Below are 284,336 nucleotides of genomic sequence, written 5' to 3' on the forward strand. Positions count from 1 at the left end.
TTGTAGACCAGGCTAGTCTCGAACTCACAGAGATCTGCCTGCCTCTGCCTCCCGAATGCTGGAATTAAAGAAAGGCATGCTTTCCCCTTCTGGTTTTAAAAGAAATTAAAACATTTCCCAACTCTAAGTCTGAAGTGCCGAGCTTCTTTTGTCTCGTGGGTGCAATGGCCCTGAGAAGGATTGTGTGAGGTGCGCTGAGACCTCTGGGTACCGGTAAATGATCAGCCAGGAAGGAGACAAGGCCTAAAAGACTCAACTCTACTCAGCCCCTACCCTAAACCTAAGCCAGATGCCATCTGAACAATAGCTCTGGGGAAGGCAAGCTGGGAACCTTGAGGTGGGGCTCAGGAGGAAGCAGCTTCCTCTCTGTTTATTGTGCCCACTGGGGAGGAATATCCCCGGACAGTTGATGGCAGAGGAGGTCAGCTGCCTTGGCCTTGTGAGAAGCACCCTCCCAGCTCTGTCAACTACCGTCATTGCCTGGAATGCAGCATTCAGAGAGGTGTCAAGCGGGCCTCTCCCAGGTAGGAAGCCAGCTTTGAAGGGCCCAGAATCCTGTGAGCTACTAGTGCGTGTCCGTGTAAATGAGGGGGAGCGTATGTGTTTCAGTGTTGGTTATGATTAATTCATTCCATTAAATGGCAGTTGCCTCCCAGGCCAGGCCAGGGCTGGAGAGTTGCTTTTAAAGAGCCCAATTCAGGTGTTTTTCTTTATAACATGGCCGCATCACATCTGCGCCCATCCACGGCTAAACCCAGGAGGTTTGTGTTGGCATGGAATCTGCCGAACTCACCCTTCCCGTTGCCATGGTGACTCTTAGGCCCTGGGATTGGATTCTGTTCTTCACACACAAACATGACCGTACCCCTCCCGAAGCCCCTTTAGCACTCCCACCCCCCCCTTCACGGTCTCACCACATCTCCCCTCCCCCCACCGCCAAGTTTTCCATCTCGGCCTTTGTTTGTTTTTGGTTTTTGTTTTTTTGGTGGTTTTTTTTTTTTCCTTTGTCCACTCTCCACCATGGGTTTTTGTTTGTTTCCCAACTGTCTGGGGCTGCGCACCATGGAGACAGTGCTCTGGGATGCCTCTGACCCTGATCTGGTTAGGAACCCCTTCGCATTGCGTGTATCTCCAACCTGATGTTCAGAACATCCAAAACAAACCCCGACATTCCAAAGCAAGATAGAAACCACCATCCCCACCCACTCTGCTGGCGCCCTGGTCCACCTGGAAAGGGCTTTGAAAATTTCCAGCGTTCCGAAGCAATGTCCATGAAGGGAGAGCGCTGTCTGCTGAGCACTTTAGTCCGAGCGAGCTGCATTTTGTATCAGGCTGATGTTTTCGGCATTAAAATTCCACCGGAAGCTTTCAGAGGGCAGGCTTCTTAGCACAGATATACACACATTTCTCGGTCGGTGCACTCAAGAGAAGTTTGTTGAGTGACTTTATGAATATTCATGGATCCACACCCACCCACCCCAAAGCAAAGAGTGATGGTTGAATGGCAGTTTAAGAGGATTGGAACTAGACCTCAGGAAGTGGGGGTGGGGGGGTGGAGTCGGTGGGTGAGGGCTTCTGGGGGAGGCTGTTGTTAGGCTTGGGGAAATCCTTTTAATCCCAGCACTCAGGAGGCAGAGGTAGGCCTATGTTTCTATGAGTGCAAGGCCAGCCTGGTCTACAGAGTAAATTCCAGGACAGCCAAGGCTACACAGAGAAACCCTGTGGGGGCGGGGGGAGGCCCACTAAGCTGGAACAGGAGGATTGCCACAAGTTTGAGGCCAGCCTGTACAGATACCTATCCATCTTTTTTATTTTTTGAACTCCAGGCTAACCTGGCTATAGTGTGAGAGCATTTCAGAACAAAAACCTGAAACATTCAAGACACCAAAACCCAAAGCAAAGCCTGTCTAGGAACAGGCTTTAGTAATGAGTTGGGAGACAGAGAGAAATAACTGGAGACTCACCAGCAAAAGGAGCTCCACTAATGGGGCAGTGGAGTCAAGCATGGCTCTGTCTGTATTTAGCAGGAGGACCCCACTGGAAACAGCATGTATTCTTCCAGGCCCTTCCAGCCAGCCTTGGTGTCATGGGTCAGGTCAGTCAGACTACAGGAGGAGGCAAGGTCAGTCTGAACTACTGGACCCATACATTGCAAAGTGGCTTAAGATTTCACTGGTCTTGGGCAAGCACAGGCACAAGTATTTCCATATGGACAGTTGCCAGAAGTCTGCTGGACTTCAACTTTTGTGTTTACTTATTTAAAGACATACACGTGTGTGTGTGCGCGCGCGCACACACACACATACACACACACACACACACACACACACACGTACGCACGCACGCACGCGCGCGTAGGTATACGGATGTGAGTACCCTTGGAGACCAGGGACAGTTGATCCCTCTGAAGCTAGAATTACAGGTGACTCGGGGTGGGGGGCAGTTCCTGGGTCCCCTCATTACATGGGTACTAGGAACCATACTCAGGTCCCCTGGAAGAGCAGCACATACTCCTAAAAGCTGAGCTGGACCCCTGCCACCAAGTGCAGTGTAAAGGAATGGGGGTGGTGTGTACTTGGAAAGTCTCACCCCGTAGCTCTTGAATTTCCTAATTTCCCTGCATCAGGTCACCCATTCTTGTTACCCAGGGCCCGCTCACCCTTCTGATACTGCTCCGACCTCTCCTCCGGGGCATTCCCCATTTTCTGCTCTCCTTGGGTCCTGGTAAAGCGGCTGACTGTTTTTCCATCCACCCACTCTTGAATAGAAGCAGTCGTTGGTTTCAGACATGGGCATGTGACCCAGTTGGATAATAAAATCTCTGCAAACTCAAGTCCAGTCTTGTGGCTGTTCCTGGGAGAGAGATTTGTGCCTCCTGGTCCTGAATGTGGGAGGGTGGACCTTCTGCTGCCTTTGGGTCTGTTGGCTTTGTGTTTTAGAGGCAGGGCCTGCCTGTGCAGCCTGCGGCAGCTTGGAACTCTGTCCTGCTGCTCTGCCTCCCATGCACTGGGATTACAGGCAAGTGCGATCCTGCTGGACCTTGTCGCCACCCCGCTGCCTCCTTGCTCCCATGAAAAGTCTCGGACTAATACCAACACAGTGGAAAGCAGGGCTGTTGTGGTGCTGTTCACAGAAACTGGGGCACTTAAAGTCAGGCTTTTCATCTGGCGATCCATATATTCTTTATGATTTAACGAAGTTAAATTGGGTCTGGTGAGAGATGAAGGCGTGTGCATCGGGGAAGGGGTGCCCTCATCTGTCCTAGATTCTCTTCACTTTTGGTGGAAGTCGATGAATTATGAATGTGGCTTTTAAGCTGGTGAGTCTGGATCATGGATGTTTGATTGCCTTTATAACCCGTGGATGACACCACAGTGCACTCAGATGTGCACAACATGAAAGACGGACTCCAGAAAATGTGGACTCTGGAGCTGGAGTAAGAACAGAAGTGGGTGGGCACAGGCTGCAGCTAGAGAAGACTAAGGCCAGTGGGTCTCAGCCTTCCTAATGCCATGACCCTTTACTGCAGCTACTCATATTGTGGTGACCCCCAACTGTAAAGTTATTTTGTTGCTACTTTATAACTGTAATTTTGATATTGTGATGAATCATAATGTAAATATCTGATATGAAGGATATCTGATGTACGACCCTTGTGAAAGAGTCATCTGATCCCCAGATGGGTTGTGACCCTCAGATTGAAAACCAGTGGCCTAGGCTGATGGTGGAGGAAGGCTGTGGTGCCAACACCAGGCCCAGTGGGCAGAAAAATCTCCCTATTGAGAGTCCTTAGCCCTTCTGCCTAGTTAAGCATGGGCCACGTGGGGTGCCAGAAGTGGATCCCACAGGAAATCTCCCTGGATAGTCACTTATTAAGCAAAGCCTTGCACTCAACCCTGGTCACCTGTTAATCCCAGGCACTTCAGGCCCAGGAGGTGACCATGAGGCCCACAGGCACTGAAGGAGAGGCAGGCAGGGGGACCCTCCGTCCTGTCCCGGCTGTTGCTCAGGAGGTGGGGACCCTCCCTCCTGCCCCAGCTGTTGCTCAGCGCTTAAGCCTCCAGCCTGCTCTGATTATGATTTCTTCGAGACCACAAATTCAGGCACTGCCAGCAGCCAAATTCTTCTCCAATTGTCTGAGTTCTTCTGAACATCGGAGAATAAACAGTCTCTGCTGTCTAGCCAGTTGTGCCGAGCAGTATTTTTGTCTTCTCCTGGCTGGCTGGAGGGGCTACAGTTTTGTGTTCACTTCCAACTGGGGCCTGGGGGCCCTGGCAGTGGGAGAGTGAGGGGAGAGAACCATGTGTTAGAGAGGACACTTTCTAAGTCTCTATTTTGTCCCAGTATCAGGCGTTTTAGTCTCAAATCCTGGCTTTGATTTTTTGTTTGAGACAGGGTCTCATGTAATCTAGGCCGGCCTCAAACTTGTTCTGAAGCTGAGAACGACCTTAACGACGACCTTAAAGCCTAATCTTCCTGCTTCCACCTTCTGAGTGTTGTGATCCTAAATGTATGCTGCCACCATGCTTGGTTTGTGAAGTCCTAAGGATCAAACCCGGGGCTTCGTGCATGCTGGGAAGATGCTATCAACTGAGCTATTATATCTCTCAACCTGTATTTCAACTCTGCCAGTTCAGAGGAGCTCCCCTACTGGGTCATCTTTCCTGAGGTTGGAGCCCTTTAACTGCTGCCTATGAACTCCCTGGGGCACTGGAAACGCTGCCTCTCTCGGCATAGACCTGCAGTCATCATATCCCCACGGACTGTTTCACAGAAGGGGAAAGGCAGAGGCGAGGCAGAATGAGACTAGACTGGCCTCTGACCCCTACGGCCTTGGAATGACGTGGACATTCTGCTTTGATGACATGATGGGCTGCCCATGCGTCTGGAGGGGAGCAGGGTGTTCTCATCCTAGGCCTGTTTTGGAGATCAAGCTTATGGCGGGGCTGTTTCCTGAGAAGGAACCCTGGGAAAGCACTGGTCCCCAGGCTCGGCTAAATCACCTTGTCAGGGGCAGAGTTAGTGTAGCAGGGTCTCTGCTCCTGTCCGAGAGTCCAGTGCCCAGTTTTAACTTGGCCAAGTCGTGAGAGAAGCCAGGGGCTAAGGGCAGAGTCCTCAGGAAGAGGAGCCCCCTCCCCCAACACACACCATCTGCTTCTGTACCCTAGGATCCTGGCCCGATAGATTACTGGGGTGGAGTGGGGGGAGTGCCTCAGCCATCTGCAGCAGGAATTCCTTAGGATTCCCATCCCTTTTCCTTCCCAGCTGCAGACAGGAGGGTGGGGAGCAGACAGCGTGGGAGGGTTGGGGTAGCTCGGGAGTCTCTGTGGACAGGTGTTTCCATCCTGGTCTGTCCCGGACCTCAGGCTGTGCCTTTGTCTAGCTGTCTATATCTGTGTGGGTTTGTGCGATCGTCCTGGGCTTGCCTGTGTGGGCAGCTGTGTTTCTTTGGTAGAAAGTGTGCTGTGTGTGCTGAGGCCTGGGTGTAAGTGTCCACACCTCTGAGTAAGCCTTTGCATGTGGGTGTCATGGAGGATAAACTGTGGTCTTCTGTGTCTTCACAGAGATGAGTGGAGTTGCTCATTAGGAGGTCATTTTGGAGTAAACACGAGCCTGTCTTTACAGATGTTAAACTTAGGTATTTGGCTCTGGAAACACGCTCGTTTGTCTATAGTTGGTCGGAGAGCCTCTGTGAACATGTGGGTGGCCTCTTAATGTTTATGCAAAAGCATTCATCTTACACTCATCAATTCATTCGTGAAATTATATGCTCACTTATTCAGAAGACATTTCTGAAGCGCTTGCTCAGTGATGTCCCGTACTTGGCACTGAAAATCTAGAGGGGCACTGGTGACCCAGGTAGAGCTGTGCTGTGGCCTTCTGGGGCCCATCTTGCCTATTTCTTATGGGATGAAACTATGACGGGAAAAGAACTAAGAGCAATATCCAGCAGTCCAAGTGTCTAGTGTGTGCCTCCGCCTGGAGACATGTTCAGGAGTCTGCCTCCATGTGAGCGACATTAAGGCTGATCTCCTGGAGGGCACAGCCTACAGCTTTCTGCCTTCCCTTTCCCTGCTGGGGTTGACTTAGTTAATGAGATGTGCTGGGGTGCTTGCTGGGGTGCCAGAAAGAGCATGCATCAAGAGTTCAAGATCCTGTTCTACACCCAGCCTGGGTCTCATCTATCTGTGGAATAGTTTACCATAAAACTACAGCCGGAAGGTGGTGATGCATGCCTTTAATCCCAGCACTGGGGAGGCAGTGGATCTGAGTTTGAGGACAGTCTGGTCTATAGAGTGAGTTCCAGGACAGTCAGGGCTATATAGAGAAACCCTGTCTCAAAAACAAAACAAAACAAATTTAAAAATACAAAATAAAACTATAGAATAGAGGTTAGTGTACAGAAAGAATATGGCCAATTCTTTTTTATTACATTTATTTAGTTGTGTGTGTGTGTGTGCGTGTGTGTGTGTGTGTGGTGTGTGAAGGTCAGAGGGCAATGTGTGAGAGTCAGTTCTCTTTCTACCGTGTGAACCACGGGGATTGACCTCAGGTCATCAGGTTTGGTGGCAAGCTGCAGTACCTTCTGAGCCATCTTGCTGGCCCTTGAGTTAAGTACTTTTTAGAGTCAAAATAATCTAGAATCTTTAGGTTCGGCAGAACTGAGTCTGAATCCCAGCTCTGTTATATATGTCCTTTTCTGGAATTTTCCACCGTCATACCCTACCACTCCTGGGTCCAGCAGATGTACCAACTAATTGAGTTCACTTAAACCACGTGTCTAGGTAGTTCTGACCAATTGTGATTTGAGAGCAATGCAAGAAAATCTAGTCGTTTTTTCAGTGCAGGTGAACCCTTCCCTCCACACACACACACACACCCTACTCTGGAGCTTTAATGCTTTCCTGTCTCGTGTACACACAGTTCAATGTGCTCTTCCGCCTGGACTGTCTCCAGCCTATACCAGGGCTGCAGCATGCTGAGTTCAGCAGGATCAGGCACAGGGTAGGGCTGGGTCAAGTCAGGCCTCAGCTCCTCGACATGTCTGTGCCTGCTTGCCCAGCCCCAGGTCAGCTCAGGCAGCTGTCCTCATGACTGATACTCCGAGGTGGGGATCTCTGCTCTTGGCATGGCTTGGCCTTGAGATCGTGAAGCATTGGGGAGACGGGACCTCCATGACTCCTGTCCCCTCAAGGAGTTCTAGAGTGGCTGCATTCCAGAAGCAGCCATACACACGGAGCTGAGGGGTGGGGCAGGAGGCAGCTCGGGTTGGTGGGGTGCCTGTCTTGGGAATCCCCTAGAACCTGTTAAAACTGGCGGCTCTTAGACTCTCCTGAAATATCCCTGACCTGGAGGGAGTGAAGGAGGGGTCAGGGTGCAGCCAGGGTTGCAGGCTGGGAAGGGCTCTGAAAGTGAGCTCAGGGTGGCCCAGGGCCTAGGGAAGCCAGGAAAGATTCTGCCCTCCAGGTCCTGGAACCATCATTCCGACACCCTCCTCCCACGGGGCCAGAGAACCAATTTGGTGGTTTCACAGGTGCGAATGAGCTAAGCGAGGCAAGACCCTATGGAGTCTTGTGTTTGTTTTGATATTAGGTCTCCTTACGTAGCCCAGGCTAGATTTAAACTCACTATATAGTGCATACAGTCTTCAAACTTGCCCACTCCTCTTGCCTCAGCTTCCCCAATGCTAGGATTGCGAGCACATACCACCATACCTGGCCCCTGGGGGTCTTTGTGGTAATTCCCTGGCATCTCTAGGCTTCTGTTTGGGATCAGAACTGGGAATTTTCCTACTGGAAAAAAAAAAAAGGAAAGGAAGGGAGCAATTGATAGATTGTGGCCAAAAGTTATGTGTTTAAGGAAATTTCTGCTTCATGCTGGCCAGAGCCGGGAATGTCTGGTCAAAGAGCTGGTGACGGCCAGGGTCTCTGTAAGTAAACACGCCGTCTCTGATGACCGCCCTGAGCTCATTTTCCTCAGCAGTGTGAGATGGAGGCTGATGTCACCATGAGTGGGGTCTTCTGGTCATGGAGTGTGTCAGTGAGCAGGATGGAGGCTACACGGTTGCTGGCAGCTGGTACCGCTGTCGGTTATGGGGAACAGCTGCTTCCCATAGACGCCGCCGCTAGGATGCCCTCCTACGCATCTTCTAGGATGGGACTCCAGCCACATTCATGACCCCACAGCAGAGGTGTTGCTGGGGATGCCTGGGATTAACTGTCCCAGCCCTTAACTCTCCATGTAAGGCCTTGCTCTCCTCCAAGAGCAAGACCTCCCTTGGCCTAAGGAGGGTCACTGAGGGTGCGTTTACTTATAACAAGTGGTCCTTAGAAGCACAGGCTCATGTCCTGTCCCCCACCCCACCCCTCCAGAGCTTGGACAGTGGCAACGTGCAACACAGCCCGTCTCCTGGGGCCAGGCAGCCAAGTACAGCAGGGGAGTTTCCATGAGCAGAGAGCCCAAGCTGGGGGGACTGGGGTGGGGAGCAGGGAAGCCACAAAGCCCTCTCTGTGGTCCCACAGGCTCTTTCTGAGTGCCACCACCCCAGGTGAGACTTTTTATGGGGTCCAGAAGCCCTACAGCGGTCTCTGCACAGCAGCAGCCAGGAGTGGGGACAGTTCACCAGTCTCCCCACTCCCCCACGCCACAAGACTTCACTTCCTGTTAGGAGAGCCATGAGCTGTGAAACTGAGTAGGGAATGGGCCAGAAATGCCTTGGATGGAAGCCTGGATCTTTAGCTTTGTTGTCACCCCAGGACTTCCCTGGGCTCATCAGTCAACAGACACTCTCCAAAGAGCAACCCATCCCACTCCAGGGCTGCCTGACCTCGTTCAGGCTGAACCGAGACCTCGGGCTGGCTGACAGGTTTGACAGTGCCTCTGATACACAGCTTGTCTGACCACTGGGACAGTCTGCTGTTCATCTACTTAATCAACAGACCCTTACGCGCCAGAAGACTTCGTTTGTGCCAAATCTTTGCTGGATGCCGGAGATATAGGCACAAAGATGGTAGACAAGATTCCTGCCTTTAGGGAGTTGACCAAGAAGCAAACGATGATGCACGTGAGCCACACGTTTTCACTCATGAAGGGAGAGGATGGGCTTCCACGGAAGACAGCTCTCTACAGACCCTACCCTGATTACAGTGTGGGATGAAGAATAAGAAGGACCATCCCGGGGCATGTGGAAGGGATGTCAAGTAGAGAGAAAGGCAACACGAGGCAGGGGGGCCCCCTAATCTTAGAAGAGAGAAGACCCAACACCAGGCTGGCCAAATCTGAGAACAATGAGAAGACCCATGGCCTGGAGCAGGGGGAAGTGGTAGAGATAGCTGGAAAGTAGGGATAGAGCTGGCCAGACAGGCCTTCCTGAGCCGCAGGGAGGACTTTGGTGTGAGGGGAGGATCTTGGAGACCCTAGAAAAAGTGTGTCACATTCAAGAACACAAAGATAATAGAATACATAGCAAGCATTTGAGGAAGAAAGAATGCCAATTTTACAGTAAAAAATCGACAAGGAAGACATATTATCCCTCTTATCCCACAAAGCCAGCAACACTCTGATTCCAGAGATAAAGATAGTCTAGAAAATGAAAATCACAAGTCAGCCAGACCCAGCGGCCCTGGCACCAGGGAGGCTGAGTCAGGAAGGTTGTCGAGAATGCCAGGCCAGCCTGGGCCACATAGTGAGTTCCAGTGTGAACACCAGGCTCCAAAAATAAAATAAAATAAATAAAATAAAAGGCAAATATCAAGAGAAGAATTACAAAACATAACCAACAAAAAACTTCAATCTAAGGTTGGGTGGTGGTGACACACGCCTTTAATCTCAGCGCTTGGGAGGCAAAGGCAGGCAGATCTCTGTGAGTTCGAGGCCAACATGGTCTACAGAGAGAGTTACAGGTCAGGTTTCAAAGCTACAGAGAAACCCTGACTTGAAACACCCCACCCCAACCCCCCCCCCAAAACAAAACAAAAGCAAAACAAAACAACTTCAATCTACAATATAGGGTGTTTTGTTTTAATTTTTTAATTTCATAATTTAATTTATAATTATTATATATGCCATGAGGATAACTCCATGGAGCTAAGTGTCCTTTCCGCCCTTCTGTGGGTTTCTGATTGAACTCAGATCAGTGGACTTGTGCAGCAAGGGCTTTTACCAGCCGAGCTGTGTGGCCAGCCCTAGAATATAGATTTTACAAAGCAGCTGGGTGTGATGGTGCATGGAGCAGAGGCAGATTAGCAGTTAGCACTAACTTCCTTAGCTACACAGCAAATGTGAGGCAACCATGGGCTATAGGAGATCCCAGCTCCTAAAGAGTGACAGCTGATGTTAACTTGTTGCTTACACACTCATACACACATACACACACACACACACACACACACACACATTAAAAAGGTGCTCCTTGCTTAGTAGGAGAGTGTAGATTAAACCTTAATGAGTACTGCTGAGCAGACACTAGAGCAGCTACAGCTGAAAAGTGGGGCCACAGAACCAGGCAGCCCACAGCCTGCAGAACAACATAACGAAGTTTATTGTGACTACTGTAATATGTATCTTAGCCATGGTTCTCCATCTGTGAGAAAGACACTGCAGTGGTCAGAAACACAAAGAGACCGTGAAATACTGTTACCAGAAATGGAAGAGCAGGCCAAGAGCCTGCTTGACAACACAATGGCTGCATTTCAACAAGGAAAGATACCTCCAGCTCCATTTTCTGCTCCTCCTCCTGTAAGGGCCAGGATTCCACCTCCCCCGAGTTACCCGGGTCTTCCTTGCCTTGGCATGATGCCTGCACCCCATGTGGGAGGCCCTCCCATGATGCCAGTAGTAGGCCCCCTCCTCCTGGGAGGAGGCCTGTGGGACCTGCTCCTGGAATGAGGACACCCAAGGGTGGCCACATGTCCACGATGCCTGGGCCTCTAATGATGAGACTTCCTGCTATCTCTATGAAGGTGCCCACTTAGTCTGGCATGACTTGGCCAGACAGATAAGATGAGAAAAAGATTGTTCTTTTTCACCAAGAGATCACCATGCTGAGCCTGAGTGTCTTCTAACTGTATGACAAGGAAGACTTACCCCATCCTAACAGAGAGAACAGTTTTGGAGGGGAGAAGTGGATAAAAGAAGTGCAGCTTTCACTTTTATTGTGAAATATGAAAATAAAATTGTCAGCAGTTGTAGTTAAAAAAGTAGGGGTCACGTCAAGTGCTACCCAGATCCTGAAACAACTCAGTTATAATGCTGGTAGTGGAAGTGTAAGTAGCATAAACACTTGCAGGTACTCGAGTGTTTCCAGCATCAGCAGTAGAATGCATAAAGAAAGTGAGGTGCATTCCTCAGCATGAAAAGGGACCAGCCAGGGTTGGAAGGATGACTAAGCATTGGCTGCTCTCCCAGAGGACCAGGGTCCAATTCCCAGCACCCACATGGCAGCTCACAACTGTCTGTAACTCCAGTTCCAGAGAACCTGACACCTTCATACCAAATGCGCATAAAATAAAATATAAAAAAAGGAAAAGGAACCAGCTATGAACAGAGTGGACAACATGGATGAGTTGAAAGACCTGGATAAATCCAGATACCCCTAGCAGGAAAACAGAGCCAAAAATCTAGCAGGAAGAGAAGAATCAGAAATCTAGGATTAACCAATTTCAGGGTTTCAGGAACTAACTGAAGATAAAGGTAGATTGTAATCTTGAGAGTAATCTTGAGAAACAGAGAGATTCCCCCTAGTAATTATCATCCCCTAGTAATTATCATTGGTATAGGAACTAGCTGATTACGACCTTGAGAATGATCTTGAGAGGCAGGGAGTTGCCCCCTTGTAATCATCACTGGAATTTTCTGTGACACCCTCTCTGCCCCCCTTTCGGATTACTGGGCTGCGTGGTTTCTTCCTATAAAAACTACTTCTCCCGGTCACTCGAGGTCGAACTCTTCCCCTGCGTGGGTTATGAGTCTCGGCCCCAGTGCACTGGTCCCCGTCTTGTTGTCTTGTCGTCTTGTCATTAAACCTCCTGTGATTGCAGCAAGGACGGTCTCTCGTGAGTTACTGGGGGAGTTCGCGTCATCCCGAGGTTCGAGTGAGAGTCTCCCCTAATCGGGGGTCTTTCAGAGTCAACCATTAGGCTTCATAGAATAATACACATAAAAAGGAATACGTATACACACTAATCTGTAGTGACATAAAGTGAATCATCAAATATATGGGAGTGTATGCCCAGATTGCTGGGACTCTCAAAAGACCACCATGGAGACCGAAGCCCATATGTAAAAGCAAGGAGCCTTTTTTTATTTAAGCTTGAGCTGGGACCCTCTGTCTACCTGACATAGTGGTTGAGAGCAAAGAGTGCCCAGCCCAGTTGGGGTAGGGGTTTTATCACAGAACAAGTTGTTGGGGTGAAGGGTTTTCCAGGGTTCAGGACCCTGATTGACTGATACTTGTCCAGGGGTATCTTGGCAAAAAGGGACTCGGTGAGTCCTGGGCTCAGGGACATCTGGTGATCTTATCTACTGGTTGGAATGTCAGTCAGGTACTTTTCTTTAGATGCTGGCCCCCCCTGGGTGGTGTCAGCTTATGGCTTTTCCTGGAACCCAGTACTGCCTGCCAGTAAACCAAGAAACTCAGGCCTACTTTTTAGCTGGTCTCTATCAAACCTGCCATAGCAGCTGAGTGACTTGGGCCTCACATGTGTGGACAGGCGGTCCTTGGCCCCATGGGGGGGTAGGAAGTGAGTTGAGAAAGAGCTGGATTTCAAAGGAGCATGAGGTCTCCTGTAAGTAGCGCCAATAAAGTCAGTGTTATACACACAGGAATGCACACATGAACATGAGGAAACTTTAAGGGGTTGTTTGCTTCTTTTGTGTGTATGTCAGAGGTCAATATCAAGTGTCTTCCTCAATTGTCAAGTGTCTTCCTCAATTGCTTGCAACTTTATTTTTTATTTAATTTAGAACTCAATATGTAAACCAAGCTGGCCTCGAACTCACAGAGCTCCACCTATCTCTGCCTCCCGAGTGTTGGGATTAAAGGTGTGTGCCACCATCACCCGGCTACTTGTTTTCTTCTTGATGTGTCATTTCTTTGTTTTATCAATGACCTAATGGATATGTGCGTACATATGTATATGTATATATATTGTGTGTGAACATTTAACAAATAGTACAATGTGAAATATTAATTGTATGCTAACTATATCTTTACAAAAAAACTGCTTCAAAACCTGGAGGTAGGACTAAGGATACAATTTGGTTGGCACAGTACTTGCCTAATGTGCATGAGGCCTTGGGTTCAGTCCCCAGCACCCCAGGGCATGGAATTGTGTACACCTGTAATCCTAGCATTTAGGAAGTAGACACAAGAGAACCTGAAGTCCAGGGACATCCTTAGCTACATCAAGGGTTTAGAGCCAGCCTATATTACATGAGAACCTCTCTAACAAAGAAAATAGAGCTGGGCCAGGGGTTCCAGACCAGACATACAGACATGTAGGGCTGAGGCTGCAGCTGGCCTGATAGTGTGTGGGAGAGCCTCATGGGGCCGGGAGGTAATGCAGACAGTAGTCTCTCATTCCTCCCACTCCTGACTCATCTGGCAGCAGATGATCCACAAAGCAATCACAGTGATCTTGAAGTTGCAAATCTGTTCCCACCACTCTTCAATGTGTGATTAGCAGCTTCCCCTGATCTATAAAGCACAGCAGCACCACGGCCCCTGCCCACCTCTGTGTCTTGTCTTTGTTTACTGTCTCCAGACACAAACTGCCTCTTGGGCCAGTGTCCATTCTGCCCTGGTGTCTTGGCCTCGTACTCCCTCATGCTAGGAGACTCTTTGACCAAGTTAGCGCCCACTGACACCTCAGATCTCAACTCAAATTTCTCTCTGTAAGATTTCTCCCCCAGTTCCCTTTGAGACCATACAGATGTGTGATGCAAACGCTATGGCTTCCTCCCTCATCTTTCATTGTACTATAAAATGCATATTTATATTATTTTTCAAATATTTAAGGGCCTGAACGATGGCTTAGTACTTGTACAAGATTGGTAACCTGAGTTTGACTCCTAGAAGAACCCATACAATAGTGGAATGAAAGAACCTGCTCCATAAAGTCATCATGTGACTTCCACATGTGTGCCATGGCAGCATATGTGTGCGCCTCCCACACTAGGCATACATATACATAATAATAAATAAAATAAAATAAAATTTAAAGAGGCATGGTGGTGCCCTGGGATCCCAGCCTGTAGGAGGTGGAAGCAGAAAGATCAGGAGTTCGAGGTTATCCTCAGCCATATAGGATATATATATATATATATATATATATATATATATATAGGATTATATATAATTCAAAAACAGACAAGGACCTGGCGAAAGAAAGAAAGGAAGAGAAAAAGAGAGAGGGGGGGGGAGAGAGAGAAGAAAGAGAGAGAGAGAGAAGAAAGAGAGAGAGAGAGAAAAAACAAAAAGTGTTCACCCTTACTGTGTGCTTTTAATGCTGGGCCCAAGAATAGTCTCAGGAGAACAATAGAAACTGTGTGCATTCTCAATGTGTTCTTTTCTGGGGGCTCCTTTATCAGATTTCCAAAAGGATCTGTGGTTTGGACACATTAAGAGCTATTTTCTAGTTCAATTATCTCATTTTTTAGGTCAAGAAATAGAGTCTGCTTCCTTCTGGAAATAATTCTGGATAAAAGAAAAAAAATAAAAATAGACCTATGAACTGGCAAGAAGGCAAGAAATATTCAAGCCAAAAATATTTATAATCCCATAGCAATCTGGGCTATGAAACATCTTTTGCCTTAAGGAAAATTTTATTTATTTATTTATTTTTGTTCTTTTAATTTTTACTATGGTTAAAAATTATGATTTTTTTCTTTCTTCTTTCCCTCTCCCCTGACAAGGTTTCTCTGCACAGTTCTGGCTGTCCTGAAACTTGCTCTGTAGACCAGGCTAGCACGGAGATCCACCAGCCTGTGCCTCCCAAGTGCTGGAATTAAGGCGTGTGCCACCACCGCCCCGCTTTGAACTTGGATTTACATGGCCTTATGGGGATGGAGTTATTTGTGAGAACTGGTGGTGTGCTAGCAAAGGCTCCCCAGAAAAACTGAACGGCTGTGGTCTGCACATGTCCTATCTAAATGGCTGGACAGTGGTGGCGCATGCCTTTAATCCCACCATTTGGGATGCAGTGGCAGGGACCGCTTGAACTCAGTGAGTTCAAGGCAAGCCTGGTCTACAAAGCAAGTTCTAGGACAGCCAGATCTGTTATTCAGAGAAATACTGTCTTGACAAACCAAACCAAACCAAACTAAAAGGAAAAACCAAAGTAAGCGAGGTTAATTGGCCAGCAGCGTCTGGCGTCTGCCTGTCTCCACCTCCCATCTCACCATCTCTGGGATTACAAACATGCCCTGACATGCCTGGCTTTTTTTGTGGGTTCTGGGGGTCAAACTCAGGTTCCCAGGCTTGTGAGACAGCACTTTACCCGCTCCAGTCTCTGGAAACTTCTAGTTCTAAAGCCCACAACTTCTCTGGCTCTCACACTTGTCAACTGCCCGTCAGTGTGCCTTAGGGAGGAAGAATAAAGCTGGAGGCTCCATCCGAGAGCAAAAGGTGGGGGAAGCCTTGCCAAAGGGGTTCTGGGGGAAGGAGTCTGTGAGCTGGAACAGCCTGGGGGTATAAGTAGTGGTAGGGGAGGTTTGTGGCCAGGAGAGGCTGGGGGCTAGTCTGGAGACTTTGATATGTGTTAGAGGTACAAGCTAATAGGGAACTAGATACCCCATTGGCCTATGGGGGGGGGGGCGGAGACAAGGGAAGTAGGGCTCTTCCCGACCCATAGAACCTATTCACGCTGAGTGTAAGTGTTCCTTTATCCACTAGCAATCCTTCTTTTCACCCCTTCAGGGTCTAGTCTGAGCTGAGGCCAGGCTGTCATTCTGTGGGTTGGTGACCAACTTGGGACCTAACATCCGTCATTGCTCCAAAGCTTGGGATGGAGAACAGCTTCTCTTACAAGGTCCCTCTTCCTTAACCAGCTCCTCGGGAGAAGGCAGGCATGTGTTCCTGCAGCTCAAGTCTCTTGAGGGGTCTCTAGCCCTAGGCTGGTTCACTGTCAGTGAAGAAAGTGGGCTGAAAGAACAAGGACTCCGGTCTCTGCTGGGACCAGGCAGAACCTGGCTCTGCTGCTGTGTTCCTTCCTCTGGGCTGTGGGAGCCCCTGCAGAACCCTCTCCCCAGGAGGAGAAAAGCAGATGTCAGCTCAGCACAAGCAACAGACTTTCTCCACACTTGATCCTCCAGCCAAGTGCGCCTAGCAGTTCTCAGAGCAATGAGGAAGATGGTGGCAGGGTGGCCTTGGTCTCACATCCCACTCTGGGGAGTAGAGGCCATTGGTCAGCTGCACAGAGCTCTGGGCGCTGTCCAGAGAGGACCTGGGTAAAGGAAATCTCCAGGCTGATCTGGGTCCTGGCCTGGGACAGAGCTTGTGGCTCCCAGGTGTCTGCTGAGGGCAAGGCTGACTTGAGGATTTTGGACTTACCCATAGGAACCCTCACCCTCTGTTAATGTGTCTTCCCTCCTTACAGTATAGGCATGAATTGGAGGAAATAGGTAGTGTGGTATCTTTGATCATCAAAGCAGAAGTAGAGAGCCACCTTGGAAAGGGCTTTTCTGGCCAGAGATTAAGTACTGTGTGTGTGTGTTCATGTGCACATATGTGTGTAGATACACATGTGTGAGCATGCGTGTGGTAGCCAGAGGTCAACCCTGAGTGTTGATCCTCAGGAGCTAACCACCTTATATTTTGAGACAGGGCCTCTGGGACCTATTACTTGCCAATGAGGCTGGATAGTGAGCTCCCAGGATCTGCCTGTCTCTTCTCCAGGGCTAGGAAGATAAGCCTATACTATTAATTATACTTGGCTTTTTGTGTGGGTGTTGGGAACCAAAGTCAGGTGCTCTTGTGAGAAGCAGTTTTCGGACTGAGCGATTTTCCCAGCCCTCTGAGTGCTTATCACAGCTCCTCGGTGACCCAAACATGTAGTCTGAGGGCCTCACAAGTGCCAGGCAAGATAAGCACTGTGGTTCTCCCCAGGAGACAGATGCAGCTCTCAGAAGCAGAACCACTTGGCCAAGGCCAGAGAATAGATGGAAGGATGGGACTGGGGCCTCAGGTTGAACAGAGTCACAGAACTTATGTTTCTGATGGGACCATGAAGCCCCAGGCAGCGTAAGAGCTCACTCCATTGGCTGGGAAGACATTTCTGTCACCTCTTTTTCTGGGGCTAGGCTGTGACAACTCCAAGGCCTAGAGTGTGGGTAGGTCAGCGCTACTGGTTCAATCCTGGGTTCCTCTTTGCAAAGGCACGCCCTTTGGTGAGGGGGAGGAAGCATTTTTGAGGTGAAGTGTTGTCTAACGGCCATGAATGGAAAATATTAAAAGTCCAATGGCGCCAACAAGATTCATGCCAGAGCCAGAAAGTACAGAGAAGAGGAGGGAACAGCCTTGTTATTGAGGACGCAGGGGTCTACAGGGAGTCAACTACTGGTCATCCACACCCTGTATCCCGGGCCATCTCTATCTTCAGGGCGAGCACAAGCCTCTCCTGGGACAGAGGAAGGCTCTGGAATGACTTTGAGGGAAGCCTGTGGGTCTGTTAGGTTTGGTTTACCCGGTACTCTGAGGAGGGCAGAGAACACAGCAGTGTGAACCATGGTCCATGGGCTATTTCTGTGGGCGTGTGAGAGGCCAGGCCCACTCTACACATATTCTGAGCTTTCTGGGTGCTAAAATGCCAAGAATGGGAAACTAGACCAACACGCTTTCTCCTGTAGGCCTCTCACCACAGAGGGCTGAGCAAGAAAAACGATGCCAGTAGAATGTGATTGCAGTTCTGGGGGAGTGTGCTTAGGGACTCTGGAGCAGAAGAGGGACCATTGGCTTCGCTTGGGGCTGTTAGGAGGAGCTCTCGGAGGAATGGGTAGGTGCCTGGGCCAAGCCCTACCTCCACAGGCACTGAGGGAATCTCACAAATCTGGAGACTGAGCCTGTATTCTTGGAAGAATCTCTGTGTTTGGGGAAAGATATATTGACAGAGATGCAGGCAAATGGACCGAGTCTCCCCACAGGAGGTAAACAAACTGCAGGAGAAACACAGGACCCTGAGGGACAATGTCCTGGGAACCCAACACACGTCCTGTGCAAAAGCAGCCATGCTCTTACCTCAGCACCATCTCTCCAACTCCCTTTTCTAGGACATTTTAATGGAACAATTGCTTGAGAGAGCTGAGATATACAAGAAGGGGTCCAGAAACCACTTAGGAGAGATGACATGGAGTCAACATCTGTTCTAGGTACTGTCACTGTGGAACAAATGACCCAAGTTTCACTGCCTTAAATGATAACCATTTTATTATGCCCCACAGATTCGGCAGCTCAAGATTTCATATAGGACTTAACTGGACAACCCTAGTGTTCTTTCCTTCCTTCCTCTGTTTTTAATATTCTTTGACTTTATAAACAATTCAGTTCTTTTGAATATTTTTTGACTTTATAAACAATTCAGTTATTTGTGTTTTTTAACTATTTGTTTAGTATGTGTATGTCTGTACGTTTGTGTGAGTGTATGTTATGTGTGTCTGGGTACCCAGAGTCCAGAAGAGGGTATTGGATGCCCTGGAACTGGAGTGACGGGCAGGTGTGAACCATCTGATGGGGTTCTGGGAACTGAACTCCGGTCTTCTACAAGATTGGCAGGCAATCACAGCCACTGAGTCATCTCTCCAGCCCCAATTGCAGAAACTCCTACAGTTCTAAAACTTTTTAATTTATTTAATGTATATGCATGTTTTGCTTGAATTTATATCTGTGTGTCACATGCGTGCTTGGTGCCCTCAGAGAACAGAAGAGAGTGTCAAGTCCCTGGGACTAGAGTTCTAGATGGTGGTGAGCCGCCATGTGGGAATTGGGAATCAAATCCAGGCCCTCTGCAAGAGCAGCAATGCTCTCAACCACTGAGCCATCTCTCTAAGCCCTTAAATTTTAAAGATTGTTTTTTAAAAAATTACAAAGTCCTAGCATTTAAAAAAATATTTATTTTTATTTTATGTGCATCGATGTTTTGCCTGCATGTATATCTATGTGAGGATATCAAATCTTGGGAGTTACAGACAGTTGTTAGCTTCCATGTAGGTGCTGGGAATTGAACCAGGGTCCTCTGGAAGAGCAGTCAGTGCTTTTAACTGCTGAGCCATCTCTCCAACCACTAAGATTCATTTTTATTTTGAACTATATGTATGTGTGTATATATCTGCCAGTGGCTATGTCCAGGAGAGTGCAGGTGTCTACATGGATACTGGGACCAGCTCCGAATGTGTTCTTTGAGGCTTTAACTGAGACTATTTAATGACACTCTGCTGATGGCTGAGTTGCTATAAAGGACCCGAGACAGCATCACACACATGTCTGCAGCCCTGGTGGAGACAGCTGGAAGCTGGGCTCAGTGGGGGTTGTTGACCAGAGCTGCTGCACTAGGCTTCTCTAGGACAGTGGTCTCGTGGGAATTAGATTTGAGTTCTTACAGCAGCTGGGTCTCCCTGGAGATGTGGTTCTCAAGCTGTGGACCATGACCTCTCTTCAAAGGAGTCACCTTTGACCACCAGGAAACAGATATTTATATTATGATTCATAACAGTAGCAAATTACAGTTATGACATAGCAACGACAATAATTTTATGATTGAGGGTCACTGCAACATGAGGAACCATATTAAAAGGTTGCAACATTAGAAAGGTTGGGAATCATGGGACTACAGTGAATGACCCAAGTGTGGTAGCTGTATGTCATGGAAGTCGTGAGGTCACCTGAGACTCAAGGTGAGAGAAATTCAATTCTACATCTTGATGTGGAGTGGTGTAATCACTTAGTACAAGAATGGACGATGGAGCCAGGCATGGTGGCATAAACCTTTAATCCCAGTACCTAGGAGACAGAGGCAGGTGGATCTCTGAGTTCAAGTCCAGCCTGGCCTACAGAGCAAATTCCATGACAGTTAGGGCTACACAGAGAAAACCTGTCATGGAAAAAAAAAGGAAATGAAAAAGAATGAGTGATATAGTGGAAGCCATGTTTGAAAAATGCAGATTGGCACAAGCACCTTGGACATAGAACCATCACAAAGGAAGCAGTTAAGGCACGAAGAGAACCATCCTGAAGGCAGGTCCGTGCACCTGCATCTAATTTTACATCCTGAAGGTATATGCCTGTAATCCCAGCACTTTGTAGCCAGGGTCAAGAAGGTTGATACAAGTCCAAAGCCAGCCCGAGTTACAGTGTGAGAGCCCCATCTCAAAAACTAACGTAAGGGCTGGGGACATTTCAGATGAAGGAATGCTCACATTGTGTGCAAGGAGCACTGGGCTTGTGCCATACAATCGGAGTGTGGAGGTGCACATCTCCACTCCTAGCATTTGGGAGGTGGTGGCAGGAGACACGAGTTCAAGATCACTTTCAATCACACAGTGACTTGGCTTACATGAAGACCTGCCTGGGTTTGTAAAGACTCTCCAGGCCACAGGAGGGCAACTATGGTCGTGGTGGTGGTGGTGGTGGTGGTGGTGGTGGTGGTGGTGGTGTCAAAGAGTATTAGAGACAGACAACAACTTCCTCTGGAGTCGTCAGGGTCAGCCCACCCTACCTTCCCTGCCGAGCTCCTTTCCCAACAGCAGAGTGGAGATCCTTGACCAAGGGTTTTGGCCCCAGAAGGCCAGCTAAGCTGGGCCCCAAACTCTTCTTCTGCCTGGGCAGGAGTGGGGGTGATGAATGAATTTCCAGTGTATTCCAGGCAGGGGATTGAAGCTGTTTGCCGACAAGGTTGGCCTGCAGACGTCCCAGATGGATGATCCATCCAGGCCACGCCTTGCATAGTACAGGCTTATGGCTGCCTCCCAAGCCCTGTCTGTTCTGGGGTCCATTCAGGCCAAGCCTTGCGTAGTACAGGCCTATGGCTGCCTCCCACGCCCTGTCTGTTCTGGGGTCCTGGCTGAGGGAGCAGCAGCCTCTTCATCAGAGGGGATCTTGGATGAGAGGCTTGGGAATGCTCAGATTTCCCAAGTCCAGCTGTATATAGCTCACAATTCAATCGCACTTGAGAAAAGACTGAGGGGAACATGGGAGAGGAGCAGGGCAGGAGCTAGGGGACCAAAACAGCAGGGCTGGATTAAAACGCAGGGAGCCTATGCCTTCCTCTGCCATCGGTCTTCCCTTGTTGGTACATCTTACCTGTCTTACCAACCTCAGCAGTCGTCCAACTTTTCTAGCAAGCCTCCTGCCCACAGCATGCCTCGAAGGGCCATTTCTTCTGTTCTCTCCTGCCTGCTGTGTCTCCACGTGCCAACAGACCTTGCTAGCCTAGAGCTGCCCAGGGTGTGTATGTGGGGAGGAGGGGGGGGGGTTCACTCAGCCCCAAACTCTTAAGGCAAGGTTGGAGACACTGAGGCCTAGGATTACCTGGGATGTTGCTAGTCCAAGTTCACGAATCAGAAAGTTCCAGGACTAGGACTAGACTTTTGAAGCCCAGGTTCTTATGTTTCTCCTGCCCTTTATTTTAGTGATTACAGCTCAGTCTCTCTCTACCTGTCTGTCTGCTCCCCAGACCCATTCGCCTGGGCTCCACTCGTTTCATACATCTGCTAGCATAGCCTGAGCTGAGTGAGGACTGAGGACATGGTGAAGGACATGCCAGGCGCTGGAGTTGAGTCCTAGCACTGCATAAACCCAGCCTGGCACAGTTACTGCAGCACTCTGGAGGTGTGGCAGCAGGATCAGAAATTCAAGGTCATCCCAGGCCAGGTTTGAGGCCAGTCTAAGGTTGCCACTTTTGAGACCCTTTCTCAAAAAACAAAACAACAACAACAACAAGCAAAGCAAAATCACCAAGCCTTAGCTGAAGCCGCTTCATGGATTGGCTCTGATGAGTTGGGCCAGACTAGGGCCAGCTACAACTACGGGCCTGTTGGCTAAGGGCTGGGTCCTGGATTGAAAAACAGGCCCCATAAGAAAAAAACAAAGGCCGGGCAGTGGTGGCACATGCCTTTAATTCCAGAACTCGGGAGGCAGAGGCAGGCGGATCTCTGTGAGTTCGAGGCCAGCCTGGTCTATAAGAGCTAGTTCCAGGATAGGTTCCAAAGCTACAGAGAAACCCAGTATTGGAAAAACAAAGAAAGAAAAAAGGAAGGAGAAAAGAAAGAAAGAGCAAACAGACCTGTGTCCTATGTCAACTCTAGAGCCATTGCTGCTCAGCATCCTCTCCCTGCCCTTCCTTTCAACCCCTGTCCCGGATGAGAAACCAGGTTTCTAACCCTCTGCTTACACACGGAGAAAGGCAGATACAAGCAGGCTTGAGCATGTGCGCCCACACAGGCCTGACAAGAGGATCCGGACTGCGGCATTGTGGGAACGGGCCCATGAGATGCTCTTTCCTCTGAGTGCAGGTGTGTCAGTAATGAGTAATACCTATTGTAAGGATCTGAAATCACTAAGTCTCTGGGCATGTGTCTAGGAAAGTTTCGGAAGTGTGGTAAGAAGACCCACACTGAATGTGAGCAGTACTGTTCCATGGCAGGATGCTGGACTAAATAAAGAAGTGGGCTAAGCAGTAGCTGCCCCTCTCTCTGCTTCCTGACTATGGGTGTGATGTGACAAGCCACCTCGAGTTCCTGTTGTTGTGACTTTTCCGCTATGACAGACTGTGTATCCTTATACTGTGAGCCAAAATAAACCCGTTCTCTCCTGTTGTTCTTATCCTGGTTCAGCGATGAGAAATGTGACAAACACAACATCCTTCTTGTGGCTTCCCACTGCCCAGCCAAGCTTGCCTCCTGCCATGAAGAAGGGTTCAGTCAGGCTTTGTGGAGCGACCCTGTGGACTGCTGTAGGTACAGGCCTTCACCTCCAAGTGAGGGCATGGAGGCCATCAGGAAGGCCAGCTCAGTTGGATGAAGCTGTGATCTGAGGCAGGACTCAGGAGAATCCCTTTGCATCTTCTACTTCTAGCTATGGTTCTATCTTTTCAACCAGTTTTCTTCTCAAAATGCAGTCTGAGGACCACTGGCTCCATTGTAAAGCCAAGTCTCGTGTTCTGTTCAGTCAGAAAGTCTGGGTGTGGGGCCAAGAAACATGGTTTCTTCTGCATGAGTATGTGTGTACCTTTTGCATGCCTGGTGTTCATGGAAACTGGAGGGTGTTGGATGCCCACCTAGAACTGGGGTTACAGATGGTTATGAACTGCCTGATTTGGATGCTGGGAACTGAATATAAGTCCTCTGGAAGAGCAGTAAGTGCTCGTAAGCTTTGAGCCATCTCTCCAGCCTTCAGTTCCCAGATGCCTATATTTTAACAGCCTTTTGAGTGCTTTTTGCTTTGTTTTGTTTTTTTGAGACAGGGTCTCATGGAGCCCAGGCTGGCTTCAAACTCTTTGTATAGCTGAGGATGATCATGTATTCCTGATTGCCCTGCCTCCATCTCCCAGGTTCTGTGGTTACAGGTATGTACTATCGCACCTGGTTTATGTAGATGGAACTCAGGGCTTTTTTCATGTTGCATAAGTGCTCTTATTCCCTTCTAGCTGTTTCTTATGATGCTAGTTAGATAGTTAGATAGGTGTGGCCTAAGACAACAGGCATCCTCAGGCTGGAGCTGGAAGAGGGAGCTGGGAGCAGCTCTAGTCACCCACATGTGGGTAAGGCTTGCTGGGTGACATCCATCCAGGCAGACATGCACACATGTACATGCACGCGCGCGCACACACACACACACACCTGGCAGGATTTCGAAGCAGTTCGCTTGCTGTATCTCTCTGGACACAGGGAGTGCAGGAAGGAACACAGATGAAAGTGGGGAGGGGTAAAGATGAACTGTTCTTACCAGCTGATATCCTGTACCCCAGACTCTTTGTCCCTCATCCCTTCTGGGGGTCCCTGAGTGCACCTTCAAAGGTCAAAGAAGCTGAGTCATTGCCCAGCTCAGACCAGACACCCTCATCCATAGAGATGAGGTGACCTGTGTGCCAAAGAGACTCTCGGAGTATGTGCTAAGATCCTGTTGTGCATGGGCTGGCCAGATGGGGAATGTGGGGCATCAGCAGTCCAAGCTTAGCCCAGCACACACCATCCCAAGCTATGAAATGCTGCCCAGATGGAGAATTCCCTTGGCCCTTTCCCAGGACTGGGTCCAGTGTCCAGCCTTCCTCCTGACCCCTGTCTCGCTGACATAGACTGTTATGCCCAGGCTATGGCCCACTTGGGCCATCACTGCTCTATGGCATCGTTCCCCACCCTGCCCTCACATCCCCCAAGGATCTTGAGGCTAAATTCTTGCCCCTGTGAGCTGCTGGGGATGTGGGGAAAGGGAGGGAGCCTCATGCTCAGATCTGGTTTCCTTGCTTCTTCCCGTGGCTGGCTGCCACGGGCTGAGCCACCAGCTGTGCTATATAAGGGCCTGCGGCTGGACGGCTGGAGAGGTGAAGAAGACTTGGACCCCCAGCTAAAAGCCTTATTCAGGACACGGTGAGCTCCAACCCTCTTACCCCACCCTTATATTTCACTGCCTGGCTCTGCTCCTACCCCATCCCTAGACACCTCTTTGTTCTTTCTTTGCTGGCTGACCACCCCATCTCCCACAAAAGATCCCCCTTTCTGCTTGACACTCCTCTTTTGCCCCTTATTATCCAAAGTCTTGCCTCGGTCCTGCCCACCTGAAGTCACAATCCCTCCAGTGGCCCCATCTTGGGTCTCTGTACCTTTTCCTTCCGTGGCCAGCCACTGTGCACTGTCCAGGAGCTCCGGCGAGCATCGGTTGGGGAGCCAGAGTGTCAGGCCTACTGGGAGGAAATGGTGGGATATAGAGAGGCTCTCTGCTGGCTGCCAGATGGGAAATGGCTTTTCCACAAGGTGCCTTAGGCCAACCTGGCCTCTCTGACAACCTTGGAGCTGGCTTTGGCTGTGCAGGCAAGCTCAGAGCCCAGGAGCTTGGAATAGCCTGAACCAACTGGTACAGCGGTTTCAAGGCTAGACAGTCTGCGCTGTGGATTTGTTTGTCTCTTTTCTTCCAGAAAGGAGACGTTTTCTTCCCTTTTCTTTCTGCACCGGATTTGGTGATTGAAGGTAACTTTAAAAATAAATAAACAAATAAAATCTTGCTCTGTAGCTAAGGCTGTCCTGGAACTCACTGTAATAGCCCAGGCTGGCCTCCAGCTCACAGCCACTACCTGCCTCAGTCTCCCAAGTGCTGGGAAGATAGGTATAAGTCATCATACGCAGCTGGAGGGGAAGATTTTTTTTAGATCAGATTCTGGGTTGATTCTAACTATGGGGGAAAGATATCCAGTCAAGAGGAGCCTGGGCCACCATACCCGTTCTTTGACATTATGTCTGGGCAAGTTCACCTCTCCCCAGTCCTGCAGCCCTGACTCTATGTTCCCAGTTATTGGGAACCCTGGGTTCGCACTATGCACCCCATCCAGTTCCCTTTAGCTGGCTCCTGGCTATGGTGTTCCTAGCCAGGTCGAAAACAAACAGGCCAGAATGAGTTCCAGCTGTGGCCCGTGCACATCTGGGAATGTGTTCTTGGAGGTGGTGCGACTGAGGCATGGGTGACTCTCGGTCTGCCTGTCTCCTGTAGGAGGGTCTATTGTTGCTGGGGCCAGGACTGCATGGCCTTAATATGTAAACCCATTCAAAGCTATGAACCCCATCAAAGGGTTGCAGAACAAAAGCCTGGGTCTTGAAAGTGGTCAGTAAGTTACCCAGCAGCTGCTGGAGGTAAGCCAGGCCCCTTTTACTGTCAAGGACCTTCTTTATCACTGTTCTCCCTTAAGGCCTGTCTGCTGGGGAACCTGGCACATTTCCACATCTCCCAGACAGTTCAGTGTGGCTGTTCAAGCAGATGTCACTTCAGCAAGACTCCTTTCTATCTAATCTTCACCCTGGAGAGGTCAAGAGCTGTTTGTGCTGGAGCCGTAAGAGATGTGACTTGGGCTTGGAATGGAGTTTGGTTGGTAGTGTGCTTGCCTGGCTTGAAGGAAGCCCTGAGCTCCATCCCCAGCACCACATAAATTCAGGGTGCAAGAATATAATCCCAGCACTCAGAAGATGGAGGCTGGAGAATCAGAAGTTCAAGATCATTCTTGTGTACACAGTGAAGTTGAGGCCAGCTTGGACTACAGGAGACCATGTCTCAAAAAAACAAAAACAAAAACAAGCACGCAAACAAACAAAAAACAGTGACCCAGAAGTGTGGGCTATGATTCCCTTTGCTTCTTTGTAGATCATTGGCTCTGTGAAACAACCCTGGGGAACCACAGGTCCAACTTGGTGAAGCAGCATCACCTCTCTGTGACATTTCTACGTGGCCTGAGGGAAAGATGGCAGCAATCAAGATCTGGGTATTGTCTTTCCTGGTCCTGGAGCTCACCATTGTGCTCGGTAGGCACTAAGTCTCAGCTTGCTCCCATAGCTTCTACCTGCCGCAGTGAAGTCGTTTCTGTTCTGGGACCCAATTACGAATCTGCCTGGCCTGGAGACTTAAGATTGTTTGATAGCTTATACTCGGTTCCTACCTCAACTCTGAGATCGTTCTTATTCACAGAACAGAATCAAAGGTCCAGGATGAATAGTCACACATGGGGAGAAAGAAAAAAGTTAGGAAAGTTTCTGCCCCTGTGCACCAAATTTAGCTCTAAGCTTCCTGGCAGCCAAAGCAGAGTGGAGTCACAGGGGAAACACAAGAGTTCTCAGAAGCAGGTTTGGGGTTGGTCTGTTTTCAGTTGCATGAAAATACTTCTGGCCCTAAAAACCCAGTTTCCTTTAGACCCCGAAGCCAAGTTTGATGGACACACCAGAATCTGTCCTGGTTTCCTTGTCCTCTGCTCCCAGGGGTGACCCAAAAATCAGAAAGAAGATGCCCAGTGGAGCCGCTGACTGCCTGAGGTGTCTGCACTCCTATGGAGAACTCTCTCTCTCCCGACTCCCTGGCCTCTTCCCATTTCTAATCACGCTGCTAATGCAAAAACTGCTCACAATCCCTCACGTGCCCCGCAGGCTTGTGACCACAGATGCGGGAACAAAGGCAGCTTCTGCACTGCGCCAGCACCCCAGCACCGTGTGTGCCCGCCTCCTGCCTCGCCCTTTCCACCTTGGCAGCTGCTGTTTGTGAAGATGATTAACATTCAGCCATTTGAGGGGAAATCAGATTAGGTTGATTAAAAGGGCTCCCATCACCCCAATTAAGCTGCACAGAGAATTCTGACTTGGCTCCTTGCCTGTGAGTTAATTGCCTTCGCCTCTGCTCGCCTTTCTCCTTCTGCTTCTGGAGCCCTCGACCCAGCTATGTGTAGAGAAGGGCTGGAGAAGGCTGCCCCTGTCCTGAGGGCCCTCTGCTCATACTCAGGGTGTGGTTGAAACAATGAAGACCCCTGGCCAAGTAGGTTCACCGAGCCCTTTATGGGATGGTGGCTCTCAGTGCCAGCGTGTCAAGAGAAAGGAACTGGTACTCCTTGTGTCAAACACTGAGCTAGAATATCTTGCTAACATTTATTTATCATAACATAGCTTACGATTTATGCTAAGCATTGTTCTGAGGATTTTATAAATGAACTCTTCCTGTCCTCTTTTTATGAGGACAGCTCAAGTGGCTTAGACAGTCTATCCAAGGTTAGTTAGGAGATGACAGAGTCTGCAGCCCCCTGAAGAGCTATTGCTGTCTCATTTCATGGGACCCTCAGGCCAGCAGCACCCTATGAAGGGAAAATTAGTGTTTCCATTTTTATAGGAAAGGAAAACAAGGCTCCATCTTCCCCAGAACTGATCTAGACTCCCTAGCAGGAGTCTCAACCTACTAGCTGCCTGAAGTATCTGATAACCCCATTTAAGTTTTTTATTTATGTAATGATTTATGTAATTATTTCTTTGTGTATGTGTGTGGGGAAGTCAGAGAATAACTTGGAAGTCTGTTCTCTTTCCCTAGGAATGAATTCAGAGTGTCAGGCTTAGTGGCAAGTGCCTTTATCTGTCAAGTAATCTCTCTGGCCCTAAAAAAATTTAAATTAGTATATACTAAATATGTATAATAATGATTTTCCTTATGTCATTTTCATACATGTGTGGTATATCTTGATAAAATTAATTCTCATTGGCCTCTCTTGTCCCCTTCCATTCCTTCTGACTCCTTCCCATTTTTTTTCTTTTTTGGGGGGGTGGGGGTGGGAGACAGGGTCTCACTATATAGCCTGATTGGCCAATCTAGCCTTGAGAGACCCACTTCCCTCTTCCTCCCAAGTGCTGAGATTACTAAATGCATGCACCTCTAAACCTAGTGTCTCTATCTCTATCTCTATCTCTTTCTCTTTCTCTTTGAGATAGGGTCTCATGTAGCTCAGGCTAGCCAGGAATGTACTACAAAGCCAAGACTGTCCTTGGACCTCTGACCCTCCCGCCTCCACTTCCCAGGTGCTGAGATGACAAGTGTGTACCACCAAGTCTAGCTGCTCATCCATTTCCAGAACAAGACTGGAAAGGGAACTGTCATTTGTTGGGCAAGCCCTCCATGCCAACCTCACTGTGTGTTTTATGGGAAACAGGCTGAGAAAGAAAGCCTTTGGGGTTTCACAGCAGTGAGTGGCACAGCCTGGGGATTTGGAGCCATGCTCAGGGTTCAGGTTGTTCCCCACTTCTCCAGACCAGCTCTCCATCTCCAAACCCTGGGAGCCCTGGCTTCTCTTCTTCTTCTGTTATGCAGGGAGACAGACGATGCTTACCCAGTCAGTGAGAAGAGTTCGGCCTGTGAAGAGGACCTCTAACACCTTTGCCAAGCCGGCTGACTCCCCGGACAGTGAGTCTTCACTGGAGCAGGGAGGGTTGGAACGGGGTCCTCACTGAGCTTCCTAGCTCTGAAGCCTGGAGAGGATGTTAGGATTCTGGGGAAACTATAACAAGACACTTGGCTGCTTTCTCCCGGCAGGGGAGTGCAGTATAAGAAAGTTCCGAGTCAGGAAGCTGCCTGGTGTATTCCAGAAATGGGGTGCTAACATGCTAGAGCTGGTGGGGACAAAAGGGATGGATGAGGGTGAAGAAATAGCGCATCGATATCCTAAGTGCCTTGCTAAGAGATTTTTTGTGCCAGAGAATGCTGTGGTCCAAGCCACATGGAGAAAGCTTTACCCCATCTACAGTGTTAGAAAGGGACAGAGTGGGAGAAAGAGAGGTTGGACAAGAAAGCCCCTAGCATGGTCCACCAGGCTGATGAGACTGGAATGGAGGGCTCCACATTGTGAGTCACAGAAGGGACTGAAGAATTGCTGGTGAAATAAGGGGTTGGGGGGGGTGGGAAATGGGGATTGAACAGAAACAGGGAGGGTTCTCAGGGATGCACCAGGAAAGGCTAGCTGGAGTTCACCTGCTATTCAGGGACGGTTCCTCCTCAACCCAGCTCTGTCTCTCAGGTCCTGGTGAGTGGACAACTTGGTTTAACATCGACCACCCAGGTGGGCAGGGTGACTATGAGCGATTGGATGCTATTCGCTTCTACTATGGGGAGCGTGTGTGTGCCCATCCCCTGCGGCTAGAGGCCCGGACCACTGACTGGATGCCTGCGGGCAGCACTGGCCAGGTGGTTCATGGCAGTCCCCGTGAGGGCTTCTGGTGCCTCAACAGGGAACAGAGACCAGGCCAGAACTGCTCCAATTATACAGTGCGCTTCCTCTGCCCACCAGGTGAGTCTGAATGACCCCAGTCCTTCCTCCCAGCAGCCTTGGTACAGGAGAAGCCAGGATCTGAATAGCACATACCTGCATATTCTCCCAGTCTCTTAACAGCCACTGAGTATCATTAATGTGATAAGAGCCCCAGATCTGTCCCAGCCAACCTGTTGGGTTCACTTCCAGTGACTCAGGAGGGAAGATGGTGCTTGGGGTCTAACTTCTGGGGTTTGAATCTCTAGCTTACTATGTATAAACTGTGTTGTTTATTTATCCATTACTTATTTTGGGGGTACTGTGGATTGGATCTGGGACATTATGCTAGAGCCCTCTACTACCGAGCTACATCTCCGGCCTTCTGCTCTTCTATTTATTTCTTAAGGAATGAGATAGGATTTCACTAAGATGCCCAGACAGGTCTTACACTTGCGATTTTCCTGCTCTGTCCCAAGTAGCTGGGTTTATAAATGTGAAAAGGAGCCTAGAGCAACTGTATTCACGTAGCCCAGGCTGGCCTTGAACTTCCTAAGTAGCTTCGAATTACCTTGAACTTCGATCCTCCTGCTGGCACCACCTCCCGAGTGCTGGGATTCTAGGCAATGTGGCAGCATGCCTAGAGGCTGAGTCTCCAGCCCACTGCCTTACGTGTGGCAAGCATTCTATGAGCTATATCCCCCAGCTCTCTTTCCTCCCCCTTCTCCTTTTTTGAGGGGGAACATGAGGGTCTAGCCCTAGTTGACCTAGAAAACATTATGTAGCCCAGGCTATCCTTGAACTTCCTGACTTTCCTGCCTCTTTCCAGAATGTTGAGATTGCAGTCATGTGCCTCTGTGCCCATCTGCAACTGTGTGTGTATTTTAGACAAGATTTTGAGGCTCTTAGTCTTATGTTTTCACATGTTTTTTCAGTGTTAGGGATTGGACGTAGGGCCCCTCGTATACTGTCTTCTTTCACAGAGCTACATTCCTAGTCCTCTTAAAAATTTTTTTTTCTGTATTTTTGTTTTGAGAGACTCTTCATAAATTACCCAGGCTGGCCTTGAACCCGTGATCCTCCTGTTTGGGGATTACAGCTACTGGCCTCTTATATGTGGAACAAGAGTAGCAGTGTATCTACAGGGTTTAAAAGTTTTTAATTTCTTTTTTTAAGTTTTGATATAAAGTCTCACTTCATAGTTTAGACTGCTCAAATTTACTATGTAGCTCAAAGTAGCCCCTATAATCTTCAGACTCAGGCCTCCAAGTGCTGGGATTATAGGTGTGTCCCTTCATTCTTGAGGGCTTCGATGAAGCTTACACAAGATAATGAAAAAAGCAGCTGAGCCTGGGTTTGCTAAATGCCAACTGCGGCTACAATTTCTGTGTTCAAGATGCTGACTACCCTCCTTATTCAGCCTTGACAACTGACCTTTGAGGGATTGCTATCTCAACAGGATATACAAGGCTTTGAGGGGTCCAGTTAGTCCACTAGCTACACAGCTCAGTGCTACACAAGGATTCGAACCATGTCCGTGTTTGCGGAATCTGTGTTCTTTATATGCCATTCCACCCATGCACTGGATAGTACAGATATTAGGTGATCTGCTGCAGGCCTGCACTCTGGATGGGCACCCTGCCCCTAGGGCTCTACCTGTCGATACTGATGCTGCAGACCCTGATGCTATGACAGTTTTACGGTCTTGGGAGACCAGCTAGTCTCTCTAGCAAGGGCTGAGCCTCCTTTTCATACACAGGCTGCAGAAGAGAGGTAAGGAGGTCGGCAGGAGTCTGGCTATCCAGGTCATTGTGAACTACAGGCCCTGAGTTCCCGGGGAGCCTGTCTACAGGGAGCCTGTAGTTGTTTTCACACTAGTGGAGGACGATGGCCTACCGACAGCATAGATCCTAAGGCAACAGTGCTGGACCAAAACCAACCAACCAACCAACCAACCAACAAAATCCAAAAACCTTTCACCCATATGTTACCTCTGTGCAAGTCAGAGACACTACTTCTTCAAGACTTTTGACTTCCCTTATTAGGATAAAAAAAATTACTGTAGGACTGGGATGTAGCTCAGTTGGTCAAGTGCTACCTTAGCATTCACGAAGCAATAGGTTTCGTCTCCAGTAACACCTAAACTGAATAAGCGGTAGCCTGCCTCCTTACAATTGCAGCACTCAGAAGGTAGAGGCAGGAAGATCAGACATTGGAGGCCAGACTCAGTTACATGAGAGTGTCTCAAAATTATTATGAATTCATTGAAGTAAATAGACGTATCAGTAAGATTTATGATGCCTACAGGGACCTGTGCTCCCTCAGCAGAGAAGAAACAGCATTGGGGTCAGACTTCCTGACCCAATCCCCTGGAGAGGGGGGAGTGACTTCTCCTGCTCTCATCTTATAGGGTCCTTGCGACAAGATTCAGAGCGCATCTGGAGCCCCTGGTCTCCCTGGAGCAAGTGCTCAGCTGCCTGTGGTCACACTGGCGTCCAGACCCGTACCCGCACCTGCTTGGCACAGACAGTGTCACTGTGCAGTGAGGCCTCCGAGGAAGGCCAGCTCTGTGTGAGTCCGGCCTGCACAGGTACCTGCCCCACTCTGGGCACTGGCCCTCTGTGTTGGTAAAGCTGAAATAGCCTGAAGGACCGGCTAGAGGGTCAGTGTGAGACTGAGTCTACCACTTTCTGAGCATGTCAACTGCTCTGATGGGAGACGTACAGGACAGCTATGAACTCAGGGCACTGTCAATGATCACAGCTTAAGAGATCTGCTGGCGGGGGTGGGGCTGGAGAGATGGCTCAGTGGTGAAGAGCACTGGCTGCTCTTCCAGAAGATCCTGATTTAATTCCCAGCAACCACGTGGCAGCTCACAATTGTCTGTAACTCCAAGATCTGACACCCTCCCACAGATATTCATGCAGGCAAAACACCATTGCACATAAAAATTAAAAGAAATAAATTTTTTAAAAAAAGAAAGAAGAAATCAACTGGACAGTGGTGATTCATGCCTTTAACCCCAGCACTTGGGAGGCAGAGGCAGATGGATGTCTGAGTTCAAGACCAACCTGGTCTACAAGACCAGCCAGGACTATACAGAGAAACCCTGTCTTTAATCCTACACACACACAAAAAAAAAAAAGAAGGAAGAAAGAAAGGAAGGAAGGAAGGAAGAAAGAAAAAAGAAAGAAGGAAAGGAAGGAAGGAAGGAAGGAAGGAAGGAAGAAAGAAAGAAAGAAAGAAAGAAAGAAAGAAAGAAAGAAAGACAGACAGACAGAAAGAAAGAAGAGGATGTCGTTTCCTGGGCTAAATCTGAAGGGTAGATAGGAATTAGTCGTCCAGGCAGGGCTAGAAGGGTTAAAAAAGGAGGAAAGGAAATATGTGTGAGCACTCAGACTGGGATGGGGTAAAGATGGGTCAGAATCCATAAAGCCCTGCTGATTGGCTCCTTGTCCCACAGCCTGTGACCTGACCTGTCCCATGGGCCAGGTGAATGCTGACTGCGACGCCTGCATGTGCCAGGACTTCATGCTTTATGGGGTCATCTCCCTCCCTGGAGGTGCCCCAGCTCCAGGGGCCACTGTCTACCTGTTGGCCAAGGCACCAAAGATGTTGACCCAGACAGACGGCAGAGGGAGGTTCCAAGTTCCCGGCTTGTGTCCCGATGGCAAGACCATCCTGAAAATCACCAAGACCAAGTTTGCTCCTATTGTGCTCACGATGCCCAAGACTGGCCTGAAGTCAGCCACCATCAATGCAGAGTTCGTGAGGGCAGGTGACCGAGGGCCCTGTGGCAGGAGGGGTTGCAAAGTTGAAAGCTCCTTTCCCGGCTCACACAGCGAAAAACCCAAAATCTTTACTATGACCCACAGGCCCTGTATCCCCGGGCTTTCCCTAATTTTTCTTCTTTTTAGATTCTCACTATGCAGAATCAATGTCTTAAAGCCACATCGGCTTCTTTGTCTGCTTCCCAAATACAGACCCATCCCTGCCTCAGGGCTTTTGCACTTGTTGTGTGACTCAATACAGAGTGTTCTCCTAGATTTTGGTAGGTCCAGCACCCTGAGGCATGAGGACATCTCTGACCACCTTGTTTAAAATAGTCAATTACCACAAAGGTTTGAGGTCAGAGAGAAGCTTGGGAAGCTCAGAAATGGTGTAGAATAATAATTAAAAAAAAAAAAAAAAGAAAAAGAAAGGTTATGCTGGGGGGGCAGAAGATCATGAATAATGCATGAGTGGGGGTGGGGCCATCAGTTCTGTCCTTTGCAGCACTTAGAGTGTGGCTGGCCTGAGGTCCACTGAATTCTCCATTGTCCCATCCAGATACTACCAGAGAAGTTTGTGAGAGCAGGCCACAGATGGAGAAGGTGGAGGAGGGAATCCTCTGGGGATCAGTTCTTTTGGGTGTTAGGGGAGCACTGGAGATCAGCAGGGGACAGAATAAAGCCACACACTTTCTTTTTTTTTTTAAGATTTATTTATTTATTATGTATATAGTGTTCTGGCACCAAATCTCATTATAGATTGTGAGCTAGCTTGCAGTTGCTGGGAACTGAACTCAGGACCCCTGGAAGAGCAGCCAGTGCTCTTAACCTCTGAGCTATCTCTCCAGCCCACCATACACTTTCAATATCATCATAGACCCTAGGGAAGCAGGGCTCTCTAGAATCTGTCACAAAGAAACCCAGACACTGTTTCTCATCTTCTTTCCCAGAGACTCCATACATTGTTATGAACCCTGAGACGAAAGCACGGCGGGCCGGGGAGAGTGTGTCCTTGTGTTGCAAGGCCACAGGGAAACCCAGTCCCGACAAGTACTTCTGGTATGTATTCTGCTGGCTGCCCTACCCAGCTCTCTTAGAAATCAGAGCTTACTTGCCTTGTGTCTATAACAGTAGTCATGGCTGATAGAACATAGTCATATGTGGGTGACTGGTGCAGAATCTGAATGATGGCATTTACAAGTGGGGCCTGCAGGGTGGAGGCTGCCGACAACCAGCCAGCCCTCTTATGCCTCAAAGTTCAGTTCATTCTCCCAAAATATCTCTCTCTCTCTCTCTCTCTCTCTCTCTCTCTCTCTCTGTGTGTGTGTGTGTGTGTGTGTGTGTGTCTGTCTGTCTGTCTGTCTCTCTAAGATAGGGGTTCTCTCTGTAGCCCTGGTTTTCCTGGAACTTGCTCTGTAGACCAAGCAGGCTCAAATTCAGAGATTCACCTACCTCTGCCTCCCAAGTGCTAAGATTAAAGGCATGTGCCACCATCCCCAGGTCCAAAATGTCTCTTGATCTTAGGATACTAACACACATGTTCTTAGACCGATCAGCAAGATTCCTTGGTCTTGCTTCCCCTAGCAAGGTCAGAATCCCCAACGCTGGGAGTGAGTTCTTTACTCTCCAATAAGCACTTACAGCCACTAGCTTGTACAGAATGCCAACGGTTCTGGGAGGTCAGCTGGAGAGCAGGAAGCTGTACTCCAGAGAGGTGAGAGGAGTTGTCTAAAGATTCCCCATCAATTAAGAGGTGGGACTGGGGCTTCAAAGCAGTTTCTCAACTCCCAACCAATCAGGTGCTCTTGGGCAGGCCAAATGAAAGTGAACCATCTCCAGTTCTCTACTTCCTGGCACATCTTCAGGTGTACCTTCCCTCCCATGACCTACTGGGGCTCCACCTCTGCATCCTTACAGGTACCACAACAATACACTGCTGGATCCCTCTCTCTACAAGCACGAAAGCAAGCTGGTGCTGAGGAACCTGCGGCAGGACCAGGCAGGGGAGTATTTCTGTAAGGCACAGAGTGATGCTGGGGCTGTGAAGTCCAAGGTCGCCCAGCTGATGGTCATCGGTAAGCCTGTGTGGGTCGCAAGGGTCCTGGGTCTGCAACAGGCTGGCTGAGCACTCCAGTCAACATCACTAGACAGGAAAAGCTTGGGGTTTGCAATGATGTGCACAGTGCCAGGCCCTCTGGGATACAGTGCAGAGCTACGTCTTACTGTCACAGAACCATCATTTGAGGGGTGTGTGTGTGTGTGTGTGTGTGTGTGTGTGTGTATGTGTATGTGTAAATGTAAAAAAAGTTCAATCAAGACAAAGACATGCAGGACCTGGGGATGTCACTCAGTAGAGTACTTGTCTAGCATGAATGAAGCCCTTGGTTCAGTGTCCAGGACTGCAAAAACCCAGAAGATGAAAGCAGGGGGACAGAAGGTCAGGGTCAGCGGCAGCTATATAGTGAATCTGAGATAGCTTTGGCTACATGAGATTCTGTCAACTTGCCCCAGAAATTCATTTTTAAAAAATGTAGCTAAAATAGAAACCCAGGCCCTAATAAATAGAATTAGATACCTTCCAGGTGCATAGTAGTATATGCATGCAATCCCAGCATTTGGGAAGCAGAGGGAGGATCAGGAGTCTAAGGTCATCTTCTCTTACACAGTGGGTTCAAGGCTAGCTTTGACTATATGAGACCCTATCTCAAAAAGCCAGCCCTCCCCCCAAAATAAAGCCCCCAAACCGATATTCTTCAATGACCCCCAAGAGTCTTCTTTTTGTCTGAGATACAACCCGGGCATGCTGACTCCAATGCTTCTTACTTCACACTGTTTTGCAGTGAAGGTTGGAAAGTCCTGATCTTCGAGGGTCATGAGGGGCAGTGTGTGTGGAGGGAGAAGTGTTACCGATCGTGGGGCTACAGAAGCGGGGAGCTGAGAATGCGTTTTACGAAAGGGTGACCTGATTAAGGCTGGCTTCTAGAAAAAACTGGAGGGGGAAAGACTTCAGGCCCAAGGTCTATGAAGCCTGCCCTTGGAAAGTGAGGGGGAATAGGAGATCTTAGGAACTGGCCTAAATAAAACAAAACAAAGCAGAGGAAATGAAAATTCATTGGAAGAGTTATGGAATATTTCACAGACTCTAAAAAATTGAGCAACAGACCTCAGATCAGACATGGCAAAGGGCCTTAGTGGAGGAGGCATGAAGTGTGTCAACTGTCACAGCTACACACCCTGTTAGCACAGTGGTTTTTTCATGATTCTTCATTATTCAGTTTCCAGATAACAACTGCATGTTCTTTCCTAAGATATGTGTACATTGCTTTAAGTTTAACATAAAGGGGACTAAAGAGAAAACAATGTTATGCGAAATAGAACTATGTCAGTAGCTAAAAGCTTTGGCACAATAACTAGAAAGATAAACTAAGAGAGTTTATCGTTGTGTTTACTCAAGAGTGCCCATGAATGTGACTGACAAGGGTTGATGGGTACAGAGGTGGCGTCCTGGAGGTTCAGTCCTTGAATGCTACTGTTACAAAGACATTGTTTTGCTCAACTGGTAAACAGTTTTGGGCACTGGTCCAAGCTAGTGGAAGTGGAGTCTTAGATTGAGTCATGTGGTTCTCGAGCCTTGAGAACTCCAATGTATGATAGCCGCATGGGGAAAATACCAGACTCTCATTACTTTAAACAAGGCTTGTTTGCTTGGTTATTTGTTTTTTGAGACAAGGTTTTATATAGCCCAGGCTGGCCTCAAACCCATTATATGGCCAAGAATGGTCTTGAATTTATGATCCTTCTGCCTCCACTTCCCAAGTACTAGGATTATAAGTGTGTATCACTATGCCCAGTTAAAACAAGGTTTCTGGGGCTACAGAGATGGCTCAGTGATTAAAAGCATTGGCTACTCTCCACAGGACCCAGGCTCTATTCCTACATGGTAACTTAAAACCATTTGTAACTCCAGTTCCAGGGGATCTGATGCCATCATTCTGGCCTCCATGGATAGTCTTTTGGCCTCTGTAGGCATAGATACACACAGGCAAAACACCCATGTATACAAAATAAACAAAAACAGGGTTTCTACCTACACAAATGTTTTCTTGGATGTGTGAAAATCACTGAGGATGTAGAGAGTGCCAGGCACGGCAAGACACGGGTCACGAATAAACTCCTTTCTCTTATATGCCAGCAACACCTCCAATTTCGCTGATCATCTCAAAACATCTTCACACATTTTCAAGATCCCTCCATTGAGAACTGCTATTCTACTGACCTCAGTAATTATTGTTCCCTGTGCATGTATAAAACAGGGTCAGAATCCCAGCACTTGGGAGGCAGAGGCAGGCGGATCTCTGTGAGTTTGAGGCCAGCCTGGTCTACAAGAGCTGATTCCAGAATAGGCACCAAAGCTACAGAGAATCCCTGTCTCAAAAAAAAAAACAATAAATAAATAAATAAATAAATAAATAAATAAATAAAAACAGGGTCAGTAGTAGCGGCTTCATACTCCCAAGGAAGTTCAGTGAGAGTCAGAGTTGCAGATACATAAGTCCTTTGAAAACTAGAAAGGAAAGGATGGGGCTCAGTGATAGATTGTGTAGCATCAATTGTGTAGCATACACAGGGAACGGGGTTCAGTCCCCATCACACACACACACACACACACACACACACGCACACACACACCAAGCTGTCTTAGAGGCACACACACTTAAAAACACAAACATGCACATGCACGTCAAGCTGGCTTGGAGGCACACATTTGCAAACACACACACACACACCAAGATGGCTCAGAGGCACATATTTGGTAATCCTAGCTCCTGGGTGGTAGAGGTAGGAGGATCATGAATTTAAGATCATCCTAGGCTACAGCACAAGTTTGAGCCCAGCTTGGGCTCTGCGAGAACCCATCTCAACAAAACAAAAACAAAATTGAGAGAGGAGAGAAAGGAAGGGAAAGAGAGAACACTGAGCTGAGGTACTCTGTGTCAGATATGAATTTATACTTTAATATCCATACCGTTTCTTCTTTAGCACAGGATGAGAGTCCTTGCAACCCAACCCCTGAGAGCTACCTTATCCGGCTGCCCCACGACTGCTTCCAGAATGCCACCAACTCCTTCTACTATGATGTAGGCCGCTGCCCAATCAAGACCTGTGCTGGGCAGCAAGACAATGGGATCCGGTGCCGGGATGCCGTGGAGAACTGCTGTGGCATCTCCAGAACAGAAGAGAGGGAGATCCAGTGTAGTGGGTACACGCTGCCCACCAAAGTGGCCATGGAGTGCAGCTGCCAGCGATGTACAGAGACACGGAGCATCATTAGGGGCCGAGTCAGTGCTGCTGACAATGGGGAGCCCATGCGCTTTGGCCATGTGTACGTGGGGAATAACCGTGTGAGCATGACTGGCTACAAGGGCACGTTCACCCTCCACATCCCCCAGGATACAGAGAGACTGGTGCTCACATTTGTGGACAGGCTGCAGAAGTTTGTCAACACTACCAAAGTGCTGCCCTTCAACAGAAAGGGGAGTGCTGTGTTCCATGAGATCAAGATGCTTCGGCAGAAAGAGCCCATCACATTGGAAGCCATGGAAACCAATATCATCCCCCTGGGAGAGGTGGTTGGTGAAGACCCCGTGGCTGAACTGGAGATTCCATCCAAAAGTTTCTATAGGCAGAATGGGGAGCCTTTCACAGGGAAGGTGAAGGCCAGCGTGACCTTCCTGGATCCCCGGAATATATCCACGGCCACAGCTGCCCAGAGTGACCTGAACTTCATCAACGATGAAGGAGACACCTTTCCCCTTCGAACATACGGTATGTTCTCGGTGGACTTCAGGGATGAGGCCACTTCTGAGTCACTGAATGCTGGCAAGGTGAAGGTCCACCTTGACTCGAACCAGGTGAAGATGCCAGAGCATGTGTCAGCCATGAAACTCTGGTCGCTCAACCCAGATACAGGACTGTGGGAAGAGGAAGGCGATTTCAAATTTGAAAACCAAAGGAGGAACAAGAGGGAAGAGAGGACCTTCCTAGTGGGCAACATGGAGATTCGCGAGAGAAGGCTCTTTAACCTGGATGTCCCTGAAAGCCGAAGGTGTTTCATCAAGGTGAGGACTTACCGGAGTGAGAGGTTCTTGCCTAGTGAGCAAATCCAGGGGGTTGTAGTCTCGGTGATCAACCTGGAGCCCAAAACTGGCTTCTCATCTAACCCCAGGGCCTGGGGACGGTTTGATAGTGTCATCACCGGCCCCAATGGGGCCTGCCTGCCTGCCTTCTGCGATGACCAGTCCCCTGATGCTTACTCTGTCTATGTCTTGGCAAGCCTTTCTGGAGAAGAACTAGAGGCGGTAGAGTCTTCTCCTAAATTCAACCCAAATGCCATCGGTGTCCCTCAGCCCTACCTCAACAAACTTAAATACCGTCGGACAGACCATGAGGATCCACGTGTTAAAAAGACGGCTTTCCAAATCAGTATGGCCAAGCCAAGGCCTAACTCAGCTGAAGAGAGCAATGGACCTATCTACGCTTTTGAGAACCTTAGGGCTTGTGAAGAGGCACCGCCCAGCGCGCCCCACTTCCGGTTCTATCAGATTGAGGGGGATCGCTATGACTACAACACAGTTCCTTTCAATGAAGATGACCCCATGAGCTGGACTGAAGATTACCTGGCATGGTGGCCCAAGCCAATGGAGTTCAGGGCCTGCTACATCAAGGTAAAGATCGTGGGGCCCCTAGAGGTGAATGTACGATCCCGCAACATGGGGGGCACGCACCGGCAGACTGTGGGGAAGCTCTATGGGATCCGAGATGTGAAGAGTACTCGGGACAGAGACCAGCCAAATGTCTCATCTGCCTGCCTGGAGTTCAAGTGCAGTGGAATGCTCTATGACCAAGACCGCGTAGACCGCACATTAGTGAAGGTCATCCCCCAAGGCAGCTGCCGTCGAGCCAGTGTTAACTCTATGCTGCATGAGTATTTGGTCAACCACCTTCCCCTAGCAGTCAACAATGACACCAGTGAGTACACCATGCTGGCACCCCTGGACCCTCTGGGCCACAATTACGGTATCTATACTGTCACCGACCAGGACCCTCGTACAGCTAAGGAGATTGCACTTGGCCGGTGCTTTGATGGTACTTCCGACGGCTCCTCCAGAATCATGAAGAGCAATGTGGGGGTTGCCCTGACCTTTAACTGTGCAGAGAGGCAGGTAGGCCGCCAGAGTGCCTTCCAGTATCTCCAAAGCACACCGGCCAGGTCCCCAGCTAGGTCCCCAGCTGCAGGCACCGCCCAAGGAAGAGTGCCGTCCATGAGGCAACAGCGGGCAAGCAGGGGTGGCCTGCGCCGGCGTGGAGAAGTGCCCTCCCTGAGATATTCTGGGGTTGGTCAGCAACCTCTGAGCAACTAAGTGTTGGGGTTCTTCATAGTTCTCTCTGTCCACCTCATGTGACAGCAGTTGTGAGACTATTGCACAGATTGTCACTTGTTAATTTAAACACATCTGTTTGGTGCAGCTTGCTTCTGTGTGCATTTACTTATTGTCCCTATCTCGTGATATTGGCTGGTACATGGCCCCTGAAATGACAAAATAAAGATTCCTTTTTAAAAAGAAACAAAAGGACTTAGTAGACTTCTGCAGCTTGGGCGTTCATTTTTCTGGCTATGGCTGCAAACACATTTCTTTTTGTATGGTTTTGTCAACCTCTATACTAATGATTATCTGATTATCTAATAATGAGAAGCAAATGAACAGCATAAAGCATATTTCTGGGTCATGTTTACAAAATGTTTTTCTTTCTCTTTCTTTTTCTTTTTTTCTTTTTTTTTCTTTTTCTTTTCTTTTTGGTTTTCAAGACAGGATTTCTCTGTGTAGCCTTGGTTGTCCTGAAACTCACTCTGTAGATCAGGCTTGCTTTGAACTCACCGAGACCCACCTGCCTCTGCCTCCTGAGGGCTGGGATTAAAGGAGTGTGCCACAACTGCCCAGCATGTTCCACAAAATGTAAGCAAAGTCTTTGCCTCAGTTCGTACATATAAATGGTAGTCAAATAAGGAAATAAACATTAATATTTTACTTGAAATGCAATTAATATTTCTTTAAAAATATTTATAATAATAAATATTTTAATGTTTATTTCATATATAATTTATTTTTATTTAATGTTCATTGGTGTTTTGCTTGCATATATGTCTATGAAAGGGTGTCAGAAGCCCTGGAACCTGAATTACAGATAGGCATGAGTTGCCATGTGGTGCTGGGAATTGATCCAGGTCCTCTGGAAGAGCAGCCAGTGCTCTTAACGACTGAGGCATCTCTCCAGTCCCTTAACATTTATTTCTTTGGCAAATTTGGATCTCTGGTATACATGCAACTGTAGGTGATTGAAGATACTTTTTTTTAAAAAAAATTTATGTGTATGTGTGTGTACCTGTGTGATCTTATTTTCACCACATGCATGTAGGTGCCCAAGGAGACCAGACGGCATCAGATCCCTGGGAACTGCAATTAGAGGTGGGTTTTTTGTTTGTTTGTTTGGTTTTTGGTTTTTTGAGTCAGGGTTTCTCTGTGAGACAGTGCTGGCTGTTTTGGACCTTGGTTTGTAAACCAGGCTGGCCTCAAACTCTCAGAGACTGCCTGCCTCTGCCTCCTGAGTGCTGGAATTAAAGGTGTGCACCACAACCACCTGTCTTTGGGGTTTTTGTTTTGTTTTGTTTTGTTTTGAGACAGGGTTTCTTTGTGTCGTCTTGGCTGTCCTGGAACTCACTGTGTAGACCAGGCTGGCTTTGAACTCAGAAATCCACCTGCCTCTGCTTCTTAAATGCTGGGATTAAGGGTGTGTGCCACCACCGTCTGGCTAGAGGTGGTTTTAAGCCACCTGATGTAGGTTCTGGGAGGTGAACCAAGGTCTTCTGCAGGGCAATATGCACTCTTTATTGCTGGGCCATCTCTTCAGTCTCCAAAATCACAGTTTCTTCACTAACTCTGAGAAGAATATCTTCTAGTTCCCACAGTCTCATCAGATTGTTAATTGTGTGTATTTCTCTTTTGAGATAGGGTTTCTTTCTTTAAATTTTTTTTAAAAATTATGTATACAGTGTTCTGTCTGCATGTGTGCCTGCAGGTCAGAAGGGAGCACCAGATTTCATTACAGATGGTTGTGAGCCACCATGTGGTTGCTGGGAATTGAACTCAGGACCTCTAGAGCCATCTGTCCAGCTCTTAACCTCAGAGCCATCTCTCTAACCCCTCTTTCTTTTTTCTTCCCCCAAGATTTTTTATTGTGTATAGAGAGGGGTCCAGAGGTCTTGATTTCAATTCCCAGCAACAACATGGTGGCTCACAACCATCTGTAATGAGATCTGGTGCACCCTTCTGGCCTGCAGGCACACATGCAGGCAGAACACTGTATAAAATTTAAAAAAAAAAAAGTTTAAAAAACAGTGTTCTGCCTGCATACCAGAAGATGGCACCACATCTCATTATAGATGATTGTGAGTCAATGTGTGGTTGCTAGGAAATCAGGACCTCTGGAAGAACAGTCAATGCTTTTAACCTTTGAGCCATCTCTCTAGCCTGAGACAGGGTTTCTTGTAGTAAAGTCTGGTTTCAAACTTACTATAAAGCTTAGGATGGCTGGGCAGTGGTGGCACACGCCTTTAATCCCAGCACTTGGGAGGCAGAGGCAGGCGGATCTCTGTGAATTCGAAATCAGCCAGGTCTAGAGAGCTAGTTCCAGGACAGGCTCCAAAGCTACAGAGAAACCATGTTTCGAAAAACCAAAAAACAACAACAAAAAAAACAAAAAAACAAAAAACAAACAAACAAACAAAAAAGCTTAGGATGACCTTGAACTCCTGGTATTTCTGCCTTCATCCCCTGCCCCCCCCCCCATGTTCCTTTATATTTGCTTTCATTCTTGCTAAAAGCCCAGCAGAGCCAGGGCAGATGTCCATAAATGCACATTCTGGGCTTTGAGTCTGAGGCTGCCATGCTGTCCTTGGGCACTGGAGAGCAGGGCCAAGGTGGTGCAAGGCCCAGTGTCCCTGAGTTACAGGGCTGGGTACTTCCAGCAGTCACACTTGTTCTCTTAGCTCATAGTTTCCATTTTCAGAGAAAAGCAGAGATTCCTGGAGTTGTGAGCCTGTTCTGGGCTCCTAAGCAAGACTTAAAATATGTCCCAATTTTTGTTTTTTATTTTTTATTTTTTCCTGCATGAGGGAGATTATACAATAGCTGACCCAGGTTCTAGCCAAGTGGTCGTTTGGCTTCTCCCAAGTCTGTTGTCTCCTTCAGCTGGTCTGGCTGACCTTGCTCCAAATGACAGGCTTTCTCTTTCTCAGTTTTCAAGTTCTTCTGCAAACACCCTGCTTTTTCAGCCTGCGGGCCTCTGTTGTGGGTAATACCTCTCCTTGGAGTAAAACAACTGATCTACAGGAACAGGATTTGGTTTAAAGGGTTTAATAGGAAATCAAGGGCAATGGGTGGCGCCAGAGCAATCCTGGAGTGGGGAAATGAGGTGAGCCAGCATGCGAGCACACACACCTAAACTGTATTCTAGCATTTGGGAGGTAGAGGATGGAGAACCAGGAGCTCAAGGCTAGCCTAAACTTCAAAGTAAGGTTAGCCTGGGCTGCACAATCTCCTGCTTGAAAAATCAAAAGCAAACAATCAGGAGGTGGGAGCGGAATTGGGCTGAGATGAATTTATCATCTTTACTAGCTACTTTTTGAAGTATAGTTTTGACTATCAGGAAATAGGTCAGGGTTGGAGGAAGATAAGACATTATTTGTAATCAGGACAAACCACCTGCTCATGTGTCCCTGGTCAGTCCGAGCTCCTTTGGCCACCACTGTGCTGCGCTAGATTTGCCCTCTCAGATCAGCATCTGCCTAGCTCCTGAGAGTGCAGTTTATAACCAATTAGAAATGTCTCTGGAATGCACACAGTCCCAGGTTCCTTCCCAGCCCAGCAAAACAAACAAGCAAACACAGAGCAGCCACTGACTCATGACTTGTTTCTCCACTGTGACGCCTGCTTATTTTCTGGACCAAATGTTCACCTTAGAAAAGCCCTCATTTTCATTCTCAACCAGTGCTGTGCTGGCTGATCACTCAGTACCGAGAGTGCATTTTACCAGGACAGATGTGGCGTAGCAGTAGGAAGAAGCAGAGGCAGGAAGCTACACGGAGGGGTCAGGCCGGCTGCTCTGCTCATCAATAGGAAGTCTGGAGATCTCAAGCGTCAGGGTGCTGGAGCAAAGGTCACTGTGGAGACAAGAACAGAGTCTGTGGAGCTTGACAGGGAGTAAGTGAAGTTGGAGGCAACACCCCGTTTATGCAGAGCTGGGGATCAAACCCAGAGCTTCATGAATGCTGGGCACCACACTATAAAAGCTACACCCCAGCCCTTGTCTCTGTATCATGGTGGAAACTAGCAGGCCTGTTCAAATGTGCCTGAAAGGGGGAGTGAGGATTGAGGAAAGAATTTATGAGAGATGAAAGATAGATCAAACATCCGGTTATCTGGCCTTGAGGGTCAAGAATAGGTTTGAATTTTCTGACCTTAAATCAAGATGAAACGGAATCAAATCTGTGGATTCCCACAGAGCCATTTTGACTCAGTTCTCATATATGGTACAGAGAAAGGACAGACCCCACTTCATCCTTCTGCATGTGGTTATTCTGTTGACCCAGCACCATTTGGTGAGAAACTCTTCTCCACTGAAAAGGTCTTGGCATCTCTGATCAAAATCAATTGACTGTAAACGAACTCATCTATGAATTTACCAGTCTATTCTTTTGCTTTATCTATTACAGCAACACTATTGGCCTTCCTGGTGGCTGCAGTTTTGAAAGCAGGAAGTGCGAATCCTCCAACTTTGGCTTTAGTTCCTCAGAATGCTTCATTTCTGTCCTCTTTCTTGAAAATCACTCTCGGTGCCCTTTAAAAAATTCAAACAAATTGGGAGGTGATGGCACACGCCTTTAATCCTAGTATTTGGGTCGTGGAGGCAGGTGGGTCTCTGTGAGTTCAAGGCCGGCCTGGTCCACAGTACTAGTTCCAGAACAACCAGAGCTATTCAGAGAAACATTTACTCGAGGAAAAACAAAACAAAACAAACAAACAAACAAAAAAACCCAAAAAACTTCAAACAAGTGTTTCCTGACATTGTCTTCAGGATTTGCAACGTTGGAGGTTGGAGTTCCGAGTTCTGCTGGGTTAGCTTTACCAACCAATTCACCACCTCGCCAGAGTCCAAGGAAAGTGTGGTAAACTAGTGCCACCTGCTGGCCATCTCTCTAAAAACAGCAGGGTGATGGACAACACACAGGCACCCCCACCCCCACCCCTCCGGATTTTGGAGGTCTTCCGTCCAAAGCACTGTCGCTGGAGTGGGAGTGAGGAGGACCTCCCTGTGGTCTCCTTCATCTTCCCACAACACAAAAGGTGAGCAACAACCCTGGTGGAAAAAAATCCAAAAAAGAGAGATCTTAGGAAACTCAGGCTTGTGTTACCCTAGTGGAGATGCTCCTTCCTGCACCCAAGTCCTAGCACTCCAAACTCTAGCAATGACAATAGCTTCCCGAGCTGGGCGTGTAGCTCAATTGGCAGAGAGCTTGCCTAGCATGCATGAAGCCCGTCTTCAATTCCCAACATTAAGCAAAGCAGACATTGCCTGTAATTCCAACACTTGGGAAGTGGAGGCTGGAGAATCAGAAGTTCAAGGTCATCTTTCCCTGTACAGTGAGTTTGAGACCACTTTGTGGGTGGTCTCAAACAACAAACAAACAAACATAAATAAAATACTCCTGGAGTTCTTGTCCAGAATATTTTATCAAAACACTTTGGGGCAGGGATTTAGGTGTGTAAAAACCAACACCCTTATGCTTCTCTTTGAGGTAGCGTCTGACCTCCTCGCTGACTTTGAACTTTCAGTACTTTGCCTTGGGCCTCTCTAGTGGTGGGATTATGGGTATGAATAATACCCAGCCACTCCAGGATTTTTTTTTTAGGATTTATTTGTGTGTGTGTGTGTGTGTGTGTGTGTGTGTGTGTGTGTAAGAGAGAGAGAGAGAGAGAGAGAGAGAGTGAGAGACTGTATACCAAGGGCATATAGGTGTGTTTTTGGAAATCACAAGAAGGAGTCTGATCCCTGGAGCTGGAGTTATAATAGAATGATCCAGGGCTGGGAACTGAACTCATGTCTTCTGAAACAAAACGAATCATTTTTTTATTTAATTTAATTTTTTTTTCTTTTTACACAGGGTTTCTCTGTAGCTTTGGAGCCTGTCCTGGGACTTGCTTTGTAGACCAAAGTGGCCTTGAACTCCTCCTGTCTCTGCCTCCTGAGTCCTGGGATTAAAGGCATGTGCCACACCACTGGACAACAAACCACTCTTAAATAATGAGCCCTGCTTCCCCCTCAGGAGGGGTATAATTTTAAGAAAATAAAGAATGGTAGATCAGCCTACCGTTCTAGTCTACTGTTCTTTATTTTCTTAAAATAGAGAAACCCTGTCTCAATTTTTTTTTAAAAAAAAAAGCCACTGTATCATGTGCTCTATAGGGTGAATTTTATGGAGTTGGAGAGATGGTTCAGTGTTCAATGGTTAAAAGCACTGGCTGCTCTCGCAGAGGACCAATGTTTAATTCCCAGTACCCACATGGTGGCTCACAACCACCTGTAACTCCAGCTCCAAGGGATCTGATGCCCTCTTTTTTTAAAAAAAAAATTTGGTTTTTCGAGACAGGATTTCTCTGTAGCTTTGGAGCCTGTCCTGGAACTAGCTCTTGTAGACCAAGCTGGCCTTGAACTCACAGAGATCTACCTGCCTCTGCCTCCTGAGTTTTGGGTTAAAGGCATGCACCACCACCTGACTCTGATGCCCTCTTCTGACCTCCACAAGCATACATGTGGCAAAAAGATATACATGCAAACAAACACTCATACACACAATAAATAAATAATTTTTTTAAAAAAAGCCAACAGCAGAAAGTATGCAACATCACTGTCTTAATAAACAGTGGAGTGTTATTCCTTGAAGTGAGATATTTCTAGGTAAGGGGTTGAGATTCTGCAACTCCCAAAACCTCACTTAAAGGAAGAAATAGGGAAGAAATGGGGGGCCCTGTATGGGAGACTTAAGTTCGTTCAAGTTCTAGTTCAGACAGCTTGGGCCAGTCAATTAAACTCAAGTGTTGACAATTGCTACACCTCAGGCTGTTATGAGGATTAGATTAAAATACAGATGTCAAAGCACTTTTTGTTTGGTTGGGTTTTGTTGTTTTGTTTTGGCTTGGTTTTGGTTTTTCAAGACAGGGTTTCTCAGCAGCTATAGAGCCAGTCCTGGAACTCACTCTGTAGACCAGGCTAGCCTCGAACTCACTGAGATCCACCTGCCTCTGCCCCTGTCTCTGCCTCCCGAGTGCTGGGATTAAAGGCATGTGCCACCACCACCGACTGTAAGGTATTTTGTAAATTAATGATTGATTGGGAAGGGACTACCCATTGTGGGTGGGGCCATCCCTGGGCTGATGGTCCTGGGTTCTATAGGAAAGCAGGTTGAGCAAGCCTTGAGGAATAAGCCAGTAAACCACACTCCTCCGAGGCCTCTTCATTAGCTGCTGCCTCCAGGTTTGTGTCCTGTTTGAGGTCACAGTGTTTCATCACAGCAATAGTAACCCATAGGACCCCATATCTGCCTGAGAGGCAGTACTAGAATTCCTGGTGAAAGAGAAGGTGAAATTTAAAAACAATTATTTGTGTGCAACGGGATGTTTGAGATTAGAGCGTATCTTCCGGGAGTGAGGGTTCCAGGGGTTGAACTCAGGTCAGGCCATCATCAGTCGGCAAGTGGAGTCTCGATAGGTTCAAGCAGTACAGTTTTTAAAGCAGAAGATTTAGGCTCTAGTCTGGCTCTCAATCCCTCGAGTTCCCACCCTTTTCCTTTAAATATTATTTATGTATGTGTGCAGACACACAGCACTGTGCATGTGGAGGTCAGAACACAACTTTCTGAAAACACTTGGGTTTTTTTGTTTGTTTTAAGTATACAGTGTTCTGCCTGCATGTGTCCTTGTAGATCAGAAGAGCGCACCAGATTTCATCACAGGTTGTTGTGAGTCACCATGTGGTTGCTGGGAATTGAACTCAGGATCTCTGGAAGACTAGTCAGTGCTCTTAACCACTGAGCCATCTATCCAGCTCCAATACTTGTCCTTTTCTTCCACTATGTAGGTCCCAGGGTTTGAACTCGTAGCAGCAGACACCTTTACCCTTGTTCTAATCTGAAAAGACTCAGTGTTGGTATTGGGTGATGTGCATATTTTTTCACAGCAACTGATGATATTCACAATGCTGGAAGATAATATTGAGTAAATTTTAAAAAATGAGTTTTTTGCAAGAGGAAGAGACACAAAGCTGTGTTCCTTCAGCTATGTAGTTTACACAAGATAAATAGTGTGGGAATTGCTACCCCGAGTTATATTTCCCTGCCCCCATTTGAAGTGCTTATCTGCAAAGAATCTTAACTTCCCTCTGCTCCTGGAGTTGGATGAGGAAGTTTGAGTGCACGTGATTATTCCTTGATCCCTGCTGGGGTCAGGTGACAGTCCCTACTGGGGACAGATGAAGGTGGAGTGCATGTGATCAGTCCTTGACCCCTACTGGGGTCAGGTAAGAGTTCCTCCTTGGGTCAGGTGACAGTCCCTTCGCAGCCCCTACCCCATTTGGTGCCATGGTATAAAAGCTAGCCCCAGCAGAACAATAAACGAGCTGCTGTTTCACCTCAACCTCGTGCTCTGTGGATTTCATTCAACCTGGACACCCTCCGCCGAGACTCGTGGTTCCAGACCGTGCTGGCGCGGTAAAATAGCACAAGATAAAGTCTCAGCAGTTCCATTAAAACTATTTGAGCCGGAAAATTGCACTTGACTTTCTTTTTAAGCATCATTAACCTGTCAGGAAAGGGTGAACGTAGGTGCTTTGTCTTGGAGAGCTGATAAGACATGCTCAACGGTATTTCCCATTCATGTTCTGATAGAAAACCCATTTTTATCAAAGGGGAAATCCCAAATGGCCCTGTGGTTCAGAATCAAAAACTTGAGAGGACAGCCTGGAAGGAACCTGGCTCAAGGTTATCTGTGCTGTGCCAAGTGAGAGAGAAGCCATAGTATCCCTCCGGGACTCCAGTACTCTCTGCTCAGACTCCCAGCTCTGCTCCGTCTTATAGCTGCTCAGCCCTAACCCTGAAACACGGACCTGTCCCAACCTGTAAATAACAGGGCAGGGAGTGTACATGTGTACAATGGAGTGTGCACCTTTGCTACACAGTTAAACAGTTCTTAAAGAATGATGCTGACAGCTGAGTGGTGGTGAATGCCTTTAATCCCAGCACTGGGGAGGCAGAGGCAAGGCCAGCCTGGTCTACAGAGCGAGTTCCAGGACAGCCAGAGGCTACACAGAACCTGGTGCCAACTGAAGTCAGAGGAAGGCATCACATACCCTGGAACTGGAGTTAGGAATAGCTGTGAATCTGTGGGTGCTAGGAACTAAAATACATTCTCTTCAAGAACAGAAGGTTCTCCAGCGATACCTCAGTCCCTTTTATTGTTATGACAGGGTCACTTCACTATATAGCTCTGACTGGCCTGGAACTATGTAAACCAGACTGGACTAGAGCAGAGATCACAAGGCTTCCCTGGTGCTGGGGTTAAAAGCGTTCACCATCACATCCAGTTATAAGTTCCCCAGTTTGACCACCACTTACAAGGTGTTCCAGCTGCACTACTGTGAGCTATAACCACGAGACAGCTTTGCATGAAGCCAGGGTCTCAACCCAGGCTTCCTGAGTGTGGATTCCAGCAGTCCAGGCATTCTGAAATGCAGAGCACAGTGTTCTGTTTTTGTTTTTTTCAAGACAGGGTTTCCCTGTGCAGCTCGGGCTATCCTGGAACTTGCCCAGTACACAAGGCTGGCCTTGAACTCACAGAGATCTGCCTGACTCTGCCTCAAGGCTGGGATTTAAAGGTGAGTGCCATCACGCCCCCGCCCGTCGCACAGCACAGTTTTAGAGGATAAATTGAAACTACCAAATTTGCTCTGCCATGTGAGGAAACCTTCCCTGGCCTGATGCCAGAGTCACATAACCCTTGTTCAAATTGATGAGAAAATTTAACCCGAGTTCTGTCCAGCTTACTGTGTTTTGTACTTTCTAGGGCAAAGTCTACACTCTGTTAACTGGGCAACCATTGGGGATCCCTTCCTGGACACTAAGATTGCTGTACAAGTTTACAGAATTTGTCTTCTAATATTCATCCTTCACCACCTGCAGTTCTACTCTCTTTTTTTTAAAAATCTCTTTATTTTTAATTTTTTTTTTTTGAGGTAAGGTCTTGCTATTTAGGCCTAGCTGGCCTGGAACTTAGGATTTTCTTGACTCTGCCTAGAAGTGCTGGAATTACAAGTGTGTATCACATCTAGATTTTTGTTTATTTCCAGACAGAGTCTCACTAGGTAGTGTTTGGGTTAAGGTTTCACCCCAGCCCCTGCATCCATATATCCAGAAAGTCTGGAGTGTTTGGGTGGAAAGTTCCATCCCAAGCCCCCTCCTCTGGTAGTTGTCTCAGCCCAAACTTCACTTCAGAGAAAGCCCGCAGTGACCCCTCCTCAGAGATGCTCAAGACCACTCCCACACTTGGAACTGTTTCTTTCTTTCCACCATGTGGCTTTTGGGAATCAAACTCAGATCATTAAGCTTGGTAGCAAATGTCATCAAACACTGAGCCATCTTAAGAGCCTATGGCTCTTGGTTTTTTAATTATTAGATAAAATTAAAAATGTTTTAATGAAAATGAAGTTTATGGTGCCAGTTCTGAAAGCATCAAGGGGTTTATTGTGATTATTTTTGTTTGTTTTGTAGCCTACTTCTGGTTACGCTGAGGATTTTGCAGTCGCTTTTGTTTCCTCCATCAGAAAAGTATGTGGTGCTGTGGTCCATTCCCTCTGCATTGGAGAAACGCTTCTGCTAAACATTAGGGGAAATTTCCATTCTTTACCTACAACCTCATATGTGTGCATGGCCATGTGGGAGCACACAGGCGTGCAGGTATATGTGCATGGCTGTAAGTGCATGCGGAGGCCAGCGGCTTGTCTCTGGCACTCTTCCTCTGGAGTCATCAACCTTGTTTTAAGGTAGGATCTCCCGTTGGCTTTGAGCTTGTGAGTAAGACTGAGAATGCAGGTTTACGAGTACAGGTCACCACACCCAGCTGTTTTACTGGCTTTTTTATGTGGATTCTAAGGATTGAACTCAAGTTACTTGCGTAATAGGATGGTTAGTGCTAATTGTCACCTTGACAGAATCTACAAACACTGGGAGACAGGCCATGAAGAGCAAATGAAACACTACCAACAAATCTCTCCCCACACAAGGAGACAATCAAATCCTGGTTTGCTTTAAAGACTTAAGTGGTACAGATTCAAGGCAATGCCGATCAAAATCCCAGCAAAATTCTTCACAGACCTTGAAAGAACGGTACTCAACTTCATATGGAAAAGCAAAAAACCCAGGATAGCCAAAACAATCCTGAACAATAAAGAACTTCTGGAGGCATCACAATCCCTGACTTCAAACTCTACTACAGAGCTACAGTACTGAAAACAGTCTGGTGTTGGCATAAGAACAGACAGGAGGACCAATGGAACCGAATAGAAGACCCGGATATCAATCCACACATCTTCCAACACCTGATTTTTGACAAAAAAGCAAAAAAATCAAATGGAAAAAAAAGCATATTTAACAAGTGGTGCTGGAATAACTAGATATCAACATGTAGAAGAATGAAAATAGACCCATATCTATCACCATGCACAAAACTCAAGTCCAAATGGATCAAAGACCTCAACATAAAGCCAGCCACACTGAACCTCATAGAAGAGAAAGTGGGAAGTACACTTGAATGCACTGGCACAGGAGACCACTTCCTAAATATAACCCCAGCAGCACAGACACTGAGAGAAACCGTTAATAAATGGGACCTCCTGAAACTGAAAAGTTTCTGTAAAGTAAAGGACACGGTCAATAAGACAAACAACAGCCTACAGAAATGGGAAAAGATCTTTACTAACCCCACATCAGGCTTTCCTGGGACTCCCTCTGTAGATCAGGCTGTCCATGAGCTCACGAGATCCACCTGCCTCTGCCTCCTAGAGTGCTGGGATTAAAGGTGCGTGCCACCTCTGTCCTGACTCCTCTAAATTTGTATCTGAAGATCCCAGTAGGATGTAGTGTAACTCTGTAATCTCAATCATCTAGAGGTGGAAGCAGAAACATCAGATGTTCAAAGTCGTTTTCATTACATTGCAAGGTCTGGCTGCCTGGCAATTTGTTGTTTAGAGTTGATCAGATTCATGTATAAAAGAAGCATAATTATTCTGGCATAAGCCCCAAATAAAACCCAAACAAAAACATGCAGGTTGCCTGTGGTGGTGGTAGTGAATGCCTTTAATCCCAGCACTGGGGAGGCAGAGGCAGGTGGATCTCTTATGAGTTCAAGGCCAGTCAGTCTAACAGTGAGTTCCAGGACAGCCAGGACTGTTTCGGATTCCTCTGTGTATGCTGTGATTACTGTTGATTAATGAACTACTTTGGGCCTAAAGCAAGGCAGAACAGAGGTAGGCAGGAGGAGGGTGGGAACTAAAATGAATGCTGGGAGAAAGAAGGCGGAGTCAGTGAGACGCCATGTAATTTCCAGAGTGGAAAGACACTAGCCTCCAGCTGGAACCCTGCAGGTAGGCCACGAGCCTCGTGGTAAAATATAAAATAATAGAAGTGGGTTAATTTAATATGTAAGAGCTTGCTAGGAATATGCTATAGTGATTGGCCAAGCAGTGATTTAATTAATACAGTTTCTGTGTGGTTATTTCAATTATTATGGGAGTCTTGGTGGCCGGGAACGAGCAAGCAGCCTTCAACAACACAACCCCTCCCCGAAAAAAAAAAACCCAAACCAAAACAAACAACAAAAAAATAACACCCAAAGTCCCCAAAACTGTCATCACTAAGCTTGAAAGAACAGAAAAGCTGTCTCTATCCAACAGTTGTTGCTGGGGACGGGAGTGAAATTAGGTGACATTTCTAAACAGCAAGTGAGGAAACAAAAACATAAAAGAAGCCAGAATGTATAGCCCATGAGAGAAGAAACTTTTTGTGGTACATGAGCTTGTTGGTTACTGTCCATTTAGTAATGTATTTATTATGTGGGATTAGGGCCGAACTACATTCTTAGTCTCCGTATCACTTAAAAAACATCTTCACCTTTTTTCCTTTTTTCTTTCCCTGCTTGTGAGACGCGTAGGAATAACTCCTGACTTGCATCTCTCTGGATCTAAAACTTTTCAATATCAAAATAAAGGCGCTTCCTGAGGAGCTAAGCGGCCGCATAACTTTGGGCTCGCTGCTTGCCGTAACGCGCTCATTGGTGCCCAGGTTACCGCCCCCATTCTTTAGCTTCACGTTAGTCTCCACGCATGCGCGGCGTGGACTACGCCCCCCTCCCGGACTTAGGACGCAGGCGCGCGCACGCTCCCCGGCTAGGGTAGGCGGGGGATGGGGGAGAGCCGAGGGAGGGGAGGAGGGAAGGTGTCTACTCTGGTGAGTAGACGACCGTGGGACACTTCGATCGCCCGGGCCTGCCTGCCCGGTGGCGAAAACGCTGCGCCAGCATAGAGCCGGCGGAAGGGAGCGGAGCCAGTGGGCGCAGCCCTCGAGCGTCACCGTCGGGCCGCTGAGCCCCCCGAGATCCGCAGGGCGTGAAGACCCGGCCTAGGCCCCGCGGAGATGTCCAGCTGTGGCGCTTGTACTTGCGGCGCTGCGGCCGCCCGGCTGCTCACCACCTCGTTCACCTCCGCGCAGAGAGGTAACGAAGTAATCCCGCGCCGGAGACCGCTCTGGGCTCTCGGGAAGTGGGCCGGTGAGGACCCTGAGGAGGAGGGCATGAGGGCTGCCAGGCGCTGCTAGCCTCCGAAGTAGTTGGCGGTCTGTTTTTGAGGAAAACTCTGTGTGCTGCCTCCCGACCGTGCGCTCTCAGGCCTCCAGGGTTTGTGGCTGGAATGGGGCCATCTCGCCTCAACTCTGGGAGAGAGACCGAGTGCTGTATTCGGTCGTTAAAAAGTGACAATCGCTCACTCCTACTCGGGCCTGTCACTTTTTGTGGACCTCCGGGTACCCGGTTGTCCGGCTAGCCCCCTAGACTCAGGCAGCGCAACAACACTCGGTGTCACGGTCATTGTGCGGTCGGTGACGCCAGGACATAAACACAGCTCACGGGTCTTCCAGATATTTGAAAAACTTTGGATTCTTAGGAAAACTGCCTGGGAGATGGGAAACGACCACTGGAATTCTTCAAATACTTACACATAGCAACAGTCGCTCTCCGCTTCCCCAGTTTGACAGCCGGAATCTGTCCCCGAGAGTGGCTCTTGTTTACTTTGCTTCTCTACTCATCAGGGCCTGTGAACACCTGCCAAGAGATTCCGGGAATGAAACCCGTTTTTCTTTTCTTCAGACCTATGCATATCAGACTGTTGCTAGGTCCTGTTAGACTTGGCAATCTTAAAGATGTCTTTTCATGACGGCTCGGATCAATAAGAGCAGTTTTCCTAAGTTTTTGGATTAGCTGTAAAATCTTCATTGCTTACTAAATATATAATTGACATTTTATTCTACACGTGAAATGAAGTAATGTGGGTGAGAATATTTTGTATTAAGTAACATGTAAGTGTAAGATTTAGTCTTAAAACATTGCCACACCTCAACGAGTAGATGTCCCAATTCCAGAGGCTTGATTTATTTGGAATATATCTGTTGAGGGCTTACCGGTTGGTGCTAGGGGTAGTAAATTCTTCATGTTTTAATTTGGTGAAGTAGACAAAAGTGTTAACGAGGGTGATGTGTTTTGGGTGTTTTGGACAGGAGGAAGTTTGGGGCTAGAAGCAGCTGGATTTGGTAGACCAGTCTGGCCTTGAATTCAGCTCAGTGTGCTTCTGCCTTGAAGTGCTAGGGGAGTGCTAGGATTAAGGGTGTGTGACACCACTCCCGGCTGATGTATGTATTTTAAATGGACTTGGCGCGTGGGTGGTAAAGATAACTCAGCAAATAAAGGCATTAGCTTTGAGTTCAACCCTGGGAGCTGCAAGGTGGAAAGAGAACTGTCATGAGCATACATACATACATGATACAAATTTTAAATGTGCTTCACCTACATGAGGTCACTTTGCATTTTAAATATCTGCATTCAGAAGTGCTTGATGCCCAGTTAAAATTACTCACTGACAGTGTTGACCCTGAGTTTGGGTGAAAGAATATTAGGATTGCATCTAACTTCAATTTCTGACTTCTTTGAAACCATTCCTTGTAGAAAGGGTGACACAGTGTGTTGTTGGTGGCCCACAACCTTAATCCCAGCACTCTGACATAGTCTCAGCACTTGGAGACAGTCTGGTGGATGTCTGAGGTTTCAGGCCAGCTTGCAGAATAAGTACCAGGAGAGCCAGGGCTACATCGAGACACTCTGTCTTGAATCCCCCAACCCCCCAAAAGAAAGGATATCACTTCATAAAAATGTCTCACTAGAGGTCAAACATGTTGATCGTAGATTTTATAATTATAGTGCATCTACCTTAATTTTTAGTCCTATTTTCCTCTTTTTCCTTCTGATAGTCAAATTGTAATAAATTAAATAGGGCAAAGTTAATAATTGATGAAACATTTTTAGCAGTTTTGCTGGGTAGACGAGGCTGCCTTGAACTCATGATTTCTTCTTCTTGCCTCTGGAGTGCTGGAGTCATGGGCCTTCATAAACAAGTCAGGGTTCTCAAAATTTTTCTTTTGTTATTTTTGTACTGAGTATTGAATCCAGGGCCTTGAGTATGCCAAGCAAGCACTTTCTTGTTGAATTATATTCTCTGGCCTTCAAAGCATTTAAGATTTCTTTCTTTTCTTTTTCTTTTTTCTTTTTTCTTTTTTTTTTTCAAGACAGGATTTCTCTGTAACAGCCCTGGCAGCTCTGGCAGCCCTGTCTGTCTGTCCTGGAACGCTGTAGACCAGTTTGGCCTATAACTCACAGAAACCCAGCTGCCTCGGCCTCCTGAGTGCTGGGATTAAAGGCATGAGCCACCACCACCCGGCAAATCTTTTTTTTTTTTTTTTTTTTGCTAGCAGAATGTACTTAGTAAAAACTATCAAATACTATAGTAATGATGCTATTTTTCCTTATTAAGCAGTATTTAGAACTCAAGAAACAATAACTTGTTGACAGAGGTTTCTGTCCCGCCCAGTCCCGCAGCCGTGCAGTCCTAAAGAAATTCATAGAGGTCTACATTAATTATAAACTGGTTGACCTATTAGCTCAGGCTTCTTATTAACTCTTACATCCTACATTAACCCATAATTCTTGTCTGTGTCAGCCACGTGGCTTGGTACCTTTTATCAGTGAGGCATTCTCATCTTGCTTTCTCTGCATCTGGGTTATGACTGCCCAGAATTCTCCTGTTCTCCTGGCTCGACCTATACTTCCTGCCTGGCTACTGGCCAATTAGCATTTTATTAAAGCGATACAACTGACAGATGTTTACAGGGTAAAAGATCATTGTCCCACAGCAATAACTAGTGCATAAAATAAAAATGTAAGCCTAAATTGATATAGTAAGTAGTTGTTAAATTGCAGGTATTTTTTTTAATGTTTTTTTTCTTTTTCAATTTGTGTTAGCAGTTAGAGGTCAGACTTGTGAGGATTTAGCTTTATTCTCTATTTCATCAATTATTATAGACTTTAAACATTGTCACTAAAATTGGCATTCATTTTCATTTTTTGAAACTTTTTTGAGAGTATATTCTGCTATTTCTTATTCATTCTTTCATTTTAAATAGATTGGAATTTTTTTTAAAAAACTGGATCATTTGTAAAGTTTTGTAGACTTCTTAGTTCAAAATGAAATGCAGAAAGCCAAGGATGATCACAGTATTGGGGTGGGGGGATCTCGGATTCAAGGCCAACCTCAGCTGTGTAGAGTATTCACACCAGTTTGGATGAAACTAACTCTCAGAAAACAAAGGTATGTTGTGGGCTCAGGCCTGTAACCTCTTTGGAGGGTCACCATGGATTTTAAGTTATAGAATAGAACAGCTGTAGAATGGAAGCTTGTCCTAAAAAAGAACATTTAAATATATATTAAATGTGTATGTTAATAATATTTAAAAGCTGAATATATTTGAGCTGAAGATATAGCTCTGAAAAGCACTGACTGCCCTTCCAAAGGATCCAACTTCAATTCCCAGCATTCACATGGAGGGTAGGTCATACCGTCTGTAACTCCACTTCAGTTCTAGGGATCCAACACCCTCTTCCCTGGCTTCCTTGGGCACCAGGCACACATGTGTTGCATAGATTATGTGTTGCATAGATTACATGTAGATAAAATGCCCATACACATTTTAAAAAATTAAAAACTGAGTAAATTACTTTCTTATGTCTTTAAGACAAGGTTTCACTATGTAGCTGAGACTTTCCTGGAACTCACTGTGTCTGAGCTGTTGTCAAACTGGTAATCCTCCTGCATCAGCTGTGAATCACAGACATACACCACAGTACCTGGCTTTTCATATTTCTTTTTGTTTTGTTTGTTTTTGCCATAGTGGGAGAGAACCGAGGACTTAACACATGCTGTATCACCAAGGTATGGGCTTGGCCCTTTAAGAGTATTTTGTTTCGAGATGGGACTTCACCAAGTTCTCTAGACTAGCCTTGAATTCACTTTGTAACCCTGGCAGGCCTTGAACTTGCCATCCTCCTGCCTCAACCCCCCAAAGCTATTTTAATAGGCAGCTGCTCTGATACTGACAAGGGTTTATCTGTATGACAGATGTTCATAGATGGTTTAACTTTAACTGGTTTTTATCATTGCTGCCAACAGTGTTGCAAAATGGACAGAAATGTTTCCCTGGTTTTTGGGGGTTTTTCACATGTAGTTCATGAACTCTTCAGGGGTTCCGTAGATAGGAATCAGATTTTTTAAAACCTTGTTTCCAATAATTTTTACAGAAAAATGGCATTTTCCTTAATTATCAAGGTAGGTGACAGATCATACTTTTAGAAGTATCTATGAATTTGTCACCAGTCAGAATCATACATTTTCATATTACTATTTGGGCTGACTTGGATCTAAAAATCTTGCTTTTTGGCTTTCCTTAAAACAACATTTCTTTTAAAAAAGAATTAAGTTTTACTTATTTGTATGTGCGGGGATGAATGTGTATACATATAACACTGTGTTGTGAAGGTCAGGACAATTGTGGGAATAGTTCTTTTCTTTCACTCTCTGGGTTTCAGGGGTGGAACTCAGTTTGTTAGGGTAGTCACAAATGTCTTTACCTGCTGAGCCATCTCACTGGTCCCTGTGATAGCCTCTTGGGTGCGTAATAATCCTATGCCACTAAGCCTTAATTCTTTTTATCTTCCTTAGCATAGTAAATTTTCTTTACTATGTATTTAATGGTGTGCATTCAAAAAATCTGAAATCTGTTCAAGCATTTCACCAGAGTATATGGGTTTCATGTCACAAAAAAAGAATTGAACCCCCTGATGAATTTGCTGTAGTGCCTTATATTTTCTGTGATAGTTTTATTATTGGCGAATGGCAACTTTGTTTAGTACAGTTGTTTCTGAAGTACAGTCCCAAGGCAGTAGCATTGGCGGCAGCATCAGCATAGCATCAACCTGGGACCTTGTTAGAAGGTCATTCTTCGGTCCTGCCTCCAGGCTCCTGCAGAACCAGTAAGGAGTGCTTGCAGTGTGTTTTAACAAACATCAGACAGTACTGATGCAAACTTGAGAACCACCTGTTTCCTGACTTGACATCTTATTCATGGTCATAGATCACAGCATGTTAAAACAGTATTATAGTACCATACTAAAAGTTTCAGTAACGAAATCCTTAACCGGGTGGTGGCGCACACCTTTAATCTCAGCACTTGGAGGCAGAGGCAGATGGATCTCTGTGAGTTCGAGGCCAGCCTGGGCTACAAGAGCTAGTTCCAAGACAGGCTCCGAAAAAAGCTACGGAGAAACCCTCTCTCGAACCCCCCCCCCCCAAAAAAGAAAAATCCTTAACTTTAAATGACACGTGAATTATTTTTTCTGCTAGTGTTTCTGTGGTGTCTTTGTATGGTTGCATTGGTTTTTGCACTGGAAACACTGTATACTTAAACATGCAAATCCATGATCATATGAAAATAAAATTTAAAGACTGAGTTCAGAATTTTATAATGAAAAAAAAGAGAGAGAAATGTTTTCTTAAATGTAACGTTATTCTCTCCTCTGCCACTTTCATTGTTATTTTGTACCTCCTAATAGCACTTTGGTAAACTGCTAGGAAACTACCTTAGCAACTCACTATAGACTGTTGGTTGGCTTATGGAAGGTTCTTAGTAGAGCCACAGTACTGAAGTAGAATACAATTTTGTTTAATCAAAGCCCACCTTTTTGCTCTCACTTTGTTCCCTGAAACCCAGGTAAAGGCAGAAGAAGCTGATGGTACAAAGTTGTGCTCTGAACCCCACATAAACACCGTGGCCTATGTACCCACACATGCACTTCATATATAGATACACAGTAATAATAAATTAAGAAAAAGAAAAAAAAAGTCAGATGTTGTGGTGCACACCTTTAATCCCAGCAATCAGGGGGCATAATCAAGGAAAATCTCAGTCAAGCCAAGATCTGCCTGGTCTACTGCTGTGGGACAATGGCTTGTACCCTGTCAATTGTATTTTAATAAAATGCTGATTGGCCAGTAGCCAGGCAGGAAGTAGAGGCTGCGACGGAGAATAGGAGAATTCTGGGAATAGGAAAGCTCAGTCTGCAGTTGTTACCTAGATACAGAGGACCCAAGATGTGACTGCCTCGCTGAAAAAGGTACCAAACTATGTGGCCAACACAGACAAGAATTATGGGCTAATATAAATTATAAGAATTAATAAGAGCCTGAGATACTGGCCCAGTTTATAATTGATGTAAACCTCAAAGTGTGATTCTTTGGGACTTAATGACTGCGGGAAACGGGCAGGACAGAAAACTAAGTCAATAGTCTACATATTGAATTCCAGTTCAGGTAGGGCTACATGTGTCCTTAAAAAAAAAAAAAGAGCAAAAGATGAAAGAAGACATCTCAAGAACAATATAATATCCAGCAAGAGGGGACTACAAGCTTGGCAGTGGTGGCGTATGCCTTTAATCCCAGCACTCGGGAGACAGAGGCAGGCAGATCTCTGAGTTTGAGAGTTTGAGGCCAGCCTGGTCTACAAAGTGAGTTCCAGGGCAGCCAAGGGCTACACAGAGAAACCCTGTCTTGGGTGGGGGGTTGGTGGTGGGGGATAGAATTTTTAGTCCTTGCTGGTTTTAAACTCAGTATATAGCTGATTATGACCTTGGGCTAATCCTCTTGCATTACCTAAGTATTAGGATTATAAGCCTGCTCTACCATTCTAGCCTTATTTTATTTTTTAAGACAAGCCCAGCTAGGGTGGTGGTGGCACATGTCTTTAATCCCAGTACTTGGGAGGCAGAGGCAGGCGGATCTCTTGAGTTCAAAGCCAGTCTGGTCTACAGAGTAAGTTTCAGAACAGCCAGGACTACACAGAAAAACCCTGTCTCAATAAACCCAAGTAAATAAATAAACAAACAAACAAATAAATAAATGATTGCCTTTTTTTTTTCTTTAAGCTGGGCAGTGGTGGCGCACGCCTTTAGTCCCAGCACTCTCAGAGGCAAGTGGATCTCTGTGAGTTCAACGCCAGCCTGGTCTATAGATCGAGTTCCAGGACTGACTCCATACCTACTGAGAAACCCTGTCTTGAAACAAAACAAAAGAAAACAACAACAAAAAAGATGGGCCCAGTCTAGCCTCCAGATAGGAATTCTCCAGCCTTAGTTTCCTCAGTGCTAGCTTTACAAGCTACAGGCGTTTGTGCCGCTTTGCCTGGTTTTGGGTGTGGTGTGTGTATGTGTTTACACACAGGGTATTAGAGTAGCTCAAGATGGCCTTGAACTTAGTATGTGTCAGGGACTGGGATTATAAGTGCATTGACATTCTCCGCCTGTCTTCACCATTTTAAAATGTATAATTCAGTAGTGTTAAATATTTTTAGAAGTGTTATTTGTTTCTATGATGTGTGCTTGTGAGTTTATATGCCATGACACATCTGTGGAAGCCAGAGGGCATCTTTGTAATGGGGGTTCCAGGAATCAAACTCCGTTCTCCTAGCTTGCACATAACTATCTTTACCTGCTGAGCCGTCTTGCCAGCTGTCTACTGAGAACCTCATGTAGGTGGAAAAGCATGTAATTTTTGAAAGTGAAACTGCCCCCGGGTGACCAAAATAGAGTTGCTGTGATACGCTTATTCTCAAGGGTAGAAATAATATACAAAAAGCACAAATATAGCATTTAAATTATAAGGCATTTTTTTTTCAAAAACTTGCAGGTAAAGCAAGTGTTGAACACCTGTCATATTTAAAAGAACCACAGGTTATGACTTACATGGTCTTGCTCACTTTTGGGGGGTTGTTTAGTTTTTGGAGACCTGGTTTCTCTGTGTAATAGTCCTGGCTGTCCTGGAACTCAGTTTGTAGACCAAGCTGTGTTGACAGAGGTCTGTCCCACCAGGTCCCACAGCCGTTTAGTCCCAAATAAACACACAGAGGTCTACATTAATCATAAACTAATCAGCCTAGTAGATCAGACTTTTCTTATTAATTAATTCTTACATCTTAAACGAGCCCATTCTTGTCTATGTTAGCCACGTAGCTTGGTACCTTTTTCGACGAAGCAATCACATCTTCTGTGGCTGGGTCACAACTGCGAACTGTGTCCTCTTTCCAGAATTCTCCTGTTCTCATTGCCCCGTCTATACTTCCTGCCTGGCTACTTGCCAATCAGCATTTTATTAAAAATAATACAAGTGACAGGATGAAAAACTCTTGTCCCACAGCAAGGCTTGCCTTAAACTCACAGAGATTCATCTGTCTCTCTGCCTTCTAAATGCTGGAATTAAAAGAATGTGCCACTGCCCAGCTGATCTTGCTCACTTTTTAAAGGATTGATCTGAAAAACTGATCTGAAAAAATTTTGCTGGGATCATTCAGAGGCCTGACTTGTTACTGAAAGGTTTTGCCTCTGACAGGGTTATTCTTTTCTCCTGTGGTGTGTAGCTTTGCTGTGAAAGCTAGCATTTCTCAGCCCTCTTCGGTTAAACATTTATTTACCAGGGCTTTACTTTTATTTTATGTGTGTATATTTTACTAGTGTGTATGTAAGTGTGCTATGTATATGCCGGGTGCCTGCAGAGGCCAGAAGAGGCCATTGGAACCCCTGGAACTGGAATTATAGGTGGTTGTAAGCCTCCATGTGGGTACTGGGAATCAAACCCAGGCCCCCTGAAAGAGAAGCCAATCTCTTAACCATTGAGTGTTCTCTCCAGTCCCTACTGGGAATTTATTCAGGCATACCAGTATTTGATAAGAAAATTAATAGATTTCTTTCTCCCTCCAGGTATTTCTTGTGGGCGCATTCATGTGCCAATTTTAGGAAGACTGGGAAACTTGGACGCTCAGATTCTGCGCAGAGCTCCTTTTAGAAACTTCTCAGAAACACCAGCATACTTTGCCTCCAAAGATGGGGCAACCAAAGATGGCTCCGGAGACGGAAATAAGGTTATTTTTGTCTTTGTTGGCATCTATATATTTCCCACCTTTCTGTTTGTTTGTTTGTTTTTTGGGTTTTTTGTTTTGTTTTGTTTTGTTTTTTGGAACAGGGTTTCTCTGTAGTTTTGGGGTCTGTCCTGGAACTAGCTATTGCAGACCAAGCTGGCCTCACTCACAGAGATCTGCCTGCCTCTGCCTCCTGAGTGCCGGGATTACCACCTAGTTTACAATTTCTCACCTTTAAAGGGGTAAATATAATAATAGTATTACAGATTAGCTTAAATGTGTTCTATAAGAAATATGAATTATACTGGGCGGTGGTGGCACACACCTTTAATCCTGGCATTAGGGAGGCAGAAGCAGGCAGATATGAGAGTTCAAGGCCAGCCTGGTCTACAAAGCGAGTTCCAGGACTGTTACACAGAGAAACCCTGACTCAAAAAAAGAGAGAAATATGAATTACATAAAACAATATGAAATATGAATTACATAAAAGTTTAATTTGATCTTATTTTGTATTTTATTTGTTTGTTGTGACTTTTTAAGGCAGTGTCTGTGTGACTTAGGCTGTCCTGCAACTTGCTGTGGAATCCTCTCATTTCAGCTTCCTGGGTGCCCACCATGCCCAGCTTATTCAGTGCTTAATTTGTACTGTACAATACTTGTATAATCATTGTGCTTAGTAAGCGGTAAATAAAGTGCTAACATCCCACAGAGTAAAGTGTCATTAAATAACCACTTGTAGGGCTGAGTGGGGATTAGACATTTGCTGCTTTCATACACAACTCTAACTTATGCTGGTATAAATATCACTTTATGGGCTTTATGGAGAGATGGGTTAGTGGATAAGTGATTAAGAGGTGGCTACTTTCCCAGAGAATTGAGCTTCAATTCCTAGTACCTACAAGGCAGCTCACAACTGTCTAACTATAGTTCCAGGGGATGTGATGCCCTTTTCTGGTCTCCACAGACACTACATACATGTTGTGTGTTGACATGTACAGACAAAAAAAAAAAACAACCCATACACATAAAAATTAAAGATTAGAAAAAAAGACCTCAGTCTGTCCTCTATCTAAAAATCTTAGACTTCTCTATTTGCTGTCCAGTGTACTGAAACTAATAAGTGGATGATCAGTGATTTATTGAGGCCATGTTACTGTTTTTCAATGTGTGAATTTAACTATACTGGAACTATTTGTGTGTGTGTGTCTGTGTCTGTGTGTGTGTGTGTGTGTGTGTACATATGTGTGTGTGTACATATAAACTAAGTCCTAGGGAATTTTCATTTCTATACATAATCCTGGCAATAACTCCATAGTTGGTAAAATTTTCCCATTTGAAATGAGGTTTTAAAAAGTTATTTATAATAGCTAAGGTTTTGTCGTAGTGATGACTTGGGAGTAGGTAAAATGATGCCTTTTTTAAATGAGATGGAAAATTTATTCATCAGAATAAGCCAGACTGGTGGCTCATGCCTATAATTTCAGTGTTCAGTAGGTTGGGGCAAGAGAATTTCCATTATACTTGAGGCCAGCCTGAGCTACAGAACTAATACAGAATGTTAAAAGTTTTTTCCTGTCATGATACTAGTTCTCAATTTCATCAAAGAATTACTTTACATAGAGTAACAAATAACATTCCTTTCCTTGTACTTAGAGTTCTTTTTTTTTATTTTTTATTTTTTGGTTTTTCGAGACAGGGTTTCTCTGTAGCTTTGGAGCCTGTCCTGGAACTAGCTCTTGTAGACCAGGCTGGCCTCGAACTCACAGAGATCCTTCTGCCTCTGCCTTCTGCAGAATTAAAGGAATGTGCCACCACTGCCCAGTGTACTTAGAGTTCTTGAAAGAAGGACATTTAATGTTCATGTTAATATAGATTATATATTTTCAAAATGCGTTTAGATAACTACATGTGCTAATCTGGAACTTACTAGATTTTTATGGTAGATCTTACTGACACCCGTGGCAGTAGATACAAACTACTAATAATTCTAACCTGGAAATTGTAAGATTAATGCAGCTGGCAGTAGTGGTACACGCCTTTAATCTCAGCACTTGGGAGGAAGAGGCAGGGGGATCTCTGTGAGTTCGAGGCCAGCCTGGTCTACAAGAGCTAGTTCTGGTACAGGCACCAAAGCTACAGAGAAATCCTGTCTCGAAAAACTAAAATTAAAAATTAAAAATATTAACGCAAATTATTGTTTCTAGTTAAACTACATATAAAATGGTGTCTGAAACCAAGATTGACTGTCTTTCTCTTTTGTGGACATTAGAAATCAGTGAGTGAAGGAAGCAGTAAGAAATCAGGTTCTGGGAATTCTGGGAAAGGAGGAAACCAGCTTCGCTGTCCTAAATGTGGCGACTTGTGCACCCATGTGGAGACCTTTGTGTGTAAGTATTTGAGTTTTCTTTCCCCTTTTTCTGTAAGTCATTTAATATATAGAAATTAGAAATCAGAATTATTTTTGCTGTGATCTTTAGTGATTCACTGAATGTCCTAAAACACTAGAAATTCCCAGGATAGTTAGGACTTTGCATCATAAGAGATAAAGTATTTGCTTGCTTAATTTGCTTCAAAGTGTTCATTTCAAATTTTAGTTTTGTGGGTTTTCTTGTATATATCCACTGGGTTTTAGGAAAACCAAAGCTTATTTATACTATATTGTTACATTCTCCAAATACGTAGTAATTTTCTTCTGTAGGTACTGATGTACCAGAACAAATAACACCTCAATTTTAGGAAATGTTTGATTACGAATGATTCAGACACTGAAAGAAGAAATCAGTCATCCTACTGATAGTGCCCTGAACTATAAGAGCAATGTGCATTACATCACATGACTTATTGCCTACATGCTGTAGGGCTAATTACAGTCAAGGGAAAATTACACTGCATTACATTTTAGCCTCCCTATGTGTCACTGTCAAAGGTTTCTTCCCTTGTTTTTCTTTGCCCCTTTCCCCTTCTTTCATTCTTTTTCTTTTTTCTTCTTCCTTCCCTTTCCTTTGTCTCTCCCCTTTCCTTCTTCCCTGTGTTTCGATCATCTTGCTGTGTAACCACTTGATTTCATCCTACTAACTGTAGGATTATAATCATGCCTCACTGTACATTTTACTCTAATATCAATACTTTAGTTGTATTTTCATACTTAATATTAATTCAGCACCATGTGAAAGAGCACTACACATGGCATCTTTTTACAGTTTGGGGAAGACTTGTTTGTTTGAGGTAGTATGTACATAGCTCTGATTGTCCTAGAACTCACTCTATAGACCAGGCTGGCCTCAGACTCAAGAGATCCACCTGCTTCTGCCTCCTAATGCTGGGATTTAAGGTGTGTGCCACCACACCCTGCTTCTAATAAATATTTATTAAAAAAATATTTCTATTGCACAGTTTGTATATAAAAGATATTCTTCATGACTTTAACTGGTAAAAGAGAATCAATCTGAATGAAATTAAATTTGGATCAAAATATAAAGTGAAAGAAAGATGTGAAACTGAGTGATGAAATTTCCTAGACTAATTTGACATGATACAATAAAATTCTAGAGTCTAGGAATTGCTGTCCTTTACTTTGTCAGATCACTGTCCTTATGACTCATTGTATGGTTCTAATTTGCATTTTTCTGATGACCTATAGTATATAGTATCTTCCTAGGTTTTTGGCCATTTGTGGTTGTTCTTTGGCAAGATGAATGACTATCTGAAGACTTCATTTTTAAATGAGATTGTTTCTTTTGTTAAAGTGCTCTGTACTAGACCAATATCCAGATGCTTGCTTCACAGTTTCTTTTAAGCATAGTATAGTGCAAGGCGGTGGTGGCGCATGCCTTTAATCCTAGACTTGGGAGACAGAGGCAGGCAGATCTCTGTGAGTTCGAGGCCAGCCTGGTCTACAAGAGCTAGTTCCAGGACAGGCTCCAAAACTACAGAGAACCCTGTCTTGAAAACAAACAAACAAACAGAAAAACCAACCAACCAAACAAACAAACAAAAAACCCACATATCCCAGTAAACAAACATTTACAAGAAAAGTACAAACGGTAAATATTTCAGGGCTTGTGGACCATGTGGCCTCTGTTGCAGCAACTGTACTCTGTATCCGTGTCAGGTCTTGTTTCTGTGACAAAGTACTAACAGAACAACATAAGAAGAAGAAGGGTTTCTTTTGGCTCATGGTTTCAGAACATTCAGTCCTTGTTACTTGGCTCAGTGTACTTGGACAAGAATACTATGGAAATGGGAACATGTGATCGAAAAGAACAATTCATTTTATGGCCCACCAGAAACAGAAGAAAGGAATGCCAGCAGTCTACTGAATTTCTCCCTTCCCACTTCCTTAATTTTTTTTCATTACACTCATTTATTTGTTTGTTTGTTTGTTGTGTGTGCTCATGTGCATATGTGTGTGGTCACACACAGAAGATTAAGTTTGAAGGGGTTGGTTTTCTCTTTTCACCTTTATGTGGGCCCCAGGGATCAAACTCAGGTCATCAATCTTGACAGCATGGACTTTTACCAACTCTGAGTCATATCACTGGTCCACTTTCCCCCCTGTTGCTCTGCTGAGGCCTTCAGAACATGGGGATGTGTGATCCACTTTTATTAAGGGTATTTCTAAGAGTTAAAAATTATGCCTTGTAATTCATGTCACCTCCATAGTACTTTAATAAGTAAAATTATAGCCCTGCCTGCCCTGGAACTCACTCTAGACCAGCCTGGCTTGGAATTCACAGAGATCTGCTTGCTTCTGCCTCCCTGGTCCTTAGATTAAAGGTGTGTGCCACCACTGCACGACCCTCAGATTAAATTTAAGCAGCCTTTCAATATCAAGCACCGGGGAGATATGTTGGTGTTTAATCTCTTTCCCTTTGACCTAATTTCCACAGAGAAGTATTTTGGTCTTCTGTTTTCAAGCCAGATTTTCCTGTCACACTGCCTGAACTGGATGAGACGCTTCTTTGCCCTTTAGTCCTTGCCCTGTTTACGATCAGTAACAATGAACCTGCGCCTCATTGTAAAATATGCGCACTGTTTTCTTTTTAATGGGAAATGGTGATTACATATTTGAACTTGTGTTAATTTGTAGATTTGATGACTGGACATTTCTTTAAACATTTATAGGTGATTGGTAAATACAAAGTATGTATGAGTCAATCCTTTCTTTGTTCCTAGAACAAAACAAAGGTTTGTTGTTGTTTTAATAGAATATCTTTTTTTTAAAGGTTTGTTTTGTTTTTTAAGGAATCATTTTTGAGAGTAGTTTTTAAAAATTATTTTATTTGTATGGATATTTTGCCTGCATGTATGTCTGTACATTACACATTACACATGTGCAGTCCCCACAGAGGCCCGAGATGGTGTCGGTTCCCCTAGAGCTAAGGAGTTACAGACAGTTGTGAACCAACATGGGGGTGCTGGGAAAATGAACCTGTGTCTACTAGAAGAACAGGCAATACATTGAGCTATCTTTTAAAAAGAATCAATCAATAAAGATTTATTTTGATGATGTGTATGTATCTCTGTGTGACTGTTTGCATGAGTACAAGTATCCACAGAGGTCAGAAGCATTGGATTCCCCCTAGAGCTGGAGTTACAAGTGATTGTGCCTCTCCTGAGGTGGGTACTGTGAACAAGCTCGGGTTCTCTATAAGATTGGTACATTCCCCAGGTGGTGGTGGCGTATGCCTTTAATCCCAGCACTCGGGAGTCAGAGGCAAGTGGATCTGTGTGAGTTTGAGGCCAGCCTGGTCTACGAGAGCTAGTTCTAGGACTGGCTCCAAAGCTACAGAGAAACCTTTTCTCGAAAGACCAAAAAAAAAAAAACCAACCCAAAAAACAAAACCAGTGTCTCACAGCACAGTTCCCCATCCTCTAGCTCTTAACATTCCTTCTGCCCCTTCCCCAATGGTTAAAATTGTTTTATCTCAATTGAAGTTTTTAAATTTTTTTTTAAAAAAATAGAGAAAATCTGCTTACACTCTTGTCATAGTTTATTCAAGTCTTTCAGTAAATAGTCCATGTGATCAAACTAGTTTTAAAATTATCTCTAATCAAACTAGTTTTAAAAATTATCTCTAAAAAATTATCTCTAGTAAATGCAACCAACTCTCTTTATGAATATTAGATCAGGAAAAGAACCTAGTGGAAATCAATAAAATAGTTTGTATTTAATACATTTCCTTTAGGTGTGTGCATGTCTAGAGACCAGAGCGTGTCTTTGACAGTTGGTTCTTTCCTACCATGTGGGTTCTAACAATTGAATTTAGGCTTAGAAGCGCAACCTTAACCTATTAGCCATCTTGCTTGCCCAGTTTTGTTTTTGTGTTTTAGTAAGGGCCTTACTTTCTAGCTTAAGCTGGACTGTGGCTGTGTGCTCAGTATAACCTTGGATTTTGGGTCCTGCTCAACCTCTTGCTGAGATTACAGCCACATGCTGCCACACCCATTGGACAAAAAGTCAGTCAACCAAGGCACTGTTCACGAGCCACACATTCAGCAAGATTTTAAGATGAACTGTATTTTCTCTCTTGACCTTCCATTTTCAGCTTCCACCCGGTTCGTCAAGTGTGAAAAATGTCATCACTTTTTCGTTGTGCTGTCAGAAGCAGACTCAAAGAAAAGCATAGTTAAAGAACCAGAGTCAGCAGCTGAGGCCGTGAAGTTGGCATTCCAGCAGAAGCCACCTCCGCCGCCCAAAAAGGTAAGACACTTTTTCCCAGTCTTAGAGACAATTTATTCCGAAGACATTCCATTGCTTCGCTCTTCTGTTTATGTTAAATCCCAACACTATCTAAATAAGTTTATAAGATTTTTACCTTTTTTTGTTGTTTTTGTTTTGAGAACTATAGTCCATGTATATTATGGCAAATTTAGTAATGCAGAGATATAACTTGAAAGGAACAAGTAAGGTCTTAAAAATTAATTTAAGGCTAAAGTAATGGTCACACAAAAGTAATGTAATAGTTTTGTATGTTTACTAATTGGTAGATTTTGTATATCTTAGTCAAAGCTCTAGAAATAGTGATTTAACTTTTCAGGAGTTCATCAGTATTAATAGGTTGTGTATATGCTTGTGTTTGCATATGTGCGTGCATGCATGTGGTTATTATAGATATAAGGTGTTACTGTGTCATTCAGTCCGTCCTTGGATTTGAGATTCTCCTGTCTCCACCTACCATATAAGAGGATTTCAGACATGCAATTCAATAGTTCCTTCTTCACTAAAAACTCAGGAGATTGATGTCTGGTTCCAAACAGTTGGTAATATGAAGTATGAACCAGAACTTTAATTTTTATTAACAAAACTGAGTTGTGTGTCTCAGTGGTAAACATATAAGGCCACATCCAAGTCTCCCTGGGGTTGATTCCCATTACTTCCCTCCCTCACAAAAAGGAAAGGTAAATGAATATCTTTTCTCAAGATTACTTTTAAAAAAATTGTGTAGGGATGTGTATGTGTGTGTGCACGCGTGTGTGCCTTCTGAGATCAGAAGAGGGTGTCAGATTCATTGGAGGTGGTTACAAGCTGCCTTATTGGGGGCTGGGAACTAAATTCCAATCCTCTGCAGGAGCAGCAAGCACTCTTAACCACTGAGTCATCTTTCCAGCCCCAGACACTTCATTTTTAATGGGAATCTTTTTCAAATTTGAAATTCTAAGCAAATTTATTTAGTATGTAGTTCTATAATGTGTTTGTTTTATGATGGCTCATAGTGAATTGTTCATACCTAATCATTTTTCAGATTTATAACTACCTCGACAAGTATGTTGTTGGCCAGTCGTTTGCTAAGAAAGTACTTTCAGTTGCCGTGTATAATCATTATAAGAGAATATATAATAATATTCCAGCTAATCTGAGACAGCAAGCAGAGGTTGAGAAGCAGACATCATTAACACCTAGAGGTCAGTATTTTTGGTAATTGACCAAAATATAGATTACCATGCTTGATCTTTATTTGTAACTCTTTTATCTGAAAGTCATTTACAGTAGTGCAACATATTAAATTATCCCTTGGATAATGAAATCATTTTGGTAGGTTTCCAGTGGCATTAATTTCTTTGAAGAAGGTGAGAATAAGAAATGCCAGAGTATATTAACTTTTAGTTCAGGTAAGTATTGTTTCTTAAAACTTGAGTCACAAAGTAAAATGTGTTTCTTGAGGGTGTATTTAGGAGATGCATGAGAAGCTCAGGTGTAGAGTACCTACCTGGTGCTCATAGGCCTATGCCTTTGATCGCTAGCACCATAAAAACCAACAAAAGACTGTTGGAGTAGAGATTGAGTGTCTTGAATTCTTGAGATTACCTTGGACAGAGCACTGCAATGCTCTAGACAACTCTAGTTTTTCTTTTTGGGTTCAAGATACAGGATTTCATTTGCCTAAGTCTGAGCTTCATGGAGATGAAAAGTTAACGCAGCACTGCACTCTCTTCCTTGGACCCCAGCTATAGAACGTGAGGTGGAGGGCAAATTTCTAAGTGATTCTCGGTGTAATTCATATTTAGTTGAGATTCTAACGTGTATCATCGTACTATGCCATCTCAATTTACTGTGGGTAGTAGAGTAGTAAAATGTTTTTAATATAAATTACAATTCAATTAAAATGTAAATATTTAGGTTTTTATTATGTTGTTGAGAAGGCCTGGTTTCTGATCTAGGTCTATAGTCCAACATTTTATGTTTTGTTTTTGTTTTTGTTTTTTTGCAGGGTGGGTGGGGGGTTGTTTTTGTTTTTTGTTTTTTTCATGATAGGGTTTCGCATCCTCTGGCTGAGCTGACTCACTCTGTAGACCAGCTTGGTCTTGAAGCCCAAACATCTGCCTGCCTCTGCCTCCCTGAGTACTGGGAATAAAGGCCTGTACCACTATTGCCTGGCGCATTTCTGCTAAGTGCTTTTTAGTAGGTACTAAATATATAACTGATTTAATGAAGATACTGTTTACTTGGTGAGCTTATTGCAAAATAGTTATGTGGTAATATGAGTTGACCTTTTTTTTTTTTAGAAAGCAGTAGTCACGCCTGCAGTGGACTTAGGACCTTCATTTTTATAAGGTCCAAAGAGTGCAGTCTAGTCATACAGCAACTGTTTTCTGATTCTTCCCAGTGATTAAATTAATATCCAAATTGTGTGAAGTGCTGGAAGAGCAAAAGATTCAACATTTATAGTATGAAGAACTTCAACTCTCATGATACTTAAATTATTATTCTCTTAAGATAGATATTAATTTTTAAATTCTACTTTTGTGCCTATTAGTAACTGGGCAACCATCATTAAGCTTGGTTTTGTTTTGTTTAAAATAGAAAGAATGTTGCATAGAAATTGTTTATAATATGAAAAGGTGAAAACAGCGAATACATCCTGTAAATGAAGTAGACATTCAGTTTTGACTGCCCCAAGCTAAACAAATATATAATGCTTCATGTTGCCCTTTTTATCTCCTTTCTTAGAGTTAGAAATAAGAAGACGGGAGGATGAGTACAGATTTACAAGTAAGTCACCTCCCTCAGGTCCTGTCTGTACTCGTTATTCTTTCTGAGATTTGCCTCAGTGAAGCATCTCAGTAGCAATGTATTTAAAGGTTTATTTTATTTTTGTATACACTTGTATTTTTCCCCCTTTTTTTCTTTTGTTCATTTGTATGTTTCTATATGTGGGTAAGTACAGATGAGAGCAGATTGTACCAGGCCTTTTTTTTTTTTTTTTTTTTGGTCAACCAATTCCCAAATCACAACATGGAGACTTTTTAGTTATGAATGCTGGGCCTTGCTTAGGCTCGTTTCGGGCTAGGTGTTTTAACTTAAATTAACCTGTTTCTCTATATCTGTGTTTGCCTTGGGGCCTTTTACCTTTCTTCTTTCTTTCATTGCATCTCATGTCTGTCTGGTTGGTGACTGCCTGGCTGGCCCTGGGTTTCTCCGTCATTCCCTCCTTTCTTCTCTCATTCTTCCTCTCCAGCCTAGATTTTTCCTCCCCTTTATTCTCTCTGCCCATCAGCCTGGCTTATCCTTATCCTTTATCTGCCTAGCTATTGGTCGTTCAGCTTCTTACTAGACCAGTTATGTGCCTTAGGCAGCCAAAGTGAAACAAATGCAACACTTTTCATAATTAAACACACATCTTTACGTCATTAAACAAATGCAGAATAAATATAATACATCCTTACACAGTTAAAGAAATATTCCGCAGCATAAACAAATGTAACACAGCTTTTCCCAGTTAAAGTAATATTCCACAACATTGCAAGAATCCATGAAAGCCAGAGGTGTTAGATCCTGGAGCTAGAATTCCAGGTGGTTGTGAACTGCCCATTGTGGGTGCTAGGAACCAAACACAGGTCCTTTCCAAGAGTAGTATGTACTCTTAACTACTGAGCCATCTCTCTAGACCCTTATCTTTGGTGCACTAGCAAGAAGGCCAAATGAGTAAAGACATTTAATGTGCTGGCTTACTGACCTGAGTTCAATCTCTTGGTTCTATCTGGTAGAGAGAATTGACTCTCAGTTGTCTTCTAGCCAAGCTAATGAAAAATCAAGAGAAATATGTCTAATTAAATTTTTTTCTTTTTTCTCTTTGTTTTTCAAGACAGGGTTTCTCTATATCCCTGGCTGACCTGAAACTGGTTCTTGTGACTTTGCTGGCCTCAAACTCAGGTTCACCTGCCTTCTGAGTGCTGGGATTAAAGGCGTGTGCCACCATTGTCCAGCTAAATATAAATATAAACATTTTAAAGAGAAAATGATATTGTCTCCTGTGAATGAGTGCATGTGTGTGCTTGATACAGGATTTAGTTGTATAGTCAAGAATGGAATTGTAGAGTGTTGAAGTTACAGATGTGCTACCATGCCTTGACCAAGTTATTTTTAAATTTGTGGAAATACTGATTGATATACAATTAATGGTAGAATAAAATTAAGACATACAGATAGTAAGGTTGGAAAGATGGCTCAGTGGTTTAGGGCAGTGCTGCTATCTAATGGCAGCTCACAGCTATTTGTGACTCTATTTCCAGGGGATCCAGTGACCTTTTTAACTTCCACAGGGACTAAACAGGCAAGTGGTACACAGACAACATGCAGGCAAAACACCCATACACATGAAAATTGAAAAAATAAGAAAAGAAATACAGTTAGTGCACTATAATTAGATTGTATATAAGAATGTAAGATATAAACAAAGTGTGATGGCACGTGCTTGTAATCCCATCATTTACTCTGTAGACTAGACCACACTGACCTCAAATTCAGAGATCCTCCTGCCTCTGCCTCCAGAGTGCTGGGATTAAAGGTTTGCAATACCACTGACCGGCTGTAACATTGTTTCTTAAAACATCAAGTGCCAGATTCAGTCCTTAGCTTGCATTTATACTGTATGAATAATTTTTTCCTAGTGGTACTTATTGTGATATATTTTATTCTTTTAATTTTTTTGGAGGGACCCATTGTCCAACTCCCAAATAAATCACACGTGGATGCTTATTCTTAGTTATGAATGCCCAGCCTTAGCTTGATTTGTTTCTGGCCAGCTTGTCTTATCTTAAATTATCCCATCTACCTTTTCCCTCTGGGCTTTTGTCTTTTTCTATTTTTGTATACCATACTTCTTTTGCATGGCTTGCTTTGTAGCTGGGTGGCTGGCCCCTAGTGCTCTCTCCTCCATCCCTTGTTGCTACCGATTCTCCCTCTATACTTTCTGCCTGCCAGTCCCACCTATCTTCTTCCTACCTCACTATTTACTGTTCATCTCCTTATTAGGACCGTCAAGTGTTTTAGACAGACATAGTAACACAGCTTCACAGAGTTAAGCAAATACAGAATTAAAAAATGCAGTGTAAGCCGGGTGGTGGTGGAGCATGCCTTTGATCCCAGCACTCAGGAGGCAGAGGAAGGCAGGTCTCTGAGTTCGAGGCCAGCCTGGTCTACAAGAGCTAGTTCCAAGACAGGCACCAAAGCTACAAAGAAATCTTGTTTCAAAAAAACAAAACAAACAAACAAAAAGGATGCAGTGTAAACAAGTCACACACCTGAAAATAATATTCCCCAAAAGGTACTAAAGATTGAACCTGGGCCTCATGCATACTAAACAGTGCTTTGCCACTGAGCTATATGTCTTCTAGTCTTTGTATGAATAATGAAACTATTGGAAAATAGCATCAATAAGAGCAGGTGCTTCTATAATAATAAGGCTTATCTTACAGACACTGTGCTGTTTTGTTTGTGATCAGTTAATCTTTCCCAAACATCCAAGGGATAAACTTTTATTTTTACTCATATTTTATAAGATGAGAAAACTGGAGGACACAAATACAAGCTATTTACCCATTGATACACACAAAACTGTTTGTCTCCATACCACAGACCATCACACTAACCTCTTTGCTCATAACTCTCATTGTGGAGAACAACTTCACAGTGAGACGTAGCAGAAATGGAGGGGTAACTGAAAGAAGACTCATCGCAAAGTATATCTAGGGCACATCCTCCTAGAATAATAGACATTATCTTTACCAATGAAATTAGTCATTTGTTTGTTTTATTGTGTATGTGGACCAACACAGCACATATGGAAATCAGAGGACAACTTTCAGAAGATACACTTTGTTGAAGCAGCATTTTTCTTGTTTCCGCTGCTGCCCTGTGTATTCCAGACCAGCCGTGCATCTCTCAATAAAGGTGATAGATTTTTCATGGGTTCCAGAGATCGAACTCAAGGCTGTTCTTGTTATTCAGCTAGTGGTGCTTTTCTCTGCTGAACCGTCTCCTGCCCGCCCCCCATTGTTTATGCCTTGTGATTTTTAAGAAATTCTTTATTTAAATCATTTTTCTCCATTGGGCGAAGCTAAATCTAAGTCAAGCCCTTTTCTTTATCACCACAGTTCCTAAGTGGTTTTTCTAGAAACTAAAACGAAAATTTTACCAATAATAGCTAAACTCAAATGGAAGAGTATGCTTTCTTCTTGCCTAATGTGAAAATAATATTGTGAATTACTATTAACTCTCAGGTTTTGCAATTCAAGTTTTGTATATATTGCACTAATATTTTATTTTTTGGGGGGTTAGTTTTGTTTGTTTGTTTTGTTTGTTTTCAAGACAGGATTCTCTGCAGCTTTGGAGCCTGTCCTGGAATACTTTGTAGACCAGGCTGGCTTCTAACTCACAGAGATCTGCCGGTCTCTGCTTCCCAAGTGCTGGGATAAAAGGTGTGCACCACCCCTGCTTGGTTTGCACTAATAATCTTAAGGGCTAGAATAACCTTTTGTCTTAAGCATGATGATATTTTTCAAGGTGATGGTTGATAGAATAGAACAAAAATAATTGATATAACTGCTGAACTATTCTACCTATTGACGTGTTAAAAATGGTCACTAAACAGCACTAAGATATTCTTAACTCATATCTTAGAAGCAACTTAAAAATAAACCCAGGGGGCTGAAGAGATGGCTCAGTGATTTAGAACACTTGATGCTTTTGCAGAGGACCTGAGTTCAATTCCCAGCACTCACATGGCAGCTCACAACCATCTGCAACCCCAGTTCCAGGAATACAGTGCCCTCTTTTTGACTTCAAGGACAGAGGCATGCACATAGTACACATATATGCAGGGAAGACATTCATACACATAACTTAGAAAAAAACTTAAAATCCAAAATTATAAGCAAGTATCACAGTCACAGAAACATTTAAGTAATGAGAACTGGCGAAATTTGGTTATTTAGTGGGGTAAATAATCTTTAAAGAATCTGGGTTTTGCCGAGCGGTGGTGGCACACGCCTTTAATTCCAGCACTTGGGAGGCAGAGGCAGGTGATCTCTGTGAGTTCGAGGCCAGCCTGGTCTACAAGAGCTAGTTCCAGGACAGGCTCCAAAGCTACAGAGAAATGTCTCAAACAAACAAACAAACAAACAAAAAACAATCTGGTTTTTTTTTTCTCCTAGTCAAGAGAATAAACATTCATTTTTGTAAACTAATACTTACCCAGTGGTATCATCTTATGTAGTAAAATATTAGTCTTTTGAAGGGCCCAGGAAGATCCTGTTGATAGCCAGTAAAAGTCAGTTATTCAGATAAGGTTATTGATACTGAGATTTACCACACTTGATTTCCTGCTATACTAAAAGAAACATTTTTTTAGGAAGATGAGACTAGAAAAGGTCTGTGTCAACAGCGGAAGCATGTCCAGGGAAGTTAGGCAACTTTTCATGTTTGCATAAACAGGAGGCTTGGAGCTAAGCTGAGTCTAGGACCCAGGTTTTCTAATTCCCTGTTCCTCTCTTCCTCCTCCTTTCTTCTTTGTTCTTTCTTCTCTCCTCATGTAACTCTGACCTGGAACTCACCATGTAGTCCCTACTTCCCTTGAACTCACAAAAGATCTGCCAGCTTTCTCCCATACTGGTCTTACTATTTTTGATTTTCTTTATAGTCTAGCTTTTCATTTTTACAGAAAATAAGAAAGACAGATAGATAGATCTTACTTTTGAAATCATTATGCTGTATCCTCATAACATCCAACTATGTGTTTGATGTTAATAGACAGATAATAATGCTGTTTTATAGATAGAAAACAGAATCAGAAACTAATTTGTGTAAGATTATGCAACTATTTAGCGGCAAAGGAAGGCTGGCAGCTGTAGCACTGTTCTGTTGCATTGTCTCTAAAGGTCATGTTTACACATCATTGTAAGTAAGAATGGGCATTGTCTTCCAGTTCCTTCTGAAGCTCATTGATTGTAATCATGTATGTAACATTTGTCACTAATCAATCTGAAGTTCTCTTAGGTAAAGCAGGGCTGAAATATTTGAGTTGTTTCTTAAAAAGTGGCTTGTTTTTGAATGTAGGATTATACTGATCACTTTCCAAGTTAATTTCGATACAGCTCTAGTAATCCCTTTGTTTCTCCCCAGAGTTGCTTCAGATTGCTGGAATTAGCCCACATGGCAATGCCTTAGGAGCGTCTATGCAGCAGCAGGTTAACCAGCAAATGCCTCAGGAAAAACGAGGAGGCGAAGTATTGGATTCTTCTCATGATGACATAAAACTTGAAAAAAGTAATATTTTGCTGCTTGGACCAACTGGGTCAGGTAAATAACATTTTGGGAAACTTTATTATTCATTTGTTAAAAATACAGAATGATACTGTAACCTGTACCTGGTAACTATAGTGAATTCTGCCTCTTAGGCCTGCCTGTAAGCAGAGCAGTTGAGAGGCTGATGCTCGAGGATTGCCACAAGTGTGAGGCCAGCTTGGTTTGCAGTGTGAGAACCTGTCTCACAAAGCAAAATCTTAGATTGTTCTGGCTATATCGTTAGTGTTCACTGTTTAGACCTAAAACTGACTTGGAGATATTAGTGTGTCCCTTTGGTCTAGTTCCTAACTCTTTAATTAATATATTAATTATATCAATCTCTAAGATCTGAATATAGTAGAGAACAGATATAAGAGTTTATGTTTCAAGTTTTATTATATACTTAAGCTTATTTTTGTAGAAAAATTGTAAGACAGTGTATTTTTTAGTTACTGTTTTTGTTTGTAGGTAAAACCCTGCTGGCACAAACTTTAGCTAAATGCCTTGATGTTCCTTTTGCTATCTGTGACTGCACGACTTTGACTCAGGCTGGATATGTAGGTGAAGATATTGAATCTGTGATCGCCAAATTACTCCAAGATGCCAATTACAATGTAGAGAAAGCACAACAAGGTATGTTGTAAGTGTAGCTTATTGAAGAGTCTTTAGAAAGCAGTTTAATATTAAGGAGTAGTATAATTCTCATTTTGAATCAAGGGCTAACTAATATTTCTAATTATTGAAAAGTACCTGATGTTACACGTTCTCGTACGCTTGTCTACTTTGTCTTATGGCTGCAAAGATAGCTTGTAGGGTGAAATCAGGCTCTTATTATCCTTTCAGGTCTTAATATTCCCATCAGTTTCCTCGTGTGGGGTGACCACAACATGAAGAACTGTATTACAGGGTTGCAGCATCAGGAAGGTTGAGAACAATTGCTCTAAGACTAGGCTGTAGGTGACAGATGGGTCATTGAGATGGCTCAGCAGACAGCAGCACTTGCCAGCAAGCCTGATGACCTGAGTTCAATCCTCAAGCCCACATAGTGGAAGGAGAGAACCAACTCTGCAAGCTGTCTCCTGACCACCACACGTGCTATGATACATGTATTCCCATACACATACGCACATACATACCCACACTAAATAAATAAATGTGTATTTCAGGATAAAGGTATGGAAGAATAGAATGAAAATTTACTGGTTCTGGCAAATGACTCATGCCTACTCATGCTGCATCTTATCTTCCCAAGGAAAAAGTAATGAAATTCATTATTAATTATATAGATAAGAGACTAGCATTTTGCTTATCATTCTCTTAATTATATGCTATAGAATCCTGTAATAGTTGCATGAGAAGATGAATGAGAAAGATAGTAGTATATTCAAGCCTTTGCATGTTAAGTGTTAAAAAAATTGACTGACTTTGCTTTGTAGCTTTCCGGTCTTTTAAAGCTGAGACTATCTTGTGCCTTTCTTTTTCATATTATAAATAGAATCCTCCTTAAATTGTAGGAATTGTCTTTCTGGATGAAGTAGATAAGATTGGCAGTGTGCCAGGCATTCATCAGTTACGGGATGTAGGTGGAGAAGGCGTTCAGCAAGTAAGCAGTTGAATATTTTGTTCAAGCCCACTAAAAGGAAGGGAATACATCAACTTCCCAAGTATTGTACGTTTGGTTTCACATTCAACTAGATTCTGTTTTATTTCTCCCACCCTAAACTTCATATACCACTTTGTTTAATTAATGTGGGTTTTTGAGACAAGGACTGTGTAGTCCAGGCTGCCCTTGCTTCATTCTGCTGAATGCTGGGTTTACAGGCTGTGCCACCAAGCTTTACATGCCGTTTAAGTAGGTCAGATCCTAAAAAGACGTTATTAATGATTTTAAATAAGAAAGTCCATTTCTTAGGAAATTTAAAATATTTTAGTCTTTGTTTTAGTTTTATTCTTTAAAGGTCCTCTTAAAGATTTCTAGAAGACTGAAGACTAGACATGAATAACCCATCCATGTTTCTTAATCTTCTTGTTTAATTATATGATTAGTATAAAAGCTGAGATACAGCTCAGTGGTAAAGGACTTGCCTTGTTTGCTCAAGGACCTGGATTCAGTCCCTAGCACCAAAAGAAATAGAGGGAAGGAGAGACAACAGAAAAGAAAGCAGGTGTGTTGACACACATCCGTAATCTTTGTGCCTTTATGGAACAGGAAGGAGGATCAGGAGTTCGGTGTCAACATTGTTTACATGCAAGCTTCAGTTGAACTCAGTGACACTCTGTCTCAAAAAGAAGATGGTATAAAATAACATTTCATTTCTTGTAGAATCATAATTAAAGTCACAGTGATCTATTGACCACCTTGATAAGCTTAATCTCTAGTGGCAATTAGCTGTGACAAACCAATTTTTTTGACAGACACAGAATTACCAAATACGGTGGATAATTTTTTTATGAAGCCATCTCAAAATAGACTCACAAAGTTGACTATAGAATTAAGTTAGAATTTGGGCTGGAAAGATGGCTCAGAGGTTAAGAGTACTGATTATTCTTCCAGAGGCCCTGAGTTCAAATTCCAGCAATCAGATGATGGCTCAAAATCACCTCTAATAGGATCTGATACCCTCTTCTAACTTACAGGCAAACATGTAGGCAGAACACTGTGTACATAATAAATGTAAGTCTTTCTGTCTATGATCTAGAACTTGCCTTCAACAACAAAAACTTAAAAAGTGACACTCAATTTTTACAAGTCTAAATTTAGTCTTTATCCCAAATCAGGAAAAAAAAAAATTGGGAGCAAATTCCAGGACTGGCTCCATAGCAACTGAGAAACCTTGTCTCGAAAAACCAAACCAAACCAAAAAAAACCCAAACAAACAAAAAAAAAACCAGAATTAAGTTAGAATTAAAGAATTTATGTGAAGTGAAAGATCTACTGTTTCATTTTTGAATATTTGCGCTGTTTTATGACCATTTTTCAGAACCCCATTCTGTCTGTATTAAGAGTTTACCATCAAGCTAGGTATGGTGGCTCTTGCCTGTAATCTAGCACTTGGAGAGACTGAGGCAAGAGGATCACTATTTGAGACCAGCCTGGGCTACATAGTGTCATGAGGATGTGGGGTGGGATGGGGAAAGGAAGGCTTTACCATCAAACACAACTTCCTTAGATGATTGTTTCCTGAATTGCAATTCATTCGCGAAGTACCAAAGTGATAAGTGCAGTTGATTTTTATTTTGGTTTTCATTTTATTTTATTTTAGAAATGTGGGAGTTTTTGTTAGGTATGCTCATTGGCCATAAACATGTATTATTTTCCCCCATTGAATCCTATTCTTGATGTATAATAATGTCTTTTTATGGTAATGCTATAATTCATTCATTATCAGGGTTTATTGAAACTTCTAGAAGGCACAATAGTCAATGTCCCAGAAAAGAATTCTCGAAAACTACGTGGAGAAACAGTTCAAGTTGATACAACAAATGTTCTGTTTGTGGCATCTGGTGCTTTCAATGGCTTAGACAGAATCATCAGCAGGAGGAAAAATGAAAAAGTAAGTATTTTCGAGTATTTCCTTTGAAATCCTGCATGAGATGGCAAAGTTTCACAGGACAGACACTAGCTTTAATTCTCGTGTTTACTGGTTAATAATCATTGGATTCTTAGAAAGTTCTAATGTATATCCCTATTGGTTTGAATAAGGTTTCCAAATACTTATGAATTAGCTATGCGTAATGGTGCTGGCTTTTAATCCAGTACTTGGGAAGCCAAATCAGGAAGATCATTGTGGTTTTAAGGCAAGCTTGATCTACTCAGTAAGTTCTGGATCAGCCAGGATGACATAGTGGGACCCTGTCTCAATGAGTTTAATTTTATATTTTGTCTAAGGAGTATCTAACCATTTGAGATTAGCTGCAGGAGGAACAAATGGACTAGGGCCCAGTGAACTGCTTGTCTCATTGCGCATATAGTTTATCAGAAATCACCACTGGTTTTTCCAAATAGAAGGAAGAACTTGGAGGGAGTAGGAAGAAGGATTGTGATTTACTGAGTTTTATTGATGTTTCTTATAAAACATTCTTATACGCCATGATTTTAATCGGACTTGGATTTCAGGGTGTACATCCAGCACCAAGTAGTCAATGGGTTACAGTAAAATGCCATGATAACATGGTGGGTGGCAAGGAACCCAGAACATACCTGTGTTTTTTATGCTTTTGTGATTTATCTAGGAGCCACCAGCACACTATATAACATTCCTAAGTGATTGTATTGTAGATGAGCTTTCTAACAGTTGCTTTAAGTTGTCCTTGAACTCTTACTGTGCTAGTTTTTTTTTTAAGTTATAAACTGATTGACCCATTAGCTTAGACTTCGTTATTAGCTCTTATAACTTATATTAGCCCGTTATTCTCGTATATGTTAGCCACATGGCTCATACCTTTTTCAGCAGGGCAGGTCACATCCTGCTTCTTCAGTGTCTGGACAGGACTGGGGAGGAATGGGCTTCCTCATTCCCGGAATTCTCCTGTTCCTGTGCTAGTTTTAAGTAGTGGTTGCATAGCCTACACTCAGGTCACAGGTACTGAGTTATGTAATTGGTTCTCATTCAGCATGGATACAGTTAGGTTCTTATTTTAGCCAATTTATTTATTTCTTGCTGTCTAATTCTACATAAGTTAACAGAGGATTTTTTATTTCCTTTGTGTGTGAGAAATATAGTGTTGATGGAAGTTTCTGTCCTGCCTGGTCCCAAAGCTGTTCAGTCCCAAGTGAATACACAGAGGATTATATTAATTATAAACTGTTTGTTCTATTGCCCAGGCTTATTACTAACTAGTTTTTACTCTTATCTATGCTTAACCATGTGTCTTGGTACCTTTTCTCAATAAGGCATACTCTTGCTTCCCCTAAGTCTGGCTGGTGACTTTGTCTGGCTATTGACTGCATCTCTGCCTTTCCTCTTCCCAGAATTCTCCTAGTTTGGTTACCCCACCGGTACTTTTTGCCTAGCTACTGACCAATTAGTGTTTTATTAAGCCAATATGAGTGACAGATCTTTACAGTGTACAAGAGCTCCATCACACAGCAACATAGTAACAGATAAGCTTGTATTTGAGTGTCTGTAACCAAAGGCAGGGACCTTGTAATATTAATAGTAGTGCTTCTTCAGACTTCCAAAAAGGATTTGATGGTAGACAGATGTAGAATTAAATGCAATGTTAAAATTGATTCTTTAACATGTCAAAAGAGGATTTGCCACATAATTTTAACCTATTGGAATTTAGGTTATTTCATTTAGCTGTGAATTTAATGGGAAATTTAAGACCTGACTTTGCTACTTAGAGAAGCAAGCCTTGGTCAAAGCACTTAACCTCTGTGGCCCTGTTTCATATGGGCTTACAGATGTAAAGCACTTTTGTAACATCTGTCTACTGTTTATAATCTCTATTTTTACTTGGATAGTATCTTGGATTTGGAACACCATCTAATCTGGGAAAGGGCAGAAGGGCTGCAGCTGCTGCAGACCTTGCTAATCGAAGCGGAGAATTTAATACTCATCAAGATATTGAAGAAAAAGATCGGTTACTCCGTCATGTGGAAGCCAGAGATCTCATTGAATTTGGCATGATACCTGAGTTTGTGGGACGGTTACCTGTGGTGGTTCCTCTGCATAGCCTAGATGAGAAGACACTTGTACAAATACTAACGGAGCCGCGTAATGCAGTTATTCCTCAATATCAGGCCTTATTCAGCATGGATAAGGTAAGTTTTTAATTTTTCTTTTATTTTTTTAATACTAGAATTCTATTATGATAGCCCAGTATATTAAAAGAGATCCTTATTCATCTGGAACAGCAGCCTGTTCTTCACTTAGTGTAGATGTAGGAAGGCACAGTGTGTTACATCCAGCATTTGAGAGTTGTTTTTAGTTTTCTGAATTAAATGACCATCGAAGCATAAAATACAAAGATACAGAAGTGTCAGTCTAGCTCAGCCTCTGCAGGGCACGTGCACAGAATTGTCCTTTCAGAGGTGCTGCTCACGGACTATGTATATATTGTTCTAGGTTTTGCCTAAGTAAATTAGTTAGTTCTTACATCCAAACACGGAGGCCACTCTAGCCAATTTATCCAGCCAGATTAAAAATATTTTGAACTTTATGAACTTAGCATCTCTAAATATAAATTTTCTGTCCATTTCCATGTAAGCACGTTACAACTGAGCTCCAAATGCAGCCCAAGGAACAAACTTGTGACTCATAATAGTGATACTACTACCATTGGTTAATTTATTAAATACAATTTAATGAGGATGACACATTCTAGGGTTTTTTGTTTGTTTGTTTTGGTGGGGTTTGTTTTGTTGTTTTTTGAGATAGGGCATCTCTGTATAACTGTCCTGTCTGTCCTGGAACTCACTTTGTAGACCAGGCTGGCCTCAAACTCAGAGATCTGCCTGCCTCTGCCTTCTGAGTGCTGGGATTAAAGTCAGGTGTCACCACTGCCCAGCAAGAGTGACATTCTAAAATATCATGAGAAATGACAGGCTTGTCTGAAGTTTTGCCTTTTTTTTCAAGACAGGGTTTCTCTGTGGCTTTGGAGCCTGTCCTGGAACTAGCTCTTGTAGACCAGGCTGGCCTCGAACTCACAGAGATCCACCTGCCTTAGCCTTCCGAGTGCTGGGATTAAAGGTGTGCGTTTTGCCTTTTTTAAATACAGGGTTATAATGTTACACTTGTTAAAATGCAGTTAGACGGCTAGGGGAATAGCTCAGGGTAGAGGACAAGGCCCTGTCTCCAGTTAGGCTTTATCACTTCAGCAAAAAGCAGAAATTGAGAGAGCAGTGACCATTTGTAATGAGGTCTTACGTGACAGTGATCATCTAATCTGCAAGGGATAAGAAGGTCTGCCAGATAGAGACTACACCAGCCTAGCCTCTATGTCTTGCCTCGTTCCTGAGTCTCAGTTTCTGGAGGTTGTTTATCTGTGAATAGTCATTTGTTCTATTTATAAAAATCTCTGAATCTGGAAGATTAATAATGATCACCACAGTTAGTAGATCAATTGTTATGTGACTGTATTAGGAAAAGATCGCCAAGGACTAGCTTAGGTTTTCGTTTATCTTTCTTTTATCCATCTGTAGTGTGAACTGAATGTTACTGAGGATGCTTTGAAAGCCATAGCTAGATTGGCACTGGAACGAAAAACAGGTGCACGGGGTCTTCGGTCCATAATGGTAAGTTGGAGTTATAAAATTAACAACCCCCCTAGATCATTATTGAGTTGATATTTTGCAGTTGGGAGCGTGTGTGTGTGTGTGTGTGTGTGTTTGTGTGTGTTTCCCCAGTATGCAGATGCACATGTATGAATGCCAGAGGTTGATGTTAGGTATCTTCCCTTTGGTGGGATAGTAGGTGTTGAGATAAGGTCTCACTATGTAGCTTTGACTGTCCTGAAACTCACTTTGGAGACCAGGCTGGCCTCAAACTCAGGAAGATGTACCTGCTTCTCCTCCCAAGTGCTGGGATTAAAGGCATGCACCACCATGCCCCTATAGGCGTCTTCCTTAATCACTCTCCATTTTCTTTACTGAAAATTGATTTCTTTGCCGAACCTAGATCTTTCCAACTTGGATAGTGTAGCTGGCCAGCTTGTCTTAGGAATCTGCTTTCTGTGCATCTCAGGCCCTAAGGTTATAGACAGGCTGCCGCACCCACTCAACTTTTATGTGGGTGTTGGGGATCTGAAGAAGTACTTTAGTTCACTGAGATCTCCCCATACCCTTTGTCCAAGTCTTGAGGCTATTAAGCTTTCCTGTTTTTCTTTTGGAAGTAGTATATAGAGATCTTCCCTAAAGATTTTTTTATTTTTATGGTTTTCTTTTGTGGAGAACAGATGAGCTAGTCACAGATTTTATTTTGCTTCACCTCCCAGAAAAAGGTATTTTATAACAGATAAGTGTGGCTAAATAGTATGAATGTATTTAGCATGCATGAAATACTGGGTTCAATTTTTTTTGTAAATGTATTTAGCATACATAAAGTAAGACAACACACACATGCACACACACATGTGCACACACTTAATTTGGGCTTGAGATATAGTTCGGAAGGCAGAGTGCTTGCTAGAATGCATGAAGCCCTCAGTTGTAGTCCCAGCATCATATAAGTAGATGTGGTGGCTCAAATCTGTAAAGCTAATACTCAGGAGGTGAAGGCAGGAGACTCATGCATTCTCCGTTATACAGTTATACAGTGAGTTCAAGGCCAGAGTATCGTCAATCTCTTGCCTTGTTTCTGAGTCTGTTTACTTAAGTTTCTTGAACTCATCTATGAAATAGGCATTGGTTCTATTTAGTTATAAAATTCTGATTCTGGGAAGATTAATAATGGTTGTTATGATATGTGACTGTATTAGGAAAAGATTGCCAAGGACTAGCTTAAATTTTCATTTATCTTTTATCTCTCTGTAATGTGAACTGAATGTTACTGAGGATGCTTTGATTGAATCTAAGCCATTGCTTAGATTGAAACCGGAACATAAAACATGTGCATGAGACTTCCATTGAAATCCCTATTGCAGACACCATGGCACAGTCTCAAAAAAGAGAAAATATCAACCCAAAATTGTAAACAAAAAGTACTCTTAAAGCCTTGAAGTTTAAGGTGTTTGCATGCAAGGGCACACACACTATGATTGAAGAAATACAGAAAATATAAATCAGCTGGGTATGGTAGTACATACCTCTTCTAGTACTTGGGGACAGAGGTAGGCAGAGCTCTGTGAATCTGAGACCAGCATGGTCGATATAATGAGTTGTAAGACAGCCAAGACTAAGTAAAGACATCCTGTCTCAAAAAAAAAAAAATCATTAGGAGAATTTGAAAAATTCTACAGGGCTTGTTGTGGGTGCATATGGAGAGCAAGGCCTCCCAGGCTGCCTCAAACTGGCAGCCATGTATGACCTTGAATGAACTTCTGTGTCTGTCTGGGATTACAAATGCATACTCCCGTGTACCATGTCCAGCTTTACAAATAGCCTTTGACCACTCCTTCTCAAACCTTTTGAAATCTCCATTTTAGCTCCTCTGCTTCAGTGTGCTATAAGCTGTTTTTTAGAGACCCTAGGTAGTAGGTAGGACACAGACTTCCTGATACAACCGATTCCTTCCTTTTTTTTTTTTTTGAGACAAGGTTTCTCTTTAGCTTTGGTACCTGTCCCAGAACTAGCTCTTGTAGACCAGGCTGGCCTCGAACTCACAGAGATCCGCCTGCCTCTGCCTCCCGAGTGCTGGGATTACACGCCACCACCGTCCCCCAGTTCCTATCTTTAAACTTCTCTGTCCTGTTTCCCAGATCTAGCATGGATTACATTTCACTGTCTTCTCCCAAAGCAAGTATGGGATTATCTTCCCTGTTAAGAACACATCTTCATCTCAATATGACTTCAATTGTATAGCTATGCTTTTACCACAAGCAGTTTGACAGTCTACCCTGTGGTGTTTATGGTATTCCTAAGAAAAACATAGACATCCAAATTGGAAGACCATCCAAATTAGAAGAATGATTTAGTTGACATGCCTGAAAAATTTGATGTGTCAGCAGTTCCCTTCACCCCTACCTATAGGAAAAACTGGATTTCTAAAGTCTTCTTAAGGTCTACTGCTGTACTTGAGGCAAGTGTTCATTTGAATCAGTTTGAAATCAAGAACTTGGTAGAAGTGATTTTAAGATTGACATAAAAGTAAAGATTATGAGTTGACTGCCTCAGGCATAGGAAAGGCCAGGCATGCCAGGCCGCAGTGAGTCTGAAACTACAGGCTTTGTTTGTGCATGTTGCCTAGATAGGCAGAACAGTAGGCAGCTGGCTTATTTATAAAATGACTTGAATGTAATTAGAAGCTATTTTAATATAACGAATATGAAGGCTTTTACATTGATTAAAGTTGAAATGTTTTGTATACAATTTTCTTCCTAATTTGTTACCTTTTCTCTCTTTAGGAAAAGCTGTTACTAGAACCAATGTTTGAAGTTCCTAATTCTGACATTGTATGTGTGGAAGTTGACAAGGAAGTAGTAGAAGGAAAAAAGGAACCAGGATACATTCGGTAAAACACACTCTCACACCACACCAGTATAGAGCTAAAAGTTAAGGTCCTTACTGCTTGAGTTTATTGTTCTGTCATTGAAAACCTGTGTAACTTATTTTTTAAGGAATTAATAATCTCATGAATTTTCTATAAGAAAAATCTAAAATTATTTATAAAGCAATTTTGTGAGTCATTTTGAAAACTGATCTTCAAAATTAATCTTTACTTTTTTTATGTACTTTATGTACATGCGTGCTTTGTCTGATTTGTACATTTGTGCACCAGAAGAGGGCGTCTGATTCTGTGGTACTACAGTTATGGTTGTGAGTCACCATGTGGATGCTGGGAATTGAACCCAGACCTGTAGAAGAGCAGTCAGTGCTCTTAACTGCTCAGGCATTCCTCCAGTCCCACCTTTCCTTTTTCTGCAACAAGCAGTATACAAAAGAGATATCCATGCTTCTGTGTGTGAAGGGGAATACCTGCAATGCCAGCATTTTATCACCGTTCACACTGAATTTAAGCTGGATTTCATCATGAGACACTGTCTCAAAACAAAATCAAGGAGGCAGGCATAGAAAGATCTCTGGGTTTGAGGCCAGCTTGGTCAACAGAATGAGTTCCAAGACAGCCAGAATTACATAGAGAAGTCTTGTCTCAAAAAACAAATAAACAAAACAAAAAAACAAAACAAAAACCTGACTTTGGGTATTTGATGCTAATTTTCTAATTGATGAATGACTTCTTTCATGGCTTGCCCCATGTGTTTATTGTTTGGACACAGCCTAGCCTTGAAGTTAATAAGTAGCTAGGAATAGGCTTGAACTTCTGAGTGCTGAGATTGCTGGTACGTACCAGCACATTCAACTCTTTCTGATGACTTTTACATGACCAAACCTTTGTTCACAAAATTTATTTTCCCTCAGTGTCATACCTGTTAACAGATCTGACCGTTACTGTTTTATGTATTCTAGGAGTCAGCAGACTTTCTCAAATTCTTCAGAGCCATACTTTCTATACTACAACTGCTCAAACTGCGCGCAGCACAGAAGCAGCCATACATAACACATAAATGAATGAGCATGTCAGTATCCCAGTAAACCCCAGTTTACAAAGCAGACAGTGGACTGGATTTGGTTCATAAGTTGCAGTGTATTTCTGCACTAGTTTGATTAGAAATATCAATGAACTCTTATATGACTTAATTCCCTTATTTTACCACTAAACAATCCTAATATTATAAATGCTTTTCTTAGCTGTCTTCTTTGAGGACAGCTTGCTGTACCCAGGACAGAATCCAAAGCTACATACAGAGAAATCCTGTCTCGAAAAACAAAAACCAAACAACAAACAACAACACAAAAAGTTGTTCTTGTTTTCTGTTTTGAGAGGTTATTTAGCTATGAAGATTAGTTTACTATTCTGAGTCTAGAAATCATATCCACCTCTAATTTGTTGGAAAACAAACAAACATGGCTTTTCATTGCAGGGCTCCATCGAAAGAGAACTCTGAAGAGGAGTATGACTCTGGAGTTGAGGAGGATGGATGGCCTCGCCAAGCGGATGCTGCAAACAGCTAAGCTGTCAGACTCCTGCCTGTACATACAGCTTCCCCTTGTTTTGTTTAGGGTCATAACAGTTTCTGCAGTCTTGCATTAAAGGCATTGAATCTATCTTGGATATCATACATGGTCAGAAAGCCTTTAAGATAAGAATCCGATCATGTATATTATTGTAACATCACATTGATTTATACAGAAGACAGTACATGGACTTTAATGACACAATGTTTAGAGATAAAAATGTACATTATTTTGGCTCTGTTTTTAAAAATATGCTTTAACAAAATTCTTAGGAATTCTTTTAAGCAATGCAGGTGTTGTAATAACTGTGGATTTTACAATAATGTTACTCTACAAATGAGAAAATAAATTCTTTAAAGTTGAGTATCGGCATTCCATTCTTTAGTATTACTTTTTTTCCCCACATTCTCTGGAAATAATAGAATTTTTATTTAAAAAAACTGGGACCAGGTAGTTTTCAGATATGGAAAAATACCTTGAAAATCCACATTTTGATGGCATGTCTATTTTCTTAGTCTTTTCAGCTAGTGCATGACATTGATTTCCCAGCCAATAGCATAAAAACAGATCTATTCTCTTGATAACTTGTCTGGCTTATTTGCCATCTTGAACCATTTTTAGTACCATCAGTGAGTAGATGGAATTGATAGTCTGATTTAAATATTAGAAGAATATAGACAACTAATTATTTAGGTAGCATGCTGTGTCAGCCATGTATCAGACTAAATAAAATGCCTTAATAGTGTGCACTTTTTCTAGAGTACTGAATTGGTCTTTTATCTATAGGTGCTAGATGTCTGTCAGTTTTTTGACTGTACAAAACAAAGAAAATCTTATGTTTTATCATTAGTCAGTGTCCTCACTGACATATAAATTATTACTTTGTATTATAGGGCAAAACTAAGACACAGGCATGAGGTAGACTCAAATGAAAATTGCATCTGAGTCCATATTTAAGTATCCTTTATGCTTTTCTTCCAAAATGTTACAAGTTTTTATAATATTCATTCAGTTCAATCTTACTGAAGTTCTTTACATCCCAGTATCTGTAAGTATTCATTTCTTTCTTTTTTGGCTTTAGAGTGTTTTCACCAGCTTTTTCCCTAGGAAACACACACTGCACTTCAAGTCTAAATCCCACAAAGACTTGGGTTTTCCATGATATAAGGGATGTGAAGTTCCTTGATATGACAGAGGTAGGATGGGGCCACACATTGAATTTTGCAGATATTTCAGCCTGGTAGCTGCAGTAAGGAACAGATGTCCCTGCTTTCCATAGTAATGGTTCTGGGTGTCATCAAGTCTTTTGTACTATAATTTTACTATACTATCCCTTCCTTATAAGCATCACTTCCATTTTTAAGAGTAAAAATTGGCAGTTTCTAAATATATAAAAAAAACAATTCTCCAAAAATGGACGAGACAAACACAGCCACATACAATTATGATTTATTCTGGAATTTAGGTTTTGGCACCTGGCTAAAACAGAAAGATTAATAAAAGCTACTGTGATGCCGGGCAGTGGAGGCAAAAGCAAGTGGATCTCTGAGTTTGAGGCCTGGCTCAATAAACCAGCTCTGCTCCATCAAACAGAAGCCACAGTGGTGGTGTTCATGGTGGTGGGCAGTGGTGCGGCACTCTACATCAGTAGTGCCAAGCAGCCGGATTTGCCTTTTGGGATTTTTTTGTTTCTCTTTTTTTTTTCCTTTGTTTTATTTTGTTTTGAGACAGGGTTTTCTCTATGTAGCCTTGGCTGTCCTGGAACTCACTCTTTACTCTTTAGACCAGGCTGGCCTCGATATCTGCCTGCCTCTGCTTCCCAAGTGGTAGAATTAAAGGCATGCACCACCCTCACCCCTCCACCCCCAGCTGGTCTTTTGTTTTTGAGGCAGGGTCTTTCTACATAGTTCTGAACTATGTCAGAAGAGTAAGCTACTCTTTGTTACTTAAAAGTTAATGGTTAACTTTTTTGGAGACTCACTGTACATAGCCACAGGCTGTCCTGGGACTGTGGTGGTGAGTTCAAGGCCAGCCTAAACTACAAAGCAAGTTCCCGGACAGCCAGGCAGCCAGGACTGTTAACAGTGAAACCCTGGGGGGGGGGGGGGGGGTAAAGAGAGAGAAGATAATGAAATCCCAAAGCATGAGTGAATTCCTTTACTATGTTTGATGACATCACAACAGAAGGCATAAAAAGTAGAATACATCAGGGTTGATAGCCTAGTTCACCAGGCAAAATGGTGCAAGAAATCATTATATTAAAAGTGCTCTGTCCTCCCATAAATGGCTAGCAGACATGGAGAACAGCCCATGATACGTCCACAGAGCTCCATTTGGCCTTCAAGTGTATTGTGGATGGGCAGTGTCAAATAGTGGATTGTTTTCTCACACTTGGGCTCCTTCTTCCTGGGTTGTGGCAACAGTAGCAGGAGCAGGTGACTCCACTTTCAAAAAAAAAAAATAATACCTATCACTACTCTATGTTTTGTGTTTTTTTCGAGACAGGGTTTACTCAAAACCTGTCCTTGAACTCGCTCTGTAAACCAGGCTGGCCTTTAACTCACAGAGACGCACCTGTCTCTGCCTCTTGAGTGGTGGGGTTAAAAGTGTGCGCCACCACCACTCTGCACCTATCACTGCTCTTAAGATGGCCATTTAGTGCTCGCTTCGGCAGCACATACACTAAAATTGGAACGATACAGAGAAGATTAGCAAGGCCCCTTAAAAAAAAAGAAAAGATGCCCATTTAACATTCTCACACATAGCATCTGTGACTACCTTCTTCACGAGTCTTTGAACTGAACTGTCTGTTAGCAAGCCTGAGTCACTCCACATATATTCTGGGTCTGGTGATTCCCTCTCATTCCTGAAAGTCTTCAGTCCTTTTTGTTAGTGTCTCTGATACTTTCTTTCTCTCTGTGAGTCACTGTAGTTGCGTCTAAGTACTGTTTAGTACATTCCTTTAGAAGCTTACCTGTATCTTTCTAGCTATGCCGTAAGTTTGGTAAGTTTACTAAGGTGATGATTAAGCTCCATTTATTTCAGCCAGCAACTGTAATGGTTTAAATGAAATACTGCAGGTCCCCAAGTGGTGGCAGTGGGCCATGAGACCATGCTGCAGGTCCTGAGACCACAGCGGGCCACGAAAGCAGCCAGTCCCAGACAGGGAGCCACGTGGTGGGTGATAGAGACATGGATAGGCACGAGACCATGGTGGGCCGTGAAGGCAGCTGGGTCCCAGGCAGGGAGTCCCCGAGTGGCCCACAGGCCATGAGGGTCAGCAGGTCCTAGGCAGGGAGCCTAGGCAGGGAACTGCATGGTGGGTGAGAGATGGATAGGCACACCATACAGAGTCAAATTGGATATTTATTTAGTGGGTTATGGAAGAGAAGGGGAGAAGGGAAAAGGGCAGAGAGAGAGAAAGAGAAACGGGGAGGGGAGAAGTGGGGAGAAGAGAGCGAGGCAGAAGCTGCCTCTTTGAGAGAGACACAGAAAAGAAGCTGAAGGAATATCCGCCTGGCTGGTAGACGGGGAAGGGAGTGGGCAGAGCTTGTCTCTTTAAGGGACAGGACAGACCATTATATTCTTGTCTCTTTTTTATAATAAAAATATGGGAGGTTAGGCACAACAGGTTAAAGAAATTGAGATGGCGGGTTCTCAAGACTGCTTCCTGCTTATTAGTCGGCGGGGGGGGGGGGGGGGACACCTGAGAAAGTTGGTTCACATCCTGGCATAGCTGGTCTCTTTGCTCCTGTCTGTTGTTTGTGGTATGGAAATGGCTGGCGTCTCTTATACCTGTTTAAGGTATTGCCAGAACAGAGTACAAAGTTAAGTTTAGGGGAAAAAAAAATTTAGGACCAGGGAATTGAGAGGGGTGTATCTGGCCTGTTTAAGGTGGATCCTTCAATTCAGCTCCCTAGAATTCACAAGAATTTTTTGGGTTTGTGAAAACATAAGTTTTAGACATATACATTGCCTAAACAGCATATTTATGTCAGAATGACTGTGACAGATGTTTTTGCACAATGAAAAGTATTTTTAAGACTATGGAAGGCAGCGTGAGAGAATTTTGATAGCATGCACTTGTCCTCACACCTTTATAACTTACAGGTACCCGCCATAATAACTTGTATTTGTATTTTGCTGAATTTTTTTTGGTGAGGTTGTCCTTTTAAACTACTGTAGTGCTTGATATATTTAGTTGTCTCTACATTTAAAAAGTCTATCCCAGTGTGGTGACTCACACCTATAATCTACATGCAGAGGTCTGAGTGAGGAGAACTGAACCTGGGACCAGCCCTATCTACAGAACAAGACTCTCGTTTCTAAAACAAACCAGCCAGAACCTTGGAAGCATGCCAGGAGTGGTGGTGCACACCTTTAATCCAGGCAGGGGAGGCAGATTTCTTTGAGTTCAAAGCCAGCCTGGTCTGCCTACAGTTTCAGGCTAGCCAGGGGTTACATAATAAGACCCTGTGTCAAAAGAACAAAACCACATCCTTGGAAGCCAAGTTAACAGGTAAATTCTTTTTACAGAAAGCAATGAGATTTAAGTTTCAACTCAGAGTTAGACATAATTAGATGTACATTTTACATTGTTGAGAAGGGTAGGCTCTAAAGAAATAAATGAAAGCAAACATGGCTGGAAATTTACTTTAAAACATTTCTTTCATGTGTGCCCCTCTATCTTACCTGTTTTCTTAAATTTTACAGATCAGGTGTCATCAGTAGAAAAACAAAACATGGGTCATCCAGGTGGCTCAGAGGGTAAGTGTACCTGCTAGTGAAGTCCCCAGGTCCACGTGTTAGAAGGAAGGAGTCAGCTCCCATTACCACTCTGACCATCCATCCATCCAAAATGCAATAACACTAGAACACACATGTTAGAATTGAGCGGTAGGGTGGGGTGTACCTTGAGTTGAAGCCAAGGTGTGCTGCTAAGAGATCACACGACCCAAGAGATCTCATGTGAGAGGTTTATGGGATGGAAGGGACAATGATGGAAAGGTCTCGATGTGAGGACATGAGAGAGAAATACAGACAGAGAGACTGAGAGGCAGAGAAGAGAGCAAGAGAGATCTGTGGTGGCAGGGACCTTTTAAAGGACTGGAGACTCATGATGAGTCACCGAGTGGTGGTCAGGCAAACACTCTCCCCCTTTTGGTATGTGAATTAGTGGTGACAAGATTAAGTTGGGTTAAGGAATAAAAGTAGTGTGTTTCTACAAGGGTAAATGATGTGGGATTCCCCTCTGTATGCTGTGAATACGTTTTATTGCCAGAATATAGCCAGGCTGGAAGACATATATAAAGAGAGCAGGCAGAGTCAGAGAGACATGTAGCTGCCAAAGGAGAAAGTCGCCACAGCCTCATGGCAATAGATTAATAGAAATGGGTTAATTTAAGATATAAAAGCTAGCTAGGAATACACTGGAGCCGGTCACCAAACAGTGTTGTAATTAATATAGTTTTTGTGTGATTATTTGGATATGAGTGGCCAGGAAACTAACGAGCAGTCTCCATTTTCAGGTAAATGAACTGCAGCTTTATAAGATGTTGCAGGTAGAGAAACTGGAATAAAGGACACACAGAAGCAATCTGTAATGTTTCTTACTGCTGAATACGAATCTTAAGTTTTTCCAAAGAAGTTTAAATTTTAAACTAATAAAATGGAAGGACTTCCCTTCACAACTCTGGCTTATAACCACTGTTTTTTCACTGTTAAGCTTTGACAACCCGGAACCAGGCAGTAGTGGTTCACGCCTTTAATCACAGCACTAGGGAGACAGAAGCAGACGGTTCGATGCCAGCCTGGTCTACAAAGTTGAGTTACAGGACAACCAGGGTTTCACAGAGAATCCTTGTCTCAAAAACACAAAAAGTAAACAACCAAAAAACCTGATATGACACATGTTCGGTTGGAAGCTCCACTTAGGCCCTACTCACCCACCCACTTCCAAACGCGGCCCTTCTCAGAAAGCCGCCAAGGGGCGACTCCTTTCCCCAAAGCAATTCAAGACCGTGTCTACATGGTTTTAAACTGCCTTCTAGAGAGCGGCCACATGATTTCTCCCGGTGTTAGCTCTGGGGGTCGGAAAGGTCACCCGGAAACGTAACTCCTTGTCTTTGAGATCTTAGCCGAAGTCTCGGGCTGATTCCCTGTAGTTCCTCATCTAGAACACTCACAGAAGGACAGGACGTGTGAGTTCAAGCGAACCAATGTATCGCAGTACAGCGCACTTCCGGGAGGCGAGGAGTCGCGCGTTGTAAAACGTCACTTCCTCCAGGAACTCGCGTAAAGAAGTACAGACATTACTGTCAGAGCTCGCACCGTTGCGCTACAGACATGGCCCTGCCACCTTTCTTCGCCCAGGGCCGCCAGGGACCGCCGCCCCCGCAGCCACCGCCTTCCGCTCCGTTCGGCTGTCCGCCCCCGCCGCTGCCCTCCCCGGCTTTCCCGCCGCCTCTTCCCCAGCGGCCCGGCCCCTTCCCGGGGGCATCCGCCCCCTTCCTCCAGCCTCCGCTGGCACTGCAGCCCCGCGCCCCGGCTGAGACCTCCCGCGGCGGCAGCGGCAGCAGCGGCTCCTTCTTCCCTGTGCCACCCCCACCGCTGCCGCCGCCGCCGCCGCAGTGCCGGCCCTTCCCGGGGCCCGACGCCGGTGAGCGTCCGCGGCCACCGCCTCCAGGCCCCGGGCCGCCCTGGAGCCCGCGCTGGGCCGAGGCGCCGCCGCCGCCCGACGTGCTCGGGGACGCGGCCCTGCAGCGCCTGCGCGACCGGCAGTGGCTGGAGGCGGTGTTCGGGAACCCTCGGCGGCCAGGCGGCCCCAGGCCACCACGCGCACCCGTCGGGCCCAGCCTGGGCGAGGTGCGCGCGCGATTGCGCGCCGCTTTTCGCCTGGTGCGGCGGCTCCGCAGCCTGGGGCAGTCCCTGCGCGAGGCCGAGGCCGACGGAACGGCCTGGGCCTCGCTACACGCTCAGGCTGTGCCACTGCGAGCGGAGCTAGCCGAGCGGCTGCAGCCGCTAGCCCAGGCCGCCTATGTGGGCGAGGCGCAGCGGAGGCTGGAGAGGGTCCGGCGCCGCCGATTGCGGCTTCGGGAGAGGGCCCGGGAACGCGAGGCTGAGCGGGAGGCGGAGGCCGCGCAGGCCACGGAACGGGAGCAGGAGATTGACCGCTGGAGGGTGAAGTGCGTGCAGGAAGTGGAGGAAAAGAAGCGGGTGAGAATTACTAGGCACTTGGGGCGGTGGTGACTGGAACCTGAATCTGCGTGCTGGTTAGCTTTATACTTATCCGTGAAAACTAGCCATTCCCACCTCTTTGCTCTGTTTCTCATTAATGATGTGTGGTGCACAAAACTCTATAACGAACACTATGAAGTCCTGTGAACACACAAGTCACACTGGTGCAGTTCTGGGAGGACACCCCTGTGCCCTGCTTCAAAGTTGAATCCGCTTACTGATGTTCAGTACTAACCGGTCTTCGTATTATGTTTTATACTGTCCTAAGCATACAAATTTAGAAGACTCTCTTCGAGCCACACCTCGAGACCTTTATGGTCTAATTAGCTGGTGTGCTTAATAATAGTTTTCCCCAGGGTTCATTTGTTTATTAGTTTGACACTATGAATTCCTGTGTATTGGATGGTATGAGTCTGTCTTGTCCAGGTATTTCCAGGTACCTGACCTCTTATTCAAATGCTTGAAATAAGGATTCGCACAGGATTGCAAAAATAGCAAGAAAACTTATTCAAAAAACAAAGCAAATAGTAAGTACAGATTAGAAAGGATACACTGTCAAGATTGACAGCCCCATGGCCCACACTAGAGAAAATACTCGGTCTAGTTTGTTGGCACTTCTTTTTGTGGGATTAAGGAGGAGGAACTTGGTTACTAGCGTGTCTAATGAGGATGGTTCTCTATTTTGATTGAACGATTAGGCCCTGTAATCTTTTCTACTGTGTACATCCCTTTCTGTGATGCATTTGATCTTAATCAGATGCCCTTCCCATTGTGTATAGGCATAAGATGGTAAGTAGGCTACTCTTTCTAAAAGTTTCCATAGACAGGGGTTTACCTTTTACCTTAGTGTGCATGCACCAAAAACCAGTTCAGGCTGGATGGGCCCTCCAAGTAGCATGTATTGGAAATATGTTTGAATAGAAACTGTCCATGTTCGATGGTCACTGGGGAGAAGAACCCTATTCCAGCGCTTAGTGAGGAGTAGATGTAAAGATGGAGCTCTGAGGTTGCTGGGTACACTGTTTGGAGAGGCAAAGGAGCTTGACTGCCGAGTGCTTTGTTGTAAGAGGAGAGTGTGTGTAACCCAAATACACTGCTGTCCCAGGGTCTACACTGTTTCTGTGTTTGTCTTCCTCAACCAGTTCAGCACTCACATCTAAGGTAGACACTACACTAAAGTCCTATGTACGGCCCTGAGAAATTCATTACTCTAATTTTACACATTGAGACTTAAAGCAGTTAGCGTGACAACAGTTACGTAAGTTTGTACCAGTAGTTTCAGACGTAAGCCTAGATTGATTCCGAAGCTTATCTAGGTCATCTTCAGCAGAGCCAGGAAGAAAAGGCATTGCCAAGTGTTGGTTGATGGCATCCTCATTACCTTTGAATGCTGTTGCTGTTGTTGTTGTTACTGTTACTATTTTAGATTTATTCGTTTTGTTTTATGTGAGTGTTTTGTTTGCATGTTTATATGTGGACCACATGTGTGCCTAGTGCCCATGGAAGTCCAAAGGGGACTTTGGATCCCCTGGAACTGGAGTTTATTTTTGAAAATGTAATTATATTGTTTCCCCTTTTCCATCTCTTCCCTCCAACCATGCACCTCCCTTGTCCTCTTTCAAATTCATGGCCTCTTTTTCTTTACTTATTGTTACGTATATACATAAATACAACATGACCCGTATATTTAATGCTACTTGTATGTATATGATTTCAGGGCTAACCACTTCATATTGGATAATGAATTGAGTTGTTCGTCCCATTTTTCTTGCTCTGAGCATTCCCCAGTTGCCTATAGTTGTTTGGGGTTAAGCATTTTGGAAATTTTCCCATTCCATGCTAGTGTGTCTATTGGTGTCATTGTTCAAGTCTTGTTGGGGCTGCCTCCCAAGTGCTGGGATTAAAGGTGTGTGTCACCACCACCTGGTTTAGGGTTCCTATTGTTGTGATGAAATGCATCACTAAAAGCGACTTGGTAAGGAAAGTGTTTATTTCACTTAGACATCCACATCCCAGTCCATTATTAAAGGCAGTCAGGACAAGAACTCAAACAGGGCAGGAACCTGGAGGTAGGAGCTGATATAACAGCCGTGGAGAAGTGTCACTTCTTGGCTTGCTCTCCAGGGCTTGATCAGGCTGCCTTCTTATCTATCCCAGGACCACCTGCCCAAGGGTAGTTCCACCCGCATTGAACACTCAATTGTGTGTCCCTCTTCCCAAAGGACTCTAGCTAGCTCATGTTCAGTTTACATAAAATTAGCCAGGACAATCTCCCTTTTCCCTGTGTCTCCTACTACCCTAGAGACCAGTATAGCATTGCTGGGAAGTATATTGATGGCAAGTTTCAGCATTGTACCCGCAGGAATGTTAGCACTAGGGAGACAACACTTTAATCTGATGAAGTGTGTCACTTCAACAAACATTAGGTAAGGCCCATTGGGTGTTGGGCCTAGTGTCTAATAGCAGGGACAGAGAGGAATAAAATATAGCTCTTTTCTTTGATTGCTTAGAGTCTTGGAGGGGATCATGTCAGTACAGCATGGTATAAGTTTTTCAACTGAAGGCAGTATAAGGAGCCTAGGGAAAGCTACCTAGTTCATTGGAGGAAGGATCCCTAGATAATTTAATGACATCTGAGCTGAGTCTCAAAAGCAGCACTAAAGCCAAGTGAAGCAACAGGTAAAGATAGTTGTAGTTTTCCAGGCAGAAGAGTGAAGTATTTTTTTTTTATTGGTATTTATTGAGCTCTACATTTTTCTCTGCTCCCCTCAATGCCTCTCCCCTCCCCCTTCAGCCCTCCCCCAAGGTCCCTATGCTTCCAATTTACTCAGGAGATCTTGTCTTTTTATACTTTCTATTTCCCATGTAGATTAGATCTATGTAAGTCTCTCTTAGTGTCCTCATTGTTGTCTAAGTTCTCTAGGATTGTGGTTTGTAGGCTGGTTTTCTTTGATTTATGTTTAAAAATCACCTATGAGTGAGTCCATGTGATAATTGTCTTTCTTTGTCTGGGTTACCTCACTCAAAATGATGTTTTCTAGCTCCATCCATTTTCCTGCAAAATTCAAGCTGTAGTTATTTTTTTTTCTGCTCCATTGTGTAAATGTACCACATTTTCCTTATCCATTCTTCGGTTGAGGGGCGTTTAGGTTGTTTCCAGATTCTGGCTATGACAAACAAAGCTGCTGTGAACATAGTCGAGCACATATCCTTTTGACATGATTGAGCATCCTTTGGATATATACCCAAAAGTGGTATTACTGGGTCTTGAGGAAGGTTGCTTCCTAATTTGCTGAGAAATCGCCACACTGACATCCAAAGGGGTTGTACCAGCTTGCATTCCCACCAGCAATGCAGAAGTGTTCCCTTTTCCCCACAACCTCTCCAGCATAAGTTGTCATTAGTGGTTTTGATCTTGGCCATTCTTACAGGTGTTAAGATGGAATCTCAGAGTTATTTTGATTTGCATTTCTCTGATGACTAAGGATGCTGAACATTTCCTTAAGTGTCTTTCAGCCATTTTAAATTCCTCTGTTGAGTGTTCTCTGTTTAGGTCTGTACTTCATTTTTTTAAATTGGATTATGTGATCTTTTGGTGTCCAATTTCTTCAGTTCTTTGTATATTTTGGAGATCAGACCTCTGTCTGATGTGGGGTTAGTGAAGATCTTTTCCCATTCTGTAGGCTGTCATTTTGTTGACCATGTCCTTTACTTTACAGAAGCTTTTCAGTTTCAGGAAGTCCCATTTATTAACGGTTTCTCTCAGTGTCTGTGCTGCTGGGGTTATATTTAGGAAGTAGTTCCCTGTGCCAATGCATTCAAGTATATTTCCCACTTTCTCTTCTATCAGATTCAGTGTGACTGGCTTTATGTTGAGGTCTTTGATCCATTTGGACTTGAGTTTTGTGCATGGTGATAGATATGAGTCTATTTTCATTCTTCTACATGTTGATATCCAGTTATGCCAGCACCACTTGTTAAATATGCTTTCCTTTTTCCCATTTGATATTTTTTTGCTTCTTTATCAAAAATCAGGTGTTGGAAGATGTGTGGATTGATATCCGGGTCTTCTATTCGGTTCCATTGGTCCTCCTGTCTGTTCTTATGCCAGTACCAGGCTGTTTTCAGTACTGTAGCCCTGTAGTAGAGTTTGAAGTCAGGGATTGTGATGCCTCCAGATAGTCTGCATTTTTAATAGAACTAAAGCTTGACAGGTAAAATAGAAGCAGGCATTCCTGGACCACACCTGGGAACACTGAGAAGAACTCACTATAGGTATTGAAGGTGCTGAGGGAAGAGATTCCCCTCTAAAAAGGTCATATGGAGTTGGGTGACTCACATCTATGATCTCAGCCCTTGGGAGACTGAGGCAGGTGGAATGCTGTAGTTTGAAGCCAGTCTGGGCTACAGAGTAAAATCATCTCTTAGAAATGAAACAAAATCCAAAAAGGGGGAGAGAGCTGTATGATCAGTTGGGAGAGGTGGATCACATCAATGGGAGGCTGAGGTAAGAAGATAGGGAGTTCAGTTAGGACCGGTCTGGGTTCCACAGGGTCTTTCTCAAAGCAAACAAAGCAGCCATGGTTGTATCATTAACCAGGCAATGAAGTCCTTGACTGAATCGTGTAGCGTGCCAGGCCTGGGAAACAGAAATACAGACTCAGTGGTCTGTTGTGGATGGCCTGATCCTCTGAAAGTTTGCCTCCAGGCAAGTGTAGTGTATTGTGAGGAGGTTCCTGATACAGGTTCTTGTGGACTTTTTTCCCCCTTCAGGAACAGGAACTCAAAGCGGCTGCTGATGGAGTCTTATCTGAAGTAAGGAAAAAACAGTCGGACACTAAAAGAATGGTGGACATTCTGCGTGCTTTGGAGAAATTGAGGAAACTGAGGAAAGAAGCTGCAGCGAGGAAAGGTAAACACAGCTTTGCATTTTTACTTTCTTTTTCTCCCTCTTCCCCCTCCTTTATTCTAGTACTTCCCCATCCTAAATATTGTACACATAATATCGTGTGAATGTGTTTTCCTTTTTTTACCTTTTCCTTGTCTTTTGTTTCTTTCTTGTAGCTAGAATCTCAGCTCTGCAGCTCATTCTGGCTTTGAACTTGTGACAGTTTTCCTGCCTCAGCTTCTCTGTTGTAGAGATCACAGGCCTGGGCCACCATGCTTGCAAATATTTTTGGAGTAAGAACATTTGGTGCTTAAATTATTTTTACGCTCTAGAGTAACTAGACTTGACAACAGTAGCTCAGAAATTTGGGATTGACTTTTTTCTTTAAACCTAATTTTAATGTGTATGTGTGGCTATCTGTGTGTGTATGGTGTGTGTGTAAATAGCTGTGGATGAAAGAAGAGGGTGTTGATACCTTGGAATTGGAGTTACAGATGGTTTTAAGCCATCATGTGTGTGCTGGGAACCAAATGGGTCTTCTGCAAGAGCAACAAGTGTTCTTAACTACTGAGTCATCTCTATAACCCCGAACAAGGATGATATTTTAAAAAAGATTTATTATGTATACAGTGTTCTGTCTGCATATATGCCTGCAGGCCAGAAGAGGGCACCAGATCTCATTACAGATGGTTGTGAGCCACCAACCATGTGGTTGCTGGGAATTGAACTCAGGACCTCTGGAAGAGCAGGCAGTGCTCTTAACTGCTGAGTCATCTCTCCAGTCCCACAAAGATGATAGTAATTTTTATACTGTAATTCCTCAGGCTGTAAATACTAAATTCCTATATTTTAGTATTATGTTGTGTAAGAATAATTAATTAATTTGGTTGGTTGGTTGGCCATTCTGGAACTCACTTTGTACACCAGGCTGGCTTCACACTCAAAGAGATTTTCCTACCTCTGCCTCCTGAATGCAGGGATTGAAGGCATGTACCACCATGCCCAGTTTTATTTTGGATTTTTATATAATGTCTCAGTATGTAGCCTTGACTGGCCTGGAGTTCATTATAGATCTAGGCTAGGCTGACCTCACATTCGCAGGAATCCACCTAACTCTTATCTCCCAAGTGTGGGATTAAACTTATACTGCTGATACTTCTGCCTCCACCACATGAGTTCTGGAATTGTGAGTGTGTGCCACCTACTGTGTCTGACTCTGAAATTTTGAAGCAGAAAGCTTCAGAAAATGTGATTTAAGAATGACCTCCCAGCCTGGTCTACAAGAGCTAGCTCCAGGACAGGCTCCAAAGCTACAGAGACACCCTGTCTCCAAAAACAAAACAAAAAAAAGAATGGCCTCCATAGGCTCACATATTTGAATGCTTGGGCCCTAGTTAGTGGCACTGTTTGGGAAGGATTGGGAGGTGTGTCTTTGTAGAAAGAGGTATATCTATTCTGGATTAGAGTTCATCAGCAAGGGGTTGGGGAGGTGATGCAGTGTGTATGAGTACCTGCATTTGTATCCCCAGGACTCATGTAAAAGGCCAGATATAGTCACATATACCTGTAATCCCAGTGTGGGGTTGGGGGTTGTACTCAATTAGCTAGGATTGCTAGGTGCCAACCTAGCTCCAGGTTCAGTAAGAGACCCTGTTTCAAGGGAACAAGACAAAGAATGATAGAATAGGATGCTGCTCTGGTGCATGGGGATGCCCACACACGTGCGCGCGCACACACACACACACACACACACACACACACACACACACACACACGTGCTTGCGCAAGTATGTATATGTACATACCACTCCCCCCACAGAAACACAAATGAGTTAGTTCATCAGCATGTAGCATGAGTTGGAGGTTATAGTGTGAGATGAAGACCAAAAAACAAACTTCTAGAGGATGTCAAAGTAAAGAATTCAATAAAGAAACCAAAATAGATCAGAGAGAGAAGGAAAAGGTGTCTCCTGGGGGAGGTGCAGACCTCCTGCCTCCTCTTGACAGTGGCAAGTGGTGCTTCAGTTTTCTCAGCTGGTGCCCTGCTGTATTAGGAAGCGTGTGTAAAGCCCATGGCAAATGCTGCAGAGGTGTTCCTCTTACCCGTCTTTTTACTGCCTAGCGGTGTAAAGACAAAGGAACTTCCATTTGCTTCTCTTTGTACAGGGGTCTGTCCTCCTGCCTCAGCAGATGAGACTTTTGAGCATCATCTTCAGCGACTGAGAAAACTCATTAAAAAGCGCTCTGAACTGTATGAAGCTGAAGAGAGAGCCCTGCGAGTTATGCTAGAAGGAGAACAGGAGGAAGAGAGGAAAAGAGAATTAGAAAAGAAACAGAGAAAAGAGAAAGAGAAACTTTTACTTCAGAAACGAGAAATCGAGTCCAAGTTATTTGGAGATCCGGGTAAGTTTATCCTTACCAGTGGAGAGAGAGGAAAGATCTAAGTTGACAGTTCTTTTTATCATGAGAAATCTAATTTACGCCCAAAGGAAGTTCTAATTACAAGTTGAGATTCTCAGCTCTATGGTGGAAGTCAGGGTTACAGAGGAGATGAAGTTACCGTGTTGTCATAATCATAGGCTCAGTCACCTGCCTTGAGAGTGCACTCTTAACAGCAAGCAAGGTGACATGTTGTGCCTTTCTCTTTCAGATGAGTTCCCGCTTGCTCACCTATTGCAGCCATTCCGCCAGTATTACCTCCAGGCCGAGCACTCTTTGCCTGCACTCCTTCAGATAAGGTCAGAGGGCTGCCTCTGTTGTCCCTTTGTCTTGTGTAGCAGTAAACTCTTCATGAAATGCATCTGCTGTTGAAGTCTGTTGCCACGTCTTTTTTAAAAGTTCCTTTTGGCTGTGCAGTGTTGCCAGATTTCAAGGGTACCACTTGTATCTTAAAAGTCTTCATTAATTCTTGGAAGTCAGTGTCTCCATTTGAACAGGTAAAGAAACTCGGCTGTGACTACTCTTTCGACCAGGCTGTTCTCGAACTCAAAGATCTACTTGCCACCACCTCCTCAGTGCTGGGATTAAAGGCCTGCATCAGCATAGCTGGCCTTTTTTTTTTTTTTTTTTTAATTCTCTTACTGCTAAATCAACCCAGGAAGAGAAATCTTTATTCCTGAATAGTTGTCCATGAAGGCTAAGGCCCATGCTGACCCTGAGTGCCTGCAGGGTAAAGCTGAGTGCTCTCAACAGAAGCTGGGTAATTCCCAGCTAGTTGTGATGCCCTCACCTATAAAATAGAAATAGTAGACTGGAGTGTGGCCTTTGAGCTTTAGCAAAGCCCCTTGCCCTCATGCAGTCTTTTGAGAAGTCAATAGATAAAACAGTAAATGATGAATGGCCCAGGCAGTGTAAACTTGTTGTCTAGGCTAAAACATCTTAGGACCTAGGGTTCTCAAAGAATGCCTTGAATATAACTGAAGTTCCTTTCAACACTACAATAATTTCTGAATCTTGGGAAGGAATTTTCTGGCATATCAAGTCTATTTTTCAGGAAGAGTTCTAACTTTGTCTGATGCACAAGTTTTAGCCTTTAAACATATTATTGATAATGGGGTGTTCGCTCAAGTTACTTTGAATATTGAGTCACAGAATACCGGACCTTGCTCCTGAAGGAGACAGCTGAGCCTCTTGTCTTGATTTTGATTTTTTTTGTTTGTTTTTTTTTTAATCTTATGTGATTTACTATTTTGCCTGATTGTATGTCTGTGTGCCATATTTGCACCTGCTGCCCGTGGAGGCCAAGAGAAGGCATCAGAGTCTATGGAACTGGACAGCTACAGACAGTTGTGAGCCACCATGTGATGCTGGAAGTCAAACCTGGATCCTCTCTAAGAGCAGGCAGTGTTCTTAACTGCTGGACCATCTCTCCAGCCTCTGTCTTACTTATTAATTAGCTGATCACCATTTTGTCTTGTGGTTTGGTTTGAAGACACCTGATTTAATGTATGCTGTTGAGTACAAGCATTGCATCAGGGCCAGCTGTGCTGTAATCTGAGTCCAACAAAGCTTGTCTAGAGCACATTATCTTCTCCAAGGTGATTCACAACTCAGACTAAGCAACAATAGCACTTCACCAGTTCACTTGGGTGCCATTTTAAACAACAAGGTCACCAGGAAGAAGCACAAAATTGAACAACATGGCACAGAGCAGACCACAACAAGGATGCTAATTTACTATAAGAGCTGGAAAGAAGAAAGAGAGATGACAGATTTTTTTTTTCCTCTACATTTGTGGTTCATGAAAATGCCATATGGGATGATTTAAATTTGCTAATATAGCCAAGTGTGGTAGCTCATGCCTGTAGCCCTAACACTTGGGAGGTGGAGACAGGAGGATAGGGACTTCAGGTCAGCCTCAGCCCTGTCTCAGAGAGAGAGAGATTATGCAAATAATGAGAGTTAACTGTACATTCATTGTTTGGCTGTCTACACAGTTAAAACTTAAGGTTTTCCTTAAATGTGTACAGTAGTGTGACCCTTGGCATACTTCCTGGAAACCAAGTTCTGTAGCAGGTTAGTGTATCTGCCATTTGAAAATAGTATCCTAGATATAAAATATAGTTTCTGAATATCTTGCTTGGGGAAAACCAGAAATAAACATTGTTCTGTAATGTTCTCATTAAGGCATGATTGGGATCAGTACCTGGTGCCGTCTGATCATCCCAAAGGCAACTCCATTCCCCAAGGATGGGTCCTTCCCCCGGTCCCCAGCAACGACATCTGGGCAACGGCCGTTAAGCTGCATTAAGACTCTGCAGGAGTGTGATCCAGCAGGCTCTAGATATTAGTGATGCTGTCGTCTCACGCTGTACTCTTCTGCACAACTAAACTCCATGCGCCATTGTCTTAGCTGGAAGTCCTGCTTCTTTGTGGTCTCTGCCCTGGCCGGAGGTGCCTTTTGAAACAGATTAATAAGGTTCTTCAGGGAAGGGCCTAGATGAACTGAGGTTGTTAGTATGGACAGGGGCCTTGGCTCACTAAATGTGCCTCTGTTTTGAGGGGCTTGGTGTAATGTGGCCTGCTCATTTTCTCTAGGTTTGTTGTATATTGGTGGGTAAGTACAGTCATCACACTTGGTTACTCCTTATTTTCCTGTATCAGTTGTCCTCCAGCTCCCAGGAGTACAGGTCAAAGTTTGACCTAAATTCCGTTAATCCCAGTTTTGGTGCAGTTGGGAGGCTGCTACTGAGGATACCAATGGCTTTAGACTGGGCTGCCAGGAATGCTGACAGCTTAGAGCTGCTGTCCTGTGAAGAGCTTAGAAAACCAGACCAGACCAGTGCCAGACAAGGTTGGCTCCTGCTCTGACAGACATTGCCTGTGTTCCTCATGAAGGCATCAGTCTGGAGCTCCAAGAGATCTACTATATGGGTCTTCAGGAATAGAAATGCGTGTCCCTGTGGGACTGTAATCTCAGTCACATGGTAGGGGCTTGGGTAGCTCTGGGATTCCCCCTACCCTCCCCCTTAGCTCAAGCTTCTAAAAATATGCATGTAGTAAAAGTTTGGAAAAGAGCAAGTACGAATGGTAAATTTTATTTTTATATTCATTAATAAGGGCTGTTGTGCTTGGAATATGATCAGTCATGACATGTTACGGGTTTTGTTTTGCTTTGTTCTGGATTTTGTTATTTAATTTCCTAAAAGCTAAATAAATACCATTTTCACTTTTTCGTTTGAGCCTTTGCCCCTGATTTATTATCTCAAATCATTTAACACATTTCATCTTCACATTGCTAAAGCATTTCACTCCGAAATTCAAATTTAATAAACAGATGTTTGCTGCAGAAAAATGATTTTAAACATAAAACTTTGTCTGCAAAATATGACTGGATAGCAAGAAAGATTATCATCAATTTTGGAAATGATGTGGGATTGGAAGCCCTTTGTCCCTTTTGTGGTTTAATACACATTGTGCATTCTCCTGTACACCTAGAAAACAGAGCTGTTTTATACTGGACGGGGGCTATTTTTCCCAGCGTGTGTGAGCTCATGAGTTCAAAGGTCTGCACAATTAGCCTCTTCAGACTGCACGGGCCTGTGCACCTCTTCATTTGAACTCTTCACTTCCTGCTTTGAGATGAGCTGCAGGAAGAGCAGCCATGAAAGATGGATTGTATGAGTTGTGACAGGACGTCCTTATCACCATGGATACCAGCACTGATGGGCAGGGACTAGAGAGATTCAGCAACTGAACCAGAAAAGGAGGCGTTGAACTCTGGGTGGAGAAAAGCTACTCCTGATCCATATTCAGTGCCAGCAAGGCTCTTATAAAGAGCATTTTTGTTCAGTTTTTGTTTGCTAAGTTTCCCGGTACATTGCCTGCCTATGAGCTGTAGCAGCAGCAGAGGCTTAGGCACAGGTGAGTGCGGTACCTATGACTACACCCCCAGTCCTTGGTCATTTCTTAGCCTTTTCAATCAGCAGTATTGGATCTATAGTTCTGTCAAGCCTTCAGCCCTTGACGAATTCGTTAAAGATTTTTCATTTTTACCTAAATTTTACCTCATTTCTCCATATTAAAAATCAATGTTTAATAAAAAATAAAATTCATAATAATAATTTAAAAAGTTAACTAATTGTTGATTTGTAAGCAGAGTTTTCCTGTGCCAGCAGTTGCTCCCAAATAATCACTTAGAATCTTAATATTAATTGTAAATGCTTGGCTGGTAACCCAGGCATGTTACTAGCTATCTTACATTTTAAATTAACCTATATTTCTTATCTACCCTCTACCATGTGGCTCATGGCTTATTACTTCATTTTCTACACATCCTGCTTCCTCTCTGTCTGCTGACATCTCTGACTCCACCCTTTATACCAGCATCCTTAGTTTGGTCGCCCCGCCTATACTTCCTGCCTGGTTACTGGCCAGTCACTTTTTATTAAACCAGTTTGAGTGACAGATCTTTACAGTGTACAAAAGGATTATCCCACAGCATTGATGTATTCTTTCTTAAAAATATTTAATATTTTATGTGTATGGATTATGTCTACATGTATATCTTTGCACTACATGCACTACTAGTCTCAGAGGCCAGAAGAGAAAGTCTGATCCTCTGGGGTTGGTGTCACAGATGGTTCTGAGGCACCATATGGGTGCTGGGAATCAAACCCTGGTCCTCTGGAAGAGCATCCAGTACTTTTAACCACTTAGCCATTGCTCCAGCCCAAGATTAGTTATATTTTATATGAAAAAAATTCATACTCCCAGACCAGGACTTGTGAGAGACTTAACACAAGCTTTTAAGGAATTAGATAAACACAGGGAAGAGTAACAAGCCATGAAAGAAAGATTCGTTATATGTTAAATGCTAAGTATTTAGCTGGAGTACCTGAGTTTGTGCTGTCTGAGAATTACTGCAACAAGCCAGCCAGTTTAATCACTCTGAAACCCTGTATGTTTCTTTGTCCATGTGACTTTTTAAAAAGCTTAGCTGGGATTACACCATCTGTTGTACTGTTTATGTCTTCATATTTTGTCCACAGAAAAAGCTCTCCTGGGAATTACAAGGTAAGTACAAATTATGTCTTTTTCCACTTAGCTTCTTGTGTTAATGATAATGTTTAAAAAGGCTTCTGTCGGCTAATGTATGTTTCTGCTTTACCTTGTGAGTTGTGAATGAGCTATGTACTCTTGTATCTAACCACACAGTAGTTCCGGATTGCCACACCTGGCTGCTGCTGAAGGTGGTTTCCAAAGCATATTCCATTTGCCTTTGGAATAAACTTGTCTCATCATCTCTGAAGTAACAATTGAGGCGTTTGAAGCAGGTGGTGTTAGACTTGTATAACTGCACATCTGTAGGAGGTTTCAGCTTTATTAGTTCATGTGAGGATCAGGAAGCTAGAAGTTGAGCTGTGTCTTTTGGAAGATAGCTTTTTGTTTTCCATTTTCCATAATTGTAATTTAGGAACATAAAAGGGAGTGAACAGGATTCCTGCCTTCCTGGTATTGAAAGAAGTAAAGACTTTGTGAAAGGTTTCTCCCTCTTACCCATCTAGACTAGCCCTCACTGACCCAGACTTCATGGGTTGTGCTTCATTGTCCTGTGATGGTGCTACTAACCCATCTGTGTTTTCATTGCCAAAATATTTCATACAAAGTGCTCATAGATGCTAAGAAATGCTCTATAAACTCCCCTCCCCACCCAGAGAACACAGGTTAAAAGGAAGATGGCCAATAATACAACAGTCAAAACCTGTTTTGAGTACTTTGAAGGTTTTATGAGATCACAAAGTAGGAGCTGACTTCAGACACAACACATTTAAGATTATATAAACAGTGTCATGTGGTAAAAATAAGTTACTATTCCACCTACAAATGTGTCCTGGTTCACAGTATAACCATGGTCAGAGTGAAAGGGGGTGTGGGGAGCTGGGAATGTAGTTCGGTTGGCACAATGCTTGCCTAGCATGCATGAAGCCCTGGCTTCAGTCCACAGCACCCAGTATAACCAGATCCCACACTTAGAAGGTGAAGGCAAGGAGATCAGAAATTGAAGGCCATCCTCAGCTGCTTAGAAGTTCAAGTACAGTCTGGAGGACTTGAAACCATCTCAAAAAGTGATTAAGGAAGATTACTTAATCTCAGAGAAAGCTGCTTTGAGCAGGTGATGTTTCAGCTCTGGGGGAAAACTTAATTAGTTGTTGAGAAGACAGAAAAACGGGCAGAATCAAGAGTAGCTGTGCAGAGGCGCTGTGGATCAAGGGACTATGCATGGCAAATGAAGGCAACTCCGGCTGGATGTACTAGGTAAGAATCAGTCTAGTACTGGGTGTGGTGGTGCACACCTTTGATCCCAGCACTCTGGAGGCAGAGGCAGGCAGATCTCTAAGTTCCAGGACAGCTAATGGTTACACAGAAAAACCCTGTCTCAACAACAACACACACACACACATCAGTCTAGCTATTGCAAGCCTTGAGAATTAATTTTTATTTGGAAAGAACCTGAAAACTATGGAAGGAGGAAGAATGTAGCTTAATTTTGTAGTTTGAAATGATCACACTTCTGTGTGGGGAACAAAATTACAATAATAGCACACGAGAAGATAAATGAAGTGAGCTGTTTATTGAGGTAACACCAGCTTGGATTCCCGTGTTCACCGTGGAGGTGACACAGACGGACTTAAGAAAAACCTTGGCAGAAGATTTGAGATGGAAGTTGGGAAAGGGTCTGAGTGAGTGTTAGTGCCTTGGATCAGGTCGCCATCATACCTTGAGACAAAGACCTCTGGGGAAGAAAGGTGAAATTCACTTTGTGTGTATTAATTAGAGGCACTCTAAGCTTCTTGTAGGCAGGTGTTTACAAGTTTGATCTCAGAAGAGACATGGAGAAGGTGGGAATTGTTGGCAGATTATTGAAGCTCTAAGCAAGGATGAAGTCATGTAGAGTACAGTGGGGAGTCAGTCCTTGCTAGGTCCCCACCTAGGTCAGTCACAGGCTTACTCCAGTCTCCAGCCCCATCCTTTGATTTTCCCAATGGGCACACTTAGGCTGGGAGTTTGAGAAGTCCTGGATCACACAGTTCGTTGAAGCACAACCTTGCTTTCCTTGTATACCCTCACCTCACCCCAGCCCTTAGGGCTTTCTCTGCCACCTACTGACTGGAGTCAGAACTCAGCTCAAAATTCAAAGCCCTCAGGGCTGAAACGATGGCTCAGTGGTTGAAAGCACTGACTGCTCTTCCAGAGGACCTGGGTTCAATTCCCAGCTCCTACATTGCAACTCATGTCTGTCTGTAGCTCCTGTTCCAAGAGATTCATCCAGTACCTTCTTCTCACCCCTATGGACACGGACACACACACAGTAAATAAATAAACAGATATTTTTTAAAAATGATAGTCCTCCCCACAGGACCCTAATCTACCTTGCATGTTGTTGCAGGCTGCACATAGCGTTTACTCTCTTGTGACCCCCTCGCTCCATGCTGGCTTCCTGTGTCTGCTGTCTGTCTCATGCTGTAACTTCTCAGATGCCTGCTCTGTGATTCTTTTTCTGCTCACAATCCATCCTCCTACTCTCTGATACCCAAGGTAAACCCCATCTGTGTCCTAAAGCCCTCCAAAGCCCCACAAGGGCCAGGCTGCCCCTTCCAGAGCCCCTCCCCAGTGCATTTTAAAGTGTTCAAACTTGAAATTTTAAACTTTAACTTCCTCTGTGGCCTTTGCTATTCTTCAGAGAGAGACCCTCAGAATCTCCGGACTAGAAGCCGGGTCAGGGCTGTAGAGAAAACAGTTATTAGGGATGCAGCGGTCAGGTGGAGGGTTGGGAGGGGGATTCCTATGTCTGTATTTCAAGTGGACGAGAATTTACACTGGAGCCTCAATAGAACCTGGCCCTTGTCTGTAATTCAAAATTCAAGGGTAGCTGAGACTGAAAGATAAATCTTAGGATGGTAAAACCTGCTGAGCTTTCCCGAACTTCCTGTAACATCTTTAGACCTCACAAGTGCCCAGTAAAAATAAGCCAAACAGGGCAGATTTTACCCTAAGACTTGCCTGATCTTGCCCGTAGAAAGGTATAATGAGCCATCCACTGGCGTGCAGTGACGCAGATTCGGGCAGAAAGACGTTGATGAGAGCAGACAGACTGGGGAGGAGATGTGGGAATTAAGGGCTTTGGCCACCTGCCCTCACTTGACCTGCCTGCTCCCAGATGACCCACTCAGCCTCTCTACGTGAGGCTGTCCTTTTGGGAACAGGATGGCCGCACAGTGACCCCAAGCAGCAGGGCTTTGTTGTCATCCTGTCAGTGCTGACAGGTTGTGTGGGGCCAAAGGAAAACCCTAGTCCAGGCTCCTGAATGTTAGCAAACTGCCAGGCTATGATCAGGAATTTAGTTTATTTTATAGGTAGTTGGGAGGTTAAATTCTGTGTGAAAGAATCGAGTTTTGTTTTTTTGTTTTTTAAGGCAGTGAACTCGATATTATACCCTGTATAAAGACAAGTGGTGTGACGATGCATTTTGAATTCTAGAATTTCAACCTTGGTAAATACTGTGGACCAGTCCTGATTAATGACCTTACCATAGTACCTGAAAGTTACAAATGTTCACATCTTCAGCAGCTTGTCATAGCCAGGCTTTTTAGTTTGAGTCATTCATAGCTGGGTGTGTGTTGGGTCACTGTTTTACTTTATATACCTTATGACTAAAGAGGTTAAACGATACATCCTATATCTATTGGCCATTTGTATATCCTAATGAGAATTTAAAACTTCCTATTGTTCCCAGGCATGGTGGCACATGCCTTTAATCTCAACACTTGGTAGACAGAGGCAGGTGGATCTCTGTGAGTTCGAGAGCAGCCTGATCTACAGTGAGTTCCAGGATAGTCAAAAGATTACGTAGAGAAACCCAGTGTCTAAAAAACAAGGAAAGAAAAGAAAAGAAAAAAGAAAAAAACTTTCTATTGTTTTTAGAATTTCATGTACAGGCGGAATATGAGTCCTTTGTCAGGAGATATTTTGCAAATATCATCCCCCATTCTGTGGTTGTCTTTAAACTCTGGTGACTAGGACTTCTAGTTTTAATCTGGTTTATCAGTGTTTCCTTCACAGTTAGCCTTTGTCTTTGTGTGCACCTGTGTACTGGTGGTACTGGGGACTCGCGGGCTTTCTGCCTGCTGTGAAGCACTCTATCACTGAGCTCCATAGCCCAGCCCTCTTCTCACTTCTCTGTTAAGACAGAGCCTCCCTAACTTGCCCTGGCTAGACCTAAACTCATTCTGTAATCCAGGTAGGCATTGAACTCACATTCCTCCTGCCTCAGTCTTCTAAGGAGCTGTGAATATAGACTTGTGCCACCAAGACTGGCTCTGTAACATTAGTGCTTTGTAAGCTTCTCTGACACCTTCATTTTGGGTATCCCGGAGCAAGGTTGCCACGAGCTGGGACAGCATGGAGAGGACCTTGCACTATACCTTCCACAAGGAGGTGCGTGTGGCCCCCAAGGAGCACCCCATCTGCTCTCTGAGGCTCCCCTGAACTCTCAGAGCAAAAGATGACTGGCCGCATGGTGGTGGCGCACACCTTTAATCCCAGCAGTCGGGAGACAGAGGCAGGCAGGGGGATCTCTGTGAGTTTGAGGCCAGCCTGCTCTACAGATTGAATTCCAGGACAGGCTCCAAAGCTACAGAGAAACCTGTCTCAAAAAAAAAAAAAAAAAAAAAAAAAAAAGCTTCTGGGTACACACCTTTTCTTGACAGAACCTAACTATTACAGGAAAATAAACATTAGACAACATTGGCATCACCTTGTGTTTTGTTTCATTTTAGTTTTTGTTTATATTTTGTTTTGGTGCCTTTGACTCAAGATTTAAAAACTGGAACAGTGAAGACAACTGCCTCAAAGCTGTACCATGTGACTGAGGATTAAGATTTTTTTTTTGTCATTGTTTTTGGGTTTTTTTTTTTTTTTTGGTTTTTCAAAGCAGCGTTTCTTAGTACTTATGAAGATAGTTCTAGAACTCACTATGTAGACCAGGTTGGCCTTGAAGTCACAGAGATCTACCTGCCCCTGCCTCCCGAGTGCTGGGATTAAAGGCGTGCACCACCATTGCCCATCTGTGGCTGAGGATTGATTGTATGTTGCTTTTTTGTTTAATAATCATTCCAATAAAATACATGGTTAAGGAAGTTATTCATTGTCCCAAAACCGACCCTACTCTGGGAAGGATGATGTGTCCCAGGTTCTCACAGGGGAGGTGACAGCATTGCTTTTGTGTAGAGTATATGTATTACAGATTTTTAAAAATCTTCTGCTATGGTGGTTTGAAAGAAAATGGCCACCATAGAGAGTGGCACTCTTAATAGGTGTGGCTTTGTTGAAAGAAGGGTGTCAGTGAGGTGGTGGACTTTGGGGTCTCCTGTGCTCAAGCTACTCTCGGTGTGGCACACAATTGCTTCTGTTGCCTGTGGATAAGATGTAGACATCTCAGGTTCCAGCACCATGTCTACACTGCCATGTTCCTCTCCAAGATGATAATGGACCGAACCACTGAAACTGTAAACCAGCCCCAATTAAATGTTTTCCTTTGTAAGAGTTGCCATGGTCATGGTGTCTTTTCATAGCAATAGAAACCCTAAGACATCTGCCTTAATACCTTTTTACTTTTGTTTTTAATTTTGAATAGCCAGTCATCATGCCCCCCTTTTTTGTCGCCCCAACTTGAGATTATGAAGGCTTTTGGTCTGCCTGGGAGTGGGTGGAAATGTTGATGCATCCAGAGGCTCACCTGCACACTGACTGGATACCAGTTTAATAAAAGTGAACACTTTACAAAGAAATAGAAAAGAAGTGTTTGTTTTGGGTAGAGAGATGACTAACTAACCTGTTATGAACACTTCCTGCTCTTTCAAAGGACCTGGGTTTAGTTCTCAGCACCCACATGGTGGCTCACGATTGTAACTCCAGTTCCAGGGCATCTGATGCCGACTTCTAGCCTTGAAAAGCACTAGACGACACACATACACATAACACACAGGCAGGCAAGACACTCATAAATACGACCTTTTTAAATTAAAAAAATATTCATTTTCACATGTGACAGACTCTAACATATATATTACATATTATATACATGGAATCTGAAAATAATATTTGTTTTTGTTTTGTTTGGGGTTTTGTTTTGTGGGGTGTTTTGTGATTTTTGTTGTTGTTGTTTGTTTTGTTTTTTTCTGAGACAGTTTCTTTGTGTAGCCAAGAGTGGCCTGGAACTGGCCGTATAGATCAGGCTGGCCTTGAACTCACAGATACTCGCCTTCCTCTGCCTGCCCCCCTGTGCTGAGATTAAAGGTGTGCACCAAAGCTCTGTTGTTGCCATTTGCATCTAGAATTGTAGAATTGAAATTAGTGTATGGTGTGAAGTAGAGGTCATTTTTCTCCAGTTCTGAAGTTCATTTACCCTAAGCAAATGTGCTACCACTGCACTACACCTTCAGACCCAAGATGGTTTCATTTTGCCCTCAAGGTGTATATCAGGTTGATCCAGAACATTTACTAAGAGGTCTTTTCTACTGTTCTGTAGAGTATACTTTTATCATCAATCAGGATTCTGTGTGGTGTGGTATCTCTGGACTGTTTTCATCCTTTGGACCTTTTGAAGGGCCTTGTGTCACTACCGCACTTTTTTTTTCTGTTTCTTGGTTGTTGGTTGGGGAGTTTTATTGTTGCTTGTTTGTTTTCTTTAGTTTTGGGGAAAGGGTCTCACTATGTAGCCCTAACTGGCTTGGACCTCAATATGTAGACCAGGCAGACCTTCACCACACAGAGATTCTCCCCAAGTGCTAGATTAAAGGTATGATGTCCGGTAGTCTGTCTGTCTCTCTGTGTCTCTCTGTGTGTGTGTGTCTCACTTTCTCCTGTCTCCCTCTTTCCGCTCTCTCGGTTTTTTTTTTTTTTTTTTTGGTTTGTTTGTTTTTAAGATTGCACTGGGGCTACCGGTCAGTGGTGGCATACGCCTTTAAACCCAGCACCTGCGAGGCAGAGGCAGAAGAATCTGAGTTTGAGGCTAATCTAGTCTGCAAAGTGAGTTCAAGGACAGCCAAGGCTGTTAAACAGAGAAAGAAAACCTGTCTCAAAAATAAAGAAGGAAGGAAGGAAGGAAGGAAGGAAGGAAGGAAGGAAGGAAGGAAGGAAGGAAGGAAGGAAGGAAGGAAAAATTGCACTGGGGCTGGGGAGATGGCTCAATGGCTAAGAACACTTCAACACTTCCTGTGCTTACAGAGGCCAAAAGGTAGAATCCAAACCCCATGTTGAGCAGCTCATAACATTTTTACCTCTGTGGGAACCGGCGCACACATCACCTACATTCATGCAGACACACATTAAACAATAAAAGCCCCAGGGTTTGGAGAGATGGCTCAGTGATGGCTCAGTGGTTAAGAGCACTGACTGCTCTTCCATAAGATCTGGGTTCAATTCCCAGCACCCACATGACAGCTTACAACTGTCTGTAACTCCAGTTTCAGGGGACTTGACACCCATAGCAAAACACCAATGAACATTGAAAAAAAAATCCCCTGAATTTTCTTGGTTCTTTGAAACCCATTTAATTTTAGAATTAGTGTGACAATTTACACCAAAAATGTGATAGAATTATTATCCTTCAGATCTGTAAATCAGTTTGCAGAGAATTACATATTGAAGTTTATCATCTTCCAGCAAGGTATGTTCCTCCATTTAATCTGGTAGCTTTTGGTTTTCTATGTAGAGGTCTTACACACACTGTGTTAGATTAAATCCTTGGTGGTAATAGAATGTCAATAAACACCAATGGTCTATTTTTAAAAATTCAATCTTAAATTTTTTGTTCTTTTGTCTTTCAAGACAGGGTTTCTCTGTAGCTTTGGAGCCTGTCCTGGAACTGGCTGTAGTAGACCAGGCTGGTCTCGAACTCACAGAGATCCACCTGCCTCTGTCTCCTTAGAGCTGGGGTTAAAGGCGTGCGCCACCATCGCCCAACTCAATCTTAAATTTAAAAAAAAATTCCTTTACATGGTTTATTGTTCATATATAAGGATGTAGTTTACTTTGTATGTTGACTGTGTATCCAGTGTCCCTTCTAAATTAGGTTACAAATTCTAAGAGTTTTGCCCATAGATTCTTTTGGACTTTGCTCCTATGACTGTGATCTACCAGAATGGTTGTTTTCTTTCTTTCCAATCTGTATGTGTCCCTTTCCTTCGTGCACAGCTAACATCTGGTGCCACGTGGGACAGACGAGACCGTGCTGTGATGCCCTGTTTCAGCACCAGCCTTGAGGGCATCGCTCAGTATTTCACTTTGAATGGGGGGTTTGCTGGGGATGGTTAAGGATATTCTTCACTAGGCTGAGGAAGTTACTTTTTAGTTCTGAGCTGCTATGACTTAAGGATTTTGTTTTGTTTTGTGTGGATTTTGTTTTGGTTTGGGGATTTGTTTGTTTTAATCACTCTAAGTAAGAAGCCCAAAGCGTCAGGCAGAGCAGGCAGGTATTCTCCCGCTGGACTGTATCTCCAGCTCCATGTTTCTTAAAAATAATAGAGAGGGGGTTAGAGTTGTAGAGTAGAGTGCTTGTCCAACAAAGCAAAGCTCTGGGTTTGGACCTCCCTCCACTCAGGGAGATGGCTCAGTGGTAAGAACACGTCCTGCTTTAAGGGGACCAGATCTCAGTTCCTAGCTCCTATGTCAGGCAGTTTGTGGTCAAACCACTTGTAACTCCAGGTCCAGGGCATCCTGAGTCTATGGAGATGTACAGTTATGTAATTTTCCAATTTATTTTGTTTTTCTTTAAAAAAAATTATTACATTTATTGTGTGTGTGTGTGTGTGTGCGCGCGCGCGCGCGTATGCAGCACAGTGCATGTGTAGAGGTCAGAGGGCAACTTGCAGGAAAATGTACAGGTTTGAATTAATTTCCAAACCAGGAAAGTAACTGAAAAACAAATCTTGTAATATTTTCAGTAAGTTTATAGTTTTGTATTGTGCTCTATTCATAGCTGTCTTGTGCATGCAGCCTGTGGGCACAGCTGGGACATGCCTGGCAATGCATGCCATGGTTGTGAAACAGTCAGTACGGATGCTCTGGGTTTTCCTCCTTTCTTCTCCATACAGCACTGGCCACTTCTTCTTTCCCTTCCAGCTGTGGGGCCTCCACACAGAAGAGCATGGCCTGAGCCTGGTTCTGAGGACTCTACGCCCTCTCGCTACCATCAGGCCACTTGCTCAGTTCTTCTGAGACAGCTTCACCATCTCTGGCAGAATGAATGTCCTTGATGGTGTCCCCTTTAAGGTACCCAATGGCCTTGTGATGGACACAGAGCCCCACCCTGCTCCAGAGATCAGTGTCCGGTACTGTAGAGAGCTCCTGCTGGGCTCTATGGTAAGTGAGTCTGTGTCTAGCTCTGTCCTTGGATCTGACATCGAAGCCCATAGGGCCTGCTTCATGACTGTACAAGGAAGCTTGGTTTGCTTTCCAATAGTCTAGGGAGTCTGAAAATAAGCCAGTAGGCTCCATGAAGAAGGCTGGTGTTCGGGTGGTGAAGTTGTTCCCTAGGTCAGCTGAGAGCCTGCCTGTGTGAGCGGCCTCTGTGAATTGCTTGTCACTGCCAGTGTGCTCCACCTCATCCCCTCTTCCCTCTCAGCTGTTCGAATCACTTTTGGTGATAAGACTCCATTTCCAGAATCCTCTGTTTAAAAAGTAAAAGCAATGCCGGGCGTGGTGGCACATGCCTTTAATCCCAGCACTCGGGAGGCAGAGGCAGGCAGAGCTCTGTGAGTTCAAGATCAACCTTGTCTATAGAGATAGTTCCAGGACAGCCAGGGCTACACAGAGAAACCCTGTCTCACAAAAGGAAAGAAAGAAGCACTTTGTGGGCACATTAGGGGGAATAGTCGTCCACAGCCCGGCACGCTGGCTAGGGCCTATCGGGCCCTCAAGCCTCTCTCTCCCTGTTCTACAGCGGTGGTGCACATAACCTTGGGCTAAAAGTGAATTAACTTTCTACATAATCAAATTTACTTAACGACTTTAGGGGAGAGATATGCTGCATTTGGATTTATATTGAAATATGAGGCTGGAGTTGTAGCATGGGGTAGAGGAAATGCCTATGTCATAGCATACATGTATCATAAGGCAGACACAAATCCATATAACTTAACATTTAAAATTGCCAGGAACTTTGAAGCTGATCTGGGGCTCCCATGTATGGTAGCACATATTATATAATCCAAGCACTTTAGAGGCTGAGGCAGGAAGATCCCGAGTTCCAAGATAGGCTAGGCTACAGCGTGAGACCTGTAGAAAACAACAACAGAAGGGATTAGATTCAGCTTTACTTAGTTTGCACGTGAGAAATCCAAGGAGCAGAGAACAAAGATGATTTATTCAGTAACTGCCCGAGGCAAGACTGACATCTAGTCCTGCTCTCCAGATCATTCTGTGGTAGGTAAGCATAGGACCTAACACATGAGAGATAGCGTAAAACACAGGTAAGGTTTGTAGGAAAAAATAATTTTAAAACGTCACATGAGGGCTAGTTGGTAGTGGTGCACATCTTTAATCCCAGCACTCGGGAGGCAGAGGCAGGTGGATCTCTGTGAGTTCAAGGCCAACCTGGTCCACAAGAGCTAGTTCCAGGACAGCTAGAACTGTAACACAGACAAACTTTGTTTTAAAGAACTGAAAACCAACCAAACAAACAAAAGACCACAGGAGGGAGAAGGGAAGTGGTCCTGGAATTCAGAGCAGAGAGCACAGAGCAGAGAGACTGGGGCGGGTGGAGTGGAGAGGCTCCAGTGGCCTCCAGAGCACACAGCACGGTACCAGGTCCTGCTCTTTGTGCATAGCTCTGACTGTCCCTGTAGCCTGCACTGTGGCCTCCCTTACTCTGACACAGGCCTGTGACGCAACCATGGCTGGCCTGTATCTTACTATGTAGACAAGGCTGGTCTGGAACTCGCAGATCTGCCTGCCTCTGCCTCTCAAGTGCTAAGCTCACAGATCTGCACGACCATGCCCAGTTTATGTGGTGCTGGGGTTGGAACCCGGAGATCTGTGTGTGCTGCAACCCCAAAAGTGGTTTCTATAGAGAGTCTTGAGGTAACTGTTGCTCAGTGACATACTGAATGGCAAAGAGTGTTTAAATACTGAAGTTTCACCGTGGTCATTCTATTAACTCATTACTTGATTTGACCTAATGTCAGGGTTTGCCATTGAACTGTTATGATGTCTGTTGGCCCCAGAAACATCTATAAAGGTGACTGGGAGTGGGCTGTGAGGATACCCAGAGCTTAGAGCCGGGAGCTTTTCCCAGCTGCAAATTTGACTGAACAGGGTTCCCAAGGCAGCACTGAGGGCTGTGTCTCCGCGGCCCTGGCTTACCACAGCTGAGCCTCACATCAGCCTTCTCTCTGCAGTATGACTTCAGCCTGGAAAGGGAGGCTCTCTTCTGGGTGGAAGCAGCCGTCCGAGGACCTTGTCCCCAACAATGCAAAGACTTGGGGATGGCATCAGCTCCTCCAGCCTGGTTCTTACTGGTCAGTCCAAAACACAGTCTGATGCCTGCACCTGATGAAGTCAGAGGCCCAGAGGCTGGATTACAGGAACCTGCTGAGGAGGAAGTGGAGGAGGAGGAAGAAGAAGTAGGGGAGAAGAGGGATGAGGACGATGCTTCCTCTGCCAGCGAGGAGGAGTTGGGCTCCAGCAGCCCTCAGCCCGGCTCCCCTACAAGCCGTCGCCGCTGCTCGCTGGATGTGCTGCGAAACATAAGGTCTGAGTTCGTTGGTGCCCGGCGACGGCTCTCGGAGAGCAGACTAGCCTCGCGTCCTCGAGCCCTTCTGCACCGCTTCCGAGGCCACCGCACTCTGAGCCTGAGTGCCAGCATGGCGCCAGCCCCTGGCCCAGCACCGCAGCCCCCGCAGCCCCCGAGCGTCCCCGTGCTGCCCCCACGACCCTCTACCGCCGGCGCTATGCCTCCACTGCGGAGCCACAAGCCCACTGTCGCTGTAAGAACTTGGTGTTCTCCACGGCTACAGGTCCTAAGCCAAGACCTCCAAGTTGAGGGTCCCTAGCCTGAGTTCCTTCCTCCCTGCACTGCTCTCTGCTCATCTGCTCCCACCTGGCCCTGTGATCCTGCCCTTCCTCCAGCCTAGTATATTCAGCTTGGAGGCTCGTCCTTCTCTTGATTTCCCACATAGTGTATGTCACAATGGTTAACAGTCACAGTTTCTAGTCCCGTCCTTATCTTGCAGTGGAATATGAATTCTTTTAGGGGTGGGATGGGATAATCATTTTTGCTTCCTGGGCACCTAGCAGTAGACCCTACCGACAGGGGGAGCTCAATGAATGCCTGCTGGAGACTCAGCTCTGGGGCTTCACACTGAGCAGGCTGGAGAAGCTGGCGGTTCAGGAAATAGTCACGTTGTTTCCACCAGATACCCACAGGACAAAGGATCCAGAGGATGTGGGGAGAGGCCCAGACTCGGTTATGGGATTGGCTTTGACAGACAGGGCTTATGCAGCTGGCAAGACAGGGGTAGAGGGAGTGCACAGATAGTTCCTAGAGCAGAAGTGAGCCTACAGTCCAGAGGAGTTTACCATCTGGGCAGCTCACGTGTGCCAAATTTTGTATTTACATATTTTCTACTAAGAAATGAGCAAATTTCAGAGTCCACAAGTCCTGTGTTCAGGGAAGATTGAGGCAGATCCAGCCTGCTAGCAGAATGCGGGGCTTGGACACAGTGATCTGTCCCACGGTCAGACACGGAGGTGCTTCAGAGTAAGGCCAAGGAGAAATCCAAAAGACAGAGTCCGGAAGTCTGGCCGGGTTGCTGGACCTCTCTGCCACCCTCTACTTATAAAGGAGATCAGCACACCAGGAGGGGCTTTGGGAGGATTCCAGTAGGCTCTTCTCTGTCAAGATCAATTTAGTTAGCAGACCACGGTAGCACACACTTGTAATCTCAGCAACTCAGGAGACTGAAGCAGGAGAATTCTCACTGTGGGGCCAACCTGGGCTACATGGCTACTTTAAGGCTACTCTGCTACATAGTTGTGAACAAGACATTATCTAAATGGGGGGGGCAGGTAGCTGGGGCAGGAGGATGAGGCATAAGGAAACTGAGGCAGACAGCAGCTAAGAGTCTTTTTCCAAGACAGAAGCAACACCACTGCTCAGATCTGGATGGTTAGTGGTTGGGGTTAGAGGAGGAGTCAAAGCAGAGTCCCAAGGAAGTGGTGAGAGGTGGGAACTCACATGACCATATTTGCACCGAGGCCCAGGAACAGGCAGCACCTAGATTTCCCTCAGGAGAGGGCAGATCTCGCCTGGTGGTGTGCCAATGCCTTGCTAGTTTGATTTCCAGCTGGGAGTCCTTCCTCGTGATACCAGCCAACCACAGGAATATCCTCTGTAGTGCAGCCTTTACCTGAGTTGGTATGCTGAATTCTGTCCTGCTGGGGCCACCTCAGCCAAACTCCAGAGGCTATGGCTGAGAAGATGTTTCCTTTTCACATCTCAAATATGCCAAATGTGTATTGTGCATCAGGTCACTGACGTCTCTGAACCTGGATTTCAGTCTGTAATATGAATTAATGGGGTGATTCTCTCTCTCTCTCTCTGAGACAGAATCTCATGTAGCCCAGGTTGACCTCAAACTTGCTATGTAACAGTAGCTGAGGACAACCTTGAACTTTTATCCTCTTGCATCTGGGATTACAGGCATACACCACTAAGCTCTGTGTATGAGATGCTAAGGACTGAACCAGGACCTTTTGCATTTCAATCAGGCATGCCACCAACCAAGCTATATACCTTGTCTGTTTGTCTTTTGCTATTTCTTCCTGACGGAACCTTTTACTATAATGCCCAGACTCACCTTAGTCTCTAGGTTCAAGCAATCCTTCTGCCTCAGCTCCCGAATAGATTCCAGGTGTGCACCACCACACTTGGGCTGTCTATCATGCTTCATTTTCAGTGTTATGGGCACTAAGTGAAACATTAGCCTTTGCTGACAACTTTTACATGCCAGGCCCTTGGCTAAGGAATCACTCTGCCCATGCTCTGCTTTGTGCCTCCTAACAGCCTGATGGGGCGAGTTTAACACAGCCTCTGTTGACATCTTGGCAAAGTGAATAGAAATGAGTCGGGACCTGCAGGACCTAAAGCTCTCCACTATGTGTGTAAAGTGACACAAAGCCACCTCTGAAGACGTCCAGCCCAGCTGACTGTGACCTCCTTTGGTTACTGACATGCCCTCCTGTCTGTGTTTCAGTCCCTCAGCCCATACACCTGCTTGCCACCTCTTAGTGGGACACCCCAGCCCCTTGACTCCTACAGATTGCATCCTGATTCAGCAACTGACCTACTGTCTGCCCTGACCAAAGAGGAGCAAGACCTCATCTGGCCAGTGGTTGCTTTGGGCTATCCCCTGGGAAGGGCCATTGTGGCTCTGCAGAAGACTGGAAGGCAGAGCCTAAGCCAGGTGAGTGGGCCCAGGGCTGAGGGGCTCCATGCTGGAGCTAGGTAAGGTTAAACGACTTTTTACCTTTGACTTGAAAGAAGTGTTGCTCCCTCTCTCTCCCTCTCCTGTCTCCTCTCTTGCAGTGCTGGGGCTCGACGGGCCTTGTACACAGTAGGCAGTCTCTCTACCATTGGGCTAGAGCCCCAGTCCTTGCTTCATCTCTTTACAGGTAGAACTCAACTTGACACAAATTACCAAGTTTTTGATTAAATTTCTAGGTCTTACTATTATCCCCTCCACAGGTCTTCAGCAGGAATCCCTATGGCCATTTAGGGGATCTCCATATTTGAACCCATGCCCCAAACAGGAGATTGGAGCTTTAACCAATGAAGATCCTCTCTAGAACTGTCTGATAGGGCAATCTTCACTGAGAGATATCTGTATGTGTGTATTTGCTCATGTGTGTGCTGGTGGGGGTGAGTGTCTGCATGCGTGTGCACATGCAAATATGCCTAAAGACCATAGGTCAGCCTTGGGTGTCTTCCTCAGATACTACTATATCTGTTTAGACAGTCTCCTGCTTCTAAGTGATGTTTACTGCCTCAGCTAGGGTGGCTGCCTCGGTCCAGTGATTGGCGATTCTTGCCAACGAGGCCATATTTCTTCAGAAAACTAGCCCCATTGATTCTAATTGGTTCTAAGAGGATGAGAGAAAAGCTTCAAGATCACCTGGGCCTACCCTTCAGACTGCACACAGTCACTTCCACCTCCTCTGTTAGAGACATCTTAGAGCAGTCCAGATCTAAAGGGTGAAGAAGTAGATTGGACCTCTCGATTGGAGGGACTACGGAGAAATCCCATCCATTGCCAACCTTCCACAAAGAGCTTCCAGTGCTCAGGAAAGACTTCAGGGGAGTTCCCCACACTGAGGGGGGCTTCAAGGCGAGAAGAGCTCTACCCCTGAGATAAGAAGAGCCTGTGACAGGAACAGTGTCTTCGGGAGATGCTACCTAGCCAGTCTAGCTGTGGGAGGTGTGAGAGGCAGGACCCTGGGACTTAGGTAAGGAAGGAAAGGTGGGGCCAGTTGAGGGTACTTTGAAACCTAGATCAAACGTTGGCAAATGGCTCAATAGACAAAAGGGACGTACGGAAGGACCGTGAGCAGGGATGGTAGGTGGTACTAAGTGCCAGTGCCTTCACCCACACCCCTCCCAATGTGCCATCCCTGCTTCGCACCATTTTCCAAACATCAGGATTCTTTGTGGTTGGAAAGCTGGCTTCATGGCAACTGGCACTTCATTAGTTCCTTTGGGATCACTGCCCCCTTGAAAGACATTTTAGTTCAGTAAGACCCTTTGGCCTAGATAAATGACAGATGGCCCAGGAGAAAGTTCATTGGGTTATGGAGACAGGGCACTTAGAAAAATGTGGAAAAAAGCTTTGGCCATTACTCACTCCTCCCTCCCTCCCTCCTTCTCTCCCTCCCTCCTTCTCTCCCTCCCTCCCTCCCTCCCTACCTCCCCCCCTTCCCAGCCTTCATGTGTCCACTGCAGCCAGTGGCACAGGCATGAGTAGCATCAGCTGAGGGACACTTGCTATAACAGGCTCCCTCTGAGGGTTTCTTTTGAGGAATATATGTTTGGAAACAGTGACTTCTGAGGCTCTATTTTGGTGTCTGAAGGTGACATCCTTACCTACCCTGAACCTGCAACAAGCCTGGTAGCTTTTACAGTTCCGTAGGCCCAAAAACTGACCAAGCAGTAGAATCTTCAAATGCAGATGCCCAGGCCTGGTACCCAAGGGCCCTTCAGTGGATCTGGAGTCTGATATGTTTGGTATGGTACACAGCAGTCAGCTTTTCAGGGAGCCTGTGATTTGAAGATGTGACTGCATGTCAAGGTCACCTGGAGGAGCAGTGACAGGACCCGGCCGACAGAAGAGCAAGCCCGAGGTCCTGCGTTAGTAGAGGCGGAAGGAGAATTGACTCAGAAGTTGCCCTATGATGTTCATACATAGCATGCATGTGTTGTTCCCCCTACACACACACACACACACACACACACTAAAAATAAATAAAGCATTTTTGAGACACAGTTTCCAGGCTGTCATGGAACTTGCAGTGTTGACCAGACTGGCCTGGAACTCAGAGATCTTCCTGCCTCTGCCTCCCAGTGCTGGGATTAAAGGCGTGTGCTACTAAACACAGCTATAAGTAAATTTTTTTTAAGTTAAAATCATCTGGAGAGGCTGATGAAGACACATGCCTTTAATCCCAACAGAAGCAGACAGATCTCTGAGTTCGAGAACAGCCTGGTCTACAGAGTGAGTTCCTGGACAGGCACGGCTACACAGAGAAATTCTGTCTCAAAAGACAAAACCAATAACAACAAGAAAATTAGCCTGGAGAGCCTCAAGGTTGTCCCAAAGTCCAGACTCTGTCCCAAACCAGTTATATGAGGCCCTATTAGTAGCTTTTAAAGCTGCCAGAATGGTTGTAACAAGCACCAAGGTTAAGAGCATTGCTGTGAGGGAGTGTCCACCCTCTGCCCCTGTCCACTTTCTCTGGAGGTGACAGTTTCTCCAGAGTCCCTGTCCACTGTCATGTCAGCTCAGAGCCCCTCCTGCCATTCCTGATCAGAGTGACCGAGAGGCACTGAGAGGTCAGGTGATGTGGACGTCGTTCTGGGACTCCGACAAACCATCAGCTCTACCAGGGCCTCCATTTCCTCAGCTGTGGAAGGGGTTAGGGTGAGTGATTTTCAAAATACGCTCAGAGCCAGGTCTACATGTCCCGTAGCTCCTCCCGCAGGAGCTCTGGACTCTGCTCCTGCAGCCCCAGGCCTCCAGATCCAGGCAGCCTGCTCTCATTTGCTTCTTGTGGAAGCTTCCTGTGCTGGGACAAGCAGACCAAGAGCTGCAAGCGTTTGAAAATCACAGGGCTAGACTCTCTGTGTGCGTCTACAGGCTCTGAAGGTCAGCAGAGACTTGACCTAATCCTTCCCAGCTACACACGTGGTTCTCACAGCCTAGAGATTTCATCTGGCACCTGTTGGCTGTAAATCCTGCTTCCATTTGTCCAGCACTGGCATAGTCACCCATGTCTGGTTTATCTCCTCTGCTAAGCTGTGTGTTCCTTGAAGGAAGTTCTTAATTGGTTTTATGAACATGGCATGTGTTTATTGTGCGACTTTGCTTTCCCCGCTGGTGATTGGGATGCTCTGGTGACAGACTAACCTCCCACTGTGTGTCAAAAGTGAATGGACCCAAATATAAAGAGAAGCAGTATGCATTACAGTGGGTGGGTTTGGCCAAAAGCCCCAAGGATGGATGGCCCAGTAAAGACAGTGTGCAGAGAGGAGGCCTCCTGGGAGGAGAAGGAGGCTGGTCTAGGATGGGGAACTGGACAGAGGCCTGGAGAAAAGGAGGAAGCTCAGGTCATGAGCAGGCTGGAATATGGTGAAAAGGCAGTGCATTTTTTTTTTTTTTTGGAGACAGGGTTTTGTGTAGCTGGGCTGACCTCAAACTCACTTTGTAGCTAAGGGGGATCTTTAACTTATGTGTGTATGTGCATACGCATATGTGCATGTGGCGTAGTGTTTGTACATATGTGTGTGCAGGTGCAGACACTCATGAGTGCATGAGAGACCAGAGAAAATATCCTGGTCTCTGCTTTATTCCCTTGAGACAAGATCTCTCGCTGAACCCACAGCTAGGCTGGCAGGCAGTAAGGCCCAGGAATTCTGCTTCTACCTCCCACAGTGCTGGGGCTACAGGTTGGCATGTGGCAATGTCCAGAGTTTTCTGTGGGTGCTGGGCACTTGAATTCCGGTCCTCACATTCATGAGGCAAATACTCTTATCCACTGGGCCATCTCCTCAGCCTTGACCTTGCACTTCTGATCCTCCAGCTTCCACCTCCCCAGTGCACCGCATGCCCAGTTTTATGGTGCTGGGGATGGAACCTCAGACATGCTAGGCAAGCACTCTACCAGCTTAGCTACCTTCAGGCAGCACTTACCTCGGTGTTTGCTGATTGTTTTTTGAGACTGGTCATTCTATGTTACTGGCTAGCCTCTAGCTTGCTGTGTAGCCAGGCCAGCCTTGATCTAACTGTCCTCTGGTGCAGCTATTTACCCTGAAGGCAAAACAAGCCTCTGATGGCGTAATGGGGGGGGGCAGTGGTTAGAACAAGTTTTCAGCCCCTGGAGAACTTCCTCCACTGCCACTTCCCTTCCCCCCCTTCCCCAGTTCTGAAGCAGACTGTTGCCTGCTAGTCATTCTAGGTGACAGATGTGTCTGGGAATGGGGAGGGGTGCGTGGGGAGGGTGGCCCAGGAGACTCCTTTTACATTTGGGTGCTGCTCTGAGGAGGATGGGTAGTTGGGTGGTAGGACATGCAGCAACTGTCAGGGGGTTGACTTTTTTTTGTTTAGAGCTTGTCCTGCACCCTACTTAGGCTCCATGAACGTTTGAAGAGCCCTTCTCTTGGATTCCGTCCCTCAACCTGGGACATGTATTGAGGGCCTGCTGTCACTCACCTGCTGGTTCTCAAAGGAACCTCTTCTGTTGGTTTCCTGTGATAAGTTGTCCAGTCTCCGTGACCTTGGGGAGATCCTTGGGTGACTCCCTAGCACATGCCTGCCACCCCTCTTACTATCTTTCCCCCGTGCCCTCTTTGACCCAGTTTCTCGGCTACCTCGGTGCCTGTGAGAGGCTGCTGCGGCAGGGCTACGATGAGGCCCTGGTGGATGAAGCTATGGAGATGTTCCAGTTCTCTGAGCACCAGGTCAGCTGGGCCCCCTGCTTGGACCCCAGGGAGTCTGCAGGGGTGCAATGGCTCCAGAGTAGCCTGTGGACTGGCCAGGAGAGAACTGGCCTGCTCACACTGGGGAGAAAGTACTGACCTAGAGAGTGGAGTACAGCGAAAGGAGGGAGACAGAATGAAGTGGGGAGGGCACCTGGAGGCTGGGGCTTTTCTGCAGGTGATCAAATCAACACAACACATATTATTGGATTTTTGATGTTTTTGAGACTCCCATACCGGAGCCGACCGAAGATGCTTGAACTCAGAGAGATTGCTGCTTTCACAGCATGCAGGGAGCTCCAGAGAGAAACAAGTGTCCATGATAGCCCCTGCCTCAGTAACAGGGCAGCAATTCACAAGGCTGAGAGTTGCAGCCCTGTTACCAAAGAGGAGAGGAACACGCGGGGTGGGGGGAGTCTTCAACAGAGGCTGAGCTCGGTAAAGCCCAGCAGAACCAGCACACAGGCAGTACTCCTGGCTGGGCCTGTGTGTCCTGTAGGACCTGCTATGCAGTCCCTCATCCTGCCCTAATGCACATCACAGAGAGTCAGAGTGGGCCAGATGATGGAGCCTCAGCAAGACTGGAGCCTCCTTTCCTTGGTAGAGGAACAAGGTATAGAGTTCATGTCCCCAGAGGAAGAGGAGGCTTCTCTGCTGAAGGGAACACAGCTTTCTGGGATGGTTTGGGTGTAGTGGGCACCAGGGAGGGGCACACCCAGGACTGGGGCAGCCTTGCAGTGATGGCATTTCCTCTTCAGGCAGGGGAGTTCCTGCGACTCTGGCAGGAGTTCAGTGACATGGGCTTCCAGCAAGACCGGATCAAGGAGGTGCTGTTGGTCCACAGCAATCAGCGTGAACAAGCCCTGGAAGAGCTGGTAGCCTGTGCCCAGTGACAAGCCAGGACACTCTGTGATGCGTGGCTGACCAGTAAAGTACCAGACGCACCACCCATCCGAATTGTATTATTAAAACCTGATAAGACAAACCAGGTGGTGGTGCATGCCTTTAATCACCAGCCATTGGGCGGCAGAAACAGGTGGATTTCTGTGAGTTTGAGGCCAGTCTGGTCTATATAGCAGGTTCCAGGACAGCCTGAGCTACATAGGTAGACCCTATCTCAAACAAAACAAAACAAAGGAATCTGACAAGATCTACACTTTCCTGACATGGCTCCTCTTCCATGAGAATCCTTAGGGAATCCCTGGGCCCTGCACCTTATATTCTGACTCAAAGCAAAGATGGGCAGCCTCCAGGAACGTGGTTGGCTAGAATTATATTGTTTAGTTTTCTCTGTGTCGCCTGGTTGGCATTGAACTTGTGAGCTCATGTGATCCTCCTGTGACCTCAGTCTCCCTGGTCGCTGTCTAAGCTTGTTTTGTTTTATGTCTGAGGCTCTCTGGAGGCCTTTGCAATGCAGCAGGCCCATGACCCTCGTGTGTGATCCTCTAGACCTCCAATCCGTGCCTCTTTCTGCTATGATAATCTGGGTCCTTTATCAGCCTGTTGTCTTTGGGTTGGAGTGGGGTGGGGCGACAGTTGTCTCTAGCTACCCCAAGCCTATATTTAAGAGGCCTCCAGAGACTGAGAGGACCAGTTGCTGGAGTGGCCTGTGACTCAGGCAAGAGGTCACAGGTCAAAGCACTGGTGCCCCTGCCTCCAACAGCAGCCCACCCGAAGTCCTCTGACAGTTACCAGGATTCAGACCTTTCATTTTCTTTGCTCTATAAACAGCTGGAGCCAAAGCCTGTGGAGGGAAAAAACCCAAGGAAATTGCCTCTGTCTCCTGGCCCTTCACTTCCTTGTTTAGTTGTGTATGAGACTTCTGCGGCTGAAACAGCAACTCAGGACTGTGACCCAGGTCTCCCAAGGCCCACCTAGCTCCCTGTGCTCTCCACTAAGTCTCAGTGCCAGTCAACTTGAAGTCACATTGAAAATACTCTCTGGTCTTCTAACTTGCTTTGAGTAAGTTGAAGGTAACGCAGAGAGAAGTCCTTGGGGAAATCGGCTAGAGAGCATAAAGTTGGTCAGGAGTCTGTTGCTAAAATCAAACTGACTTGGAAAAGAGTGAGCATCTAGATCCTGAGACGCCGTGATGGACCTGGTGCGCTTCGTATTCCACTCAGTTAATCTGACTCTGAATTCCATTTTTATTAAGTCCATTGAATTAGAAGTGACCAGCTGGCAGGCCCACAAGCCTCTCGCCATTCCTATCCTTCCTTCTATCCAATCCTTCCATTTCATCCCTGGGAAACATTGATTACAAATGAGACAATAGAAAAGTTGTTAGTTTACAATTAATATTGTTTAATTTTTTATTTCATTCATTTATATAGTGACTTCGTAAGTTTAATTAGGGTTGTTTACAGGAGCATGGGTAGTATACCAGTAGCTACACTACTGAAGAAATGTCTCCCTTCCCTCATACTCACTAACTGCCTATAGGATCTATAGCATAGCGCCTCCGGGAGGGGTGGGGTCTCATAAGCCTCACCCCCTTAACTCTTCTTTTAGGAGGTGGAAAAAATAGAGTTTGAGGCATAGACTCTGAAATCAGATGGGGCTACAAGTTCAGCATTATTGCTAACTCGCCGTGCGATCTTTTGAAAGTTGCTCATCTTCTCTGTGCCTCGGTTTCTCCTTCAAAAAATAGATGCTGAAGCTGTTCAATGATGTGGTGTGGGACCGTGCATTGGATGCTTGTGGCGCTGCATCTACCAGTTCATTCACATCCGTGTCCTCCTTTCCTTGTCCAACAGCCTTTATCCTTCCCTGCTCATCCTCCCTGTCACTAACAAACGCCAGCCGCTATGGTTTGCTCAAGTGGTCCTGAAGGTTTAAGACTTAGTCCCCTGCTGATGGTGCTGGTGGACGGCAGTTACAACACATCCCTGCAGAGGGCCCTGGCCCTTTCTCTCTTCTCCACTTTTCAGCCACTGTTGTGTGAGCAACTTTGCTCTATCATGGACTCTCACCATGATGCCCTGCCTCACCACAGGCCCCCAAACAACACAACAGAGCGCCCATCGGCTGGAACCTCTGAAACTGTGAGTCAGAAATGCCCTTGGTTTTCTCGTTCATTTCCCCGGCAACAGAAAACTAACACAGCCGCTTTCCATAACTAAACTCAGAACACCTGAGCAAGTCTGTCTCCAGGGATCCAACCTCTGCTCAGCAGAGGGGAAGAAAGCAGCCAGAAAGAAAGGTTGTGGAAGGGCCACCTGGGAAAATGGCGGCTCTGCAACTAAGGGTCAGGAGGCTCCTGAGTATCACAGGTAACACACACAGGCTGCCTGAAGTTGGGCTCTGGAGACAATGACCCCCAACAGGGGAGGCCAAGAGGTTGAGGGAATCCAAGCTCCAGGCAAAGCCAAGCCTGGCCCAAGTCCAGCCTTGCTTCTTGCCATCCCACTGCCCTCTGAGGTGTTGTCCCCTCTTTTGGTCCCCAGTAAGTCCCTGAGAGACACATGTCGGTGGGGTGAAGAAGGACGGCTCCTGATCTGACAGGACAGCTGTCCTAGAAGCCACTGCAGGCTCAGCTCTCAAACTCATTGTGTCCCCAGGGAGCTGTGCAAAATGTCCTGTTTCACTCACCCTTGGCCACTTCCTCTAAAGCACCCTGGTGATTACTCTGGGCCCACAGGACTAATCCAGGATGATCTGCCTGCTCACTGAGCCTAGTCTAATCCATCTGCAAAAACCTTTTCACGTGGAAATGACAGCTCACAGGTTCTAGGAGTTTGGTTAGATTATTGGGGATCATTATTCGGCCTGCCTCATGGGGGCAGCGCTTTCCCCACATAATATGTGGTTAATGGTAACAGCCTGGGCATATATCATACATGGGACATTCCTATTTTAGAATGGAATGATAACAAAGCAGGTTGTCTGTGTGGTCCTGAGTTCCTAGTTCCCCTGGCTGATGTGCAGATAGGTCAGGCCCCTCCCAAAGGCCAGTGCCTAGGCAAGCCTGGGCCTTGCTGGCACTGCTCTGTCTGAAGGGACCTTGCTGCTCTGGCTTCAGTATGAGTCTGCCTCCTGCAGCTGTCATGGGAGGAGTGCTGGCCAAGGTGCTGCCATAGCCTCCTCTCAGCCCTGACCTTTCCAGGCAGGGCACGGTGGAGGGGGACACGCCCCTAGGTCTTAGCTGGTTGGAGCAGGAGAACTCAAGAGTCCCGAATCTCTTCCAGGGCCCTCCACGTCTGTCAGCCCTTTCCTTCCATGCTCCCTAAGCCCAAGTCTGTCCTGTGGCCTCTTCCCTCCCATCTGCCTGCTGTTAAGAGAAGTCTGCTGATCTCCACAGCACAGTGTGAGAGCTGGTCAGAGGAAGAGGCAAATCCCAGCTCTTCAACCTTGACCATGAGACCTTCCATAAGAAAGAGCTGGGCTTCAGGGATCTCAAGGAAGTCTTTCCTAATGAAGGCTAGGTAGCATCTCAGAGCTTCACCCTGGGTGTCTGGATGCCTCTGGGGCACTGTCCTCTGCCTCAGACCTTAGGGGCCAAACCTTTGCTCTTACATATACAGATGCCACAGGAACACGGGCAACCAGGACTCTCTCAAAGCATAGTCTCTCAGTCTCTACCTACCCACTACCCACCTCCACCCCATCTCTCTCTCTCTCCCCGACTCCGTCTCCTTCTTCCTTCTTTCTCTCTCCCTCTACATCTTCCTCCCTTCCACCTCAGGAAATGAAATCCTGCTATGTGCTTCCTGAAGGAAGTTTGAGATACGTGTGCTTTTATTCTGGGGACAAGGGTGGCTCGCACAAGACAAGAACCGGTGGCTCAGCCCTTTTCTCTAGCAGGTCCCTCTCCAGGTGCCCTGTGTTGCTTTTCCTCAACTCCACTTTGGTGCCTGTGAGGGGGCTCTGCCTTGTGTCCCAGTAACTGCAGCCCAGGTCACGAGCCAAATCTGCCACCAAAGAATTTGGTTTTGGGGATATAGCTAGGATGTGACTCAGTCGGCTGAATGCTTGCCTAGCATACACAAAACCTTGGATCCGAACTCCAGCACCACATAAACCAGGAGTGGGGGTGCATACTGGCAATGCCAGCACTTAGGAGGTAAAGGCAGGAGAATCAGAAGTTAAGGGTCACTCATTCTCAGTCACATCTAGAGTTTGAAGCCAGCCTAGGCTATAGGAAACCCTAGGGTGTTTTGTTTGTTTGCTTGCTTTTATTTTATTTTTTTTAAATACATCCACCAGCTCTCCCAGCACACATATCTTTATTGATTAGCATACCTGCTGGGCACAGGTCAGGGAGAAAGTACGTGAAGAAACAGGAAATGGTCTCAATTCTTCAGTGAGCTGCCAGAGTTAGGCATGACACAGGTCCCTGCCTGGGCTGACGATGGCAGCAATAAAGGGGTCCAGCGGGGTTCCTGGGGTCTTATTGGGCCAGCTCCTCCTGCAAAACTGGGTCCTGGCCAAGAACGCTTGCTGGTTCCATAGCCTGCCCTGTCGGGGCACCCACTCCAGCCTGCAGGGCTCCTGTCACTGCTGGTGGCCCTCCCTTCTGCCCATTCTCTTCTTGAACCTGCCCTTATAAGGCCACCCGCTCAGGAGATGCAAGTTCTGTGTCCCCTGGGCAACTGCCCACACAGCGTCATCTGCTGTTTCTCTGCCCAAGATTTTAAACCTATGATTTGATTTATTTTGTCGTTAAAAAAATGTTTCCAGAATGAACAGGGACATTAACGGGTTTCCAGATGAGGATACAAAGTTAGGAGCCAGGGTGCTAGGGTGCTGAGGAGCTAGGGCCCAGGTCAGGCCCCAGATGCTTAGCCAGTTTCCACATTCCCTCAGTAGCCAGGCAGTTCCAAGAACTTAAGCAAGCTCTGTGCTTAGGTAGCTCGCAAGTACTTGAGGGGGGCAGCCCCTCCCCCTGCTGTGAGACATCTTAGTGCATTGTCAAGGTGCCCTGTCCTCCCTTGACCAGGAGTAGACACATGTCCCTGCTCGGGGCCAACTTTCTCTGGCATGTACCATTGGATCCTTGAGAGCCCCCCTTATTGGTCGTGGCCTTGGAGAAGTGAGATCAGCTTCTGCTGCAGAGCCTGTGCCTCTGAGTGCCTGTCCTTCCCTGTCCCAGAGAGCTGTGGGGAACCCAAGGCCTTCAGGCACAGTCTTGTGTTCCTTAAGCAGCCACAGTGCTTCTGTTGCACACAGACACGCCCCCTGTCGGATGTGGTAAGGAAACACAGGTAGCCTGAGGACCTCCTGCCTCCTGGAGACAGGCCTGGCTGAAAAGCCGAGAGAGGGAGAGAGAGGGAGAGAGAGGGAGAGAGAGAGAGAGAGAGAGAGAGAGAGAGAGAGAGAGAGAGAGAGCGCGCTGGGTGAGACCATGGGCCACCAGGAGGCCTGGTTCCAGTGGAGGCAGTGTCATCACCAGGGAACTGACCCCCAAGGTCCCGTGATCACTAAGTAGCTGCCTCCTCCATCCCACTGCAAGGCCTCGGGACAGAAGCCAAACCTTGCTGTCTCTGACCTTCACCCTGGCATAGCTCACATCAGAGGAGACACTCTAAAGTATTTTCTGGATGGAGAAAAAAATAAGGCAAGAAGAAAGGCTGGGAAGGAGGACTGGAGGAGAGAGGGCAAACCCAAGAAAGCCACCCCTGCAAGAAGCGGCCCATACTGAAGGGAACTCGCTTCCCTTAAAGGCAAAGGGAAACTCTGGGGACTTAGGATGCTACTCTCAGTTAGGCAATTTAGGGGACCAGACAGACATGCTTGGTCCTTGTGGCCATCCCTCAGAGCCTGGAGGACCCTGATGCACAGGACTGGGATAAAGAAGAGATCCTGGTGGCTTCTGGGAGGGCCCCAGCATTTATTTATCTTCAGAAGGCGCTGTGAGAGCAGAGCTGACTGACAGCCCCAGCGTCACACCGTGCCTTTGGAAGCTTCTCAGTGGCCTTAGAGTTAAGCAGAGAGAAGTGTGGGCCTGAGCAGTCAGAAGCATAGTGTACAGCTCTGCGGTTCAGTAGGCCAAGCTCTACCTAGAGAGGTAGGTCTGCCGGTCTCGGAAGCTTCCCCTTTTTTCTCTTTGCGATGTCACCCTAATTCCTACTGTGCAGGAGAAAGTGACTGAGGAGACAGCTGGGGACAGTTCAGAGTTGATGTATATATATACACACATACACACACACACACACACACCAGAGCTGTTTTTGAATAGGGGTGGGGAGGTGAGGGGTGGTTTCTGGATAAGAGGCTGATGCTAAGGGAAAAATCTTTTGAGCTCCTCAGGGGTACAGGGCCCTCAGGGACAGGTCATAGGGACAGTGTATTTCTTGGTATCTGGATCTTCATTAGACCTGTAGCAGGGAAAGCCAACTGCACAACCCAGTGAAGGAGACTCCTGCCTGCAGGAGCACGGTCCCGGGTCCCTGTAATGGAAAGGGATCTGGGTTTGTGTTCTGGAGATAATGGTCCAGAAGGAGGAATGGTGACAGATGCTTCCCAGGTCAAGAGCCCTCTTTGTGACTCCGACTCTTGCCACAGTCAATGAATGACTGTCTTCCACCCTTGCAGCCAGATTAGCTGCTACTGGGAGACAATCCCACAGCCCTTCCTGGAGGTAGAGAGCCTTCTAGTTCATTGACACAAGCTAGCTACTGCTTGTTTGAAGTTGTTTCTGTGTTCCTCTCAGCCCTTTGAGTTTAGGCATTGCTGTTGTGCCCACTACCAGATGCCCACCTGATGTTCAGAAGCTAAACAGCTGTCCAAGAACACACAATCAGAAGGCCCTAGACATGGATTTGAAAATGAAAATCTGAGCCAGCAGCTGGACCATTCCTCCCACTCTGCTTGCCCTCTTCCCTGGGGGCCTGTACTCAACTCCCTCCCTACCCCATCGCAAATATGCACACAAAATGCCTCCCACGGGTGGCACTTCCTAGCCCATGACAAGGGCCTCCAGAGCTCTCCCTGTGGGCTCTGAAGGACTCTTTAGTTAAGACTCCTTTGGGTACCTTCAACCCTAGCCAGGAGGAGAGAGCCAGGCTCAACCTAGAGTCTGGAGCTATGAGTCTACTGGATCCCTTACCTAGAAGGCATGGCCAGGAGCTCTCACATCTGCTTGTTCCTATGGCCTTCCTAAAAGGAGTTTGATAGGTCAGTTTTTATCCACTCAAAGTGATTTGGTGAGGCAAGGTTCCAGCTTCCGGTCATGGAGACACCACCCCTACCCGGAAGGCATTTCTCTGGTTCCCGTCACTGTGTGATCAGTTCAAGCTTGGAGATGGACAGTTGCCAATATGCTTTACTGTGCCCAAACTCAACAGCCGGGTGACTGGTGCCCAGATTGCTGAGGGCCAGAGGGGACAGGCACACAGCCAGCAGGCTCTTGCCAGGAAAGATGGCACACTCAAACTGGGTCATTAGAGGAAACCTGAGGACAGAGGCTGTTTACAAAGGATGAGGGGCCACTCCAGGGGCAGTGTGAGGCAGACAGGGCACTCTCTCCACCATTACACCTGCAGGTGGGTACCCCAACCTGAGACCTGAAAGGACTACTTGGAAATGGCAGTGGGGGAGAAGTCAATGCAAAACTGCTGGAGGAGGGAGCAGGGGACCAAGTCTGTGACTCATGCTCCCTTTCCGGCTCCCTCTGCTGAAGCCCAGTGATGTGACCCAAACAGAGGCCTCAAGGACTGTCAAACATCTCTGCTTGTCCCCTTTACTGCCTTAACAACAAACTGCAGCTCCTGTTTCCTGCAAAGAAGAAGCCACATTCTCCAGCCTGAATGCTCAGGCTCCACCCCCACCTCGAGCCTCACAGCCCAGGGGCTTAACATAGCCTGCAGGATGACTTCCTAAGCCTTCAGTGTTAGCCGCATCTCCATCCCTTTTTAATACAGAAACCAGGTTTGGAGCTAGGGTGGAGGTGCATGCCTGTAGTCTCAACCCTTGGGAGGCTGAGGCTGGAGGATCCCCTGAGTCTGGAAGTCCAAGGCCAACCAGCTGGGGCAACATAAGATCACATCTCAGTAAGTAAGGAGTTGGGCACACCTGCAGTCTCCATTCTGGTGGGAGTGGACGATGAGAAATTCAGAAATTCAGTGTCAGCCTTGGTTACCTAGCAAGTCCAAGGGCAGCCTGGGTTACATGAGACCCTGATTTTAAAAAAATTAAAAAACATAGCCGGAAGGGCATATCTGCACACACCTATCTCTCTCTATCTCTCTCTCTCTCTCTCCCTCTCTCTCTGTCTCTCTCCCTCCCCCCTCTCTCTGTCTCTCTCTCTCATAAATAAAAGTAAATCTTAAAAAAAAATTAAGCCAGGGCTGGAGAGATGGCTCCTTAGTTAAGAGTACTGGCTGCTCTCCCAGAGGACCTGGTCCAATTCCCAGCAACCACAAGGTTACAGCCATCTGTAACTCTAGTTCCAGGGGATCTGATACCCTATTTTGGTCTCTCTAAGCACAAGGCACACACATGATGTACAAACATACAAGCAGGCAAAACGCTTACACAAACAAAAACAAGAATGAATTAAAATGCTTTTTTAAAAAAGCTATGCGTGGCTGCACACACATCTTTAATCCCAGCACTCTGGAGGCAGACACAGGTAGATATAATTGAGTTCAAGGCCAGACTGGTCCATATAGTGAGGGCTAGGCCAGTTAGGACTACAAAGTGAGACCCTGTCTTTACAAAAGAAACAAACAACAACAGAACAGGCCAGACAGTGGTGGTGCACGTCTCAGAAGGCAGAAGCAGGCGGTACTCTGAGTTTGAGGCCAACGTGGTCTATAGAGTGAGTTCCAGGACAGCCAGAGCTGTTACACAGAGAAACCCTGTTTCAAAAAACCAACCAAACAAACAACAAAACAGTTGGAGTCAACATTTAACACTAAAACCAGGTGGCTGGCAGGCAAGCAAGGCTGTCCTTCTGCAGACTGAGTCCCACGTGATCCACCCGCCCACACTCACCCACCCACAGTGCCTCATTTCTGCAAGCCTACAAAAAACCATTTACCTATGTGTGTGTGTGTGTGTGTGTGTGTGTGTGTGTGTGTGTGTGTGTATGCCAGAGGTCAACCATGGGTATAATTCGTTTTGAACCATCTACTTTGTTTTTTGAGACAAGGTCTCTCACAGGGACCTGGGCTTGCCAGTTAAGTGAGGCTGGCTGACCAGGGAGTCCCAGAAACTTGGCTGCCTCTCCCTCCTCAGCACTTGGATTACAAGCCCAGCTTTTGTTGTTGTTTGTTTTTCAGTAGCCCAGGATGTTTCAAAGCCACTATGTAACTGAGGCTGGTTTTGAACTCCTGATCCTCTTGCCCTAGTTTTCCATGTACTGGGATTACAGGTAGGCTCAGCAGCTTTTTAACATGGTTTCCAGGAATGGAACTCAGGTCCTTGTGCTTACCGGGCAAACACTAATGACTGACCTCTCCCCAGCTCCCCCATTATCCTTTTAAGCTACTGAGATGCCAGAGAGAAGGGTGTGTGTTTTCAAGCTTCCTGACAGCCGAGGCCGCAGAGGACAGTACTGAGATGAGACTCTCCACTGCGGTCCTGTGTCCATGGTCCCCATACCCAGAGGGAGCTTGTCCCCTGACAGCTAGGTCTCATGCCGGCACAGTTAATCTGCTGCTGTTTCTGAGGAGTGACAGCAGCTTGAACACAGCAATTAGGATGAAAAAGAGGCCCAGCTGCTTGGGGCCAGAGGAAAATAAACAGACTGGTCCTGTGTGTACTCCATGGCCAAGAGGAGCAATCCTTCACAGGGTGATTAGCTTTTCCAACCACAGCCTCTTCCCAGCCCTGGAAGGAAGGCAGGGTGGCTGCGATTCTCGGATCCTACTCTTCCTTTCTTCAGGAAGTCTTCTCTACCCTTACCTTGACCCTTACTGCCCAAACAGAGACCTTTCCCCACCCTTCTGAAGTCTGAGGCTTGCTATGTCCCTCCCCCAGGAGCTTTTGTCCTAATTGATCTGTTGACTCATCCGTCCACCCTTTCTGTCAGCGTTAAACACTACTCATTCATCTAACAGATGGTGTACATCCTTGCTACATTGTAAACACTGTTTCTGGTACTAGTGACGTATCAGAGAACAACACAAACAAAAGTCTCTGCCCTTGGGCTAGGAACATAGCCCAGGGGTAAGGTGCCTGCCCAGTATGCTGGAAGCCCTGGGCTCAATCCCCAGCATCGTGAGTTGGGAGAGCCCTGCTCTCATGGAGTTCAAATTTTAGCAGGGAGAAAAAGACAAGAGACAGGTGAAAAGATAGGGAAAATGATGCTAAATGCTGTAGAGGAAAACAGGGCTGGAGAGAGAGTTCAGCAGTTAAGCAATTTGGGGTGTGTGTGTGTGTGTGTGTGTGTGTGTGTTAGCCAGTGTTCTACTGCTGTGAAGAGACACATGACCAAGGCAACTCGTATAAAAGAAAACATTTAATTGGAGCTTGCTTGCAGTTTAAGATGTAAACTTATCATCATGACAGGAACATGGTGTCACATAGGCAGACATACTGGAGAAGTAGCTGAAAGTTCTACATCTGGATTCACAGGCAGCAGGGAGAGAGAGAGAGAGAGAGAGAGAGAGAGAGAGAGAGAGAGAGAGAGAGCCACTGGACCTGGCTTCGGCATTTGAAACCTCAAAGTCAACCCTAAGCTACACATTCCTTCAACAAGGCCACACTTCCTAATCCTTCTCAAGTAGTGCCTGCCACTCCCTGATGATTAAACATTCAAACATATGAGCCTGTGGGGGTCTTTGTTAGTCAACCCCCCACAGTATGTCTGTGTGCACATGTGTGTATGTATGTGTGCGCATGTGTGTATGTGTGCTTGCCTGCATATGTTCACGCACATTCATTTGCCCGTGAGCCAGAAGACAATTGTTAATCCTCAGATGCTAACCACATCCATCTTCCTTTTTTTCCTTTCTGAGAAAGGGTCTCTCACTGGCCAGGGAGCTTCAGGGCCTCTGCCTTAGTGCTGGGATTGCAAGCCTATGCCTCTACTCACGACCTTTTAAGGATGCTGGAGATCAAACTCAAGTCCTGTGCTTCCAAGGCAACATTTTACCAGCTGAGCTATCTCTGCGGTTCCCCTCATTACCTTTCTTTGTTGATGACTGGATTCTTTATTTTTATTTTTTATTTTATATACATAGATCTTGAGACTAAACTCATGTCCTCCCACCTGGAATGCAAGTACTTTGCCAAGTGGGCTAGTTTTGCTTTAAAAAAAAATTTTTTTTTTGAGACAGTGTCTCTCTATGTAGTCCTAGCTGTCTGGGAACTTGCTACATAAACCAGTTTGGCCTTGAAATCAGAGATCCGCCTGCTTCTGCCTCTCTAGTGCTGGGATCAAAGGCATGTGCCACCAGGCTCGGCTATTGCTTAAAATTCTCAAATGCTTAAAAAAAATGAACTTTGGGAAACTGTGTGAATGTTGTAAGCTCAGTACTATACACAAAAGACATCTCTGAAAGAAGGTGCCGCTCTGAGTGAGAAGAGTGTAGAGAGCAGGCCTGTCAGAGCCAAACCTAGAGCCCATGAGCTGACAGACCTTAATAGCACAAAAGGCAGTGCTCTGGCTGCCAGGAAGAATGCTCATCACCTGGAATTAGAGGCAAAGGACGACTGTGAGTCCTTACAGCGTCACTCTCAGCGGGACCGTGGTTCCCTACAGCATCACTCTCAGGGGGACCGTGGGTTCCTACAGCATCACTCTCAGGGAGACTGTGGGTCCCTACAGCGTCACTCTCAGGGGGACCGTAGGTTCCTACAGCATCATTCTCAGGGGACCGTGAGCCCTTACAGCATCATTCTCAGGGGGACTGTGGGTCCTTACAGCGTCACTCTCAGGGGGACCATGGGTCCCTACAGCGTCAACAGTGGAACCATGAGTCCTTACAGCATCACTCTCCCGGGACTGTGGGTCCTTACAGCATCACTCTCAGGGGGACCATGGGTCCTTACAGCATCATTTTCAGGGGACCGTGGGTCCCTACAGCGTCACTCTCACGGGGACCGTGGGTCCTTACAGCATCATTCTCAGGGGACCGTGGGTCCTTACAGCATTACTCTCAGGACTGAGCACTGGACCGACTTGATTTTGAAGGGGGATGCCCTTCTATTTCAATGACTCACTGTGGCATGGCCCAGACATTACCAAGTCCTGTGCCAGTCTGTGGGTATACACAAGTCTGTGCATGTGCACATGTGAAGATGCAAAGATTCTTTTCCAGGACAAAACTATTAAAATGAATGTTTTATTGCCCCCCCCAACAAAAATCTAGCAAACTTACTGCCTCACATCTTTGCCAATTCAATATACAAATCTCTGTCTCTCAGATGATCTTTCCAAGCAGATTCCCATTCTTCTAGTACCCCCATCAGTGAGTTGAGTAAGTCACTGACTGGTGATAAGTGTGTGTGTGTGTGTGTGTGTGTGTGTATGCACACTTTTATAGAAGCACAAGTGAGGGACTGTAGAAGAAATGAAAGGACACAAATATTAGGGTTTATTGCTGTGACTCATCAGATTAGACTATCACAAAGGCTAGATTTCACACTCCCGAAGGCAGCTTATTTAGGTTTAGGACACAAGTCAGGAGAAGAGGTAGCGAGTGACAGCCCGACCCAGGCTCCATGCCCAGGAAGTACCATGCCAATGCTGTGTTCTCTACTTCTGAAGCTGGGGTTTTATATGGTGTGGGTTTGGAAGGATGGAGACAATACGGGACCATGAAAGAAGTCTGCTGCCAACATGGCCAAGGTAGAGGACTGAAGCAGGTATCTGTAGCAGAAGCTAGGTCTGGGTACTGTGTTTGTTTGAGACGGAATTTCTCTGTGAAGTTCTTTCTGTCTTTGTACTTGCGCTATAGACCAGACTAGCCTAGAACTCAGAGATCCTCCAGCCTTTGCCTCTTGGTGCTAGGATTAAAGGTGTGCGCCATCACTACCCAGCTCTGTGTATTGCTTTTAAGACAGGAGTTGTTTAACAGCCTATCAGTGGCAGACCCCTAACTAGTGATTCTTGTAAGACATCATTTTACTCTGCAGGCAAGGAAGTGCCCGGCTCAGTTAACAGCGTGGGACCTCTACTCTTTCATCTGCATACAGGGACAGCTGCACAGACAACACAGTGTCACAGAGATCAAGAAGCGATGCAGATGGCCAGGTCAGGGAAGCGGGAGCTGCATCAGCCAATCCTTCTGGAAAGAAGTGGGAATGGAGTCCACAAAGAGAAAGAGGAAAGGCATTACCAGCCCAGGGACTGGGCACAGAGGAGATTAGGAGAGAGGTGGAGCCTGTCTGTGGCTTACCTAGGAAGGAATGCACTGAGATCACAAGACTAGGCTCCTTACACCTTAAGGAACCTAGTCAGGAGGTTGACAATCTACTGTCCCATAGTGATAACAAAAAAGATAGGTAAAGGAATTGCACCCAGGTGCTTGCTTCCCATTCCAGTCCCCAAAGCTACTGTAAGGAACCCTTGCTCCCTCCCATGATCTCACTCCAGGCTCAACTGAGTTTTGTCTGCTCTAAGAAGTCCGTCCAAACTCACTGCCTAAATGTCTCCATCTTTAGCTGTTCTCTTTTAAAGACTGGAGTTTACAGAGACCCTGTCTGGTCCAGTCTTGCCCCCCTTTCTTCTTGGAGGGCTCAGACTCTGTGGTCTGACTCCGCTCCTGCAGATTGTCTCTGGTTTCCTCTATGCCATTTATATATGTGTCTACTTCCTGACTTACATTCTTCATCTTCCCTTCTCCATACTGACTGCTTAGTATTAATAATATCTTTTTATTGCATCGTTTGTTTTTATTTTTTTTTCAATTGCCATGTTGCTGTCAGTTTGAGAAGGGAGGCACATTATGTGTAGACTTTTTTTTTTTTGTCATCCTGACACTTCTGTTAAGACCGAGTTTCCTAGGCTAGACTCCAAGCTCTTAGTACCCTGACTGACAGCTACAGCTCACCAAAGGCCCAGTATTGTGCTGCCCCTTCGTGCCTGCTGATTAGCTTTTGGTTAGCACATCATTCAGTCCGCTTCTAGCCACAGCTCAATTGTTGGTTATTCGCCTACAAACCCGGATTGTCCAATAACCCCACCCTTTTCCCTGAGATTGTAACCCACCAGCTCTCAGCAGAGCCTAAGGGATTTGAGGACCCAGGAATCTGCGTTGCTCAGGGCTTCTTGGATATCCACACCACCAGAAAGCAGAGATCAGAGTGTCCCAATAGGGAAAAAGGAACTCCCAAGAACTCCTCAATCCAGAGTCACATAGTCAGGGCTCATGAAGACTCGCGAGTCTTCTGACATCATTCTGAGCTCACAACTCTGGCAATGCGGTGGCTACAGGCCCAGTAGTGCCCGGCGGCAGCCGCAGGAGAAAGGTCTGCAAAGAGCCAGGCCGAGGAAACCCAGCCTTCTCCCTGAGCAGCCGCCAGGTGCCATCTTCAATGGCGTACACTAACGTGGATACACGGTTGACAGTATAGACGGTGTCCCCACGCACCACGGACGTGAAGAGTGCTCCCTTGCTGTTGACAAACTGGCCAGGTAGCGATGTCCACTGGCCTGTGACCAGGTTGAGGCAATCGATGGCACAGTGCAGGAAGTCATCAGAAGGTCCATTACGCACCACATAGAGACTGTCACGATGGGCCACCATAAAGTGGCCGTAGCTCTGCGAATGACACAGTTCAGCCACCGGCAGCCACTTGTCCATCTGCACCACGTACTCAACGACGGCAGTGATATCTGCCGGCCTCCACAGGCACACAAAAAGACGGCCACGCGTGTGGGCACAGGGAACCCCTGTAGCTGGCTGTGGCAAGTCCGCCACAAAGCTCCAGCAGCCTGTGGTGGGATCGTAGCACTCCACGGAGCTCATGGGCGTCCTCTGGAATTCGCCACCAATGGCATAGAGGCGACCTTCAAAGCCGGCCAACGCCAAATCATAGCGTGGTTGGTGCGGGCTGGGAAACTCGCCCCAGGTGCCACCTTCTGGGTCATAACAGAAACTCAGTTCCACAACCTCCTTGCTGGCGCCGCACACACCACCCACGATGTAGAGCTTGTTGCCCAGAGTGGCCACGCCTGCCAGCAGCGTGCTGGCCTCCAAGGGCAGTGCAGCTAGCGTGCGCCAGGCGTCCTCTTCCTCGTCCAGGTAGCACATGGTGCGCGACGCGTCCTCTAGGAAGCCAGGTGTGGGTGTGTGCGTGCTCACGGCCACGTAGGTGCTGGGTCGCAGCCCCGCCACGTAGGCACGGGCCTCGGGCAGCTCCAATTCCGCCACCAGCTCGTGCGCGCCGTCGCGGATGAAAAGCGCGGCGCTGTGGAGCACGTCGTGCAGACCGAAAGCGGCGGCTGCGTCGCACAGCAGCGAGCAGTTGTCCGATGTTACGCTGTACTCCAGGAAGCGCGCGAGCGCGGGCGCCTGCAGGAACGCGGCGCACTCCACCGCCTGCAGCAACTCGTCGTCGGCCGCTAGCTCCGGCCGCTCTCCGCGCAGCACCCGCAGCGCCGTGCCGAAGCCCGCGGCGCTCAGCGCACCCAGGCGCACCTCGGCCGCGCGCGCCTCCCGCATGCCAGAGCGGAAGAGCCCACGGAAGAAGCCGCAGTGCTCCACCAGCAGCGACTGCTCAGCCTGGAAGAGTTGACCGTCCACCCACACCTGCACAGGGATCTCGGGACCCGGGGACATGATGAGCCAGAAGGGCGGAGGCTGTTGCCGCTGGGGGGCCTAGATTTGCCTGGGGCCACTGACTCTGGGGCTACCCCGGGGCCGGGAGGAAAAAAAACTTCCCTGGGGGCTATAAATACCTTCCTGACTAAAGATAGGATGGCTCATGTGATGTAGCCCGCAGGCTTGGATGGCCGCCTGGCCCAGAGGACATCTGGACACCTGTGTGGTCACTCTGTTGATAGACTAGTGACAAGGGCCAGTGAAATGGCCCAACAGGTTCTTTCCTACAAGCCTGTTTGACCTGGGTTCAACCTGGAACCTACAGAAAGCTGAAAGGAGAAAACCTGCTTCATAAAGTTGCGCTTTGACTTCTGGATTCGCACTATGGCATGCATCCCACCTCCACAGAGACTCAGTTCCTTTTTTCTTTTCTTTTCTTTTTTTCTTTAAAGAAATAGTAACAATACTAACCATATACTGAATAGTCACTGCATGCTGGGCCCTGTCAGGCCCTCTTGTAAAGATAATCCATTTAACTGGCACCATCCCAAGCTGTGTTCCCACAGACAAAGCATGTACCTCGGCTCTGTTCATTTTTTTTTGATAGAGGGGCTGGAGAGATGGCTCAGTGGCTAAGAGCACTTCAAGAGGACCTGGGTTCAATTCCCAGCACCTACATGGCAGTTTACAACTGTATGTAACTCTACTTCTGGGGATCCACCAACCTCACACAGACACAAATGCAGGCAAAACACCAATTCATATAAAATAAATGAAAATTTAAAAATTGGGATCAATAGAAACAGCTATTGACAGTATGGGGACAAATTCCGTAAGGTGTTCTGAATGAAGTCTGGAGACTTCACTTGACTTGTTCAAGGTCATTCAGCTGGGGACAAGAGTTCATCAGCTCAAAATGGTGGGGCAGGCAGATTGAAGAGAGACTAAGTGGAGGACTATCAGGCCAGGATTCTGAAGTGTACCTTTGCCCAAGCTTGCAGTGTGGCCTAGACAGTCCCCCCACTCAGGTTTTGCCTGCTTGTATGTAGGTGTATCACATGCATGCAATGCCCTTGGATGCCAGAAGAGGACCTCAAATGGCTTGGAACTGGGACCAGGAACACAGACAGTTGAGAGTCACCATGTAGACGTGGGTATCAAGCCCCCATCCTCTGGACGAGGAGCAAGTGCTGGCGCTTACTGCCGAGCAGTCTCTGCATTTCTAAATCTCTTTTCAAGCCCTTTTCCTTCTGTATAAGAGATCATCTAGTGACCCCTATAGGCTGAAGCCACCCCTCACTTAGAAGTGCGAAGCTAGTGTTTGGTCCTCATTTGCCTGACCCTCTATGGAGCTGTCATCTTTGGTGAAGAAAAGTATAGGTGCTGGGAAGATGGTATACCCGTGGATGAGAAAGTCGTCTTCATACAATAACTTAATTTTTTTTCTTTTCAAGACTGGGTTTCTCTGTGTAACAGTCCGAGCTGTACTGGAACTAACTTTTGTAGACCAGGCTGGTCTTGAACTCACAGAGATCCGCCTGCCTCTGCCTCCAAAGTGCTGGGATTAAAGGCATGTGTCACCACCGCCTAGCTAAAATAACTTAAATTTAAGCTACCCTTAAACTGCTTTGTGATAAACACTTTGACTCCTAATCCTTGCAACACTCATGAGTGGTTACTATGGCCCTACCCCCAAAAACCGTGCCGAATACACAATATCCATTACTTTTTACAGCAACACTATGAGCTGGATATCTTTGATAGACAGGGTCTGATGTATCTTGGGCTGGTTTCATACTTGCCATGCAGTGAGGGTGACCCTGAATTTCTGACCCTCCAACTTCTACCTCCCAAGTGCTGGGATTGCAGGCATGTGCCTCGTTTATGTAGTGCTGTGCTGGGGGCTGAACCCAGAGCTTTGTGCCTGCCGAGCAAAGACCCTGCTTACTGAGTTGTAACCCAGCCCTGAACTAGATTCTATCGATGGCCCCATTTGATGGATATGGAGACCAAAAGCAGAGGTTTATCCCATAAGCAACAAGTGACAGATTTAGGGCCAGAATGCAATCAGTTTGACTCTAGTGTCTGTGCCCTTAATCTTGCTGCTCTGTTGCCTCCTGAGCTAATGAGAGGCAGTGGAAGGAACTTCAAACTCACTAATTCCCATGAGGACCTGGAACAAAGTGAGAAAGAGCCCTGGCCAGGATCTTGCAGCTTGGGACGGACAGCCCCAGGCCTCCTGCAGCCCAGCCCATGGCACCATTCCAACTGTACACGACTTTTCTAGATCTAATACTAGGTCCCAAAATGTCAGATGAAAAGGAGTTTGATGATTGCCTTCTCTTACCACTACATTTTGTCGGCCAGGAAGCTGAGGCCCAGACTTTGAGGGGATGGTATATGCCCTTTGGGAGATGTTCGGCTTTGGTCCTCCCTTGGGAAGACAGAACAGCTATCCCTTACCAGAAAGGAAGTAGGAGGGCAGGAAACCTCCCCTCCCCTTTAGGACACAGACACAGAACATGTAGCTGAATCTGCAGACCCAAAGAAAATGTGTCTCTATTAAGGCACTCTCTAGTTCACCCCATCCAAACAGTTCAGGGGTGTGGGGACTACTTGTGTGAGCCTGGGAAGTCAGAGGCCTCATAGACACTGCCAGAAATATCTCAGATGCTCTGCCCCAGGGACTAGGAAGGAAGAGGGGAAGAAGATGGGGGTTGGGTGGGCAGAAGTCCCATGAGTACTGTCCCAGGCCCTCTGCCAGTATCTCTCCTCTGAGACCAGACATTGGCTAGAAGGGTCTAGAATGCTTCCAGCAGTAGGCATGACAACCCCTTCTTGGAGACAAGTGAACGCTGTAGGGTCAGATCTTTGCCCATATTCTTGTGAGGCCTTAGTGTCAGGGAGAGATTGTCTCGGGGGCTTGCAGATGAGGGGGCTGCTTTTCCTCAGTTGTGAATGACAGTATAGGACTTGACAGGCTCTGTATATTGGCCCGATAGCCTACTGCCCACCTACCCTGGGTCTGTCTCTTCACCTACGTAGCCCTGCCTCAGAAAGGAGTGAAGCTAGAGAAGGCAGGCTGTCAGGAGCCCAGGTCTGCTGCAGAGTTGCCCTCAGCTAGTCTGCTCCAGACACCTGGTAGTAGCCAAACAGAGCCAAATAGAATCATCACAGGCCTCTCCCAAAGCTTAGTAGGCAAAATTTACAAAACTCATCCAGACCGAATAAAGCTTCTCCTCCAACCCATTTTATCCCAAGTCAAGACCTCTTGAGTGGGTGGGGGGTCATACACACACCCTGTTTCCACCTTCCACAGCCTGATGATGGGGAGGGGTCCAACTAAGGTGGAGACTGTGTTCTGATTCTGAGCTGAGGCTCTGCCCTTTGGTCCAACCCTCGGGGCCCCAGCTGGTGTTGTGTGCAGCTGGGAGTTTCCTCCTCCCAGATCCTGAGTGGCCCTCTGGGAGATAGAGAGGACAAGGAACTGTCTTGGCTGTGGGCAGCCCACAGAGTTCCCAGGCCCTGCCTGACCCCTGCCCGACCTCTAGCAAACCCCCTCTCCACTTTGCACCCCCCACACTAAGGGAGGTGGGGGTGGGGAGGAAAGGCAGGCATCAGGCTCTGAGCCTTGAAGGAGCACAGACCCAGACCTTAGTCGTATCTGCAGCTGCACAGTCAGCATCCAGTAGAGACTCTCTTTTTATTTAATTAAAACTTTTAAAAGAGTTATTTATTTAATTCTTATGTATGAAAGTCTTGCCTGCATGTATGTATGTGCACCATGACTGCCTGGTGCCAGAAGGTGTCAAATCGCCTGGGATTGGTGTTAGAAATGGTTGTGAGCCACCAGGTGAGTGATGGGAACCAAATCTGGGGCCCGTGCAAGAGCAATAGGTGTTCTTAATTGCCGAGTCATCTCTCCAGCAGGGTCTATTCCGTGGAATCCTGAGCTCCAACCTACTGAAATTCCCAGCAGGCTGAGAGAAATCCAGTTTCTGTTCCAGAAGAGCTTTATCTGATGAAGGAGACATAACTTCTGTCTTTGGAGAAAACAACCCCTGTCCACCCCCTGATCTGATGGTGGAGCCTTTTTTCAGTCGTGGTGAAGACAGTCCGTAGGGCAGGGAGTACCTTGCAGCTCCTGGCATTGGGAAAAGGATGAACACGTTACTAGGAGTCAAGATTCTTGCCTGGCATCTGAAGCTGTGTGACCACCAATTTGCCAAAGCTACTGAGCCTCTCCAGGCCTCAATTCCACGCCTGCAAACTGGGGTTTTCAACTGACTTCCAAGGTTCTACTCAGTTTTGATACGGTGATAAACCATAGAACAACCATAGAAAGCATGTGTTGTGGCCCGGGAGAAGCAATGACATCACAGAGCTCCCCGAAGCTTAGCTTTATGTGCAATTAATTGCTCATGGGTATCTTGGCATCAGGAAAGACAAGTCCTCTATTCTCACCTGTTCATCCCCTACCTGTTTTGTGCATCTATTGAGCACTGACTGCATGCCCATTGCTGGGTCCAACAACACAACCTCCACATTTGGGTATCTGAAGTCCTCTATAACAGTTTTGATTGAGAGAACTAGAGAAGAAGATGAGCTACTTGACCAAACAGAATAACCTTGCTCTTGAGTAAAGAATCGTTGACCTCTTGGCAGGTGGTGAAGAGGTATGTGCTGTTAACAGAGAATAGAAGGGATTATTGATAGTTTTATGGGTCATGGGCCAAGTTCTAGGTTCTAGTTCTAGGTTCTATTCACTTTCATGCTATCTCATCTAACCTTTAATATTATATCAATTTTAAAGATGAGGAACTGAGATCAGGGAGATTAAAGTAGCCTATTGTAGGGTCTGGCAGCATGTGGCATACTCCCAAGGCCTTTCCAGACTGGGTCAGTGTGTCAGAATGCTAGGCAAGCAACTAACAAAGCAGGGGACAGAGGCCAGGCAAAAGAACTGGTTAAAGAGGCCCTGTTTCCTTCCTAAGCCTTGGACTTTAAACTTTAAACAGGACCTTTTGGTTAGTTCCAGTTTTAAAGATGAGGAAACTGGGCCAACAAGATGGCCGACAGGAGAGTAAAGGTGCTTGCTGCCAGGACTGATGGCTTGAGCCCGATTCCCAGAACCCACACGATGGAAGGAGAGAACTGACTCCCTCAAGGAAGCTTCTGGCCTCCACACATATGCTCAATAAAGAAACAAACAAGCAAGCAAATAAACAAATGTAAAAAATAATTTTTAAAAGGTGAAAAAGCTGATGCCAGGTTCCAGGTTTTATTTATTTATTTATTATTTATTTATTTATTTATTCATTTGATTTTGTGTGTGTGTGTGTGTGTGTGTGTGTGGTGGAGGTCAGAGAACAGACTGCAGAAGTCAGTCATCTCCTTGGACCACATGAGTACATGGGTCCCACCAAGCTTGTGGTCAGTGCCTTTACCCACAGAGTCGTCCTGCTGGCAGCACCGTGGCATACTTCCAAGGTCTTTCCAGGCCGGGTCAGCGTGTCAGAATGCTAGACAATCCTTTCCTTTCATTTCTGAGATGGGGTCTGATGTAGCCTAGGCTCCTCTTGTACTCCTGATCTTTTGTGGAAAATGATCTCGTACTTCTGGTCCTCTTGCCTCCGACTCTGAACAGCTGGGATCATAGGCATGTACCATCCGTCGCTGGAGTTTACTCGGCGCTGGGGATTGAACCCAGGGCTTTGTGTGAACTGAGCCCTAGCCCAAGAAAGATCTGAAGCAACTCCCCCCACCTCACACAAACTGGGAAGTGGCAAAGGTCTCATCTGTAGGAGCTGGGCAGGCTCCACCTTGCCTCCTCCAGCACTCCTGCAGTGAGACAAGCTTACTCCCTCTGGACACCATCCAGAATGTCTGCACAGGACTGTAACCAGCTGGGGATGTGGCTGGAACCAGGCACCCAATTTTCAACTCCCACAACTCAGAGGAAAACTTTATCCATTAGCTGTTCAAGCAAGTCTGGTCTGAGGGTGTAATCTAAACAAAGCCCTGTGGTACCTTGTAATCTTTTTAACAGCTGGGCCACTGTGATTCCCCTCACAGCTAGACCAAGTCAGGATTCACATCCTGTCCAGAAATAAATTTTTTTTCTTCTTGGTTAGGAGGGACACTGCCACCCTGCTTGACCCTGGACCCTCTGCCTGCTGGCCAGGTTTCAATGTTTTTCTTTTTTTCTGGTGGGTGAAGCAGATTCCCAGACCTTAGCACAACTGACACCATGATGGAAGGGCCGTTCAGACTCTAACACTCAGCACATAGAGAGCACCACCGGCCAAAACAAAAGCAAAGACCTAATCCATCAAAGTTCATAGTTCTGGGAATGTCTGTAAATGTACTGACCTTGCTTTATGTTGTTTTAAGGTTTAATGGCATATTATCAGTTATGCACATTAATGGGCTTTGTTGTGACATTTTCACACATGCATATAATGTATTTTGATCATATTCTCTTCCTCACTCCCTCTCTCACACCCCTACCACTCAGTTGTCCCCCTCCTCTTCCCAATTAGCCTCCTATCTATTTTCATGCCTTTTGATTAATTTTTGGCCGCCCAATGAGTTCAATTAGGATTACTTACAGGAGCATGAGTGAAGCATTTTGTTTGTTTTAGAGATGGTCTCACAGGTAACTCAAGCTATACTGGAATTCACTCTTATAGCTAGCTCAGGCTGGCCTCCAACTGACCACAAGGCTTCCCTAGCTTCCCAAAATGCTTGGCCATGAAGTCTTAGCCAGAGGCACAAACCCTTTGTCCCAGGAGCCCGAGTTGTGCAGCGATGCTACTTAGAATCCCCAGAGCAAAATACAGAAGTAGAGTTGCTGAGGTTGAGCTGGCTGTGGTCTAAAGCAAAAATGGCACCAGCAGGGTGCTCTGAGCAGAGCTCAGCTGCTGTTAAAAGGTGTTTGGAGCGTGAAGGCCACGCCCCATCCACGCCCCTCCTCCAGCAGGCGGACACCGACGGGCGGGCCCGAGGGTGACTGAGGCCGCGCAGCACGCAGCCCAGCAGCCCCCAAGACCGGCGTGGCCATCTGCAGCGTCGCCATGTCGTCGGTGTTCGGCAAGCCCCGAGCGGGCAGCGGGCCGCACAACTTGCCCCTCGAGGTCAACCTGGCCATCCTGGGGCGCCGCGGGGCGGGCAAGTCTGGTGAGTGGCGCGGAGCGCGGAGGATGGGGGCAGCTTCATCCACGGCTCCCAGAGACTTGCTTCCCCTGGTGGTTGGGTGAGTCCCTGTGACTTTGATTTTTGCCTCAGTTTCTCTGATGCTGGCTCCCACTCTCGTCTTACTACTTTGTTCTCGATTTCCCAATCTCTTTTATCTACCTTCCTGGTTCTTCCCCTGCCGCTCATCTCGGTACCTGTGACTCCTGCTGTTCCCATCAAAATTGTCTCTCTTTGTGTTTCTCTTAGGTCCTCCGCTCATCTCCATCCTGGGACCAGCAGCCAAGTCTTGTCAACTGACACTAAAGAGACCTATTGGCACAGGTCTCCAGCCCTGGGTCCCCTTTGAACTTAGTGACATCCTTACTACTCCTTGATCTGGACTGTCCCACCCCCTCACCACTTCCTCCAAGATACTTGGTAGAAGTCAGTAGAGACTAGAATTTCTCAGGCTCACTCCCCCACTGCCAACCCTTGAAACTCTGAAACAGATTATTCTCTTATCAAATGTATTTGTTTCAAGCCAGACCACTCTTGACTTTCTGGAAACATGAGAGTATGGTCCCAGGTGCCAGGGAGTTGTCCTTGAGGAACCTGGATCTTGGGCTTCCCACCACTGAGATAATTTCTGTCAAACCTGAGCTTCACTACTTCTTAGAACTATCACAGAGACCTCCAAAAGGAGGGTTTGCCCTGCCACCTGCCACTAAAGATCCAGACAGCTGAAGACGGGGGACTGAAGGGGCTCCCCTGGCTGTTCAGTTGCGGCCGGCAGTGAATGGCCACCAGGACTCATTAGCTGTGGCTTTCCTTCTCTTTGTCTGTCTGAGATCCCCAGGGAAACTGTTCTGAGTTTGAAGCCAGCACCCCAGGCTCAGAGGGGAGACCCAGAATACGGATTTCCTTTGAAAACCAACCTGTCCCCAGTAACTCAGTCAATACCATAGGTCGACTAGTGACTAAACAGATGAAGGAATTATTTTTTATTTTGATGCAGAGTCTCATGTAGCCCAGGCTGGCTTTGTAGTCCTAATTCTACACCTCCACCTTCCAAGAGCTGGACTTGTAAACCGCACTACCATTGCTGGTTTACGTAATGCTGGGGAATGTCACCCAGGGCTTCATGCCTGGTAGATAAGCGCTCTACCAACGTGGCTACAGCACCAGAAAGTTTGAAGTATGTATCCCCTGGCTATTAGTCTGCAAATTGGCAGTGTTAGGAATCCTTCAAAAGCATTTTATTTTTAATCCTATCAAGAGCCCAGCATAATATATTTGGCTGACCCTTGCCTTTACGCAGTACGCTCTGAACAGAAGCAATCCTGTTAGTGCGCTCTCCTCGGGAGAGAGAACTACTTTTTCAAGGCTTTCGTTCTCAAGAGCTACCCCAGAGGGTCTGGAAATCCCACCAGGAGCAAAAGCCCTAAGTGTAGAGGACTCCAACTGGAGTGTGTTTACTTGGGACTTAATCTGTCCTGGACCTTGTCTGGAAAACTCATGCCCTCGGGTTCAGACCTTCCTAGCAATAGTCAATCAGTTCTTTACTTACTGTCTTTGGCCTGTTGCCCCATGCTACAGAATCAGTGTGACCTGTCCCCAGTGGGAGAGAGACATGTCCCTTTAGTTGGGGCTCTCGCCAGTCCTCAGGATAACTAGATGTAGGGTCTTGACCCTGGATTTGGTTGTTCACAGACACGCCTTGGTGAGACACGCCTTTTGCTGCCTTTCTTGCTCTGAATAACTTTTAGAAAATAATCCCAGGGTTCATGCAATTAGTGGGGCTTGGCACTTCGTTTCTACACCTTCTGAGCCAATTTCTCTGCTCTGCAGCCTGAGGCCCTTGGAAAGCCAAGCGTGGGGTCAGCCAGAGACCATAGAGGTCTAAAGTGAGAGGGACAGTGTCCTGGGAGCTAGCTGCAGACCCAACAGGAGTCTGAGACCACCCCTTTCCTCTTTTTGCAGCCCTGACTGTGAAGTTTCTCACCAAGAGGTTTATCAGCGAATATGACCCCAATTTGGGTAAGAAGTCATTCCTCTCTGAGCCTCCTGCTGCCTGGGCCCCACCTGGATGTTCCCCTGGGGCCTCCCCATGGGTGGGCCCTGACTAGCACTGTGCATCTCAGAGTGGAAGGGTGGGACCACTGGGATGATTCAATGCACACCAGACAACTGGGGGGCCGGTCCAGTTCAAGGGGCTGAGACTGTTTGCCCTAAACTATGCAATGCAACGAGACTGTAGAAGAATGTTTTTTTCTTAAATAGCAGGATGTCCACATCCAAACAGGCACAGTTCTTCAAAATGTTCACTCTGTGTTCTCCCAAGGGCAGGCAGACAAGCTATTTAAGGCATTCTCTACCGGTGCTGGACATTCTTTGAACCAGGGAACATTCGTTTTGTTTTAGATTTAAGAGTTTATTTTATTTTATGTTGATGAATGTTCTGCCTGCATGTGTACCTGTGTCCCATGTGTGTGCCTGATGCCTGTGGAGGTCAGAGGAGCGCATCAGATCCCCCGGAACTGGAGTGACAGATGATTGTGAACCACCGTATGGGTGCTGGGGATGGAGCTGGGTCCTCTGCAAGAGTAACAACTATTCTCAACACTGAGCCATCCCCTCCCCACTAAAATTAATTGTGAAAAGCTAAGTCTGAGTGCTGGCTCTGACATTTATTGACTGGGTAACTTTGAGACAGTCACTTAATCTCTCCGAGCTACCATTTCCTCATCTGCTGAAGGAGCACACGCATAGCTGTATCAGAGAATCACTGTGAGGATTAGGAACATAGTACACATTAGGCAGTGCTTGACCCCAATGGACTCTTGGTGCATAGTTACTTTTTTCTTCCTCCTTAAATGGCTTCTCGTGTGTGCTGCTGAGAGTCCCCCACATTCGTGAGATCTATGTTGTGAAACTTATTTTTAACAGAAGAACCATCCCCTAAAATAAACTCTTACATGGAACCCTAATACCCAAGACAAACAAAATTAGAATCTGCTTAGCATCAAAGTCACTTCTAGCTCTTGTTCATAATATCCTTATTTATAAACTGTTCATTGAGAACAATGAGGTGTCTGAATGAGCTTAGCCGTTTGAAAATAGTGTCGAGTTGTTTCCCCATTCAAAAATATTAAATAAAGTCTTGGTGGGACCCAAAGGGGAGGGCATGTCTCAGGCACATGTGACTAAAACAGCTCTTTATAAGAAAGAACCTGAGGCAGAGGGAACTCAGTGACTTGCCTAACATCACAGAACCCCCTCAGGTTCAAAGGGAGGAGAAGGTCCACTCACTTCCTGTCTGTGGACTCAGAAGTAGAGTTCCATGTAAGAGTTTATTTCCCTGGGCTCTCTGAGCCTCAGTTTCCCCATATGGAAAGTGGGACTGAGTTGTCTTTGCTGGAGCTGTGTCTTGTTGTGGACTGTGACTGAAGCTGCTGGGAGCTAGAGACTGCATAGAAGGGCTCTGCCTATGTTCTGCCCTGGGTGGGCAAGGGTGCTAGAATGTTCTTGCCTGGTTCCACTGGGAACATCAGCTTCTTACATCATTTGCCTCCATCCTGCTCCTGTAAAGACATGGATGCTCATTGTGTCTGAGGTGCCACCTGATCTGGCAGAACTTTTTTGGTGCCTTTTATAAAAAATACTATTTTAAGGACATCAAAGTGCCCAGAGTCAAGGTAGGCTTGACTACTATATCACTATGCCTGGGTGAGAAGCTGCCATTCAAGCTCCTGAGGCCAATCACCCGACGACCTCATCCAACTTTTCATATCTGTTCTAGAATTCCTACAGAATAGGATACTTCAGGTCAGACATAGCTGGAGGACCAGTAGACTCATCATTAGCCAGGAACGAAGGGTCACAGTGGGAGGCATCCCAGAAGGCCCACGTTCATTTCCACCCCATTACTGGGGATTAAATGAACACCATGTATCATGCATCCACACTCTGCATTTGATTTGTAGTTCCCCCCCCCATACACACACACTTTTTTTCCTCCCAGTTTTAAGTTAAGGGCTCACTACATCGCACAGGCTTGCTTGAACTCATTCCGTAGCCCAGGCAGGGACTGACCTTGCAATCCTCCTGCCTCAGCCTCCTAAAACAACCTTGTCATCTTTCTACAGTGGAGACAACAAAAGATCAGGAGGCTCACCAGGAGGGCTACAGCTAGAGTAATGCTTGTCACCAGGCGAGGCAGGACTTTGCTTGGAGGGAAGGCCTAAAGGGCAACTTCGGCTGAAAAATAAAATGTATGAACACAATGTAGGCATCCAGCAACAGCTCTTCTTGGGCCAAATATAGTTACACATTTGGGGCATATTTTCCATTAGTTTTTTTTCCTCTTTGGATAAGAGCAGCTATTTATCCAAGTCCCCAAAGCAGGCTGGGGACGAAGAGCTGTCTGTGACTCATGTTGGATGTTAGTGGGCCTGGCGTGTGTCCAGGTCTACTTGAGTGCCAGCAACCCTCAGGGAGGAGTGTGTGACGACATTCAGCCAGGGCTAGGGGTGCTGTTCTCACAGTGACCACTGCCAGGAAGGCAGAGGACACCTCAGATTTGCCTAGAGGGGTCACCCAGGGAAAGGTGGGGACTGAAAGTGTACCCACGTACACGTGCCAGGGAAGACTGGGAGTAGGAGAAGCAACCGTTAGCATGCCAGTGACATTTCTGTACCCCTGGCCACGGTCTGATTTCTTGGGTTTAAAGTCATAAGACTAAAAAAAGAAATAAAAACTGGTGGAATCCAAATAAGGTCAGTAATTTAGTTCATAGTACAGAACCAGCATCCGTTTCCCGGTTTGGCGATTGAGCTGTGGTTATATAAGGTGATGTGCTAACACTGGGGAAAGCAGGGTGAAGAGCAGGTAGGAACTCCGTTAGTTTGTCACTTCTCTTTGAGTGTAAAGTTATTTCTCTGTAAAATAAGTGAGCATAAGGGTTAAGGATATAACTCTGTCAGTAAAATGCCTGCCATATCAGCGTGAAAACCTGAGTTCAGAGCCCCAGCACCCATGCGAAAAACTGGGTATGGTGACATGCATCTGTAATTCCACCACTGGGTATGCAGAGACAGGTGGGTCCCTAGAATGGAATGACATCTATCCGGTCACTTCTTGGAAGTTCGGTGAAAAACCGTGACTCATAAAGTAAGGTGGATGGGCTGGAGAGATGGCTCAGAGGTTAAGAACACTGACTGCTCTTCCAGAGGTCCTGAGTTCAATTCCCAGCAACCACATGGTGGCTCACAGCCATCTATAATGAGATCTGGCACCCTCAACTGGCCTGCAGGCATACATGGAAGGAATGTTGTATAATAAATAAATAAATCTTTAAAAAAAAAAAGTAAGGTGGAGGAGTGGGGCTGGAGATGGCTCAGTGGTCATCGGCAGTTGCTGCTCTTTCAGAGGACCCATGTCCTGTTTCTAGCACTGTGTCGGATGCTCATAACTGTCTATAACTCTAGTTTTGGAGAATTCAGTGCTCTCTTATGGCCTCTGTGGGCATCAGCACACATCTTGTGTGTGTACACGTGTGCATGCACGCACACACATACACATACACGTAAGTAAAAATAAATGTAGAACCTCTTTAAAAAAAATAATAAACTGAAAAGAGGTTGAAGAAGACACCGGATGTCAAGCTCTGACCTCTACACATACATGCACACATGAATATGCACATATACATGCATACTCCATATACTTACGCACATAAATAAAAACAAAAGGAGAAAAAAAATTACCTGGGAATGTGGACCTGCCCTGTTAACCTTGGAGGTCCTACACATTTCTCACTGCCATTTTCAGGGATTTATTATGGGCCAGGCCCAAGCCTGGAGAACTAAGCAGTTCTCCCACAGTCCTGAAAGATAGGGCTGTTAAACGTGCTAGCTCATGGGCAAGCCAAGCAGAGTGAGGGCTTGAAAACTGTTAGCTCTGGCCGGGCAGTAGTGCGCGCCTTTAATCCAAGCACTTGGGAGGCAGAGGCGGGCAGATTGATGAGTCTGATGCTAGCCTGGTCTACAGAGCGAGTGCCAGAACAGCCAGGGCTACACAGAGAAACCCTGTCAAAACAAACAAACAAACAAAAAAAAAAAAAACGAAAGAAAGAAAGAAAGAAAAATGGAAAAAGGGAAAGAAAGAAAAGAAAAGGAAGTTGGGAAGGAGTGCAGTGTATGTGTGTGCTCTGTTCGTGCAGGAGTGTGTGCAAGTTTGCAGATCTGTATGCACACAGAGGCCAGAGAGGCATTAAAGCATCTTGCTTTTTGCTTTATTCCTTGGAGACTGGGGTCTCCATGAGCCCAGGGGGGTGCTGACAGTCAACGATCTCCAGCGATCCTCCTGTCTCAGCCTCACAGGGTGAGGATTACAGGCACGCACACACCAATGACTGACTTTTTACATGGGTGCTCGGGGCTTGAACTCAGGTCTTCATGCTTGTGTAACAACCACTTCACCCCACTGAGCTTTCTCCCCATTTCCCCGAAGTTGGCTTGGATCCAACATCACTTTGTCGATTTGATAAGGATGATTTATAAACCAGTGGAACTTGTGTGTGAGGTCTGACAGCTCTCGCTCCATCCTGCCATAAGCTTCTCTTTCCATTCTCTCCTCTCCTACTGAGGAAAGAAGTCCTCTGGGGACTCTCTGTGGACCAGGTACTATGATGAAAGGGACAGAGAGTGGAGAAAATTGAGGTTCTTGGAGGAAGCACCAAGCCTTTGCTACTGAGCCAATGGGCCGTACACTCTACACCACAGAAATAGCCTGTCCCCCAGGAGGTGGTATATAGTGGTCGCTGATGCTTCAGTCCTGACAAATGAAGAGGGACAGTGGCCTGGTAGCAGCTCCCGAGGGCCAGTCAAGGCTACACTGGAGTCCAGCACAGAAGGAAGCTGGCACATTGGCCTTGTCTATTCCTTGAGTGGGCTGCCACGCCTCTGACCTGGCTGACCATCTGTGTTGCAGAGGACACCTACAGCTCCGAGGAGACTGTGGACCACCAACCCGTCCACCTGAGGGTCATGGACACTGCAGACCCGGTAACATTATCCCCATTCCCTCAATCTCCCAGAGAGGGCCGCGAATCCGTGCAGCCTCCCAAGTTCCGACCTCACACGGGAATCTGGATCCCGTTAAGGCTCCAGGTTGCTGTGTGACCCTGAATGGGGCTCTGACTTTTCTGGGCCTGAATCTTTCATTTGCCATACGAGAAGGGTGGTTGCTGACATCAGCCCAGATGTCCTGGGCTGTAAGGCTAAGCACACACGTGTGCATGCCTATTTACACAGACACTCCAACTGGAGTGTGCCAGCCTGTCTCCCCAGCATATCTCTCCAAGTCCTCCCTACCCCCTGCCATGGCTGAAGTCAGTTCTCAGAGGCCAAAGGGGCAGTCTGGACCTGACCCAAAACCAGCAGTACTCAGGGACAGCAGATCCTTGGAGGGCCATGCCAAAATCTTTGACTCAGTGCCCAAGGGGCCAAGGTCTCCAGGTCTCTGGCTGGGTGGTGGGAGGAGGCTCATAAGACAATATCTCTTTTCACACTGAGCCAAATCAACACTGAAGTGCCCCTGTGCAGAGATCTGCTGGGGACAATATACACAGACTCGGGAGGTGGAGAGGACAGCCCAGGTGAAGGCCTTTCCCCCCACATTCTCCTGCCCCTAAGTTGGATTCCTCTCCTTCAATCCAGGACACCCCCAGGAACTGCGAGCGCTATCTGAACTGGGCCCATGCCTTCCTGGTGGTCTACAGCGTCGATAGTCGCCAGAGTTTTGAGGGCAGCAGCAGCTACCTGGAGTTGCTGGCCTTGCATGCCAAGGAGACACAGCGCGGCTACCCTGCTCTGCTGCTGGGCAACAAGCTGGACATGGCCCAGTACAGGTGAGTGCGGGCATCTTAGCCCTCTTTTCTAAAGCTCGCTTGCCTATGGATGCAGAATGATATTCCTAGGGACCACTGATGCCAAGAAGAGCGGTGCTGTCAACTTCAGGTAAAGGGATTATGCTGGGAGTTTGTCTCCTAGGTGACCAGTGACAGGGAAAGACCCTTGGGCCAGTTAGGACGTGGGCTGGACTCCAATAGGCAAAAGAGAGAAGGCACCCCTTCCTTTTAGGAGTCTCAGTGTCTCTTGCATCAGCCTTGCCTGAGGCTATGTGACATTCTGCGCACTCCTCCCCCCAGCAGCTGACCCATCATTTGGTGCCCAACTCCAACCCCAAGGAGAGGGTCTAATTTGCTCGTTGGATCAGGTGTTTGCTGTGGTCCAACCAACCAGCCCTTGCCTCATCCAGGCATGGCACCCCAGGCTTGTTGCCACAGTAGGCTGCTGAGGGCAGGCCTCTCTTAGAAAGGCTTAGACTTGAACTAGAGGTCACAGACTGGGCCAGAGGGCAGATCGCCGCAGAATACTGCAGCCATGTTTTGCTTGGCTGGCACAATGTTTTCAATGACTTGGAATTGGAATGCTTTGAGGTGGGGCCTGCTTCCTTCAGCGGACCACAGACCCTGCCCCTCCCTGTGGTTTCTGCCTCCACCCTCCCCACACATCCAAGTCACCCGCCTGGCCCCGAGGCCCTTGACACCGAGGCCTACACTTGAGCAATGGAACTGAGACTCTCCAACGTGGACATTGTTCCATGTGGCCAGTACACCTGCTGGGTGTGGTGCCTTCTGCTAGTCCCGGTCTGCTCTTAGCTTGCTCTTGCTCTCCCAGACCCCAGAGGCCCAGTGACTGAGGTTGGGATTTGTTCAGATCACGTCACTCAGGCAGAGGGAGAAGAGAGTTGTGGTTTTCCTGAAAGGGAACTGTGATGGTATGGGGCCTTCTTCATGGGAGGTCCAACCTTCAAGAAAAATTGCATCTTGGGGTATAAGGAACGTTGTACCGTGGGTACATTGCTGAAGGTGGGCCTTGAAATAGCTCCGAGCCTGGAAGAGCGAGCAGAAGACTGGACAGGGGAATAAGAGGGAGAACATTCATTAGGACACGGAGCAGGGGAGGGGTGACTACAGAATGTTGTTTTAACCCCAATGTCTACCAAAGAGATTGTTGAAAAATGGCTTGCAAATGAATGAGCAGGAATCCAGGGTTTGAATGAAGCAGCCCTGGTTTCCTGGATACAAGACGTGATGGTTTACCCCACTTCCTTTTCAGTTGAATGCAACATTAATAGGTTAGGACTCAGCAGCACACTGGGTCTCCTGTCCCCTTGCTCTTGCCAAATCAACCTTGGTCCAGAAACTTCCCCCATTCTTACCCTGGTATCTCCTCCCAACTTGGGCTGTGCCGTGGTTGGAGCACGGTGGTTGGGGCAGCTCATCAATGGGTGGCGGTAAGCAGTCTTGGCCTCAAGTCCCGAGGAGTCCCTGTCTGGATGTACGAGCTTCCCAAGAGCCAGTTTTTCTCCAGCTCCGTTCCCATGGGACCTTCCACTTGCAAATGTCTATCCTGTCCTCGCGGGAGGCGGAGAGGACCAAACAGGAGCGCACACAGCACCCCTGTCCTGTTCCTCTGCTCTCCCAACATGGCTGCTCTCTACCGGCCCTCAACTGGACAGGCAGACAAAACATCCAAGAGTCTGCCAGTAACAGGCTTCCTGAGTAATCTGAGGGGTGCGGCCCCCTTCAGTGCAAACCACTGTTTCTTCCTAATACCAGTCCCTCAAGCTAGGGCTAAGGGTGTCCGTTTCCTGAGGAGACAGGCAATGGCTTTCTTCCTTTGGCCACAGGCAGAGTCCAGCATAGGAGAATTTGGTTTCTTCTTTTCCCTTTTCTTCATATTCGTTCCTAAGTTCCAGCAATATCAGCTCCCATTTATTCAGTGCTGAGTCTGTGCCAGGTATTATGCTAAGCACGCCATGTAAATTGTCTTCCTTAGTTCTAACAGCTCCCAGAGGTGGGTGCCATTCTCCTGTTGTATTGATGAGAAAACAGATTCAGAAGGTGAAGATGAGCCCAGACAATTGGGTGGGGAGATGGGTATGGAGGGACCCTCCCTCCCTGACTCAGAAGGTCATGCTCCTGACTGCCTCACCCTGCTTCCTCGCCAGGCAGGTCACCAAGGCGGAGGGAGCGGCTTTGGCAGGCAGATTTGGGTGCCTGTTTTTTGAGGTCTCTGCCTGCCTGGACTTTGAGCACGTGCAGCACGTCTTCCATGAGGCGGTGCGGGAGGTACGGCGGGAGCTGGAGAAGAGCCCCATGGCCCGGCCCCTCTTCATCTCTGAGGAGAAAGCCCTGTCTCACCAGACCCCGCTCACAGCCCGACATGGGTTGGCCAGCTGTACTTTCAACACTCTCTCCACTATCAGCCTGAAGGAGATGCCCACGGTGGCCCAGGCCAAGCTGGTCACTGTGAAGTCATCCCGTGCCCAGAGCAAGCGCAAGGCACCCACCTTGACCCTACTGAAGGGCTTCAAGATCTTCTGAGGACCCTTCTACGGGAAAGTTAGGCTTCACCGATGTTTGGGGCTGCAGGGCAGGAGCTGGCTTGCCCTCTGCTGAACCAAAGGCCCTTATGCTCTGGTAGATAGCAGACTCCACCTCCAGCACCAAGCAGTCTCTACATGCTCACTGTGTGAGTCAGGGGACAGGCAGGGATGCTGCACTGAGTGCCTCCAGGCCTTGGGCTCCATGGTAACTTCTGCATCCACCACCCTGGAGAGAAACTGCCCCGTTACAAGTCAGAGATCTGGAATCAGCTGCAAGCAGAAAGAACTGCTGTGCATATCCTGTGCCGTGACTTCTACCTGCTTCAGCCCCTGATAGGTCAGCTGCACCCCTGTTCAAAGCTTTGTCTATGAAGGCGGCTAACAGTTTACAGGATGGCTGGCCCTGAGGTCATACTGTCTCCTGGTGGTAGAAAGAGGTAGGGCAGTTGTTCAGAGGCCCAGAGCTGGTGCCTCCCATGTCTTCTGACCTCTCAAAACCCCAGGCTACAAACCTTAGAGTTTATCCAAGAAAAATCCAGTTAAAACAATCCAATGGGAAAGCCTGGACAGGGCGCTGAACGAGATGGGAGCATTTCAACTCTCGCTCTCAGTGAAGGGTGCAGAAAGGGGCTGTGGCTTGTCCAGACTAGGGAGCCCCTAGCATTTTTCCCCACCAGCATTTGGGGGACTCTTGTGGCCACTTTATTAGTAGACCCCCTCAGGACCACCCTTCTTGGGCTTAATGACAAAGGCTGCAGAAAGTCATCCTGCCCAGTGATGGTCCTCAGGGAGTCCACAGCTGGCGGGAACAAACGCCCTCTCGTGGGCACCATTGGCCTGCTCAATGCTAGGTAGGTACAGTCTGGTCTGGTTGAACCTAGGACCCTCAGCAATGGAGAGTGTTTATAGCCCACTTTGGGGAGCGAGATCCCTAAGTGTTTGGGATTAATAAGGTGGACTTTTGCACCAACCATTTGGTGTTCTACCAAGTCCCAGATGTGAGAAGGCTGATGGGCGGGGCTACATCTGTTTCACTGTTTAACACAAACTAAATGAGCTGGTTCAGGAGGGGGCATTAGAAGGACTGAGCCGGGCATCCTAACCTAGGAAGCCTGTTTCTTCGGCTCCCAGCCAACAGGCCAACAGACCAAGGAGCTTGGACTGAAATATCTCTAACCCAGTCTTCAGCTCTGTTCTATTGCTGGAGATGCTGAGGTCATGGGGAGCATGTGCTACAAGTTCTGGTCCTGTGACCTGACCAACAGGCCAACTCTGAACTTTGTACTTTCTTGATTTTTTTAAATACAGGGTCTCTCTAATATGTAGCTCTGTCTGTCCTGGAGCTCACTATGCAAACGAGGCTTGAGTTGAGCTCACAGAGATCCACCTGCCTCAGACTTTCTAGTGCTGGAATTAAGGCTTCCAGTACACACATGACTGAACTTTGTACATTTGATCCAAGCCACTAGTGTGTGCTTTGTAGACCACCAGCGTTTGAACTGCCCACCTGGAGAAGCATTTTAATAAAAGACTTTTTTAAAATAACGAATTTTTGTCTGGTTGTAGTTTGTTTATTGTGTCTGTTAAAAATAAGTTAGGCTGACTGGACGTTACCATCCAGCCTGAGGGGTTTGGGGCCACAGAGCTGAGTTCAGACCACAGTCACGTTCTGGCTGGGGTAGGGTGTTTTCTCAGCGCCCCCTAGCTCTCAGGTTCCTGTGGGTCAGGTAGAAAGAAGACCTGGGCTGCATCTTTCTCATTCAGCTCAGTTTCCCCCAGGGGCAAGTCTGGCTTCTCTGAGATCAGTGTCTCTTTTAGATGGCTCAGGCTGCGGTTTTCTTCCATTCTGGAATCGTCTGGGTGCAGCGTTTCTGGTGTTTCTTTGTCTTGTGACTGCTTCTTGCGGTTTCTGGGGGAGAGGAAATAGTGTTGATCAGGGATGCGGAGTGACTGGGTCAGGACCGAGCAGTTAGAGAGCTTGAGAGGAGATCCTCTATACAGAAGTGGTGGTGGCCGAGCGGCTCCCACTTTTATATCTAGCATCTCTCTGCAAGGCTACCTGGGAGCTAAGTGTTGATTGACAGCCCTTCCCCCTTAGAGATGAGGAAGTGTGCCATACATGCATTGTACATTTAAATCTACCCATTCTGAGCCCTGTGACTTTTCTCTAAACCACACTATCCTGATCCCAGGACTGTCATCTTACTTAGTACAGATTCTACAGATTCTTAGTTCATGCCCTATTCCTAAGATGCTGCCAGAAACCCTAACTAACCCTCAATCTCTCACTCTCCTTGCTTCTCCAAACAGGCTTGCCCACGCTGTTCGTCATGCACGTGAGACCCAACCCTGCACACAGCTCCTGCTACCTACTTCCTTAGCCTGACAGTCTTTCTGCAAATCCTTGACCATCTCTCCTTTCTCCAAGCTGGTTTGATTTAGGAACTCCTGGACTTCCTGAAGGCCACGGCAGATGGACCTGAGCACCAGAGAATCTGCCTGGTCCACAGGGGAGCAGGCCTCCCTGTTGCCCCTGTGGACAACCATCTTGTCCCTCAGTTGAGTTTGCTGAGAGAAATCCTTCCTGACAGGGTAAGAGGGGCCAGGACCACTTAAAGGGTGACACCTTCTGAGTCATTCCAAATTGCTGGCCAGGGCTAGGGGATTGTAATCAGAGGCAGCTGTGGGGTTGTTTGTTTAATAGCTTTGGTCCCTGGCAGCAAAAAATGAAGAGCCAGTTTCCCTAAGTGACTCCTTCTTAGATTGCCATCTAGGAAGGAAGCCCCGCCCCTCCCTCTGGAGACCCACTCCAGACCAACCCCTCACCGGTTTGCCAGGATGCTCCGTCTCAGGAGGAACATGCTTATCGCTGCCACCAGGATTGCCAGAACCAGGATGGAATAATTCCAAGGAGCCGCTGAGGAGGGACACACAGACATAAATCCTCAGGCCAGGTACCACACAGACCCACTCACAGCTGGGGCTTGGGCTTGGGCCCGTCTCTGATCATTCTTTGTCTCCTGCTATGGAGACCCCATCAAGACCCCTTGCTCTGAGGGAACTGCCCGACTAACCAGTGGGTAAATGGGTCGGGTGGAGACATTGGCTTCTGCTCTGGACCAGCCCTGATCCTACTGGGGAGACAGCACTGAGTTTGGATACTTGCTGGGTAAAGGGGGTGGGAGTGGCAAGGAGGAGGAAGTGGGCCACCTTGAACTTCGGTCTTCACCTTCACTACTTTTATGAGAAGGAGGAAGAAAGAGGAGAGAGGGAGAGGGAGAGGGAAATGGTACGACATCTAACTGGATGCAGTGACTGCCCGCCAAGGGTAGCTGGTGAAGCGGCAGGCTGGGCTGTGGGAGCTCAGGACATGTCAGACTGTCTCCAAGTGAGGCGGGCTCCAGGCTCACAGCTTTTACTTCCCCCTGGCAGGAAGGGTCCTCCACCAAGGGATCTGACAGTGAATTCCTTCCCTTTCTGCAAGGGTTTTTCCCACAGCGAGCCTTCATCAGAATGAGGCTTTCCTTGATACTTTAGCTACCTTGCTGTGTAATCACAGGGGGTTGAGTTGAGCCCACTGGCCCTTTCTCAGGGTAGGGGCCACTTACTCAGCTATCAATCACAATTGTACTGTGTGCTAGGCATGGTCCCTAGCACTGGGGTTACAGCAGTGAACCAAACACAAGTCTCTACCCACACAGAGTGTCCATTCTAGTAGAGGACATAGAAAATAAACCAACAACCAAAAGTATGATATGTTCCCAGTGCACAGTAAAAACGAAGCAAGCTGGGCCCAGTAGCCCAGGTCTGCAGTCCTAGCTACTCAAGAGGCTCAGTCATGATGGTCATAAGTTCGAGGCCTGCTTGAGCCACAGAGTTGAAGTCTAGTCTGGGCAGCTTAGTGAAATCCTGTCTCAGAACTTACTAAAGCAGGGTTTGGCACTCAACGGTGAAGCAACTGCCTAGCACACGAGGAATCCCTAAATTCAAACCTCAATACAATGTGTGGGTGGGTGTGGGAGGTGGGGGCTCAGCTCAACCCCCTGTGATGAGATGCTTAGCCTCACTCCCTTTTGAAGAAATTGTTCCACTTGGTGGGGTAGAGGAGACAGTGCCAAGTTGCTCCACCTCCCCTCCCATCACTCACCATCTTCTACACGAAAAACCCAAATCATTTCTTCCAGAAGTTCCTGGGGCACCTCAGGACTGACTGCAGCTCCCTCCACACTGTGGTCCATGTCCCTGCTCCTGGTTGAGATGTTTCTGGGCTGTGAACAGATAAGTTTTAGAGCCCCGGCTGCCCTCCTGGCCTCTCAGGTTCTGGCCTCTGAGCAGACAACTCTGGCAACAGCAGACAGCTCATCTTGCCCCTAGTCCACCTTCCCTCCTTGTCCAAACGGCCGTCCTATAGCCCACAGTTTGAGGGCTGCAAGAGCCTGAACTGACACTGACCGTGGCAGTGAACACAGTGGCGGTGTTCAGGAGACCGAGTCGGGAGGACTGACAGCTAGTTCAAGGCCTGGGCAACGGGAAGCATTCCAGATCAGCATAAGCTACGTAGGGACTTCCTGTTACCTAAATGACTGACAGGCAGGTAGAATGGAGTACCTTGAAAGAAGCTTATCTTACAGAACTGATCACCGATTAGAATCTCAACGTTCAAAGGTTAGAAAGTTACAAGTCCAGAGCCAGGTTGTCTTGGGCCATCTTTAGCCCCCTCAATGGCTGTATATCACCTGTCTCCGGGTATTACCTGTCTCTGGGTATGACGTAGCATCTTTGTGACTAGCAGGTAAATCCTTTGGAATGTGCATACAGACCCCTAGCTCCCACCACCCAGAAGGCTACGAATGTGGTTCTACAGCAGCTAGGCTTACAGCAGAGACTTCCCTGCTTTTCTGTAGCCTGCCTGACTACCTGACAATTTACAATTTACAATGACACATTTATAAAGTGTCTTGACTTGTGACTTTCTTTGTCCTATTACTATAAAACTTTATGAGGCCCTTCAGAGGCAGAGGCAGGAGGATCTCTGTGAGTTCAAGGCCTGCTTGGTCTCCACAACAAGGTCTGGGGCAGTCAGGACTCCATACTGAGACACCCCACCCTGCCCCGACTCCATCCCTAACTCCCCTACCCCTGCCCACTACAACCCTTCCTGAAACTTCTACCATTTGGAGTGTAGAATTTAGGGTAACTGAGATCTATATTCCTAGGCCATGGCTACTTATATTTGGCTCTAGGATAAACCATTTCTTATCTCCTTTGAAGTGAGATTTATGGGTTTTTGTCCATGATAACTAAATGGTAGATAGATATATGGATAAAATAAAAATGTGATCTCAGGAGCAGGTGGGACCTGGTCAGGAACCACAGAGGAGAAAATCTTCATGAAAAATGCTTAGTGTGCATGGGAAGGGACAAAGATGCATAGGCCAGTGTGAGCTGTGCCACTGGAGGGCCGAGGGGGCCTTGCAGAGGACTTGAATCGCATCCCCTTAGTTTGAGCCTGTTTCTGTCCCTGGGAAATAAAGCAGGTGAAGCTGTAATAGACCAAGCCTTAGATTCCTCAAAACGGACACGCATGTTCACATACATACACCGCCTTATTGCTACTTCACCCGAGATTTTCTGTCCCTGTATTTAATGGAACAGTGAGGCTAATTTTGACAGCGTATTTCAGCAAAGACAATACACTTAAAGTGTTATTTCCATGTGATTGATGTAAAAATTGTTTGGGTGTTTTACATTTTTTTGATACCAGGCCTTTGAAAAATGGGTGTAAAATTTATGCTTGTAGCAAGCTTGTCTTGAAGCCCACTAGCCACGTTTCAGTGCTCAGTAACGCGTGACTGGTGGCCATTGTACTGAGCACTTCTGGCCTTGCCCAGCAGCTGCTCCTCCTGAATGCTCTACAGGTTCTTGTCATCTACAAAAGCTTTGTAATCTTAAAAACCTCGTGTTTTAAGTAAGCTTACAAGTTAGTGTGATACCACGTTCGTAGCTATTCTCAACTGCGTGTGGCCTGTGGGCTGCGAGCCGAACACTCCTGGCAGATTAGCTTAACCAAGAAGACAAAACCCTTGCGAGAATTCTCAGTCTGGATGGATAAACTAGCTCAGTTGGTAAAGGTGTTTGCCACGAAGCCTGACAGCTAAACTGAGTTCAATCCCCAGGCCCTGCATGGTGGAAGAAGAGAACCAGCTCTCGTAAGTTGTCCTTTGACCTCTACGTGTGTGTCATGGCATGGGAGCACCCCCCCCCCATCTCTAACAAATGTAATAAAAACTGTCCTCATGGAGGACATGCCATACCACTTATCAAAACTGGAAACGTATTTTCCTAGAACAACTTTTAAGGGACGTGTTAAATACAATAGGACAGTTGCCTCTGAGAAAGGAAGAGAGGGGGAATAGAAATCAAACAAAATTAAAAATAAATAATTGAAGACATAAAACAGAAGAAGGGTGTGGAATGGATCTGTCATGAAAACATGTCCTGGGAAGTCATGAGAGCCACCAAAGGCAACGAGTTTACATGGTCTCAAGGGCAGGGGTTCTAAGCTCTGCCTGAGACAGCTGCTGTATGTGCAGCCTGGAACTTTCTCAAACAACCATATGGCAGACAGCCAAAGGGAAACAAAAGGACCAGACTGACACCAGAGTTTTCTCTGGCACTAAGTCCTCTTTAAAAAAAAAAACATAAAAACACCGACAGACTAGGAGAAAATATTTTGACATGAACACAAGAGTTAAGCTTTCTCAGCTAAGTTTAGGCACTCAGTCATGTGCGTAGGAAGGGACGAACTGTGGGGGGAGGGAGAAAGACCCTTTGGGAGCTGGACAGATGACTCAGGGATTAAAAGCAAGTCCTGTTCTTGTAAAACATCAGTTCTCAACCTGTAAGTCTCGACCCCTTTGGGAGTTGCATGTCAGATATTTACATTGCCATTCATAGCAGAAGCAAAATTATATTTCTGAAGTAGGAGCAAAATAATCTTTGGTTGGAGGTCACCACAACATGAGGAACTGTATTAAAGGGTTGCAGCGATAGAAAGGTTGAGAACCACTGTTGTAAAGGGATTGGGTTCAATTCTTAGCACTTAGATCAGTGTGACTTACCTGGTACTATAGTTCCAGAGGATCTAACACCCTCTCCTGGCCTCTACAAGTGTGTGCACACACATGCACATGTGCATACACACACACACACAATACACACAATTAAAAATAAAATAAATCTTTAAGAAAAAAAGTAAAGATTTAAGACATTTTAGGACTCAGATGCTTACTTCCAACTTCCTTGGTTAGGGATGTAATAGAAAAGACAAAGTCAAGCAGATGGCTAATCAATGAGATCTGGATCCCTTTGGCTATTCAAAATGCCACAGTGGGGAGAATGAGACAGTCCAGCCAGTTGCAGTGCCTGTATTAATAATATCAGACTAACCCTGCTCCCCACACCCGTAGAACAGGGGCGTCTAGATAGCAAATACTGTCTTCTTCTGGGGACTGTGATAGAGCCTAGACACATGCATGTGACACTGACTTTGAAAACTTCTGTGCATATTAGATTTCTTTAGAGTATGCCACTCATTCATAAAAACAAGGTGTGTAATTCCTGTGTGTGTTGCTGGAGATCAAACCAAGGGACTTACACATGCTAGGTGAGTAAGAACTCTACCACTGACCTATAATACCTACATTTTCCAGCTTTATTGATCTTATGTATATGGGTGTTTTGCCTGCATGTGTGTCTGTACCACTTTCGTGCCTGGTACCCACAGAGGTCAGAAGAATGCTGGATCCCTTGGAACTGGAGTTACAGGTAGTTGTGAGCTACCCACATGGGGCTGGGAATCAGACTCCTGTCCTTTGGAAGGGCAGTCAAGATTCTTAGCCAACGAACCATCTCAACTCCTGCATTTTTATGTGCATATATTCTGCACACTTATATGCATGTTTCAATGTGATCCATATTGTATACCTTTCTGAAAGAGTAATTCTGACTTGGGATTTTAATTCATGGACTAAGTGTGTATGTTTGAGCTGTAGCTCAGTGGTTGAGTGCTGGCCTAGCACAAATTCCAGGAGACATTGGGATAGCAACAGAGGTGGAGGAAGAGGGAGAGAAGGATGGAGATGGGAAGCGGTGAGACGGCTCCAAACCCAAGGCCTCCCACTCTGAGATACCGCAGCAGCAAGAGACTTTCTGTCATGCCGTGACCCCCATCCGCATGCGTTAGCATCTAAAGGGTGTTATCTATTAGCTTCTGTGATCAAATCTGTGTATGAAGGCTGTGTGTGTTTAATATAGTGTCTTATCCTCTCTAGGTGGGAAGGGGACTGAGTTTAATGTTTGTAGACCATTGCGGCTGTCACTCTCTGTACACTGTCAACTCAGCATAGTAAACCAAGGTCCTTTGCTTCTGTCGTTGACAGCACAACCAGAGCTTCAAAAACTGAAAATGGTGTGTTTGTGGGTGAGTGGGTGGAGAAAGCAGTAACAGTAATATGGAATGTATCAACGGCAGCAACAGCTTCTCCAGGTTCCACAGCCATCGGAGCCAAATTGTAGAACTATCCCATCAGAGCAAAACTGCGAAGCTATCCCATCTGAGCGAAAGTGCAAAGCTATCCCATCAGAGCAAAACTGCGAAGCTATCCCATCTGAGGGAAACTGAAGCTATGCAGCACAATCCATTCAAAGTGTGTGTGTGGAGGGAGCTGAAGCGATGGTTCAGCAGTTAAGAGCATGTGTTGTTTTTGCAGAGGACCGGGGTTGGATTTCCAGGACCTACAGGACAGCTCACAACCATCTGTAACTCCAGTTCCAGGATTGAACACTGGGCTTCTGGCTTCTGAGGACACTGTCCATGCATGCTGCACAGACATATGTGTAGGTAAAATACTCATAAACATAAAATAGTGCTTTAAAAAGTAAAACTCGGCCGGGTGGTGGTAGTGCACCAGCACTCAGAAGGCAGAGACAGGCGGATCTCTGTGAGCTCGAGGCCAGCCTGGTCTACACAGAGCTAGTTCCAGGACAGGTTCCAAAGCTACAGATACACTGTCTTGAAACACCAAAAAAAAAAAAAAAAAAAAAAAAGGTAAAACTCAATTTCTCAGAAACAGCAAAGTTTAGTTACTCTCATGGTACCTGGCACAGACTATATCATTATTAAATTAATCTCCATGCTTCCTGTGGATGTCACTTAGTTTTCCCAGTGTCCTTGTCCTGTTCACGATCCTGCCCAGGACATCACATTGCAGTGAGGTACCACGTTCCTTTGGCTCTTGTCTCTCATCCTTTCATTTTAAACAGAGCTTACCCATTGCTGTGGTTCCTGCCGCAGACCTTGGGCCACCCATCCCCACAGCAGACTGAGATAACTTACCCTGGATCTGGAATTCTTGGGACCTCAGGCTGGGTGGTGGTGGCCTTGGTTTCTGGCTTTTCCTCTTCTTCTTCTCAGGAATCTGGGACAGTCTTTGCACGGGAACTCTCTCCGGGAATGTCCAGTTGTAGTGAGACAATCCACCTCCAGAGTTCACATCAGCAGGGGCCCATTTGGTAGCTCTGCCCTTAGCACACGCCCAGGCCTGATGCCTTTGCTGCCATTCCAGGGTGAATGACCTCTTGAATGCATGACCTCCGGTGACAAACTGACTCCACTTGGCTCACAAGCACCAGGAGCCCAGTATGATCTGTCGTTATGGAGTGTGCCCGCTTCAGTCCCCTGACTCTTAATTATTATCAATCGTTAACCACAGAAGAAGGAGTCAAGGCTCCTTCCTTTTACAGCCAGCGCTTTCTCATAGCAAAGGTCATCATATGAACTGAAAGTCAGACCCTGGAAGCCAGGGCTTGGGAGATTGTGTGGTCAGGGATCCACAGAGGAGGAAGCAGGCCAAGAGTGAGGTGCCCCCACATCAGGACAGACCTAGTCAATTCTGACAGTTGCCAGTGTGGACATGTGGAAGCAGGCTGAGTATGGTGAGTGCTAAGTTCAGGAGCCTCTCTGACTTTAGCGGGAAGCGTGTGGATGGCAGTGTGGTATAGAGGAAGGGACCCAGCAGATCTTTGAGCTGTATCGACTGCCACACCCTGTGTTTTATAATGCATTCATTCAGTAACTGATTACTGACTGTGTGGATAGACCATGGCAGGGGAAGATGCTGTCGGCCCAGGGCACAAACTGCCCAGGGAGATGGACAGGCACAGCCATCATGATCTGAGTGCTGTCCTCAGAACCAACACGGGGAAGGAAAGAACCAACTCCTAAAAGCTGCCCCTGGCTCCACATGTGTTTTGTGTCACCGATGTTCCCACACTCACAAATGTCCTAATTGCAAACTCACATAGTAATTAAAACCAAATAAAAAGATGGGCTGGTGCAATAGCTCTGTGGGTAAAAGGTGCTTTGCTGCCAAGACTGATAATCTGAGTTTGATCTTTAAGATCTACACGGTATAAGGTAAGAACCAATTCCTACAAACTGTCCTCTCACCAATACACAAGTGCTATGACATGCATGTACACACACTCATACACGCGTGTGCACACACACACACACTCTCTCTAAATAAATAAATAAGTATAGAGATTAAAGTAATAAGCAAGAATAAAGAGATAGGGTGTGGGGAGCTACAGTTAAATCACTATGTTAAAGAAAATGAGCTAATCACGCAAATTTCTGAGAAAGTGGATTCCAGGATAGTGAGGAAACCAGGAGCTTAAAGAGTTTGAGAAACAGGAAGGTAGCCAGAGAAGAGGGAGCCTGTGATAAGGAGAAATTGTGAGAAGTCCAGTCAGAGGACCACATGGGACATTTCAGGCAGAGAAGTGACATGATCCCATTGGCATTTGTCTAAGACGATTTATCCTGCTGAGTAGACAACGGTAACAGGAAGCAGAAGGGAGTCAGAGGACCGCTGGTGACAGTGGAGTCAATGAGAAGTAGAGAAGATTCGGGGCTTGTAACAGAAAGGAAGGACTCCGAGAGCAGAGGTCTGAGAAAGAGGAGCTCAACACTGAACAAGGAATTTATTGGTTCATATTACTAGGAAAGGCAGGGTGGAGCTGGCCCCAGGGATGACTGGAAGCAAGGTTCAAAGATCCTTAGCCATTTTCTTCTCTGTTCTCTCCCTGCTTCTCTCCAGAGAGCCTCATTACCTCAGGTTGGTCATCACCAGGAAGTTGGGCCAGGCTATGGGAGACCCAAGCCCACACTCTTAGGGAAAGAGACCGATCGCTTAGTTGGTGTGAACATACCTAGGCCTGTGAATTCTATGTTTTGTACCAATTGTTCCAGCTGAGAGGTTAGCTCAGATGGCCAGCTCAAGGGTCAAACCCATCAAGTCTCCAGGAGTGAGAGGCTGTATGCTGGCCAGATGCTCCCATGTGATCCCACAATCCCCCCCTCTTTATCTTGCAGGGTACTACAATGATCTGGCAGGTGTGCCCTTGAAGCAGAGCCTGCCTGCCCTGCAGCAGATCTGCCCCTTCTGCTGGATTCCTTTTCTTTATAATGCTAGTTGTTCTAGAATAATCTTTTTGTACACTGTGAAAATGTGTTGCTCTCAGTTGGGCGGGCGCGTTAGTGGCACACGTCTTTAATCCCAGCACTCAGGAGGCAGAGGCAGGCAGATCTCTGTGAGTTCAAGGCCAGCCTGGTCTACAGAGTGAGTGCCAGGACAGAATCCAAAGCTACAGAGAAACCCTGTCTCAGGAAAAAAAAAAAGAAAAAAAGAAGGAAGGAAGGAAGGAAAGAAGGAAGGAAGGAAGGAAGGAAAAAAGAAAAAGAAAATGTGTTACTCTCATTGTTGATAAAAAGCTGATTGACCTGGGACTGGAGAGATGGCTCAGAGGTTAAGAGCACTGGCTGCTCTTCCAGAGGTCCTGAGTTCAATTCCCAGCAACCACATGGTGGCTCACAGCCATCTGTAATTTGATCTGGCTCCCTCTTCTGGCATGCAGACCGAACATTGTGTAATAATAAATAAATTTTTTTTTATAAAAAGCTGATTGACCAATAGTGAGGCAGGATTTTGGAGGCAGAGAGAATGCTGGGAAGAAGAAGGATGGAATCTAGGGAGTCGGGAGCCAGATTCCAAAGAAGCAACATGAGAAGTTCATGGATGAGGTAAACGAGCCTCGGGGAAGCACATAGATTAATAGAAATGGATTAATTTAAGTTATAAGAGCTGACTGAAGACAAACCTAAGCTACCGGCCAAGCATTTATGATAATAACTCACCGAGTAGTTATTTGGGAATGACTGCCAGGACACAGATAAACCGTGCCCACATCTACATTCAGCTCTTCCTGCTGTGCCCTTTCCCATGACTGCCATCCCATGAGGCTCTGGGACACGAATCGTTCATTCTTTCTTGTTGCATACCAATCTATGATTCTCTCACAGAATTTTTTTTTATAAACTATGAGATGTTTGCTTTGTTGTTTTGGGGGTAGAGTAGTTGTTGTTTGTTGTTTGAAGACAAAGCCTCATGTAGTCCAGGCTGGTCTCAAACTCACAATGTATCTGAGGCTGACTGTCCTGATCCCCCTTGCCTCCGCCTCCCAAGTGCCAAGATTACAGACAGGGCTGCCATGCTGGGGACTGAGCCTAGGGCTCTGCATGCCAAGAAAACACTTTACTGACAGAGCTACATTCCCAGCTGTGAATCACGTTTTTGTAAGAAAATGTCAACCCCTCAGCTTTTTAGAAAACTACATTTATTTATTGTGTGCATGTATGTGTGTGTGTGGGCCCATGCACGGTGGTGCCCATGTGGAGGTCAGAAGACCTTCATGGTAGTTTGAGAACCTGTAGGAGTTGGCCTTCACCTTCTCTCATGCCGGACCAGCGGTCAACTTGGGACGTCCACCCACAAACTGCTCCTGTGGCCCCACGCTCCTGTAAACCCAGTGCTTGGGAGGCAAAGGACAAGAGAAAGGCTCATTACAAATTTTAGATCAGCCTGGTCTATAGAAAAAAATTTCAGGACAGCTGGGACTACCTAGTAAGCACATCCGGGGAATCTGAGGTCAGAGGCAGGTAAGCCCACCAGAGACCCGATTGCCAGTACTGAATGGAAGGCGAAGCCACCAGTGAACAAGAAAGCAGAATTTTGGCAGGTGGAAGAAAAAGGTTCTGTTGAGGCTGGAGCAGGTTCGGTGGTGTATGCCTTTAGTCCCAGCTCTTGGGAGGTGGACACTAGAGGATATCTGAGTTTGAGTCCCACCTGATCTACATAGCCAGTTCCCAGACAGACAGGAATACACAGGGAGACCCTGTCTTAAAACAAACAAAAAGCCAGGCGGTGGTGATGCATGCCTTTAATCCCAGCACTCGGGAGGCAGAGGCAGGCAGATCTCTGTGAGTTCAAGGCCAGCCTGATCTACAGTAAGAGCTAGTTCCAGGACAGGCTCCAAAGCTACAGAGAAACCCTGTCTTGAAAACAAACAAACAAACAAAACAAAAACCAACCAACCAACCAAACAAACAAACCCTCAAAAATGTACACCCTGCCATACTTCTTTGAGGGACTAATTTTCATGTTAAAGACAGAAAAAGAAACACGGGAACTTGTGAGATTTAGAAAGGAGGAGGGGGTTAACTGAATCTATAGGCATTGTTTAGAGGCCCTGACTTGAGCTCTACACACGAAGGGCAGTGGAGGGCTGTCACAGGTCCCCAGGCAGAAGTAAAATGATCTTGGTGAATGGATGCTTTTCTAGGAGATGCTTGTTTTGCTGGGGACATTTCAGACCCTCTTCAGTGTGGGAAGTTTGGGCTGTTTAAGTGTATGAGATAATGCAACAAAGTAACTACTTTCCTACAAAAGACCTGCTCTTATCTAAAGTGTTGGGGACTTTCTGTGTCATTGACCTCAATTTGTCATCCTCATTTATTTTATTGCTGTGGCTCCTTGGTGCTGGTTATAGTGTAACTAAATAGCTTCTTCAGCTCCTGAAAGAATCAGAGTCCAAAAGTAAAATAAACTCAAAGTCTAATAGCCTTCTGTGTAGCCCTCCACTGTCCTGGAAGTTTAATCATTGCAAGACACAGCACACTCTGTGTTATAATTTATTTGAAACAGCCCATGAGAGGGTCAAGCCATACAGCAGGGCCCACGTGGGAGGTTTTTCGGAAGAGCAGAGAGAAGGGGCAGAAAAGGGAAAAGAGGGCCGAGAGGGGGGACAGAGACCAGTCCCTAGGGACAAGAATGGTGAAAGAAAGAGAAAGTGAGAGATAGAGAGAGACAGGAGGTAGATAAGGCCCACCTTTTATAAGGGAAGTAGCAAATGTGTGTATGGGGAGGCACTTCAGTGGCTACAGTTGAGGACACATCCTGTCAGGACCTCAAGGTCAGGCCAGAGCTGATGTCTGAATACTAACATTCCTTCCTTTTGCTTACTAGAAAAAGGTGAGGAGTTAGGAAGGGGCAGCAAGTGAGGTGGGGTTGAGGACATCGTGCTCTTGAAACTGCTTTCTGCTGACCTGGGGGCATCGTTCTTCTTTGGGGGACCTGAAAAAGTTGGGGTGCTGACCACGACCTGGGGTATCTGGCTGTTTCACTTCACTGCCCAGCCTCTGTGGAACCTTATCAGGTGCAGCTTGTACCTGGCAAAGTGTTGTTTGAGGTGGAGCCAAGTCGCCTCCCTGGAGCTTAGAAGAATTCTTTTGAGTCTGTGGAAAGATACATATTAGGCACATTAGCATTCCCACTCTTGGTAATCTGTACCAAAATCCACATTGCAGAAAAGGTAGAGGGCTCGCAGAGTGGTAGTACTCTGCCAGACTGCTAACCCATCCGAATTCCACTGATTAATGTTAAGACTATGACCTTCAAGCGGATATTAGACGTAAAGCAAAAGATAGCCAGACTACAATCCACAGCTCCGGAGAAGCTAGGTGACAAGGAAGACCCTAAAAGGGATGCATGGATTGCCCTTGGAAGGGGAATTAGATGAGATCTCCTGGGTAAACCGGGGTCAAATGGGGGTGGCAGAGGGGAGGGGATAGGAGATGAGAGCATGAAGGAACGGGATAGTCGAGGAGGGGAGAGGAGTGGAGTGAGAAAGCAATAAAAAAGAAATCTTGATAGAGGGAGCCACTGTGGAGTTGAGGAGAAACCTGGTGCTAGAGAAATTCCCAAGAACCTGCAAGGATGACCCCAGATAGAGTCCTACCAAGAGTGGAGAGGGCTCCAAATTGGCCTTCCCCTGTAATCAGATTGGTGAATACCCCAACTACCATCATAGAGCCTTCATTCAGTAACAGATGAAACCAAATGTGAGATCCACAGCCAAGCACCAGGCCGAGCTCTGGGAATCCTGTCATTGTAAAGTTAGTCCCTTTTAAATAAAGGACTAGCCAAGGATCTGTTCTGTGAATCTCTTTTCTGAATCTGAGGGACATGGATACCTCTGGGATGCCATTGTTTCTCACCACCCAGACATTTTGGTAGTCTGGCACCTCCAGCTCTGTGGCTAACAGTTGCTAGTCCTGTAACAATAGCTGACAAGTTGTTTGATCAGAGATTTTTGAATGTAACATTGAAGATATATAGAGAAGAAATTGATGAAGTGGGGTGTGGTTGTTAAGCAGGATTTAGAACAATGAACAAGAAAGAAAATGGAAAATTCTTTCTCGGTTTCCTGGCTATCTATCTGGTCCAGGGAATACCAAGGAGCTAGATTTGATTTGAAAGGAATGGCCAGTGGGTCTCCAAAAGACATCCCGATGGGAGCAAGGATGAGGCAGATCCAAGGATCTAGGGAGGATCAGATTAAGTGGCACAAATTGTTCAATACGTGGTCACACAAGAACAGAAGCCAAGACCTCTGAGCCCGAGAGAGTCAGCAGTCGCCTGATACCAGGACTTTGAGAAAAATCAGAAGGCGAAGAGAGCACCGAGCTCAAGAAAGGAAGCCTCACATCCGGGGAATCTGAGGTCAGAGGCGGGGAATCTGAGGTCAGAGGCGGGTAAGCCCACCAGAGACTCGATTGCCAGTACTGAATGGAAGGCGAAGCCATCAGTGAACAAGAAAGCAGAATTTTTGCAGGTGGAAGAAAAAGGTTCTGTTGAGGCTGGAGCAGGTTCGGTGGGTCCCAGCATGAAGTGATTACCCTTTGATGGGTCCTGCCACACGCAACAGAGTGTAAGAGGTTTGTGGGGGAGGGGGAGAAGAGGGAAAGGACGAAGGGTAAAGCCTCCTTTCATCTGGCAGAATGTTGCAAAGGCCCCATAAAATATCGGAATATAGAGTGCTAGGAAACAGCCATCTGGATTGACGTCTAAGGGGTTTTTGGGTCAGTTTGGATCGCAAAGGTAGACGGATTTAGAAGCCCTTAAATCAGGTACTGAATGCAGATGTTGGCGGTATAGATGATGCTGAAGCTCCTATGAGTGAAGCAGGTAAGTGAGACACAAAGGTCTGCAATTCCTAGCAGCCCAGGAATTCAGAAACGGTTGTTTGAGAAGGTACAAGCTGGCCAGAGGGTCATCACCCAAAGAACAGGGGCAAGGGCTCCAAGCCCGAGAGAGCTGTGGTTGCCTGGTACCAGAGCTTAGTGGGGCCAAATAACAAGAAACCATGCTCGAGATAGGAGTCCTCATTCGTGGGAAATTGTCAGAGGTGGAGAAGTGGGGGCTCACCAATCATGCCAGTGTTGGATAGAGGGGCCCAGTGATCCGTTAGTTGAAGAAGTGAGACTGTTGTATGTGGACTGGGTTCCAGGGTTCCAGGGTCTCAGCGTAACTCAGCGGACAGGAGGAAGAGCCAGGAGAACCTACTGAGTCTTGGGGTATCAATGTTATAATTTATTTAAACACCTGCAGGAAGGGAGTCAAGTCATACAACAGGGTTCACATGGGAGGTTTATTGGAAGAAGAGAGAGAAGGGGAGAGATGGGGGCAGAGACCAGTCCCTAGGGACAAGAGTGCTGGAAGAGAAAGAGAGATAGAGGGAGAGAGGAGAGAGGGAGAGGGAGGGAGAGGGAGAGAGAGGGAGAGAGAGGGAGATGGGAGGTTCCTTTTATAATGGAACTTAGCAAATATGCACAGGGGGCGCTCTTAGCGGCCGCCGCTGAGGAGCGTATCCTGTCAGGCCCCTAGGGCAGGCCAGTGAGATGCCTGAATACTACCACTCCGACTAGTTCAATTTTAAGATGACGTGCACAATGCCATACTTGAACACCAAATACCTGTCAGACGTGCTCTGTGAGTTAAGCCGTGCACATTCTTCGAGGGGCCCTGTGTAGTATGCAGTTGGCCTCAGCATGGACACTTGATGCCAGGCAGAGTTGTGTGTGTGTGTGTGTGTGTGTGTGTGTGTGTGTGTGTGTGTAATCCAAGCTCAGGAGACGGAGTCAGGAGGAGACGGAGTTTAACTCTCAAAGGTTATCAGAAAACGTGTAAGCACTTTTATCAGGCATCATAATTTCTCTCCAGAAGAAAAATGCAAACTAAATCATACATTAAAAAAAAAAAAGCAGTAAAGTTCTGTCCTGGTTTGGCGAGCTTGCTCAGCTGGTAAAACACCCATCACACACAAACACGGTTCCCCAGAACCCGGAGTTTGGAGTTTGGTCTGGGAAGAGCCAGGCATGGTAGCACATGCTTTTAATACCTGGACTAGGGATGTGGAGACAGACAGGTCGCTGGGACTGATGGCCACCTCAGGCTGCTTGAGGAACTGCAGGCCAGGGAGAGACTCTCAGAAAACAAGGTGAACCCCTGCAGCCATGACCTCTGGCCTTCACGCAAGGAATCAAAGATCTGTCTTGGGTCTCTTACCTAGCTCATCACTTTTTACATAAAAAAAAAAAAAACAAAACAAAAAAGAAGCCGAAAGCCAAAGGGAAGCCAGAGGTGGACAAAGCTCGCGCCTGCAGGAGCCCTGGCTCCACACTGGCATTATTCCTTTAGCTCAGCTTCCATTTTAGGAAGAGTTTCCAAATAGATCCACGATGCCTGGGCCTGGGGGTAACTCTTTCATGCAGTTTGTGAGTCTGTGTTTGGCACTCTCTAGACCAGTCAAAATATGAGCTTCTGGAATCTGCAAACCTCCTGATTTCTCTGGGGCGGTGAGTAGCTCTCTCCTGTGTTAGCAATAGATAGTTATTAGCATAGTAAAACCTTTCCTCGGAGTGGAGTTGGGAAACAAATCAATTCCTTTCAAGAATGTGATGCTTCTTATCATTTGTGACCCACTCACTAATAAAGTGAGCAGCCAGACAGAGTAGAGTCACATCTTCTGAGGGTCCACAGGCAGTAAGAATCATTGTCAGTACTGAGAGCCAGTGAACTGGCCACCGCCACAAGTGGAAAGGTTGGTGAGTAGCGCCCCCTTGTGGAATTATGGTGCAACAACAATCTAGAAGGGACGGTAACAGTATAAGAAGTGCCTCCCAAAAGTTTCAATGGGCAACACGGGTTCATTTGTGCCCCTGATACTGGACTGCTGTTTGTGTATAGAAGACATTTCCTCTGGTCCCGGGGAGCATTGCTTCCCATGATGAAGGTAAAAGATCTTGTTCCTGCTTCCTGTCCCAGGGCTCTGACAGCTGCTCTATTTGACCCATCACCGAATGGTTAATTATATGTTATTGTATGCAAGCATGGGTGTACACATTTATCCTATGGCAGGTCTTCTTGTCCTACAGAAATCAGACACAGCAGCAGTGTAAGATGGTGGGAACAGGGAAGGATGCTTTAGAGGGAGGCTGAGCCACTTCCACATTCCAGAGGCACTGCTGGCGCTTTGTCATCCAGACAGATCCGGAATAGTTCACTGATTCAGCCTGACACAAGTGCAAAAGAAGAAGTTTCTGAAAACCAAAGCATTGACCAGAAGCCCACAGTCTAGCTTCCAGTTGTGCTTTATTGATATCTTAATGCCGTGTGATTTTTCCAGGGGAGACAAATGCCTGTTTATCTCAGATAGGGCACCAACCACAGACCATAGAAATCACTCCATCCCAGTCTAGAATGGCGGACCCGTGACTTTACTTAGGAGACTTACAGGAGCATGGGCGACTTACGGACCGTTATACCATGAGGAACAGTCCCTCAACAGCCACTGTTGACCACCACTTTGTATCCTTAGATGGGGTGGGGGGTCTCCCTGGTTCTACAGGGAATGTTTCAGGTGAAGGCCTCCAGTGGGCAATCATAGCTACTCTGGTCTCACAGTCAGCAATGCCCAGAGGATACACACGCACGACGATTTATCACACAGACCGCCCTGCCCTTCACAGCTAGAGACCTCGTATCTGTGCTTCAGGTAAGTTCAGTGGGGGGTTAATCTGCATGGGGAAGGACTGAGCCGCTATGCTTCTAACTCATTATGAAGAATCTCATTAAAATTTTCCTTTTTGAACATGGCAGGGGTGGCACACACCTTTCATCCCAGCACCTGGGAGGCAGAGGCAGGTGGGTCTCTGAGTTCAAAGCCAACATGGTCTACAGAGTGAGTTCTGAAAGAGCCAGGGTTACTCAGAGAAACCCTGTCTACCCCTGCCCCCAATGAAAAACCCAAAACAAAACAAAATTTCATTTTTGTTTTCAGGAGAAACTTCCAGTCTTCACACTCATATCATGCTTTTTAAAAAATATATATTTATTTATTTATTATTAATACATATTATAATGTATTATATATTACATATACAATACAATACTGTATACAGTATTCTTGTCTGTGTGTCTGCCTGCAGGCCAGAAGAGGGCATCAGATCTCATTTCAGATGGTTGTGAGCCACCATGTGGTTGCTGGGAATTGAACTCAGGACCTTTGGAAGAGAAGGCAGTGCTCTTAACCGCTGAGCCATCTCTCCAGCCCTCATATCATGCTTTTTTATTCTTAAAAGACATTTACTACGTAAGGATTCCAAGGTCTTGGCCAGCATGGAAAACTGTCTCAAACAAGTGAGCAAAGATAGAAAGATGCCGCTAGCAGGAGGCTGCAAAGGAAGGATTCGCGCTAGCCTGTGTGCTAAACAGCTAGGGTGTGGTGGGCAGAGGGTGCTGAGTGGCTAGGGACAGCGTTGGGGCACAGCCACATGGAAGAACTTGAGCTGCTGAAAATTAAATGTCCCGTAAGTCAGGCTTGCACCTGTCTGTGTACCACGTACTTTTAATGCCGCTGAGGCCAGTAGAGGACGTCCCAGGACTGGAGTTATAGGCGATTGTGAGTTGCCATGTGGGTGTGAAGATTTGAACATGAGTCCTTTGTAAGAGCACCCAGTGCTCTTAACTGCTGATCCATCTCTCCAGCCCCATGTTTGAAGGATTTATTTTTTAGTGATATGTGTGTGCGCATGTGAAGGCAGTGCCAGAAGAGGCCAGAAGAGGGCAGTTGACCTCCTAGAGGGGGAGATAGCTTTGCTGGGAAACAAACTCAGGTCCTCTAGCAAGAGCAGCAAGCATCTTAGCCACTGAGCCATCTCCCTGTCTCAGCAGGTCACACTTCAGTTAGTTTTCAGAAGGCAGTGCCTTGATTGTTAAAGTCTATCCCACTTCCCCTAAGTTAGGATTCTGAAATTAACTTGGTTAGGGGAATATTGGGCTTGGGAACTCATCTTATTTTTCTCATAGGATCAGACGAGCAGGCTAGCAGGATCATAATCTTTGCCTGTCTTTTCTGGTTAGCCCAAGGTGAATTTTCTACTCTCTAGGCACACATTAGACAAGTTTCCTTGATTATGCTCAATGAAGTCCCTCACAGTTTCAAGGGGCACATGGAGGAAAAACATTGAATCTATGAGCTCTGAAAGTCTCAGTTTGGCTCTGAGATGGACACCATTAAGAGGGAAAGAGATGTAAGAGGGTGATGTAAGATGGATGGCTTGTTCCAAGGCACAGAAGCAGGGTTGTTCAAAGAAATGGACTTGTCCAGGGTCACAGGCTTCCAGGCTGTGTGATAGGAATAAGACGAGGCAGAATCTGGTGGTGCCACCCTGTCATCAGAGCCGGTTCCCAGGTGTGTGTGCCCCACGCTAAGGAGCTCACTGTTATCTAAACACTAATAGTCTTCAGAGGTCTTCTGCAGACAACGTCCACTGCTCACTTTCCCTCGAATCTGCCTTACAGCATCCCACTGTAATGAGGGTACCCACGTGCAAGGTATGCGACTCTCTAAGGAGCCTTAGACTCGTGAAGTGACTTTGGACAAGCAGCTAAGTCTCAGTTTCCTTGGGTGTAAGTGAGAGTCCTGGGTTGTTTAATACATAAGATTTTGTTCAGGTCAAATGATTAGGATCACGGCTTTGGAGCTATAAGGACAAGACCCTGCCCCACTCCAACTCTATCATCATCCAGCTCTGTGGACCTTACAGGCAAGTCCTTAACTTCACCGGGTGTCAGAGGCTCTTCAGGTACAAAGGGTGACATAATAGCCTCCTTGAATGGTTCATGTCAGGATTTGCTGAAATAATGGACTTAAAATACGTAAAGTAGACCATCATAACTATTAGTTGTGGCGGCTGAGAAGACGATGGTGTGCTGTTCATCGTCTAAAACACATGTGATTTGTTCTCAGATGAGTGCTTGGTGGTGGTGGTGGAGAGGGGAAGGGTAGGGTACTGAACGATGGCTCAATGGTTAAGAGCACTTGTTCCTAACTGGACCTGGATTCGAGTCCCAGATCCCACATGGTGGCTCAAACCCATCTGATCCAACAAGCATATGTGTGGTGCCCATACATACATGCAGGCAGAACATTCACATGCACATATTTTTAAAGCACTTGCTGCTCTTGCAAAAGTTTACTTCCCAGAATGCACACGGGACACACACACAGAGTTCAATTTCCAGTACCCACATGGGACTGACAGATACACGCATGCACAAAATTAAAAATAAAATTGTAAAGTTTTTTAAAGATTTAAGCTTCTTTTAAAGGTTTATTTTTTGTGTATGAATATTTTGCTTATGTGTGTGTGTGTGTGTGTGCGCGCGCGCGCTTTAAGGGACTTGGCTAAATAATACCATTAAATTTCTTCCTCAGCGTTAACCCAATCTGGTCTAGTCTCCCACGCGACAGGCCCCGCCCCGTCCTCTGCGTGTGCCTGGGTCTTCGGCCATATACCCCGCCCCCTGGGTACGCATGCGCGTGGTGGGCCGCTGGGCTGAGGTGATGCTCTTGGTTAGGCGCTGCTGGGGTCCGCGGCTGGCGGGAGGGAGGCCTCGCTGCTTGTGTCAGGCACCGGCCGGGCTCGGCGGCTCCTCCGGCGGGGACAGCCGAGGCTCCCGAGTCCGCAAGAAGCCGCCCTGGAGGGTGCTGTTCCTTGGCACCGACCACTTTGCCCGGGAGACGCTGCAAGCTCTGCACGCCGCCAGGTACCGGGCCGGGCCGGGGTGCCAGCGCCGAGCCGCGACGGCGACCCCAGGGCGGGGAGGGTCGCGGGGTCCCGGGAAGGCGTGCCGTCGGGTCCAGGCCCTCCACCTCCTGCGAGAGGCCCCGCCGAAGCCCAGGCCGTGAGCAGGCCTGATTAGCCAACATGGGCTGTGACTCCAAAGATCGTCCCTTCCCGGGCTTGCTGCTCTCCGTCGGTGGCCTCCAGTTCCTTGCCCCTCTGCACGCCGTGTTTTCTAGGGCTAAACAGCTTCCGAACGAACCGCTTTCAAACGAATACATTTCTAAGTTAGAACGGTTCCGTATACGTGTAGTAGTTAGAATTGACAAACCGCGTCTGCTGGGGAGAGCGTTATTTGTAATTCAGCTTTTCCTGCAAGTCTGATTCGTCTGTCCACCGCCCCACTTCCCCCCAGCTTAAGGTTGTTTGGTTATTTATCATTCCCTTGTTTCCTGGCATCTTCCTTTCCCCGGTTCTGACACCTTCGTCTCTGTCGCCCTACAAATCCCTATTTTTCTTTTTAAGTAAGGTTTATTCTTAAAGTGTGTGTGTGTGTGTGTGTGTGTGTGTGTGTGCGCGCGCGCGCGCGCGCGCGCATAAGCGTGTCCTCGCTGGTGTCTATGGAGGCCGGAAGAGGGTATCACATTCCCTGGAACTGGAGTGACAGACAGTTGTGAGCTGCCATGTGGTTCCTGGGAATTGAACCCAGGTCCTTTGGAAGAGCAGTCAGTGCTCTTAACCACTGAACCGTCCCTCCAACCCCATAAAGTTTATTTTTTTAATTAAATGAAAACCCTATTTGTTGTTTGTACTAATTTTTTTTAGCCCTAAATGAGTCGTGAGTTTAATTCTAAGAATAGCTTTGCTCTGCATGGAGTCTAGCTGTGAGCTGCTCAATGCTGTCGCATTTGTCTCTTATCTGATTCAGAGATGACGAAGAGGAAAAGTTAATTGAAAGCCTGGAGGTTGTCACAGTGCCTTCACCATCCCCCAAAGGACTGCCCGTGAAGCAGTATGCTATCCAGTCCCGGCTGCCGGTGTACGAGTGGCCTGACGTGGGGTCCAGAGAATACGACGTTGGAGTAGTGGCTTCCTTTGGCCGACTTTTGAGTGAGGCTCTTATTCTTAAGTTTCCCTAGTAAGTTTTATTTATAAGGAAATACAGTGTAGAGGTCATGCCTCTATGAATAGGTCTAGAACCCAAAAGGCCATAATGGAAACTTTTATTTCCCCCCCCCTCTTTTGTTTGTTTTCTTATTCTTTCCAGACAGGGTCTCACTCAATGTAACTCTGGCTATCCTGGAACTCACTCTGTAGACCAGGCTGGCCTCGAACTCACAGAGATCCACCTGCCTCTGCTTCCCGAGTATTGGGGTTTTTTTAATTAATTTTTTTTGTATAAATATTTTTATTTTATGTGTATGAGTGTTTTGCTTGCATAATATACGTGTGTGCCCTGTATGTGTCTGGTGTTCAGGGAGGTCAGAAGAGGGTGTCAGATTCTCTGGAACTGGAGTCAGGGATGATTGTGAACCACTGGAGTGCTGGGAACCAGTTCTCGGGTCCTCTCAACAGGTGCTCTTAACCACTCGCCTAGTTTTTAATTAAGATTCACAGGTTGCTTATGGTGAGCGTGAACTTACCTAACTTAGTTTTAGGGATGCAAACCTCCAGGTCATGTGCTTCTAACCCTACAGGTTATATAATTTAGGTGATACAAGCGTTAAGTATTTTGCAGATGATGATTGTTTTGAAACAGGGTCTCAATCTGTGGCACAGACTGGCCTAGAAGTCACAGCAGTTCTCCTGCCTCAGCTTTCCAAGTGTTAGGATTAATGTGTGCCACCATACCAGGCTCTTGAAAGTTTGATGATGAAAGTGCATGTTAGTTTGGTAGCAGTAACTAATTCCCACACTAATTTCTGCCTTTTCTAACTCAGTGGCATATTGAACGTTCATCCCAGTTGCCTCCCGAGGTGGCGTGGTCCTGCCCCGATAATCCACACAGTGCTTCATGGAGACACAGTCACTGGCGTAACAGTTATGCAAGTTAGACCCAAAAGGTAGAGCTAATTAATGTGAATTTTGCTGTCTGTCTGGGGCCTTGGTGGTTGGAGACTGGTTGCAATGTGCTAACTTGGGTGATTCCCCAGTGGTGCTCTTTGCCTTTGTAGCTGTTCTGAATATTTCTGATTTCTAACATAAGCCGTATGTCTTTGAGATTCATGCAATTTCTTTAAAGTCCTTGTAAATTTGTCATTGGAACTATTAACACTTGGATTTCTTTCTTTCTTTTCTTTTTCTTTTTTTTTTTTTTCTTTTTTGGTTTTTCAAGACAGGGTTTCTCTCTGTAGTCCTGGCTGTGTTGGAACTCACTTTGTAGACTAGGCTGGCCTCAAACTCATCGAGATCCGCCTGCCTCTTCCTCCCAAATGCTGGGATTAAAGGCACGTGCCATCACTGACAAGCTCTAAACACCTGATTTTCTATAAATGACAGAAGGATTTGGAGCTGTTTTGTTGTTTTTTTATGTTTGTTTTGTGTGGGGTTTGTTTTTTTTTTTTAAAGAGAGTCACTGTGTATCCCTGGTTGACCGTGATTAAAAGCGTGTGTACCCACACTCTCTTGACCTTGCTTGTGAGGCAGTGTCTCAGACATTCCAGGGTGACCTCAAACTGGAATGGCTAACAGTTCGAGTAGTAGCCTGCAGTTAACTCTCTTTGTGCTATGTAGACAAACATATTGTCCTAACAAGTAATAACGTTGGCTGTCTTTTTCTTGCTAGGTTTGATATAGGCCCAATTCTCAAGCAGGAAACCATCCCTGTGCCTCCCAAGAGCACATCAAAGGAACTGGAAGCAGTGTTGTCAAAACTTGGTGCCAACATGGTACAGTTCCCCCACCCCACCCCGACTTTTCATCCCTTTAGAAGGCTTCTTCAGCAATATGAGGGAAAAAGTGATCTTAATGATTTATACTCTTTAAGCTTTATTGGTGGGGGGAGGGGACACGGCAGTGGGGTGGTTGAGCAGGTAAAGGCGCTTGCCGCCAGGCGCAACGACCTGAGAGAACCGACTCCTGAAAGTCCTCTCACCTTCACCTGGTTCACGCACATGCTATAAAGAGATAAAATAGCGGGAGAGAGTGAGATCAGGACTGAGCGTGCGGCTAGACATGGTTATATTCACCTGTAACCTCACACTCAGGAGGCTGAGGTAGGAGAATCATGAGCCCCAGGTCCATCGGGGTAATGAGATTCTGTTTTAACAACCAGCAGAGGGGTTCCTCTCCCTCTCTTCCTAAAAGTTAGCTCAGTATTCGTGACCACTGAGGATTGCAGAGTGGGTGCTTAATAAAAGCTTTCCAGTAAAATAGGCGATGTTCAGAGGTCCCTCCATCTCATAGTGAGGTGTTTAGTTTATTCTTCCCGGGCCTCCTCTCTGCTCTCTTCTACATCCCTTGGCTACTTCTCTCCCTCAGCCACCAGCCACACCCTAGGAATCTGTACGTTTCCCAGGTTATGGTTAGTATTCCCTGTTCTGGGCATTCCCTTAGAAGTAACTTTTTATGGTGGCTGCCATTTATCAAGACTGTTCTAGATACTCTGTGATTTTTCTTTTACACCCTCCCAACAAACCTCTGAGGTAATTTTTGCTGTCACTCATTTTGCAAACACAATGTTGAGAGGTCCAGACAAGTTAAAGAGCTTTTCCAAAATGAGAGCACCAGCAGGTTACTGAGTAGGATTGGAGCATGCTCCCCTGAGGCCCCACTGCCTCACATTGTGAGAGTGGTAGGGGCTCCGTTGGCTGCCTGATAGTGAGAGCTGTGCGGCCAGCTGCAGACCAAGGCTGGCAGCAGTTCAGTGCCTGCGCCCACAGAGCAGCTTGGTGTAGCCATCCACGAGCACACGTCCTTACAGGTGAAGCCAGTTTGCCACCGCTCTTTGCTGGGACAGGTGACTGCATGGCACTGAACTGTGAAGTGTCTGCCTTGTTCTGCTGAATATACTCTGTGCTCTCTCTCCTTTTGTAGCTTATTTCAGTTTTGAAAAATTTGCCTGAAAGTCTGAACAAAGGAAGGCCACAGCCAGCTGAGGGAGTGACGTATGGTAAGTGAAGCCACAGACACTCTGCTGTCTTGTAAAGGTTTCGTTTGTTATGGTGGTGGCTGAAGGCTCTGACTTCATCACTGTCTTGTATGTGCTTTCCCAGATAATGGTTGGTAAGCTCTCCCCCTTAGCCTATAGCTTCATCCTCAGCATTTCCCCCAACATTTTATTTGAAGAAGCATGTAGAACCTGTTTGCTCCAAATCTTCCTGTCTGTATATTTAGTGTATATATTTTAAATTCTGATTGCTCACTTGCGGGTGTAAATTCATCAGCATGCACTCTTGGAGAGGTGGCTCGAGTTAGGAGCAATGACTGCTCTTGCAGAGGAGGCAGATTAGACACCCAGCACCAATATGGCAGCTCACAGCCATTGTAACTCTAGTCCCAGGATATCTAATGTCCTTTTCTGACCCATGTGGCACTACATGGATGTGATATACAAAGAGACATACATGCAGGCCAAATGCTCATAGGTGTAAAATGAAAATAAAAAATTTTAATCCTTTAAAATGAAGAAGGCATTGAACATGTCCTGGTTGGTAGGTAGTATCCAATATCCAGTCCATACAGGTTTTCCTAAATGTCCAAGAATCGATTTTATATCTGCTTAAAACACACACACACACACACATACACACACACACACACACACACACACACACCAAAAAAAAAAAAAACTAGGATCCAAGGAACACATTTTTTTTTTAACTTTTAAATTTTTATTTTATGTGCATTGGTGTGCATGTATGTCTGTGTGAGGGTGTAGATCTTAGAGTTACAGACAGCTTTGAGCCGCCATGTGGGTGCTGGGAATTAAACTCAGGTCCTCTAAGAGAACAGCCAGCTCTCCCAACTGCCGAGCCATCTCTCCAGCCCCCCCGCCCCGGAACACATTTTTAAGACTGCTTGAATCTTCAGTTTTTGCTAGTATGATCATAATTAGTTACCAAAACATACAATTTTTGGTGTGTTTTGAGTTTCTTTTTTGTTTTGAGTCAGGATCTTACCCAGGATAGATTAGAAATCACATCCATCCTCCTGCCTCAGCCTCCCAAATGCTGGAATTATAGGCATGTACTACCACACCTAAAAATGTAGTTTTTGAAAAACAAATTTTAATATCAAAAGGGCTCAATGTGTAGCTCCAGAAGAGTGTTTGCATGCTGCTGAAGTCTCAACCAAATCATAACAAAGATTCTTCTGAGTTAAGAAGAGATTGCGTTAGGATGCAGTTGCTGTCTATCTTTCTCTTTGCTTTGTTTTTGTTTTTTTTAAGATTTATTTATTTATAATGTATACAGCATTCTGTCTGCATGCATGCCTGCACACCAAAAGAGGGCGCCAGATTTCATCACAGATGGTTGTGAGCCACCATGTGGTTGCTGGGAATTGAACTCAGGACCTCCGGAAGAGCAGTCAGTGCTCTTAACCTCTGAGCCATCTTTCCAGCCCCCTGCTTTGTTGTTTTTGAATTTGGCTTTTTGAGTCATGGTCTCATGGAGCCCTCACTGGCTGTATTGTTCAGGAGGACATTAGATTCCTGCTTCTCTTGTATTTATCCCCCAAGTTATGGCATCACACTTGGCCTTTTTGTTTATTTAATTAAAAAAAATTACTTGTGGCGGCATGTGCCTTTAATCCCAACACTTGGGTGGCAGAAGCAGGTGGATCTCTGAGTTGGAGGCCAACCTTGGTCTTCGGAGTGAGTTCTAGGGCTCTCAGAGCTGCACAGAGAAACCCTATCCAAAAAACAACAACAAAAATTTACTATCTTTCTGCTTTTAATTAATGCATTTACTTTTTATTGATTTTTGCTCTTGACAATACATCTTTGATTCTGCTTCCTTAAATTTTTCTCTCTTTTTTTTTTAAAAAGATCTTTTTATGTGTGTGAATTTTTTGCTGCATGTGTGTTTGTGTGCCCCACCACACGTGGATAGTGTCCAAAGAGGGTTTTCTGGAACTGGGGTTGCAAATGGTTGAGTCACCCTGTGGATGCTGGGAACCAAAGAGCAACAAGTGAGCGCCTCTCCAGGCCCTGCTTTTTTGTCTTTGTTTTATCAGCAGAAATTTTGGTTGTGTGGTTCTATTGTAATTTATTTTAGTAGATCCTGTTAAGGCTGTGTGAGCTGTTTCCAGTCTTTCATCCAGCAGATGAGACTGAAGTTAAGTGTGGTGATACATCCCTGTAATTCCAGGAAGCCAAGGCAGAGGGATCTCCAGTTCAAGGCCAACCTGGGCTATCTAGTAAAACCCTGTCTCAGAAAATGAGTAAATAAAATACTGGAGTCGTTTTGCTGTATGGCTTCTATGAGTGACGTTGATATTTCTATGTGTTTTGGGAGTATTTGTATGCTCCGTATTTCTTTTTCCAAGGAAGATCTTGACTGCTGCCCTTTTTTCTCCGTCAGGATTCTCATTTATTCCTTTTCACTTATTAGGAGTGTTTTATTTTATTTTATTTTCCTTTTTTTATTGGTTTTACTGCACTATACATTTTTCTCTCCACTTTCCTCCCTTCCTCTCCTTTCCCCTTTTATCTGGGTCTCCCCTGACCCCCATGCTCCCAATTTCCTCAGGAGATCTTGTCTTTTTCTTCTTCCTATTTAGATCCATGTATAGAATACTGAAGTTTAGCCTCTGTAATATGGACTACATGTTCTTTCAGTTTGACATTTTTTAACTCTAACTTATATTGTTTTTTGGTTTTGTTTTGTTTTGTTTTTTTTTCAAGACAGGGTAGCTCTATAGACCAGGCTGGCCTTGAACTCACAGAGATCCGCCTGTCTCTGACTCCCAAGTGCTGGGATTAATGGTGTGACCCACCACTGCCTGGCATATTGTTTATTTTTGTTTTTTAAAAAAAATGCTTGCTTTATTTTATTTGTCTATTTTTATTTTTTGAGACAGAGTCTTGCTATACACCCCTTGCTCTGTAGACCTGGTTGGCCTTAAACTCACAAAGACCTGCCTGCCTCTGCCTCCAGAGTGCTGGGATCAAAGGTGTACAGCACCACAATCTGTTAAAAAGTTTGTTTCTGTAAGTCTAACATAACCATCTTATTGCTCTGGGCTGATAAATTGTGTCCTTCATTTATGGTACAGAGGCGAATGTGTGTGCCATGGCTCTGTGTGACCAGAGAATGGTTCTCAGGAGCTGGTTCTCCTGCCATGGAGGTTCCAGGCTATGAACTCAGGTTGTTAGACTGGGAAGCAAGCGCCTTTACTTGCTAAGCTGTCTGGCCTGCCCTCTCTGGAGTTGAGTCATAGTTAGAAGGGTGCTTTCCTCTCTGGGGTTATAAAGTAGTTTGCTTACATTTTGGTACTTGTCAGGTCTACTTTTACGCCATATGGTAGCAAGTTGAAGGCATATGCCGAAGTTGAACATTATCTTCTGCCCGTGATTCAGCCTCACTCTGTCAGTTCATGAACACGGAACCATGTTCATTTTTGCTCTTTTCTCATCTCTCAGCCCCTAAGGTTTCTGCTGGCACCAGCTGTGTCAAGTGGGAGGAGCAAACCTCAGAGCAAGTACTCAGACTTCACCTCGCCATTGGGGATATAGTGAGTTGAAAGTTTGGATTGTGTTTTTACCATATTGTTTCCTTTCTGGATATTTTTATTTAAGAGTAAATTTTATAAACTAAACCTAGGAAATTTTCTTAAACTTTGAATTTTTAAGTTTTGACAGAGGTCTTGGAATTCACAAAGTGCTTTCAGGTGTACATTCTGCAGTATTTTCTAAGCAGGTTTGATCCCCTGTCATAGACAAGGAGAATAAAAACAAGATAAGTAACTTAGGTATGGCCAGTTAGTAAGCAATGAACCTTAAGTGTTCTAACTCCAACTAGTTTATTATTCTGCATCTGGTCAGTATTTCATAAAAAGACTTTTGGAGTTTTTTGGGGTTTTTGTTTTTGGTTTTTTTTTTTGGTAGAGGGTTGTCTGTTTTGTTTTTTTGAGACAGGGTTTCTTTGTGTAACAGTCCTGGCTTTCCTAGAACTCACTTTGTAGAAGATTTTATTTTTAATTATGAGTATATGTGTGTTCAGGGTAGGGTGTATGTGTGTATGTATGCGCATAGGCATGTGCACGATTGCCATACCTATGGAAGATAGAAAAGGGACCGGATCTCCCTAGGGTTGGAGTTTGGGGTGACTGTGAGCCATCCAGCGTGGCACTGGATCTTCTGCAAGAACAGCACCTGCTCTTCTTTTTTCTAACATAATTTATTTACTGACTCTTTGGGAATGTCACATCATGCACCCCAGTCCCACTCATTTCCCAGCCCTTCCATGTCTACCCTCAACCCTTGTAGCCTCCCCCAGAAAAGATAAGGGAAAAATTAAAACAGTAATAATAATTTAAAAAAACAAAACACTTCACTCCTGTCTCGCTCACCTCTCCATCACATATTCAACTTTGTACTGGCATTGGGAGCTGTGGTGTATCACACATACACTCTTTTGTACTGGCATTGGGAGCTGTGGTGTATCACATATATACTCTTTTGCCGAAGCAGCTTTTCTTGCAAATGTCCATTGCAGTGAGTTGTTGGTCTGACTCAAGGCCTCTGGCTTTTGCTCCACCATCAATACTGGACCCTTACTGAAACTCCTCTCAGATATCCTGCCACTGCCCCGAGCCATGGAGGAGCAGCACTTGCTCTTGACCACTATGTCATCTCCAGGCCCAGATTTGCTTGTTTGTTTGGAGATCAGGTCTCACTTTGGTCCAGACTGACTTGGAGCTCACTGTGTAGTCCTCAGGCATCCTCCTGCATTAAACTTATAAGTGCTGGGGTTACAGATAGAAGCCAGGACCTGGCTTCTTTGTTTCTTTTCCTTCCTTCCTTCCTTCCTTCCTTCCTTCCTTCCTTCCTTCCTTCCTTCCTTCCTTCCTTCGTTTCTCTGCTGTTTGTTTATTTATTTTGAGACAGTTTCACTGTGTAACCCAGACTGGCTTTGAACTCTAGATCCCTCTGTTTTCACACATATACTTAATGTTTTAAAAATTCTGCAGCAACATATAGTCTGAAAATAAGTGAACACAGAGAAACTGAGAGAAATCATTTCCTGTTATGTTGATTTTTATTACACTTTCAATCAACTTTTGTTTGTTTATATTGTAAATGTGTTAAAGTAGCAAAGATGGCATTTCAAATTGTGGGGAGTGGATTAGCTAATAATTAATACTACTGGGGTGGCTAGATAGCTCTTGCCAGGGGAAACCTTTCTTTTATTATTCAAGATTTATCTCATTTCTTTATGTGCATCCTTGTGTGTCTGAGTATATAAGCATGTGTGTACAGGTACACATGCCCATGCATGCACAGAGACCAGGAGAGACCATCTGATGCTTCAGAACTGCAGTTATGGCAGCTTCCTAGGTTTCAGGCTTGTGTGGATACACGTATGCACGTTTGTTCTGGAGTGTGAACTCCCATCCTCATGATTACACAGCAAGCTCTCCTAACCACTGAACCATCTCTCTAGTCTTAGATGGAGGTCCAATGATTTGATTTGATTTTATGTATATGGGCTTTTGTTTCCTTGTACGTCTTTGAACCATATGTGTCCTTAGTGCTCTTGTTGGCTAGAGGAAGGTATTTGATCACCTGGATCTGGAGTTACTGAGAGTTATGAGCTACCATGTGGGTTTGGTAATTGAACCCAGATCCTCTGGAAGAGCACCCAGTGTTCTTAACCTCTGGTCCTTCTCTTCATTCCACACTTTTTTAAATATCAGACTGCTTAAGCACGATGTGGTAGTGCATGACTTTAATCCCAACCCTCAGGAGACAGAGGCAAATAGATCTCTGTGAGTTCGAGGCCAGCCTGGTCTACAGAGTGAGTTCAAAGATAGCCAGAGCTGTTTCACAGAGATACCCTGTCTTGAAAAACAAACAAACAAAAAGGTGTTGTTGGAGGCTGCTTGATTGTTCCCGACTGCCCAGAACTGAAATAATCACACAGAAACCATATTATTTGCAATACTGTTTGGCCAATAGCTTAAGCATATTTCTGGCTAACTCATATCTTAAATTAACCCATCTCCATTAATCTGTGTATCGCCACGAGGCTGTGACTTACCGGGTGAAGTTCCAGCATCTGTCTCCAGTGGAGCTACATGGCTTCTCTTGACTCCACCTTCTCTCCCTGCATCAGTTTAGTTTTCCCCACCTAGCTCTACTCTTTTGCCCTATCATAGGCCAAGGCAGTTTCTTTATCCACTAACCAATAAAAGCAACACATATACAGAAGGACTTCCCATATAATTTCCCCTTTTCTGTTTAAATAAAAAGGACAGTTTAACTTTAACTTAGTAAAATTACATATAACAAAACAGGTATTATGCAAGAATTACAGTTACAATATTTATATATACTTTATCTTTTATCATAACTAAGGAAAACTATAACTATCTATTCTTCAACTCCATCAAAGACCTCAAAGGGATATAATATTACCTAAGTAAACAATAAGTTCATTGTAAGCAACTTCCAAACTCTAGAATTGACAGAGACATCTTGCTGCCTGGACAGTTACCCAAAGTTTTTAGTACCATTGGAGCATCCAATCTTCAGCCTACAGGCCCATAGTATCTGGCAGACCTTTCCATGAAGCAAGAAATTTGAAAGACTGTTTTGCCCATATTGGCAGTTTGTCAGTCACTTTTTTTCTGTGTCCTGCAGAATGTCTCACAGACTCTTTTATGAAGCAGGAACCCCGAAGGATGGTCTCACCTTTAGACAAATTCAACAGACATTTCTCTGTGGGTCCTGCATATCCAGTTCATACAGTATACCATCAAGCAGTCCAGGCAAGAGCAGTTTCTTGCCCAAATGGCTAACAAACTTTCCATAAGGAGCCTCTTCAATCTTCCTATTGAAGTAATTGGTGCTTCCAGGAGCAGATGTGTCTCATGGTCACAAAAAGTCCTAAGTCCTTAAAACATTTTAAATGCCATATTCTATAGTCTTTGAAAGGTTTTAAGAATGCCTATCCAGCCGGATGTTGGTGGCGCACGCCTTTAATTCCAGGACTTGAGAGGCAGAGGCAGGGGGATCTCTGTGAGTTCGAGGCCAGCCTGGTCTGCAAGACCTAGTTCCAGGACAAGCCCAAAGCTATAGAGAAACCCTGTCTCAGAAAAAAAAAAAAAAAAAAAAAACAGAATGCCTATCCATCTGAAATACATCTCTGTACATCTAGAAAATCTAACTAACATGACTAAAGGCTTGACTATAGATGATTATCTATTAACTTATATTTTTTTCTTTGTTTTTTTCGAGAAAGGGTTTCTCTGTAGCTTTGGAGCCTGTCCTGGAACTAGCTCTTATAGACCAGGCTGGCCTCGAATTCACAGAAATCCGCCTGCCTCTGCTTCCCGAGTGCTGGGACTAAAGGTGTACACTACCACTGCCCAACTAACCTATATTTTTTAATTATGCATTACATTTTTAAATGAGCTATACAAATACAATACCTTAGTCAAGATCAGAAATACATATACACAAGTATAACAAAATTGACCTTAAATTTGTATCAATAAATCAAGACATATACCAATGCAAAATATTCATATCTATAGCATATCCCCTTTTAAATGTAAACAAACATTTATAAACAATATTTGGAAATTTGGGTGTAGTTCTCTTCAAACTGCTTCCTGCTTTTGTTGGGTGAAGTAATTTTTTAGGGGGTTTCACAGAGACCTTTCAGATGGTCTTGGTCCATCAAACCACATTTGTCTGGAAGGATTCCACAGGCTCTCATCCTCTGTGGAAACAAAAGAAGACCCTCTTTTCCAAAGCCAGCATATCATGAGACCCAAATTTTGAAGTCAAGATACCATTATGTTGGTTTAACTTTGCAATCCATACAATGAAATGTCTCTCTGTATTTAGCTCTTTCATAGTCAAAAAATTCAAAGAAAATACAATAATATACATAATCCAGACTCCCTGTGTATATTCCATGTTTATATGACTTATTTTTCTTACTCTATTACTTTTTCTACAAGTTTAATATTTATTTTATTATCTTTACTTCTTTAATCTATAACTGTACTCTTTTATATTGCATTTACTGTCTCTTTACTCTTTTTCTTCTCTCTCCTAAGCTTATGTACATTTTTTAAACTCTTTGTCTTGTTTAGAGGTCTTTTATGTCTGAATCTGTCTTTATTGTGTATCTGCAATTATTTTCTGATCAGAAGTGTGCCTTAAAATGCTAAGTGCTAGGGCCCTGCCTACTTGCTCTGCCCAGTCCAACATGGCAGAAGTCCATTCACTGCTTCTGAGACTGCCAGGTGGGAGCTGTGCTTCCTACCTCAACTCTGATAACAGGTTGGCTCATATTGCTACCAAGCAACTTGCAGCACACTACCCACAAACCCCATTAAATGCTCGGCCTCCTGAAAGAGCCAGAATTCGTGCAGCCCAGGAAGCCACCATTTCAAAACCGCACAGATTTTTTTTTTCTTACTGCTGAATCAGGAAGACCTCACTTAAAAGAGCTGCAGCATGCCACCAACAAGCAGAACCCATCTGAAAAAAAAAATGCTGCTAAACTTTGTTTTCTAGTGTCTAGAATTTCTTTCCAAGCCCTCTCAGGTTTTATGTGGATTTAGTCAGCCCCATGTTGGTACACCAATTTGTTGTAGGAGGCTGTTTGTTCATTCCCAGCTGCTCAGCCCCAAAATAATCACACAGAAACTGTATTAATTAAATCACTGCTTGGCCAATGACTCTAGTGTATTCCAAGAAAGCTCTTACTTATTAAATTAACTCATTTCTATTATTTTGTATTTTATCATGAGGCTCATGGCTTACTGGCAAGGTTCTGGCTACAGCTCGCATCTTTCTCCTCTGGCAGTTCCATGGCTTCTCTTGTCTCCGCATTCTTTCTCCCCACATTCAGTTTAGTTTTCCCCTCCTAGCTCTACTCTTTTGCCCTATCACAGACCAAGGCAGTTGCCTTATTAACTAATGAAAGCAACACATATACAGAAGGACCTCTCATATCAAAAAGGGTATATATTTCTAAAGGTGTTTCTACAAAGCCGTCTGTGTATGTGTGTACATGTGTGTCTGCTATGGCATGCATGTGTTGTTCAGAAGACAACTTTCAGAAATCAATTCTCTCCTTCCATCATGAGTGGCCGTCAGACAGGACTCAGACAGGACTCAGGCCATCTGGCTTAATAGCAAATGTCTTCTACTCAGCCAACCAGCTCTGCAGTTTAGAAACTGGCAGCAAGAAGCTGCTGTCTGAAAAAGCAAGAAGCAAGGAGAGAATAATATGGAGACATACACATCAAACTGTCAACAGTGCCTTCCTTTTTTATTTTTTTTTTTCGTTTTTTCAAGACAGGGTTTCTCTGTAGCTTTGGAGCCTATCCTGGAACTAGCTCTTGTAGACCAGGCTGGCCTCGAACTCAGAGATCCCCCTGCCTCTGCCTCCCAAGTGCTGGGATTAAAGTGTGTGCCTCCTATCACTTTCTGAAATTTTAACACAAATTCTTGCCTTCATATTGAGCATAAATTATTTTGAGGGTGGCTTTTTTGGGTTTTGTTTTGTTTCAGTTTTTTGAGACAGGGTTTCTTTGTAGCTTTGGATCCTGTCCTGGAACTAGCTCTATGTAGACCAGGCTGGCCTTGAACTCACAGAGAAACTTCTGCCTCTGCCTCCCAAGTACTGGAATTAAAGTTGTGCCCGGCTGAGCATAAATGTTTAATTGGAAATATTAAGGCTACTTACATAAAACTTGCGATCTTATACATACTGCAGAGACGAAACAGACTGTCATATTCAGGCTCTGCTGCGGCAGATTAGTGACTGAGCATCCAGTTCCTCAGAACGTGAAAGAAAAGTCAGAGTGAGTTAATATGCAGCAGTGTCAAAAGACCTTGGGAGCTGAATTCATTCCTTCATGAATCCTTCCATTCCAATTGCAGGTTCCATTGCAGACAATCTGGCAGGAGAACACCATTAAACTTCTGGATTTAGTAGAAGTTAACAACTCCATCCTCACAGGTACTTTTGAATAGCTGGCAAGTTTTCACTACAGTCCATTTAAAACTGTGTCAGGTTTGCTGCCCCATCCATATTTCTAATTTTCCACATTCACCAAACATAAGGATTTGTTTTGTTTTTTTAATGAAGTAGTAATAACACCTCACAGTCACTCACAGTCCCTTGTCTTACCCTTTGCAATCATCACATGAACCTGGGAAGTTAGCAGACAGTGTTCCTCGCTCCCCTACTCAAAGCTGTGTGTCATCTTGCATAGGACTGGAGAGCTGTGGGATGAGGTAGTTGATTTCATGCTGGTAAATATCATAGTGAAAGCGTGTCGACAGTGCAGTGAGAGCACAGCATCTCACCCTACAGTTCCTGCTGAGGGCCCTCAGCGTCTTCTGCATGTGGGCTGCAGTGGGCCCTGTTCTAGTCCAGAGGCAGTGGGAGGACCAGAGTAAGTCTTCAACATCCTGTGAGTTGTTCCACTGCTAGGCAGTTCATCTGTCAAAATGACAGTGCTAAACAGATTCAGCACTGAAGGTGATCCTTGGGAGATGGAGCAAAGGACTATAGCATCTTATGTGTGGAACACTTCCTTTGGGTCTGTACTGTAGCCAGAGCAGCTGGCTCTAGGTTTGGGTTTGCAGAGTTGGGACCTCAGAAAGTGTGCCCTTTCCATCATTAGTTCTGCCTCTGAAGATTTTTTTTGTTCCTTTTTTAAGTTTTATTATCAGTGCTGGAGATGGAGCCCAGGGTCTTGCAAGTGCCATACCTGTTCTATCCCACCACCAAGTTGTTTTTGATTTTTAGGAAGTACCATGATTTATTTCTCAGTTTTTCTTGTTTTCCCTGTCTCCCATTAGACCCCAAATTAACAGGACAAACTGTGGCTCCAGGGTCAGTGGTATACCACAGACAATCACAGATGCTGCTGGTTCACTGCAAGGTACGCTGACTCGACTTCAAATTACTATGCTTGTTTTACTGACTTTGCAATTTGTATTTCTTTTTCCTTTTCTTTTGAGATGAGGTATTACTAAATAGCCTAGGCCAGCCTTGAACTCACTGTGTGGCCTAAAACTGACTCTCCTGCCTCAGCCTCCTGAGTGTTGGTATTAGAGGTATGTACCACCATACCAAGCTTTCCATTTACCATTTGTGGTGGTTTGAATGAGATTGGCCCCCATGACCTCATATATTTGAATGCTTGGAACTCTTTGAAAGGATTTGAGGGATTAGGAGGAAGTATGTCATGGGGGATGGGCTGTAAGTCTATGTTAGGCCGGAGCTCTCTCTGATTATGAATCAACTACTTCAGCACCAAGCATTAAATTAATACTTTAAGAATTGCATTGGACCGGGTGGTGGTGGTGCACGCCTTTAATCCCAGCACTCAGGAGGCAGAGACAGGCGGATCTCTGTGAGTTCCAGGACAGCCAGGACTACACAGACAAACCCTGTCTCAGAAAACCAAGAAAAAAAATTGCATTCGTTATATCTTCACAGCAATAGTGTTGAACTCTAGTGTCCAAACCGAGAAGGAGTTGCCCCCAGAGACCACCTCATATACCACAGCCGATGCAAAAGCATGAGGATTTTATTAATTCTGTCATGACAGGGTCCCTCAGCATTCGGGAAGCCGAGAGACCCCGACTAGCTGGTACAGTCTACTTTAAAGGAGAAGGCCCCATAGAAACAAGAGGGGTTGTTCCTTGACCATTATGATTGGCTTATTCGAAAAGGGCTAATACCAATAATTGACTGGAGAACTATTGTCAGATCAGATGAGGTAAGAGGTCATTTTGACCCCGTTTCCCAGGGGACTGAATCAAAACATACGTGTATGGGTAATTGTTCAGGAACTGAGTACGTGCATGTGTAGCTGTTAGGTCCTTGGTTCCCAGGGGTGGAGGGGAAGCACTGAGGCACAGAGGCTGAGAGGGTTTGGAATTGTCAGAAATGGCTTCAGAATTGTCTAAAATCTTACAAAGAACATTGACTAAGACACCATTTTCATTAAGATTTTACTTAATCAATGACTTATCAGATTAAGCTAATAGGTAGTTTTCTTAAGAAACAGTGGAATCTCCAGCATAATTTTTGAAAGTGATAAATTTTATCATTGCTACCCATAACAATGGATTTCTGAAAGAGTGATTTTTAGTAATTCATTAATAAGCTCCTTATCTGATTAATATCTTAGCTTATTAGTCATCAGAGCATCTTCTTGAGTTACCACGTGGCCTGAGTCCCACTTTAACCCTCAACAGTTAGCAAGGGCATTGTCCTCATCATGTTCTGTTGCTGGGAGGAAGCACCATGACCAAAAAGCAGCTGTAGAGGAAAGAATTTGTTTCAGCTCCGTCCACCACTGAGGGAAATAGGAGCAGGAGCTTGAGGCAGGATGCTGGAGACAGAAACTAAAGCAGAGACCACAGAGGAACGCGGCCTGCTTGCATACTTGTTCTCTCTCATGCTCTGCTACCTACCTATCTGCCTGTTTGCTTGGCTCCCTTCCTCCCTCCCTCCCTCCCTCCGTCCCTTCCTCCCTTCCTTCCTATTTTACCTGCATGTGCATGCCTGATGCCCATAGCCCATACAGGTCAGAATTTTTTGGGTCCCCTACAACTAGAGTTACAGATGGTAGTAAACCACCATGTGGATGCTAGGAACTGAACTCCAGTCTTCTGCAAGAGCAGCAAGTGCTCTTAAATGAACTCTTTCTCCAATCTCTTAGCTACCTTTTTTAACAGCCAAAGCCTACCTGGTTGGGGATGTACTGCCCTCAGTCGGGTGAGCCCTCCTACATCAATTAACAATCAAGAAAATACCCCACAGATGTGCTCAGAGGACAGCTTTGAGGTGTTGGTTCTCTCTTTGCACTGTGCATCCCAGGAATGGAACTGTGTCATCAGACTTGGCAGCAAGCACCTCTAGTCACTGATCTGTCTCATAGGTCCAGAAGGAATTTTTTAAATGATTTTTTTCAAAAATATTTGCATAAACCAGGAGATGGTGGCACACACCTTTAATCCCAGCACTTGAGCGGCAGAGGCAGACAAATCTCTGTGAGTTCAAGGCCAACCTGGTCTACAAAATGAGTTCCAAGACTGCCAGGGCTACACAGAGAAACCCTGTCTCAGAAAAAAAAAAATGTGTATGTGTGTAGGGTGTGTGAATGCAGATACATGTATGCCACAACACACATGAAAGTTAAGAAAACCTTGGGTATCAGTTTTTCTTTCTATATTATTTGAGCTGGCGTATGAGCTTCCTTCCATTCTCCTGTCTCTGCCTCTCTCTCTCTGCAGCCGTTATGTATATTCTAGGACCAAAACTTAGTCCTCATGCTTGCTTGGCAAATGCTGTATCCAATGAGCCATCTCCTTAGCCTAATTTTTTTAATGCTCTAAAATGACTGGAGAGGGCTGTAAAAATGGCTCAGCAGATAAAGGCTCTTGACACATAAACCTGATGACCTAAGTTCAATCCTCAGAATTCACATAGAGATAAAGGGAGAGAACCAGCTCCACAGAGCTGATGTCTGACCTCTGCATGTGTCCCCCTGTCATGTACACATACCCAGGGGTAATAATATTTCTTTTAAAAGTTTAGTGACTGAGAGCATGGTGTAGCTAGCACTCTGGAGCTGAGTCCAGAGGATTGCTGAGAAACAGTGAGTTTCAGGCCAGCTTGGACTACATGATAGGGTTTCGTGTTAATGGAGACTTCTCGTTCATTTTCTGTCTACCAAACTCGAATAATCACACAGAAATGTTATTAATTACAACACTGTTTGGCCAATAGCTCAAAGGTCTTCTTGGCTAGCTCCTGTTTGTTTGTTTGTTTGTATTATGAGATAGGGTTTCTCTGTAGCTTTGGAGCCTGTCCTAGAACTAGCTCTTGTACACAGGCTGGCCTCGAACTCACAGTGATCCTCCTGACTCTCCCTCCTGAGTAATGGTATTAAAGGTGTATGCTGCCACCACCCGACCTAGCTAGCTCTTATATATTAAATTAACCCATTTCTATTAATCTGTATATCACCCCAAGACTGTGACCTACTGGTAAGGTTCCAGCGTCTGTTTCCTTCGGCAGCTACATGGCATCTCTTTGACTCTGCCTATTCTCTCTATATATATCTCTGTTCGGTTTTCCCGCCTAGCTTTACTCTGCTAAGCCATTGGCCCAGACAGGTTTTTTTTTTATGGATATTTATTGAGCTATACATTTTTCTCTGATCCCCTCCCTGCCTCTTTCCCCCCTTCAATCCTCCCCCAAGGTCCCCATGCTCCCAATTTACTCAGGAGATCTTGTCTTTTTATACTTTCTACTTCCCATGTAGATTAGATCTATGTAAGTCTCTCTTAGTGTCCTCATTGTTATCTAAGTTCTCTGGATTGTGGTTTGTAGGCTGGCTTTCTTTGCTTTATGTTTAAAAACCACCTATGAGTGAGTACATGTGATAATTGTCTTTCTGTATTTGGGTTACCTCACTCAATGTTTTCTGGCTCCATCCATTTTCCTGCAAAATTCAAGATGTTGGTTTTTTTCTGCTGTGTAATACTCCATTGTGTAAATGTACCACATTTTCCTTATCCATTCTTCGGTTGAGGGGCATTTAAGTTGTTTCTGGCTATGACAAACAAAGCTGCTATGAACATAGTTGAGCACATGTCCTTGTGGCATGATTGAGCATCCTTTGGATATATACCCAAAAGTGGCATTACTGGGTCTTGAGGAAGGTTATTTCCTAATTTTCTGAGAAATCGCCACACTGATATCCAAAGGGATTGTACCAGCTTACATTCCTACCAGCAATGCAGAAGTGTTCCCTTTTCCCCACAACCTTTCCAGCATAAGTTGTCATCAGTGTTTTTGATCTTGGCCATTCTTACAGGTGTAAGATTGGCCCAGACAGTTTTATTCATCAACCAGTAAAACAACACATATACAGGACATCCCACATCATCTCCCCTTTTCTGTCTAATTAAAAAAGAAGGCTTTAATTAACATAGTAAAATTATGTATACAAAACAGTTATTAAGCAAGAATTATAGTTGTAATATTTTATTTACATTTGGAAAATTAAGGAAAATACGCTGTCCTATCTTTGTGAGTCTAAAGTTTTATATCTAATTTTCTTTTATCATAACTAAGGAAAGCTATACTTATAACTGTCTTCAACTCCATCAAAGACCTCAGAAGGATATAATATTACATAAGTAAATAGGAAGTATATTGTAAACAACTTCCAAAACTCTAGAATTGACAGAGACATCTCTCTGCCTGGACAGTCACCCAGGGTTCTTCTGTAACATTGGGGCATTCATCTTTATCCTACAGGCCCATAGTATCCTTCCATGAAGCAGGAAATTTGAAAGATTATTTTGCCTATATTGGCAGTTTGTCAGTCACTTTCTTCTGTGTCCTTCAGAATGTCTGGTAGACACCTGCATGAAACAGGAACCTTGAAGGCCTATCTCACCTTATTTAGGCAAGTTCAGCAGTCATTTCTCTGTGGTTCTTGCATGTCCAGTTCATACAGCAGACCATTAAGCAGTCCAGGCAAGAACAGTTTCTTGCCCAAATGGCTAGCCTTGTCACGAGTTTCTTCAATGCCCACCAACCTCTCTGAAGTAATTGGTGCTGCCAGAAGCAGACGTGTTTCACTGTTGAGAAAAGTCTAAGTCCTTAAAACATTTTAAATGCCATATTATGTAGGTCTTTGAAAGGTTGAAGGTTATCTAACTGAAATATAGCTATGAATATCTAGAAAACCTAACTTACATGAGTACAAGTTTGACTATTATAAATGACTATCTATTAATCTATAATTTTTAATTATATATTATATTTTTAAATGAGGTGTATAAACATAATACCTTAAACAAGAGTATAAATACAACAAATTTTGAAATCAAGATATCTTTATGTTGGTTTAACTTAGCAGTCCCCAGAATCAAATGTCTCTGCAGTCAAAAACTTCAAAGAAAACACAATAGTATATATAATCCAGACTCTCTGTGTATTTTCTATCTTTATATGGCTTATATTTTTTAGGATTTTGCTTTATTGATATAAATTTATCTTTTTTTATTCTCTTTACTCCTTTAATCTATGTCTGTCTGTACTCTTTTATATTACTTTTACTGTCTCTTTAAGGACTTTGTTTTATTTTTTAAAACTATTTACTCCTTTTTATAACTCTCTATACCCTTTTTCCTCTCTCTCTCTCTCTCTCTCTCTCCCAAGCCTATGCACATTTCTTAAACACACTGTGTCCGTTTAGAGGTCTTTATGTCTGAATCTGTCTAATTGTGTATCTGAAATCCCTTTCTAACAAGGAGCATTTTAAAATGGTGAGCAGTGTGGTTGTGGCAGCCCTGGATGCTGACTCCACCTTTCTCGGCCTTTCAGTGTAGCAGATGTAGTTCACCGCCTCTGTGAACCATGCTCACTGCCCCAGCTCCAGGGACACAGAGGGTCTATGTCACCATTAAGCACTCTGCTCACAAACTTCATTCAAGTGCTCTGTAGCCAGACACCCTCCCCGAAAGAGCCAGAGACATTTGTGCCACCAGTCCAAGCCAGAACGTTGTCTATTAAAGGAGCCACACCTCTGCTTACAGCCAGCAAACAGAACCTGTCAGAAAAAAAAATACGGCTACCAAGAAGCTGCTTTTGACTCCCATTTTTGTGAGTCTAGAAGCCCTCTTAAGCTTTATGAAGATGTACATTGCCCCACATTGAGCATCATTTTGTAAATGGATACTGCTCATTTGTTTCCTGGCTACCTAGACCCAAATAATCACACAGAAACTATATTAATTGAACATGTTTGGCCAATAGCTCCTAGCTAGCTCTTGTATCTTAAATTAACTGATTTATAGATTTCTATAAATCTGTGTATCACCATGAGGCTATATTCCAGCATCTGTCTCCTTTGGCAGCTGCATGGCATCTCTTTGACTCTGCCTACTCCCCCCCCCCTCTCTATATATACATACATACACACACACACACACACACACACACACACACACACACACATATATATATATCTTTGTTCAGGGCTCCCATCTGGCTTTACTCTGCTAAGCCATTGGTCAAAACAGCTTTGTTCATTAGTCAATAAAGCAACGCATATACAGAAGGACATCCCATATCGGTTTTGTTTGCTTTTTCATGACAGGGTTTCTCTGTATAGCTCTGGCTGTAACATGAGGGCTGGCTTGTTGGGGTATCTATCCCGCCCGGTACCCCACAGCTGGCAATTCACAAAGAAAATAACACAGAGTCTACATTAGGTTATAAACTGATTGGCCCATTAGGTCAGGCTACTTATTAGCTCTTATAACTTATGTTACCCCATTATCCTTATCTACATTAGCCACATGGCTCCATACCTTTCTCAGCTGGGCAAGTTACATGCTGCCTCTTCGGTGGTCTGCGCAGGAGTGCGGAGGGAGCTTCCTGCTTGCCAGAATACTCCCAGTCTCTTTGCTCCACCTCTACTTCCTGTCTGGCTTTCCTGCCTATACTACCTGCCTGGCCAATCAGCATTTTATTAAAATATGATTGACAGAATACAGACAATTCTCCCACACCATTTCCCTCTTTTTTTTTTAAACAAAGGAAAATACCCATAGTCCATTTGTTGGGAATGTGGGTGTAGTACTTCAGGCTACTTCCTGCTGGTTGGGGGCGCTGATGATCTTATGGGGACCTAAAGAAAATTTAGAGTTATAATCAAGTCCTGACTGGAGTATCCTGTGAGTCTTGATCATCTCAGGCAGCAATCTTGAATCAGTTCAGGATGTAGAACTCAGACATCTGGGCCATCTGTTCCTACCGGAGATTTCTCAGGTGGTCTTCCTTTTTTGAACCTGATTTTTCTTAACTCAGAATGAATCCACAGCTTCTCATTTTCTGTGGAAACAAAAGCAAAATCTCTTCTCCAAAGTAACATACCTGTTGACTTCAGTTTTGAAGCCAAGGTATTTTCAAACCACCTATCTTGGGTTAGTTCAGCAGCATTTATAAACAAAAGTCTTTTAGCAGCTGTTGCTCCTTCCTTAGCATTCAAACAATTCAAAAAGAGCATAATAACATACAGTATCCAGATTCTCTGTGTATTTTCCATCTTTATGCAGCTTTATTTTAACCTCTTATTTCTTTTATTTTTTCTTTTAACTTTTGACTTTTTGAGACAGGTTCTCTGTATATATCTTTGTCCTGGAATAACTCTGTAGACCAGGCTGTCCTTGAACTCACAGAGATCCCTCTGTCTCTGCCTCCCCAGTGCTGGGCTCAAAGGTGTATGCTACCACACCTTGAACTCACAGAGGTCAATCTACCTCTGCCCCTTGAAGTCACAGAGGTCAACATACCTCTGCCTCCCAGGCATTGGGATTAAAGATGTGTACCACCACACCCTACTTCTCTCTCTCTCTCTTTTTTTTTATTTTTAATGATTTTAACCTTTAGTCTGCATATATTTTTAACACATTGTAAACCATTTAGAGGTTTTCTTCGTCTTTGAATCTCTCTTTACTGTATATCTCTCTTTTTCTGACCACATGAGTCTTTAGTGGGTAGGACTAAAGCCGTGGCTTTGACAGTTAGATTCAGCCCATTCCTTAGCTTTCCAGCCTCATGGCTGAGATACCAGCCAGAGCTGTATTCACTGCCACAACTCTATGGCGTTTCAAGGTCCTTGACACTCAGTCTCACTGCCTGCCTGAAAGAGTCAGAGTTTGCCCTGGCAGGACAGCCCAAAAAACCGGCATTTTAAAACAGCGCAGCTTTTTTCCTGCTACGGCTGAAAACCAAAAAGCATGCCTTCAGCTTTTTGTAAACATAGTTTAAGTGTTTAGTGGCAGGACCTCTTAAAAGAGCTGCAAAGTTTTGCAGCTAAAGCTGAGTCAGGAAGCCTCTCTTAGATGAGAGCACTTGCTTGCCTCTAGCAAGCAGAGCAGACGCGAGAAATTGCTGCTTCCAAGAAAACATGCATAATGCTGTTATTTTGTTCTAGAATTACTTCCCAAGCTGTCTCAGGCTTTATGTGGATACAGTTGTCCACATGTTGGTGCCATATGTAACATGAGGGCCGGCTTGTTGGGGTATCTGTCCCACCCAGTACCCCACAGCCGGCAATTCCCAAAGAAAATAACACAGAGTCTACATTAGGTTATAAACTGATTGGCCCATTAGGTCAGGCTACTTATTAGCTCTTATAACTTATGTTACCCCATTATCCTTATCTACATTAGCCACATGGCTCCATACCTTTCTCAGCTGGGCAAGTTACATGCTGCCTCTTCGGTGGTCTGCGCAGGAGTGCGGAGGGAGCTTCCTGCTTGCCAGAATACTCCCAGTCTCTTTGCTCCACCTCTACTTCCTGTCTGGCTTTCCTGCCTATACTGCCTGCCTTGCCAATCAGTGTTTTATTAAAATATGATTGCCAGAATACAGACAATTCTCCCACACCATCTGGCTATCCTGGAACTTGCTCTATAGACCAAGCTGACCTTGACCTCAGAGATCTGCCTGCCTTTGCCTTTTGAGTGCTAGGTCTAAAGGCTTGCATTGTCACACCTGACTGCTATAGTGAATTTTTTAATGACTGGGACCATTGTTTGACAAAGCTATGACAGGTTTCTGAGAGGTGTTCCACATCCCTTCTGTTTCCTGTATATTTTCTATCTTGTGATAGTTATGTTAGAGTCTGCATACTCATAAAGTATGCTTTAAAGTGTGTGATAAGCTGATCTACTAACACAGACTATAGGTGCAGAGCCTCTCCGCCACTGCTCGGCTCTCTTTATTCATTCTGGAGCATGTCAGGTGACCTCTCTGGGTCTATTTCTGTGTATATACATAGTCTATGTCTATACTTGGCTCTCACAGAAGCAGCTGTGGCTGGGGAACTTGTGAATTTGACTCTTACCATTTGTGTTACCTTTGAGCTGCAGACATTCAGACATTGCTTTCTCTCTCTCTCTCTCTCTCTCTCTCTCTCTGTTCTCTCTCCCTCTCTCTCTCTCTTTTATATTTATTTTTATGTACATTGGTGTTTTGTGTAGGTAGAGACTATACATTGGCTTCCCGACCACCCAGACCCGAATAATCACACAGAAACTATATTAATTATAACACTGTTTGGTCGGTGGCTCAAGCGTATTTCTAGCTAGCTCTTACATCTTAAATTAACCCATTTCTATTAGTCTATGTATCACCATGAGGCTGTGGCCTACTGGTAAGGTTCCAGTGTTTTTCTCCTTTGGCAGCTACATGGTGCCTGCCTGATTATGCCTTCTTTCTCTCTACATTCATTTTAGTTTTCCCACCTAACTCTAATCTGCCCTGCCATAGGCCAAAGCTACTTCTTTATTAACCAGTGGTAATAAAATATATTCACAGCATACAGAGGGGAAGCCCACATCAGTTTTGCCTGCATGTATGTTTGTGTGAGGGTGTCATACCCCCTGGGACTTACGTTACAGACAGTTAATGAGCTGCCATGTGGATGCTGGGAATTTGATCCTGGGTACTCTGGAAGAGCCTCCCAGTTCAGGCATCATTTTTCTAATCTAGCTGACATTGAACAGCTAGTACTGACATCTTCTGCCTACCTCTTAGATTATTTGTTTTTAGATTGAAAAAAATATTGTATGAGTATGAGTGTAGGTGCCCATAGAGGCCAGAGTGTTGAATTCCCCCCAGAGCTGGAGTTACAGGCAGTTACAGGTAGTGAGCTACCTGAGATGGATCCTGAGAATCAAACTTGGTCCTTTGGAAGAGCAGTGCACACTCTTAACTGCTGAGCCAGCTCTTGGGCCTTGGTTTGTTATGATTTGATAACTATTCACAGTAATATATGTGGACCTACTCAGAAGACTAAAACACCTTGCAATAGAACTTTTTATTCTATTTCCTATGTTGAAATAGGTCAGGGCAGTTGTTATTTCTTCATGAGGAACCTTTAGAGACAAGGTATGTTCTTTGCATCTAGTAAAAGCAATAGTTTCTATTATGTTTTGGGGGTTTGGGGGTTTCCTATTTTGTTTTTTTAAGATGGGTCTGTATCCCTGGCTTGCCTCAAACTCAGAGATCTGTCTAGCCTTCCTATTTCTCCAGTGCTGGAATTAAGGGCTACATCACCATGCCTGATACATTTTATAAAGTACAGTTTATTTCATTTCCAGGTTTTGTTACCACTGTCTAGTTACTGTCTGTCCTTTGCCCTTTAGGATAGCTGGATCGGAGTACGATCAGTAATGCTTAAGAAAACACTAACGGCTACTGATTTCTACAATGGATATTTGCATGCATGGTACCAGAAGAATCCCCATGCTCACCCAAGCCAGTGCAGATTTCAAACTCTGAGACTTCCAACAAAGATGCATCAGAAAACCAAGTTGTTGCTATGCAACAGTGCATTAAGTAGCTAGAAAGAAGATGGACAAGGACCTATTACACACTTGAATTTAAAAGCTTTATTTATAAGCAACCGACTTTGAAAGTTGATACCACTTGGAGAAAGCAAAAATGGATTATCAAGACAGTGGACACCATTGGAGAAAGGGAATATGGTTAACAAGATGGTGGACACCGTTGGAGAAAGGGAATATGGTTAACAAGATGGTGGACACCGTTGGAGAAAGGGAAAATGGTTATCAAGATGGTGGAAATCCTGAGCTCTCCATTTTTTTGTGTGTAACAGTTAAAAGCAGCCTTTTCTATGTGAATAACAAAAGAAATTTAATAAAATTTGTATTTATAATGTTCAGCTTAAAAGAGATTCTGTCTGTTGAAGAGCAAAGCAACTAAATGGTATGTCTGTAGTCTACAAGGTTGTTTTAAAATGGTGCATGTAGCCAGCAGTGGTGGTGCACGCCTTTAATCCTAGCACTCAGCAAGCAGAGGCAGGTAGATCTCTGAGTTCAAGGCCAGCCTGGTCTACAGAGTGAGTTCCAGGACAGCCAGGTCTACACAGAGAAACCGTCTTCAAAGCAAAACAAGCAAACAAAAATGGTGCGTCCAAGGACTGAGGGTCTAGCTAAGTAAAGTGCCTGCTTAGCCTGTGTGAAGTTCTAGGTTTGATCCCCAGCACCACACAAACCACATAGTGGTGCACACCTCGAGTCCCAGCACTCAAGAGGTGGAAGCAGGGCGATCAGAAGTTCAAAGTCACCCTCAGCTACATAGCAAGTTCTGCCAGACATTCCTCTTTGGATTTTTATCATTGCTGGAAAAAGTTTGCTTTACCTCAGATTTAAAACTGAACTCAGGTTTGGGATGTAGCTCAGCTGGTAGGAGACTTCCCTGCTGTGTGCACAGCACTAGCTGCACCTGCATCATTACACAAATGTGGCATGGTGGTATACACCTGTAATCCCAGGACCAGAAAGTCAAAGCCATCACGACAAAGCATGTTTGAGGCCTGTGTGGGACACATGATCACTTGTATATAAACAAAAGCAAATGGAAAAAGAACTCTGTTGCTAGTTTCTAGTTGAGTGACTCGGGACAAGTTACCTAAATCTTTAAAACTCCAATTCCTCAGCTTAATTAACGTGGGAAATAAATAACTGCCTTGCAGAATGGTATTACACAGGGAACGCCCAGGGAAGCACCTGGCACATACTGGATACTTGATAATTGGTACCCTGTGCTGTCACCTTTCAAGGTGACTACACCACAGCATGCTCTTATCTTGGTCAGACACTCTGGGTATGTTTGAAGGTGTTTCTGAGATTAACAACATTTTAGTGGGTAAACTGAGTAAAGCAGATTGCCTTTCTTAATGTGAACCTTATCTAGTCAGTTAAAGATGAAAGGCTGGGCTGAAGTGATAGATTAGGGGTACAGTGTCTGCTGCAAAAACATGAGAACCTGATGTTTGTTTGGGTCCCCTGCTCCCACACAAAAACTGAACATGGTGGCACACTTCCGTAACCTCAGTACGGGAGCAGCAGAGACAGGTGGATCCCGGTGACTCACCGGCTAGCCAGTCTAGCTCAGTGAGCTCCAGGTTCACCAAGAAACTATCTCGAAAAGGAAGAACTAAGAGGGTACAGTAGACTTTAGACTTGAATAGAAACTTTTGCTCTTTTGACACGTAACCCTGTTGACCTTTGAACTGGAGTCATAAACCAGTGGTTTTCTACTTGGCTGGCAGACTGCGGATCTGGGGACTCACTGACTTTCATAACCTTGTGAACCAGCTCCTTGTTATAAATCCATTCTGTTTCTCTGCAGAACTTTTACTACATATGTCCTTCTGGTGCCGCTGTTTTCCACTTTTAGACCTTCTACAGTACTTTTTCACTAGAGGCAGCCACAGCTGGAGGGACCCTTTACCCCAAAAGGATGAAAATGGTTTTGGAGTGAGAAAGGATCTGTGTAACTCAGAATTTCATCTCATAGATGAGGGGCTGTGTTCAGGCAGCTACATTGTGAGGAATCAGAACCCAAAGCCATAGATTTTTAAATAATATTTATTATATTCATCCATGTGAGGTCAGTTTTCTCCTTCCACCATGTAGGTCCTGGTCGCAAGACTTGGTGGTAAGTATCTGTCCACTGAGCTACCTTGACAGCCCTAGACCCTTAGACTTTTTTTCTAAGGATTTATTTGATTTGGGAGACAGATGTTTCTGAACACAAAATCCAGCTCTTGAGAACAGCTGTTGGAAGCTGTTACTTACTGCTTTTATACTTTATATTTAGGGAAATACAATGTGTTTTAACTGTATTTCTTTATATCCATCAAACAATTTCCATATGCAGTCATAATTTTGAGTGGCAGAAACTTGAAGTCAGTCAGCCTAGCCTTGACCCTACACTAACAGCCTAAGCTGCTCTTTTGTCCTCTCTGATCTGTCTCTGTGAAATGACAACTGTCTGCTCTGCAGAGACGATCAGAACGCACAGAACACAGATGTAATGCGCCCTGCACAGAGCCTGGTCTTCCAGATCATTCAATATATTTAGTATAACTTCATGCTTGTTGAGTGCCTGCCAACTGTCTAATGACCTGAACTCTCTTTGCCTTCACAGTAATCCTGCAAAACAGAATAGTCCATCATTTCTCCAGAATGGTGATGAGGCTCCTTTCCATGGACTTAATCCATCTACTACCATGCATCCATTTGCAAGACTAAAAATAACATTTATTTTCTGTTTGTGTGTGCCACTGTGTACATGTGGCGGTCAGAGGACAACCTTCAGTACTTGGTCCTCTCCTTTCATGTACGTTCTGAGGACTGAACTTTGGGTCATCAGGCTTGGTGGCAAGTACCTTTAACCACAGTGATTCTTATGCTTGGTTATAGAACTTAATTGTCGATATCAAAGTACAGACAATTGGTACTAAATAGTTTTAAAAAGCATTTAGTTTGTATTTCACTGTGGTTTTTTTTTTTTTTAAAAAAAAAACCTGACATTTACTGCTTTCTGGAATATCTTGCTAGTCTTACACTGCTCTTATTATTATTGACTCAGTGAGATACTGTGTTGGCAGATGATAGAGAAAATAGAAACTTTACTCTAGGGACTTTAATTGTTAAAAGTTAGTGATGGGGGCCTGGAGAAATGGCTCAGGTGTTAAGAGCACTTGCTGCCCAGCATCCATGTTGGGCAGCTTTACAGCTTCCTGTAACTTCAGCTCCAGAGGATTTGGTACCCTTTTCTGTACTCTCTGAACACCTGCACACATGTATACATACAGACAGACATACATGTACACATAATTAGAATAGATCTAGAGTCAGGCATGGTGGTGCATGCCTTTAATCACAGCACTTGGGAAGCAGAAGCAGGTGAGTCTCTGTGAATTCAAGGCCAGCCTGATTTACACAGTGAGTTGCAAAGCCTCATAATGATACCATGTCTCAAAAGCATAACTTTTATGTGGTGTTAGGGATTGGAACTCAGGTCCTCAGGCACAGCAAACATTCTTCTTGTGTGTGACAGGGTCTCACTATATACCCCTGGCCTAGAACAGAAATCCTCCTGCCGTTGCCTCCCAAGTGATGGATGCTCCCCCTCCCACCACCACCACTACCACCCCCACCCACTCACTGGGAGCAGGGAATAGGAAGGATAGCTCAGTGGTTAAGAGCACTTCCTGCTCTTACAGAGGACCTGAGTTTGTTTCCAGAACCCACGCTGGATGTCTCACAACTGCCTTCAACTCCAACTCTAGGGCGATTTGACATCTCAGGCCTCTGAGGGCACCTGCACTCATGTGCACATACACACACACACACAAACCCCTAAAAATAAAATCTTTAAAAATAAGGTGAGGGTTGAAGAAATGGCTCCTTGGGTAAGAATATTTCCTATGAGCCAGGTGGGGTGGTACAGGCCATTAATACTAACACTCAAGAGGCAACGGCAGGAGGATTTCTGTTCTAGGCCAGGGGTATATAGTGAGACCCTGTCACACACAAGAAGAATGTTTGCTGTGCCTGAGGACCTGAGTTCCAATCCCTAACACCACATAACAGCTGCATGACCATGGATGTCTGTGACCCCAGTTGTAGTGGCTGAGACAGGTAGATTCCAGGGGCTTACAGTCCGCTAGTCTACCTTAAACCTAGGCTTCAGGTTCAGTGAGAAACCCTGTCTCAAAGGAACAAGGCAGAGAGGAATGGAGGAAGATGCCTGTCTTAGTTAGGGCTTCTGCTCTGAGAAAACATGACTAAAAGGAACTTGAGGAGGAAAGGGTTTGTATTCATTTACTCTTCCATATCATAGTTCACCATCAAAGGCTTTCAGGTCAGCAACCTGGAGGCAGAGTTGATGCAGAGACCACAGAAAACAGCTGCTTACAAGCTTGCCTCCTCATTTGCTCAGCCTGCCTTTTTATACAACCCACGAACAACAGTCTAGGGGTGGCACTGCCCACAATGGCCTGGGCCTTCCCACACCAATCACTAATTAAGAAAATGTCCTACAGGCTGTGTACAGCCTGATCTTATGAAATTAATTTCTCAATAGAGGATTTCTCCTCACATGACTCTGGCTTGTGTAAAGTTAATGTAAAACTAACACAATATCTGACATCTTCATCTGACCTTCATACACACACACACCAGAACAAAACAAACCAAGGTAGATAGCTCCTGAGGAATGACTCCTGAGTTTGACCTCTTAGCTTCCACATGCATGCATTCATGCACACTACATACATGCACACATACCTACATATATGCACGCACAAATACACAAAGAATAATAGGACTTGAGGGGGCGGCAGAATGTGACTCTATTATAGAGTGCTTATTTTGTGTGTGTGTGAGATCTGATTATTCTCAGGACTGAAAAGAAAAAAATAAGTTACTACACAAATAGAAATTAAAATACTATTTTGGGGTAATGGGCCTAGTTCAGTAGAAGAGTACTTTGTCTAGCATGCTGCAGGCCCTGGATTTGGTCCCTAAGCACAAAAAACATAAAATTTAAAATTCTACTTTCAGTAGTCATTTTGTGCACGGGCTACTTTAAAATTTTTTAACTAGCTTACAAAACAGCAGGTTTCCTTGTGTCCCCTCCCTCAAAGTTCAGGGCTGGGAATGAAACCCAGGGCCCTTCAAGGGCTTTATCACTGGGAGACACACACTGTCTCACCCCATCCCCTACTCCCCACCCTCACCCCATCTCATTGCTGCTTTTTTTAAACGATTTATTTATTTATGTATTTTATCTATACAAGTGCTCTTTCTGCATGTATGTCTGCAGGCCAGAAGAGGGCATCAGAACCCATCACAGATGGTTGTGAGCCACCATATGGTTTCTGGGAATTGAACTCAGGACCTCTGGAAGAGCAGCCAGTGCTCTTAACCGCTGAGCCATCTCTCCGCCCTCCCCCCTTTTTGAAAGGGTTCCTGGTCCATGAAACTCAGCATTTCATATCATTTTCCCACTGAATTTTAGACCACTTCTTTTTCCTTTTAATTTTCTTTTAATTCTTTAATTTTGCTGTTTGGAGGTCAAACTTAGGGTTTCACACATGCTACAGTATTGTACCTGGTATCTGTGTCCCCAGCCCTGGGCTGCTCTTTTAAGAGCAGGGAGCTGGGAGAATTATCAGAACAACTCTAAGGGAAAGCTCTTGCACATATTCCTTAATAGGTTTTAGGGAGGCAGCTCAGTTGGTAGCATTATGTACCCAGCTTGCATGAAGCCCTAGGTTTGATCCACAAAACTACATAAATTAGTGGTACATGCTGGTAACCCCAGAAAGCAGAGGGTGGAGGCAGGAAGATCAATCAGTTCTTCTTGAAATTCAAAGACATCTGGTTATATAGCAAGTTTAAGACCAGCCTGGGTTACATCAGAGCCTGACTTAAAAAAAAATCCTTGGGTTTTGAACTTAGGTCAGTGGTAGAGTCCTTGCCTAGCAAGCACAAGGCCCTGGGTTTGGTTCTCAGCTCCAGGGCTGGGGAGGAGTCCTTAATATAGTCCCTAACTTCATAAAATTATGATCTAAAAATTAGAAAGAACATAGAGATTTAGTACAAACAAACAAATTTCACAACAAAGGAGACCAGACCTGTAGAGAGGAGAAATGCCTTGTCCAAGAATAGAATCAGAAGGGGTATCTCTGTGTCGGTCGGTCTATCTGTGCCTCTCCTCTCCCCTCCTCTCCTTCCCTCCCTCCCACCCTCACCCACCTTGTGCATGCATGTATGTGTTTGTGTCTGTGTCTTGTTTGTTTGTCAGTGCTAGAATTATAGGGTTTCATGCATGGTGGGCAAGCACACTATCAACTGAGCTATATAGCCTCAACCCCAAATTCAGGGATCTTAATTCAGAGATGGCAACTAATAAATAATTAATCACAAATAACTTCATATTCTGTCTCATGGGCCTTTAAATCACAAACTAGACCGTGGCACGCCAGCATGTTCTCAGGCAGGTCTAGAGGACTTGTCTACATCTGGTCCCTATAACCCACTGCACTCTGACAGACTCCACCTAGCGATGGGGAAGCAGCACTGTCTAGTGTGTTAGCACAGCTGTCAGTATCCTGGAGAGCTGTAAAAAGATGGTGGTTTTCAGGGCTGCTGTAGAAATGGCTCAGTGGATAGTGATTTCCTGAGCTTAAGGACCAAGTTCAGATCTCCAGCGACCATGCAGAAAGTTATCCCATTATCCTCCTATTATTCTCTGGTTATCCTAGCAATTGGAAGATGAAGACAGGAAGATCCTGGGCCAGCCAGCTCTTCAGTGAGCTCCAGGTTCAATAAGAAACTGTCTCAAGGCATAAGGTGGGAGCAATCAAGGAAGGTACTGACATTGACCAATGACTTCTACATGCACATGCACTAGTGCACTCACTTCACACACATGCATGTATCACACAGGATAGTATTTGAGCACTCAGGCTGTAGCAGGAAGAGCCCACATCTGAATCCAAGGCCTGCCTGGGCTACTCTGCGAGATCCTGTCTCAGAACAACAAAAAGACAGTATTGCAAGACTTAGTATTGTTGAAGGAGGAGGAGGAAACAGAAAGAAGGAAAAGGAGGAGGAGGAGGAGGAGGAGGAGGAGGAGGAGGAGGAGGAAGAGAAGAAGAAGAAGAAGAAGAAGAAGAAGAAGAAGAAGAAGAAGAAGAAGAAGAAGAAGAAGAAGAAGAAGAAGAAGAGAAATCCAGTCACTTCTTCACAAATCCATAGTTCCTGAGAATACTCAAATGGGTCCAATAAAGGGGGACAATCTGGGTCGAAGGCCAAGTATATACAAACGCCTAAAGTACTGAGAAATTACTAGGGAAGGGAAGGCCCTTCAGGTAGCTGCTATGGCTATGAACCCACAGAGAACTGATTGGAGAGCCAGACCTGCTCAGGCTTCATATTAGATATGAACTTGAAGGCAATGGGGAGCTATGGAAGGATTTAGAGCAGACTATAGTTCTTAGTATAGTTGGTTTAATTACATTACTCACAAGTAATATATGAATAGATTTTTAATTTTTAAATTTTTGTGTACGCATGTGTCTTAGTGTATGTATGTGCACCATAGGCATGCAGTGCCTACAGAGGCCAGAAGAGGATATTGGATCCCTTGGAACTGGAGGTGGAGATGGTTGTGAGCCATCATGTAGGTGCTGGGAGTTGACCCTAGATTCTCTGAAAGAGCAGCCAGTGTTCTTAACCACTGAGCCATCCCTCCAGCCCTTTATGCCTATCTTTCTCAGATATGTATATGATTGTTCTGTGTGATTTAAAACAAACGTTATCTTGTCGAAAGAGAAATAAGCCCAGTGTGATAGCACACACGTGTAATCCCACAACTCAGGAGGCAGAAGCAGAAGGATAACTATGAGTTTGAATCAAGCCTGTGTGTTGTGGGTATTCACCAGAGAAGACTGCTCAGACATGGGTTGAAGCCAATAAAAAGTCTTTATTAGCTGGCCAGTGACTACACTGAGTGTTCAGGATCCCAGTGTAGCCTCAAGCCTTTCTCAGGGTGAGCTTTTAAGCACAAAAACCATGTTCTGGGTTGGCATACTCCAGTTAACAACAACAGTTAGCTAGAAGCAGAACTACAAAGCCAAAGAGCAAGGTCAGCACATTTAGAAGACATTCCCATAACTATGGACTGTGATGGATTAGGTCTTTGTTTTAGTGATTGGCAGATGACGCTATGCACATGTTGAATTTTACAGACTGAATGGCACTTCCATCATGGAGTCAGTTGTGCTAAGGTCTGGCACCCTGTTACACCTGGTCCTTATATTGAGTTCCAGGCCAACCAGAGCTACAGAATAAAACTGTCTTAAGACACACACCCTGCTCTCATTCCACCCACCAAAAGTTTGGGAAATTCCACAAGCCACTTGGCCCTCTGTTTACTTTGCTTGGCATTCGCAGCATATTTTGTGAACATCTAACTTTCTATCCTCACACAGGCATAGATGTTGTGGGAACATCCGGCACATGCCACTCAGGACAGCTGCAAGTTCTTAGCACTCTGCCCACCAGGTCTGCTGCTCTATGGCCTGCCTGGCTCAGAAGTCTGCCGCCCACATTTGTGGATTACCAGACAGCTGGACACACAGATGTTAAATGCTCTGTGTGGAGTCAAGGACTGGACAGTGTGCTTGCCATGTGTTGTAGAACAACTGAGGACACAAATGACCCTATGAGACTTTTCTAAGGGACACAACACATTTTAGCTCTTTAATATAATAAAATCATATATGTAACAAAGCCGATCTACCATGTGCTTGGTGAAGAGCTCTCAGTTTTGAGAGCTGGTAGAACTTCCTTTAAAATTCTGTATCTGCCACTTTTTGCTATAATTTTGAGCAATTCATTTAGCTTTGAGATACAGAATCACTAAAACTTGAATTTGAGATAATTTTGCTTTAGCCTTTTGAGGGCTGGGACATCACTATGCTTTGGGGAAAATGTGTCTGGGATTTATCTAAGGTCTAGACTGGAATCTAAGACTTGTGAGTCATAGATCAGTGGTTTGGTTTTGTTTAGACAAGGTCTCACTATGCACCTTTGACTGGCCTAGAACTCAGAACGATCCAACTGTCTCTGCCTACCAAGTGCTGGGATTCAAGGTGAACACTAACATTCCTAGCCAATCATGACTAAGGATGCAGTTCACTTGGCATCTACCTTGACAGTAATTTCAAAACAGTTGTCTGAATAAGGGCAAAGTTCATAGGCCCTATTAACAGGATAGAAGTGCTCTCTAGGACTAGAGAGATGGTTAAGTAGTTAACACACTAGCTGCTCTTCCAGAGACCAAAATTGAGTCCCCAGTACTCAAGTCAGACTGCTCACAACCATAGGCAATTCCAGCTCCAGGGAATCCAAAGCCCTTCTTCTGACCTCTGCAGGCACCAACACACACACACACACACACACACACACACACACACACACACACACACGAGGGTAGGGAAGTAAAATCAAGGAGCTGAGAGGCTCAGACATTGAGTGTGTATTACTCTTACACCCAAGTCGGATAGCCCACAAACGCCTGAATGCCAGCTCTTAGGGATCAATATTCTCTTCTGCTTTCCTTACACACTACATTCATATGGACCACATGCTCTCCCCCACACAATTAAAAATAATAAAAATATATTGTAAGAACTCCCTAAAACATTAGGATCTTGCTTTACAATTCTTACAAATTTTTAAACAAGAGTTACAGGTAATTCAATATGATCATACATTATTTCAGAGCAAAACTGTATTTACTGAAAGGAGTCATGACGTTTGCAACATCTTTTGTAAGAACAGTGATTAGAACGTGCCTTACAGAAGAGGACCTGTGTCTGAGGGCAAGCCTAGTGGTGATTATGTTCCCCTCAACATCAGCACAAAGCCGCAAAAGGTGACAGGTCTTTGAAAGGTGGTCCGAGGAGGCCCCCAGTAACTGCACAAAGGTAAAAACAATCTTGCTGAGAAAAAGTAAGTAGCTGAAAAGAGGAAGGAGATGGGAGCATGAGAGGGAGACAGAGACTAACAGGGTGATGATCAATATGAAAATGTCCTAATGAAGCTATTGTTATGAATTAATTGATATATACTAATTACAAAAGAAAAGAATATATAGCCGGGTGGTGGTTGTGCACGCACGAGGCTGGGCAGAGGCAAAGGCAGAAAGATCTCTGTGAGTTCGAGGCTAGCCCGGTCTACAAAGTGAGTTCCAGGACAGCCAGAGCTGTTACACAGAGATACCTTGCTTCGAAAAACCAAAATCAAAACAAAACAAACAAACAAAATATATCAAGCTCCATTCACCAAAGCTAGGACCTGAAGGTGTCTCCCCTAAAGCATGAAGGCACCCGAAAACTGAAGGCAGAAGCAGGTCCCCGGAGCCTACCGGCTAGACTTTCACTGCCATAGCTTCCTCCTGGTGCTCACGTCAGACAGGTGGCCTAGGACCGACCCTTGCTCAGCGTTCACCCTGGCTCCAGCCTCTGTATCCCTCCAAGCCAATTGCACTCAGCCAGCGAGGAGGCTCTCATCCGGGGCTCCACGCCAGCCCCGTCGTCATAGTTACCGCCAGAGCCCCACCCCTTCCTCGCCGCTCGGCCCCGCCCCTCACAACCCGGAAGCGGGAGGCGCGCCCAGGGAGCTGCGGGTTTCAGACCTGGGAGGCGGCGGCCTCTGGCTGCTTGGCCGCGCGCCCCCTCAGCCTGCTGCGCCCGCGGAACTTCTTCTCTGCAGCCGCGGGTGTCACCCGCTCCCCGCCGCCTGCCTCCGCAGCGCCCTAACCGGGGCGAAGAGCCATTTGGGCTGGAGAGAAAGGGACGCGGGGGTGGCCACGGCAGGTGAGGGGCAGGCCTTGGGAAGCCGGAGTGTGGGTGTGTGGTGCGTGTAGGGTTGTAGGTGGGTGTGTATCGAGCATGCGTGACTTGTGAGCGTAGTCCTCGAGTGGGCCGGTCCTTGTGACCATGCACGTGATCCATAACCGTGTGTGTATGTGTCTGTGTCTAAGGCCCAGCCTCGGTTCATTGCGGATGGTCGGTGTGCCTATGAGCCCACTATTGTGTGGCTATTGTAACTAGTGGGATTGTGCACAAAAGTCTTAATCAGACATTCTTATTGTCTTATCCCACTCAAGGGGACAAGGGGGGCTGTGGGGCAGAAACTCAGGAACATTTGGTTTCAGTAAACTTTTAAGGACTGAGTAGAGGCTAGTAGTTCTGGAGATCCTGCCTTACACCAGGTGTGAGTTTTGTTAATGAGTCATGACAAACGGCAAGAGTGTCTCATTTTCTTCTTTCCCAGAGAGTTAGAAGTTAGGTGCTGTGCAGTTCCTTTGTCTCTATCTGCAACTGCCCAGCTCTTCTTGGTGCAAGGATTCTACAGACTGGGAAGTTATCTAATAGCTATGTCTGAAATTTTCAAAAGGCTTTTATAACAGGACCTTGAGAAGAGGCATCAGAAGACGCCAGTCAGGCAGTGTCTCCTGTCACGACATTTAGAGATAAGTGGATAGGTTCCTGGAGAAAGGGATAAATCTTCCCTGAAGAAATCGTCCCCAAAGATAGAAAGATAACTATTTAATACATACAGGTGTGGTGAGGGGTGAAGATCTGCAGTGAATAGCCAGCTGCAGGGCTTTGGGTGTAGTTTAGTGGCAGAAGCTCCTGCTTAGCATTCCCGAGGCCATAGGTTCAATCCCCAGCACTGATAATTATAGCTGTGTCACCCAAAGGCTCTCAAGTTCCAATACTTCTTTATTGGTTGTAATAACAATCACAGATTGTCCCTATGTAAGTCCACTATAGATCAAGATAAAGAACCAGCAATATGTGACTGGCCATGCGAAGTAAACAATTGTAAAGTTCATTTCCTCAGCTGTAAGGTGCAGGTTTTACTGAAACCCTGAAGGACAAGTGCATGCTCATATAGCAGATTTATTGTCCAGCAACACAAGGTCCAGAAAAGACTGGGTGTCCTCAGCATCCTGGAGGAGGGGTTTCCTTAATCGTGGTTGAAGCTTATCTCTAGCCCTTTCCCCACTGGCAGGAACAAGTGCTTTTGTTTTGTAAAGAACTGAATCAAGCCTGTCTGGAGCTCACCGCCTACAGTCTTTCTTCATCCAGACCAGTTTGGTCATAATCTCAGCTAACTTTCTGGGCCCTGGACAGAATGTTTCTCCTGTGACTTGGAAAAGCATCCAACTTCGGTGGATGAAAGAGAGCTAGAACAAACTCCTTTTCATACTGCCACAGCTGCTGTCCCTTTGCAGCAGGTGTTCCCTTTCGTCCTTCCTAGCCATCAGCTGGCCACATGCAGCATCTGTCTCGCCTTTCCTGACTGCCCAACCGGCACAAGTGTTATCACTCTCTTTACAAAAGTATCCTCACAGCTGGGTAAAACCTTCATATCTACCAAGATTAGATATGATATGAACGTTGCAATCCTGAGGCGGTTGTGAATTAGACCGAAGGCTTTGGTAAGGACGGCCCTTCTACCCACTGTTGTGGGAAAGAAGTGGATACCTCAGTGTGCTGTGTGCCTGCCTGTGTTTGTGCTGTAGTTTGGGTTACGGATTGCCGCTGAGTCCAAAACTATGAGCAGTTTTTATTGTAAGTTCGTTGATTCTAGAAGTAAACTTTAACAAGCTGATTGATATTTTTGAAGCAAGGTCTCACCTATCACTGTATAGCCCTGGCTGGCTTGTAACTCACTGCACATACCAGGATGGCCTTGAACTCACAGAGATCTGTCTTCCTCCTGAGTGCTGGGATTAAAGATGTGCACCATAATACCTGACTGTTTTACATATTTTTAATATTCCCTCCTACAGAAATTGTTCCTAGAAAATGTCTCCAGTGGTAGTGCGTAGATGCTATCTGTGGGGTATTTCAAGTCTGTCTGAGTATGAAATATTTCCTAATTAATTGTATGTGCTGCTGGTTGCTTTCATTTAAAAAGTAAAAGCTTAAGTGAGACAGAAGAGGTAGATTCACTAAAATTTATTACATAAATGTATGCAACTATCAAATAATAAGAATTTTTAAAAGTAGTGAAAGTCATGTTACAAAAATAGTTTAAATGACTTAGATATTTTTTAGACATGTTAGTATTTAAGATAAAATGGATTTTGTAAAGGATTGTGTTTTTTGTTTTAGTGTTAATAACCAAATCTGTGCACACTGACTTCATCATCAGATTGGTGGTGTTTTACTTTGCATTTTAAAACAATTTAACAATGTTAGCCGAGCGGTGGTTGCACACACCTTTAATCCCAACACTCCAGAGACAGAGACAGGTGGATCTCTGTGAGTTTGAGGCCAGCCTGGTCTATAGAGTGAGTTCCAGGACAGCTGGGTCTACACAGAGAAATCCCTCCTCAAAACAAAACAAAATTACAATTTTAACAACCCTCTCTTAAAGTGTCTCCCTTTGCTTTGAGATGAGAGACCGATGTCCTGCTAGCACTGTAATTAGAGTTTAATACTGCACTGTCTACATTCACAGTCTCCTGGAAGTTCAGTTTAGTGATTCTCAAAGTTAGCATCCAGTGTTGTGTCCCTGAGGGAGGCCCAGAGAATGAGGAAGTGTTCCCTTGAGTTTACAGTCCTCTGCCCTGTGCCAGTCTGAGAGCTTTTTCTAAAATGGAGATTCAAAGGCAGCCTAGAGTTAAGTCCTGCTCTTGAAGCAGGGAACACCATGCAAGGCAAGTATTTGACTCTTCTCTGGTGGGTGGGCGCAAGTGCCTCTTTGGGCAATAAGACTCTTCAGCAGGGAACCTTACTTTCAGGTTCCTGTTACGGCATTACATGGTGGAGCAGAGGATACCCAGTTCACAGCCCGCCAGTAACAGGACTGGGAGGGGTTCTCGGAGGGCCTCGTTCATCTCTTTAGGACTTAGTCATCCCTCAGTCAGCAGATCAGGTGGGCTGACTGCCAAACCATTCTTGACTCTGGGGAAATCAAAGATGAATCCCACAGAGGAAACAAGTGCAGAGGTCACAGAGCCATCAAAACCAAAAGACATACCTTTTTTCCTTAGAGACAGACATTTTGTTGTATGTTCCAGCGTATTTACATTCATGGCACAGGCATTTCAGAGAGACATTTTGTAACTTTTCAGCACTTGGGAATTGAATGCAGGTTTCATGCATGCCAGGCAAGTGCTCTATTACACCCAATTACATCTCAGTTTATGTACCTTTTAGTATCAGTGAGGACAATATATTTGCATTCCCTACAGGGTATTAACTACATGTGAACTAATGATTTGTGACATATTATGACAGGCTTACTAACCCCTTTATCATATATATCCTATAAACAGATGGGAAGTTATTAAAATGGATTCTTTTGTTGTTGTTTTGTTTTGTTTGTTTGTTTGTTTGTTTGTTGAGACAGGATTTCTCTGTGTAACAGCTCTGACTGTCCTGGAACTAGCTCTTGTAGTTGCTGGCCTCAAACTCAAAGAGATCCACCTGCCTCTGCCTCCCAAGTGCTGAGATTACAGGCATGTGCCACCACCGCCCACTTAAAATGGATTCTTAAGATGCTGTCAGAAACCAGGTGGTGGTTCTCTAGTTTAAGTCTGTACTGATGAGGTAAACAGCCCCCTTTTGCTGGTTAAAGTTTTGTCGGTGCAGCTAGACCAGCCTCTGCATTGAGTTCAGATGTCATGAGAATTCTCACTGTGAAACTGTTACCTGTTTTTATTTCAGGGTTCACCTCCATTTCCGCTCATCATGGGAGAGATCAAAGTCTCTCCAGATTACAATTGGTTTAGAAGCACAGTTCCCCTTAAGAAGGCAAGTATGCTTTTACTATAGTTTGTAGTCACTACGTCATGTGTGGTTCAGAAGCTGTGCCTCAGTACTGTGTGAGAGCGAAGGTTACTGCTGAATACTGTGATTGGGTGTTATAGAGTGCAAGGTTCACTGCTTCCCTGTCACATGCAGTCATCTTTGGAGACTGACTGCAGAAGAATCAAGTGTAAGGATTTTCTTGTTTGCAATTCCTTTTACATCCTCAGCCTTGGATAATGTAGTGAAATGCTCGCAACAACATCTATCCAGTAAGTACAGTCATTTCTGTTTCCGTTCCTGAAATGTAAGCTTCATAGAACTGTGTGTGCAGTGATGCTTTCTTGCTCTCCTGTTACTGTGACAAAAACCGTGACCAAGGCAACTCAGAAAAGACTTTACTTGGGGGTTTCGGTTTTGGAAGGATCGAGTCTCTGGTTCTCACGGCAGGGAACATGGTAGGTAGACCTGGTGCTGGAGCAGTGGCTGAGTGCTTACCTCCTGATCAACAATCTCGAGGTGAAGAAAGACACACTGAGAGTCCTTTGACACCTCAAAGCCCACCCCCATTGACACATCCCCTCTCACAAGACCACACGTTCCCAAACAGTTCCCCTAACTGGGGACCAAGTATTCAAATGTCTCATTCCACACCACAGATGCTTACTTACTCAGCCCTGGTCATCCTCTGGAGCCCATTTGCTTAGGATGTTGGTACATCCTCAACAGTTCAATTGAAATTTGCTTTTGACTATGAGCCAGCCCCATGCTACTCCTAGACAAAGGGCTGATCCCCCTGCAGCAGCATTTGAATAGTGTGGTCTCAGGATTATCCGTGTTGTATGTTAATCATTTTAGCAAGACAGACAGCTAAGAAAGTGTTGTGCAAATCTGAATTCATGTAGATTCTGAGCTACATTTTGCTCAGGCATAGGCTTCCTACAAATAGGCCAAGCACTGTTGTGGAGACTCCTCAGGCATCTTATTTAATTCTTCCAACAGTTAGATAAGATGGGTGCTAGGGTACATATTTTATAGACAAGAAACCTGAGGTCCTTGGAGTTAATTAGCATACTGGAGATCATATAGCCTGCTAGACTTTGGCTTGAAAATCAAATTAATCTGGCTTCAAAGTTAGACACACCGGGGCTGCCTACTAAGGGAACCCCTTTCCCTTTTGCTTCCTAAGAGACTGTTGCCATCATGGAAGTGGCGTCCCTCTACCTCACCCCTCCCTTCAAGTAACTACCATGAGCTTCTCTTGATAGACTCACTTCCTCAGCAATCTGATTGCCAGCCCCAAGACACCAACCCAGCTAAATAGTCTTAGAAGTCATTTCATTTCATTGATAGTTCCCCCCTCCCCAGTTATCTGTCAGGATAAATTTTCTTGAAATTTCATGATACTTTGGTTTTAAGTTGTCAAGCAGAGCCAATGGTGGTGGCACATGCATTTAATCCCAGCACTTGGGAGCAGAAACAGGCTCATCTCTAAGTTCCAGGCCAGCCTGGTCTACAGAGAGAGTTCCAGGACAGTCAGGGCTACACAGAGAAATGCTGTCTTGAAAAACAAAACAAAACACAAAATGGTTGTCAAGCAGATTCTGTGTGTTCTGAAGAAGCTCTGATGAAACTGACATTCAGAGAATTCAGGGAAGTTGAAGCTAAATACTCATGGTATTTCTGGCTCATGTTCAGAGTGCCTCTGTCACTTCAGAGCATGCTGCTTCAGAGTGTGCGTGTGTGTGTGTGTGTGTGTGTGTGTGTGTGTGTGTGTACGAGCTGCTATCTCAGACCCTGATGTTTGTGTTATTCTCCTTCCAAGTCTGAGGTCTGTGCTTGTCTTACCTGATTTTGCAAGACTGGGATTCGTTGTGTGGGCTGAAAAGGTCATCGGTTTTGTTGTGTGCTTTTTTAAACCATAATCACAAGGGGACCTAGGAATCAAAACAAATGGCAAAACACAAAGGTCAAGAACATGAGCTGTATTGTCACCGTCTGGGGAAGGCCAGGCGGAAATTATTTGGAGTCCCTGGACTTTGCCTTATCCCATTTGTCAGCTCTTAGTGACCCCGGTGACCCCAGTTAGTCAGCTTCTACCCACAGAGGGACACTGGAGTCCACAGTCCTGCTAGCTAGAATTCAGGAAGAAAAAAAAAAGGACGGATATTGGTTTTAATGTCGAGTGTTGGTACAGTGAAGTATAATAACAGCTAGCCGGCACTGAGTAATCCCCCACTGTCTGCATTTCTGGGTCACGTTCTTGACTCGCCTTGTTTCATCCTTTCTTCCCTGTCAGGTTAAGAACACGGAATCACAAAGGCCTCTGGTGACCTCGTCTTCCTCCATCCCTAAAACAACCACTTTCTCCCACTTCCCAACCTCAAGTGAAAGTTATGAAGCCTTTGCTAGGACAGTGACACACACACCTACCTGGTCCTCATCCGCTGAAATCCCTCCCTCCCTCCCTCTCAGCTTTGCTTGAGATTGATTCCTGGAGCACCTGGGGTCTGTCTAGCCTCTCCCCAGAGTGGGTTCTCAGTTCCTCCTGGCCTGCCCTGTTCAGTCTCTGACCATGCTGACCTTAGCTAGTTCTGGGCCAGCACTTAAGAATGACTGCAAACTGCTCTTGTGTACGCACGCATACACGCATGCACTCACATGCGCACACACACAAAATATAAAATGCCATGTAGAGTTTACCGTTTAATGGTCAACAAAACAGACTTGCTCTTACTCTGGGTAGACAGGTCAGTTAGAAAGAGAAAGGTGACTCTTGGGAAGTTTACAAAGCACACTGAAGAAAGAAAGGAAACCAAAGCAGTTTACTGTGGGGTGCCCATCTGTGACCCCCATGTTACCCTGGAACAAACGCGGCAGCTCTGTTAACTTTGCCAGTGACTATTAAAACCAGCACCTTCAAACCCCGGCTCACGAGATTTTCCTTTGTTCTCTTTTAACTTTCCCTCCAGATAATCGTAGATGACGACGACAGTAAAATATGGTCGCTCTATGACGCTGGCCCCAGAAGCATCCGGTGCCCTCTCATCTTCCTCCCTCCTGTCAGCGGGACGGCAGATGTGTTTTTCCAGCAGGTCTTGGCTCTGACTGGCTGGGGTTATCGGGTGATAGCTGTAAGTATGGCGCTTCAGCATGGAAACTCGGGCTTGTGGCCCTTAGCCCTTCTGCTTCTCACTAACTATAGTAATGGTAGCTTTTTATCTGAAGTCAGATTATGTTCTCCTGTTTTATTTTTCAGTCACACCACTAAGCTGTGCGCCCTGCGCTTGTTTCCTCTTAATTTTAAAGGTGTTGTCGGAAAGGCTTTGTTCCCAAGTATTATTTCTTAGCAGAGTTAGGGCTTGCTCTTGTTTCCCACTATTCCTTCTGAATTTTCTCTCTAGAATAAGAGTGTTTATGTGGAAGGTGCTGTTGCTTGTGACAGAGGTTGTAATGCCTGTGCTGCAGCACAGGTTGGTGAGGAAGAGCCTGTCTTCAGCTTTGTATAGCCGCAGTGGCCTCTGGGACCTGCGGTGTTCCGTTCCCCGGCTCCCATGGAGTGCTGCTGTTGTGATCCAGTCGGTCACTGTCTGAGGGAGAGAGAAAGCGGTCAGCTACCTCCTTTTGGAAGGGGAATTAGTTACTTGGCATGTTACTGGGACAGAACACTTGACAGAAGCAACATGAGGAGGGAAGGGTTTGCATGACTCACAGTCAAGGGTACAAATCATCATGGCAGGCGTGAAGGCTACGAGGGCCTGGGGCAGGTGGTTGTGTTGCAACTGCAGGGAGGGCAGAGAGAAACCTTGCTTTCAATGTTCGGTCTGTGATCCCAGCTCGTGTGATGGTGCCACACACAGTCAGGGTGGTCTGCTCTCCTCAGCCTCATCTGGATAGTCCCTCACCACACCATGCCAGAGGCTGGTCTCCAGCGTGAGTGTAGATCCGTATTAACCATCACGGAAGGAAACTGGCTTACACATGGGGGTCCCGTTAGAAAAATCCGAGTGCTCTTTCTGCTGACACCCCTTCTCTTGAGAGAACAGTTGGCTCCAGCGCTGCTCCAGGCGCTCCCTGGCTGCTCTCGCATTTCTTCCGCCATTCCTCAGACGGTGTGAATCTTGGGTTAACTTCCTGTGTCCTGGGTGCTCAGTCGTCCTTCACACACACACACACACACACACACACACACACACACACACACACCAGGAGGGTGAGCACCCAAGCCCTCCACAGCCATGCGTGGAGCCTGAGCTGCCCTCAGGAGTCTGTCCTCTAGAAAGCAAATGATGACAGGCTTCCTGTCTCACACCGGCCAGTTTCAGAGACCTTGGCTCCGATTGATTGATTGATTGATTGATTGATTGATTGATTGATTTTTGCCTTTAAGGTTCTTTTCTGGTTTAGTTTGATTGGTTTGGGTGGCGGGGTTGGGTGTGGTGTTGAGACAATTTCTCTCTATGTAGCCATGACTTCTGGAACTAGTTCTGTACACCAATCTGGCCTCAGACTCACAGAGATCCACCTGCCTCTGTTTCCTCAGTGCCAGGAACCAAGATGTGAGTAAGCACACCATGCAGGATTCTTTAGAAAATTATGCTTGTTTGTTTGTTTGTTTAGTGTTTGTGTGTATGTGTGTGTCTGTCTGTGTCTGTGCTCTGTGTATGTGCACGTGTGCATGCCAGAGGAGCTGTACTCCTGTAACTGAACCTGTCATCAGTTGTGAACTGCCCAGAGTAGATGCTGGAAACCAAACTTGGGTCCTCTGGAAGAGCAGCCAGTGCTCTTAACCGCTGAGCTGTCTCCAGCTCTGAAGAATGTAATAGTCTGTCAGTTTATTCAGCTTTACTGTCTTAACTGTGCATGTGGGAAGAGGGTATTAAATTGTGTACAACTTTATTACCTATAAATGTAGTTGGGTTTGATCTTGGGGATTAAGCTTAGAACCTGTGTAAGCTGGGCACATGTCTACCACTGAGTCAAGCCCTGGTCTTAGTGTGAAGACTTTCAGATTAAAGCCTTTATAAATACCCTTTTCTTTTAGGGTGTCGTCTGCATCCTAGTCGAGAAGCCTTCTCCACAAAGAGAAGTTTATAATAAATCCAAAATTACTCTATAATTTACATAGCAGGATCTATCCTACTGATTTTTTTAAATGACAATATAAATCTGAGGGCTTAAAACAGCAAAGCAAGACTGTGGTAGGGTTTATGTATTTGTAAATGAGGCCAGAGATAGAGCTCAGTGATAAAGGACTTGCTGAGCGCGTTCTTAGGGGACAAGTCTCAGTCTCTAGAAATGAGTTTGTTGCTTATACTAGTGCTACCAGACAGGCTTTTTAGGGAAGGTGTCTTTTTTTTTTTTTTTTTGTCATAGTGAAAGTACAGGAAATCAGAAAAACTAAGAAAATTGCAAAGGATCATTTTATTGAACAGTTCCTTAAAGAAATTCTACTAAGGGGAGGGGGCTTTCTTAAGGAAAGATTTTATCTCCAGTTCTCCTGGCTCTTTGAACCTCATGTTCTCAATTCAGAATGAAATTGCGTTTCTTTACCTGGAGGAATTCTGCAGGAGTTGCTCTTGACCCTCAGTCTATTAGAAAAGGAAGTTGATATGTATTGAGATTGTTTATGTGGGCTGGAGAGATGGCTCAGTGGTTAAGCACACTGGATGCTCTTCCAGAGGGCTCGAGTTCAGTTCTTCGGGTTCATGGCAGCTCACAACTGTCTATAACAGCAGCCCCAGGAGACCTGACAGGCTCTTCTGGTCTGCATTGGCACCCACTTGCATGTGGCGTTCAGACACAAACACACACCTTTAAAAAATAAAAAACCTTAAATGATGCCATTTTCACACACTTTGAAAAAGAAGCAAAGGCCGGGCAATGGGAAATGTCATGTGATTCCTGAGCTATTCAAATAATGAGTGGCATTTTAAGTTTTTAACATAAAATTTCTATTTCAGTTGCAGTATCCAGTTTATTGGGATCATCTTGAATTCTGTGATGGATTCAGAAAACTTTTAGACCACTTACAGTTAGATAAAGTGAGTATGTAAACTAATAGCATGTGATGTCTGTGCATCTTATAAAGGCTAAGATTGTCTTTTATTTTTTTAGTAGTAGTTTTATTGTGATACAATTCACATATCACACAGTGTACTATTTTTAAAGTAGAAAGTCACATATTTAAAATTCCAAGATATATTTGTGGTTGTCAACACTGTCAACTTTGGAGCCTTTTTCACTCCCCACCAAAGGAAATTTTTTGAACCAATGAGATGGTAAAGATTGGGCTGATGAGGTGGTAAAGGCACTTGTCACCAAGTCACCAAGGGGCCACAGGGTAGATGGAGAACTGTGGCTTGCCCTGGTGCCAGTTATACATTGGGCGCCAGTTGTGAGGATCTCGGTGACTACCAAAGCCAGCAGAACAACAGTCCAAGTGAGATAAGAAGGCAGTCAGGGTCAACACAACTAGTAGCCAGTGGAGAGTCTATCACCAGCGGTGTATTTTAGGATATTTAAGCATGGCATTTGAAAAGTTTTCTGGTGATAATTAACTTGTGCTGTATGCACAATAGAGCTTAAGGCATGAGTATATCAAAACTTTCATGGAGTACATGTGACATCATTCATAAAGATGTGTTCTATAGATTGACCACATGTGACATCATAAGAGTCTTATAAAGGATCTGGTCTGGTATCTGTCATACAGATATCACAAAGGGTACCAGGCTGTTAACCACCTTCCAGCCTTCTGGGAGGAAAACATGGTACACATCTCCCTTTGAAGAGATAGCCCTTCAAGTTTAACATTCCTGGTTTGCCTAGTGCTTTTCTGTGAGCACAAGACCTTCTACACCCTCCGACCTCCACAAGCATGCCATGGCACATGTGCACCTGCGTCTGAACACAAACACTTTTTTTTTTAATTCAAGTAGGAAAGTTATTATCAGTCGTCCCCCATCTTTCCTCCTAGCTCTGCAACCTCTATGACCTCATCTGCTCTGGACATTTTACCTAAGTGTAATTATATGAGAACTGGCTTTTTATGCTTAGCACAGTGTGTCTGAGGTCCTTTCCAATGCAGCATGGGTCAGCACAGTTTGAGTAGCTCTGTCTGAAATGCTTGAGATGGTGGCTCAGATTTTGAAATAGTCACATACACTTTATCTGTTGAGTGTCCCTGATCTGAAGATCCAAAATGCTGTTGAGATTTTATCAGAATTATGTCCTCAAAAAGGTTTTGGTTTTAGGGCATGCACTGGCTGGTTCTGTGTGTCATCTTGACACAAGCTAGAGTCATCAGAGACTATATAATGCTAGCTATCAGGCATTTTCTAAATTAGTGATTGATGGGGGAAGAGCCCAGTCTATTGTGGGTGTGTCCACCCCTGGGGCTTGTGGTCCTTCCTTCTATAAGAAAGCAGGCTGACCAAGCCATGGGGAGCAAACCAGTAAGCAGCACTCCTCCATGGCCTCTGCATCGGCTCCTGCCTCCAGGTTCCTGCCCTGTTTCAGTTCCCGTCCTGACTTCCTTCAGTGACGAACTGTAGAAGTGTAAGGTAAAGAAACCCTTTCCCTCCCAACTTGCTTTTTTGTCCTGGTGTTTCGTCACAGCACTAGAAACCCTAACTAACAGGGCATTAGATCATTGTTCTGTTGCAGTGAGACAGCCTCATAGCCCAGGTTGGCCTCAAGCTCACTACATAGTCAAGCATGACCTTGAACTCTAGGTCTTCTACCTCCCAGTGCCATCACACTCTGCCGTCCATGAGGCTGGATCCTAGAAACCTGACTGGGGTGACTTGGGCATGAAGGAAGGACAGGCACGTATACAGAAAAGCTGGGTTTGGGTGAGCCATGCGCTCTGATGGAGATGTACCAGTGAAACCTCGACGAGTTTATTGTAAACCACTGAACAAGGAGGCGGGTTTTGCTAGTCTCGGTAGGAGGTAGTGGGGAGCAGTTTCAGGTTGCAGTCATCCAGAAGGAGGAAGCTGTGGTTGATAGTCTCTGCACACACTGGCTTCAGCTGAAGGTCAGTTGTTCATCAGCACTTTGGTTTGGTCCGAGGGAAGGCTTTGCTAGTCCCAAGGGTCCTTGACATGGCGGTGCTCGTGTCAGTGATAAACATCCACTCACTTCCACAGCCGTGTCCAGTTTGGTTTCCCGGGGGTTTTCGTTTGCTTGTGTAAGATTTGTGTTAGTGTACACACAGCTACGTGTACTTGCAGAGGTCGCAGAGGGCCATTCTCCATCCATTTCTCCGAGGCAGGGTCTGGGGCTACAGGTATGGGCAGAACACCGGCTTGCCCCATGGCTGTTGGGATCCAAACTGCTCCTCCAGACTCTGCAACAAGCTCTCTTAGCTGCTGAGTCATGTCTTTAACCTTCCCTGTGTTCTCTTGATGGGGTGTACACATTTATTTAAATGTCTGTTACATTTCTCTAACTGCTGTTGCCGTTTCAGCCTGCTAGGTAGTGGTGGCATATTCTGTGGTTCACAAAAATTGAAGCAACTCAGTGTTTTAGGATCCGCCTTGTGTTTGTGTATAATTAGGTCCATCTGTTTGGGGCATCTTTGGGAGGCTTTTTGGCTCAGAAATTTGCTGAATACACTCACAAGTCTCCGCGAGTTCACTCCCTCATCCTCTGCAATGCCTTCAGTGACACATCTATTTTCAACCAAACGTGGACTGCAAATAGGTAAGAACATAGAGTTTTAAATGTTGACTTTGGGGGAGTTTTGATTCAGTGGCAATAGAAGGTGGACCAGAAAAGAATGCTGTGAACGCCACATTCAGCTCTTCCTTTACTGGGTTTGGGCTCAGCGTGTAGTCACGTGTTTCCAGTCTCTCTGGAGCTCCACAGATGGTGTTCTGTCCTTACACATAAGAGTAGTTCTCTAAATAGACAGTTTTGTGTGGATTTTCCATGGATTTTCCCATTTTTCTGTCACACTCTGTTATTAATCTTCATACAGTTTGCTTTTCTTCTTTTCTGGGCTGTTGCCCTGAGGGGTTATAGAGAAAGATGAGAGCACTCAGTTCATGGTGGTGTGATCATGGCACTTCATGTCCCTTCTCCAGAAAATTTTACAGTGTAGAATTACTGTAGGAGCTACCAGTAAGGTACCAGGTTCCCTTCAACAATCCTTTTATTGATTTTGTCATTGATTTTAATCATTATTTTTAATCTTTGCCTGTGTGGATGCGAGCCATGGTGCACTTGTGGCAATCAGGACCCCTTGGGTGTGAGTCCTGACGTTCACTACTGTGTATGCCATGGTAGCTGGCCCCATGGGCTTCTAGGGAGTCTCCCTTCTTGCTGTAGGTGTTCTAGGATGACAGGCTTATGCTCCTGCTTCCGGCTTTGTGTGGTTTCCAGGAATCTGAACTCAGATCCTCACCGCTTTCATGGCAGACACTTACTCCACTGAGTCATCTTCCCAGCCTGGTTTTAACATTTTACTTGATAAATTAGATGGTATCTTCAGGCAAACATGTACTTGTCAGGAAGACTAGTCTCTACTCTGAACACACATCCATTTACTTCCCACTTGAAAAAGACCTAGTGAATTAAGGACAAATTGTTGGGGTAAAGGAAAGGATTTGGTAAGTCCCAAGACCCGGAAGACCTAAAGACCAGGGTCCCAAACGATCACCTTAACAGAGACTTTTATTTTATTGCGTGTTAGAACAGGTTTTAAGGTTTTATTGTGGAGACCTGGTAATGTGTTGATTAGAAGGGCTGACTGGTTTAAATGCTGAGAAAGATCTGTGTCCTCAAGGAAGCCCAGGCCTTCCCAGCAAAGGGTTACCAGCTGTTCTTCCTGCTGTGTCAACATCCAGTCCACAGCCCTGTGGGACAAGGGCACTGACTCCAGGGCTTTCTTAATGAGAAAAGAGAGGTGATTTCAAAATGGAATTGCTTAAGTAGGAGGAAGAAATCCTGCCCTGCTCTGGTGAACTTTTGTGTAACCATCCCAGCAAAACAAGCTCTTGGCTGTATTCTGAGCATCATTCTGGCTTGGGGCTTTAACTATAAACCTGGTTAGAGGTGAAAAGTCAACCTTCCTCCTTGTTCTAGGGGCACACCCACCATTCCTTTTTGGAATAAGCCCAGGACAGGGATGGATTTGCACCAGCCCCATTCATTGTACCACAGGATAAAAGCCTTCCTGTGTAGTTTCTGGGTAAGGCCTCAGGCCACATCTCTATGTCTTACTTAGTAAATATATCTACTAAATTCCTCGCTAAAGGGAAAAATTGAGCATAGGTCTTGTAGGACTCAGCCATTTTGAATGGATTAGCCATCTTCCCCAAGGCTGCTGTTCTACCCAAACACAGGAGGTTATATCAGAATGCAAGGGGGCTACCTCCCTATGCTACCACCAAGAGGGAAGGCTAAGTGCTACCAGTGTCTGTATCCACAGTCTAATCTAGGTCTAGGCCCTTTGACAGACGACTTCTCGAAAGTACTTGAGTTGGGCTGGTCCACTTTGCTGCATGCTCATGTTCTTCTCTTGCTCCTGGGAGGTTTGTAGGACCTGCTTGCCAGGCAGAAATGGGTGGGTGGCTGTAGTTTATGCAGGTCTCCTAGAGGCAGACTTGGATAAAGGTTAATATCGCCCCAGTGTTTTGCATACCCAATCACCCCTGGTCCTTGACTAAGTCAGCATATTCTCCTACAAAGGGAGAGGTCTCAAGAGACCTATCACATATGTACAGTGTTACATTTATTACTGATATGTGTGAGTGTAGGCACACATATCCACAGAGTGCTTTGGGGGGTTAAAGGGCAACTTTCAGGAATCTGTTCCTCCTACCTCACTGAGGCAGTGTTGTTGGTGGTTATTTTACTTTTTTTGGTGGGCCTGCACCCAGTCCCCAAATAAATAATACACACGGAGGCTTAGTCTTTCTTAAGAATGCCTGGCTTTCACTTGGCCTATTTCTAGCCAGCTTTCCTTAACGTGAATTATTCCATCTACCTTTTCCATTTCATTCTTCTGTGTGTCGTACTTTCATTCTTACTCCATGGCTGACTGGCCGGCCCCTAGCATCCTGCTCTCCTTGTTCTCTTGCTCCTTTTTCTTTCTGCCTGGCAGCCCCACCTGTCATTTCTCCTGCCTTGCTATTGGCCATTCAGCTCTTTATTAGACCAATCAGGTGTTTTGGACAGGCAAAGTAACACAGCTTCACAGAATTAAACAAACATAACATAAAAGAATACAACACATCTTTACATTCTGAAACAAATGTTCCACAGCATAAACACATCTTGAAATAATAATATTCAGCCTGGCATGGTAGTGCACATCTTTAATCCCAGCACTTGGGAGGCAGAAGCAGGCAGATCTCTGTGAGTTCAAGGCCAGCATAGTTTACAAAGCAAGTTTCAGGACAGCCAGAGCTGTTGCACAACAGCAGGGTCTCTGTTTCTGTCAAGCTACATACTTGTGGCTGGCTGGCCCAGCAAGCTTTTGGGTGCTTCTTCTGCTTCCCGTCTCACAGTAGGAGTGATGTGATAGCAGGTGCTTGCCACCACGTGTGACTTTTTCATGGGTTCTAGGACCAAACTCAGGTTGCACAACCACCTCAGGTACTATTTATTCAAGTTGGTTTTTTGATAGACTTTGCAACAGTTTTCTGTTGGTCTTTTTTATTGCCTAGGGCCTCCTAGAAGAGTGTAATTTTCAGGTAATATGTTGCAAGGTGGTCTGTTGTTCTAAGATTTTTTTTAAAAATACTACATGCACACATGTGAATGCAGGTGCCCATGGAGTCCAGAAGAGGGCACCAGAGCCCCTGGAGTTACAGGCCTTTTTACGGTCCCCAACATGGATGCTGGGAACAAAGCAATGGGTGCTTTTAACCACCAGGTCATCTCTCCCACCCCAGCACTGGCTTTAAGGAATTCCAAGATATTTTCCTTAAAAGTTCTTTAACAGTACAAGTCCAGTAGGCCTTTACCCACCTAGAAAATATATCCACAAAACTCACAGAGGTCTTAGAGCATTGGAGGCACACTAACTTGCTGGATCTCTTTGCTGGATCCTAGAGATTTAATTGTATCTCCCTTCAGATTTTTAACACATACTAGTTTTGTTGCTTGGGAAGGGTGTTTCTTTGGGTTGTTTTGAGATGGGAAGGGACTCAATGTGTAATTGTGTAGTCTTGATCTCTCAGAATCTCAGAAGTCCTCTTGCCTCTGCCTCCTGGGTGCTAGGATTAAAAAGTGTGCATCCCCACGCCTGATGTTGGAGGGTTTTGTTTTGATATATACATACACATGTATGTATAAATTTTATTTTTTTTAAGGTACAAGTGCTGTGCCTGCTCATATGCCTGCAGGCCAGAAGAGGTCATCAGATACTATTATAGATGGTATGAGTCACCATGTAGTGGGAATTGAACTCAGGATCTCTGGAAAAGCATTCAGTGCTCTTTCTTCTTCTGTTTTGTTTTGTTTTGTTTTGTTTTTTCAAGACAGGGTTTCTCTGTAGCTTTGGAGCCTGTCCTGGAACTAGCTCTTGTAGACCAGGCTGGCCTGGAACTCTCAGAGATCTGCCTGTCTCTGCCTCCCAAGTGCTGGGATTAAAGGCGTGCACCACTGCTGCCTGCCGGAGAGCAGCCAGTGTTTCTAACTGCTGAGCCATCTCTCCAGCCCCATGTGTTGGAGTTTCTGAGACAAGGTCTCAAATGTAGCCCAGACTGGTTTCAAAATCTTCCTGCCTCTGTTCCCCTAGTGCTGGGATTACAGGCATACCACTACACTCGTGCAGACCAGGAAGTTTAGGGTGGCATGTTAAACAGTCCTATATAAAATGAGCCATGTGTACATTCATACCCATTGGGAGACTGTTGTGTCAACAGTCTCTGCAAGGGCTTCCCAGATCAGAGTCGCCTCCAGAGCACAGCCTTTCCATCAGAACTAGTGGTCAAAAGTAAATCCCTAAGGGCTTGGTAAGAGTGCTTGTGCAGCAAACATAAGGACCTGAGTTAAGGTCCCCAGACCCATGTATAAGCAGGGCACATCCACACTCTCACCCCAGTGCTGGGTAGGGTAGGAATGGAGATAGGATTCCTAGCCAGACAGCCTAGCCTAAAAACAGTGAGCTCCAACTTCAGTGAGACCCTGTCTCGAGGGAATAAGGCAGTGATAGAAGACAGCTGTGTCCTCTGGCATGCGCCTCACACACACAAAGCAAAGTGTGTGGAAGTTTATATTGAGATAAATCAATTTGAGGAAGCAGAGACTCAGTTAGAACCAAGCTGTCATCAACTCCAGCAGCCTTCTTCACTGCTTTGAACGAGTCCGCTTCCATCACTAGGTTGTCCCTTCTGGTGGCCATAACCGCAGCTTATGATCACCTAGGGATGCTGTGAGCAGCCACTAGCAACTGCAGGATTTTAGCAACCCGCTTTCCCTTGGCCAAGCCCAGCACCCTGTGTGATGCTTTTTGCCTCCTGAGCCATTATTCTTGCCTCTGGGTTTCTCATAATGCTTTTACCAGTGCCCATCTCAGCAGTAGGCAAAGCCTGATAGAGAGGCCCAGATGGTTGGATGTACTAGTTCAGTAATCTATAGGCAGTTATACTTGGGATGGGGGCATCAGAGACATCATTTGGGAGCAGAGAGTGGTACAATTCACTGCAAAGGTAGCTCATATCTCACCTTTCAGTTTCCCATTCCTCATCTTTAATAAAGAAAGGATATGGTAGAGAGCATGCACAAAGGTTGACCCAAGGGTTTGGTCCGTGCCCGCAAGCACTCAGCCTCTGAACTAAAGCCCCAGCCCTCGTAACTTAGTCCTTTGTAGACTAATGTCACTTAAAATGACATGGTAGCTTCAAGATGTGGTGGTAGATACCTGAAATCCCAACACTAAGAAAACTGAAGTAGAAGTTGTCAAAGAGGTTAGTCAGACCTACATGACAAGAGCCTGTCTCAAACAACAAAAACAAAAGCCCATACAGTGGTTTTACCTTAAACCCATAATTGCCATTCCCAATTCTGCAAGGGAAGAAAACAAAGACAGCTATTTACCCAAGATGCAGTCAAGTGCTGTCTGGACTTGTTTATACACTGGCAAATGTTTCCTTGCCTCTAGATAGTGGTTCTCAACCTGTGGGTCACAACCCCACAGGAGTAACATCAGATATTTACAATTCATAACAGTAACAAAATTACAGTTATGAAGTGGCAACGAAATAAGTTTATAGTTGGGGGTCACAAGGGGCTGTATCACAGGGCCGCAGCGTTAGGAAGGTGAGACCCGCTGCTCTAGGACAAAGAGATCATTAGGAAGTGAGTGTGTGCACGTCTGTGGCTTTGCATGAGGCAGCCTGTATTGTGCAGTCGCTCCTATGTTAGCAGGTCCTGCCCCACTTAAATGCAAATAGACTTGTCCGCAGAGTGAACGGCCTTAGGGTGCAGATTCTGGAGAGTTCTAGTTCCCTTAGACCTTGATACTCAGTTGAAGATGATTTTTTTTTTTTACGTGCCAATATTATATGGAGTCTGGTAGGATTTTATTTATATGAATATTAAAATTTCTACTTTTTATTTATTTTTTGAGAGATATCTTACTAAACTCAGCATTTGCCTGAGTGCTGCTGCTAAAGGCACATGCCACCATGCCTGGCTAATAAGTCTTGTGTTAAAGGGCATCAAGCAAGCACATGGTGCACACACATGAATAAATCTAACTATAAAAGAGGCTAGGTTTTATCCCTCCTTCTTCCCAAGGGGTGTTGTTTGTGATGAGGATATTTGCCCCCCCTTTTAAGATTTATTTATTATGTATACAATAATATACATGTTCTGCCTGCGTGTATGTCTGCAGCCAGAAGAGGGCACTAGGTCTCATTACAGATGGTTGTGAGCCACCATGTGGTTACTGGGAATTGAACTCAGGACCTCTGGAAGAACAGCCAATGCTCTTAACCTCTGAGCCATCTCTCCAGCCCTCTTTGCCCCTTCTTTTAAGACAGTTCTTACTGGGAAATTAAACTGTCTCCCCTCCTCCTAGGGTCTTACCTGTCACAGGTGACTTCAGGTCTGTTCAGCTGGACCTTGATGCTTGGTTGTCCTGGCAGAAAGGTTGTTTTTCTGAGCATGTGAGGTTTGTAGGTGGTCTTGTCCTTGAAGGGGAATCAGGCACTCTAGCATCTGTCAGTATAGATGCTGAGAGTTCCAGGATGGCATTCCAGAGGTTACAAAAATGGGTCCTCTGCCTTTCCCAAGACTCCCATCAGAGTGGTTTGTAAAGTGTTGTTCTTGCCAGCCTAGTATTTTGATTCTGATCAAGTAGCACTGGCTTCCAAAAGGAAATCAATTCATTACCCTCTGTCAGGTTTACCCTGGGCTCCTTTTATGGGGCAGTTTGTATAGTGTCTTTCTGTATCTAAGTTACTCTTTTCCTCTCCTGTACCTTCACTTTAGAGCACTCTGTTCTACCATTCCTCCTCCTTGCACTAGGGGTGCCAGTCCTTTGCCTTGGGTATCTTACATTTTTGGAGACCTTTACCTCCAGTCAGCCTATTGTGTCTGGCTCCCCTCCACCTCTGCTGCTGCTGTGCATTGTTAAACTTTAAGTATTACATCAGCTTCCCCCAAACAGGTTTGTACCAAAAGCTCCCTCATCGGTTACAGATTTCCCTTATTCTGCTTTTTGTGGGAGGTACTGTGAGGGTATCATGTATGTGTGTGGAGGCCAGAGATTGACCGCACACATTTTCCTCCATCCCTCATAGAGGTAGAATCTCTTCCTGGAGCTCCAGGACTTTCTGAATAGCTAGCCAGCTTGCTCTGGGCATCCCATGCCTTTACCTCCCATGTGCTCCCAGCATTAGCTCAGGCTCTGGGGATCTGAACTCCAGTTCTCATGCTTGCAGGGCAAGCACTTACCCTTTGAGCCCTCTCCCCAGTCTCTTATGACAGCTTCTCATATTTTCTAGGCTGGCCTCTAATGCTCTGGAGGTCGCCTGGAAGTCTTGATCCTCCCAAGTGCTGGGATTATATGTGTGGGCCACCATACCAGTTTATGCAGTCCTGGGTATGTACCCAAGGCATTCTCTACCAACTAAACCACATCCCACCCTGTTCTTAAATATCATTCACATGCCACATGTTATGGTATGTGCTGAGGCAAGATGATCACAAGTTTGAGAACAGCCTGAGCTTGTATGTACATGGTGAGACCGTGTATGAAAACAAAAGAGGTCATGCTCACCTTTCCCACGTGCTGCTGACCACCTCATGGTCAGTGCCAATGGAGCCTCTCTAGGAACTGGAGTAGATGGATCTTTGGAGCTTTGTTGTAACTCCTGAGTTCTGTTGGGTCTCTTGTTTGAGAACCCCTTCACCTCCTTGCTGAAGGTTTATAGAGTACTTCTCCAAAGGAGGCATTCCCCTGTCGATTGGATCCCAGTGTAGTCTCATCATTGGAATAGGTTCTGTCGGCCCCTGGGGGGCTGCTTGGATGGAGCTGGCATGCCTGCTGCAGCCTTGTCAGTCATAGTCCCCGTTCCTCTCCTGGTACGGCATGTACAGTCGACGCATCGCATCCTTGGAAGGAAATCTTTCTGTAGGGAAGATTGTTGTTCTGTCAGTTAAGCAAGCTTTATGTCTTAGAGTACCCAGCACCCAAAGACCTCCACAGGCATTGTCAGGGAGGTGGCTGCCTGGCAAACGCTGCCCGACCTCATGGCTCCTGAGTTTCCATCCGTGAGGTTTTTTGTTGTTGTTGTTTTTTAGGGGGTTTTTTGGGGTGTTTTGTTTTGTTTTGGTTTGGTTTGGTTTTTCAAGACAGGGTTTCTCTGTAGCTTTGAAGCCTGTCCTGGAACTAGCTCTTGTAGACCAGACTGATCTCGAACTCACAAAGATCCGCCTGTCTCTGCCTCCCGAGTGCTGGGATTAAAGGTGTGCACCACCACCGCCCGGCTCCTTCACAAACTTTGCTACTGTCTGGGCTCTGTGGTGTTTCCTTTCCTATCTTGTACCATTTGGAACAATCCAGCCGTTCTACTTTAGGACAAAAATTTTATTTTCCCCCAAAAAATCCTCTCTTAAAAAAAGGTCTTTAACTTTCTCATCAGACCACAAAGTCTGCCTTCTTCCTTACACTTCTCTTCGGTGTTCGCTGGATCCTTTCCTGCCTCAGTTCCTTCCCTTAAATATGTATCTTCAGGCCATGTGTGGGGTGCACACCTTTAATCTCAGCACTCTGGAGGAAGTGAATTTGAGGCCAGCCTGGGATATACAGCAAATTCCAAGCCAGCGAGGGCTATATGGTGAGACTCAGTCTCAAACTTTACACAATCTCCAAATTTAGATAAGATTTTTCTCAGCAAAATATTTCTCAGTAAATTGTATTTTATAATTTTATGGGTTTTTTTCATCAAAATTCAGCTTGATTTCTTTTTGTAGCATTTGCTTATTGGATTACATGTTATTCCAGTTTTAGCACCCAGCAACCATATTCAGGGTGATGGTCAAGAGTTTTTTAATCCCAACACTCAGGAAGCAGAGGCAAGCCTGGTCTACAAGAGCTAGTTCCAGGACAGGTTCCAAAAGCTTCAGAGAGAGGGCTGGAGAGAAGGCTCAGAGGTTAAGAACACTGACTGCTCTTCCAGAGGTCCTGAGTTCAATTCCCAGCAACCACATAGTAGCTCACAACCATGTGTAATGAGGTCTGAGCCCTCTTCTGGCCAGCAGGCATACAGATAGACAGAACACTGTATATATATATATATAATAAATAAATCTTTTTTTAAAAAAAAAAAGCTTCAGAGAAAAAGAGTAACACGACCCTGATGTTCCTCTACGTGTGATCAGTTTAGGGAAACCATTTATTAACAGCCCCAGATGTAGTTTTCACCCTGCTTTGCTAATAGGTTCAAGATAGATAGGTCACCACTGAAATTCACGCAAGTCATGTAAGCCTAAAGACCTCTAGTTTAATGATCAGTTCTGTTCTATTTAAGCATTCATTCGTCTGTAAACCAGCTAGAGATTTTACATGATTTTTCTTCCTGGTCGTCATCTCCCTATGCTCACCGTGTAACCGGGCTCATCTCAAGCTCTTGTTCTTCCTGTGCCTCCTGCGGAGTGCTGCAGTTCTAAGCCTGTGTTCCCACACTCGGCTTCCTCGGGATTATATCCTGTAGCTGTAACTTATGCATAAGGGTAAATACATAAACACAACCTATGAAAACTTGATTGGTGTCACAGTTCTGAAGGTTGGAAAACCTGCTTTGTAGCCCAGGCTATCTTCCTGTCCCGGTCTCTTGAGCACTGGCATGGTAGGCATGTGCCACCACACTTGGCTTAAGTCTGTCCCAACAAACACGTCTTCCTTTTTAAAGAAAGGAGGAAAAATGCACGCAAATGAACTAATTTGCAATGGAAATAAAGTCCAGTTCTGTTCCCTTTTCCAAACAGAGTGCCTGGTGGAGGGGGATGTAGCTCAGTGCTTGCCTGACATGCACAAGGCCTTAGACTGGATCCCAGCATCGGGGGAAATAAAATGACCAAGCCTGCTATCATAGTGCACACTTGCAATCACAACACTAAGAAGGCTCAGGCAAGAGGATTACAAGTTCAAGGCCAGCCTGTGCTACATAGTAAGATGCTGTCAGGGCAAAAGAGCACAGAGAGCATCCTCAGCTCTAAGAGCTCAGAAAATGGCTGGGGTGGGAGGAGCTTACAAGACTGTCAGACATTGAGCAGTGGTCCTTCCAAGAGGGAACTCAGCTTTGAGCAGTAAGCGTCAGGAGATAGCCTGGATAGTGGGAAGAAAGGTCAGCACAGTTCAGAGGAGTTAGGGACCCAGCATTTGAAATTCTGTCAATTTCAGTGGAATACCTGTCCATTAAGGATAACAGAGAAGGGGTGAGCAAGGTGGTTCCGCAGATGAAGATGTTTGCCACTAAACCTTACAAGCCTGAGCTCAGTTCTGGAACCTACATGTTGGAAGAAGAGAAATGACTCCCACAAGTTCTCTTTTGACCTCCACATGTGCACTATGGGTGCACAATACAATAAATAAGTGTAATTTGGGGGGGTAACGTTTGAGACAGGGTTGCTCTGTGTAGATCAGGCTGGCCTTGAACTCACAGAGATCTGCCTGCCTCTGCTTCCTGAGTGCTGGGATAAAGGTGTGCGCCACCATTGCCCAGATAATATTTTCTTTTAATTTAGAGAGTGGGTCAGCAGTTAAGTGCAGTGACTGCTCTTCTAGAGGCCCCAGTTTGATTTTCAGTGCCCATGTGACAGCACACAAACACCTGTAACTCCAGTACTAGGAGACTGAATGCCATCTTCTGGTCTCTGAGGGCACCAGGCGTGTATATGGTGCACATACATACATGTAGGCAGAATTCACACACACATCCTGTTTAGAGGACTGATGAGCTGGCTCAGCAGGTAAGCGCTGTCTCCAAGCCTGACAAACTCGGTTTATCCCCAAATCACATGGCGGGAAACGAGACTCCTGCAAATTGTCCTCTCACCCCCACACACATGCTGTGGCCCATATGCTCCCACACAAATAAAATGTAATATAATAAAGATCATATGCAGAAATCCATAAAGATTGAATTTCTCAAATTAGCCCATGTTAATGTAATAGTAGCAAATTTCAGAGAAAATAGCTTTCATTTTGGTATTTTGAAATCTGTCCAAAACATCAATCAAAAAAAAACTATCAACCAAAAGGGGAGGAAAATCTCTCTCTGTCTCTCTCTCTCTGTGTTGTTTTTTGAGACAGGATTTCTCTGTGTAGCTTTGGCTGTCCTGTAATTCACTCTGTAGACCAGACTGGCATCAAAATCACAGAGATCTTCCTGCCTCTGCCTCCTGAGTGCTGGGATAAAGGTGTGCACCACCACCGCTTGGCCAAGAATATTTTTCCTAATGCTGAATTTTCTAAATACCCGCTGGAAATGAAGCTAGTTAGAAAAAACAAACTTGTAATCAGAATTCTTGCCTGTGCTGAGGTATTTTGCAGTATTGCTGAGTCCTGAGTTGAAGTGTCACTCTTGGGAGCTTTGGGGGGTCCATAGGAGTTGGTTGTGGGCCGCCTCCTGGATTCCAGGCATCCAGTCATGACGGAGCTTCAGTGCTAAAGATGACTTGCCGTTTATGTGCAGACTTCAACGTTGATCACCAGCCTCTGTCTTTTTTTGCAGCTTTTGGCTGATGCCAGCATTTATGCTCAAAAAAATAGTTCTTGGGAACTTTTCCTCTGGCCCAGTGGACCCAATGATGGCTGATGCTATTGACTTTATGGTGGACAGGGTAAGGATCAAGATACTGCCAAACATTTCATACTGGGACTTTTTTGTGCACGGGGAAAGGAGGTATTTGTTAGCAGTCGATGTAACATTACCTAATGTGTACATACATTGGAATGGTACCTACTAATAGTTACATTGTTTATTAATCAGTTTAAAATAAAATTTAAGGACCAAGTGGTAGTGGCACACACCTTTAATCCCAGCACTCGGATCTCTGAGTTTGAGGCCAGCCTGGTCTACAGAGTGAGTTCCCAGACAGCCAGGGATATACAAAGAAACCCTGTCTCAAAAACCAAATGAATAATAAATAGAACTTAAGGGACTGGAGATATGGCTGAGAGGCTAAGAGCACTTGACTGCTCTTGTAGAAGATGTGAGTTTGGTTCCCAGCACCCACCTTTGGTGGAGTAGCCAACACCTCTGGTCGCTGAGGGCACCTGCACACATGCTCACCTACCCACTTGCTGACACACAAGTTGTCTGTGTCATATATAGAAATAAAATAAACCTTAATCAAAAATTATAGAGCAGTTAAGAGCATGTACTGCACTTACAGAAGATGCAGGTTGTGTCCCAGCACCCATGTCAAGGAGCTCACAGCTTCTGAGGATCCAGCACCCTTAGCTGGCCTCACAGGCACCTGTACACATACAATTTAAACATAAAATTAAATCTTTATTTAAAATTTTTCAGCCTGGCTATAGTAATTATGCCTGTAATCTCAGCACTTGGGAGGCCGAGGCAGAAGGGTCTCCACTTTGAGACCAATCTAGATAATACAGCAAGACTGTCTCCAAAAACAAAACCTTGTGAGACCTCACACTAGACAGTACATCTGCAATTCTTGGGCATCTGAGAATCTAGTTCCTTTGGGATAGAGAGAGGTCGTGTTGTTTCTTTCTTTTTTTTTTTATTTCAACCCCTTTGGCAGGGTTTCTCCAAGTAGCCCTGACTGACCTCCAACTCAAAGATCTGCCTGCCACTACTACTTGCCTAAGTTTTGTTGTTTCTCGAGACAGGGTGCGGGGGTGTGCTGCCATGCCGGCTGGAATCTGTCTTCCTTTGGTCTCCTGTACCACTTAGGTCAAGCTGACAAACACGACTGCAAACTAGTGTTTCAGAACCAAGGTGCAGGACACCCTTACTTCTTTTTCCCTTTGAGTTGCACAGATCAGTGTGTTGTCCCATAGACACCTGGGCTAAGCAGGTAGTACAGGCTGAAGCCAAAGGAAAACCACGTTCCAGTTATTGAGCTGGACTTAGGTGCCACAATAGGAAAGGCCACTGCCCTGCAGTCCCAGATCAGTGTCTCGGATGCATTGTGTTTTCTCATTGGTGGATCTTCCACTGTACACATTCCCAGCACCATAAGCATAGATATTGTCTATGGACCTGCTGTAAGCATAAAAACAAAATTACTGCAACAGTTACCTGTCTTTCTTTCTGCAGCTGGAGAGTTTGGGTCAGAGTGAACTGGCTTCAAGACTAACTCTAAATTGTCAGAATTCTTATGTGGAACCTCATAAAATTCGGGACATCCCTGTAACCATCATGGATGTAAGTTCCTTTTGAAGTAATATTAGGTGCTTGTCATTTAAAATGTATATGCCACGATGTCATTATTTTGTGACAGTAACCATGCTGCCTTCTGCAAATATACCTTGGTTTTCTCAGTTCCAAAATCTACTGCTTAGCCTGGAGTATTTCTCATAAGAGTGACACCATTGTGCTGGGCTACTGGTGAATGCCTGTGATCCCAGCACTGGAAAGACAGAGGCAGGGAAATACTCAGGTTGGGGACAACCTGGTTTACATCCCTTGATGATGGCTCAGCAGTTAAGAGCACTGACTGCTCTTGCAGAGGACCCGGGTTTGTTCTCCAGTATCTACATGGTGTATTACAACCATCTGTAACTCCAGTTCAAGGGATCTCATTCCCATTTCTGACCACCTCAGATATGTATGAATGTGGTGCAGACATTCATGTCGGCTAAGTAAGATACATAAAATAGAGACAAATTTCAGTAACCTAGTAGTCCTTACCTGATTTGGGGAGGTTGTTTTAGGGTGTAGGAACAGAACCCGTGATTTTCCGTGTGCTGGGAAGACACTCCTCACTCAGCCATACACCTCAAGCCCTTGGGCTGGTATGTCTATATTTTCTCAACAACAGATACTAAACATTTCACATCCAGTACCAAAGAGGTTTGCCTTGCGAGAGTAAAGAACTTCCGTAAGGTAGGGCTGGCAAGATGGCTCCACCAACTAAAACTGCTTGCTGCCAGGCTGGAGAGATGGCTCAGAGGTTAACAACACTACCTGCTCTTCCAGAGGTCCTGAGTTCAATTCCCAGCAACCACATGGTGGCTCATAACCATCTGTAATGAAATCTGGTTCCCTCTTCTGGCATGCAGGTATACATGCAGGCAGAACATGCCAGCATAATAAATAAATAAATCTTTTTTAAAAATCACATTTAAAAATATTGTTTGTTGCCAGGCCGAGAGCCTGAGTTTGAGCCCAGTAGCTCTCCGTGCTCCACGTCTTGGCTGATGACTACTGCTTTGTTTCTGTGAATTTGCTTGCTCTAGATACAGCATTTCTTCAAGTCTAGACTGTTCCACTTAGCCCAATGCTCTTAAGGTTGTCTGTAGTGGGGCTGGAGACATGGCTCCGTAGCTAAGCGCTTGCTGCTCTTCCAGAAGACCTGAGTTCAGTTCCCAGCACCTACATCTGGCGCCTATAACACCAGCTCCAGGGGATCTGAAACCCTCTTTTCGCTTCTGGAAAAACTGATTTTACATGCATATATCCACACAGATTCACACATGTATACATAATTAAAAATAAAAATCTGGGAAAAAAATATACTAGAGAGAGCTCAGTGGTTAAGAGCAGTGACTGCTCTTGAAGAGGACCTGGGTTCATTCCCAACACCCACATGATAGCTCACAAGCCTTCTTTACTACAGTTCAGAGGAGCCTTTTCTGGCCTGCATGCCCATGGTGCATAGACATACATACAGGCGAAAAAACCTATACACGTCAAAATAAAAAATGAAAAAAGATTCACTAGCCCCATAATATATCTGAATGTCATTCCTTTAAGACTGAACGATACTTTGTAACATAAACTTTACATCTTGTTGGTGACATGCTGGTTGTTTGTGATATCGACTATTACATGTCTATTAACATGGGTATAAAAGGATCTTAGTCCTTGCTTTCAAATCTTGTAATTTGGGGCTGCAGAGAGAGCTCATTGGTTAAGAGCACTTAACTGCTCTTGTAGAGAACCCAGGTTCTGTTCCCAGCTCCTACATGGTTTCTTTCAACCATCCATAACTTCAGTTCCAAGAGACCTGGTGCCGTCTTCTGACTTCTCGGGTATGCACATACATAGTGGCACACACGTAATTTTGCTTTAGACTTTTTAAGACACAATGTCTTCCGATGGCTGTATCATTTTATATCCCCCCCCTCGCCCCAGTAGTGCACAAGGGTTCTGGTTCGTTTACCGAACATTCTGACATTTTGGTTGTGAGCCTAGCCTTTAATGGCTCAACCTCTCTCCAGTCCCATGGCACATGCTTGTAATACCAGCATTGGGGAGGTGCACACAGGCAGGGTCCTGTTTGCTGACTGCCAGGCTAGCCTGCTTAGAAAGTTTCAGGCCAGGGCTGGAGAGATGGCTCAGTGGTTAAGAGCACTGCCTGCTCTTCCAAAGGTCCTGAGTTCAATTCCCAGCAACCACATGGTGGCTCACAACCATCTGTAATGAGGTCTGGTGCCCTCTTCTGGCCTGCAGGCATACACACAGACAGAATACTGTATACATAATAAATTAATTAATTAAAAAAAAACCCGAATTCTTGAAAATGACACATGAGGTTGACCTCTGGCCCCCCACATACCACAAACATGCATGCATATACACACAAAATTTATATATCCTTTAAAATATTTTCAAAAATATCTTGTATGCATGCTTATATTGAAAGCATCTGAAAGATATTAAAAACCACATGTGCTCAGCTGCCAGAGCCACTGTTCCCAGAAAGTCTGAACTTCCTGCCTTTAATCTCTAATTTTTAAAAAAAGATTATTTTAGCCAGGTAATGGTGGTACACGCCTTTTATACCAGTACTTGGGAGGCAGAACAGGCAGAACTCTGAGTTTGAGGCCAGCTGGTTTACAGAGCTAGTTTCTGGACAACCAGAGCTACATAGAGAGACCCTGCCTCAATAAATAAATAAATAAATAAATAAAATGATTGTTTTGCTTTATGTGTATGGGTGTTTTGCCTGCATGTATGTAAGTGCGCTCTGCATGCAGTGCCCATGGAGGCCAGAAGTGTTGCATCCCCAGAGTTACAGAAAGTTGTGAGCTGCCATGTGGGAACCTAACCAGGATCATCTGGAGGAGGAGCCAGTGCTCTTAACCACTGAGCCATCTCTCCAGTCCCAAGATTTCATCTTTTTTGAAATTAACATTTCCAGTGATTATTCACTATTAATATTTTGTTAATTATCTGCAGGTGAGAGATGCAACAGACATTTGGCAGCGAAATCTATAGTTACGGTTGGAATTAGGATTTTCTTCTGGTGTGGGGATGGGGCTTAGAACACTCTAGGCAAGCGTTCTACCACACAGCTGTATTCCCACCGTTGGGTTCAAGTTGAATGTGACCAGGCACAGCACCAGGAGGTGGGCGCTGGCTGCTCTGGCACTCAGGAAGGTGAGGGGATACTTTTGTCCTGTGCTAAAAATACCATGAGGTTTCAGCCTTGTATGTTTTCAAAGGTGTTTGACCAGAGTGCGCTGTCAACGGAAGCCAAGGAAGAGATGTACAAACTGTACCCTAATGCCCGGAGGGCTCACCTCAAGACAGGAGGCAATTTCCCCTACCTGTGCAGGAGTGCAGAGGTCAATCTTTATGTGCAGGTAAGTCCAGCCTGGGATCCAGAGCACTTGAGCTGTAGAGACCCCCAAGGCGACTCCCCCTCAACAGCCCTTTTCAGGATGAGCAGCCTGCATTCCCACACTGTGGTGGTGGTCCTTGGTATGAAGTGACCTTGCTTCCTGGAGACAGGGAATTCAGCAACAGCAAGATACCACATCTAAATGGAAGTAGTCTGAGTCTCAGAAAATGAGTTGATCTGATTATGCGCTATTGGCAAAAATAAAAACACACTTCATTCTCTCAAGAGATTATAGAATAGGGTGACAAGTGACTGCCTTGATGATTTGGCAAGAAGCATCAGGTGCCTTCCGTAGCGAGTCCTGTCTTTAGTGCTCCCGTGCACTCATGGGAGGTGACCCTAAACAGAAAATAGTGGTGCCCGGGGATGCTCATCATGCCACTGACCACAGTAGGAAAGACTGGAAGGACTTCCCACCACCGCAGAAGGGCTGGGGAGATGGCTCAGTGGTTAAGAGCACTTGCTGCTCTTGCACAGGATCTGAGTTTGATTCCCAACACCCACACTGTAGCTCACAGCCATTTCTAACTCCAGTTCCAAGAGATCTAACACCCTCTTCAACCTCCACGGGCATCAGGCATACATGTGGCATATATACACACGTGAGTAAAGCACTCATATGATTTTTAAAAAGAAAAGATGTTTATGAAGGGCTAGCAAGATGGCTCTGTTAAAGCATTTGGCATACATAAAAAGGACTTTAGTTCAGACTCCCCAGAACTCACATAAATGCCTGGTGCACATAATTGCCTACCTGGACTTCAAGCCTGGGAAGGTAACATCTGGGGATTCCCCAAAGCAAGCTGGTTATCAAGACTAACCATACCAGGGTGCTGGAGAGATGGCCCAGCAGTTAAGAGTACCGACTGTTCTTCCAGAGGACCCCAGTTCTACTCGCAGCTCCTAGTGGTAGCTGACAGTTGAAATTCCAGGTCCAGGGGACCCACCTCTTCTGGTCTCCATGGGCACTGTGTGAATACGATGCTTAGACATGCATGCAGGCAAATCACCTGTACACATTAAAAAGACGGGCCATATTAGAGAGATCTGGATTTGATCGCGACCACCTTCCTCAGTAAGATGGAGAATAATCACTCTTGATCCTCTACAGAAAGCCCACACATGAGCCCACAAGTGCAAAGTGCATATATACACTATGCATGGGGCCGTGGGGGGTGAGGATGTCCATGAAAAGTTGTCAGGAACGTAGAGAAGCTGGCTTTAAAAAAAACAAAACAATTTGACGCCAAAGGTCTCACCATTTCTCTGGTCAGACGCAGTGGTGCATAGTTGTAACCATAGAACTTTGAGGCCAACGTGGGGTTGCTGTAAGTTCAAGGCCGGTCTCAGTGACATAGTGAAACCCATATTCTTGTTTTTCAGCTTTTCTCTAGTTACCTGTACTGGGGTATAATTCTAGGAAGGTTTTATGTTTTCCCACCACACTTGTTCATAACGTGCTATGCCTTCTGTAATACAGTCACTGAGAAATGAAGGTGCTGGGCTTGGGGAGACGATGGCTCAGTTAGTGAAGTGTTTGCTGTGCAAGGATGAGGACCCGAGTTCAGCCCCATAATACAAGTTTTTTAAAAGTTGTGTATGGAGGCACAGACAGGAGCCCCTGGGGTTTGCTGGCAAGTCAGCCTGGCCTACTTGTCAGACTTGAAGCCTTTGAGAGACAAGAGAGGGCCAGTGAGGGCTCACCAGTGAAAGACCTGCCACCAATCCTGACAACCTGAGTTCAGGGCCAGAAATGACGTGGAGGAGACAGCCAATCCCACAGGTTGTCCCTGACCTCCACACACACACAAAATAAGGAGAGTAATATTTTAGAGTCCTGAGGAGCGGCACTGATGTTGACCTCTGGCCTCCACATACACTCACCAAGAAGGTTCGGGACTGAGATGGGGTGTCCTGATGGTGGAGCGCCTTGCCTAGCACTCCCGAAGCCCCCTTCATGTTGGCACCATAGACAAGACAACACTAATAATAACCCATGTTGTTCTGCACTTTCCCAGATACATTTGCTGCAGTTCCATGGAACCAAATACGCCGCCATCGACCCGTCAGTGGTCAGCGCAGAGGAGCTAGAGGTGCAGAAAAGCCGCCTCGGCCTCAGCCAGGAGGAGCCATAGGCGGGCTCGCAACACGCCAAGTACAATCAGTTCAGGTTCATCAGGCACACTGGGCCTTACTGTTTCAGAAGGAGGACTGACGGTCATCCTCACAACATGCGTCAGCTCTTCTAAGCCAGTGTGACTGTCCCCTCTCCAAGGTTTTGTTTTGTTTTATTTTTTTAAAACTTTTGAATTTTAAGAACTTTTGAAGATTCCCATTTTAAGAATTGTGAAAATTTTGCTACCAAAAGCCTTCTCTCCTGTTGTGTGTTCATTTCAAAGGCTTGGGATCATGTGGCATTTTTCTCTTCTCCTCTTTCTTTTCCCCACTTTGTGTGTTCCTCACTGTAAAGGCTGCACCTCCAGACTGGAAGAGGAACACCACCTGTTTTTTATGCTTTCCTGGGATAACCAGGGTGCCAAGGCCGACAGCCTGCTGGCCACTCCCTCCAAATCCGCTACTTTTGTTTCCAGCTGAGCACACCATTTTGAGTATTAGCGGCTGTATTTCTAGCCATTACAGTCATTTGGAATAAAAACTGAATTTCAGTGAGTGGCTCTTGTGGTTACTGTTGCTTGCACAGCTGGCTGCTGGCCAGTGCCTGTGACTTTGGGGAAACTGCTCCATCATCCTGGCACTGATTGCTGATGGTGCAGTCAGAGGTGCTGTTACCGCCGACTACCACTGTATGCCACATGTGTTCCTTTCCATCTTCCTCACTAATGGAATTTTTAGAAAAGAGATAGGATCTCATTTTGGCTAGGCCTCCATCCCCCAAGTGCTAGGATTACAAATGTCATCCTGGAAGGTCACCTGACTCCTGATAGACATGTTTTTAATACATAGGGAGGAAATAGTTTAATAAACTGTCTCCATCTATTGATCCAACTTAAAAAATTCCCAACCTGTGGATAGCCTTGCCTAGCTCCCCTCACTTTTCCACATACATCCCTACCCTGGATTACTATAAAGCCTTTTCTGATACCATACAATTTCTGTATGTACTTTCAAGAGGTAAAGTAGGTTATTTGAGGGCCTAGAGAGAGGACTCAGTGGTTAAGAACACTTGTGCTCTTCCAGAGGACCCAGGTTCAATTCCCATCATCTACATGGCAGCTCACGACTGACTATATAACCCCAGTTCTGGAGATCTGACTCACATGGACATGCATACAGGACAAACACCAAGCACATTTAAAAAAAAAAAAACAACTATTTGAGAGGCTTGGAAGATGGTTCAGTGGGAAAAAGTGCTTGCTGTACAAACATGAGAACCTGAGTTTAGGTCCCCAAGTGCCCATTACAATGTCACACGCGTCCACATAGGCCTCTAACCTCAACACTGAGTGCAGGGCATCCTCTGGCCTCTGACCCCCACTAGTATGCCCACACATGTACACATGTATATGCATATGTTTATATATATTAGTCACATGAAGGGTTTTTTGATTACACAGGTTGTGAAATGTCTGTATATAAGATTGTGTTCGAATCGCATACTAGAAAGCTATAATTAACATTTTGGAAAAAACTAAGTTGTGTGAAGTTATCTATATAAAACTAGAAGGAATTAACACTTTAATCATAAAAAAGATAGGGCTGGGGAGATGGCTCAGCGGTTAAGAAAGAGCATTGCCCGCTCTTCCAAAGGTCCTGAGTTCAATTCCCGGCAACCATATGGTGGCCCACAACCATCTGCAATGAGGTCTGGTACCCTCTTCTGGCTAACTGTATACAAAATAAATAAATATCTTTTTAAAAAATTAAATAAAAAACAAAGATCTTGGGTCAACAAGACGGTTCAGCAGGCAGAAGCCCTGGTCACAACCTGATGACCAACTTCAGTCCCTGGAACCCACCATGGAAGAAGAGAAGCAATGCCTTCAAGTTGTCCTCTGCCTTCCACATGTGTGCCTTCATATGTGCATGCCCACAGTCACACAAATAATAAATGTAAAAAAAAATAAGCTGCCGGACTGGAGAGCTGGTTCAGCGGTTAGCAGAGCTCTGGCCGCTCTCCCAAAGGAGCTGGATGCAACTCACACTGTCTATAACTCCAATTCCAGGGGATCTGGCACCATCACACAGGCATGCATGCAGGCAAAACACCAGTGCACACTGAAAAGAAAAAGCTGGCACGGTAGCACACACCTGTGGTCTATAGCACAGCAGAAGCAGGCAAGATGACTGCTTCAGAGCAGCAGGTTACAGCTGTTTGCGGAGGTGAGTGACAGCAGAAGACCCGGAATTCTCTCAACTCCCAGTGCCCCACCCCCAGGGTGCTGGGAGCCATCTTGGAAAGGAACTGTACTTTCTGAATTTGGACTACATTGGAGGTCAGAAATGCATGCATTTTCCACAGTGTGTAGTAGGCTTAGGACATGGCAACCTCACAAGCCAGGTTTGGCTTGAAGTAATCAATGCACACTGAGAATGTCGTGTGGCAGGGAGTTGGCGGTGTGATGCAGAGGGGTGTGGAGGGTGCTGGCCACAGAACCAGGGATTCTGAGACTGGGGACGTGACTAATCACCTGTGGTTGTGTGTGGGTTCCAAGACCAGGAACTCGCTTCCAAGCACCTCCCACCCATGGTGCCTGCTGCCAGCAGTTCAGAGAAGAAACTCAGTTTCCATCGCTCCCCACTTACAGAAGTGTGCTGGGAATGCCTCTCTGGCTCTGGCTGGAATCCCACCTCCAAAGCCTATCGCCTAAGAAGGTCTAGAGAGAAATCCCTCCCTTGGCCATAAATGCCTTGCTCCATCCCCGTCCTGCCCCCCTATCCTGGGTGTACATTGCCACGGAGCTGAGGTCCCACCCACGGAGGCGGAGCTGATTTTCTTACCCCTGCCTCTCCTTGTGATGTATCTGTCCCCAAACCAGTAGCCAATTCAGTGGACACGTACCCTTGGCCACCTCTGGAACAGGCTCTAAGGAGACAGCTGAAACAGAGCCTAGGAGATCCCCATCGCTCTGCAGAGTCCACCACTCCTATTGTAAGGAAAAATCAGAGTGCACCCCCCACACTCCCTACACCACACCTGCCTGAGCTGCCTCAGTGAACCCACTCTTTGTACACAGCAAGCCTATTCAAACTTGATACTGTATGGACTATATCCAGACACACTAATCATAGCTAAAGCTTCAGGAAGATTACATTACAATATCCAGCTGAAAATAAAACACTGTAACAGACTGATAACCCCAACACTTCCTTATGAGAAAGCCACTTTCTAAGAACGCCACCAAAGTATAGTTGGTTTTTGTTTTCTGACTTTGTGTGTGTGTGTGTGTGTTTTAACCCTTTGGGTGCCCACCTCCCAACTCCCAAATAAATACACAAAGATTTTTATTCTTCTTATGAACACCTGGCCTTAGCTTGGCTTTTCTAACTTTAATTATCCCATCTCTCTTTAACCTCATTTTGCTTCTGGGCTTTTTACCTTTCTTTATTCTATAATCTTTCTCTCTTCTTACTCCATGGCCGGCTGTGTGGCTGTGTGGCTGGCCCCTGGTGTCCACCTCTCTTCCTTTTGGCCCCTGGTGTCCTCCTCTCCTCCTTTTCTCACGTCCGGAGAGGTCTTCTATTTACACTCTCTGCCTGCCTACCCTGCCTATCCCCCTCCTCTGCCTAGCTATTGGCTGTTCATCTTTTTATTGGACCAATCGGGTGTTTTAGACAGGCAAAGTAACACAGCTTTACAGTGTTAAGCAAACAAGAATGCAACACATTAAACTAATATTCTACAGCACTAAGAGCAACGAAGAATGGATAAAGAAAGTGGTGCATTTACACAATGGAGTATTATTTAGCTGCTAAAAACAATGACATCAGGAAATTTGAAGGCAAATGGATGGAACTAGAAAAAAAATCGTCCTAAGTGAGGTAACCCAGACCCAGAAAGGCAGACATGGTATGTACTCACTCATAAGTGGATATTAGCTATAAAATAAATGATAACCATGCTATACTCTACAGACCCAGAGAGGCTAGGTAACAAGACCCAAGGCGGGGATGCATGATCTCCCTGGGAAGGGGAAATAGATCTCCTGGGTGGACTGGGGGCCAGGTGGGGATGGCAGCTTGAGAGATCGTCCTAAGGACTGGATGATGGAGAAAGATAACGGGGGGGGGGGGGTGGGCGGGGATTTGGAGGTCAGATAGAAACCTGATGCAAGGGAAACTCCCACAAATCTACAAGGATGGCCCCCCAGCTAAGACTCCTAACAATAGTGGATACGTAACCTGAACTGGCCTGTGATCAGATTGGTAACTACCCCAATCGTCATCAGAGGGCCAGTAACTGATAGAAACAGATGCAGAGACCCACAGCCAAACATAAAGCCAAGCTCAGGGAATCCTGCTGAAGAGAGGGAGGAAGGATTGTAAGAGCCAGAGAGGTCAAGGACATCACAAGAAAACCCGGAGAAACAACTAACCTGACTCATAGGAACTCAAAGTCTGAACCAACAACCAGGGAGGTTACATGGGACCCACCTAGGCCCTGGACATATGTGTGACAGTTGTGCAGCCTACAACCTGAGTTCAGTCCCTGGGGCCCCCATGGAAAAAGAAAGCTATCAGCAGCAGGCTGTCCTCAGACCCTACACAATGTGTCATAGCCCACACTTGCATACCCAGTCTTACACAAAAATATATGTTAAAGGCCAATGAGACGGCTCAGCAAGTAAAGAACTTGTGGCTAAGCCAGAGACCTGAGTTCAATTCCAGGAACTTACACAGTGAAAGGATGGAGTCAGTTCCTGGGAAGTATCCTCTGGAACCCAGACAGACAGATACACACACACACACACACACACACACACACACACACACACACACACACACACACATAGAGTGAATAAAAATGTAATATGTCTTAAAGAATATTGAAATCTCTACCTTCTCAGCCTTCTGCCCGCCACAGCTCTGGTCACACTGGTTTTACAGGACAGCTCCAGGTGCTTTGCTCAGGCTCCTAGGACAGCCTAGGACAGTCATGTGTGCCAACATGACGTATGTCCAGCTGGAGGCCACAGTGCTTCCTCTGAGTCAGGAGATGAAGGACGGTACAGCTGTGCTTTCTTTCCTAATCCTCGCTGTACGAGCCCATTCCTCCTCAAGCTTTTCCTGCCTGCTCCTGCAAGCTACCACTCCCAGTCCTGACAGTCTGGGCCCTGTCGCTGAAGCAGCCTCAACTGGAGCCGCAGACTCCTCCAGGCAAAACTACAGTCACTCCTCAAAAAGTTTGTCAAACTTGCCCCCCCCTTCTCACAGGCATCACGGAGCCTCTGAAACCCCCACCCAGACTACCCAGGCCTGTGAGGGTCAGAGTGAAGACAATGCTAAGTAAGATAAATCTGGTGCACACGATGCAAAAGGAAGATGGACAGGGCAGGAGGAGATGCTGGAAACTGAGGCAGGCCCAGCCAACTAGACAGGAAGCTGTGGAGTTAGGGATGCCACGGGACTGAGATGGCTGGGTCTTCATGCCACCTGCCTCGCTCGGGTCCTGCCCACCTGCTGCTGTGGCGCAGCATGGTTGTGGGTGGAGGCAGCTCTCTGTGAGAGAGACAGACCCTGACCAGGCTGACAGGGGTGAGGGGGAAGCTGTGCCCCCAGTACTCCACATCCAGGCCGAAGGCCTTACCTGAGGAAGAGGGGTCTGAGCAGCACATTTCCACACCTACTGTATCCCCCAGACTCGCAGAGGTCTGCCAACCCTTCCTGCCACAGGCCAGGGCATGGCGTTTCCTACCCACGTTGCCGCAGTGGTCCCTCACTGGCTCTCCCGGCCCCTGCCCTCTTCCAGACACCATGCCCTCCTCACACTGGTCTGGTCTTGTCACTTGCTGGAGAAAACGGCTGGAACAATAAATGTGAGGTAATATTGTAGAAATAAGACCAGTTTCTGAAATTCTAAAATAGGGCTTTGGGGCTGGACAGCTAAGAGTGCTGGCTGCTTTTGCAGAGACAGAGGACCAGGATTCGGGTTCCAGCACCCAAAGGACAGTGTGTAACTTTAGCTCCATCCCAGGGGATCCAGTGCCCTCTTCAGGCCTTTGTGGGCACTGCATATATATGATAAACAGACATCCAGGCAAAACACCCATACACATAAAGGTTAAAAACTAAAATGTTAAATATGGCTTTTCACTATTTACTGAAAAACTGCAGAAGAAAAATTTAAAAAGCATAACTAGCTGGGCAGTGGTGGCGCACGTCTTTAATCCCAGCACTTGGGAGGCAGAGGCAGGTGGATCTCTGTGAGTTCAAGGTCAGCCTGGTCTACAAGAGCTAGTTCCAGGTCAGGCTCCAAAGCCACAGAGAAACCCTGTCTCGAAAGACCAAAAAAAAAAAAAAGCATAACTAGCCAAGCCTTCACCCCAGTCAAGGAGTTATACAGATGTTCTTCAATATATAATGTGCCCCAGGACTGTCCCTACCTTCCACAAATTACCTATCCTGAGACCCACAGGAGAAAGATAGTAAGTATGTAAATGTATAGAGTATACTTGAATAGATTGCTTTCGGGAGGTGGAGCCAGGAAGTGACATGGCTGGGTGGAGAGAGGAATATAAGGTGGAAGGAGACAGGAGGCAGAGGCAGTCTGAGGTTTGGTGGAGAAAGATGGAGTCTGGAGACACAGTCTGAGGATCGTCCCTTCGGTCTGAGCATTGGTAGATAGAACTCTCTAGTGGCTGGCTGCTCTGCTTCTCTGATCTTCAGCATTAACCCCTATATATGATTCTGGGTTTTTATTATTAGAATTCATTCTACAGATTACATTTTGTGCTTGCATGTATTTTGAAAATGCATGTGTATTTTTTTATTGTATTTATATTGTAATGTATATGTATTATATGCATATACATTAGGTTCCTCCTACCCCTCGGAGCTGCTAGAACTCAGGGCATTTGCACATTGCTAGGCAAACACTTAACTTCTGAGGTACAAACCCAGTCAGGAAAAGATTTAAATACTTTTCTTTTCTTTTTTTTTTTTTTTTTTTTTTTTTTTTTTTTTTTTTTTTTTTTTTTTGAGGATTGGGATGAGCCAGGGTTTCTCTGCGTAGCCCTGGCTGTTCTTGAACTCAGAGATCCACCTGCCCCTGCCTCTCAAGTGCTGGGGTTAAAGGCATGCACCACCACTGTCAAGCTAAATACATATTTTTAAAACAAGGAGGGAGAGCCACAGTTAGCAAGGCGACCAGCACTCTGAGGCAGATTAGCATTTGTTCCGCAGGAAGGGAGAGAAAGGCAACAAAAGGACAACTTCCCTCAGAATCCTACAAGCTGCGTTTTCAGTTCCTAGGCACTGAATCCACGACCTGGCCTAGCATGAGCGTAACAGCCTGCTGGAAACAAAGCCCGACACAAAGGGGTGGGGACGATGGACATCACTGAGGTGAACCACAAGCAGAGGTGGATGCGGTTATCCTCGAATTCCTGGCAGGGCTGCTGCGTGTCCTAGCTCCCCTTGCCCAGGCCACTTACCTTCACTGCAGACCAGAGATCATTCTAGCTTGCCTCCTGCCCTCTTGACAGTTGACAGCAATGCTCTTTTTGGAGAAACCAAGAGTCTTGATTTGGGCTTCTATGTGTCCGGCATAGCAAGCTCATTAACAGCAGTCCGTTCTGGGACTGGGGGTCGCGGTGGCTCAGTCTGTGAGGCACTTCACAGGCCCACGCAAGCTCCCAGCCCCCATCCCCCACGGTTTTTCAAGACACCAACTTTTAAGTTTATTCTATGACTTTGGGTATTAAGCCCAGGGCCTGTGTGCCATAGGCAAATGTTCTGCCAGCTAAGTACATGCCAAGCCCTTGGGTTTTTTGTTTTTTTTGGGGGGGGGGGGTGGGTGGTTTTTCAAGACAGGGTTTCTCTGTAGCTTTGGAGCCTGTCCTGGAACTAGCTCTGTAGATCAGGCTGACCTCAAACTCACAGCAATCTGCCTGCCTCTGCTAGGATTAAAGGCATGTGCCACCACCGCCAGGCGCCCTTGGGTTTTTTGAGTGGGGGTCTTATTATGTAGTCTAAATTGGCCTGGAACCCCTGACCCACCCTCCAGCTTGCTCTGCCTCTCGAGCCCTGGGACTATAGATGTGCACTACCGTGCCCTGCCAAGTTTTCACTTATGAACAGGAAATGGATTCCCAGCATGCCCTCTGTGGCCCCTCCCACCTTCCCCCTCCTCTCTGCTCCTCTGTTCCGGGCACAGGGATGGACTCCCAGATGAACCTGTCTCCCACCCCATGACCCTGCACAGACCTCAGGCACCCTTGGCTCTGTCTGCCCTTCCCACCCCATCTATCCCTGAACCCCCACTTCTGACTTCTCTGTAGGTGTCTCAGACACCCCATTCCACCTTCCCTGAGGCAAAAGAAATCTGACCATTCTTTGCCCCCACCCATTACAGGATAAAGACTTTAAGAACTTTTGTTTCAGAAAAAAAAAAATACAAAACTCGTTTAATAAACATCCAGGTCTGTCATCTCACTCCTGTGTGGTATGAAATACCTTTCCCAGGTAAAATAGGTGAGTGGATGCGAGATGGGTCTCCGCTGCTCCGACGGGCCACAGAAACCCCTGGGCTTCAGAAATCCTCTGCCGCAGCCCGCAGAGCAGCCGGGATCATAGCTGTCCTTTTTTTTTTTTTAATTAATTTATTTATTTATTATGTATACAATATTCTTTCTGCGTATATGCCTGAAGACCAGAAGAGGTCACCAAACCTCATTACAGATGGTTGCGAGCCACCATGTGGTTGCTGGGAATTGAACTCAGGACCTTCGGAAGAGCAGGCAATGCTCTTAACTGCTGAGCCATCTCTCCAGCCCCCCATAGCTGTTCCTAACCAAACACAATTTCCAGTTTGGTTTTGTTTTTATGAGACAGGGTCTTACTAGGCTGCCCAGGTTGGACTTGAACCCCCCGTTCTACTGGTCACCTTTATCACTGTGACAAACACACAAAACAGGAGAAAAGACCTCCGCACACGGTTTCAGCCTGCATCTCTTGCTCCAGTGGCTGCTGGCCTGCGTGGCAGGGGGGGGCAGTGTTACACAGATGGTGTGCCCAAGAGCGCAGCTTACCTCAAGGCAGCAGGGAGCAGAGAGAGGAAGCAGGGGGACCCAGGGTCCTTGTGTCTTCCAAGGGCATGCACCTAGTGATGTAACTTCTATTAGGCCACACCTCTAAAGGTTCCTAACCACCCCCAAGTGCCAAAAGCTGGGACCCAGGTGCCAAACCTTGAGCTCTTAAAGTAACCACAGCTGTGTCGCATGCAGACACACCCACGCATTCAAACAGCAGCACCTGGGCTCAGGCAAGTGCCTGGCCTCGGCTTCCCATGTACCTGGGACTATAGGTGTGTGGCATCATACCTGTCCCAAATGGCTGGTTTTAAAGCCTCTTTTTCCCCCATTGTTTTTTAAGATTTGTGTTGTTTTTAGCCATGTGTCTGTGTACATGCATGTGTGTGCAGGTGCCCTCAGAGACCAGAGACTTCAGATCCCCCAGAGAGGGGCAGTTACAGGTGGCTGTGAGGGGCCGGAGTTAGGTCTGGGGACTGAACTCGGGTCCTAGCAGCAAGCATTCTCAACTGCTGAGCTCCAGCAGTGACCGAGAACGCTGAACTCCCTTCTGTCTTTCCCACACAGTCTGTCCTGTCATTATTCTGCATCTGTGGAGGACATTGCAATTGACGGACCAACACTGATACTCTTTCCTGCCTGCCTCTCTTTGTTTCTTCCTTTCCTTCATTTTATTTATTGATTAATTGATCTTTTTAAGACAAGGCTTCTCTGTGTAGCCCTGGCTGTCCTAGAACTCACTCTATAGACCAGGCTGGCTCTAAGTCATAAATCCGCCTGCCTCTGCCTCCTAAGTGCTGGGATTAAAGGTGTGCACCACCACTGCCCAGCCTTCCTTTATTTTTAGACAGGGTCTCATGTGGCTCCATCTGGGTTTAAACTCACTATGTTTCTGAGGACACCACCACACCTGGATTATGCCAAGCCAGGGATTGAACCCAGGACTTCATGAATTCTACCAACTGAGCCGCACCACCAGCTCATACTAAACATTATTAATTAAAGTCCAGAGCTTACATCAGGGCTCACAGTACCGTATGCTTCGTGGGTTTTGAACACTGTTCAATGTCATGTATCCACTATTACCAGAAAGAACAGCTTCATTGTCCCAACAGTGCCCTGGATGCCAACTACCCATCCCTCCTCTCCATCCTCCCATCGAGCCTCAGTGACTGCTAGTCTATGCTGTCCGTCGGTTAACCTTTTCCAGACACCGTATTCTTTCACGCACCTGCACATCTGAAAAGTTAAAACAGTGCATCATTTCATTAAGAGTTCTTTCTCCCAGCTGGGCAGTGGTGGTGCGCACCTTTAATCCCAGCGCTTGGGAAGCAGAGGCAGCCTGGTCTACAGAGAGTTCTAGGACAGCCAGGGACAGTTAAAAACCCTGACTTAAAAAAACAAAACAAAACAAAACTTTTTCTTCCACCATTTCCGTAGTTCTATAGGCTCTTACTCCAAGGACACCACTTCTATTAGTTTCTGAACCTTCATTTGGCTTTTATTTATACAAACACGTACAATTAAAAATTCACTTTCACCTCTCAAACAATAGCACAGTTGCACGTTGATTTTTTTTCATTTACTTGATCTTGAAGTTCTTTCCATAACAAGACTTGTGCTGCCCCCTTTTCCACTGCTGCTGTCCTGCTCCACAGGCAGACAAACCAGATTTTATTTTAGAAATCTCCAGAAGACAGTCGGTTGTTTATCCAGAAAAAAAAAAAAATATGGGTAGTGTGTCCCCAGCCTCAGTACTTGGAAGGCAGAAGGAAAAAGATCTCTGTGAGTTTGAGGCCAGCCTGGTCTCTGTAGAGAGAGTTCCAGGACAGCCTGGTTTTCACGGTGAGACCCTGTCTCAAAAACAAAACTAAACCACTAACGTTACAGAAAGAACAGGCTAGAAATAGAAAGTTAGTGGGTTAGTGACTAAAGCGACCTTGCAGGGAGGTGGCAGGAAAGGCTCAGAACAGCTGCACGAGGTGACAATGACCATCCTGTTCCACCTGCAACATTGCAGCTTTCAGATATTGGCCTTTGGTCTGGCCCAGGCTCCAGACAACCTGAGACCAGGACCCCCCACCCCCAGCCCCATCTCAGCCACAGCCCCTAACTGGAGGAGTGGAAGTGGCGAGTGACAAGGCAAAACCGGGGGCAATCTCCTCAGCGTACTGCCAGAAGGAGAAACAAGACCATCATTTGCTACTACTATTTCCGTAGTTAAAACTGGATAAAACAGACCTGGTGGCAGTGATGCATGCAAGCCTTTAGTCCCTCTACTCAGGAGGCAGAGGCAGGTGGATCTCTGTGAGTTCGAGGTCAGCCTGGTCTGCAGAGTGAGTTCCGGGACAGTTAGGGCTACACAGAGAAACCCTGTCTTGAAAAACTGAGGAAAAAAAGAGAAGAAGAAGAAGAAGAAGAAGAAGAAGAAGGAGGAGGAGGAGGAGGAGGAGGAGGAGGAGGAGGAGGAGGAGGAGAAGGAGGAGAAGGAGGAGAAGGAGAAGAAGAAGAAGAAGAAGAAGAAGAAGAAGAAGAAGAAGAAGAAGAAGAAGAAGAAGAAGAAGAAGAAGAAGAAGAAGAAGAAGAAGAAGAAGAAGAAATTTCAGTTCCTCGGCCTCACCCACTGCACAGTCTCAGTGGCCACCGTGGCCAGTGGGGCCGTCCTGGATGTGCAGCTATCAGCATCCCTGTCCATGTTCCACTTCTCGCGCGACTATTAAAGATGAAGTGAGAGGCTGAGAGACGGCGCAGCAGTGAAGGGCACTTTGCTGCTCTTGTAGAGAATTGGGGTTCAGTTCCCAGGACCCACACTGTGGCTTGTGACCTCTGTAACTCCAGTTTCGGGGAATCCATGCCTCTTCTGGCCTCCTTGGGCACCAGGCTCAGATGCGGTGTGCGCACATACAAGCATGCAAAACGTACCCATAAAACAAAAATTTTAAATCTCAAAAGAAAACCTTTTAAGAGAGGGAAGGGCAGTCTAGCAAGATGGCTCGGTGGGCGAAAGTGTTGGCCATCAAATCTCATGACCTGAGTTCAAGCCCAGGACCCACAAGGTCGAGGGAGAGGACTGACTCTGGCAGGCTGCCCTCTGACCTCCCTCCTAATGAGACACACACACAACAAGTAAGTAGATGTGCAGGGGGCAGGTTTGGTGGTGTGTATCTTGCAATCCCAGTATTTGGGAGGTTAAAGGGGGAGGATCTCAAGCTTGAGGCCAGCTTGGGCCACCCAGAGAGACTTTATCTAAAACAAAAACAAATGCTGAAGGGTTGACTCAGTGGTATAGCATGTGCTTAGCAAATGTGAGACCCTGCATTCAATTTCCAGAGCACCAAAGAAGCACAATAGAATGACAACTAAAATGTCTAAATGTACTCTGTGATCCTGGATCAGATATTAATCCAGGAGGGGGCAAAATATTGACAAAATTTGAATGTGGTCTGAGATTAAAGAATAGTTTGTAAACACTGTCAGTTTCCTAATTTTTTCAAAAAGATTTCCTGTGTATGAGTGTTGTTTGCCTGAACACATGTCACACAGAATCAAGCATGCACACACACACACACACACACACACACACACACACACACACACACACACACCCCACATACAGGCAGTAATGTTGGAGGCCAGCAGAGGGCGCCAGATCACCTGGAGTCAGCTGTGTGCTGCCATGCAGGTGCTGGGAACAAAGCACAGGGTCCTGTGGGAGAGCAAGGGCTCTCAGCCACTGAGCCATCTCTCCAGCCTCTAACTTCCTGATTTCACAAAACCACACTGTAGTTGTGTAAGAGTTAACATTTACAGGAGCTTCGTGCAGAAAACTTGAACATTCTCAGTACTGTTTTGCAACTTTTGCTAAGTCTGAAGCAATTTCAAGATTAAAAAAAAGATAAAAAACATTTTAAAATTATAGATCAAATTATTTACTTAGAGGGAAGGAAAGGAGAGACATGCCTCCTGGACTGTCAACACATACAAACGGACTTTTAAAAAAGTACACCTGTGGGATCAGCATGGCCGTTTCTGTCTGTTTGGCACTAGAGATGAATGTGTTGTCCTGAACGACTTAAGGACAGTCTGGTTTGAAGGCGACGAATGCAGCCCTTCCTTCAGGCTGGGTTGGAGGAAAGCTGGATTGATGCCATTGATTTGTGGTATGACCTGGACAAGCTATTTCTTCTCCCTGGACCTCAGTGCCCTAGTTGTAAAGACATCCTTGCACCTCCAGAGGGGGCTTCGTGATGTTCAAGGATGACGGAAGAAACAGTGAGAGGCCTGGGGAAAAGGCTCAGTTTGTACACTTGCCATGCAACATGAGGACCTGAGTTCAACCCTCAAAACCCACATAGAAACCAGGGCCCAGGGGCACATGCTTGGAAGTCCAGGAGGATCACTGGGCTCACTGGTCAGCCAGTCAAGGTAGGGCAATGAGAGGCCCTGTCTCAAAACACACAGGCTGTTCAAATAAAGGTTGATCAGGACTCCCCAGGAATGGAGAGAGAGAGAGAGAGAGAGAGAGAGAGAGAGAGAGAGAGAGAGACCCTGTCTCAAAACAAAAAAACATGAGATGGCCAGTGCCTGGGGAGGCATACCCGCCAAGTGTCCTCCGGCCTCCACACATGTACAACATATGCGCCCTCACAAACACAACAAAGTGAGCTGAGAGCTTCAAGGGCCCCACTCCTGAGATAGGGTGACCCAGAGAACCTAGAATAGACACATCCCCCATCCTCCAAAAAGTATGAGTGTTTCCTCACGGGGGCGGGGTGTCTACAGCCCAGTAGCCGCAGCTGGGGGGTCTGTGTGCAGGCACTGTTCCACAAGCCCTTATGGAGATCCTCTTCCATACCGTGGTTCTGCACCGTTCCCACAGCTCACATGGCTGTGCACCTCCTGGGGGCCCTGGGCTCTCCGTTTGCCATCTTCCTGGTGCATTCTGTGGAACACAAGAGTCCTGTTGTTTGAGATGCATCAGCTCTGCATGCCAGGGTTGGTTTGTGTCCTAATTCCCTGTGGGGTTTTGTGCTAGGGAAGACACAGCTGCCGTTCTTAAGAATACTTGGGAGGAAAAAAAAAAAAAGAATACTTGGGAGGGCTGGAGAGATGGCTCAGTGCTTAAGAGCACCTGTTGCTCTTCCAGAGGACTGGAGTTCTGTTCCCAGCCCCTGCATGGTGGCTCATAACTGCCCCTTCCCGGTGATCCAACATCTTCTGATACACATGCAAGCAAAACACTCAGACACGGATAAAATAAATATACAAACATTTAAAAAAGAATATTTGGGGGGCAGATGTGGTGTACAAGCCTTTAATCCCAGCACTGGGAGGGAGAGGCAGGGGGATCTCTGTGAATTTAAGGCCAGCTTGGTCAACAGAACAAATTCCAGGCCAGACAAGACTACATAACGAGACTCTGGATCAAAAAAGCAAAGAACCCCAAAACAACAACAACAAAAATAACAATAAAAGGCTGAATTGGGCAGTGGTAGTGCATGCCTTTAATCCTAGCACTCGAGAGGCAGAGGCAGCCGAATCTCTGTGAGTTCAAGGCCAGCCTACTCTACAAAGTTAGATCTAGAGCAGCCAGGACTGCTACACAGAAAAACCCTGTCTCAAATAACAAAAACAAAAAAAACAACAACAACAAAAAGGTAACATCTTATTTTATTATTTATGTAAGTACCTCAGGGCAATAATAAAGTAATTTTACAAGCCTGAATTTTTTTCCAAGCACTAACATTTGGATTACTTGGAGACAGGGTCTCACTACAAAACCTTAGCTGACCTAAAGTTTGCTATGTAGAGCAGACTAGCCTGGAACCAGTAGTGTGCCTCCTGCCTCTGCCTCCTGAGTGCAGGAATTAAAACCCCGATGTTTTGGTTGTGGTGGTTGTTTAAAGAGTATTTTGGAAAATGAGGTTGAGGATAGAGCTCAGCTGGTGAAATACTTGCCTGGCACACACCAAACCCCGAGATCTTTCCCCCAGTAACATATAAAATGGGGTGTGCTGTCTGTCACTCACCTCTAATGCCAGACCTTGTGAGGCAGAGGCAGGAGGATCACAAGTTAAAAGTCATTCTGAGCTACAGATTGAGTTTGAGGCTAACTTGCGCTACATGAGACCAAGTCTCAAAAAAAAAAAAAAAAAGTTCTTGGAAAACAAAACAAAACAAAAAGCTATTCCCTAATCCCTCCACCCTGAAATGCCTGCACTCCCTCACAGGGCCTAGAGGTGGTGTGGGAACAGCCACCATGCAAGAGCTATTTTTCCTGTTGCTTCATAGCTAAGGCAGCCTTCGTGGCTGCCAGTAACTGCCTACTAGCCCATACTGCGGCTGCCCCATGCTGCCCATGTTGATGGACACTCCATTGCGTAAGGCTTTTTCATCAGCCAGCTTGGCTTGAAGGAGGGATTAGTTCCACAGCTTTTGGTCCTGCTTGTTTGAAAGTTCCAAGTCACCATGGGAATCTCAAATTAAGTTTTTTGGGAGTGGCATGGTTAAGTACCTTATGCTGGTCTCAGAAAGCTCAACTCAATGTTTAAGCCAGTCTGTGGCTCATCTCTCCTAATGGAAAAAGAAGTCCCAAGGCTGTTTCCGGCCTTATTCCAAACTAGAAGGCAGAGACAGTTGGGGAGGCAAAGATTATAGTGTCATTGGTGATTTTGGTGGTTGTGAAGGGCACGGGGTTCACTGGCGATATTACTCAAAGACACGATGGGTAAGGAGGCCTTAGTTTGCCCCAAACCAGTCACACAGAGGTCTGGCCTGAGCGGTCCTTCAAGGGCCCAAGCAGTCCAGCCAGGGCTCACTTACCAGCCAGGTCTCTCCTGCCGATGGCCACAAGGCCCTCAAACAGTTCTTTGCTGGGGTTCTTTCCAGCTGTGGCCACACCATGTAGCCAGATGAGGAGCATCCGGTGACCATGCTCCTGGTAGCTCCTGGTTCCTGCAGATGATGAAAGCAGAGGCCACCATGGCACCTTCCCAGAGCATGAACATGCTGCCCGTTACTGCATCCTAAATGCACCTAGCAGGAGAGAGGCCTTTCTCTGCTATCGGCAGCCTGGGTTGGAGGTCAGGGTCACAGTACACACAGCTTCTCCGATTGGGTGGGTGGGTGATTGGTGTCTCAGGTCAAAGAACTTCCACAGCCTCAGGTTTTCTCTGAGGCATCTACCTGCCTACTCTAAAAAATGGCTTATGTTAGCCAGGCAGGGTTGGCACATGCTTTTAAACCCTGCACTTGGAGGCAGAGGCAGGGAGATCTCTGTGAATTGAGGCCAGCTTGGTCTACAAAGTGAGTTCCAGGACAGCTAGGAATGTTATACAGAGAAACTCTTTCAAAAAAAATTTTTTTACAAAAATGCTTATATCTTCAAGGTACTGGGTTACCCAACTATATGCTTCCTTTCTAACAGTCTACGCCTCGGGCACATGTTGGATCTAACACACAGATTAGATCTAACATAAAAAGCAGCCTAGTGAGAGGCAGCTGGCCATCTTTGTGCCCCAGCACTGGTTTATGGTTTTCAGCCTTAGATGCTCTCTAGAAATCTCTAAAAATTCTATGTACTTTTTTTTTAAAAAAAATATTTATTTATTATGTATACAATATTCTGTCTGTGTGTATGCCTGAAGACCAGAAGAGGACACCAGACCTCATTACAGATGGTTGTGAGCCACCATGTGGTTGCTGGGAATTGAACTCAGGACATTCGGAAGAGCAGGCAGTGCTCTTAACCTCTACCTACTTTTGACCCATTCATTGACAATGCATAGTGTTTGTATCTTCTGATTTCCTCATGTATAGGAATCACAGCATTTGAAATGACAAATTTACTCTTTTCCGTTTCCAGTATTTATGTCTCTCTCTCTCTTTCTCTCTCTCTCTCTCTCTCTCTCTCTCTCTCTGTGTGTGTGTGTGTGTGTGTGTGTGTGTGTGTGTTTATGCTGCATGGGTGTGTGATGTATATGAGTGAATGTGTGTGCATATGGTGTGTGCACCTGTGCCCTTGCATGTGGAGGCCAAAGGTGAGCATCGCGTGTCCTGCTCTGTCACTCTTCTTACTCGCGTGAATCAGGGTCTCACTGAAGCTGAAGTGTGCTGTGCTGTGCTGTGCTGTGCTGTGCTGTGCTGTGCTGTGCTAGGCTGGCTAACAAGCCCTAATGATCCTTCTCTATCTGCGTATCCGCCACCCGCAGCACTGAGGTCATGGAGCCATGCCCAGCTTTTATGTGAGTGCTGTGGATCTGAACTCGGGTCCTCACATTTGCACACCGAGTGCTCTCGCCCACTGAGTCATTGCCCAGACATGATATTCTTTTTGCCTATTTCTTTTTCATGCCTTTGTACCAGGGTCTAGATGTCTCAACTGATTTTAAATAAGACTGCCAACAGCGGCCTCTCTTTTTCCCCACAGGGGAGTGCTTAAACCAGGAGGGCTTTGGAAGTAGAGTGGGCTCTGGGTTGCACGAGCTTCTGTCCCCACCAGCACAGAACTCAGAGCTCATCTCACATGCCCCCACCCCCTGGCTGCCCTGGTGGAGGGCAGGGTAAGGCGGGTACCTGTCCACTGCTGCTCAATGGCACAGACGTGAGCCTCCGTGAACTCCCAGGAATATGCCAGTTTCTTCCACTCATTGGGCCTCAGACCCCGAGAGGCCAGTCGCCAAAGCACAGAGCGGAGCTGCAGTGTTTCCTGCCGGTGGTCTTGTTTAAAGGTCAGGGTCTTCCTAGTGGGGTCGCTGGTGTCCCTGCATGAAAGGTGCTCCTGGGGGGCAGATCCCAAGAGTGCAGGAGCCGTCTGGGGCCTGCCTCATGATAACATATGATATGTTATATGTTATAACATGATAACACATGATATCATAACACAGGTGATAGAGCCCGAATCAGCATGGGCCTGAGGCTTCACGTCAGCCACCCTGTCTGTGTCTTGCCTTGACCGCTGGATCCCACACTGTTCCTCCCTCTAGAACTCACCTCCTTGACTTTTAACCCGTTGCCATAGTCAAAAGAGCACTACCATGGCAGCTCCTCCACAAAGTCTCTGGCCAGAGACCTCCCGGTTTTCACCCCACTTCTCTATCACCCATAAAATTTATGTATCCAAACCAATTCACTCCTTGGCCAGGATCTCACTAGCACAGAATTGAGTCTGCCTCCTTTGAGCATGTCTGGGTGCTTGCCCATCTCCAGGTCCCCACTATCTGAGTGGTACCCAAGGCAGAGATGAGTAGCCACTTAGAGACAGGGCCCCAGAATCGGTTGAGGCTCCACACACAGCCAAGGCTTTCCAACAGGAGATGAACGGAGGAGCTACCTTCTCCCATCTGTAGAAACGGTCAGCTTTTATGATCATGTCCACCAGGCCGATGTGGTTGCTGCGGGCGGCCACTGCCAGGGCTGTTTTTCCTTGCTGCAAAGAAGAGGCAGGGAAGCTGGAGCTCCTGCAGGGCAGTGCGGGGCAGCCTCTAAACTTACTATTATCCCAGCAACCACTTCCAGTTTCATCAGGACCAACTGTGCCCAGAGCTGGGCTGGAGAAACGGCTCAGAGGTTGAGAGCCCTTGCCATTCCATCATGAGGACTAGTTTGGATCCTGGCACCCACACTGGGCGGTTCACAACTACCTGCAACTCCACCTCTTCCGATTACCAATCATCTGCACACACACTCTTCTGGCCTCCGTGGACATATACACTCACACAAGCATAGGCATATACACGCTTAGAGCAGTGGTTCTCAGCCTTTCTAATGCTGTGACCCTTTAATACAGTTCCTCGTGCTGTGGTGACCCCCCAACCATACATTGCTACTTCATAAGTTTAATTTTGTTATTGTCATGAACCATAACATAAATATCTCCTAACTGACCCCAAAGGGGTCGCGACCCACAGGTTGAGAGCCACTGGCCTAGGGTCGATCAAGCCAAGCAGCCTTCATTCCCTCTTCAACCCCACCTACGACATGATGTCCCCACTCTTGTTTCTCAGATGAAGAAATCAGAGCCTGGAGTTGGCATGGGTCATCCTGCCATACCTGTCTACCAATCCCCAGGTACCAGACCTGTTGCTCCAGGCCTCCCATATGACCAAACAACTGCAGGGGTCTGCAGGGATGTGGGAAGCTGCTTTAGGTGCAGCCAGCTTCCTGGGTTCAGCTCAAAGCCGTGAGTTCCACCCAAGTCTGGCCTTCAGCCTCACCCCACCCCATGGTCTCCAGCCATCTAAGGAAGGGCCACCTTGAGTCACAATAAGCTGGGGAGCTACCCCGAATTCTGTTGCATGAGCAGGGAGGTGTTAGGCAGTGTGATGCTGGCTGGTTCTGCTACTCCTGACACCCACCACGTGACTTACAGAACTAACATTCTGGTGGGTGAGGGGTGAAACAGAAATCAACCACAGCCCGAGCAAACCGTAGGGCCACAGTTGAGGCCCCCAAGACAGGCGTGTCCAGGAGATAGATTTTTGAGTTACACAGGAGGTCCTGAGACTATGAGAGCAGGGACGAGGAATTGGTAGCAGTGTCTCTGACCCCGAGGGAGCAGTGGAAGCCTGACAGAGGGGCTGCTTAGAGCAGGGGTACCTTATCTCGCAGGCTTAAGTCAACTCCAGCAATGAGGAGCATCTCAGCTACGTCCTGACATGCATGCTCGGCAGCGAAGTGGAGGGGAGTCTGCTGCCTCTGGAGAGAAGACAGGGGGGAGGTGAAGCATGCAGAAAGCATATGGGAGCCATGCATAGTGGTGCACGCCTTTAATCCCAGTACTCAGGATCTCTGTGAGTTCAAGCCCAACCTAATCTATATAGTGGTTCCAGAATAGCCAGGACTACACAGAGACCCTATCTCAAAAAATTTTTTTTATTACAATAAAATAAATAAGGACTGGAGAGATGGTGCGGTGGTTAAGAACATTTGCTGCTCTTCCAGAGGTCCTGAGTTCAATTCCTGGCAAACACATGGTGGCTCACAACCATCTGTAATGAGATCTAGTGCCCTCTTCTGGCCTGCAGGCACACATGCAGGCAGAACACTGTATATGTAGATAGATAGAGATAGACAGATATGAAGAGCAGGCACTGTTTTTGCAGAAGATCCTACTTGAATTCCTAGCACCCACATCACATAGCACACAGTTGCCTGTACTTCCAGCTCCAGGAGATCTGATGCCCCCCCCCACGCGCACCTCCCAGAGCCCCTGCACACAGGTTGCATTCACACATAGGTAGCATATGCTCACACAGAGACTCACATGCACACACACACACATAAACACATGAATGTAAAAAAGCCAACAATGCTGGGAAGCTAAAAAGAGGAACTAATTTCTCAACTCTAGGCCATGCTGGGAGACCCCTGGTTCTGAGTGGTTTCTGCAGTCACTTACAATGTCCGTGGCATCCAGATCACTGTGAGCATCTATGAGGAGCTGGACCAGGCCAGGGAAGTTGTGCCTTGCAGCAAGGTGTATAGGAACAGTGCCCTGCTATGGGAGAGACATGGAGATCAACCAGTAAGTCCCTCCCAGGACTGCAGATTGGAGGTGGGGTGGGGTTAACTTGGCCATTGTAGTCTCTCAAACAATATAGGCGATGTGAGGCAGGCACAGCCACAATGCTTGGAACTGGAGGCCTAAAACTGACCCATAGGAGGGCAGTAGTCTTCACGCTGGGTTAGAGGCCCTGCTGTGCCAGCCTGGGTATATGTACATGACACACATAAAAGATTTAAAAGAGAAATGTATATTTTTGAAATATATATCTCCTTCTTTATATCATGACAATAATTTATATATATGAAAGCCGGTTTAGTAAGGTCAAAACAGTTTGCAAGTGGTAGATAGTACCAGGGCCTCAAGGCCAGGTTCTCTCTCTCTCTCACCCACCCACACACACCCATGCACACACAGGTTCCTTTATTTTATTTATTTATTTATTTATTTTGGTCTTTTCAAGACAGGGTTTCGGGCTGGAGAGATGGCTCAGTGGTTAAGAGCACTGACTGCTCTTCCAGAGGTCCTGAGTTCAATTCCCAGCAACCACATGGTGACTCACAACCATCTGTAATGAGATCTGGCGCCCTCTTCTGGATTGCGGGCATATATGGAGGCAGAATGTTGTATACATAATAAATAAATCTTAAAAAAAAAAAGACAGAGTTTCTTTGTGCAGCCTTGACTGACCTGGAACTCACTCTGTAGACCAGGCTAATAGCTTCGAACTCACAGAGATCCACCTGACTCTGCCTCCTGAGAGCTGGGATTAAAGGCGTGCGCCACCACCACGTAGCAACACACAGGTTCGGTATTTCTTTCTTTCTGTTTCTGTTTCTATTTCTGTTTCTCTCTCTCTCTCTCTCTCACACACACACACTCTTTATTTCTATTTCTCTCTGTGTGCCTCTCTCTCTCTGTCTCCATTTCCTGTCTCTGTCTCTCCCCAACCCCTACCCCCAGAGCAAACCAATTTATTTAGCAAAACTGAGAAGACTACCAAGACAGGAGGATCTGGGGTTTCTGATAACAACATCTGTCCTGACCACAGGATTACACAGCCCCTGAAGGTTTCTAATAGGGAAAAGGTGAACACCTAGGCTAGAGAGATGGCTCAGCTGGTAAAGTATTCTTCATGCAAGCATGAAGACCTGAGTTCAGATCCCAGCACCCACATAAAAAGTCGTGTGTGGCAGGGCACACCTGTGATCATAGGGGCACAGTCAGAAGGACCCTGCTGACTCAAAAAATAATATGGGGAGTGATTGAGGAAGACCTCTAATGCTGACCTCTGGCCTCTACACACGTACGCACACAAGCACGCATGCACAAACACACACACACTCATGCACATGCACACATACACACACTCACGCATGCATACACACACGCACACATACACACACTCACGCATGCACACACGCACATACACACATGTGCGCGCGCACACACACCCAGACACACACACAAACAAACACCAGAAAGACAGAGAATATAATTAAGTGGTCAGTGGCTGGACTGGCAAAAGTTAAAGATTCCCAGGCACAGGCAGTTCAGTGGGAGGGTGGCCAAGCTCGGTTTCAACACTGTCCCTGACAGAGCGTCAGAAATGAAATGCCACTATTATTAGTTCCTGCCCCACCCCAACCACAAGGGACAGGAAGGGCCTAGTTCTCCCTTCTGTGTTTAATATAATCAGGGGACACTGCAGTGGGGATCCCTTCAATCCAGGCCCAACACTTACCCAGTCAGCCATGTTTGGGCACCCGCCTGCCTTGATGAGTGCCCAGGACACATCCTCAGAGCCGCCAAGGGCTGCATAGTGGAGGCAGCTCAGCTTTTTCTGGAGAGAAACAGGCATCAGGGCACTATTCCGAGGACCTCTCGTGTGACAGGCACCAAGATTCATACTCCACTTAAGTCTCATGGCAGGAGTCGTTGGTGACTGGCCCAGGCCTGTGGCCTTTACTACAATGACTTGCCCTGGGCCACAGAGCTAAGCTGTGGAGAAGCCAAGACCAGAACCCAGGATGACCGCTTTAAAACCTCTATTCACCAATCTCGGAGGGCTGGGTACCTGGGTGAGGGCATTGACGTTGCTCCCGGCACTGAGGAGTAACCTCACACAGTCCGTGTGGATCGCTTCAGCGGCTGCATGCAAAGCGGTCAGACCCTCCTGAAACACACAGGGAAAGGGACGAGAGTGGGGAAGCGGAAGCCAGACCCGGAGTTAAGGGCACACACCTATCTCTGTCCCCTTGAGCTCTCAGCCACCTACGAGTGAGGACCAAGGGCTTGGTTACCTGAGCCTGTGCTGAATGACCTGCTGACCTCATCATCGCCTCTATCCATGTTCTCCTTGCCCTCTGACCCACTTCACCCTCACTAATCTAGTCCCTCCTGCGTCAGAAAGCTGCCCCGACCATCCGGGCAGTGGCGACTTCTCATGGTTTGTTGGTTTGTTTGTTTTGTGTGTGCATATGTTTTTTGAGACAAGGTTTCTCTGTGCAGCCTTGGCTGTCCTAGAACTCTCTCTGTACACCAGGCTGGCCTCGAACTCACAGAGATTCACCTGACTCTGCCTCCCAAGTACTGGGGTTAAAGGCGTGCACCACCATGCCTGCTCATGTTTTGACAATCCTATCTGGCTCCCCGCTCAGCCAAGTCCCTCGGATGGCTGCTCACTTCCTCCTGGTGCGTGTCAGTGTGAGAACATGCCCTATCCCAGCTCTCTACCAAGACAAAGTGCACTGCCCCACAGGCTGGGGGTTCCCCAAAGACAGAGCCAGCAAGCACCTCCTCTGTCTGCATCCCCAGCTGATGACTCACTGTGTTCTGCTCCTCCAGGTCTAGTCCAATGTCCACAAGTCTCTGCAGCACAGCTGTGTGGCCCCGGCTGGCAGCCAGGTGCAGGGCCGTGTTCCCCTCCTGCAGGAAGAAGACAGATGACGGAGTCCCCAGATTGCAGTATGTCACAGAACCCCCACTGGAGCTGTCCCCCTCATTTCACAGATACAGAAGTTAAGGCCCAGAGCAACATGTCCGGGGTTACAGGACAAGTCTGACGAGCTTCATGCCTGTCACCACCAAAGGCCACAGCCAGGGGCATTCTCAAGGCATAAGTCTTGCACATGCTCTTGCTCCTTGTGATTCAAGGCAGCTGCATTATTTTAAAAACAAAATAGGGGCTGGGAATGTACATCAGTTTGTAGAGTGATTACCCAGCATGCACAAAGCTCTTGGTTCAGTCCCCAGGATGATTAAAATCAAGCATGGCAATGCCACCTAGAAACTCAGTGCTTGGGAGTTGGGGGCAAAAGGACAGTCCCAGATCATTTTCTGATACACACTGAGCTTGCAGCCTGGACTATATGAGACTGTCTTAAAGAAAGAAGCGGGTGGAGTGGAGAGGCAGGAAGGGGAGCAGAGAAAAATGTATAGCTCAATAAAAACCAGTAGAAAAGAAAGAAAGAAAGAAAGAAAGAAAGAAAGAAAGAAAGAAGGAAAGAAAGAAAGGAAAGAAAGAAAAGAAAAGAAAAGAAAAGAAAAGAAAAGAAAGAAAGAAAGAAAGAAAGAAAGAAAGAAAGAAAGAAAGAAAGAAAGAAAGGGGTCGGGTGGAGAGAAAGAGAGAAAAAGAGAAGAAATTTCATCTTGGACATCTCACACCTCACCAGCTGGCCATGTGCACCAAAGTGTCCACTAGAAGAACATCAGACACACGACACATTCTGGCCTTTGGGAACCTTTCCCCCAAGCAGAACTCTAGTCAGAAGTAGGCTCTATGATGCTGGAGAGATGGCTCAGTGGTTAAGAGCACTAGCTCTTCTAGAGGACCTGGGTTCAATTCCCAGCACCTACACAGTGGCTCACAACCATCTGACACCCTCTTTCTGGCCCCTGAAGTCACCAAGCCTGCACATGGCACACATATATTCAGGAAAACATTCATACACATAAAAAAAATCTGAAAAAGAACAGGTAGGCTCTAGGAGGTGCCAGGACCATGAAGGACAGAGAGTGCAGCTGGTGAGGGGTTCAGTGTGCCTCTCAGCCACACGGTACCTTGTCTTTGACACTGTGGTCACAGCCAGAGCCCACGAGGAAGTCCAGAGCATCCAGCTGTCCATGCTCCGCAGCTCTGTGAAATGCTGTTCTTCCCAGCTGATCAGAAGGCAAGAGCCAGTGAGCCTCCGCAGACTGCCCGTGCCCACACCGCCCCTGCCCGCGGGCCTGGGCTTTCCTCACCTCTCATGCCCCGTCCTCCCTGCCACTGGGCCCCAGGTTCTGAACAGCAGCCCCTTTGTTGAGGGGAGATCCTCCTCCTGCCACAGTCCCTCAGTGGCTCCCTGCTGCCAGTCATATGAAGAGAGAATCCTCAGGTTTGAGACAGAGCTCCATGGGGACCCCATGCCCCTTGGACTTCTCCTCTCATGATTCCAGTCCGCCAGGAATCACACACTCAGAACTTTTCTCTATCTTTGAAGCTCAGGGATGCTTTCCACCCCTTTCCAATTACTCTCCTTCCCTAATCGCCCCCTTCTCCGGGAAACAGAAAACAGGCTCCTTTCTCTAACCTGTCTAAGTCCTTGATGGAAGGGAGAGCCAGCCATGTTCTGATTTCATCCTGCCCATCTATATACCTGTCATGTCCCCTCCAGGGACGCTCAGGGTAGAATAGTTTTCCTAGCTGATCCAAGAATGGACTCCAGGTGTACGGTGTCCCTAGTAGAGCCTAAGCCAATAAGACACATCCAAAGAGTGTCCCAGCTAACAGGGTACACCCAGTGAAATACCAGCCAATGGGAGAGTTGAACAGCTTTGCAAGGGTCTTACCTTGTCTGCATGGTCCAAGGCCACATCCTCCAGGTCTTCCATGACGAAGGCCAGCACAGGCATGTGGCCTTTCTGAGCCGCACAGTGCAGTAAGGTCAGACCATCCTGGAAACAAGCCAGTGGGGAGGGGGGAGGCTGGAGTCTGCGAAGGGCCCCTCTTCATACACTGCCTGTTTCCCAGCATACAGCTGCCATGGCAACAATGCTCTCAATGATGAAGAGAGCCCATGCATGACCCAGGGAGGCAGCCACCAATCAGGATGCCAGAAGCCAAAAGCCTGGCTCCACGCTCATCAGCTCTGGTTTGGGACCCATTGCCTTCACCTCTCAGAGTTTGCATGTACACACAGATTGCCTCAGTGCAAGTCAGAGCATAGGAAAAGTATTTAAGTGTCTCTAGTTGGCCTGGAACTTGCTATGTAGACAGGTTGACCTCGAACACATAGAGATCCTCCTGCCTCTGCCTCCTGAATGTAATGTTGGGATTACAGGTGTGTGCCACCAAACAGTTGGATTCCAAACTGTAACCTGACACAGCATTTGCAGTCCCAAGAACATCCTACAGAGCCGTCGTGTAAAGAACAGGGCTGGAGAGATGGCTCAGTAGTTAAAAGCAGGCTTCTCTTCCAGAGGACCCGGGTTCAAGTCCCAGCACTCACATCAAACAGCTCACACAGGCTTATCACTCCAGTTCCAGGGCCTCTTAGGGTATCTAAATGCATGTGGTACAAATAAACTCACACACACACACACACACACACACACACACACACACACACACACGCATTCATAAAAATGAATAAAAAATGAAGCCAGCAACTGAGCGCTCAGTGTACAGGGTGAAAAAGGCCAGCTGTGCACCGTTGGATCTGGAGTCAAGAGGTCTTGGAGAGGGAGGGGGAGGTAGGAAGAGCGAGGTCCCTTGAGTGATATTTAAATGAAGGAGATTTGTGAAGGACAAATGACCCAGAACTTCCGCCCCTGCCGCATTAAGGTTGGAGTCCCTGGAGCACTGTTTTTCTTTTTTAAAAATATTTTTAGAGATGGAAAGATGGCTCAGCAGTTAGGAGCACTTATTGCTCTTGCAGAGGACCCAGGTTCCCAGTACCCACATGGGAGTTCACAGCCATGCCTAAGTCCAGTTCCAGGGGATTCAAAGGCACACATGTGGTACACATACATTCATGCAGGCAAAACATTTATACACATAGTAAAGACTTTTTTAAGAAGTGTGTGTGTTCTGCTCCGCCCTTCCTCCCCTCAAAGGCCAGAAAAGGCTGAGATCCCCCTGGATCTGAAGTTACAATTAGTTATGAGCTTGGGTCAGAGAGAGCTGGTAACCATGGAGCCCTCTCTCGGGCCCCCTGGAACACTGTTTTCCAGTGCTCACCAACCACTGATGCAGCCTAAGAATCGGCAGAACACTGGTAGCTGTGAGCTCAGTGAGTCTGAATTTGAGGCCTGTGGCTTTCGCTGTATGTAAACTCTAGTGATTAAGTGCGCTGAAGTAATCAGAGGGCGATAAACAGGGCTCGAAATTCATGCCGAATGTATCCAAAATACGTAAAAAAAAAAAAACCCCAAAAGCTCATCAGTGAGAAATTCACCAACTAAAAAGTACTTTAGAAAAATGCCAGGTATGGCACATGACCATAGTCCTCCTCGCTACTCAAGAGGCTGGTGGGAAGGATCACCTGAGACCAGGAGTTAAGGGCTAGCCTGGGCAATACAGCAAGACACTCCTCTCAATAAACAGCCTAGGGTAGCCTCAAATTTGCTGTGCAGCCAAGAATAACTTTGAACTTCTTGCCCTTCACCACCAGAGTAACCACTGTACTTAAGTTATGTAGTGCTGGGGACCAAACCCAGGGTCTTGTGTATTCTACCAACTAAGCTACATCCCCAGGCCTATTTTGCTGTCCCAAGGAAGCCACATAGAATGTCCAGGCTGGCTTCTGTGAGCTACTGGAGAAACTGAGGACATTATCCTAGATGTCCCAACTCTCCCTGAAGAAGCTCCAGATACCCTACGGTCCAGTCAGCCCAAACCTCCCTCACGGGTTAGCCTGGGCAAAACCAGAGGGATGGTCTAGCCAGCCATGGAGCTATGAACAATATCAGCAAGGCACTGAGGAGGCTGAGGCATGAGGATAACAAGTTCAAGAACACGGACGACTTGTTCTTGAATGTAGTGAGACCCTTCCTCAAACCGAAGAAAGAAAATGATCCCAGGCACACTGACTGACGCCTATAACCCACTTAAGAGGCTGAGGCAGGAGAATTGCATTGAGGTCACACTGGCTACACAGTGGGTTCCAGGTGAGCCTGGGCCGCAGAGTAAGACCCTGTCTAAACAACCAAAAGATGAAAGGGGGCAGGGGAGGAGGTAATAAAAAGAGTAGGTCCTAGTTATTTTAACTAAAGTCCAGTTACACTGGTTACTAAATTTTAGAGTGTTTTGTTGCAAAGATCATAAAACAGACGATCTAAGTGGAACCCATTTAGGGATGAGAAATCTAAACCAAGGCTTGGATAGACGACTCGGTGGGCAGAGCCACTTGCAACCTGACAATCTGAGTTTGATCCCCAGGTACTACACAGTGGAAGAACAGAACCAGCTCCTGCAAGTTGTACACACACACACACACACACACACACACACGCACACACGCACACACAATAAAATTAATTTTTAAAATTAAAGAATGGATGGACAAGGGCACTTTTTTTCTAGAGGCTTGGGGAGAAGGTTAGGTTATGGTTACTGGAGTTCCAGATGGTTGTGAACTGCCATGTGGGTGCTGGGAACCGAACTCCAGCCTCAGCTTCCTTTGTCCACCCTTTCTGCCTCTCTCTTTTCCTGTGTGAACTCCTATGATCACAAGGGCCCATGTGGATAACCCAGGGGGATAAAATCTTCCCATTTCAACATCTATAATCTTATTTTTGCAAAATTCCTTTTGTCATGTTAGATTCTGGGGGTTCCCAGGTCTTAGATTAGGATATGGACATCCTGGGGGGGGGGTTGACACCATAAAAGGGAACCTTTTGACTAAGGATAAGCTCAGTGGGTAGTTCTAGCCTGGCATGCACAAAGCCCTGGGTTTATCCCAGTACAGAATAAACAAGATGTGATGACCTGTGCCTGGAATCCCCCAGCTTGGTTGGTGGAGGCCAGAGGATCAAGGTCATTCTCTGCTACAGAAGGAGTTCAAGAACAGCCTGGGCTATGTGAATTCTAGAGGAGGAATTCCAGGCACCCAGATTTGTAGGACCCTGCTCCCTTAAGTCATATCAAGCACTGAGGGAGGCCAGGTTCCTAAGGGGCCAGCACCCCCCCCCCAGCCTGGGACATCACACCCACTTGCTTTTCCTACCACTTTGAGGTAGGTAGGCACACACACACCATACACACACACACACACACACACACACACACCATACATACACACACACCATACATACACACACACCATACATACGCACACATCACCATACATACACACACATACACACAAACTCCATTTCCAAATGGGTGATAAAGTAATCCACCCGAGGTCTAAGAGTTGGTACCCTGGGTTCTGATCCTTCCATCCACCACCTTGAGGATGAAGCAGGCAGAGCCTGGCAGGAGGCCTAAGGAAGACTTCCTGCCTCAGCACATCTTCCCAACTGCCCTGTAGGGTGTTGGGCAACCCTAACTGTAAACACGGAAATCAGCTGGCCAGACAGCTGGAGAATTTCCACCCCAAAGCAGGGAGGGATGGAACAACCGAATGAGAGACAATCGTCTGATGAAAATATTCCCACCCTATCTCTAGCCTAGGAGGGGCTTCCAAGGGCTCAGCTCAGCAGGGGCTGCAAGGTTCCAGGGGGCAGGCACACTGCCTGTGGCAGAAGCAGGTGGGAGATGGAGGGAGGAAGTGGAGAAGTGGGGGTGGGGGGCTGGGGAGGTAGGGGGCAGGGAGGCTGGAGCTGCCAGCTGAGATCTTACCTTGCTCTCACAGTGGACCTTGGCCCCAGCGTTGACGAGAATCTGCACGATCTGCAAGTGGCCAAACCAGGCAGACAGGAGAAGTGCATTCATCCCAAACTAGGGGAGAGGACACAGGGAGGTGAGGAGAAAGGGAGGAGACAGAGGAGTGGCTGTGGCCACATGGCCAAACCATTCATCTTATAGGTGCCACTCAGTCCGGAGAGCCCCAAGCTGTAGGCACTTAAAAACCAGGAAGTTTTGCTGGCTTTTTAAAAGACGTATTTATTTTGTTTTATATCTATGCGGGTTTTGCCTACATATGTGTAAGTGCGTCACATGTGTGCTGGTGCCAGAGGAGGCCGGAAGAACATGAGTTTCCCTGAAACTGGAGTTATGGATGGTTGTGAGCCACCATGTGGGTCCTTTGCAAGAGTAACAAGTCCTCTAAACCACCGAGCCATCTCTGCAGCCCCAGGTTTGCTATTTTGTTTTGTTTTTTGGCACAGGGTTTCTCTGTGTATCTCTGGCTGTCCTGGAACTCGCTCCATAGACCAGGCTGGCCTCGAACTCACAGAGATCCAGGCTGATCAACTATTGGAAACTTTATTTTCCTAGATGAAACCTAAAATTAAAGTAGCTGTCATCTACTCTCATTGCTACTTCCGTAGAAGGACCATTTTAAAGAAACCACTTGGAGGGAACAGATCTCAGGTTTGCTTGACTGTCGTTGTTGTTACTGTTGTTTTGAGATAGGTTCACACGTAGCCCAGGCTGGCCTCAAGCTATGTAGCTAAAGATGACTTTAAACTCCTGATCCTCCTGCCTCCGCCGCCCAAATGCTGCAATCATAGCTGCTCGTCACCATGTCCAGCTCGTATTTATTGTACGTGCGTGCAGGGGAGCGCGTGTGTAGGTTGAAAGAGACCCTTATACTTAGCTCTTTCCTTCCACCTTTTCGTGGCCTCCAAGGATTGAACGATTGATTTAGGTTACCAGGCCCACTAAGTCATCTCACCTGCCTTTGTTTGTTTATTTGTTTGTTTGAATAGGGTTTCACTATTTAGCCCTGACTGGTCTGGAACTCGCTAGGTAGACCAGGCTGGCTTCAAATGCACAGAGATCGTCTGCTTCCGCCTCTTAAATGTTAGGATTAAAGGCATGCGACACAACACCCAGAGGTGTTTAGTTAATGAGTTAATTTAAAGTTAGCTTGGGGGGCTAGGTGTATAACTCAGCTGGTAAAGAGCTGGCCTCGCACGTGTGAGGTCCGGGCTGTAATCCTCAGCACCTCATAAACTGGACACCTGGAGTCCCAGCCCTTTAGAGCTTTCAGGGTACAGAGGCAGCAGAAACAGAAGTTCAAGGTCATTCTTGAGTTTGAGGCCAGCTTGGGCTCCCCAGAGCCTCTCTCTATTGTTTCCTCTTTCTTTCTTTATTCCCCCCCCACACACACCCCGTGCTGAGGATAAAACCCAGGACCTCGTGCATGCTAGATAGCCACTCCACAGCCGAGCCACACCTCCAGCCCTAAGTATCCATTGTTAAGTATATCCATACCAAATGGCGCTGCCAG

The 284,336-nt window shown here is 45.9% G+C and overlaps 10 protein-coding genes, 1 long non-coding RNA gene and 2 pseudogenes across 24 annotated transcripts in view; 9 read left to right on the forward strand and 4 right to left on the reverse strand.

Moving 5' to 3' along the window:
- The first annotated feature begins 10,225 nt into the window (after nt 1–10,225).
- On the forward strand, nt 10,226–12,003 carry LOC146894571 (U1 small nuclear ribonucleoprotein C pseudogene; annotated as a pseudogene).
- A 12,411-nt stretch (nt 12,004–24,414) lies between these two features.
- Nucleotides 24,415–41,133, forward strand: Cilp (cartilage intermediate layer protein). 2 transcript variants are annotated; one of them, XM_048424156.3, is made up of 9 exons: nt 24,415–24,573; nt 26,333–26,490; nt 28,802–28,894; nt 29,505–29,774; nt 32,143–32,322; nt 33,196–33,510; nt 34,453–34,561; nt 35,420–35,577; nt 38,543–41,133. In XM_048424156.3, the coding sequence occupies exons 2-9, from the start codon at nt 26,430–26,432 to the stop codon at nt 40,921–40,923; spliced, it is 3,567 nt and encodes a 1,188-aa protein (XP_048280113.3). In that variant the 5' UTR covers nt 24,415–24,573; nt 26,333–26,429; the 3' UTR covers nt 40,924–41,133. The 2 variants fall into 2 exon arrangements, with proteins under 2 accessions (XP_048280113.3, XP_085545364.2); XM_085689238.2 differs by lacking the exon at nt 29,505–29,774.
- A 13,017-nt stretch (nt 41,134–54,150) lies between these two features.
- Nucleotides 54,151–90,385, forward strand: Clpx (caseinolytic mitochondrial matrix peptidase chaperone subunit X). 5 transcript variants are annotated; one of them, XM_048423073.3, is made up of 14 exons: nt 54,152–54,489; nt 63,124–63,284; nt 65,551–65,668; nt 69,830–69,984; nt 71,027–71,186; nt 72,733–72,774; nt 78,184–78,360; nt 78,814–78,978; nt 79,860–79,948; nt 81,735–81,899; nt 83,813–84,112; nt 85,493–85,585; nt 88,351–88,457; nt 89,929–90,385. In XM_048423073.3, the coding sequence occupies exons 1-14, from the start codon at nt 54,357–54,359 to the stop codon at nt 90,017–90,019; spliced, it is 1,956 nt and encodes a 651-aa protein (XP_048279030.3). In that variant the 5' UTR covers nt 54,152–54,356; the 3' UTR covers nt 90,020–90,385. The 5 variants fall into 5 exon arrangements, with proteins under 5 accessions (XP_048279031.3, XP_048279030.3, XP_048279033.2 ...); XM_048423075.3 differs by having other exon boundaries at nt 54,153–54,435; XM_048423077.3 differs by lacking the exon at nt 54,152–54,489 and adding an exon at nt 58,222–58,252.
- A 2,295-nt stretch (nt 90,386–92,680) lies between these two features.
- Nucleotides 92,681–92,772, forward strand: LOC125393803 (U6 spliceosomal RNA; annotated as a pseudogene).
- Nucleotides 92,773–96,316: 3,544 nt separating this feature from the next.
- Pdcd7 (programmed cell death 7) lies at nt 96,317–107,827 on the forward strand. 2 transcript variants are annotated; one of them, XM_085689239.2, is made up of 5 exons: nt 96,323–97,237; nt 102,032–102,170; nt 104,313–104,549; nt 104,797–104,884; nt 106,773–107,827. In XM_085689239.2, exons 1-5 carry the CDS (start codon nt 96,368–96,370, stop codon nt 106,894–106,896), a joined length of 1,458 nt encoding a protein of 485 aa, XP_085545365.1. In that variant the 5' UTR covers nt 96,323–96,367; the 3' UTR covers nt 106,897–107,827. The 2 variants fall into 2 exon arrangements, with proteins under 2 accessions (XP_085545366.1, XP_085545365.1); XM_085689240.2 differs by lacking the exon at nt 104,313–104,549 and having other exon boundaries at nt 96,317–97,237.
- A 10,849-nt stretch (nt 107,828–118,676) lies between these two features.
- Nucleotides 118,677–129,868, forward strand: Ubap1l (ubiquitin associated protein 1 like). Its single transcript, XM_048424288.3, has 5 exons — nt 118,677–119,009; nt 121,046–121,633; nt 123,902–124,111; nt 128,773–128,874; nt 129,651–129,868. The coding sequence occupies exons 1-5, from the start codon at nt 118,890–118,892 to the stop codon at nt 129,783–129,785; spliced, it is 1,155 nt and encodes a 384-aa protein (XP_048280245.2). The 5' UTR covers nt 118,677–118,889; the 3' UTR covers nt 129,786–129,868.
- A 12,242-nt stretch (nt 129,869–142,110) lies between these two features.
- Nucleotides 142,111–145,636, reverse strand: Kbtbd13 (kelch repeat and BTB domain containing 13). Its single transcript, XM_085689241.2, has one exon. The coding sequence runs from the start codon at nt 145,563–145,565 to the stop codon at nt 144,189–144,191; it is 1,377 nt and encodes a 458-aa protein (XP_085545367.1). The 5' UTR covers nt 145,566–145,636; the 3' UTR covers nt 142,111–144,188.
- Nucleotides 145,637–152,551: 6,915 nt separating this feature from the next.
- Rasl12 (RAS like family 12) lies at nt 152,552–164,723 on the forward strand. 3 transcript variants are annotated; one of them, XM_085689242.2, is made up of 6 exons: nt 152,552–152,726; nt 152,991–153,065; nt 154,704–154,760; nt 159,714–159,787; nt 160,442–160,632; nt 162,805–164,723. In XM_085689242.2, exons 1-6 carry the CDS (start codon nt 152,624–152,626, stop codon nt 163,061–163,063), a joined length of 759 nt encoding a protein of 252 aa, XP_085545368.2. In that variant the 5' UTR covers nt 152,552–152,623; the 3' UTR covers nt 163,064–164,723. The 3 variants fall into 3 exon arrangements, with proteins under 3 accessions (XP_085545368.2, XP_048279775.2, XP_048279776.2); XM_048423818.3 differs by having other exon boundaries at nt 152,558–152,726; nt 162,801–164,723; XM_048423819.3 differs by lacking the exon at nt 152,991–153,065 and having other exon boundaries at nt 152,560–152,726; nt 162,801–164,723.
- A 4-nt stretch (nt 164,724–164,727) lies between these two features.
- Slc51b (SLC51 subunit beta) lies at nt 164,728–172,913 on the reverse strand. 2 transcript variants are annotated; one of them, XM_048423820.3, is made up of 4 exons: nt 172,576–172,913; nt 167,326–167,446; nt 166,005–166,095; nt 164,728–165,087 (listed from the first exon to the last, which is right to left on the reverse strand). In XM_048423820.3, the coding sequence occupies exons 2-4, from the start codon at nt 167,414–167,416 to the stop codon at nt 164,880–164,882; spliced, it is 390 nt and encodes a 129-aa protein (XP_048279777.2). In that variant the 5' UTR covers nt 167,417–167,446; nt 172,576–172,913; the 3' UTR covers nt 164,728–164,879. The 2 variants fall into 2 exon arrangements, with proteins under 2 accessions (XP_048279777.2, XP_085545369.2); XM_085689243.2 differs by lacking the exon at nt 172,576–172,913 and adding an exon at nt 167,631–167,762.
- Nucleotides 172,914–185,282: 12,369 nt separating this feature from the next.
- Mtfmt (mitochondrial methionyl-tRNA formyltransferase) lies at nt 185,283–211,484 on the forward strand. Its single transcript, XM_048423903.3, is given in 10 exon segments — nt 185,283–185,530; nt 186,476–186,685; nt 187,488–187,610; nt 188,333–188,435; nt 189,583–189,658; nt 193,133–193,224; nt 199,619–199,697; nt 200,546–200,628; nt 210,938–211,099; nt 211,102–211,484. Coding segments are annotated over 10 exon segments (1,194 nt in total). The 5' UTR covers nt 185,283–185,297; the 3' UTR covers nt 211,135–211,484.
- A 10,313-nt stretch (nt 211,485–221,797) lies between these two features.
- Nucleotides 221,798–253,914, forward strand: Spg21 (SPG21 abhydrolase domain containing, maspardin). The gene is made up of 9 exons (XM_048423617.3): nt 221,798–222,000; nt 225,874–225,960; nt 228,927–229,088; nt 231,918–231,998; nt 234,518–234,663; nt 246,156–246,264; nt 247,713–247,820; nt 251,066–251,206; nt 253,263–253,914. The coding sequence occupies exons 2-9, from the start codon at nt 225,898–225,900 to the stop codon at nt 253,377–253,379; spliced, it is 927 nt and encodes a 308-aa protein (XP_048279574.1). The 5' UTR covers nt 221,798–222,000; nt 225,874–225,897; the 3' UTR covers nt 253,380–253,914.
- LOC146894573 (uncharacterized) lies at nt 234,562–244,136 on the reverse strand. Its single transcript, XR_015001762.2, has 4 exons — nt 244,024–244,136; nt 242,198–242,549; nt 241,003–241,106; nt 234,562–235,527 (listed from the first exon to the last, which is right to left on the reverse strand). It is a non-coding gene; the product is annotated as an uncharacterized LOC146894573 (long non-coding RNA).
- Nucleotides 253,915–266,356: 12,442 nt separating the features above from the next.
- The window catches only part of Ankdd1a (ankyrin repeat and death domain containing 1A), a 24,241-nt gene continuing 6,261 nt past the window's right edge, over nt 266,357–284,336 (reverse strand). For 2 of the 5 annotated variants that reach the window (XM_087905319.1, XM_087905322.1), the window contains 12 exons: nt 282,782–282,880; nt 278,788–278,892; nt 278,017–278,115; nt 276,784–276,882; nt 276,032–276,130; nt 275,699–275,797; nt 273,850–273,948; nt 273,048–273,146; nt 271,783–271,878; nt 271,026–271,230; nt 269,274–269,405; nt 266,357–267,393 (listed from right to left, as the gene is read on the reverse strand). In XM_087905319.1, the coding sequence (XP_087761445.1) occupies nt 267,332–267,393; nt 269,274–269,405; nt 271,026–271,230; nt 271,783–271,878; nt 273,048–273,146; nt 273,850–273,948; nt 275,699–275,797; nt 276,032–276,130; nt 276,784–276,882; nt 278,017–278,115; nt 278,788–278,892; nt 282,782–282,880 (1,293 nt within the window). In that variant the 3' untranslated portion in view covers nt 266,357–267,331. The remainder of the gene's footprint in view (nt 267,394–269,273; nt 269,406–271,025; nt 271,231–271,782; nt 271,879–273,047; nt 273,147–273,849; nt 273,949–275,698; nt 275,798–276,031; nt 276,131–276,783; nt 276,883–278,016; nt 278,116–278,787; nt 278,893–282,781; nt 282,881–284,336) is intronic. The other 3 variants (XM_087905320.1, XM_087905321.1, XM_087905323.1) reach the window with 3 other exon arrangements.

Source organism: Myodes glareolus, chromosome 4 (assembly GCF_982192425.1).
Source record: "Myodes glareolus chromosome 4, mMyoGla1.1, whole genome shotgun sequence".
Taxonomy (NCBI): domain Eukaryota; kingdom Metazoa; phylum Chordata; class Mammalia; order Rodentia; family Cricetidae; genus Myodes; species Myodes glareolus.

Coding starts and splice junctions, on each gene's coding strand:
- Spg21 (XM_048423617.3), top strand. CDS start 225,898: ATGGGAGAGATCAAAGTCTCTCCAGATTACAATTGGTTTAGAAGCACA. Junction 231,999..234,517: donor ACCACTTACAGTTAGATAAA/GTGAGTATGTAA, acceptor GTGTATAATTAG/GTCCATCTGTTTGGGGCATC. Junction 251,207..253,262: donor AGGTCAATCTTTATGTGCAG/GTAAGTCCAGCC, acceptor GCACTTTCCCAG/ATACATTTGCTGCAGTTCCA.
- Cilp (XM_048424156.3), top strand. CDS start 26,430: ATGGCAGCAATCAAGATCTGGGTATTGTCTTTCCTGGTCCTGGAGCTC. Junction 26,491..28,801: donor GGAGCTCACCATTGTGCTCG/GTAGGCACTAAG, acceptor TCTGTTATGCAG/GGAGACAGACGATGCTTACC. Junction 33,511..34,452: donor TGCAGAGTTCGTGAGGGCAG/GTGACCGAGGGC, acceptor CTTCTTTCCCAG/AGACTCCATACATTGTTATG.
- Rasl12 (XM_048423818.3), top strand. CDS start 152,624: ATGTCGTCGGTGTTCGGCAAGCCCCGAGCGGGCAGCGGGCCGCACAAC. Junction 153,066..154,703: donor AAAGAGACCTATTGGCACAG/GTCTCCAGCCCT, acceptor CTCTTTTTGCAG/CCCTGACTGTGAAGTTTCTC. Junction 159,788..160,441: donor TCATGGACACTGCAGACCCG/GTAACATTATCC, acceptor CCTTCAATCCAG/GACACCCCCAGGAACTGCGA.
- Ubap1l (XM_048424288.3), top strand. CDS start 118,890: ATGAATGTCCTTGATGGTGTCCCCTTTAAGGTACCCAATGGCCTTGTG. Junction 121,634..123,901: donor GCCACAAGCCCACTGTCGCT/GTAAGAACTTGG, acceptor TCTGTGTTTCAG/TCCCTCAGCCCATACACCTG. Junction 128,875..129,650: donor TCCAGTTCTCTGAGCACCAG/GTCAGCTGGGCC, acceptor TTTCCTCTTCAG/GCAGGGGAGTTCCTGCGACT.
- Clpx (XM_048423073.3), top strand. CDS start 54,357: ATGTCCAGCTGTGGCGCTTGTACTTGCGGCGCTGCGGCCGCCCGGCTG. Junction 72,775..78,183: donor GGATGAGTACAGATTTACAA/GTAAGTCACCTC, acceptor GTTTCTCCCCAG/AGTTGCTTCAGATTGCTGGA. Junction 88,458..89,928: donor AAGGAACCAGGATACATTCG/GTAAAACACACT, acceptor TTTTCATTGCAG/GGCTCCATCGAAAGAGAACT.
- Kbtbd13 (XM_085689241.2), bottom strand. CDS start 145,565: ATGTCCCCGGGTCCCGAGATCCCTGTGCAGGTGTGGGTGGACGGTCAA.
- Pdcd7 (XM_085689239.2), top strand. CDS start 96,368: ATGGCCCTGCCACCTTTCTTCGCCCAGGGCCGCCAGGGACCGCCGCCC. Junction 102,171..104,312: donor AGAAGCTGCAGCGAGGAAAG/GTAAACACAGCT, acceptor CTCTTTGTACAG/GGGTCTGTCCTCCTGCCTCA. Junction 104,885..106,772: donor CCTGCACTCCTTCAGATAAG/GTCAGAGGGCTG, acceptor GTTCTCATTAAG/GCATGATTGGGATCAGTACC.
- Slc51b (XM_048423820.3), bottom strand. CDS start 167,416: ATGGACCACAGTGTGGAGGGAGCTGCAGTCAGTCCTGAGGTGCCCCAG. Junction 166,096..167,325: donor GGTTTTTCGTGTAGAAGATG/GTGAGTGATGGG, acceptor GTCCCTCCTCAG/CGGCTCCTTGGAATTATTCC. Junction 165,088..166,004: donor CGGAGCATCCTGGCAAACCG/GTGAGGGGTTGG, acceptor CCTCTCCCCCAG/AAACCGCAAGAAGCAGTCAC.